Source organism: Lytechinus pictus, chromosome 7 (genome assembly GCF_037042905.1).
Source record: "Lytechinus pictus isolate F3 Inbred chromosome 7, Lp3.0, whole genome shotgun sequence".
NCBI classification, from domain to species: Eukaryota; Metazoa; Echinodermata; class Echinoidea; order Temnopleuroida; family Toxopneustidae; genus Lytechinus; species Lytechinus pictus.
The window spans coordinates 3,982,132-4,221,045 of NC_087251.1; the positions used below are offsets into that span (position 1 = coordinate 3,982,132).

At 36.1% G+C, this 238,914-nt stretch overlaps 8 protein-coding genes and 1 non-coding gene across 13 annotated transcripts; 5 read left to right on the forward strand and 4 right to left on the reverse strand.

Annotated features, from left to right (window-relative positions):
- Positions 1–528: 528 nt before the first annotated feature.
- On the reverse strand, positions 529–22,785 carry LOC129265120 (TATA-box-binding protein). Of its 2 annotated transcripts, none has more exons than XM_064101708.1 (7): positions 22,531–22,785; positions 17,407–17,633; positions 16,890–16,977; positions 16,443–16,598; positions 13,386–13,489; positions 12,712–12,806; positions 529–3,381 (listed from the first exon to the last, which is right to left on the reverse strand). In XM_064101708.1, the coding sequence occupies exons 1-7, from the start codon at positions 22,621–22,623 to the stop codon at positions 3,302–3,304; spliced, it is 843 nt and encodes a 280-aa protein (XP_063957778.1). In that variant the 5' UTR covers positions 22,624–22,785; the 3' UTR covers positions 529–3,301. The 2 variants fall into 2 exon arrangements, with proteins under 2 accessions (XP_063957778.1, XP_054759086.1); XM_054903111.2 differs by lacking the exon at positions 22,531–22,785 and adding an exon at positions 19,834–20,549.
- A 31,511-nt stretch (positions 22,786–54,296) lies between these two features.
- On the forward strand, positions 54,297–67,674 carry LOC129265119 (V-type proton ATPase subunit D-like). The gene is made up of 6 exons (XM_054903110.2): positions 54,297–54,598; positions 59,737–59,854; positions 61,580–61,659; positions 62,067–62,179; positions 63,035–63,205; positions 63,759–67,674. Exons 1-6 carry the CDS (start codon positions 54,561–54,563, stop codon positions 63,980–63,982), a joined length of 744 nt encoding a protein of 247 aa, XP_054759085.2. The 5' UTR covers positions 54,297–54,560; the 3' UTR covers positions 63,983–67,674.
- On the reverse strand, positions 67,471–78,496 carry LOC129265118 (arpin-like). Its single transcript, XM_054903109.2, has 6 exons — positions 78,185–78,496; positions 76,725–76,800; positions 76,287–76,419; positions 75,552–75,758; positions 74,120–74,286; positions 67,471–70,106 (listed from the first exon to the last, which is right to left on the reverse strand). Exons 1-6 carry the CDS (start codon positions 78,274–78,276, stop codon positions 70,098–70,100), a joined length of 684 nt encoding a protein of 227 aa, XP_054759084.2. The 5' UTR covers positions 78,277–78,496; the 3' UTR covers positions 67,471–70,097.
- Positions 78,497–85,110: 6,614 nt separating this feature from the next.
- On the reverse strand, positions 85,111–137,044 carry LOC129265117 (DNA helicase MCM8-like). Of its 2 annotated transcripts, XM_064101710.1 has the most exons (24): positions 136,735–137,044; positions 134,016–134,088; positions 113,811–114,116; positions 113,139–113,258; positions 111,816–111,898; positions 111,069–111,218; positions 110,171–110,295; positions 108,363–108,418; positions 108,061–108,161; positions 107,080–107,121; positions 101,514–101,682; positions 101,097–101,165; positions 99,025–99,220; positions 97,959–98,052; positions 96,900–96,968; positions 96,148–96,298; positions 95,594–95,658; positions 95,126–95,256; positions 93,525–93,644; positions 91,871–92,102; positions 90,957–91,126; positions 88,740–88,824; positions 86,957–87,046; positions 85,111–86,553 (listed from the first exon to the last, which is right to left on the reverse strand). In XM_064101710.1, exons 3-24 carry the CDS (start codon positions 114,076–114,078, stop codon positions 86,440–86,442), a joined length of 2,700 nt encoding a protein of 899 aa, XP_063957780.1. In that variant the 5' UTR covers positions 114,079–114,116; positions 134,016–134,088; positions 136,735–137,044; the 3' UTR covers positions 85,111–86,439. The 2 variants fall into 2 exon arrangements, with proteins under 2 accessions (XP_063957780.1, XP_063957779.1); XM_064101709.1 differs by lacking the exon at positions 134,016–134,088 and having other exon boundaries at positions 136,735–137,037.
- Positions 137,045–141,236: 4,192 nt separating this feature from the next.
- LOC129265595 (disrupted in schizophrenia 1 protein-like) lies at positions 141,237–151,208 on the forward strand. The gene is made up of 12 exons (XM_064101711.1): positions 141,237–141,255; positions 141,664–141,814; positions 142,214–142,844; positions 143,247–143,395; positions 144,861–145,137; positions 145,392–145,518; positions 146,139–146,395; positions 148,579–148,716; positions 148,970–149,127; positions 149,482–149,670; positions 150,282–150,538; positions 151,062–151,208. The coding sequence occupies exons 2-12, from the start codon at positions 141,679–141,681 to the stop codon at positions 151,191–151,193; spliced, it is 2,451 nt and encodes an 816-aa protein (XP_063957781.1). The 5' UTR covers positions 141,237–141,255; positions 141,664–141,678; the 3' UTR covers positions 151,194–151,208.
- A 4,999-nt stretch (positions 151,209–156,207) lies between these two features.
- LOC129265116 (serine/threonine-protein kinase PAK 4-like) lies at positions 156,208–175,892 on the reverse strand. 3 transcript variants are annotated; one of them, XM_064101713.1, is made up of 11 exons: positions 175,560–175,892; positions 167,372–167,590; positions 166,822–166,968; positions 165,735–166,381; positions 165,189–165,414; positions 164,532–164,906; positions 164,085–164,218; positions 163,442–163,571; positions 162,029–162,154; positions 161,204–161,338; positions 156,208–160,868 (listed from the first exon to the last, which is right to left on the reverse strand). In XM_064101713.1, the coding sequence occupies exons 2-11, from the start codon at positions 167,576–167,578 to the stop codon at positions 160,713–160,715; spliced, it is 2,283 nt and encodes a 760-aa protein (XP_063957783.1). In that variant the 5' UTR covers positions 167,579–167,590; positions 175,560–175,892; the 3' UTR covers positions 156,208–160,712. The 3 variants fall into 3 exon arrangements, with proteins under 3 accessions (XP_063957783.1, XP_063957784.1, XP_054759082.1); XM_064101714.1 differs by lacking the exon at positions 175,560–175,892 and adding an exon at positions 172,411–172,613; XM_054903107.2 differs by lacking the exon at positions 175,560–175,892 and having other exon boundaries at positions 167,372–167,604.
- Positions 175,893–188,630: 12,738 nt separating this feature from the next.
- Positions 188,631–195,223, forward strand: LOC135154687 (uncharacterized). The gene is made up of 4 exons (XM_064101715.1): positions 188,631–188,996; positions 189,309–189,485; positions 189,646–189,783; positions 192,856–195,223. The coding sequence occupies exons 1-4, from the start codon at positions 188,900–188,902 to the stop codon at positions 193,011–193,013; spliced, it is 570 nt and encodes a 189-aa protein (XP_063957785.1). The 5' UTR covers positions 188,631–188,899; the 3' UTR covers positions 193,014–195,223.
- A 3,107-nt stretch (positions 195,224–198,330) lies between these two features.
- TRNAD-GUC (transfer RNA aspartic acid (anticodon GUC)) lies at positions 198,331–198,402 on the forward strand. Its single transcript has one exon. It is a non-coding gene; the product is annotated as a tRNA-Asp (tRNA).
- A 2,119-nt stretch (positions 198,403–200,521) lies between these two features.
- Positions 200,522–231,044, forward strand: LOC129265594 (uncharacterized). Its single transcript, XM_064101341.1, has 9 exons — positions 200,522–200,705; positions 201,446–201,622; positions 203,600–203,737; positions 204,133–204,304; positions 205,717–205,789; positions 212,873–212,981; positions 216,551–216,727; positions 225,498–225,635; positions 228,100–231,044. The coding sequence occupies exons 1-9, from the start codon at positions 200,612–200,614 to the stop codon at positions 228,285–228,287; spliced, it is 1,266 nt and encodes a 421-aa protein (XP_063957411.1). The 5' UTR covers positions 200,522–200,611; the 3' UTR covers positions 228,288–231,044.
- Positions 231,045–238,914: the final 7,870 nt, after the last annotated feature.

Below are 238,914 nucleotides of genomic sequence, written 5' to 3' on the forward strand. Positions count from 1 at the left end.
TTCTAAGCAAGGCATAAGCAATGTTATGTCTTGCCCAGTAACCAGAAATATCATGATTTGCGAGGGCACGCAACAGAATTGAATCAAAAGTTCGTTGTAGAATAACTGGGATGGAATAACATTTGTTATAAGAGTCTTGCACATAAACTTTAATTTTGACCTGAAAATGACCTATGAACTTAACCATGTGACCTCTGAACACAATAACATGCAGGTCTCTAAGTACAGCTACAACCCGAGTTTGGTTCAAAAGTTTGGTTGCGGCGTTATGTGCCATAATGTTTGTGACGGACGGATGACATTTGGATCCCTTAGTCTCGCATTCACCTCTGGTGGGCAAGACAAAATGGGATGTGGGGATGCCTGAACTATAGATGAACTAAAGAAGAAACAAAGAAGGTGGAGGAATGGCAATGATAATAATAATTATAATAATAAAAATAATAACAACAATAATACTAATAATACAAAAGTCTTAATACACTGTACATCTAATGAAAATAAAGTAGACATACAAAAACAATACTATTTATTAATACTTTCATGTTTTTATTTACATTTATACAATTTACATCAACACATTACAAAATATCACATAGAGTGGGTTCCATAGCAGTAACTATGCTGAGATTGAGAAAGACCCTTACTTTTCAATAGAAGGCTTATACACTCCTAACCTACATTACATGGCTATTCAAAATTAATGTACAGAAAAAGCTTTGGAAAAACAATGCAATTTCATATTGGTACTGCCATTCCAATATTCCAATGTGATAAAAGTCAAGTCACTAAGTTTCATCCACTCACTCTATGTGAATATTTGAATTTGACCATTTGAAGGATTATGACTTCTGAAGTGTACTGGTAATCTTTTCTTCATATTGAGGGCCCTTTAAACACTTACAAATTTCATTATAGTTTATACTCTCGGGATAGCTTTGAAGCTGCTGAAAGGGATTACTCTTCAAGGATACAGTGTATCAAAAAGCTACATGCAGCAATTGTGTTCCAAAATTCTTTTGTAGAAATCAAATTTGAAAATAACATGGGCTCACATAGAACATACACACTAACACTTGAATAAATTTCAGACTTTGAATACTACAATGCCCCCATCCCTCCAATAAAAAAAAATCAATAACTACAAATATTGTAATGTTTGATATTTAATAAAATTAAAATACAGGTAACTCTCTAAGATGACCTTCTTTATATCTAATAATTGCAAACTTGAATAAAAATATTTTAGAACAGATTATTCAAAACATGTGTTATAATATACCTCTTCTGAGGTATATTTCTCCAAAGTCAAACATATTTCTGTGGTCTCAAAATATTTGACTTAGGCAGAGTTACCTGTACACATTATGTCATGTTTTGTGAAACTGAGCTAATTTTAAATGCTATAGCTGCACCTTCCTATTGGGGTGGACATGGCTTTTAAGGAAAATAAATTGCTTTGCATTACAACAAAAATGAAATCAATAGATGTAAAAAAGATTTCATGAAGAAGAAAAGCAAAATAACGTCATAAATCGCTTACTTTCTACATCTATGCAAATATCTAAATTCCTGTACACTGGGCCTTATTTGTAAGCAAAGGACTGAAAATCATATCTGAAATTAGGTTGCATTATTCACATTTTCTATTTTTAAACTCATCTTACCCGTTTAAATAAAGAACACCATAATTCTATGGTTAGAAAATAGAAAATGATTACAGGCATTTAATTTTAACCACTCGCATATGTTTTTATTGAAATAGCTCAGCTCAAATGGATAAAAATTATTTGATAGTTCTCAAGTCAAGACCCGTCTGAATATACATAGCTCCATACCGAAACAAATAATTCTGGTCTAATATAGTAATATAGTCTAATACATTAGAATAGGACTTGGCTTCAGTTGCTCGTGTAGTGGCCGTAATCGATCCTGCCTGCTGGATTGCAAAAATCTGGGTTGGATTTGTGGATATAGCATACTTATTTTAGATTTTCAGACTACAATCTACACTGTAAGTCAAAATTGAAATTCTCACCTTGAATATTTATTGTTGCCCATACGCCTTAGTGCCACATCAATGGGACAGAAATGTCTGTTCAGAAACCTCAAAACCCACATATTCTCTCATGCCCTCTTCCAAAACAAATATCAGAAGAAAAATAATAATACAAACTTGCTTTAAAATGAACAAAAACATACACAAGTTTCACTGTATTGTGAATGGCAATGTAGCATTGATAGTATACAGCCACAAATTTTACTCTGGAAATGTTCTCTCAAATTTTGCTAAGCTAGTGTACTGCAATAAAAAAAAACAAGTGGAGCGCCTCTGGCAGTCTCGCCTGCATTATGCAATTCAATATAGCAGCAGTGCTGATTTTGAAAATGACTATGAAATAATTATTTAAAAAAAACACCATTCATATAATATGCTACTACGTTCATTGACCCTACATGACATTTGTCCTTGATCAAGTGACCTACCACTTGTGCAAGATGAGCAATGATACTGGATTACCCCTTTGTCCACATTTTATTACATATATCTAAAACTTTCAAAGTTATGATGGCAATTCAACAATTACTTACAAGATGGCCAAAGTTCATCGACCTTAAATGACCTTTGACCTTGTTAATGTGACCTGAAACTTGCAACAGGATGCTCAGTGATACTTGATTACACTTATGTCCAAGTTTTATGAACTAGATCCATAAAATTTCCATGTTACAATATTAAATCAACAAATACCCCCAAGATGGCCAAATTTCATTGACCCTAAATGACCTTGGTCATATGACCTGAAGCTCGGGCAGGATTCCTCATGATAATGCTTCATTACATTTATGTGTAAGTTTCATGAACTAGATCCATATACTTTCTAAGTTATGACATTTTAAAAACTTAACCTTAGGCTAAGATTTGGATATTGATTAACCTTAGGTTAAGATTTGATGTTGACGCCGCAAAAGTGGCGCCTATAGTCTCTCTCTGCTAGGAAGGGGAGACAAAAAAGGAGACGCATATTCCTTTTGAACTCCAGTTATGAGTTATGCACCATCCGTAATGAGCTGGCAGCTGAACTTGATTGTAGAAACTGATATTGAATCAATGATCCAGAAGCAAGCATAGTCCCTCTCTTTACATGTAATGTAATCCTCATTGGTCTCTGGAAATGATAATGCACCTCAAACATATTGTATAACATACTGTTATCGCAAATCAACAGAGGTGGTAAAATATACCAGGATCACCATTTCATTAGAGTCTCTTTCATTCGTTATACGACCAAACCATGTGCTAAGTAGTCTTTTTGAAGGATTTCAGAATAGGGTAGATGTTATTGAAGGCATCATAGATCTCCTGCCTCACTTTGGCACCTAATGGACGAGAAGAATAAAGAAAATAAAATGTTTATTTTTAGACAATCTATAAAAGATTTCACATACTTTTCAAATATAGTGATTAATGATTATATTAATGATTTTACAATAATCCTCTTTTCAAATTCAATTTACATGGATTGCAATAGTAATATTCATGTGAATTTTGATACTTATCCAACATTTTTTTTTGAGAATTTTTTTACACATTACGAAACAGGCATGTTTGAATCTTTCTGAGTTTTTACTTCCAAACTCGGGATTGAAACATTGAGATGGAATCCAACTACACCCGCTTACTCCTCTCTGCAAACCACATAATACCCTGGACCACTAGGTAGCTCTGATAACTGCAGATAATAAGCAGTGACTGAATTGCTCTCCTGAAATCACCCGGCGTGGTGAATAAAAGTCTCCATGCCAAAAATGGTATTAATTGTAAATGGTAAAGTTGCAAACGAACATTTTTATCCCGAAATAAACTTTGAAGCATGAAAAATGGACCAGAAGTTGGGATATTGCAATGAAATAATGAACAATCTAATGATTGACTCGCATCTCGGGGGATTCGGCGAAAATATATTGTTTACACTTGTAGTGACAATTTCTGAGTTTATTTTAGGATATCAAAGAAGCCTGAAATACTTTTATGTGATACTGTGTAAAACAAGAATCAAAAGCACTTTTATGTGATACTGTGTAAAAAAAAGAATCAAATGCAATTTGGATTTTTTTTAGTTGGACGCAAAGAAATTTCCACCTGTTGTTATTAAAGACAGTATTTCCGGAACAGCAGGTGAATTTCATAAGAAAGCATTCCCAATACGTGTTGAATCCTAAGAGACACGGACTTAGTAATAATATGTAAATAATGTTTTTCTTGGTTACGAAAAATGACCAATTAGATCTCGCCCTGTAAGGGCGGTTTCGTGCGTTCTTAATTAACGATACACCACTCTTAAAAAAAGCCCGGTTGCTGATACTTCAGCAGAGTCGTCTGTGTTCAATTTTGGTTACATCTTTTTCTATGGGGATTTGAACCAATATCTCCCCCGAGACCGTCGGCTTAGCTCCCGACAGCGTACTTCACCGATGCTGTCTGGGCTCGCCATTTTGTAAAGGAGAATTAATGGACTCCTGGTTTAGCTGACTTTTTACTTCTTTTTCCTGATGTTTATTGGGTATGTACGTTTAATATTTATAACAACATTTATAGTAAAAAGAGAAAAGAGATATTTGATATAACTAATTTCTTGACAAAGTATTTGTACTGAAGAAATTATGCCGAGTACGTTTGTAGACAACTTTATTTTTGTATAAAGTGTCATCCACATGAAATGTCGAATATTATAAGCAAAAATAGATCTTTGAAATTATTTACGTTGATTTATATGTCATTGCAGACAGCTTAGTATTTAATCGATCTTCAGTTGTCGGTATTATGGAGAGTTTTCCGATGTATGCTATACTTGATAGTGAACATTGTTATTTGACCTTGACATTATGAAAGTCATTCTCGTCGAATTTCTTTAAGGCATATAGCCTGGTTTTACATGATGTACTTTTATATTTTGTTTAGAATTGCTGCTAAATAGACAATTCTCACTGTCATTATTATGAGATGATAAATTATATCTTTACACGTTTTGAGGTCGTTTATCTGTGTTCGACGACGATAAGTGTATTAGGACACTGTTTGTTTTATTTTGATAATTGTCAGGTTCCACTGAGACCCTCACCATAGACGAGTTTTTGTCCTACATGACATCGATCGAGGATCCATCTAGACTGCTTTTCCACTCTCCGTTGTATACGACAGGCCTAGCTACGTATTCCACCATTCCAAGTTCAGGTCGAACTCAATTCGCCAAGTAGATCGAACTGTCAACTTCTCAACGCTTTGGCCTATTTTGGAGTTTTTTATTCCGGGATTTTATTACATAATTAATTGCTCTGTTATAATTCCCTTGAATATACGACAAAACTTTAATTGCTGTTTTCAATTATTTGATATATCATACAGGCATTTCTTTGAGTTGTAAACACTCTGTAAATTTGTCAAAGAAAACATTCGAATCATTTTTATTATAAATCGAAGTCATCGAACTAATTATTTTGTCAAGTGCTTATTTTTCTTGAATGATCACGTTTAGCTAAAAAGTTGGGGTGTTTGAGTCGCCGTGCTTGTTGTTGCTTGTTTAGTTTTCCCCCTGTTTTTTCCTAGTCCCATTGATTGGTGTGTTTGATTTGTCTTTGTTTTTAAAAAGAAACATAATATTTTCTCCACCAAATTCACCAAAATACTCAGATCCGTCCCAACAAAATGGTGATCCCGACGTGATCTGAAAGGGAGCTACAAAATAGTAACCCTTAACCCTTATAGCGGCGAAACAGATTTTATATAATATACATAGTATATTTAAAGACGTGATCTTTCAGGATAGATAACGCACATTGGAGTTGAAGGAATTAGAATAAGACTGTCATATTCTTATTAATATAGGAACAGTGTAATAGGTAAGTGCAGTGGTTGTACGCTCGCGCTCTTTCACAATGTCACAAGAAGATGCCGACGCGAAGTCTACTGCTGACTCTGAGAGCATACTTGGAGCAGTTGCTTTAAAGCTGCCGCCATTCTGGCGAAACGATCCGGAGGTATGGTTCGCGCAAGCGGAAGCCCAATTCGCCACGCGCAATATCGTAGTTGAGAGTACAAAATACTCTTACGTTATCGCGACACTACCACCCGAGGTAGCACAGGACATTCGCGACGTCCTGATAAACCCCCCTGTTAGTGAGCCATATACGACGCTAAAGAAAAAAATCATATCGCGAACGACGGAATCGGAACAGAGAAGAGTACAAATGTTACTCACAGAAGAAGAACTCGGAGACCGAAAACCTTCGCAATTATTACGGCGCATGGAACAACTCGTCGGAGATCAGAAATTAGAAAGCGGTATACTTAGGCAGTTATTCTTACAACGCTTGCCGCCTAATGTTAGACTGATCTTAGCCTCCACGAGTGAGTCGCTAGCGCTATCGGATCTGGCCGCATTGGCAGATAGAATTCTCGAAGCGCACGTGCCTGTCGTGAACACCGTGGCGCCGGTGACTGATGCAGGGTCACATGCTATCACGGTTAAGCCAGCCCAATCCGGAGATATACAGGGTGCGAATTCAAACCTTGTAAGGCAAATTGCGGATTTGACAAAGCTCGTTCGCGAGTTAGCCACAGCCGTAGGGCAATTGAAACACGACCGTAGTCGTAGTCGAAATCGTAGTAGAAGCAAGACTCGTGATAAACGTGATTCCACGCCTGTTAGCGAATCGCCCGAAGATAGAGGATATTGTTGGTATCATTCTCAATATGCTGAGAACGCGCATCGCTGCAAGGCACCCTGCAATTGGAATAGTCAGGGAAACGCATAGACCAGAGGGTTGGGGCGACAAACCCAACTGGTCAACCGGATAGTCGCCTATTTTACATTAATGATATTAATTCGCGAAAGAAATTTCTGGTTGACACAGGCGCGGCTGTGTCGGTAATCCTCCCGACAAAGCAACAGAGGGTTAAACCTTCTACCTTGAAACTACGCGCAGCTAATGGTTCGCGCATCACAACTTACGGACAACAGTCGCTTACGCTAGATTTAGGCGTACGTCGCAGCTGCCGTTGGATATTTATCATAGCTGACGTAACCATGCCTATTTTAGGTGCGGACTTTCTGCACCATTTTCAATTTCTTATTGATATGGCAAAGCCGAGGCTTATTGATCCCCTAACGAACATGCAAGTGTCAGGTAGACATACGGACACTGTGTCACTTAGTCCCGTATTTGACACGCCTGAAGCTATTGATGCGTACACGAAGATGTTGCGTGATGAATACGCTGATATCACGATACCCGTATACCGTTCGCAGGACGTTAAGCATAATGTGGTACACCACATTGTAACGCGAGGACAACCCGTTACGGCTAGGCCGCGTAGACTCACCGGAGACAAGTTAGACATAGCTCGTAATGAATTCCAGCATATGCTTGATTTAGGCATAATTAGGCCGTCTAGTAGCCAATGGGCATCGCCGTTACACATGGTGCCGAAAAAGACTGCCGGTGATTGGAGACCTTGCGGTGATTACAGGGCACTTAACAAGGCTACCGTACCCGACCGCTACCCTGTACCCCATATTCAGGACTTCACCGCAAACTTGAATGGAAAGCGCATATTTTCCAAGATAGATTTAGTTCGTGCGTATCACCAGATACCCGTCGCGCCAGACGATATTTGCAAGACGGCTATATGTACACCTTTTGGCCTTTATGAATTCGAACGAATGCCGTTCGGTCTGCGTAATGCTGCGCAATCTTTTCAGAGGTTCATAGATCAGGTCATTCGTGGATTACCGTTCGTATATGCTTATATAGATGACTTACTTGTAGCTAGCAATAGTGAGGGAGAGCATGAACGCCACCTACGTCTGCTCTTTGAAAGACTTAGGGAGTTTGGTGTTGTCGTCAACCCAAACAAGTGCGTTTTTGGCCGATCGGAGCTAGAATTTCTAGGTCACCGTATCAACCGCGATGGAGTCAGTCCACTCCCGGACAAAGTGGATGCGATTCGGAACTGCACTGTCCCCACGACATTGAAGCAGTTGCGAGGATTTCTCGGCTTAGTGAACTTTTACCGTAGATTTATACCTAACTGCGCGCATATCCTCATGCCTCTCACCGACCTCCTGCGCAATCGTAAGAAGCGATCTAAGAAACCGCTAGATTGGTCGCCTGCTTGTACGGCCGCTTTCGTTGAAGTCAAAGAGAAACTAGCGCAGATTACGTTATTGGCCTATCCAAATTCAGATTATCCTCTGAGTTTGATGGTCGACGCATCAGACCGTGCTATTGGTGGAGTTATTCAGCAACTCCACGACAATGCATGGGAGCCGATTGCATTCTTCTCGCGGAAATTGCTACCTGCTGAAACAAGGTATAGCGCATTTGGGCGAGAGTTGCTGGCCATTTACTTGGCAATTAAACATTTTCGGTACATGCTAGAAGGTCGTCCTTTCTGCGTTTATACCGACCATAAACCTTTAACATACGCATTAAACGCCAAGCCAGATCGTCATAGCCCCCGCGAAATCCGGCATTTGGATTTCATATCGCAATTCACCACAGACATCAGATATGTCAAAGGTCAAGACAATGTGGTGGCTGACACCCTATCTCGACCCGATATCAGCGCCTTGCATACCGAATCTCGGATCGATTTCACGGATATTGCGGAAGCACAAGAAACCGATTCAGAATTGCAAGCGTATCTCAATTCAGAGGTCAATTCTAGTATGGTGCTCAAAAAAGTACCAAGGCTCACCACTGGTGGCTCGATCGTATGCGATACTTCTCACAGACTCGCCCGTCCTTTCGTCCCGAAGATTCATAGGAGGGCAGTTTTCGATGCTATCCATGGACTATCTCATCCAGGAGTCCGAGCAACACAGCGTGCGATTACCGCTCGTTACGTATGGCCCGGGATTAATAAGGACGTACGCAAATGGGCCCGGGAATGTCTACCGTGTCAGAGGTCAAAGACTAATAGACATGTAAAAGCCCCACAAGGGACTTTTAGTACCCCAGATGCGCGTTTCGCACACGTTCATCTGGATCTCGTCGGTCCGTTGCCCCATTCGAATGGTTATACATACCTACTTACGTGTATAGACCGTTTTACCAGATGGCCGGAAGCCATCCCGATAACCGATATTACCGCGGAAACGGTTGCCAAAACCTTCGTAGAAAGGTGGGTTGCCATGTTTGGTGCACCCAGCTCTGTCACCACCGATCGTGGTAGGCAATTTGAATCACGCCTTTTCGCGGAACTAACTAAGTTGTTAGGTACAACCCGCATCCGAACAACCGCCTATCATCCTGCGGCAAACGGGATGGTAGAGAGATTTCACCGTCAACTTAAGGCTGCTTTGAAGGCTTACGAGGATCCTTCTCGATGGAGTGAACAATTACCTTTGACACTCCTGGGTATCCGTTCTACCATTAAAGCAGATTTGTCATGCTCATCCGCAGAGCTAGTTTTCGGGACAACTCTGAGATTACCCGGACAGTTCGTTACGGCTGAGCGAACTGATGTAGATCCGAGTGACTACATATCCCGGTTACGTAGACACATGGCGTCATGTACACTTACCCCTACTAGAGCGAAGCAAGGATCGACGCATATCCCTAGAGATCTTTTCTCGTGCTCGCATGTATTTGTTAGGGTAGATTCTGTTCGCAAACCGCTACAACAGCCATACAAAGGACCGTATAAGGTGCTAAAGCGCAAAGACCGCTTTTTCACGCTTGACATTGATGGCAAACGCGATCAGATTTGCATAGATCGTTTGAAAGTAGCATACATTGAAAATCAAGAAAGTCTGGAAGAAAGCCTATCAAAATCGAAAAGTATCGTTAAAGGCAGAATTCCAAGCTCTGTGGTAAAGAGTGCAGTGCAGAGTTCGCGCACGAGTACACCCACTGCACCTATCCGAAAAACTCGATCTGGACGACATGTTCGATTTCCAGAGCGTTATATTGCAGTTTGTTAATTATCATAATTATGTATGACTCATCATACTTTGTAGTTCTGTTTATTGTAAATGGATTGTCGTAAGTAAGACATATTCATGACTTCCTTACTAGGAGGGGATTTTATGTAGTGACAATTTCTGAGTTTATTTTAGGATATCAAAGAAGCCTGAAATACTTTTATGTGATACTGTGTAAAACAAGAATCAAAAGCACTTTTATGTGATACTGTGTAAAAAAAAGAATCAAATGCAATTTGGATTTTTTTTTAGTTGGACGCAAAGAAATTTCCACCTGTTGTTATTAAAGACAGTATTTCCGGAACAGCAGGTGAATTTCATAAGAAAGCATTCCCAATACGTGTTGAATCCTAAGAGACACGGACTTAGTAATAATATGTAAATAATGTTTTTCTTGGTTACGAAAAATGACCAATTAGATCTCGCCCTGTAAGGGCGGTTTCGTGCGTTCTTAATTAACGATACACCACTCTTAAAAAAAGCCCGGTTGCTGATACTTCAGCAGAGTCGTCTGTGTTCAATTTTGGTTACATCTTTTTCTATGGGGATTTGAACCAATATCTCCCCCGAGACCGTCGGCTTAGCTCCCGACAGCGTACTTCACCGATGCTGTCTGGGCTCGCCATTTTGTAAAGGAGAATTAATGGACTCCTGGTTTAGCTGACTTTTTACTTCTTTTTCCTGATGTTTATTGGGTATGTACGTTTAATATTTATAACAACATTTATAGTAAAAAGAGAAAAGAGATATTTGATATAACTAATTTCTTGACAAAGTATTTGTACTGAAGAAATTATGCCGAGTACGTTTGTAGACAACTTTATTTTTGTATAAAGTGTCATCCACATGAAATGTCGAATATTATAAGCAAAAATAGATCTTTGAAATTATTTACGTTGATTTATATGTCATTGCAGACAGCTTAGTATTTAATCGATCTTCAGTTGTCGGTATTATGGAGAGTTTTCCGATGTATGCTATACTTGATAGTGAACATTGTTATTTGACCTTGACATTATGAAAGTCATTCTCGTCGAATTTCTTTAAGGCATATAGCCTAGTTTTACATGATGTACTTTTATATTTTGTTTAGAATTGCTGCTAAATAGACAATTCTCACTGTCATTATTATGAGATGATAAATTATATCTTTACACGTTTTGAGGTCGTTTATCTGTGTTCGACGACGATAAGTGTATTAGGACACTGTTTGTTTTATTTTGATAATTGTCAGGTTCCACTGAGACCCTCACCATAGACGAGTTTTTGTCCTACATGACATCGATCGAGGATCCATCTAGACTGCTTTTCCACTCTCCGTTGTATACGACAGGCCTAGCTACGTATTCCACCATTCCAAGTTCAGGTCGAACTCAATTCGCCAAGTAGATCGAACTGTCAACTTCTCAACGCTTTGGCCTATTTTGGAGTTTTTTATTCCGGGATTTTATTACATAATTAATTGCTCTGTTATAATTCCCTTGAATATACGACAAAACTTTAATTGCTGTTTTCAATTATTTGATATATCATACAGGCATTTCTTTGAGTTGTAAACACTCTGTAAATTTGTCAAAGAAAACATTCGAATCATTTTTATTATAAATCGAAGTCATCGAACTAATTATTTTGTCAAGTGCTTATTTTTCTTGAATGATCACGTTTAGCTAAAAAGTTGGGGTGTTTGAGTCGCCGTGCTTGTTGTTGCTTGTTTAGTTTTCCCCCTGTTTTTTCCTAGTCCCATTGATTGGTGTGTTTGATTTGTCTTTGTTTTTAAAAAGAAACATAATATTTTCTCCACCAAATTCACCAAAATACTCAGATCCGTCCCAACACACTGTACTTCGCCCATCAACCGAGCAGGGCTGTTGCTTGAAATTTGACCTCAGGCGCAGATTAATTCTGACTTGACTGGCTTGAATTTCTGGACATTTATGATTTATTTTCATGCTATATTATTCATCTTCATCTTCATATTATAAAGATTTCTTAAATTGATAGTTACCCCAGATATTACTTTGAACAGCTGAAAAGGACAGAGAAAAAGCCAAGATGATTTTTAATCAGTCTCCTTTTCTCGACGAGCTCTTTTCTCAAGTCCATATGAATGAACAAATATTGACTCATTGGGTTCCGAGTTTCGCCTCAAATTCGGATCTCAATGTTTGACGGAGTTGCATACTTCTATAGTCATATTTCACTAGTCTAATTCCTAGACCACTATTCAGCATCTTTAATGTTTGGTTTGACTTGATGTTTCTATTTTGACGGAGGAAGAGGGAGGAGAGAGAGGAAGAGATAAAATGTTTGTATGTGTGTGAGAAAGAGGACAAAGACAGAAAGGGAGAGCGAGCAAGAGAGATGAACAATTCACACCTTCAAAATGTCTACAAGACTACCTATCCTACTATTTGTGTTGTGTTGATGCGGTTGCTGTTCGTAGGAAGATAAGTGCCCTGAGGGACTTGTTTACTTTCTCTGATAGGGCTGGAATTGGCTTTGTCCCATCTCAATGTTTCAACGTAAGGATTTCCTCATGTAAATATGCATTATCCAGACACCGGACTTGTTTAATTATTCAACATTTTTATACTGTTACATTTCATCTACATTGATCTCTCCATCTCCCTCCCTCTCTGTCACCCCCCCCCCCCCCCAACACAAGAGAGAAGCAGACAGCAAAATGCAAAAAAGGGAACATTGTTTTACATGAATTGTTTACCTGTTAAAACCACTTTTCCAGAAACAAAGATGAGGAGTACAATGCGCGGTTTCACCATTCTGTAAATCAGACCTGGAAATAGCTCTGGTTCATAGCTAATGAGCACGAATCAAAGACATCAATGGAGAAAAATAGAAAGGAATGAGAGAAAAGCATGATAATAATCAAGTGAATTTCAGAACATCCATCCATAAAAAGGGCTATGGCAAAATATGAAACAAAGACATATTACACAATTTCTATGAATACCCAATAAAGTGGTCCTGTCGATGTAAAATACAAATTCCTTGGTGTATAAATCATTGATGATTTAGTTTGTAAGATAAAAATAAAGTGAAACAAAACCCAAAATTCTAGGTTTTAAATGAATTGGATAAAAATAAAAACTGTTATCAGAGCTGGATACAAACTTGTGACTGGTTAATAAATGAATGTGGACAAAGAAAGGGCTGATAAGCCACACTTCATTCATTTTTCCCCAATGAATTTGAAACCATTTCAATTTGTATAATTTGTATATATTAATCTGTCTACAATCAAAGTTTTATCCATTTACAAAATAAATTGAAACTACTTGACTCCATGAAATCATAAGTCTTATTACTTAAAAAGAACACCTGTCTTTGAAATGATATGTACTACAACAAAGTAAGCTGTATCTTTGTTAAACTTACCTTGAGAACTGTCCATGTGTTAGTACCAATCCTTCCAGACGAATTGGAAACTTAACATCACAACTACCAACCATGTTCTGGATTTTGAAATCCAAGAACTTTGCCTGGAGAAAGGTAAAAAGGTAATGTACTTATTAACCATAAAATTTCATACAAATCAATATTAATACTATTTACAGGAAGCAATATTTAAAGTTGATCGAAAGTGAAATCGAGGAATTAAAGATTGAGTAAGACCCCAAAACACATACCGGTATTCTGAAATCCAGTTTAACCTAAGCTAGTACTACTCTGTTCTCAAGTTACAGAAAGCAAAAAAAGGTAAAAGTCTTGATAACACCATGTTTATTATGTATATTGTTCCCTTTCCTGGTGCTTTGACAGTGAAGAAAGCTATTTTAGTAATCATTCCAAAAAAAGTTACAATTTGAGTGTCATATAAGCCGATAGGTTTAACCTGTGCGGTCATCGATTTGAGAGAGAGGGACTCATAGTTGGTTATCCATAATTAAACAGAGTTTGAGACCAGAGTTGAAATTAAACTGAAGCTAAGACTATGGGCCAAACACATTAAGGAAATGTCTTGAAAACGCCTTGATAGTATACTAGCAGATGAGCAATTATAATAAATGTGCCTCAGCAAATAACTGGACTAGTTCTGTGTGTACATGCATAAAAATCTAGGTGGGTGTTTAAACCAAGAAGATTTTATGACTGCAGTTCCAACAGGTAACAAATTTATTCAAGCAGCTGTTCATTTCTAAAGAAGCACAAAAGAAAGAACGGCAGTCAGGACCTTTTTGATGTCCGCCTTCGAAGCCGCCAGTTTCAGTGAAAAAATCAGAGGAGTGAAACTTTACGAATATCCATTTGATCAATTTTCCATCTTTCATATTAATAAACAAACTGAAATTTTATCGGATTAGAAGACATCAATAACCAAGCACTATTACGCCAAGATATTTGCCCAGATTATATCAATTAACCTTTAATTAGTGAAAAAAGTAAGAATTTGACCTTTACTGAAACCAGATTTTAACACTTTTCCGATCATTTGCGGTGAATGAAATTTCAAATGTGGTGTGTGGAATATTGTTATTCATTATTGTATATGCCAGATGGGTGCCTGCCCGTACATGCCAAGTCGAGTAAATTTCAGTCATATTTCAGGACATATTGCAGAGTTTATTTTTGCATGCCTCCGAATTATGTACTACACATATAACCAGAATTATTATCACAATAGCATATTTCCCTTTATATATGACCTATAGCTGCGGAGTCATGCGGGAATCATTTGTCTACACAGTTGCAAGAGATGTTCAGCAAAGTGCATGCCTGACATACTTTCTGCAGGCGGTTTTTAACCTTGTTCAAACGGATTTTATTTGCTGTTACTCCATCTCATTTGAAACCTTGTTTAAACTAACTTTACAGATTCACATCCATGCATTCCAAGTGTTTTTTCATAAAAAGACATATAACCATGAGTGATGTTCAAGAATTTCTGAACCAAGAACCAATTTCGAATTTGTATTGTTGAAAAACTTGAAATTGTTCTTTCTGAATATGTATTGTTGCTTAATTCAGGAAATTGTAAACTCCAGAAAATTTAAATATGCTCATTTTCATTAGAAGACAAATGACTGTCAAAGAAACATTACATTGAAATAATAACATTTGGAAAGCTCATATTACACATATCCACACCCCCAGATTTTAACATTTTGAGTGCCCCAAAATTAAATGGTTAATTAAACTTCTGTTTCCCTGACAATTGAATTAGATTGACTTACAGTACCTTATTTTAAAGACATACTGAGTAATTTGACAATGTAAATCATATTGATATGAACTCATTTGAGATTACGCTATGAATCATCTACGACTACTTTTTAACCCTTTAGCACCTACAGATTCCTATGCATAATGGCAATTACTCACTGGAGGAAACAATAAAACTGGTAATAAGTAGGCATTGTTCCAAACAAATTGAAATATTTTTTTATAAATTTACTTTTGTTCATTACAAGTTATATTTATTTTGTAGCATAGGACCTGTTGAATAGAATGGTACATGGCAAAGTTCAATCAGATGTACGAATATTGACCTTTGACAATCGTTTGCAGAGCGAGAAGAAGAAAAAAAAAAAAGTTCGGGTTTCAGCCGCCCCAGTCCCACGCCTTCAAAAAAATGTAAAGTATCACTGACAGAATACTAAAGTTTTCGCCAAATCTTGGATCAAATATGTCAAAAATTAATTCCAACTCACATCTAGATGTCACTCTGTGTGATATCCAACGTTTTGATGAACATATAGCAACGCCCGAGCTTCTTCGGCGAAGTAAGTGGTTTTCCGAGACATGGACGCAGCCATCTTTGCTGAGATCGACTGCGCAACAGTCTGGTACTTGCTACACACCGATGCATGTCAATCGGTTTTTCTCTATTATACTCAATAGGAGCATACACTTTTCTATGCAGATCTATGTAGCAGCCAACCTATACGGTATGCACACGCAATATTACCACGGTAAATCATAGACAAGAGATACTATAGCGCAAAGAAAACGTACGGGCGGTTAAGGGCGGTTCAGTGTGTAATAGGAAGGGCGGTCTCGGGCGGTTCAGGTGCTAAAGGGTTAATGAAATCATACTGATTTATCTTCATTTCATGCCTTGGCACTTTATGAAATATATCACCAACATATATAAAGTAAATTATATCAATACGATAATGTTTCCACCCAAGAAGTGTTTAGAGATATTTTTATTATGTTTAATGTCAGGCAAAATCAATGGTCAAAACATAAACAAAAAAATGCAAGAAAAGACAGATTCTTACTTATCTAAAAATGATTATTTATCCTGAACTCAATTCAATTTGAAAGAAATAGATCAAACAAATCTTAATTGAATCCAATAAGAATTTGTTGCAGCACTAATAACCATCTAATAACACAAATACCGAATCTACCTTTACAGAGCCTTTAAAATAACCTAACATTTTCACATCTTCCAAAGATAGATAAAGTAAAACAAGAATCCCCACTTACAGCGAATCCCAACTTCTGTACAACTCTTGCATATTTCCTGGCAGCCAATCTAGAGTCATCTTCACTCTTAGCACCTGTACAAACCATCTTTCCTGAACTAAAGATGAGAGCTGTGGTTCTTGGCTCACGTATTCTCATGATCACTGCAGCAAATCTCTGTTACATATAACAAAATGATTTCAAACCAAGGTTAATTTTCTTCTCCTGAAATGGAATCTGAACTTCATTTGGTGACCAATCCCGTTGACATGTTTACATCTTCTTTAGAAAGATTTATCACTTTATCATATCATATGATAATCTGTGATATATATAATATATTGTACCTGTTCTAACAAGCTATGATATTTGCCACTTTGTTATTTGAAAAAAATTAGTCCAGCTCTCCCCATTGTAATCAATTTCTCAATGTAAATTCCTTTTTTTAAGACTTCATTCTAATATTACCTTTGGGTTGTATTCTGCATTTCTTGCATGTAGTGCAATTTTCTTGAGTTCCAACTTGCAACTCAGATTTACAGTTGACACAATATTCCTAAAGGGTGAAAGGTCAAAATAAAAGACACTGATTGTTAATACTATGATGAAATGGGTAACTTACAGTATAGGAAATACAGAAATGCAACTCATAGTCACAAGAACATGACAACAAACAGCTCCATAAGATTTAAAAAAAATACAAGTAAACACAACTATTACATCGTAGCATAAATCAAAATGATCTCAGGTCACAGTTCAGCCAACTCATTCAGTATCATTTTAAAAACACTATTATATGTTTGAATGAGAAAAAAAACTCCTGTCACCTTACTCACATTGTTCCTTTAAAAAAAAGTGCATATACAGTTAGCAAGAATGTTTATAGCATTGAATGTAGGATTTGCCTTGTCAATAGCTGATGTTTGTGATACTCAGAACAATGCTACTCCTTAGCAGTGAACTTGAAATCACCCACAGAACTTACTGTAGTTGTGGAACAATGCCCGATGATTCACTGCTCGCTGGTGTAGCAGGAGTTAAGGGAGCCATCGGGGAAGGAGGAATAAAGCTGCTACCAGGTGCAAGTGATGTCACACTACCAACTGAACCAAAAGAAGGTGTACCAATGGATGGAACAGAGAGATAGGACTGACTCTGTTGGGAACTTATCTGGGGATAGTGACTCCTCTGCTGCCCTTCATCCTGATTTTCCTGTACAACAAAAAAGAAACAGATAATGATTATCACAAGTGCTAACTAGGTCTGCGCTAATAACAAAAGAAATTTATGAAAATCATGTTTTAAAATCAATTTACATTGATGCATACTGCACTATGAATGTAAATCCCCTTGGTCTTGCCGCATCCAGCGTGTTTCAATACATTTAATGTGTCCGTTAACACTTTTTTTTAAATTGTTCTTTGGGCCTGATGTTGCCATCATATGATGAAAAGTGGTCCATGACTGCCACGTAAAAACCATAATTAAATTAAAAGTACAAGGTTTTACATCAAGCTAATTAAATATGAATTAACACTATTCTTTAAAGGACAAGTCCACCCAAACAAAAAGTTGATTTGAATAAAAAGAGAAAAATCCAATAAGCATAACATTGAAAATTTCATCAAAATCGGATGTAAAATAAGAAAGTTATGACATTTTAAAATTTCGCTTAATTTCACAAAACGGTTATATGCACATTCTGGCTGGTATGCAAATTAGGAGACTATGATGTCATCCACTCACTATTTCTTTTGTATTTTATTATATGAAATATTCTAATTTTTTTTTATTGTCAAGTGATACAACGATTAATTCCTCCCTGAACATGTGAAATTAGCATTGTTTAATACTATATGGTTCAGTCAAGTTGGTCCATATTGTCAAATCTATAAAAAATGAAATATTGTATAATTCAAACAATAAAAAACAAAAGAAATAGTGAGTGATGGACATCATTGACTGAGTCACCTACTTGTGCATATCACTGTTTTGTGAAAAATAAGCAAAACTTTAAAATGTCATAATTTTCTTATTTTACATCCGATTTTGATGAAATTTTCAGCACTATGCGAGTTTGATTTTTCTCTATTTATTCAAGTCAGCATTTTCCTGGGGTGGGCTTGAACTTTAACAATAACAGACAATTCATCAATTCTTGCTACAAAAACACAATAACTTTATATGAAACAAAAGTTAATGTAGATCATGTACTTATCCAGAACCAGCATGAACCATACCTATATGGAAAATAGTACAACCAGTTTTGATAGGAACATTCTGGCTAGTCTTGTATTTTGAATATAAAAATAAAACAAATTTTAAAAAGAAAAAAAAATGTAGGGTCTAGATCGAACTTTAATAAAAAATGCTCCAGATAACAGATTTCAGCGTTTCACTTTTAGTGTTAGGTGTCAAACTAACTCTTACTAGGCCTTATCGCGTATCGTGAAATTAGTCACCTCTCTTCTTGTGTGTGTGCACTCGTTGTGTACAAAGTCAATGGGAGTTGAAAGAAGTCACTAGCGCTGACGAAATACTAATTACTATAAACGTCAGTGAATGGACTGGTGACTTAAACCAGGATAATGCCGATTTAAAATAAACCTAACCTAAGCTAAGTTAGGCCTAACGTTCTTCTTCTGAAAACAGTACAGTCCACCGTCTGGTGTATTGTCGTACGTTAACTTAGTCTTACTAGTCGTCTAGACTACGCTGACAATTAAGACTCTAGTACCGTATGGGCACTAGTATTCAACCCGGCATAATTCAAAGATTTTGACATATTCCCCAAAATATTTAGAAATAGGGAATTTATCTTAATTTCATACCTTTGTTATTTCCAGGGTAATCTGTTGTCGGTATTTTCTTTATCAATCTGTCGACTGTATGCACGGAGGATCGAATTATGCGGCGATGGCCTTTTGCACTGAATGGTACTAGTATTCAACCTAGTGAGGATTGATAGCAAATTTCAAAAGGGTTTAGATTGCTAAATTAGATCTAGATCTATGTAAGTCTCTGGCTTTGATTAATTCCCTGTTTGGTCTCATCTCAAATGGTCTAGTCCTTAGTCGGATGGGACAAGGGCAGATTGAGAGACAGGGCCATCTTTCATCACTAGGTTGAATACTAGTACTGACGGATTGAATACTAGTACCAAAAACCGTCGCCGTAAAATTTGATCGCCTGCGCACGCAGTTGACGGGTTGAAGAAAAAAATAACGGGAAAAGAATAACCAGCATTTGCTCTTGGAAATAAGACAGGTCTCGGTCTGAAATTCAGAAAAATTCCATATTTCTGTATATTTGAAGAAACTCTCCAAACGGGTTGAATACTAGTACCCTTACGGTATAAGAGTTAAAAAAAACGTTAACGTTAGAGCTAGAAAAGGCTAGAATTATTAGTTACCTGCTGGTTTTTGTGAAGGGACACAGGAACAATTTGTCCATGTTGTTGCTGACTAGGATTGTACATGTCTGATCCAACGGTCTTGCCTCTTGTTTTAAATTCTTGAACTCAAATTTCTGACAGATGCAGTGAAGTCATGCAGTCACGGCGCGTCACTCTTCCCTTAGGCTTGAACAGTAACAGCTACACAGGGGGCTCAATCGAGCTACCCCGGCCGGCCCCGAGCTGAGCTGGCCCTGTGGCTGTGTCGGGCTGCACGTTACAGTCCAGTCCCGTATATTCAAAGTCGCGTCTTCTTTTGTAGACAGCAAAAGAAGACAGTAGCCTAAACTTAAAGCTAATAAAGTTCTCACACAACTTATCGCAAAACACTCATAAGAACCGCAATTTTTTATTCTCCTCAACTGACCAACTCTGCAGATTCGAAAGAAACGGCAACTCGACGCGACAACAATTTGATTTAAAAGCTTTATCAAAAAGACAAAAGTGCCTTGCACCAGGCAATGAAATAAATGCAACCAATTAATATGGGCCAATGCAAGCTAGCCGCGGTACGCTAAGCTACGTATACGGTGACTATACTAGCTAGCGCTGCGCTGCGCATGGGGGTACCGGTATAATATGGAAGGCCAAGCCGCTCAATAACGTGAACTACCATACGTATGCTCAAATAAGAGTACAACCCCCATTCCACAGAGAACACACCCGGGGAACACACCGCTGAAAGACCTTTGAAAGACCATGAATTCAGGTTGATCTTTCAGAGGTCTCTCAATGAACCTACAATGGTCTTTGAGGTTTTACACGAGTCCTGACCAATCTTTCAGTGGTCTTCGTGGTCTTCATGGGCTCCAAAACTTTTTGAAACGGTTCATGTCTTACAACGTACGGTCTTACAGGAAAATGGTCTTTCAGGTTTCAGCAGTCTTTCAGCGCGGTCTTTCGATGAACTTTCAAAGGTCTTTGTAGTCTTTCAATGATCTTTCGGCAGTCTCTCAAGATTTTTGCGGAGATCACTGTAAGACTCATAAGAGATCATTGAAAGATCATTCAATATCATTGATCGAAGACCAGGCATAGCTGGAAAGAATTCTGAAAGATCACTTGTTGCATACAAGATTCCTGAAAGACCAGATCTAAGACCAGTAAGACAAGAAATATCCATCAGTCTTTCAGAGTTCTTTGATCGAGGGGTCTTAATTTCTGAGCCATTCCACAGAGATGACAAATTTTAGTGATCTTAATTGAAGACCGCTGTAAGACCTCACCAATTTTAAGTCTTTCAGTGGTCTTTCAATGGTCTCCGTTCTGTGGAATTAATGGGGGCCTTGTGTTCTCCAGAAACAGTACGTGTTTTCCGTTAACAGTACGTGTGCTCTAATGGACCAATCAGCGAGCTCGATTTGGGTTTTATGCACGCGTATGCTTTTACCATACGTCAGCTTGTAGCATACGTATGGTGTACCATACGTATGGTTATTTAGCGAATAGCATACGTATATATGCGCAGACTTTGGGTGAAGTTTGTAACCATCCAATCAGAAACTCCGTTATAGCAGATCCTGTGCCAAACTCACTGTAGTGAATGCACGTGGTCGTCCGTGTCTGCCGCGCTGAACCACTGAACTATACCACTACGTAGTGGTATAGTTCAGTGCGCTAAACGATACCACTAGGTAGTGTGTGTGTGTGTGTGTGTAGGGGGGTATGTGCCAGAGTTGATGTCCCCCCTAAAAAAAAGAGTGTAGGTTGCAGGCTGGAACTTAGTGGAGGAAAGATTTTATGCAAACAATTTATGCCCTATTCATCTCAGTACTCTTGAGGATACCTCGGCTGTTACTCAGAAGCGGATCTAGAGGGGGGGGGGGTTGGGGGGGGTTGCAACCCCCCCCCCCCCCAAAAAAAAAAATCCGGGGACCATTTTTTTAAATCTTATCTTTTTTTTAAAACTTGTAATTTTATTTTATTCTATTTCTATGTATTTATTTTTCAAAATTTTTCCCTACTGTGGGAGGGGGACACCCCCCTCCCACACCCTCCCCCCTCGCTCGCTTGGACTCGGTCGCTACGCTCCCTCGCATACCACCCCAACCCCCCCCCCTTTATAAAAAGCTGGATCCGCCCCTGTTACTGGATGAAAATTCACCAGATTTTTGCTGTTTTACAACACTACTCGAATTGTGATTGAATCTAACTATACCGGAAGTACCTGATAGCCCACCGTTTCTCAATTGGATTAAAGAGGGTGGATAGTTTTGGTAATTCCTCAAAATCGGCATGTCACCATTCTAATTAATTTGTATATTATATGAATGTGTATGTCCTAAAACAGTCATGATGTGGATGATATGAAATGAAAAGGTGTTTTTCATGATAAATTATGCTCTTACATGTGTGGATTTTACTTTGTCGGGATACCCAGCTTTTTGAAACGTAGCTGCATGCAGACATTCAAAGTGCGCACCACCGCCTCTGCCGTGCGTGTGCTAGCGAGAACGATAATGTAGTCCTCGCTACACAATTGCGTTGTCAATCAGTTTTACCATAGAGCTATTACAGCTCTATGGTTTTACAAAGCTCATAGTCGTAGATACATTGCCGTTTCCAGACTTTCCTTGCATGATTGCATCACATTACAACGAACGGCAGAGCAGACTTTAGATCTAAACAGCCTTGATCGATATTAGGAGTACGTACCTCATTCCTACCTTCCTTGAAGTTTGAACTTGCCCTTGGCTGGCATGGGGGCCGCTTGCATATAACAAACCTCGACCGTCCCATCTTCCCCATTAAAAAAATGCAACCACGATATTAGCTGTTGCAAATAAGTATCTGCTCTCTGATTGCTAATATAACACTGGAACAATTTATAAATCAGAATGAATATAACGTACAGCACAGAATTAGAATTGGAAAAACTTCTTTTTTTTGTTCTTCTCCGACTTCCCGCGTATTAGCCTCAGCTCATCTTGTTTCAGATTGACAAAAAGTTTTATTTTACGATTCTAATGATTCAAAAGAAAAGAAAGGAAAATGAAACCAACAGAAAGAACCCTTACATTCAAAGAAAATTCCAAGATTGTGCATCCTGTTTATGTTTTGGAAATGCATTGATTTAATTCTCACTAAAATGATATATAAACAGTCTTTAGGTTAATTGTGTCTGAATTCGTAGACTAGTACAGTGTGCACGTTGGATGTATGTTCTGTGTATGCAGTAGGACTGGCCGGGAATTTCATTCACTTGTGCGTGGGTGTACGGTATGAGTGTGTGTGTTTGTGTTGAATAGTGCGTGTGGAGACGTTACGTAATAAGGTCAACAGATACATTGCATGCAATGATCTTGTATACCGGGCCTCCTAAAGGTCATGAAGAGTTCAGTTCACTGGTCATGTACATGGAGAGATCCTGCGTGTCCCGAGATAATTTGATTCAATCGAAACCATGGGCCTAGTATACAGCTCAGCATGCCGAGTTTCAGAAAACTGGCTATCCTATGGAATAAGTAATTTATTGGATAAAGTTCTGTAAATAATGTTATTCAGTTTGATCGTATATCTTTCCATAATATGGCCATTTCACATGGTAATAACCACTATCTCACTAACTAAATAGGCCTTCCAAAAGAACAATAAAGATAATAATGTGGGTCGGGTGTAACGTCGATATAGGGCCTCGATATCATTTTATATATTTCCCCATAATTTTATTTTTTTCCTGAATATGTGGAATAACCGCTGAGGATTATATCTATGGTTCAGTCAAGTTGGTCCTTATTTTCAAATCTCTAATTGAAATATAATTCAAACAAGCCAGGGGGGCGGTGGGGGCGATCGCCCCCCCCCAAAAAAAAAAAAAACGTCCCCAAAATGAAAAAAAGAGAAAAAAGAGAGGAGAAAAGGAAAAGGGAAGGGAGGAAAGGGAAGAAAGGTATAGCTTTGAGTTTTTTTTTTTCTTTTTATTCTTTTTTTTTCTCAAAAGAGAAACTCCTTCACTCTTGCTCTAGATTTATATATGAATTTTGCTTCCGCGCTGCGCGCGGTTAAATGACAATATTGAAGATCTCCATTGTTCCCCCCACCCTTTCTCTAACCCTGTTTTTCCACCTCAGCTATATATGTGTTTCTTGCCGGGTAAAGTTCAAATGTATACATTAGGGCATGGTTAGGCCGAAGTATATGAAGTTATCTTTTTTTTTTATTGATCGCGCAACTTCTGGTCGGCTCCGGTTGGGTGAAATCTTTATATCAATTTCTGCCGTCACCTCCATAAAGTCAACTTCTCCCGCTTTTCAGCTCATTACTAAACAACCATAATTTTTGGGGCAAACAGGTTCCTAATTTAAAAAGAGGAAGGTATAAAATTCGTATCTTATTAAATAAAAAAGTACAATATTTTTTATCAAATTCTATTAAACTTCATGTCATTTCCCTGCACATTCATCTCCTGTCCTGTTTTGCGCCCTCAGTTTGAAATTTTGAATGACACCAAAGTTTCTTTATAATTCAAAATGAAGCGCTTCAGGATAAGAAAAAGAAATTAGGTATCCTTTTTATATAATTTCAATAAATCACAGAAGTTTCAACTTTTTGCGCACTATTTTCCTTGTAATGAAGTTCAATAATCTTAGAAAATTAATTGAATTAGAGCCGATCGGGTATTGGAGATATCTGCATTTGATGAAACGTCTGCCCTTTGAAATTTCAGAGTTTCGTTGTTCTGCGCGGGGAGGAATATCTTCCTCCCGGCATATACACTTCTTCTCCTCTGTTTTGCGAGTTAAAGATATGCACTGTCGCTAAATTGTTTGTAATCAAATCTGATCTTTCCAAGGGAAGTATCCAATATGTGTTTGAGAATACCGTTTTCTCGGGACCCTTTTCATGGCAAAAAATTGATAAAACGCTTTAGTTTCCGCGCTTCGCACGGGGTTATTATCATTTTAATTTCCTCCATTGTATTCCTTTTTTGTGCGTTCACAATCCTTTTTGAAAACAATGTTCAAAATCACAATATAGTCAACTGAATTGGAGCTGATATATAGGTACTAAAGACAAGAGAGACGGCTCCTTTTCATTTTAATTTATGGAACACCAAAAGCTTCGCAAGGGAGGGGGAAACTCCCCCTCCCTGCACCCACCCCCTAGGGAGTGCGCTTCGCGCGCTCTGTAAGTGTTGGCACGCTTCGCGTGCATTTACCGCCCCCTCCAAAATGAAATCCTGGCTACGCGGTTGGTAGTGATCGAGGGACATCATCAACTCTCATTTGCATAATACTGAGTTGTGCATATAACTATTTTGTGAAAAATATAGGCTATGTGAAATTTGGAAATGCCATACTGATTTACTCATTTTTACATCCAATTTTGATGAATTTTTCAAAATTATGCTTGTTGGATTTTTTTTCTATTGATTCAAATCAACATTTTTTTTTCTGGGGTGGACTTGACCTTTAATTAAACATTGAACTGTGGGAGAGATGCAAAAAAAATGGCAGGGACAATGATTTACAAGCCAAGCACTGATCGATTTTCAAGTCATTATCAGAAAAAGGAGGTGAAAGAACGGGAAGGGGAAAAAATGCAATGAAAGAAAGAAATTATATAGAGAAAGAAAGAACGTAGGGGAGGGGGGTTGGGTGGGGATCGAGCTGCATGGGAACGAGTCGTTGGGAATTTGTCTAGTCTGACAAACTTTATTATTGCAATTCTTTGTTTCTAACTTGACAACCAAACGATACACGTCCCTCATGAATAACCGGATATATATTGTCACTCGGACTGTTATGAGTGAGAGAAAAGCAAAAAAACCCAAAACAAACATGTTGCGATATCGGCCTAAATTAATTGCATCATAATTCATAGTGCATTGAAGTAATATTATTTCTTCACACACACTTTCTTGTGAAAATGCCTATTTGTTCAACTGCATGGCCTATCCCTTCCCCAATAGGCCTACCCCCCCCCCCCCCCAACCTCACCAATCGCATAAGGGTGGACAAAATAATACTGCACGAGCAAGTATTTGGCCTTCGGCTGTATAAAACGTGTAATTTTTGTTTGTCAACGAAACAAAGTACGAATCTCTTGTAATGAAAAGATCTCTGACTTCATAATTTTATAAAGTCAAAACTTATTCCCAAAATATTTTATGAATGTGAGAAAGACCAGCGGTCGAGAATACAGCATATACGCCAGTTTTCCCATAATTTTTCTTTCCACATGTAAATTGGCGGATCAGGGCTGGGGGCGACCAAGGTATATTTTGAAAATTGCTCATAGACATACATTTTTATTTATTTACTTTAATAATTGTATGCATTTATTCATTCATTCATGCATGGTCATTTATCATATATTCTGTTTCATTTCCCCAGTGTAAGAGAGTCTTGCACAATAGAGCTAAATGTACGAAAATTGCCATTATAAAATATGGGCCCGTCTGTTTTGCTGTTTCCACCAATTTTTATTTCAAAATCCAAAATGATACATTTTCTTTTGTTCCACGTTCCAATAAATAAAAAATCTTACTTGACATCTAACACGAAACGAGTGACCATTTTTGAACTTTCTTCACAACGTAAAATTTTATAAGAATCTTTTTACTATAATTGGCGACCTTGCCTGACACAGTCCAATTCGATATTGCCATAAACTATATAAATCGCTCTTGTACCATGATTGGTATACCCTGGCCAAATGGCACTGGATGCATGATCAGTTTCAAGTTTCCAATTTGCACCTTTCTAATGAGTCTGAGCAGAAACACAAGTAAAGAACTGTATATAGCTCCTTTATAGAGGCATATTTACAAATGATATGTTGGGTACAGGGGCGGATCCAGCTTCGCTGATATGGGGGGGGGGATTTTTCAGTCACATTTTCCACAATCGGCCGCTCGAAGTTGATTTATGTATGTTTATTTGAAGGGGTAGTCCATTAGCTGTATTCCTATAAATCAACATAAATATTTAATAATCTCATAAGCCTTATATAAATAGTTCGAGCGCGAAGCGCGAGCTAATTTTGTATTTGAAATTTTAACATTCTGGGCAATGTTTGTGAGCCTGAACGAATCGTGTATATATGCAACTAAATAATTACTGCGAAGCGTGAACAGAAATTTTAAATATACGTTTAGATCTGATCGAAAAGGAACCATGCACCTGCCAAGGACGTCTTGCAGTTAGCCATGAATGCGTTGCATATTTCAACAATCAAATAGAAGTACATTTTTACCTAAAGAAGGGAAATTCTAAGCTTTTTTGTAAACGTAAACAGGATATGTATATCACTGAACTATTGATGCGAGGGCGAAGCGCGAGCGTAAAAAAAAGAGATTTAGACTAAAACGGGACACATCATTCATGTTTTGTAAATAATGAAAAGGATAAGTAATTTGGGATCTTTCTAGATTAATAACATGAATAATGCGAGCGCGGATCCAGGGCGAAGTTCCCGGGTCCCTCTAGGAGTGGGGAAAATAAAAAAAGGGAAAAGAGAGGAGAAAAAAAGGAGGAAAAGAGGAGGAAGACAAATGAAAAAAATAAGGTGAGAAGAAGACTTGGAAAATACAAAAAAAAATAAGAATCTTTCATATCACTATATGAATTTTTCGCTCTCACTTGCATGTTTGATATCGAGATACAAATAATCCTCAATGGGCTGATATGGAGCTTAAAATATCACGTTGCTTGATTTACAAATTGATTTTTTTAATGTGCAGCCGTAGTCCGTTTATGGTCTGATCGAGTATCAATGCAGCTCGCGCTACGCGCTCGCATTATTTGTCAAGTACCCAATCTCTAGTCTTCGTATTTACAATAAATTCTCAAAATATTCTTATTCAGGTCTGATTGTCAAAACATATCAGCTCTGATTGTCAAAACCTATCAGCTAGCGCTGCGCGCTCACATTTCGATTGGTTAGTTATTTATCTCTATAACAAACTATTTAAAATCCCTTTTCATGACAATTTATTTAAAAAAAATCGGTTCGTGATTTGCGCTCGCATTAATTGTTAAAGATATATCAACCAATGCCTTCTATTCATAAATAGAAAAATACTTAGAATATCCAGTTTTCAGAAATTGATATTAACAAATTTCTCGCTCTTATTGGGCTTATTAGAGTAATAAATAAGATAATAACAATAACATTTCATGAATTGCTAATAACTATATTGTCTTTTTTTATAATTGAAAGAATTTTCATCTCGCGCTTGGGGACACTTAATAGGTAGAAAATTTCTATTTTCATATGACAAAATGTCCTTAGAATGTTCCCGTCCTAGGTCAGAATAATTTCCGAAAAATATCCGCTCGAGCTTCGCGCTTGAATCATTCATTGAGTGCGATCCACATCCAGTCAGTTTCATTTTCAGTGTTTGAAATAGTTTTCAGATTAGAATTCTGCTCGCACTTCCCGCTCGCATTACGTAGGAAGATGCCTAATTACCCATCTTCACGCCTTACAAAACATGAACTAGTGTCCCGTTTTTAGCTCTAAATCTTAATTTTCCCCATCGCGCTTATCGCTCGTATTGTCTAGTTATATACCTATTCAGTTCAGGATTAATGCTTAGAATGTCAATTTTCTTGTTGGAATGTCAAAAATTTTCAGCCCGCACTTCGCGCTCGCATTATTCCATTCTTGAAATAGGCCATCATAATTATATAGGCCTATGTATCGTCTTCAATACTACAATCAGAACAGGTCCCTTGTTTATCAGGCCAGAATATATATGAAAAAAAAATCTGCTCGTGCTTCGTATTTGCAGTATAGTTATTAGTTAGATGTTTTATTTTCAGGACAAAATATGACATTTACGAAAATTTTTAACTCGCGCATCACTCGCACTATATTGAATAGTACGTATAGGATTATACATTTCAGGGGTCGCGGAAGTGAGGGGGGGGGCTCCAGCCCCTGCTTTTTTCCATAACCGTGTTCAAAAAAGTAAAAATGACCATTTGATTGTGATTTTTTGCATGGTCACCCCCCCAAAAAAAAAAAAAACATTTGACTCAGCCCCCCCCCCCCCTCACTTTGAAAACCATTCTGCGGCCCCTGCATTTATGTTGTTTTATAAGAATAAAGCTGACTGTTAGGTCTACACCTTCAAAGAAAGAAAGAAACAAAAATCAACTCAGAGCGGTCGATCGTGGAAAATAATGGGTGAAAAATTCCCCCCCCCCCATATTCGTGATATTGGCCGCGAAATTGATCTGCCTCTGCTATCATGTTAGCTCGTTCCATTCTTATTTCCTGTTTCCCTTGCCTCATTTGTTCTTTCTTTTCCTTTACTTGTTATCCTCTTTTTTTTTACCTTTCCCTTTCTTCTTTTCTCCCTTTTCCCACTTCCAAATTAATTTCCCTTCCCCAATGCATGCGCTGAAATATGACGTGAAAGACATGAACACATCGTACACGCAAAACTGTGTATGAACAGAATGCATAGAGTTGGATAAAGCGTGAGAGAATGTCAGGCCGAAGCGCCGAGCTGAGCGAGCGTGACCAATGTCCATCGCATCGCATCGCATGCAGCATGCAGTATAATGTATCTCGCAGTTTCAAGAACCATGAACCAATCTTGTCGCACGTGGAAATTTGTAGCCAAAATTTTGACAGACTCATCTCTAATACGTTTTCATGAACGTCAAAATAAACTACTGTAACATGTGAACTACAGGTTGGAGGGACAGCATAAGGGGTAAGTTAGTCCACATTTTTTAAAATAATTATCTAACCCATCTAACAAAAATTCAACGGTTTCCTGTGCTCCTCGCCGAACTCGCTGGGGGAGAAACTCGACGGAGGCCATGCTAAAACTAAGGAACAATGATCGACGAGCGCGTACACGGAATTAGCAGACTACGCTCTCGCAGGGATATTTCGGTTTGCTAAAAGTGGAACGGCTAGTGATCAACTAACAGGGGGAAAAATCAGTCGTGGACGAAAGTGGGCGCTATATAAGTGCGCATAAATTCAGCGAACTGTCTTTGAAATTCAGCCGAGGAGAATGATTTTATTTCTCGGAGTTTATTTAAAATTTAATATTTCCAAGAAGAAATTCTGTCAATTTCGCATTGAATCATCATCAGCAATCGTTATTCAATAGGAAAGATCCATTCAACTGGAATTTTTGTATCCTTTACCAACACTATCCACGAGCTTTAAGGTCTGGTGAATTACCTGGGCACTCTTGTTTCTACATCAAAATACTGGAAAGTTGTTCTTCCACCAGTCCTAGGTCAGTTTGTAGTATGGGTTGGGGCTCCACCCTGCATATGATGAAGACGGTGGTATATCATGCGCGTATTCTGGAGGGATGGGGGCTTTAGTGGCCCTGGCCCCCGGGGTAGTAGGCGAAAAGGAGGCGACAAAAAGGGGAAGAAAAAAAAAAGAAAAGGGAGAGAAAAAAGAGGGAAAGGGGGAAGATAGAGAGAAGAAAAACAATTAAGGAGAGGGAAGGGCCGGGGTGAAAAAAAGGGGGGGCCGGGGGAAGGGGAAAGAGAGAAAAAAGGGGAAAAAGAAGGAAGAGAGAGAGGGGCGCCAAATTGAGCTGTAATGAGGGGGCGCCAAACTGACCTTAAACTGGGGGGGGGGGCGCCAAAGTGATGTTCGATCTATCGGGGCGCCAAATTGATGTTCCACCTAGTGGGCACCGAAATGATATTCAACTGGGGGCGCCAAATTGATATTCGACTGGGGGCGTCAAACTGACATGTAACGGGGGCACCAAACAGACCTTAAACTTGGGGGCGCCAAATTGATGTTCGACCTAGGGGAACGCCAAATTGACCTTAAACTTAGGGGGCGCGCCAAACTGTCCTAGTAAGGAGGGCGTGCTAAACTGACCTTAAACATGGGGGGCGCCAAATTGACGTGCCACTTAGGGGGTGCCAAATTGACCTTAAGGAAGGGGCACCAAACTGACCTTAAACATGGGGGCGCCAAATTGATGTTCCACCTAGGGGGCGCCAAATTGATGTTCCACCTAGGGGGCGTCAAATTGGCCTGAAATATATATACATATATATAGAAGAGATCCAAAGGACTGGAAGGGCTTGCCTTCCGCCCCCCCCCCCCAAAAAAAAAGGAAAATAAAAGGATGGAAAAGAAAATTTTCCTCTATTCTAACTGAGCCTATACATGTCATTTCCTCTCCTTTTTTGTGTATGTTTTATTTAAATAAATCAATATAATTATATTTACAAGATTGGAATGAGTCGAAATAAGTACATAATGTACAAGGTAATTTCCTCTTTATCTTCCCACATTTCCTCCTTTTCTTTTACTCATCTGTCACCCCCCTCTCTCTTATTTTTTCTTAATGTTTTCCAAATATATACCATTTTTTTTCTTCTATTCTTTGTCTTCTTGTTCTCTTCCGTGTTCCACTTTTTATTTTCCTAGATCTGTTATCCATCTTTATCCTGTTCGTTCCCCTTTTCCTTACCCCTCCTCTTTCCCTCCCTCTCTCTTCCTCATGAGGGGCAGGCGAAGGGAATACCCTTCCAGTTTCACTGGATCCGTTTCTTTATCTTCAAATTCTCTCTCCCATTTACCCTTTTCTTTATGTCTTATATCTTCCTTTTTTGTTTGTCTTTTTTCGGGGGGGAGGGGGTAATGGCTCCTCTGGACCCCGGATCCGTTTGTCTTCTTTCTTTCTCTCTCTTTTTTTTGGGGGGGATTCCCCGGATACGTTTCTCTCTCTTTAACTCTTTTTTTTTTAAACACAGTTTTATTGTCCATTTCATAACTGGGTCAAGAGTAACTCCAAAATATTTGAATCTATCTACGTTTTGCAATTTTAGATTTTTACATGATATATCAATTTTACATTTTTTTTATTTACTGAGCCAAATATCATAACTTTGGTTTTGTCGACGTTAATATACATTTCGTTTTTGTCCATCCATTCAATAATCATATCAAACTGTGATTGTAAATAATGTTTCAAATTCTTTTCAGTTTTTGTTTTACAAAATATTACCGTATCATCAGCATATAAAGAGAATTTTGAAGATGGTATAAAATCCATATTGGCAATATCATTTATGAAAATACTAAAAATCAAATGGCCAAGGGTTGAACCATGATGAATTCCTGTTTTTACTATTAACGAATCATTTAAAGTACCATTTATTGAAACACGTTGTATTCTGCCTGTGATGTATGATTTAAACCAATTATATTCATTTTTTTGGCCAAAGCATGACAATTTCTTTAACAGTTTCTCATGAGGTATAACATCGAATGCTTTACGGAGGTCTAAAAACACACCGCCTGTTATAAACCCACTGTTCATATTTTGTAATATATATTCTGAAATATCAAGATGGCAAGAGTTGGTCGAGTGGAAATAAAGGCCGAAAACCAGATTGGTTGTCAGTCAATAGAGGATGCTCATTTAAATACTCATATAACTGTTGGTGAATTCGTTTTTATAATATTTTACTTGGTATTGACAAAATAGATATGGGTCTATAATTCATCGGTTGTGTCTTATCGCCACTTTTATATATGGGTATTATTTTGGATACTTTAAAATCATTGGGTACACTTCCTGTTTTAAGTGAACAGTTATATATATATATATATATGTTAATGGTTTAAAGTATACATCCGAAGAATCAAAAGTATTTTATAATGACTTTATGTGGTCATCATTGTAAAGGGGAAGTATTACTAATCAGATATATAACTTCACTTTTCAAAATAGTGACCAGAGTTTGCAGAAATCAGCTCTCAAAAATGATTTATTTTCATGCCATATTTCTGCCTTCCACCGGTCCTCTTGCGAGCTCCAGCTGAGTGACGTCACACAATGATCAGTGAGCAGCTGAGCTGACAGCAGCCCATTGGAGACGATCTTTCCAATCAGCGTTTTTTGCTCTTAGAATTGTTTATTGCTCTTAATATTGGTCTTGTTATATAGATAAAAGTTTGAATTTACTGAACAGTGAAAAAAGTGCACATTTAACGTGTTTTGGTAACCGATATTTAGCTTAGAATTTTTTTTCAAGAAATATATGTGAATAACAAAGCATATTTTCACGTAGAAATCACACTTGCGTCACATTAATATTATAATCAATATAAAGCATAGACATTCTTCTTTATGACTGAACAAAAATTATGAAATTTCATTAAGTAGCAAAGTCAGGAACCACAAAAAAAAACACGGCAATATCCATGCTTTCAGTCTTATAACAAAAATGATGAACCATCACACAACAGCACACAACATTCACAGTGCTTCACAATAAATATTTCACTTCTGTTCATACATGCAATAAATATTGTGGAAAACAAATAAAAGGCGTACCCATATTCAAATACCGTTTAAAAGGACAAATATATTATACCTTTCGAGAAAAATCAGCACGTTAAATATCTGATAACAAAACATAATTATGGGGCACTGCAAGAAACTTATGTTCAATTGCAAATCAAGCGTAAGTCTTAAATTCAAATTCAAGCGTAATAAGGTCGAGTTGCAATCGCAATTCAACTACATGTTTAATCAAAGGACTTACCCTTGATTTGGGACGTGTGATTGAGTATAACATTTCTCGCAAAATGCCCTAGTAACATTAAAATTGTTCTTTCGTTTTAAATTGTGTGTTATTATTTTTGACAAGCTGTATTCCTGTCCAAGTCAAATTTCTTAGTTCTCTCCAAAACTATGCTCAAAATTGTTTCCAAGATTGATAAAGAAAATTTTCTTTTGTATCATTATCAGTCCACAACTTGCAAACCGTAGGTCCTGGAAAGAGTGAAGAAAAAAATGGCTATATCCAAATCATAGTAAAAGGACATGATGGAATCTCCCAGATTGAGGTAGCAAGCAGAGACCAGAAGTCACCAGAGTCAGCAATTGTGCAGATCTGTGTGTAGAAGAGAGAAAAAAAGAAATAGTTTAAATAATCAAATCAAAGTATGAATTTAATTATCGTGATGATTGATGACGTGCGGTGGCATGTAATTCCCGGTCAACAACAAATGATAGGTTAAGACACCTGAAAAGTTCCACTCAGATCGAACACTGGTGCTCTACCTCAAGTGATGTTTGTGTAGGCCCCACTCCACTTCACTACCGCTACACTACCGTACATGTACGCCACACCTACCCGGGTAGGTGTGTAGCGTAGTGTAGGCTGTAGCAGTAGTGAAGTGGAGACTACACGAACATCACTTGAGGTACAGTGCTCTCTGAGTCTCTGTGTCATTACAAAGATTGCATTTATCTTCATTGTTGAAGGCATTACGCATGCATATATGCAGCAACACTCTAATCAGAAAGAAACACCAGACTCTAATTTTGGCCCACCCAAGGGTTCATTACATGCCGCCGCGCAAAGAAAATTCAAGCCATAGAAGTCGTGTGTTGTGGACCCAAGAAGTGAGATCCCAGCACGCGCGACCCACTAGTTAGAAATCCACTGCCAAACGCGGTTCGTGGTGCGAGGTTAGTATACTAATACTAACCTTGCAATACGTTTGAGTGATTTTGGCCAGGAATCAGGGTAATCACTGCTGAAAATTTGTCTGGCTTCATGACATCGGCATCATGGTGATATATTTCTGTGTATAATAAAAACTTAAACATTCCTCTGAAACAGCAGATTTTCAGCCATGGTCCATACCAGTGCTCCTAAATAATTTAATCGCCTGCCTGAGTCCTGACCAGTTTTAGAAATCTGAAGAAAAAATCTGCTGGAATTGTGCAAAAACATTATTTCTAAAATAAAGACTTTTTAATTTTAATAGTATACGCCAAAATGCATGATTCTAAACTTATATCAGATCTGTATCTGTCATCTGACCTGAATGCATCGTCAGAACAAGTACAGTTTCCAAACATGCTTACCTTGACTTTTGACTGGATCAAACAGCGTAACCTGCAACATGCATCGGGAGCAAGTGAATGGGACCGTGCAGCTTGGAGTTTTTCAATAGTTAGTAGAGCAACACAACGAAGACTGTCGAGTGGACAAAATCGATCTTTCCAGTTCACAATTCAATAAAAACCGGGCAAAATAACACAGTTCTGGTTCCCTTATAGTCTGAAGTTGTCGAAAACAGAATTCGGATATCACAATACATGAAGAAAACGGTAAATTCGAAGAAAAATAGAGACCAAGAAGGTGAATCAGCTATCAGTGTACTGCTGGCTTGCACAGAGCTAGAGAGCGGCTGAGTGAGTCGATCATCATGTGACGTCATTATTCTCGACTGTATTTGATCGCGTTAGTGTGTGTTTTGGGGCGGCTGGGGGGCTGAGAAGGGTCTCTAATAATTTTATTTCTTGCATTTCCACGACATCAATAAGACTTTTTAGTGACATATTTGTGTATAAAAAGACAAGACCTTTCCATTCATATATAATTTGTCTATAATCATCACTTTCGTGAATTTTCTTTGGATGTATACTTTAAGTAAAAGAAATAAACAAAAAGTCAGTGTCGATAGACCAAATAGTAAATCTAATGTTCCCATAGTTATGTATTGCTTAATATGGTTGTGTATATTTGTAAGTGACATACATCAATGTTTATGTTATACCTGTAGGTCTTCTGCAAGGACTTCCCTTCATGTACTTAGGCTGAAGATGTTGAAAACAAATGCAGAATTAGTGTTCTGACCGGTGAGTGCATGGTCTAGGGAGAGTTGTTTAACTTATATCATATAGATGTATATTATGGTTTTCTGAATACAAAAATATTGTCGATACGATTTTATATCTAATAATGAAAGAGATATACTTCTTGATTTACTTTGTCTTTAATAGTCACTGAAGAAAATGTAGTTTATTGCCTTGATTGATAATGTAAATCTGTATTTGTATGCTTAGAACTGTACTACTTTTCATACCGCTATTATGTAATGTGTGGTAATTATATTAATCATGTGCTTGTTTATATTTTGTTATCATACAGAGGCTGTTTTTCTTTGGTCAATAAAAGAACTCAAGAAACCTCAGCCCTCGTGACTGTGTTGTGTGGTCGTCGGCGCGAACCCTTTCACAAAATTTTCCCTGCCCTGAGATGGGGCCCAGACACTCCACCGCTCGGTCGCTCTGCTCCCTGGCAATGTTCTCTTTCAACGATAATATCTTCTTTTCAGGAGTACATCACACACCACATAATTACAACACAAAATATGCACAGAAAGCATGTTTCTCTGACAACAAAATTTTCCTCTGCTCCGGGAGGGGGACCTCTCCTCCCAGACCCTCACCCGCCCGGTCCCTTCGCTCCCTCACATTTTTCTTCCAACAATTCCCGCTTTTCAGAGTACGTCATAATTCATATCAATATAATCACAGCACAAACATGGTTCAAACAGGTTTATTTTTTGAGACGCCAAAATTATTTTTCCCTGCCCCTGCATAATGGGGACACCGTCTCCCACACACTCCTCCGCTTGGTAGCTTTGCTCCCTCGCAATTTTCTCTTTTAACAATAACTTCTAGAGTAGTACATCACACACCACATAATCACATCACAAATATGCACCAGAAAGCTTGTTTTTGAGATGCACAATGCAACATTTTCTCTCCAAGGTTCACTCAAGTGGAAGTTCGAACCCCCGCCCCCAATAGATAGGTAATTTCATTCATTGTAGACTTAATTTGCCAATGTATTAATTGCCTTTGATTCCTAAATCATAACATATTTCGTGTGTGTGTGGGGGGGGGGGGGTGAGGGCGGGGACTCATATCGAAAACTTGTATACAGTGTACCGGACATGTAAAAACACAGCAGACGACGTTTGCAGACCTCACGATCATCGTATGACTAGTGGTGCGGAATGTTCCATTGCGGCTTTATGGGGGAAATAGCATTACAGAGGGATAAAATGTATACACAGATAATGTTTCAGCGTTGATTCGCAATATTTTGTGTCAATTTTATGAATTATCGTTGTTTGGACATTTAAAACATCATTATAAAGTGAAAGGAATAAGCAAAACTTATTTTTCAGACTTACCTATGCAGTGGTAAGCTAGGATGCACCCCTCGTATACATAATGGACCGGCCGTCACAATATTCAGAGACATATCCAACTTTCAGAGAATGAAATTGATTTTTGTTGGCAAAAATAATGGTTAAAAAATCTGGTATGTTTATATCTATAGTTCGGACTGACAATGTATATATGTTTATATATTCCTAATAAAATGTTCAGCACTACAATGGAAAGAGCTGGAAAACCGCTGTGACTCGAACAACACACCGACGTACACAAAAGCTCTGTCCACCCCTATATGTTGAATGCACGTCGAGTGTAGGTTTGCTCTTCGGACATCACTATCACAAAGAAAATCTCCTCTGATTTGATGATAAAAGTGCTCTATTTCCTTATTAACCAATCCCCATGGTTCTTTCATATGTATTTGCCTTACAATGTGCCCTTTATTATAATCTTAACGGAAATTCTTCATATACCATCACCCACCGATGTGACGAGGGATATAATCCACCCGGGTACTATAAAAATGTCCCCAAACCCATTATCCCAATACATATTCCTGACTTTGGATAGTTTTTAGTGATTTCAATGTAATAAAGTGTCATATTCCCCATCAATTGAATGTAAATAGAATTATGGTCATCTGATAGAAGAAGTTGTTAACATTCATTTTATCTGAATTCTATCTGAATCAATGCTTGTCTTTGATACACATTTTGTTTGTGAAAAAAGGGTATGATGCAAGGGAGTTCTGCGTGTTATAAGGGTGCGCGCGTGCAGCGAGGACCTTCTGTCCGCTAGTTTTCCATATGTATGATGTGTGTGCGCGGTGCGCCCCCCAAAAAAATATATATATACTTTTGGTGCCCCCTACATAATTAGAAGGCCCCCCAGTGCCCCTTGCTGAAAAAATCTTAGCTACGCCACGGGGGGATTGGATGAAAGGTAGCCCTAAAATAAGTTCCCCGGTCAACGTGACACACCAACAACACCCAAACGGTACGTCGCGTATTCCGAATGTAATCATTGTAATGAAGCATTGGTTTTTTTTTATTTTAAGGAGTTATTTACAAAATTATATTGGTTTACTTAGTTGAGTTAATTTCTCACTAACGAACCAAATGTAATTTTCACTGAGATAAACAAATCCCTTTCCATTTTCAGAATAGGCCTAATGACAAATATTTCATTTTGGCATTGGCAAATCTTTCGAAGAATGTCGGAGTAAGAAACATAATCACAGATGGATTAAAGAATCCCAAAGGCAATAGACCTACAATAATAAGCTTCTGCTTGTTTGTGAAGAATGAAGACTATGCATGGGCGTAAATCCCGGGGGATGAGGGAATATATCCTCCACTTTTCGGAGAGGGGGTGGCATGCAGGGCCGTAGCCAGAGTTTGATGTTGGGGGGGGGGCACAGGGGGGGCGGAGCGTAATTTCGTTGGGGGGGGGCAAAACCAAAAAAGGTCACTTATTATGTCTGAATGGGGCATTTGGGCAAACATATATTTTCACCATCAGATTATGTTCTATCTAAAGTAGTTGTGTATTCGGTAATGTAAAATGAGCAAAACCATTTTGAAGGGATTTCTGATTTTTAAAATATAAAATATATAATATTTAGGATATAGCGAGCGAGCGATTTGGAAAAATTTGGGAATTTTGGGTTTTAAAACTCGCTTTGTGGTTTATTCTGACGCTGATTACTAATTAAAAGGACATACTTCCCCTTGAAGTGATTTTGTTTGTTGAATAGAAAGTGACCGTCGGAAAATACCATCACGAAAGACACTTTTTTGTCACTTGAAGAGAACATAATCTATACAGAATATTTTAATATAGAACTGATCGACCTTAACAGGGACATATTTGTTTGCAGTGATTATGATACATATCTCACCAATCAAATAATGCGAGCCAATTTGTGATATTCCGACCTTGAAACTGTACATTCTAAGTACTTTTAATAACCATGAACAAGAAACAAAAACTTTTAATAACCATGAAAAAAGAAATGCGAGCGCGAAGCGCGAGCCGAGAGCTTTTGATTTTCCAACCTGAAAACTGGATAATCTAAGCATGGGTGTCGATCAGTATTCTTGGTTGGGGGGGATGATGACACAAAAGTTATTGTGGATGGGGATCTTTCAACATTACCCCCACTAAAATCATAAGTTAGGACATTTGGGAGTGATTGATATGCATGGTGTTCTTGGAAATTCCTTCATTGTTGTAGTGTACTGTACTTATATAATTTTTTTTTTATTCAATTTGTGTTACAAGTAAGCCTATTCTAAACTCATACGAAAGAAAAAATGACAAAAATTATCTGGAACATGTACATAGTGATCTGTTGATTGAGCATGATGTATGCACAGGGGCATCGATCCATTTTTCAGATTGGGGGGGGGGCAAAATCATGAATCAACGTTCCAAAGACGCTCGATCATATAAAACGAACAAACTCACCCACACACCCCTACACCCCCACACATAGGCCTATATTTTATATATATATATATATATATGAATCATGAGAAAGAGACACATATCTCAACCTCACCAACAATGCGAGCGCGAAGCGCGAGCTGAAAATTTTTAGTATGACATGAAAACAGGAAAAATGTACCTGTTTAGGTTTGCTTGTAGTAACTCATGAGGAGCATAGATACATGTATCTCACTAGAGAGCGAGCTAAAATTTCTTTATATTCTGACGTGAAAGCTTGATATTCTAAGCACTTTTGGTACCAATGATTAAGATGGGTATCTAGAAGAACAATAGATGCGAGCGCAAAGCGTCAGCTGAAAATTTTAATATTTCGATCTGGACAAAAAGACAATTTAATGGACGCTTTTAATAAAGAACAAGATATATATCCAACAAAAGATTATCGGAAATCGAAGCGGGAGTTCTTTTGAGGTACAGAACTGAAAACGGGACATTCTATTCACCTATATAATCATGAAAAGTATGGGGTTTTGGTACAGAAATGATGCGAGCGCGAAGCGCGAGCTGAAAAATTTTATATTCCGATCTGAAAAGCAGACATTTTGAGCACGATTTTAGATCAAAATCGAGTTGGTATCTTAATCTCGCTTGCTGGTTTCAGTGTAGCATTACAATCTTATTTTATTTTTAGTTGCACATGCGGAATTATTGGGAGGGGGGCAAAACGATATGTTCCCCCCAAATATTTGCATTGGTGGGGCTATTACTCTAATAGCTATATGGTCATTCCTTAGACGATTTATCTTGCCACCCTTTGACTCCCGTTTGTTTTTACACCCTTTTGAATTAATTGATTTATTAAAATTAATTCATTCACCACTGGTGGGATGGAACACCCTATCAACAAAAGTTGTTTTTCGTTGGGGTCCTTTTATGTCATGTGTTAAAAAATATCATATACATAAACATTTCATTCTTTTTCATCTTGAACTTCCACCCATCTGTTTAATAGTCCTGAAAAAGAATGTTTTCATTTACTAATAACAATATACACAAATTGCGAGGGAAACAAACTGATTGATCGCATACTATAATCATCACTATAATCATCATATGATCAAACTTTTCATTTTTTCATCATCATTATTATAATTTTTCTACCCTAAATTATTGGGGGGATGATAATACAGGCCATCCCCCCCACTTGAAATATTGGGGGGGGGGATATATCCCCCCCCCCATCCCCCCCGTGATCGACACCCATGAATCTAAGCAATTTTTGTAATCGGGATAATCACTGATATTCAGGCTAAAACAAAATAATGAAAACTCGTATCGCGAGCAAAATGATTTGTGTATATTGATTTTAAAACTGGATATTTTGACCCCATGTTATCCTTTTGAGCAGATTATATTTTACTCAACAGGCAGTTTTATATTTTGCCCCAAGGGCACTGAAAGCCCGGGGGGCACTCGACCAAAAAAGTGGTAGGGGTGTGCCGCGGGCGAGACAAAAAACGGGGGCCTTGGAGCGGGCTTATTATAAAAAGGAGGGTCCTCGGAACGGGCTTCGGAACTACGAATGTTTGTGAAAACGGGGGTCCTTGGAACGGTCGCCTGCGTGCGAGTGCGTATGCATCCCTATGGAACGTGCATGCAGCTGGGCTGCGGCACGACTGCCGGGCGCGCTAGCGCAGAGGCGATGGTCAGACAGCGAGCTGCGGCCGCTTTTCACCAAAATTGCGACAGGAACGGCGTAACGGAAAATATGCGAAGCCCTGATATGGAGCGGATTTTTTTTCTTCTTTTTTCTCGAGAAAAAGAAAATGCTATGCTTTGGAGCGGCTTTCTTTGTTCTTTTTCTCAATAAGTCAAAACTGCTATGCCTCGGAACGGAAATTTGAGTGTAAAAATGGGGGTCCCCTCCGCGGCACATACCCACTATGCATTATATACTGAGTGCCCCCCCCCCGGGACTGAAAGGTGCCCTTTTTAGGGACATAATGTACCTCTTGTTGTACAAAGCTTTCTCTTTATTCTATGACCAGTTAGAGGCAAAATACAAAGAATAAATAATTACGAAAATAAAACAAAACCACCATCGGTGACACATGTGTTTATAGTTGAATTAAGAAGGGGGTGAGTTTCCATAAATATAGGTTCTACATACAATATATAGTATATATAAGTTGTTCAAACACATAGCATGTCACAATAATCCTCTGCCTTCTCGATATTTTGCTTTGAAAGTCTATGAAATTAGCCACCTGTCAGAGCCCGAGAGACGAGTGTACAGAAAAGTCACTCGGAGTGTGACGTCACCGGGGGGAATTTAGTATAAGAGGTGCCTGAATGTCATACAGAAATGCTATGCAGAGAGAGAAAGATATTTTACAATTTTTTTTCAAAGTAACTCAAATCAAATAAATAGGACTGATATGTACAAATCTTTACTTTCCCTGTATAAAAAACAGTATGAATAACCACCATGAACTCTTCAATCATGATGTAAGATAGCAAACAGTGAGTTATTGAATGATATTTTCACTATTTCTCATTTATTTTATCACGATGTTCAATCAAGTGAGTAGCTGGAAAGTAATTCCGGCGGCTAGCTCAGCGCGCGCTGAACGCATAATACTAGTACACACAACACCCGGGCATTGAGTGTATACTGTTATGGTCTGGTATGTCGACTTAGTTCATGGCCGTGCAGCGATCCCCTGGCGTTTTTTCTTCTTTTCTTTTGTCTTTGACTCCACTTTTATATCCTCTGGATCATTTCCACTCATAGCTCATTCCACAGAACAATCTTGAACCAAACGTATAGTATTCTTTCTCGGCCTTCTGAGTTGTTTTCTATATTTAATTACGCTAGGGGTCACCGCCACACATACAAACGCAATTCGGAAGTGAGTTGAAGACAGAAAGATATATAGTAATTAGTATACATCTCTATGGTTGAAGACAACAAGAATGGTACGGTAGCTCGACAGCTAGCTGCGCCGGAGCGGGCGGCCGGTCGGCACAAAGCAATTCCGCAACCAACTGTGTTTTTTTGCAAGAGCCGCGTCACACGCGGATAAATATGTCATAATAACACGTCTGCTACGTTATCGACTGGTGAGAAGATCTCGATCAAATTTCATATTATTCACCTTGAAATTATTCCTTTAGGGTCTATGGTATCATTCTGAGGGAATTCACATATTTGGAATAATAGTACGGCCACAAATATTTTAATCATTTCCTCTTTGCAAGTTCTATGGCTCGCAGATACAACTTCAACTGCAGTTATTCCATATGAAGGAGTACGTGCATAGTACACAAAACGGCACTGCCTTGATTACTACACCGGGACCGAATACCCCCCGGTGACGTCACACTCAAAGAACACCCGTCTCGGTAGGCATTGCAGGAGCGAACTCAGGGAAAATGGGTAGGGATAAATCGTTCAAATTCACTATTTTGAAAAAAGAAAATGGGGGGGTCGAATCACCTATTAGTGTTTGGGGGGTTGTAAGGTTGCTATTAATGTAAATATCTCAATATTTGGAATCGTCTTCTTAATTCAACTTTAAAAAACAGGTTTCAATTCACGCAGTATAGTACGTGCATATATGCATTATCATGTATGCATGGCGCACTAGCAATCGCGCTTCCGAACTTCAATGAAAGGCTCCATATGTGATTGCCATGCTTTCGCCCAGATCGGTAGATACATCCAAATAGCAGTTTTTTTCTATTCAACTCTACATTAATCCAAACACTCCGTTGTCCAATTCTACACTGCTAGCCAGGGAATCTTTTGTATAAATAGCGACTCCTATTTTTGAAATCTGATCATCACTGGACATACACAAATGATATTCTGAAAGTTTTAATTCACTTTGTTGAATCTCTGACTGTTTATTTTTTTGATAAATTTCAATATCTCAACCGCGTAGCCAGGATTTCATTTTGGAGGGGGCGGTAAATGCACGCGAAGCGTGCCAATACTTACAGAGCGCGCGAAGCGCGCTCCCTAGGGGGTGGGTGCAGGGAGGGGGAGTTTCCCCCTCCCGTGCGAAGCGCGAAGCTTTCGGTGTTTCATAAATTGAAATAAAAAGGAGCCGCCTCCCTTGTCTCTAGTTCCTATATCAGCTCCAATTCATTTGACTATATTGTGATTTTGAACCTTGTTTTCAAAAGTGATTCTAAAACGAACAAAAAAGAGATAAAATGGAGGAAATTAAAATAATATTAACCCCGCGCGAAGCGCGGAAGTTAAAGCGTTTTTTAATTTTTTTGCAAAGAAAATGGTCCCGAGAAAAGGTTATTTTCTAAGTTATATTGCTAGTACTTCCCTTGGAAAGATCAGATTTGATTACAAACAATTTAGCGACAGTGCATATCTTAACTCGCAAAACAGAGGAGAAGAAGGATTTATGCCGGGAGGAAGATATTCCTCCCCGCTCAGAGCAATGAAACTCTGAAATTTCAAACGGGCGGACGTTTCATCAAATGCAGATATCTCTAATTTAGTTAATTTTCTAAGATTATTGAACTTCATTACAAGGAAAATAGTGCGCAAAAAGTTGAAACTTCTGTGATTGTTGAAATTATATAAAACACGATGAGGTATAATTTCTTTCACTTATCCTGATACGCTTCACTTTGAATGATAAAGAAACTTAAGTGTCATTCAAAATTTCAAACTGAGGGCGCAAAACAGGACAGGAGATGAATGTGCAGGGAAATAACATGAAGTTGAATAGAATTTGATAAAAAAATATTGCACTTTTTTTTATTTAAAACGACACGAACTTTATACCTTCCTCTTTAATTAGAAACCTGTTTGCCCCCAAATTATGGTTGTTTAGTAATGAGCTGAAAAGCGGGAGAAGTTGCCTATAAATGGAGGTGACGGCATGCAGAAATTGAGATAAAGATTTTACCCGCCAGGAGCCGACCCGACCAGAAGTTGCGCGATCAATTAAAATAAAAAGATAAATTCATATACTTCGGCCTAACCTTACTCTAATTCCATGCCCTAATGTATACGTTTGAACTTTAACGGGCAAGAAACACATATAGTACGGGAGCCAGCAGGGGTCAGCATAGCTGAAAAGGTAGACAATTTTCATGTTAATGACGTGATTCCCCATATCACACAATGCAATGAATGGGGCGTCTGCCGTGTCCTAAGTGGTGGATGTGGCCGTAGGGGCCCTAAAAAGAGGCCCCAAAATTGAGCTAGATCAGCTGGAAAGGTAACCACTTGAAACCAACAGGATAATGTTCGGCATAGTTCACTTGTACATGAATGATACTTAACTGACACTTTAAGTGGTGGGGCACCCCCGGCAGACGCCCCCGGCAGACGCCCCCAAAACCCCGCCCCACCCAAATTTAGCTAGATCAGCTGGAAAAGTAACCACCTGAAACCAATAGGAAAATGTTCGGCATAGTTCACTTGTACATGAATGATACTTAACTGACACTTTAAGTGGTGGGGCACCTCCGGCAGACGCCCCCAATTGGGGGCCCCAAATTGAGCTAGATCAGCTGGAAAGGTAACCACTTGAAACGAACAGGATAATGTTCGGCATAGTTCACTTTTATATGAATGACACTTAACTGACACTTTAAGTGGTGGGGCGCCCCCGGCAGACGCCCCCAAACCCCGCCCCCTCCCAAATTTAGCTAGATCAGCTGGCAAGGTAACCAACTGAAACCAACAGGAAAATGTTCAGAACAGTTCACTTGTACATGAATGACACTTAACTGACATTTTAAGTGGTGGGGCGCCCCCGACAGACGCCCCCTCCCAAATTTAGCTACATCAGCGGGCAAGGTAACCAACTGAAACGAACAGGAAAATATTTGGAATAGTTCACTTGTACATGAATGACACTTAACTGACACTTTAAGTAGTGGGACACCCTCCCCCCGACAGACGCCCCCAATTTGGGGCGTCCAAATTGGGCTCGATCAGCTGGAATGAAATTCTTACTTTTACTATCCTTTTCTTTTTGTTCTTATTTGTAGAACTCTTCCATCTGTGTGCTAGTGATATGCGGGTGGGGTCCGGGGGCGGAACCCTTGTTACCTCTTTATATGAAGCCATTTTAAACCTTATAGAATAAATCCCAGGTATACCATTTACACAACACATTACTTCAACGCAGTTGCATAATAAACCAAATATTTTGAGGTGGCACATATATAAAATGTGGGATATTGTTGCCAGCGAGAAAAGCGAGCCAGAAAAAAATGGCCAATTGAAATGAAATTCTAATTATGTGATAGCTTTTTACATTATATATCATAATTATTTATTACATATAATTATTTCATTCCCCCCCCCATTCATTTCCTGTCCTTGTCATCATTATTTTCTCCCCCCCCCCCACCCCATATACGCCAGTGCTTCAACATAAAACTCAATGCAGGAAGGTCCATACAGGTGCCCCGTTATATAGGGCCCTTTGGAGGTTACAGATGAAGAGCCCCTGCTGCATGAGGTCTGTGGCAAAGTCCCCGGTAGCTTTTGAGATTGTAGACATTAAGAAGCTTTTTACGGTAACTCTTGCCAGCGTAAAGCTTACTTAATAGGTAGGGATATATAACATAAATATATAGGAGGATGTGTCTAGACCTTGGCCTAGGACTCGGGGGGAGGGGCACACTCAGTATATAATGCATACAATGCAATGTGCCGCAGAGGGGACCCCCATTTTTACACTCAAATTTCCGTTCCAGGGCATAGCATTTTTGTCTTATTGAGAAAAAGAACAAAGAAAGCCGCTCCAAAGCATAGCATTTTCTTCTTATCGAGAAAAAAGAAGAAAGAAATCCGCTCCAAAGCTTCGCATATTTTCCGTTACGCTGTTCCGGTCGCAATTTTGGTGAAAAGCGGCCGCAGCTCACTGTCCGACCATCGCCTCTGCGCTAGCGTGCAAGGCAGTCGTGCCGCCGGGCTAGCTGCATGCACGTTCCATAGGGATGCTATATACGCTCCTAGAAGGCGACCCGTTCCAAGGACCCCCGTTTACACAAACATTTGTAGTTCCGAAGCCTATTCCGAGGAACCTCCTTTTTACAATAAGCCCACTCCAAGGCCCCCGTTTTTTGTCTTGCCCGCGGCACATACCTACTACTTTTTTGGTCGAGTGCCCCCCCCCCCCCGGGCCTAGGACTTTGTTTTTCCTGGTTGCGACCATTACTGCATTAAATTGATCAAGTTTAAAATAGACTTCATACACAGTGTTATATGGCATACATTTTTCTTCCCGTTCTTTGTTTTTAATCCTCGGCAGACCGGTCGTGTTTTTAAGTTCTCTTTTTTTTTCTTGCCTGTCCCTTTTCTTCATTTTCAAATTTAGCTTTTGGCTCATTCCATTTTACCGTAATTTTCCGCTTATATTTGCCTCTTTCTTTTCCTTTTATGTTCAATTTTGTCATTTATTTGACTTTTTTTACCAAACATGCTAGTGTAGCCTATTAGTATTTTACGATAATTTGTTTTTTCTCAAGAGTTTTTCTTTCCTTTTCCCGATTTCCTTTCGTTTTCCCTTTTGTATGTTCTTGCTTTCCCTCTCCCCTTCCTCTTTTCCCCCTTTTCTTTCACTTTCACGAGACTGGAGAAATTGCCTTGCTAACTACAAACAAATTAAGATTTGTGTGTGTCTGTGTGAATGTGTCAACAGTAACATGTGTAATGGTGTGTAATGCAATAACACAAGAAGGTTCATTGATTGCTGTTTTTTTTTTATCTTCATGCATTTTCATTCTGAAATTGACTGGACTAATTTTTAACTTTAGATAATCGTTTCATAATTGTATCATTTTTTAATTATATTACTTACGACTTTTATGTAAGTCATAAGTGAAAAAGGTATCTCTTCTGCCTTTCCGTTTTCAGCCACTTATCTTATCTGATATTGATAATAAATGTACAGTAGTACATAAAAAAAGAGCTGAACCTCATCCACAATATACATATACCATATAATTTTGGTTATGATCACCAATACGTTCAGGGCATTTTACGGAGAGAGAGAAAAAAATCACTGGTGCCAATAACAACAATTAATGATAGCGAGTATACACCTGAAAATTTTGTAATCGTGGTAATATGATGATTCAAACTGGTATTCACAAGTTATTGGTAAATAATTTTTGTTAACCCTAATGATACTTCAACATTCTCAGGCAAAGTATTGTTGAAATTGAATTTTTTGTCTACCATATGAGGCTGACTAAAATGATTAGTTTTTTTGTCGAATTGTTGAGTTAGCATTTTAAGGATGTTCCACAGTTAAAGTGAAATCCATGTCATTTTCACCAAACTTTCCACAGAGATAATTTAGCACCTGAATATTCCAAATATGCAAAATATAAAGTGGGTCCATGCACTTGATTTTCTGCTATAGATCTTCAAACTTCACCCAAATGGATGTTTTTTTAAGAATTGCGCATTTAAACGAAATAAGCATTTTTAGACCAAACGCGATCAATACAATCAGTTTAAACCTCTATTACTCAGTCAAAATCCATGAAAATTTCATCAAATTTTGAAATATAGTTAATAATTGTATGCTCAAGATGGAGAATCTATTTATATTGCTATTTGTTTGCTCATTTAAATCTAAACAGCACTGTCAGATCTTAAAATACGGTGAAAGATAACAAAAACCCAGTCTGTGAGACTGAGATTTCAATAACAAACTTGAGAAGTTCAATAAATGCTGCACTTTATTCAAACCCCATGTCATTTTCACCAAACTTTGCAAAGTTGTAGAGGAAGGTATACCTAAGAGGTGCAAACATTGAAAATAGAGGTTCATGTGCTTGTTTTCAAACTGTCAGCACTTTTATCAGAGCAAATGTGCTTTTTAAAACTACAAAAATGCGCCAAATGCTTTGTATCTGTGTGAGTAAAAATTTGAAACCACTCTACCATTTATTCAAACTCGGGGTAATGTTCATTATACTTTACAGCACTACTTTGTAGAAGTATTTTTAGGAATTGGTCTATGGAATAATTCCAGTTTATTAGCTTCATAAAATAAAACATTGGATCTGCAGTTAGAGTGTATAATGAGTAAAATCGGCTCATACCTACAGCTGATTAATCACCTGTCCATCCATAGTGCGCAAATCAAGATGCGCACAAACATAACTGTGGAACGTCCTTAAATTGTATTTACGTAACATGTTTTGATGTGTATATAGGAATGCATTTAAGCGTTCAGAAAATGAGATATGTTCCTACTGTTTTCTAATGCAGGGCAATATGTTTTATCAGAAAAATGAAATGATGTTTGACTTCTTACTTCTTAAGGTCATGTCGAATTTCTGCTTTATTCGCATTCATTTTTGTTTGCATTGAAGCAATGGACGTGTGAAGGCCCGGTGTGAAGGTTATTTATTATTTTTCTGGTTTCCTCTTATGTTCCGTTTCTCTTTTTCCATTCGTAACCTCTTTCTCATTCTTCCCCTTCCGATTCCCTTCCTTTTCCTAGTCCTCTTTTAACTTGTGAAAATAGTTATATGCACACCATCATGAATATTCATTAGGTGGGCTGATGACGTCACGTCCCCACTTTCGTTTTTCTTATGTTATTACAATCATGAAATCATAAATGTTTCATTTTTTATGACACATGTATGTCTCCGTCATAATGAAATGAGTTGCAGAAATAAATATATAATGCCTTAAATCAGTTGTCAATCCAATTTTTTTCAGTTCTTGGTAGAAAAACAACAACCTAATTTCATATAATAACATATAAAAGAACAAGTGGTGATATGACATCAATTTACTCATGTAATATTCATGAACACATGCCTAGAACTATTTCACATGAATAATGCAAATCTCTAAATGCCATTCGTTGTTATTCCTTGTCAGATTTTGATCAAATTTTCAGTGATTTGTTTGTTTGATTTTTCTTTATCTGTTTAATTCATATTATTTTCAGCCTGGAGCATCACTTAAGGTGTCATTCATGTAACAGTGGACTATGTCAAACATTTTCCTGGTAGTTTCATGTGGGTATCTTAGCTTGCCAGCTGATCTAGCTCAACATTGTTGGGAGGGGGGGGGGGGTTCAGGGTTTTGGGAGCATCTGGCGGGGGTGCCCTACCACTGAAAGTGTCAGTTAAGTGTCATTCATGTACAAGTGAACTATGCCAAACATTTTCCTGTTGGTTTCATGTGGTTACCTTGTCAGCTAATCTAGCTCAATATTGGGGGGGGGGGGGGGCGTCTGCCGGGGGCGTCTCACCACTTAAAGTGTCAGTTATGAATTATTCATGTGTATATAGGAATGCATTTAAGCGTTCAGAAAATGAGATATGTTCCTACTGTTTTCTAATGCAGGGCAATATGTTTTATCAGAAAAATGAAATGATGTTTGACTTCTTACTTCTTAAGGTCATGTCGAATTTCTGCTTTATTCGCATTCATTTTTGTTTGCATTGAAGCAATGGAGGTGTGAAGGCCCGGTGTGAAGGTTATTTATTATTTTTCTGGGTTCCTCTTATGTTCCGTTTCTCTTTTTCCATTCGTAACCTCTTTCTCATTCTTCCCCTTCCGATTCCCTTCCTTTTCCTAGTCCTCTTTTAACTTATCATTTTATTTAAAATTCTAATTCATACTCATTCATTGAATTATTAAGTTATGAAAAAAGGAATATGTATCCATTCCTTTTTCATAAAACGTTTGTAGCATAGGTGTCCTCGTATTTGATAGTGGAGATGAGTACATGATGGGAAACATGGAATGGATAAAATGAAATTGAAAAAAGTATAACATCAGATTCAGTCTCAATCTACTGCCCCCAGCTCCTCAACAGCACAACTCATGTAGAATATTTTCTAATTGGTTTCATGTTGTTAATAATCTTTCCGGGGGGGGGTCGGGATTTGGGGGCATCTCCCGGGCTCCCCACCACTCAAAGTGCCAATTCACAGAGCACAATGCTGAAAATTTCAACAAAATCAGATAACAAATAATTAAGTTATTGAATTTTAAAGTTTAGCAATATTTTGTGAAAATAGTTATATGCACACCATCATGAATATTCATTAGGTGGGCTGATGATGTCACGTCCCCACTTTCGTTTTTCTTATGTTATTACAATCATGAAATCATAGATGTTTCATTTTTTTTATGACACATGTATGTCTCCGTCATAATGAAATGAGTTGCAGAAATAAATATATAATGCCTTAAATCAGTTGTCAATCCAATTTTTTTCAGTTCTTGGTAGAAAAAACAACAACCTCATTTCATATAATAACATATAAAAGAACAAGTGGTGATATGACATCAATTTACTCATGTAATATTCATGAACACATGCCTAGAACTATTTCACATGAATAATGCAAATCTCTAAATGCCATTCGTTGTTATTCCTTGTCAGATTTTGATCAAATTTTCAGTGATTTGTTTGTTTGATTTTTCTTTATCTGTTTAATTCATATTATTTTCAGCCTGGAGCATCACTTAAGGTGTCATTCATGTAACAGTGGACTATGTCAAACATTTTCCTGGTAGTTTCATGTGGGTACCTTAGCTTGCCAGCTGATCTAGCTCAACATTGTTGGGGGGGGGGGGTCAGGATTTTGGGAGCATCTGGCGGGGGTGCCCTACCACTGAAAGTGTCAGTTAAGTGTCATTCATGTACAAGTGAACTATGCCAAACATTTTCCTGTTGGTTTCATGTGGTTACCTTGTCAGCTAATCTAGCTCAATATTGGGGGGGGGGGGGGCGTCTGCCGGGGGCGTCTCACCACTTAAAGTGTCAGTTATGAATTATTCATGTACAAGTAAACTATGCCAAACATTTTCCTGTTGGTTTCAAGTGGTTACCTTTCCAGCTGATCTAGCTCAATTTGGGGCCCCCAATTGGGGGCGTCTGCCGGGGGTGCCCCACCACTTTAAGTGTCAGTTAAGTATCATTCATGTACAAGTGAACTATGCCGAACATTTTCCTGTTCGTTTCAAGTGGTTACCTTTCCAGCTGATCTAGCTCAATTTGGGAGGGGGCGGGGTTTTAGGGGCGTCTGCCGGGGGCGCCCCACCACTTAAAGTGTCAGTTAAGTGTCATTCATATACAAGTGAGCTATGCCGAACATTATCCTGTTGGTTTCAAATGGTTACCTTTCCAGCTGATCTAGCTCAATTTGGGGCCCCCAATTGGGGGCGTCTGCCGGGGGTGCCCCACCACTTAAAGTGTCAGTTAAGTATCATTCATGTACAAGTGAACTATGCCGAACATTTTCCTGTTGGTTTCAGGTGGTTACCTTTCCAGCTGATCTAGCTCAATTTTGGGGCCTCTTTTTAGGGCCCCTACGGCCACATCCACCACTTAGGACACGGCAGACGCCCCATTCATTGCATTGTGTGATATGGGGAATCACGTCATTAACATGAAAATTGTCTACCTTTTCAGCTATGCTGACCCCTCCTGGCTCCTGCTCTAATATAGCTGAGGTGGAAAAACAGGGTTAGAGAAAGGGTGAGGGAAACAAAGGAGAACTGCAATATTGTCGCAGCGCTGAAGCAAAATTCATATATATAAATTTAGAGCAAGAGTTACGGAGTTTCTGTTTTGAGAAAAAAAAAAAAGAATAAAAAGAAAAACCCACAAAGCTAGCTTTCTTCCCTTTCCTCTCTTCGCTTTTCCTTTTCTCCTCTCTTTTTCCCCTTCTTTTTTTTTTCTTTTTGGGGACGTTTTGGGGGGGCGACCGCCCCCACCGCCCCCCCTGGCTGCGCGCCTGACCTGCATTATCTGCATGCATGGTTTCATTGATTCTAGTTGCGTAAGCAGCTCATCTTTTGGCTGACGTGAGATATTAGCATACGCGTTCTCAACTCATACGTATGCTACAAGCTGACGTATGGTAAAAGCATACGCGTGCATAAAACCCAAATCGAGCTCGCTGATTGGTCCACTGTTTCTGGAGAACACGTACTCAATTATAAGCCTGTTCACGGTTGTAAACTGCGCACGAGCAGAAAAGGGTCATTGGAGACAACCATGAAGGTGGCTATCGAATTCACTGACATAGGCATTTGTGATTTGATGATTATTCATGTATTCCTTTCAAAACATTTATCACATCCAAGCTGAAGAGTAATAAATAGAGCCTTCATAATCACTGGTATTTGACAGTAGCCTAAACAATAGTCAAATGTGCCAAAGGCAGACAATAAAACAGATTTCCAAACTTTATCCCTGATGTACTATTCTAGTCACCGGGGGGGGGGGGGGGGGCGTTTCATGAAAGGACTTGTCGGACGTTTTATCCGACAAGTCCCATTTTATCCGACACCCAGGACCAAAATCCAGTTGAAACCAATTAGAGCAAAACCAATTGAAACCAGTTGGCCAACTGGTTTCAATAGGGAAATTGGAACAACTGGAACCAATTGAAACCAGTCGCCAACTGGTTCCAGTTTAAAACCAATTGGGCAACTGGAACCAGTTGGCAATTGGTTTCAGTTCCAGTTGAAACTAATTAAGCAACCAGTTGGCAACTGGTTTCAATTGGTTCCAGTTGTTCCAATTTCCCTATTAAAACCAGTTGAATCAAATTGGAGGTAACTGGTTTCAATTGGTTCCAGTTGAAACCAATTGGAGGCAACTGGTTTCAACTGGAACCAGTTGAAACTAATTGGTTTCCAACTGGATCCAATTGGAACTTCTAGTTGGAATGACTTAATTAGTTACAAATTAATTAGATTTTGCACTAACTATGCCAACAAAGAAGCAGTGCTATATGTCTATAATACCAATGTAAAGGGCATTGATAAATAGACTTTCATAATGTATATATACATGAAAGATCTTCAAATATATGTATTTGTATTTGATGTAATTTGGTAACAGTTAGTGGTGTACTAATTATCTTATAATCTGTTTTAATTATAATCTATAACATTTATGAACATGGTTTTCACTGCTAAGTATTCTAAACACTTATCTGAAACAAGTATGGTACTTGAAATAGAAAAGAATTAAATAGATACATTTTAAATGATGATGAATCACATAAAACATTAATCTGTGCACACTGGCATATAATATGCAAATTAACTGGTTTCAATTGGAACCAGTTGGGTAACTGGAAAATTTCCAATTGGAAACCAATTGGAAGTCATTTCCAGTTACCCAACTGGATCCAGTTAGGATTTCCAGTTACCCAACTGGTTCCAGTTAGGATTTCCAGTTACCCAACTGGTTCCAGTTAGGATTTCCAGTTACCCAACTGGTTCCAGTTAGGATTTCCAGTTACCCAACTGGTTCCAGTTAGAAATTATTTCCAGTTGGAAGTCATTTCCAGTTACCCAACTGGTTCCAGTTAGAAATCATTTCCAGTTGGAAGTCATTTCCAGTTACCCAACTGGTTACAGTTAGGATTTCCAGTTACCCAACTGGTTCCAGTTAGAAATCATTTCCAGTTGGAAGTCATTTCCAGTTACCCAACTGGTTCCAGTTAGGATTTCCAGTTACCCAACTGGTTCCAGTTAGGATTTCCAGTTACCCAACTGGTTCCAGTTAGAAATCATTTCCAGTTGGAAGTCATTTCCAGTTACCCAACTGGTTCCAGTTAGGATTTCCAGTTACCCAACTGGTTCCAGTTAGAAATCATTTCCAGTTGGAAGTCATTTCCAGTTACCCAACTGGTTCCAGTTAGGATTTCCAGTTGCCCAACTGGTTTCAATTGGTTTAAACTGGAAATTGTTATATTCCAGTTAAAACCAATTGAAACCAGTTGAAACCAATTGAAACCAATTGAAACCAGTTGAAACCAATTGAAACCAATTGAAACCAGTTGGAAATCCAACTGGTTTCAATTGGATTTTGGTCCTGGGCAGTTACCATAGTAACAGTACCTCTCAGCCAATCAACATCAGAGAAAGATACAATGCCTTTTGTTCTTAGAATTTCAATACTCTACCGGTAAAGCTTACGCAACATCTACATTTGAAAATGATAGTGCTTAATTATCCTAATGAAAAATCACAAAGGTCATTTGAGAAAAGTTGATCATGAGCTAACCGTGAACTGGCTTAATTGAGCATACGTATGGTAGTTGGCGTTATTGAGCGGCTTGGCTTTCCATAGCTTTCGTACGCGTCACGCGATCTCGTACTCGTACCGGTACGTCGAATCTTCGTGTTTGTTTGGGGAGGATGAAGGTTGGTCTGCATGTTGCTTTGAATTTGACGGATCTGGAACATAGATTTCCCAATTGAAACTACGAGAGACAGTGGAGAAGGAACAAGATGTCGAAAGATAGAATAGCTGTGTTTCCATCTCGCATGTGAGTTCATATTTTTGCCAGCTGCCGTGGAGTAGGCCCTGGCCTGGGCCTAAAAATCATTTGCGAGGTGGAGTCCTCTAACCAATGTGGTATAAACTGGCGACATAGCTCGCGTGCAATTCGAATGACAATATCAGATAATCGTGATTTCACTGTTCAATTTGTGTGCATGAGAATCGCATTAGATTGTGATGAATCTGGCCATGAGGTCAACTATCGAGTAGTGTGAAGGGGGGGGGGGGGGGGCATTTCTGCGCACCCATTTTAACTCGAATTTCTTTTAATTTTTTGTTTACAATAATAATTTTGGTTGGTACGGTAATGTTAATGAGTTTGGTAAATTTTTGAAAGTTTTTTTTTCTTGGAAAGCTTGTGACACTTGTGTTGGGTAAGTTGTGAATGGTGCCACAACTTGGCGTCGAGTTAGCATCGGATCTTTCTTGGACCATGCACATAGGACCTTATCGCAAATAGCGTTTGTCGCGTTGCGTGAGGGCGTATGTCACCTAGTCTTGAGGACTCCATGATGATGTCTTTTAAAACAAATTTGACATATACTTCTCCATCATGGAGTCTTGAATCCCTTCCCATACATGCATAAGAGAATCTTGTAAATACAGATGGATTTCCCCAGGAAATCCATCTTTTTTATTAAAAATCACGAAAATTAGCAGGATTTTATTATTCTCTACGCCTAATGCATAAGAAGGTTTTAAAAAATATTGAATAAAAATACGTAAAAATAAAGGTTTCTTACCAGACCGATGTCGTGTAGATCCTTCGCTCCACATGTACACACTATTGTATTTGCGCTGTGTACATGTGGAGCGAAGGATCTACACGACATCGGTCTGGTAAGAAACCTTTATTTTTACATATTTTTATTCAATATTTTTTAAAACCTTCTTATGCATTAGGCGTAGGAAGGTGTAGACAAGGCTCGACATTAGCGGTGGCCCGGGGCCACCAGAAATTCACCTCGGGCAACCATTATTGATAAAATGTTAAGTTTTGGTGGCCCGAATCGGGCAACCAATAATTTTCAAAGTAGCGCAATTTTTCTCCTGATTTTGCACGCATTTATCAACTTTCTACAGTTCAAATTGCAACTCAGTTCGTCATGCGCCCTTTTTGTTGATCTACACACAAATACACACACACAAAGTTTGCATATTAGGCCTACAGCTATAGCATACAGTAGCTATTATCCAGCCAGCCGCGCCGGCCGGCTGGCGTGAGCTTTGCATGAAGCCACTGCATACAGCTGTGCTCTAGATGGAGCTGCGATAAAAAATGTTGCTGCAAAGAAATCTTCCACAGAACTTTGAAAATCTGAGTCAAAGTCAAATTTTACACCAATGAAATGACATTCTACAGTCTATATTACGAAAATTTGGTGTACCCTTATTATTTGCAAGCATTAAGAAGAGGAATTATGACCTCTCTTTTGACTACAAAAGACCGATTTTCAAATGAATTAATACACATAAAAACACATAGGCAAGTACATCACAGTCCCACGTGTGCATTTGTATGTATGTTGATACTTGGTTTCTTTCGTAGCTGTGTCTTTTCTAGCCAAAAATAAACAGACAGTTTCTTTCTTTATTGTTTATAATTGACTTCTAAACCACTCTTGAGAAAGTAAATACTTTGGGAAGGCATTTCATTGATATGAAATGTGAATTTTTCCAACATTTTGGCAAATATAGGGAAGGACTTTTCTCACACTTTTTTTCCAGATATAACTTTTGCCGTTTTCTTCTTATTTTTTTCTTTCATTTTTTTACAGTGGTTAAACCATTTATACCCCTTCCCATTGAATATGCCTGATTGAAAAATATGTTTCTACTGAAAATAAAATAATATAAACTAAAGGATATAAAAATAGAAATGTGCCATATTCCCAGAAGGTAAGTGAAAATTATTTGCTTGGCTTTTAATTATATTCCAGTCAGAATAGACTGTTGCCACATCTGTTAAAAAATATTCGTAATGGCTTCTTAATTTTCCCCATGTTTACATCAATTTTGTTTTATTCATTTTTCTTTCACTTTTTTTTTTTTTTCTCTCTAAATTTTTTCTTTTCTTTTTTTCCATGTTCTTTGTTTTTTCTTTCTTCATTTTCTTTCTTTTGTTTTATTTCACTTATTTCTTTTATTATTTTTGTTTTCTTTTTGTAATATACTTTTTGAAAATTATTTTCATTTGTTTCCCCCTTTTATGCATTGTTCTAATTTTGCAGCATATTTATCTGTGATTTTCTCAGGACTGCTATAATATGCTGCAAAAGAGAAAACAGAAATAAACTGGATTTGGGGCCTGCATAATCTAGGTTTTAGGATTCAAAGAGGAAGAAATGAAAAACCAATGTTTTGTACATCTATCTGAGTTTGCTATGGCTATGCACTATTTATTTACTTTACCAATATGAGTATGTGTCTATACGGAGATAAAAAAAAAGTCCACACAACCTGCAAACAATAAAATTCATTTATTCTCTTTCAATCATTTCATTTTTACAACGATAGAAACAGTTTATATTTTACCACAAGCCAATTAGCAAAGTAAAATAACAGCAAACAAGGTTTACATACAAGATGATAAAGTGAAAGTAACTTAGTGGTAGTGGCTGCAGAATTAATATTTCAGAAGTTTGTTTTATTAATTTTTAATGTGTTTCTTTATATTTTTCGGGCCACCAAACTTTAATATCGGGCCACCAAAAATTTTTTTTTGATGGTTTTGGTGGCCCGAACGGGCCACCACCAAAAAAAGTTAATGTGGAGCCTTGGTGTAGAGAATAATAAAATCCTGCTAATTTTCGTGATTTTTATCTGGGGAAATCCATCTGTATTTACAAGATTCTCTTATGCATGTATGGGAAGGGATTCAAGACTCCATGATGGAGAAGTATATGTCAAATTTGTTTTAAAAGACATCATCATGGAGTCCTCAAGACTATATGTCACCGCAAAGGTCCAGTACAATATCCTGTACTTGGCCATGTAAGGCCCACATACGGTACCCTAACTTTTCCTGAAGTTCTTTGAAAACGCAGATCTCCATGAAAATTGCATATCTCTATGGGGGAGTCTAAATTTGGTGAGAATTAACTCAATAATAACTTAAATATACATGACAATGAAGAAATCGTCAAACTTTATTGGCAGTTTTTAATAATATACCCGAAATGTAAACTCTGTCTGAAACAGAAAATCACCATCATTGAGGCCTTTACTGAACGATTGTCCCCCAGAGCTCTGGCAGAGAGACAGAGCTCAGACTGGCTAGCTAGTACAACCACTAATGCGGGCGTGCGTGAGCCTCCCGCCGGCCTTGTAAAATAGATGGAGCTTTGTTTGATGATTATTGTCTGATATTTACCTCATCCCCTAGAAAAAATAAAACAAATGATTTTTAAAGGAGAATGAAACCCTTGAAACCAGCTGAATCCATATCAAAGAGAAAAATCAAAGAAACATATTGTTGAAAGTTTGAGGAAGATTGAATGAATAATAAGAAAGTTATGAGCATTCGAATATTGAGATCACTAGTGCCATGTAGATCCTCCCAACGGCAATGCGACCAAGATCTGTGATATCACACACGTACAACTCCCTCATTACTTTAGTACTTATTTCACTTATATTCTCACTTTTATAGAGTCTATCACAAGGTGAGGTGTTCTCTTTATGAGATGACAAGTACAGAGGTTTCACAACATTATATCATTGATGAATCGTTTGTCATATGATTAGAATGAGCAAAAAGAGATGTTTTGGGGTATATTTTCAGTGTCCAAATGGGAGAGTTGTACGTGTGTGACATCACAGATCCTGGTCGCATTGCCAATGGGAGGATCTCCATAGCATTAGTGATCTCGACATTCAAATGCTCATAACTCTTTTATTGCTAGTCCTATTTTACTCAAAGTTTTGTTGATCTTATTCTTTGATTTTTCTGCTTTCACAAAAGCTAACTTGCTCCAAGAGTTTCATTCTCCTTTAAGTAATAATCAACAAATAAGGTAAGTTATTTTGGATGTTAATAGGCTGTTTTGAAAAGCAAAGCCGAATGACAACTCACCAATGCGAGGTTACTAGACTGGGATTTATTTCCTGTGTAATTCGAATTATTTTATCACAGAAATGTGATATCTGTAGGGAAAATGTGCATTAGAAATTGCACATGGTGGTAGTCATAATACATGCAACTGTTTCCCGACCGTTGCGTTTATTTTTTTTTCATACCATGTGTATGGAAAAATGTGGTACAGAAAAAAAGACGCAACTTCGGAATTTGAAACTGTGCTCCTCGCTATTTTCAAGGCTTGTTCATGATTTTGAGTTGTTATCGCTTGGCAATAATTTCTGTGGGGGACATTAAGATTTTATGTCGCCCCTGAAAGCATGATTTTGGGTGATTTCGAGGGCGACTTTAGGCATTTCCGGGGCGAATTGCCTGCCGCCCCCGTGTATTTTTGTCGCTGATCTTGAGTTTCATTTCTTCTCAATTTCTTTGATGAAAGGCTAGGCACAGTGTATAAAACACTTGAAAGTGCTAAATTTTTATCCCTACTTATGCCCGTGTTACTTGTACAGTCGTAGTAGACAAGACTCTTTTCTGATCAGTATCTACAATACATGTAAGTAACTGTCATGGAAAATGTAAAAGGTTCACTAACCTTCCTTAATATAATTTAAATATTATTTTTGTAGCACTTCAGGGCTTCGTAACAAAAAGGTTCGCGATGGATTGCATATATGTAAGAACCACACTGATTGGTCCCTGGTCAGTATTTCAAACCAAATGCGTATGTAACATTGATATTGATTGGTCAGTTCATTTAGCGAATGATCGCTAATCTTTGTGTTACGGAGCCCAGATTGTCCAATGGGATGAGATGCCATCTTCTTTACAGTTAAAAACATATAGTTTGTTAATTATTAATCCTCCCCAACACCCTCTCACATCTAAGAGTGAACCACTGTCTCCGAGTTTCAGACAGATTGAATTCTGCAACTTTTACGATTGCAAATTGACCTAGAGAGCAGAGACCATGTAGGATTCATCCCTTGTTTATAGTCTTTACCCTGTTTTGATTTGTCTTCATTATTTTTTCATGTGTACACAAGGGCCTTGACCACCATGAAGATCAGACTGAAAGGTGCACAGAAGGGTCACAGTCTTCTGAAGAAAAAGGCAGACGCGCTCACTCTGAGGTTCAGACAAATCCTTGGAAAAATTATTGAGGTGAGACTTGTAATTAAGCATGGGACATTGTGACATGCCCCCTAATTCCAGAATTTATGCATAGGTTAAAAGTTTGAGCCCTGGATCATGTTTATCGGATGTTGAAGTTAAAGTTCGGTCCTGTTAGATCTTTATTCAAAATATTCTGTAAAAAAACTAATTTATTATACAGCGATGGTATTCTGAGGCAATTTCATCTTTAAATATTTCATTTTATCTCTTAAAATGAAATTGGTATTCTGAGATGAAATATTTATCTCTGAGATAAAAATAACCACTGCAATGCGGTGCACCCTTGTCACTTTAATTAAAGAAAAAGTAAAATAACCTTTAAATAGGGTTATGACTGCTTTATCTCCGGGACGTTCATTTCATGAATATTTCTAGGTGAATTAGCTCCAAATGTTGAAATGAAAATGAAGAAAAGATATACTGTAGTTATTGAGAGTAACACCTTGACATTATTTCCATGTTGTTATGTATTTTTCCCCCTCTATCTCTCTCTTTCCATCTGTTTCCCCTTTCTCCCTTTCCTCTCTTCCCTTTCTTTACTTGCCACTCTACATGTATGTCTCGTTTTTTTCTATCCAGTTGACTTTTTTCTTTTTGCTTTTACATGGTCTCTTCCATCCTTTCTCCTCAGTTATCTCTCATTACTCTTTTTTCATTCTGTCGTATGAGTAATTATTTTGCTAATTCCTTTTCATTGTGTTGCAATATATGTTCATTTTATATTCCTTTAATGTTAAATATTTGTTAATTTATACTTCATTAGTGTTCTTTAACTTTTTTTATTTATGTATTTCATCATGTTATAATGTACTGCCAGTGGAGGACACATTTCTATGTTTTTTAATATGGACCAATAAATAAATCTGAATCTGAAATCATTGTTATGGTAGTGACCCACTGAAGTACACACCTCTCAACCATTCTTATTTTTTGAGCTCTTTTGATGAGATATTCCTATTTTTTGTTGACATTACTGTGCAATCCTATGGAAAATCCTGTTTTTCTGATGATTTTCAGCAAAATCATCCCTATTTTCCATTTATATCTACATGTAGGTTGGCAGTAGTTTCCTTTTGTTTGATTCAGATTGTTTCTCTGTTGAATTTAATACAATATTAATTATAATTCAAATCGATGGTTTGAATTTATGACAAAGAACTGTTTTAATGTAAACTTTTCTAGTGCAATATAAGAATGGCCCATCTGATGTGGTATATATTTATCATACTTGGACTGATACTATGAATGATGCATACTTTAGTAATGCAGGAAGTCTGACTGGAATCAGAACAAGAATACAGAGGAAGTACAGATCCAGTTGAGAGGAAACTCACTGTCATTACAATGTATAAAGCATAGCTCAGATATTGACCAAACAGGAGAGCTTGGATGGCAGATATAGTGAGAGAGATAGGGGAAGAGACAGAGAGAGAAGGGGGAGGGTGTTAGTAGATGTACAACATGTAGTGACATAAATTGGGTGCCATGGGAAATTGATATACCTGTACAGAGGGGTAGCTAACTAGGAACCTAGCTATACTTAGAAAGGGAGATGGCTGCTAGGGTGAAAGATTCTTGCAAGAGGACATATTTTATGTGAACCTCTCAGTATAAAAATGAGTATTAAAAAAAGAAAAGATAATTATTCCATATCACATTATGATATGATTTCTTAATCTCTAATGTATTTCTATAATTTCCCTATCTTTTCAGAACAAAACATTAATGGGAGAAGCAATGAAGCTTGCTTCTCTGTCTCTTGCAGAAGCAAAGTTTGCAATGGGAGACATAAGGTAATATGGAACTTTTGTGAGTAGCTTTGAAACACAAGTTTTTTATATTACTTTCAACTGTATCATCTTAAAATCTTTCTGTGTCAGAATTTAAAATGGTGTTTAAAATCAGGAATACATTATTAATATTTATATTTGGTGAGCATAAATCCATCCATGGCAATACACTCAATTCATTTATCTAAGAACTCCCTTCTATATAAGATAATACATTTTGTGTATTTTTTTTAAGACTCATTTATATGTTTTTCTTTTCACTCATGAGCTTATTTCATATACCATTCTTTTTATTTCTTGATGACCATTAAGGTTGAGGAAATTCTTTCATAATTACTAGGTGAGTACCTGATTATATTATAATTGATGTCGTTTGAAATATCATTATTCTGTTTGTGTGTTATTTTCAGTCACAATGTTCTTCAGAATGTAACTAAAGCACAGACGAAAGTTAGATCAAAGAAAGAGAATGTAGCTGGAGTCAATCTACCTGTCTTTGAACATTACACAGATGGAGCAGACAGTAAGTATTGACCAAATAATGTTGATGTACATGTAAACTTGCAGAGGTTGAACTTCCATGAGACAAATATTTGCCAAAGTTGAAAACGATTGAAGACCAGATTATTCAAAACATATACGTGTTGTAGGCTATACCTCATCTAATTGAAATTTCTCCTAAGTTGAACAAATTTCTATGCCCCCCATCCATTGACTTCAGAAAAAATTATCTGTATTTATCATAGAGAAGTATTAGTGAAATTGTTACTTTGTGACCAATTCTTCAAATTTTGATAACATAAAAGTTTTAGACTACTAAAATGATTTTTTTAATTTTTGATAAAGGTGTATCATGAGGGAAATGTGAACTGAATTCTTGGACACAGTAAATCTCTTGCTATAGTATAAACCCATATGCTTTAGGTTATTCCTTTTTATAAGACAATTGAAAATATATTGGGAAGTTTGGTTTGAAAAATATAATGGACATTTTATATTTATTGAATAAGAGGCCAATGCTTTGAACCATACATTTTTTTCTTAGCAAATATTATGGTATGAGTGTTGTAAATAGAAGCAGAAACTTGTTTATCATTCATTTGGGCATATATGAAAAGGTTGCATCATCTAAATAATACAGCCTGGATATTGATCCATGAAAATTAGATCTGGGCTTCAAAAATTTCCTGTAGAACAAAGCTGCTTGTCACACAGGACTTTAAATGCAAGTGGAATGTTAATATGTTACATGTCCCATCGATAGGCTCATACATTTGTTTCTATTAATTTCAGAAATTTGCATTTCTTCTATTAATATCACTTCTCTGCTGGGACAATGTTTGTTCAACATACATATGATTAATGATTTGCTTTGTAGCTTATGAGCTGACTGGTCTTTCCCGTGGAGGGCAGCAGATTGACAGACTAAAGAAAAACTATGCCAAAGCTATTGAGCTCCTCGTTGAGTTAGCCTCTCTCCAGACCTCCTTCATTACACTTGATGAAGTCATCAAAATCACCAACAGACGTGTAAATGCCATTGAACATGGTAAGTACATTATACATTGTAAAACGAATCTGATATGTTTTATGTGCGATAAAAACAATATAATTTGTTAAATTAGTATTGCTTTGTATTATTGTTGTTGCTGTCATAATTTCCTTAAGATCATTAACTCTTTGTTTTTTTACATTCCAATTATCCTGGTTGGAGGTCCATATTGTAGTCTCTTGCTGCACTTGAACTGTGGTCTAAATTGTTAACTTTGGCAAGTCAATTATGACCAAACCTTAGATCGCTGTTTAAATTATTCAAACTAAAGAATGATGTGATAATCCCAGTAAACATTTTTTTAAGAAAAATATATAAATGGTGTTTTGTCATTTCCAGTTGACCCAGACTTAGACCACATGTTAGCATGTTAATCCTGAGTTAGGAATACAGGCCATAAAGATGACATGATAATTGATGTATATGAATGAAGTGAAGTTGAGCTACACCCCCCAAAAAAGTGATGTTTTCATGCTATTTCAGCACTACTGTATATTAATTGTAAGCCACATTTATCTTACATTGGTATGTCCTTGTATCCCTTATACAGTCATCATTCCACGTATAGAAAACACTATCTCCTACATCACTACTGAACTTGATGAACGAGAGAGGGAAGAGTTTTATCGTTTGAAGAAGATCCAAGAAAAGAAGAAGAAGATAAAGGCCAAGGATGAAGCATTGAGAAAGAGCAGACAAGTGCAGGGAAACTATGGGGATTCCAGGAATTTAATAGATGATGATGTAGATGAAGATTTATTGTTTGACTCATAGTGCAATAATAGGAAAAGATTTAGAGGGAGATATTTAGTAAAGAAATATATCTATTTACATCTGGAGGTATTGTATGTTGGTTATGAGATGTTTTCTTTTTAAAATGACATTAATTTATAGGAATGTTATGGGTTACTGAGATAAAGATGTCTTCTTTTTTAAATTCATTTAATGCAAAAACTTACATATTTTGTGTATAATATATTATATTGTATGTTATCTTATTTGACAGTTCATTTGAATAATTATCAAATCAATTGTAGTCATGTGATGTTCATTTGTTTACAGCCAGAATGTTATCCAAACCTGAAACCCAGTACTTGAATACTTAACCAAGTTAAGATAATTCCTGTTTTGTTCAGAATTCTATCATGAGAGTTCATATTATGTGTGTTAAATAAGTGGTACCTGTTGGCTCATTTAGCCTAAAAGGGTTACTTCAGGCTAAAAATTGTTATTTGAACAGCAATAGTAAAATTAAATGAACAAAATTCTGACATTTTTTATCAAAGTTTAGGAAAAACAATGTTATGACTTAATGACAATCAAAATTTTGCATTATTTTGGCGAAACAATTCTATAACGTCCTCATAAGGCTCATAAATATACAATGAGCGAGCTGATGATATTTTAAATTTCAGTGTTTGGAAATATATATTTGTTTGTCCTTTGAGAATGTAACATTGGATTGACTGCTGATATACTGTGCAAGTTAATTTTCTTTTACACACATGAATTGACATTGATTTCATGTAATGAAGTAAGAAAAGGAAAAGTGGAGGACACGACATCATCATCCCAACTAGTGCATATTCACGACAACATGCATAAAACTGTTTTCACAAATTATTGCCATACTTAAAATTAGCAACTTCTCTATACATGTATATAAGATTTTGCCATTTTTAGTGTTTTGCTCATAATTTTTCTATATATTTGTATTAGGTATCATTATTATTTTCAGACTGAAGTACCCCTTTAAATACTGTACTGAACAACTCTTCTACCACGGTGTATCATCTGAATAGTATGGTTTGTTGTGCTGGATGATTTAATTGATTGATTGATTCATCAGCCTTTCTGGCCACTTATTCATCTATGCTCTTAAGATATAGATACTTCCATGTGTTCCTTTACCCTGAGTAATATATTTTACCAAGATAAACCATCATATACTAGGTGACATATACTTACAGTATGCCATCCCTATTTTGTCAGTATGTAATCTCAATCAAAATGTGTGAAAGGGGGGGGGATCACTTAGTTCACTTTCAGGAAATTGTGAAGTTTTCCTGTTAGTGGTATGTTTACCTTACCTTCTTTTGAATTTGCCACTTCTTTCTTTTTACATTCCAATACCGGGGATAGTGTAGAAGTAATGCCTCTCTAAAAGGGGAAAAAATCCTTTCATGGCAACTATTGTATTATTGGTTTCATTTAACAACAAGCATAATTTTCAAATATATTGCAGGTTGTGTTGATGGAAAAGTGAGACAAGGTTTTGGCAAAAAAAAATCAATGATCATGTACATGTAGTTGTAAACATGTATCGTGCATTTAAATGTTATTATTGTATGCTTGTTTTATTTAGTGTAATTCATGCAATGTTCAGTACTGGATATTCAAATTGCAAGGGTGTCATTAAACTGACTTCTGTTGTGAAAGTATAAAGATTTGAAATGGTATCAAATATAAAGATCTAACAAATATAGTGTTTTTTTCTTTGTTAAAAGGGGAATTAAACCCTTGTAACAAGTTAGCTTGTATGAAAACAAGATAACAAATAAGATCAGTGAATGTACAATGAGAAAATAATATGAAAGTTATGAACACTTGAATTTCAAAATCACTAATGCTATAAAGATCCTCTCATTGGCAATATGCTTTTCCAGCATTCTAATATTAGAAAAAACTCTGTCCATGATATATTTTATGAAACCTCCATTACATGACCCCCCATGAAAAATATGCCTGATCTGTGGATAGAATTAATGAAATGACAAAATATGTAGAAAAGTAATAGGGGAGTTATTCAAGTTGCGACATCACACATTTTGGTCGCATTGCCAATAGAAGGATGTCATCATAGTGATCTCAACATTTAACTGCTTATTACTTCTTTTAAAGGGCCAAGCCACTGACAAATCATGGGGAAATTGAAATTTGCAAAAGGCCAATTGACTTGCATAATATAATCTGTCCGTCATGAGCGCCCGTCGGACTAATGCGATAAAAGTTCGTACAGCACGAATTTGACCGAACTCTTGATGGTTATTTACTTCGGATCATCGCAGTTCCAGTTTCCAACAATCCCAATTCCTAGACTCGTAGCATGTCTGTTGATTGCTAAACCAAAATAAATGACCTCTGTTAAGTTACATGTTTCAAAGGTGAAAACGCGCAGTTTACTTCTGGTTGGTTAGTCTACTAATTGCTCTCCTATAGACCTCCCAGACATGCCGGCGTCTATTACATAATACACCCCCAGGCATGCGGCCGAGTGAAAGACTTGAATCCCTTCTCTGTTCTGAGATTAGCCTTGATTTCCCCATGATTTGTCAATTAAAGGTCGCTTTAATGTTCATCTTTTTTCAAATTTTCATTGATGTGTGTCTTTGATTTTTCTTTTCTCATATAAGCTAACTTGTTCTTTGGGTTTTGTTCTCTATATTAGATGGTCTTGGTTTTTATGGGTAGAGGAGACAAAAGTCAATGGGCAGAGGAGACAAGTCAATTTAATGTAATGGTAAAAGTAAATGGAAAAGGATATCAATCTAGAAACTGGTTCGAATCTTAAATTACTATATAATGAGTTTTTTATGTAGTAACATACATGTACGAATTTTAATTTGGGTGCAATATTACATTTTTTCAATAGGTTTACTAAATTTTGTGAAACAATAAACTCTAAAAGGCTTTTAATACCCCTTTCCAATTTACAGTCATTTCGCTGGCTGAAATAATAATTTGGCAAATCAAAATTCAGATGTAAAGATTTTGCTTGGGCAAAGAGTTGGTTCAGGTCTGACCAAGGCAAAAAAGCTTTTTTTGGTGTCACAATATTTTAAGGTCATGCATGCATGTATGTAGGTAGATACAGGTACATAGATAGGAAGGGGTTTAAGGTTTACTTTTGTCAGCCTTCATGGAGAATTTGACACCATTCTGATGTGTATTGGATAATTTTTGTCTGTTATCCAGGTTGGAATGAGTTTAATGAACAGCAGACATTCTATGATATTATTTCCACCCATTGTCACATGTGGAAGTGCTGTATTTTGCCTGACAAACAGCACCTGAAGCTAATAGTGGGACTGTTTGTTCACATTGCTCCAGAGATGTTACTAGAGTACAGGTATCTCTATTGCTTTTCATAATGGCTGGTGTCAGCAAAATTTTTGTATACTCTCCATGAAATCCAACAATGTATTTTACCTACATATACCAATGAATACAAAAGAATTTAGAATCTGCTTTTGCTATGAATATAAAGTGTTTATTACAATATATATATGAAAATACATAATTCTCATCATTTGTAATGCTTTCCATGAAATGTTGTTCCATTTACAAAAGAAAGTATAGCATAAACCTACAAAAAGAAAAAAAATTGCACTACTTGGGTTACTTCATTTTAATGAAAAGTTAGCAATAAAATGGATACATGTACATATCTATAATGATAAACCATAGTAATTGTGTCTTTGTGTCCTTTCGTAAGCCCCACCTAAGCTTAGAGCAGTCAACAAATATTTCAGTCATATGATACATACCAGTGGACGTCAAATGTACACACTCCTCATTTAACTACTGGAATTCATGAAAAAGTTCTTATGTATTCACAAGTACCCAAATAACATAGCTTTTTACTTGGCAATTACAAAAATTATGGAAAAAGCAAATAGATATTTGACAGGAATGCATATGTGGTATAAAATTTGTAGGGTTACAAATGATTATCATTTAATGGCAAGGAAATTTGACTTAAGTTATCAACTTATTGACATCTCAGAAGGATTCCTCAGATAGGGTACAGGCAAATACTACTATAACCATAATAGAAAAACCCTTCTGGAAAAAAAATGATAAAGAGGGTTTATCTAGAAAACAGACATTTTCTCTATGTGAGAAGGAAGAAAAACACAAATGCAAATTATTAACCATAAACTGCAAACAGTTGTGATTAACACACATCTATTATATCTAATTATGATTTCATTCAGATTTCTCACAAACATATTTACATACAGCATTTTAAATAAGATGTAAAAATATACCTAAGCAAACAGATTCTGCCATGAGATTTCTAATATCCAGAGGATATAGTAGCATATGAGGTAATTCATTCAGAAAGCAGTACTTGACGATTCCTAAAGCAAAGTATAAATCACACATGCATTTCAATATGAATTTCTAATGGTAAGATATTTCACATTAAGTGCACTCCACCACACAGTTTAAATGACCTATAAAGAAAATTATATCAAGTCAGGAAATTACAAATGGTAAAAACTAATGGAATATTACTTTCCAGAAGTAATATTAAGTATTCCCAGAACTAATATTCCATGAACACGGGGTTGTAGTATTGCAAAGTTTTTCCTTCCAAAATACAATTCAGTTATTAAGAGTGGAGGTTCTGATGACACAATTTTTTACTCAACATAATTTGCAGTATCAGACCATTTATCTAGCCTTGCAATGGAAATGTTCCCTGACAGCTAAGTTCTACAGGTTTGCAGTTCTGGAATTGTCATGGACTTTTCTTGCAGTCCTATATAAATGATGTACATTCACCATTCAAAGAACTTATTTAAATGAAAGCAAAAAGTAAATCTATTTACCTTGTATGCAATTGCTAGCAATTCACACTACGTTACAACAAAATGCAAAAAGATAGCCTGCAAAATGTTATGACTTTTCTGAAAGTCTCGCGCAACTGTTGAGACTAATAGCTATTTTTTTTACTTTGTGTACAAAGTCTATGGGAGGTGAAATTCATATAAAGGTTATAATTTTTTTTCTAATTTGTCTGCTTAATTAATTTAGGGTTTAATTGAGTTTTTAAATGGTCTATAATAATTTCCATTGAAAAAAAAAAAATATATATACATAAGAAATTCTAAAAACACAGAAATACATAGGGAAAAAATTTGGCTTTTGCAATATTTCTTTGTGGAAACCTTTAAATTAGATTACAAAGATGACATCTGGGAAAAAAAAAATTTTGAAGTGAAATTGGGTGTTAAATATGCAAATAACGTTTTTCACGAATAGATTTGCATATTTTATTCATAATTATTTTCAGAATTTTTTTTTATACTTGTAGTTTATGTGGTAAAGAATGTGAGCGCAAACGCCGAGATCAGAAGGGGGGGGGGGCTGTCATGGCCCCCCCCCCCCAGTCCTCAATACATGTCAAATAGCCCAGTCCTTTTAGGGTTAAAAAGAGGGATGGTTGAAAATACCCATTAAAGTTTGGAGATGCTAAGTACTATAATTTCTTTTTTCAAAGGTTGGCAGCTCTGCTTCCGACACTTCAACAAGAACATTAACAAGAACGATCAGAAAAATTAGATATGAAATACTGGTGAAGGTGTAATGAAAATCCATCAAAGAATAAGGGAGTTATGAATTTTAAAACTTTTGATTTTGTGACATCTCAGACAAGCAGCTCCTCTATATGTTGTATGATATAAACTCCCCAAAATGCCTTTTCTCAAAACTTTGAAAGTAATTTTATCTGTGTGGCGGATGTATCATCCAAGACATTTCATACCCCCTTCTATAAGAAAAATTTGTTTTCATTATATTCCATTTAAAAATTTGAATCTAGGGACATTACACGATAAAAATTATGGGGAAGCTGCTCGCATATGATGTCACAAATTTGTTAAATTTGGCAGAGTCTCTGACTATTAAATACCTAAAACTATGTCTCTTCTCTGTGCCTTACATTCGTTTCCAATCTTGCCCAATAATGTTGGCTTGATGGAGGTTATCAGTCAGTCTGGTAAGAGAATGAGTTAGATGTGAAGTTTATTGTAGTCTTTCTTTGTATCTTCTTCATACTAGGAGCGATTGACACCCGGCCAGAGACATCTAATATCTTTTTTCAGTCATCCTAGAAGAGATGGAAATCAAATAAAATACTTGATTTATTATGTCAGGAATAGGGTCTGATCATTCAATGATAGACAACATCTGCAAAAAAAAAATTGATATATGCAATAGCATTCTAGCCTCCCTATCTTTCCTGCACATGATATTAAAAACGAATCAAATTGTCTTTGTATAATCCATTCACCAAAATCATTAAATGTCCATACTTTAAGTCAATCAGACCAAATCATTGATTTAATTTATTATTGTACAATGCCTACTTGCTTTACAATTTACCCAACACCCAGTTATCTAAACTCCAAAAGCCTCAAAACGCTGCAGCACGCATGGTCACCCTATCTAAAAAACATGTTCATACCGCACCCATTCTGAAATCTCTACATTGGTTAAAGATCAACGATCACATCGTCTTCAAAATCCTTCTACTTCTATTCCATGCAATTATTACAATGCAATATTAATCTCATTATCAAATACACTCCTGTCAGGTCTCTACTTTCATCCAACTCTGGTTCCCTAGTTATTCCCAAATCTATTAAAACATGGGGGCACAGGTTTTTGCTCACGCTGGCCAGCCCATTGCATGCACTTAGTAATTGCAGACGCGCAGGTTTACTGGCTAAATGTGCATTGTCATTGCAGATCAGATGCACATTTTAGGGACTTTTGCTTTCAAAAATTTGTCTCTTATTTTTATAGATTAAACTAGGAACAAGTGGAGCGCCTCTTGCTGTCTCACCTGCATCGCGCGATTCAATATAGCAGCAGTGCTGACTTTGAAAACTACTATAAAATAATTATTCAAAAAAACACCATTCATATAATGATAAAATACTACATTCATTGACAATAAATGACATTTGACCTTGACCATGCGACCTAAAACTTGTCAGTGATACTTGATTACCCCTATATCCACATTTTATAAACTGTATCTCTAAACTTTGAAAGTTATGACAGCAATCTAATAATTACTTCCAAAATGGCCAAAGTTCAATGACATTAAATGACCTTTGACTTCGGTCATGTGACCTGAAACTCGCATGAGATGTTCAGTGATACTTGATTACTCTTATGTCCAAGTTTTATGAACTAGATCCATACACTTTCAGAATTATGATGGTTATTTAACAAATACCCCCAACATGGCCAAAGTCCATTGACCTTTGACTTTGGTCATGTGACCTGAAACTCGCACAGGATGTTCAGTGATGCTTGATTACTCTTATGTCCAAGTTCTATTAACTAGACCAATACACTTACAGAGTTATGTTGTTAATTCTACAAATTATACCCCCACCATGGCCAAAGTTCATTGATCTTAAATGACCTTTGACCTTGATCATGTGACCTGAAACTCGCACAGGATGTTCAGTGATACTTGATTACTCTTGTGTCCAAATTTTATGAATCAGATCGATAAACTATCAAAGTTACGATGGTAATTCAACAGATCCCCCCTACATGGCCAAAGTTCATAGACCTTTGACCTTAATCATGTGACCTGACATTCACACAGGATATTTAGTGATACTTGATTACTCTTATGTCCAAGTTTTATGAACTAGACCAATAAACTTTCAAAGTTATGATGGTAATTCAACAAATACCCCCAACTTGGCCAAAGTTCATTGACCTTAAATGACCTTTGACCTTGGTCATGTGACTTTAAACTCCGGCAGGATGTTCAGTAATACTTGATTAACATTATGTCCAAGTTTCATGAACTAGGTCCATATACTTTCTAAGTTACGATGGTAATTCAACAGATCCCCCCAACATGGCCAAAGTTCATAGACCTTTGACCTTGGTCATGTGACCTGATATTCACACAGGATGTTTAGTGATACTTGATTACTCTTATATCCAAGTTTTATGAACTAGACCAATAAACTTTCAAAGTTATGACGGTAATTCAACAAATACCCCCAACTTGGCCAAAGTTCATTGACCTTACATGACCTTTGACCTTGGTCATGTGACTTTAAACTCCGGCAGGATGTTCAGGAATACTTGATTAACATTATGTCCAAGTTTCATGAACTAGGTCTATATACTTTCTAAGTTATGATGTCATTTCAAAAACTTAACCTTAGGTTAAGATTTTGATGTTGATTCCCCCAACATGGTCTAAGTTCATTGACCCCAAATGATCTTTGGCCTTGGTCATGTGACCTGAAACTCAGGCAGGATGTTCAGTAATACTTGATTAAGCTTATGTCCAAGTTTCATGAACTTGGTCCATATACTTTTTAAGTTATGTCATTTCAAAAACTTAACCTTCAGTTAAGATTTGGTGTTGACGCCACCGTCGCCTATAGTCTCACTCTGCTATGCAGGTGAGACAAAAGCTTGATTATTGTTTGTATTTTCGCTAACTTCGAAGGCATTGTACAACACAAATAGCGAATATTCTTATTCGTGCAATGGCGGAGGTTTCGCATTCGGTGAAAGAAATTAACAATCTTTCTATCACCTCATGCGAAATCGTATTCATGCCTATTCGCTATTTGTATACTATAAAGCAACATTAAAGGTACCATTCTCATTTGATATTCAAAACTGATTTCACTCAAACTGAATTGTATATTAGGGTGAATAATGGAATCACCAAAGGGTAATCCAGTTAGTAAAATATTGTTATGTAACATTGATAACTCTGAGAAATAATGTCCCTAATTGCTCATGATGTTGATTTTCACAAATTCTCCAATTTCATTCACCTCAACAAAGAATAAAAAATCTTGAATCAGTGCAAATTACAAAATTTATTGACTTTTGCTGAAAATTTCAATAAATTTTACTGAAATTATGCAAAGATCCTTCAATTTAACTAAACACAACATCAAAAGTAAGTTCCCCCTCAAGAACCCCAATCAAATTGTCAGGTGTAACAAATCATTTAAGTTGAAACCAAGCATGGGATATAGCTAGGGTTGTTAGAAAGTGTTTTTTTTTCACAAATTTGCTACATCCATGACTTAACGGCTTTATTAGCACAACATGAACAAAAAAATGACACTTCAAAGACAGCAAATCTGCGTTTTAATGATTTTTTTTGTGAAAATTACTGTAATGCTTGCTTTCACGGCTTAAGAATCACAAATTAAAGACCATATAAGTAATTTTCAAATTTACAAGAGTGATTTAAAACATTTCAGTTCATTTTCAATGTGCCATCTTGTCACATCCCTTTTCATTCAAAGTCATGCTTTGGACACAAAGGGGTGAGCAGCATGAGGAATACTGTGTTCAACCAATCACAGAGTTTGGTGGTGGAAGCCGGAATAGCTACAACGACCAAGACACCGCTCATCATTAATGGACACCTGAATGCCAACAGATACGTGGATGAAATCCTGCATCCACATGTCGTACCAGTCGCCGCTGCCATTGGTGATGACTTTGAACTGATGGATGACAACGCTCGCCCACATCGAGCAAGAGCGGGATGCGTTCTTGGCACATGAGGGTATCAAAGGATGGTGTGGCCCGTCAACTCACCTGACCTTAACCCACTTGAACATCTGTAGGACCAGCTAAAGCGAGCTGTATGTGCACGCATTAATGCCAACACCATCCTTGCTGACCTGGCCCAGATGTTGGAAGAAGAATAGAATGCCATTCCCCAGCAAAGAGCCACAAGACTCGTGTACGCCATGAGGTGAAGGGGCCAAGAAGTCATAGAAAAACGTGGCGGCTACACACATTATTAAACTGTATACTCTCTGATAAAGAATAAGTCAATAAAGCAAAGATTTTGCTGTTTTTGAAAATGCGTCATTTTCTGTTGGTGTTGTGCTCATTCAGTCGTTAGGTCACGGATATCTCTAATTTTCGAGAATATGATTCCTAATAACCCTAGCAATATCCCATGCTTGGTTTCAACTTGAATAATTTGTTACAATGGCAGATTTGATGGGGTTCTTTAGAGGGGAACTTGCTTTTGATGTTGTAATGCAAAAGCTGCCTCACAGTAAGCTTAGTGAATTTGATCTCTTGCAATAAACTCACCCATTCATCATCCCCTGCTCCTTCATTCTCTTCCTGTCCTGGTTTAGGGTTGGGTGGGTCATGTGACTTGACACTCATAATCTTGTCTGTCCAGGATTCTCCTAACTGACCTGATCCAGCCATGTTGGTTATCTCCTTCGTCTTCGTATCCAACTTCCCTACAGAATCTTAGTCATTATGTGAGTAAGAAAAGAAAATAATTATTGGTCTATTATGGAAACTAATATCATTCTACTTCCAATCTGTTTGGGCAATAAGTGTTCAAAGAAAAGTCATCATTAACCATCTCTTACATTATAAATAGGTATTAATTGAAGCATCAGATCTTTTTGTAAGCCCTACTGAATAGTTACACTGCAAAACATACACATTAATGTAAGATCCACTTATGTTTGATTTTATCTTTCAATCCTGCAACAATCATTCCAGTAACGTTGGTAACTTGATTAGAAAGTAATCCCAAATGGATGCACTTGTTTGATTTTTGAGGTTACGAGATGCATATCGAATGTTCATTGTCTGTAAGGTTATAGCAATGAATAGCAAACTAAATATGCCATATTGAATAATTTGTATATTCATACTATATACTATACAGATTCGATGAATACTTAATTTCATAATACATAAAAATACATTAAAAAAAGAAATAAATAATTTTATATAATAAAATACAAAAGAACAAGTGGGGATATGACATCATCAGTTTGCTGATTGAATATTCATGAAGACATGCCTAGAAGTACTGTTTCACCGGAATAATGCAAATCTTTAAAATGCCGTAACTTTGTTATTCCTTGTCTGATTTTGATCAAATTTTCAGTGTTTTGTTTGTCTGATTTTTCTTAATGTGTTCATATCAAATTATTTTTAGCCTGGAGTATCCCTTTAAAGGTGTCAAAACACTGAAATACTGAAAAAAGGATATATATTTCGCCAGGAAAGCTATGTGTTACGGTGAAATTTTTGAGGGTATAAAAAAAAGGACTAAAATGCTTTATAAAGGATGTACTTTTGGCCCAACACTACGTCTTGGGGTTTTGAGCGAGGTGTGGTGGTACTAAAGGTAAAGCCGACATCCGTGACATAACAATTAACATATTGCTGTACAGGGGGTCAATTCAGGGAATAGTTGTCAAGGGTACCATTTTGTTTCCAATACTTGTTAAGGGTAGGGTTTCACTTGGCAATACTTGTTAAGGGGTGCATTTTAAGAATATGGAAAATACTTGTTTAAGGGTGCTTTTAAGAACCCCATGGTTGCCCTGGTATCCACTCGTCAATGGAAGTCCCCCCCCCCTCGGGAATTTGTCTGTCTCTGCATCCAGAATTTGAGAATGACAATATGGATAGCATATCATGAAAATATAGAAATAGAAATGAAATCAATCTGAAATCTATAGGAGATAAAATTACTGAACCAGATTCTTACAAATGAAAGGTCCATCTCCTTTAGTCCTGAGTAAGATGCTATCATCATCTTCAAAATCCATATCCTTTAGTTCAAGCTCCGTCATCCAGAATGCTAAGCATCCATCAGGGGTGTGTCTTTGGGTCAGAGTTGTTAGAGATGGTTTGTTGACCAGTGTAGAGAGCTGGGATTGTGTAAGGCGGTCAGTCTGTCCTTTGGCTTCTACCTCTTTAAAAGCATATGGAGTGAAATTTGGTGTCAACATTTGATTCTAGCTGGTATACAGAAAATAATATTACTAGAATGGCTTAAATAAGATTAAAGTTTACTTCGAATGGATAGTCTAGGGGAATCCCATGGTTTAAAGTTGGTTATTGGTATGTAAGACAGTTCTATACAATGCATCAACAATTACGGCAAGAAAGGGAAAACCATATCCATATCCCCAAAAAATAAATAAATCTTCACAATACCATAGAATAGTATTACTAGCATAGCCGGGCACTTAGGAATGACAACTAGAACAATATTTTTAAATCATTTAAAACATAGGCAGGAGGAAAGAGAAAGAAGAGATAGACAGAGGGATGGGGAGGGGAAAAAAGAGTAAGTGATAAAAATCAGGAAGGTTGTAGAGAAGAATGTGGTAGGTAAAGCCAATGGCAAGATGAGGACGATCAGGATATACAACGGAAGAAAACTGAGTAAAGAGAGAAGGAATAATAAAAAAAAAAGAGAGAGCTACCATTAACTTACTATATGACGACATAAGATATCCAGTATTGACCTTTTGAGTAGCATCCATATTGGGTTCAATCTCCTCTCCATTGCTGTTGAATTGTCTTCTATGTGCAATGCTTACCCTCACATGTAATACAAAGTATCGACTCTGAAAATAAAAACAAATTCATCCTAGTTCAATGAAAAACTCCCTTATTAATTCATATTTCTCATCATCAGTTCCTTCAACACTGGATTTGAGTTGGATTTTTCTGTGCTATTTGCAAAAGAAATTAAACAATACGCTAATTGTTTTGGTACCATAGTATCAGGCATTTTTTTTTTTTTTTATATTAGTTCAATTATCACTACCTTATGTTATTAAGACACTGAGTTATTACTAAAAAAAGTTTATCAACCTACAGTTAGGAGTATGACACTAATTTAAACTTACATCTCAAACTCAGTACTTACTTTGTTATGTTTAGAGTCTGTGATAACATGCCTAGACCTTGCTTTGATTGTTCCTTTCAATACAGCTCCAGATCCACTGCAAGTTAAACAAAGCAAATATTAATTATTTTCTTTATCAACTATAGCTTTTATTTTTACTTTTAAGTTTGTGTGGATCTTGATAATATTAATCTTCAAAGTTTTGATTCTTTATAAACAAGTGGAGCACCCCTGGCAGTCTCGCCTGCATTACGCTATTCTATATAGCAGCAGTGCCGACTATGAAAACAAAAAATAAGTATTCACCAAAAAAATTCATATACTGATATAATACTATTTTCATTGATTGTAAATGACATTTGACCTTGATCATGTGACCCAACACTTGTAAGTGATACTTGATTACCCCTATGTCCATATTTCATAAACTATATCCATAAACTTTCAGTTATTATGGCAATTCAACAATTACCCCAAACATGGCCGAAGTCAATTGACCTTAAATAACCTTTGACATCGGTCATGTGACCTGAAACTCGCACAGGATGTTCAGTGATACTTGATTACTCTTATGTCCAAGTTTTATGAGCTAGATCCATAAACTATATTGGTAATTCAACAAATACCCCGACTTGGCCAAAGATTTAATTTGATGTTGACGCCGAAGTCGCAAAAGCGGCGCCTATAGTCTCACTCTGCTATGAAGGCGTGACCAAAATGGAGTCCGAGTCTATCAGAAAACACAAGCTGTGGCTAAAGATGCAGTTTTTATGGCAAAGGCGCACTCTGTGTGTGGAACGATTCCTATTCAATTTTTTTCAACAGAGGCTGCAGTAAATCTCTAAATGCAGAGAAAACCAACAACTTTGGAATTTTTGAGTTATAATTCGCTTTAATTTCATTTTATCCTATAATAATTTGAATATATTTTAGAAATTGAGGCACAGGAAATACTATTTTTTGCATGATAAATCGAGTGCGTAGCTTTTTAGGACCCCTTACATCGGGCGGCGAAATCAAGAGGTGTTCGGAAAACACGGCGGGATTTTCGAATGAGTGAGTTTTTCTGTATTTTCTTCTTGGTTAACGATCTTTAGAATGTTTGCCACAAATTATTGAAAGATAATTTGTTGAAATATTAAAATTGGGATACTTTTTATTGTTTGAAAACAAAGTGCGTAGCTTTAGGTCCCCCCATCATACAAAATTACAAGTGTGAGTGCTGTCTGCCTAGTATTACACGGACGAGTCCTGGGCTCCGGCCCACAAAGCTGGGTTAGCTGAGTGAGTGAAGTCAACACATACCTGTACTAATGTCTTTTAATCACAGGAATAATTGACCAACATTATTCGATTTATATGGGACTAAATCTGAGAGAGCTAGTCTAAACTCTAATTTGATGTCGATCAGTCGATCGTCTGAACCTTGTTGTACGGTAAATTAAATGTTTATTGCTGTTGTGGAACATTACCATGATTACCTTTGAAACTGTTGTGGTTCCCAGATTCCAGACCAAGTCTGATTCTGTACTGGAACTGACTGAAGTGGTTTGTCATCATAAATGCGAGACATCTTTCCACAGGTCCGATCCGCTTTTCGCCTCGAAGTAGATTTCCTCGCAAATTCCTCCTATCAATCCGGCGGCACTCGGCGCGGCAGCTAAGCATGCAGCGCAGCACTTGCTAGCGGAGGGCTACCGGCGCGCTAGGCTAGGCTACGCTGCGCTGGGAAACTCGCTAGGTAGAGCGGTCGCGGGGCCTGGGGATATCTCTGACATCGACAACAAGTGTCTGTAAAGGTGGGCGTGGTCGATTGCATCGACGAGACTTTTGTATAACGCTGTGTGGAATTACATCTAATTTTTTAATGAAATAAAATTATAAATCATACAAAAATCACAACATTAACAAAGGATTTACATGATGAAAATACAAATAATAGTGATGACAATAATAACAGTTATCGATAAGTAGTGCCAAAATAAGTAGTGCATCTTAATTTGTCTGAAGGAGAGCAGCAATAGACATTCTACTTTGATCAAAGAAGAGGCTTAGTGCTACAACATCGTTGGATTAAACTAAACTAAACTATACAAATGTCTATATGATACTTTTTTTTCGAATAGATCTATGTCAAAATCTTTCCAAAAAATAAATATCTGTATTGATAAGTAACGTGAACTCTCAAATGCACATTTCCAATCTTCAGATTGCAAATATCCTCACTCGCCTCATATATAAACCCCTCGCATAGATATTTCATTGCAACATCACTCTTCTCCTCGACAACGTTAAACAAATTTAGTATTAGAATATATTCCCCAAGGCATTATGTTGTAGTTAATGAACTCTGTCAAACAGAAAACATTGATTACACAAAGAAAATCTCCTTTACAGTGATAACAAGATAAAGGAATGACTCATATATGATGACATAACAACACCATTTTGGAGAAGGGTAATTTGCTTTGCATGTTAATGATGTTGAATAACGTGTCAGAAGTGCACTACAATGTATGAGTTGCAGGGGCCATGGGCGGAAATCTGTCCCCAAAGGTAGGGGGGACCACTCACACCAGGGGCTGGAAACTTTGATAAGTTAAAAAAAAAAAGTTTTCACCCAAAATGTGATTGTGAGGTCATTTAGTCCAAAATACATATTATTTCGATTGTGAATTATGCATTTTTCTCCACCATAAAAGATTGTAGGGGGACATTTGATATTGTGTCCCCCCCTACTATTTTTGGTAGGGCCGCATCCCCCCTGGGATTTCCGCCCATGATAATGGCTATCTGTTACCAAGTCATCACATTTCAGTTGATGATGGACAAAAATAATACATGTAATTGCTTTTGACGCTTATCCAATTTTATCATGCATGTCTCTTTTTTCCTTAGGTGTCTACTCTTTGTATGTTGTGTGCCAGTTGCTACAAACAAAGTGATTTACTGAAGATTGAACCACAGATATTACACACTTTGGAATACAGTCTCCTTTTCCCCACCGCTATTGATTTTCTGCCTCTTTTTTTCACCCTTGCTGATATTGAGGATGAGACGGTAATCTCATGGCATCTTTTAAACATTGAATTTTTTCTTTTGGCTGCACTGGACTCATTGACTGTTCATTGCTCTTTTTTTTCCATTTCATTGTGGTTTTTTTCTTTATCATATATATAAAAAAGTTCAGTATTGAGCAGGTACTAATGAGAAAAAGGGAATACTAAATTAATGAACATTAATGTAGAATTAATCAAGCTTGTAAAATAGTTGGTTTCATCATTTCTTCCATATAAAGGAAATAAAATATGGATTCCTACTTGCCCATTATAGTTGAACATAATTGAAATTAATTGCTTTGTAAGTTCTGGTAATTGTTGATATATATAGTTTGTCTTTTCTTCTTTTCTTGTTGATCTAAAGCTGGTCTTCATGTGTAACTACCAGTGGATCTTACCCTACCATTGCTCCATTCCATGGACTCCCACCCATCGATTTGGGCTGCTGCTGCCATCTTTTTATCCCTCACAATTCGAAGATTCCATCACCTATCTAACAATGAGCAGAATAATCAATTCAGAGTGAATAATTGTGGAGAGACTGTATGGAGTTTCCACCTGCAGACAGTATATTTTCACATTCTCAATAATAAAGTTTAGGTTAGTGTAAATATTTCTAAATATACATTTTTTGTGTGAAATTTAGCTTCTACTAAGTTAAATATCATTCAGTGAACTTCACTCATATTACAACATTTTGAGAATCATGTGAATTCTCTTATGTATTTTTTTTTCTTTGTTGGCGATGTCATCTTTCTAATGTTCACCAATCATTCTTTTTTTTTCATGAGTTAGTGGCACTTTCATCAAAGTAATCACTTATTTGTTTTTGTTTTGTTCACAATTTAAATTCAGTAGAATAGTTTACATAGAGCATTATCCAATTATTCTGTTCATGTTTTGTTTTCAGTAGATTAGTTTATGTTGCCAATAAATATTCTTGTACAAGAAAATTTCATTGTTTGTATTTTTATTCTTCAGAAAGAATACAATTATAAGCACCTATGGCCATACTTTGACTGGTATGTCCATTTTAAGCCCATCTGGCATGAAGGGCTAGATGAGCTCTCCCCATGGCGTGGTATCAACATGATTCTTCATTTCATGTCCGATTTCCATTCTGTTAATTCAACTGTTCAAAACATTGGAGAGGATGAAAAGTAAAGTTTATATATCTTATACACTTAGCCTTTAATCTTTAATCAAAATTATAGATTGAAGACCGACCCAAGATATGCATGTACCATTAATTGAGGATTTGAGGGTAGAAATCCCCAAAATGAAACTATTAAAGGCACCAAAACAGGAAAAAGAGGGAAAAGGGATGAGAAAAGAAAGAGCATCAAAAGAGCTATTGGTTGTGTGAGATTAGTAAATGATCACCTCACCTATCAAACTTCCCTCGTGCCATCACTGACCAAAGCCACTATTTCTAACCCCCCCCCCTCCAAATGATTTGATGAATGGTGCAATATACATGTATCTATCATTTTGAATAAATTAAAAAATGATAAAGGAATGCCTGAATGTTATGTCCCAAAACAAAAATGAAACTGATATAATCATGTATCTTTTATCATAACTCGGATCTACAGCTTTTTATTATTCAAACTTCATGCATGAGGGAATAAGAAATAAGCGCTGAATTTAGAGAGGTCACCAAAAGATAATTTGATGGGCGATATCTAAATTTCAATTTCCTGAACAGTTCAATTTATGCCATTTAATTTGACACATCAATAAAGAGAATGAATGGGCAATAGCAAAGTTTATTTTATTTGAAAACTAGAAATTTGACGCGTCAAAAGGACACAGATGCCCCCGCTTAACGCGATCATAAATTCATTCAATATGATTGAAATTAATATCGTGCAGAAACCAATATGCATAATTATAATGAAACAAGCCTCTGGCAGTCTCGCCTGCATTACGCAATTTAATATAGCAGCAGTGCTAACTTTGAAAACTACTATAAAATAATTATTCACAAAAAGATCATTCATATAATGACATAATACCACGTTCATTGACCATAAATGACATTTGAACGGAGACTTAAGACTGTCAACTACACCCATGTCCACATTTCATTCACTCTATGCATAAACTTTCAAAGTTATGATGGCACTTCAACAATTACCCCAACATGGCCTAAGTTTATTGACCTTAACTGACCTTTGACTTGGTTTTGTGACCTGAAACTCACAGGGGATGTTCAGTGATGCTTGATTACTCTTATATCCCAAGTTTTATGAACTAGATCCATAAACTTCAGAGTTAGGATGGTAATTCAACAAATACCCCCAACACGGCCAAAGTTCATTGACCTTTAATGACCTTTGACCATGGTCATGTGACCTGAAACTCGTACAGGATGTTCAGTGATACTTGATTACTCTTATGTCCAAGTTTTATGAACTAGATCCATAAACTTTCAGAGTTAGGATGGTAATTTAACATATACCCCCAACACGGCCAAAGTTCATTGACCTTAAATGACCATTGACCATGGTCATGTGACCTGAAACTCGCACAGGATATTCAGTGGTACTTGATTAACCTAATTTCCAAGTTTCATGAACTAAATCCATAAATTTTCAAAGTTATGATGGTAATTCAACAAATACCCCCAACTTGGCCAAAGTTCATTGACCCTAAATGACCTTTGACCTTGGTCATGTGACCTGAAACTCAGGCAGGATGTTCACTAATACTTGATTAACCTTATGTCCAAGTTTCATGGACTAGATCCATAAATTTTCAAAGTTATGATAGTAATTCAACAAATACCCCCAACTTGACCAAAGTTCATTGACCCTAAATGACATTTGACCTTGGTCACGTGACCTGAAACTCGAGCAGGATGTTCACTTATACTTGATTAACCTTATGCCCAAGTTTCATAAACTAGGTCCATATACTTTCTAAGTTATGATGTCATTTCAAAAACTTAACCTTCGGTTAAGATTTTGAAAATAATTTCCCCAACATGGTCTAAGTTCATTGACCCTAAATGACCTTTGACCTTGGTCATGCGACCTGAAACTCAGGCAGGATGTTCAGTAATACTTGATTAACCTTATGTCTAAGTTTCATGAACTAGGTCCATATACTTTCTAAGTTATGATGTCATTTCAAAAACTTAACCTTAGGTTAAGATTTGATGTTTACGCCGCCGTCGCCGTCGGAAAAGCGGCGCCTATAGAGACAAAAATTATACCTTTTCGCATATATAATGAGCTGTGGACTCCGAATTGGAACTTAGCCTGTATTTTGGTGTCATCTACCTACACACCAATTTTTAAAATCCATTAAATATTTTTCGAGTTATTGCGCGGAAACCAACTCGCATATTTAATGAGCTGTGACCTTTGACCTGCGGACTCCAAATTTGAACTTAGCCGGTATTTTGGTGTCATCTACCTACACACCAATTTTTAAAATCCATTTAATATTTTTCGAGTTATTGCACAGAAACCAAGTGGGGGGACGGACGGAAGGACAGGAGCAACGCTTAAATGCCTTCCTCTGCAGGGGTATAAAAATGCTTGTATTCCATAATTTTACAAATCCAAGAAGCATTAATTACAGGATAGTCTGTAACAACAGCAAACCGAGATAAAATTTTCATTGTGACATGTCCTTTTGGGGGTAATTACCAAAACTTAAAATAAGCTTCACCACTGTTTTTGTTTATGATAAATCATGTCTTCTATCAGTGGCAACTATATGAAATACATTTGTTTCATGAAATTTATGAATGCAAATTGTATTTCAAATAATCATAATTTTGCAATATTTTTTCTTGAGGTGTCATCCTAAAAGGAAAAAAATGATTAATGTTATTTTCTTTTAAATTCAGATACTGCTGGCCAACTTTTGGTAGCCTCTTTCAAATTGTTTCCTTACTCATTTGAAGTGTTTCATATCATATTGAAGTTGCCTAAAGTGGAAGAGGATATAAGCTTTCCAAGTATGAAATAAGTTTTATTGTAATTAAGTTATGATAAGCAAACAAGTATAAATTGATTTTCTCATTTTTTACCGGAGGGGGGGGGGGGGGACACTATACAGTGCGTATCAAAAAAAAGTTTACACTTTGAAAAAGCCCTGGGAATTAAAAAATATACAACATGTGGGTAATTTTTTCACATATAATCTTGGGTTTGGGTCTCATCTATCAAATGAAAGTAAAAGTTTTGACAGAATGTTACACTTGAGTGAGCACCGTCCATTTTTGTAAAGCTCGCAGAAATCTGTTTGTGCAGAAATGCTCGTTTTCACGCTGTGTCAAGGGGAACGGGCGAAATCAAACTTACCCTGCGAAACATTTTTCATACATTTCCCTTGCACTTTTAGTCAATTTAGATAAAATGGATACATTAAAGCATTTTGTAACAATTTTGCCACCCAAATTGAGATTTCAACACTTGGTAAGCACAACCTTTACCCTTTTTGTGCCAGCTGGATCTGAGGACATAAACTGCATCTGAACAAAAGTATACATCAGACATTTCCAGCATTTTTTCACTAAGTTTTTATCATTTAAAGTGGGTTTACATTCCATTTTTCATATAATACTTGTTTCTCCACACTTTTCCCAAGCTTGACAATGATTAACAAAATGAAAATCAAGCCTAAGCCATTTCATGTAAATCACAGCTCAGTCAAAGCAAATATCGTCTTGATGGCCTCGGATTGTGGGGGAGTGGGGTGGGGCGCAATGCACTCTTTGAAGTGTTTTGGGCAAGGAAACAAGTTAAAAAAGGTAAAAGATATCTTCAAATAAATTTTACTAGCTAAATTCCATGTGTTCTTCATGATTAAGGTCTACTTTTATTCGCATAACTATACCAAAGTTCTGCGCAAATCATTTTTCACTTACTTTTCAAAAGTAAGTGGTGCTCACTCAAGCGGAAATATTTTTCGATAGTTATATCTTCATATGCTTAAATGGATCTGTACCAATGTTAAAATGTGGAAAAATCTTCAGGATATTACAAATGTATAATTTTACAGGATTTTTTCAAAGTGTAAACTTTTTTTTGATATGCACTGTATATATTCATAGAACGCTATTGAACTGCATACCAATAATTGAATTAGTGAAATTATCTTAATCTCTGGATTGAGCATAAAAGTAAAATTGTCGATATCTTAGTGAAAAAGTAATTCTTGCATTATTGCATCCCATAAGTATGTGCATTGTAGATGACAATGTACAGGTGTAAGTCTATTTATGGGCTATTCATTATATATCAAGTTTGACAAAAATTTTAGGAATTTATTAAAATCCATATCAGTTCAACCAAAACATTTCAAAATGACTGACAACAGGAATGGAACCATTATTGAAATTTAGAATTTATTAAAAACTGGTACACATATGGTCAAATATTTTCATAAATAGCTTTTGTCTTATTTACAAATACTGTCTTTTGAGTTGATTTGACTAAAAGACAAAAATGCTGACATCCTGATAACCCTGCACTTTTGAGGTTGAGATTGAATAATACAGGCATTTACAACAAAATGTACAAACGTATGTTGACAACTTTTTGAAGTGTGTGACATACACTGGCTTTTGGAACCCTTATCAAAACCATCAGACATAGTGCCTTCAGAGAATTCAACAAACTATTTGGTTCTAAAGCTTAGGTTTTAAATACAATTAAACCTGTTTCTGACCTCTACGTATGTTCATTCTTCTAAAACCTGCTGTAATAGCTTATACTGCTGTGGTTTACAGAGTGACTAACTTTTAAAGAAAGGGGGGGGGGGGCATTTCATGAAAGTTGTTAGCACAGACTACATTGTCAATGCTGACTATTAACAGTGAAATCCTTACTATTGATTGGCTGAGAAGCACCGGGCCTTTAGCTGTTACTACGGTAACTGTCGGACAAAGACATCTTGTTAGTGCTGACAACTATCATGAAACGGTCTCAAGGTCTCCTTACTACATGTATATTTGATATTAGTTTTCAAGGAACATGGATACTCTTCACTACTACCAGCATTGTATGAATCTGGTCAATTTGAAATTATCCTTCAACAATACACAACTTTGACATCTTAAAATGCACTTTCTTGAAGCAGGCCTATGTAGTCATCCTCCAGAAGACCAATTTTATGAATCCTTAAGCTCAAAGTACATTATTCCATCGGTTAACAGTTATACAGAAATGTTTAAGACTCACAGGTACTCTGTGAGTTTCTGGAGTTGGAAAACTTGATGATATATTCTTAGAAAGAGAAGAGCCAATCAAATATAGACAATGAGATCTACTCACAAGACATCAGGTTCACCTTTGGAAAAGGACAATCATACCCCTCAGAGCTTTTATGCAGAAGAACAGTAACCCCTCTCCCTACAATAGTCACTCAAAGGATTATCATGCCAAGCCAGCTCTACTTACAGCAGGGTGGTGCAGTCTTGTTTGAACATTCTCAGGAAGAGTACATCCAATAAATGAGTTCTTACTCACAAGACTCGTAGTTATATATCTTTGGAAATGAACAGTGTCTCTTGGAGTTTTCATTCTACAGACCAAAATTTGTCCTTTTTCAATGCTCTAGTCATTTAGAAAGCATTTTCTAAAGATACCACAGCTACAATGTTAATGCATGCTGATCTTTTCTGAATTACTTTGTTTGTTAATTTTTTGGGCGGATACTCAGAAAGAGGCTGTTTGGAGTTGGAAGACTCTTGGTCCTTTCTTGAGAAGATAGTTCTGATTGTTGAGGGATGCTATGAAACCATCAAAGTCAGGAACTTGGATGCTGGCTTCCTGTGATGAAAAGAGAGCAATCTTGACTATGGGAGATGATGAAATAGGATGATGCTGATGACAATGATAACCAATCACATCATTTGTATGAAACAATACAATTGATTTAACATTCAATATGTAGGCTTCTCTGATAAGATAATGGTCAACCATGTTTGTATTCTTGGTGTGTTCTCATTTCCTGGAGAAAAAGCCATATGTTTAACATCATATTGCACATTACTCCAAACTAGCCTCATTTTTCCTTCATGACATAACTAAAACAATATCCTTTCAAAAATATAAATCATGAATGATATCTATAACCAAAATTCTTAAACATAAAAAAATTATACAACTGATATAAGGGAACAATAGAATTGAATACCAGATAATACTTTTTTACTGATTAGAAATATTGTACCTTGGCAAGTTCTCTGAGATGTTGCATAGTGAAGATGTTGTTATAAGTCCTTTCTGCAACTCTGTTCAGAACAGCTACAAATCTCTTTGCCTGAATAAAGAAAGCGAAATAAAGATTGCCCAATAATAATATTAATCATATTAGGCATTTATATAGCGCCATCTATCTAGAAATATTCTATTCCGAGGCGCGTTGTTGTTATGATTATTACCCCGGCTTTAGCTCGAGCTGCCTTTCAGCGCTCTTGCATTCAAGGAATTAATCCTGCCGGTTACCCATTCACCTCACCTGGGTCGAGTGCAGCACAGTGTGGATGAATTTCTTGCTGAAGGAAATTACGCTATGGCTGGGATTCGAACCCACGGCCCTGTTTCAAAGTCAGAAGACTAATCCACTGGGCCACAATGCTCCACACAATACTACCGGTTTGTTTCTCCTAGTATTAATGATATAAGTTTAATATTTCATAATCTTAACCACCAAATACAAAATATCTTGGAAGAATATTAATTAGTTGTCCCAAATAATGGAATTTCTTTGGAATATCTTGCCATTCTGATAATTGCCATATATGGTTATGTCAAATCAATGTTTTTTTATTATTCATGAACAATTATGTTTTACATACAAATTTGATCTTAATCTTTCAGTATTTCTGTGTTGATCATAATAATTCAAACATACGCTGTGATTGTAATATCGTCTCGTTTTCAACGCAATATTGTCTGATCTGATCAAATGCTTCCAAACTTGATGGCAAATTTACCAATTGTAAAGAAATAGATGATAATGATACTATAATGACAAAACAAAAATATTTTATCTGAATTATTAGACTCTGTTTGATTATGGCATCTCAACAACCTATAAAACTAGCTTATTGATTAAACAAGTGGAACGCCTCTGGCAGTCTTGCCTGCATTACGTGATTCGATATAGCACCAGTGCTGACTTTGAAAACAGCTAATGAATAATTATTCACAAAAGAAAACACTCATATGATATCAAAATACTATGTCCATTTACCCAACATTACCTTTGACCATGACCATGTGACCTAAGACATGTGCAAAACATTCATTCATACTTGATTACCCTTTTGTCTATGTTCCATGAACTACATGTGCAGATCCATAACCTTTCTAAGTTATAATGCCAATTCAACAAATACCCCCAATATGGCCAAAGTTCAGTGACCCTAAATGACCTTTGATTTTGGTCATGTGACATGAAACATGCACAAGATATTTGGGGATACATAGTTACTCTTAATAAATTATGTTCCAAGTTTCATGAACTAGATCCATAAAATTTCAAAGTTATGACAATTCAACAAATACCCCAAACATGGTCAAAGTTTGTTGACCTTAAGTGACCTTTGACCTTGGTCATGTGACCTGAATTTCAGGCAAGATCTTCAGTGATACATTATCACCCTTATCTTCAAGTTCCATGAACTAGGTCCATATACTTTCAAAGTTATGATGACATTTCAAAAACTTAATCTTGGTAAATATTTCGATATTGATTCCCCCAACATGGTCTAAGTTCATTGACCCTAACTGACCTTTGACCTTGGTCATGTGACCTGAAAGTTGGGCAGGATATTCAGTAATACTTGATTACATTTTTGTCAAAGTTTCATGAACTAGGTCCATACACTTTTTAAGTTATGAAGACATTTCAAAAACTTAATCGTGGTTAAGATTTCAATGTTGACGCTGCCGCCGTCAGAAAGGCGGCGTCTTAAGTCTCGCATGCATGTGAGACAAAAATTACTTACTAGAGATTTACTGCTCATTCCTGATCCATGCTGAGATCTCTGGAAGTCTAGAAAGCCAAATTGATCTGAGTAGGTATCTATCATACTGTTAAGATGAGAAAAAAATATCAATCAAACAACATTATGTACAGAGAAATGTACAGAATCAAGTCAGGCAGTCTAACTTAAGTAATGGAAGTTCACGACTTCGACCTTAAGACATGATGTTGTGTCTTCTCTGTTTGTAAAGTAATGTAGTATCAAAGAGCTGGAATATTTTTTTTTAATTTGTTTAAACAAAATACAATTCTTATCTGCTGCAATGGGTATGTTTTGGTTAAACTAGATGCATTTTCATCCACACAAAGTAAAAAATTTATGCCTCCTGTATTACCAGATCAAGAATATATATTACATACTCAATATCTTAAATTTTAATAAGCCAATTCGTAGTGTCATTCTGCACATGATCAGGAAAAGGTCATTTGCACTAAAGTGACATGGCAATTTAATATTCAATGACATAAGTACCAACTTTGATGTCTTGATTTTTCATACATTATTTTGAATTGTGTTTTTCACTAGATCCACAAAGAACAATGAGACCACTAGTGACTAGTATTTAATAGATGACCAAGTACATTGTTATAACGACATGTTAATGCATTCAAGGCAGAAATGCAACAAATACCTTTAGAGGATGTTCAGTAATACTTCATTACCCTTATGGACAAGTTTCATGAACTAGGTCCATATACTTTCGAAGTTGTGTTGACATTTCAAAATTTAACCTTAGGTTAAGATTTTGATGTTGATTCCCTCAACATGGTCTAAGTTCATTGACCCTAAATGACCTTTGACCTTGGTCATGTGACCTGAAACCCAGGCAGGATTTTAAGAAGTACTTGATTAACCTTATGATTAAGTTTCATGAACTAGGTCCATATGCTTTCAAAGTTATGCTGTCATTTCAAAAACTTAACCTTTGGTTAAGATTTGATGTTGATGCCGCCGCCATCGGAAAAGCGGAGCCTACGGTCTCACTCTGCTATGCAGGTGAGACAAAAATATATCATGAAATCAGGGTATGTACCACAGTGGGCTGCTCTGACCTCCTTTCATATATCCTGCATTAAAGTGTGGAATAGTCATAGATATGAAAAATAGTAAAACTCTTTTCATGTTCAAAAGATTATCAAAAACTTACTTTCTTGACAGATTATGATTATTTTCCTTCATATGTATTTTAGTACTTTCTTGCATTTAAGTTGATGACCTACTCATCTATGTTTAGTATGTGCATGTGTGGGTGGATGAGGTTGTGGATGTGCTTTTAAAGGGGTCCTAAAACCAATTCGTCTGCTATGCTATAATCTAATTGATGTGTGTTTATGTACTAATTTGTATTGTATGTATATCTATTTTGATTATGATGTGATGTTTTTGGTTTTCAATAAATACACTTGAATAACTTGAAAAAACTTGAAAGTAACTGAGAGTAATCCTCAAAGAACATCTTATACACAAGAGACAACCCTCCAGTTCTTTGCAAGGGGAGTTGTCCTAGAAGCAGTCAAAGAATTTCTTCCTACCGGGTACCCATTCACCTGACCTGGGTTGAGTGCAGCACAATGTGGGTAAATTTCTTGCTGAAGGAAAACACTCCATGGCTGGGAATCGAACCCATGTCACCCACGAGAGTCCTAACCACTCCACTAGACCACGATGCCCCCACACAACTACTACTACTGTATACTACTGCCAATATACGAATAATTGAGTCAATCCTATATTTCCTGAACTCCATCAGTTCTACTACATCTTCAGCATCTGATTGTGTAGCCTGTAGTATTGTTTTTTTTTTTCCTAAAACTACTACTACTACTACTACTTCTACTACTACTACTACTACTACTACTACTACTACTACTACTACTACTACTACTACTACTACTACTACTACTACTACTACTACTACTACTACTACTACTACTACTACTACTACTACTACTACTACTACTACTACTACTACTACTACTACCACTACCACTACCACTACCACTACCACTACCACTACTACTACTACTACTACTACTACTACTGCTACTGCTACTGCTACTGCTACTGCTACTGCTACTGCTACTACTACTACTACTACTACTACTATTACTACTATTACTACTTCTCCTACTACAACTACTGCTAATGTACAAATAATTTGATTCAATCCTATCTTACCTGAACTTCATAAGTTCAACTACATCCTCAGCATCAGATTGAGTAGCCTGTTCTCTTAACTCTAACCTAGCCCTTGCTTCAGTCAAACGGATCAATGATTCTAGCTGTCTGGTGGTGATTGGTGTGCTGTCTAAACCCTGATGCTGGCGACGAAGCTCAAGGTAAAAACTCTACTCACAGAAAGAGAGACGGTGGTGGAAAATAGGTTATAATCTCTCTTGTTCCTTACACCACATTGGGTTAGGAATATATTATTCTTACTGTACTTGAGAAATGCTGCCTCATCTCTTGTGTTAATGATTGCAATTAATGTCGGTAATTTGTTTCCTGGGATGAGAAATATCATGAAAAGTCTATCCAGCTGATGTGGGATTCTTCTTTTCTTCTCCAATTTCATCAATAATTTGATTTAATATAATTTTCTCCCAAGATCAATACGAACAAAAGTGTACATTTTCAGAGCTATAAAGCCTTTATGATATTAAAGAAAAGGTAAACAAAACAAAGACAGCATTCTTACCAACAAATAAGTCATTCCTCACAGGACAATAAGAAATGCACCAGTAACAATGCATACTTCTTATCCAAAATCATAACATTCTTGAAAATTGATACAATCTTATGTCATTTTTATTGTTTCATCGCATTTCCCATAATTCTCAGGACATCATCAAATTCGAATTGTTATCTAAATTCAGTGCATATGGCTTTACTTACATTGATTACAATTTATATGCTAGAATAAGTCAATATTCATGATCTACTTCTATTGCAACTGTATTACTCATTATTTTACCATGTATTGAAAAATATTGTTTGGTTATTTACTTACAATAAATGGACTATTGGAGGACAATTTACAAACAATGCAGTCATTATTTATATTTATCTTGTGTCAGTGGTGGATCTCTTACCTGTAAGACAGTAGCAGCTTCTGGAGTGAGTTTGGGGTAGACATACTTCCTAGCATAGGCAATGTACTTCCTGAGTAGTTGGGGTGGGATAGGATCAAAGGCTTCACCTCGTCCTACCTTGAGTCTCTCAGAGAGAGGCCTTTCAGATTCCCATAATCGTTTTGCTTCCTCATCCTCAGCTGTTGTGATAGACCCAGAGGGATGCCTCATCACACGTACACCACTCATTGCTCTGAAATAGAATGGGCAAGATAAAGTTACTTTACAGTATAAGTCGGTTCTTAATCCCTTTGATACCACCATTTATAGGGTCATTCGTCAAAAGTAACTTTCCAGGAGTGAAAGTTATCTATTTCCATGAAGAGAGAGAAAAAGAGTAAGCACCATAGTATTGACATGAAAATTATCAAACTGATCAAAGTTTACACAAAACACTCAAAGTTGAAGTTTATAGAGAATAAATATGGTCGATTCTTTTTTTAAATTCTGGAGCTCAGTAACCAGTTATTTGGACGCCCCCTCTGAGATGCCCAAAAAGACGTACCAAAAAAAATTTCCCCAAATTCGTAAAATCAGGATATGGAAATGCGGCGGTAATGAATTTACTTCTGGGATCGCTGGCTTTTGGCTTTCGTGTGCACGTGCGTGTATTACATACGGCACCGGGAAATGCATGCAAAGCTCTACGATATCATAAAAATTACTGAGTCGAATCCAGAGATGAGTCTAGAATTAGAATTAGATTCGAAATCGAAGACTTTGAAGAAGTTAATGAGGAAGAAAGTCTAAGCTCAATTGCTAGTATCAGCGGAACAGAAACTGACATCGATTACGGTTAATTGGGAGAGTACAATGTAGAAGATGAGGCAAAGTCTGATGCCCCTCAAACAGCTCAGCAGCAGGAAGTGATAACAAAAATATTAGAAAATAAAGTTGTTGACATTTTTATCTGTAAATCTGAACTTGGGATGGCTCATAATCCTCAACATGAAAATGTCCACTACACAAAACGATGCTCTTGTAAAGCTTTGCGTCCTTTGTCTTCTACATGCTCTCTAGATTACTCCAATATATAAACCAATTATTTTAGTGATCTCTAATAAAGTTAAACTTTAATCACTCAAACACTTGGGCAGGATTTATTATCCAATTTACAGTTGGGGATCTATTCATTGTCTTAATTTATAATGTATAAGGAAGAGAATCTTTGATAAGAGCTGATTTTGAAATTAATTCTCTTCTCTAATTGATCATTAAATGTGAGGTCAAAAGTTTTTTTCCAGAAATCACAGAATGACTTAAAGGTGAAATGCAGTCTATTGTTCACTTAACATATCTAGCAGCATTCCTATATTAATAACCAACAAAACAATAATTATGCCAAATCTGGTAACCATGTCATCTTTGGTAACTTACATGATAACACCAATCAAAATTAAAGTTTCCATGAAAATAAGTTATCAACAATGAAACATATATGCAATGTGGTCCTTGAAATTAGACAATTTTTTCTTTTCAAAATGAAATTATATCTTATAATGTAGTGATCCACTCTCAACTATACTAAACAATAAACACAGGAATCAACAAGGAAGTCACAAGAGTGGATTCCTCTACCATTTCTATTCTCACTGAATGTTAATCATTACCCTACCTTTGCTTGCCAGCATGAATCGCCATCACATGTTCAGAGAGTAAAGAATCCATCTCCTCATCAGGTTTGTCAAGTAAGATGAACACTAGATCAAACCGAGACAACAAAGGGCCACTCATTCTAAAAAAAAAAAATTATAAATAATAATATTGAATCTCTTTTTTCTTATCCAGGTAAGAATGACACTTTGCATTCAAAGCCAGTCATCTAAGTATGTAATTGAAATACGGGAAATGACCAATAAGAGAATTAGTGTTACTCTTAAATACACATGTTTACATCAAACTACACCTTACATTCATAAGCACTAGTAGTGGTGACATCCTGTCTTACAAGAAACTGATTGCCTGCCTAATTACCAAATCTTATTGATCAAAATGTTCTATACTAAAATGACAAGTCTACACTGTATGTTTTAACATTTTAAAGGAGAATGAAACCTTTGGAACAAGAAAGCTTGTGTGAAAACAGAAAAATCAAAGAAACAGATCAACGAAAGTTTGAGAAAAATCGGACAAATAATGAGAAAGTTATGAGCATTTGAATATTGCGATCACTAATGCTATGGAGATCCTTATATTGGCAATGAGACAAATATGTGTGATGTCACTTGTGAACAACTCTCCCCATTACTTAAGTATATATTTCACCTAAACTGCCTCTTTTATCACATCTATCAGGAGATCATGTATTCTTTTTATAGAGGGCATGTAATACAGATTTTTAAAGAATACATCATGGATAAAGAGTTTGTATCACCATAAGAAAAAGCAAAAAGAGAAATTTTGGGGATATTTTATAGTCCATCAAAGGGAAAGTTGTTCACATGTGACATCACACATCCTTGTCGCATTGTCAATGGGAGGATCTCCATAGCATTAGTGATTGCAATATTCAAATGCTCATAACTTTCTCATAATTTGTCCCATTTTCTCAAACTTTCTTTGTTCTTATTCTTTGATTTTTCTGTTTCGAGAGAAGCCTACTTGTTCCAAAGGTTTCATTCCCCTTTAAACATATATAATACTGCTAGACTTCGACTGTTGGCGGTGAGACCCTTTTCAAATTTTACTGTTTTGGAGCCAGAGATTCGCCATTGTCATCTTGCAGTCATGGCAACGCGTCTTTAGATGCATCTTGTACAGTGCACTTCATCCATCTTCAGATCATTGCTTTCTTTGAAAGGTGAGTTTCACAATCCGTATGCCCATGAACAGACATGTTTTTCACGACTGTTTCAGAAACGGATTTTGAATTCTCTTTTTTTGTCACATCATGGGCACTGACGAAGAGTGTGAATTTACCTTTCATTTTTGAGAGCTATGCTCCTTTTAAAATCTACGATTTTATTTCCACGGCATTTACTAAACCATTTATGATGATATATATGCCTACATCCTACAAAAGGGCGAAGTCAATGAATGAGTTTATTCTGTCATATATAGATGTAAAGACGAATGTAGAGGGCGTTAAGGCGCATTACGAACAACGAAAGACAAAAAAATTCGCCTTAAACACAGATGTAGAGAAATATATGTAATCATAGTTCATATCAACATTTCTCATTCTAAATTGTATTAGATGTAAATGCCAGGACTTACTTGAGATTTTCAGAGACAGTCTTAGCTTTGTTATAGTGACCTCCCACAGGGTTAGCAGCTGCTAGGATTGAGGTCCTGGCAGGAAGACTACACACCACACCAGCCTTGGCTAAACTGATGCTTTGCTGTTCCTATTTAAACAGAACGTTGAAAAGAAGACTCATGGACACAAATGTTTGTGTGTTTCAATGAGTTTAACTGACTGGACAAAAATAAAACCTTGAAAAGATTGAGTGAATAAAAAATATATATTCTAATCAGGACAAGAACCATAAACATCCATCCACATCTCTATTAATCTATCAATATGTAGCTTACTTCACTTCAAAGTCTAGCTATTTAATATGTCAAAACTGGATGCTATTCACTTTCATGTGGGAGTTATATCATATAAGAAAGTCTCACTGGAATAGCATTAAATCTTGATTTTGAGAAAACGTTTTAAAAAGTGTGTATTGTTACACTTACCATGGCTTCCAGAAGAGCTTGATGCTGAGAACCCATCTTATCGAACTCATCTATACAGCAACAACCTGAAATAATAAGATGTGGTATTGGTGTCCCTTACAATGTTATCTAATAGGTATTCAAAAATAAAAATTGAAGATATTAACTATTTACTAAAAAAAAGTATTTCTCTGCCATACATTAAATACATAGCATTCTTGATAATAGTATTCAGTAGATAATTTCCATAATGAAATTGAAAGTTTCAATCAGGAGGTGGGTAGAAAAAACTCTTAGAACTAATGAGGGATAACATTCCTACTTCTGTTCATTTCACACATTTTGTATTGAACTCAAATAACAATTACAGAGGCTCTTTTGGATATTTTTTTTCAAATTAGGGAAAAATGCCATATGCCCCAGGTATCCCCCTCCTGTTTTTCATAACTATAGTTTATGGTTAAATCTATTCCAAAATAAGTCATACAGGCAGTCCTATCTGATTATTATACAGGTCATCTATATTTCAAACTCTTATGAATACATGCACACTGGGGGGGGGGGTGGTAACCCACCTTGGTCACCCAGGACTAATGCTCCAGCCTCTAATGAGTAATCTCCTGTAGAGCCATCCTTGGTCAGAGTCACAGTCAAACCTGAGGTAGTTGTTGTGTTGCCACAGACGTACACCCCTCTAGGAGCAATGTTAGAAGCAGCCTGCAACATCTGAAAGGAAACATCTCTCAAATTGTTTAATGAGCAAAAGAATACAATGTCCTTTAACTATGCAAGAAAACTTGGACTGTTTTACAGTCTTTTTATACCAAGTTGCCATTCTGAAAAAAAGTTATTTAAGATTGGAATGTAAGGGGAAAAATTTAGGATTTTGTGTTCCTGTGTTGATTGCATCCCCTTGTGTACAATTAACAAGCCAGATATTTTGAAGAATTTTCAACATCAATTAAATTTTTTGTTGAATCAGTTTTTTCTTGTTGCTTTTTCAGCACTCTAAATCGAAATAACAAGAACTATATCAAACCTTGTGTTACTGGTGAGTTGAATAAAAATAAAGCATCATGTCAATAAATTATGGGCCTTGACACATTTTCTCAGATGAGACTATAAGAGTGGTAAGTCGTTATCAGGTTTTAGAAAAATATAGTTTTTTTTTTAGAGGATCATGCAAGAAAAAATATAAGGAATCATAATGTATCACTTTTCTCAACAAACATCAATCATGTAGTTCATATGATGATTATCTTGGTTCTACACATACAAGTATACATGTTTATAAGTATGAAATGATAAAAAATAAAAAAAAACATACCTGACTCTTGCCGAGCCCTGGATCACCCACAACAAGAATATGAGGATCTCCTCGAACTGGGATTCGGTTCTGAGCCAAAATGAAAGTTAAATACATTAATACAAATCACATTTTCATCTACTCCGTAAAATTTTGGACAAATCTAAAGCTCAAAATATTACCATTATTCCAATGGTAATGAAAGCCCAGGCAACTACATGCATCATACAACAATACTTGATACTGATCAAATAAGCTGAGATACTTTATTAAGTTAACATTCAAGAATTTTTTAAAGTATATGTACTTAGACTTCAAGATGATGATGACGATGAAGATAATACTAATAATAATAATCATAATAGGTACTCTTATTTACCCTGGGTAGCCACTTCAACTGTTAGCTGATTTTCAAGTGGGCCCTACATAACAAATTATGTTATCATTACCCTTCTCCATTCTAATATGCCAAGTGCATGACAGGAAGGTAGAAGGTCCCATTTTCAAGTCTTTGGTATGACTCAGCTTGGGATCAAACCGACTACCTACCATTCATTAGGCAGGCTAACTACCACAGAGCCACCAAGGTACGTTACGGGATGAAGGCACACCATCAACCCATAATTCTAGGTCAATCCTTGAAGGTTGCTGAAGATTCTTAACTCATGAATCTTAAATGGAGGCCCCGTGTAGAGGAGAGTCACCACCTTTGCACGTTAAGCACCCACTGCACTATTCATATAAGAGTAGGGGGAAAAGCCGGTGTAGTGGTCCACCTGCACTCCCCCCAATCAGTTATATCAGGAGGAGAGACCTGCGGGTCATAGTGATTCAGTTTGCTTTTCGCTTCCCAGGCAAAGGTGACACCAAACAAATAATAATAATAATAATAATGAGCTTGAGTGAGGAGTCATGGAAGCTCAAAGTGCTTGTTTTGCCAGTATTAATCTATACCTCTTTTGAATCTGTCTGGTATTGACTTGATAATTAAAAATGGATTCCAAGAAAAATTCTACGCTCAAGAATTAAATCAGAGAATCATGTATGGCGAATAGAAATATTTGTCATGGTATCACTCACCTTATCATTGGTGTACTTGTGTGTTCCACCTAACAATCCAAGAATAAGTCCTGCTTTCACTAATTCATGGCCATAGATACAAGGACACATAGATCTGATTGAAAAAAGATTGATTTTCATACAAATGGACACCGTGACAAATGTACTGATGATAGTGAATTTCAGCAGAATGAATTTATGATCACCGTTGAATCAAGAATATTTTGCCATTTGAGGGACTTTTCCTTCTTGAATTCTATAGTTACATATCCACAAGATATACCATACTTTTATGAGAGCACTAGTTACATGTATTAGAATGTATACATACAGCTACCTAGGTCCCATATGACAAAACAATGTGACTGATCCAATGTGAATGCAAGCCTTTTGACCAACCATGCTATCTGCCAATTCAATTCAATTCAATCATGGTTTATTTCGTATAAAAACAATACATGTTACACAGCCAGAAGGCTGAAGTTAGCATGTTTACAATAAAATGTTCACAAGTCATGGATAAAAGCAACAATTACAATTTAAACTTGTAATGTACATAGATAATAAATAATTTTTAAAGAGCAAGTGTACATAAAAATTCATTAAATATAATAAAATAGAATGGAAAAGAAACTATGTAAATACAGTATTAAAGTGATGAATATTAGACAATTAAAAATTCAAATATCAATTGGATTGAAAGCCAACAGTTGTGGTTCATTTGAAGTATGCCACTACCCACATATGACCTAATTGGCTTATGAAAAACTCATGAATCTCCTGATATGTCAAAACAACTATCACTCGTGGAAGTCTATTCTATTCATGGCAGTAGTCACATAACACAAGAATTAAATACAAATAGACTTATTGTAAACAAAATAATGCTGAATAAATGTTAACAATATGATAATGCGGAGCAAGTTCTCTATTCTATTTATGTTCACTATTTCTTTCACTATTGTCCATGTCCAATGTGGGCAGCTGAATATTTTAAGTGTGGATGGTATTTTCTAGCAGTCATACACCCCAAGAATCTTAGTAAGATAGGTCTATTTCAATAAAACATCAGTGAAGCAATGCTTACCCTACGATGAGTTTGAACAAGTTTTCTTGACTCTGTATCTCCTGTATAGCATAGAGTTCTTTGATACTGAAGTCTACTGCAGCACCACCTATCCCACCATTAGCATCTGTATTCTTCTTACCTTTCTTCAGATTGGATAATGAATTGGCATGGATGTACAGGAGGAACATACATTTATCCTTGTTACGTCCTTTCCCTTTCATAACAAATGGTAACAATTTTATGAACAAATGTAAATCACTTCATTCATTCATTTATTTGATTCAGTTCTGATCAACAAAAAAAATTGTACAAGTTCATGATATAGAATATCATTTCAAAACAGAACTTGCCAGGGCTCCAACATAAATGAACATTTTCTTTGAAGGAAGGTCTGATAACAATCCAAATATAACTAGCATGAGATATGAGAAATTGAATAGATAAGTTGTAAATGAAGAATATCTTATTATGTTTAACATTTCCATAGTTATTTTGAATTACTGGAAATGGAAAACACAACTGTAAACAACTCTTGCCCCTAGTAATTCTTTTTTTTTCTAGGAAGTAATAGCAACATGATTTTTAAGCCAATACAAGGCAAACGCCAAGCGTTGTCTCGCCTGCATATTGCAGTCATGAAGAGACTGCATGTCAAAACTACATGTATGCTATATGACTTAGATGGACCTCTGTTAAGAGTTTGGTGATCCCACCTCGAAGCTATAGAAAGTTATTGTGTGTACAACACAGCACAGTGCCAGTCATGGAAAGTTCATTGACCTTTGACCTTAATCAAATTCAACTCACATTCGAACTTGACCTGCACCTTCAAGAGATGGACCTCTTGTATGAATTTGGCAACCCTACCTTGAAGATATAAAAAGTTATTATGTGTACAACACAGCACAGTGCCAGTCATGGAAAGTTCATTGACCTTTGACCTTAATCAAATTCAACTCACATTTGAACTTGACCTGCACCTTCAAAAGATGGACCTCTTGTATGAATTTGGCAATCCTACCTCGAAGATATAGAAAGTTATTGTGTACAGCACAGCACAGTGCCAGTCATGGAAAGTTCATTGACCTTTGACCTTATTCAAATTCGGCTCACATTTGATCTTGACCTGCACCTTCAAGAGATGGACCTCTGTTATGAATTTGGCGATCTCACCTCGAAGCTATAGAAAGTTATTGTGTGTACAACACAGCACAGTGCCAGTCATGGAAAGTTCATTGACCTTTGACCTTATTCAAATTCAACTCACATTTGAACTTGACCTGCACCTTCAAGAGATGGACGTCTGTTATGAATTTGGCGATCTCACCTCGAAGCTATAGAAAGTTATTGTGTGTACAACACAGCACAGTGCCAGTCATGGAAAGTTCATTGACCTTTGACCTTATTCAAATTCGACTCATATTCGAACTTGACCTGTGCCTTCAGGAGATGGACCTCTGGTATGAATTTGGTGATCCCACCTCGAAGATATAGATAGTTATTATGTGTACAACACAGCACAGTGCCAGTCATGGAAATTTCATTGACCTTTGACCTTATTCAAATTCGACTCATATTCGAACTTGACCTGTGCCTTCAGGAGATGGATCTCTGGTATGAGTTTGGTGATCCCACCTCAAAGATATAGAAAGTTATTATGTGTACAACACAGCACAGTGCCAGTCATGGAAAGTTCATTGACCTTTGACCTTATTCAAATTCGACTCATATTCGAACTTGACCTGTGCCTTCAGGAGATGGACCTCTGGTATGAATTTGGTGATCCCACCTCGAAGATATAGATAGTTATTATGTGTACAATACAGCAGTGCCAGTCATGGAAAGTTCATTGACCTTTGACCTTATTCAAATTCAACTCATATTCGAACTTGACCTGTGCCTTCAGGAGATGGAGCTCTGGTATGAATTTGGTGATCCCACCTCGAAGCTATAGAAAGTTATTGGGTGTACAACACAATTGTTGAAGACGACGACGACGACGCCGACACCGGAAATAGTGATACCTATGTCTCGCTCCGCTACGCAGGCGAGACAAAAATGAAATATAAAAACTCAACATATTTCCTTACCTTCATCCACATTTGATACTTTGACTATCCCACTGACTGTAACTGTATCTCCCGGTACACAATTGTCCACTAGAAAAAAAAGTAAAGAAAGTGACATCTGTAATTGCCTAAACTTGCAACTATTTTGCAATAAAAGTCAAGCATTCCAATAAACCAATAATAGGCCTATTTACAAATCAAGTGACTACTATAATTACATATGTGCACTGGATTGCTCCATATTAGTAACATCTGCTTCTCAATGGAAACATGGAAATTAAACTTTGAAAAACTACTTTCAACTGCTGAAGGATGATCAAGTAGAATTCATAATTAGTTTTAGATTACCAACAGATATGATTTAAAGACACGTAGAAAGGCCAAACATGACGCACCATTCCAGATATAGTCTGTCATTTACACTAATATAATACCTACCAAGGTCATGCATGAGTTCACATTCTACTGTTCTTGGTATACGTCCTGCTTCTCTCTGCTCATCCATAACTATCTCTTGTAGCTTTATGGTTTGCCAATCAGCTGTCTCCGTCAGAGGTGATCTCTGCTTGGGTACAAAGGAGCGCCCTCTACATTCCGGGGCAAGGCACTATGCATAAAATGATATATACTGTTGAAAGCTTTAGCCAAAATAAATGTACATTCAAATGAAATGTATCACAACATTTACTACATAATAGTCAGGGGCCTTAGGCCCATAATTTGAAGTTTTGGGGACAGAGTTTACAAAAGCACCAAACTTTCCCTTTGTCACTATTAGGTCAATAGCCTCATTTTTTCCCACAGAACATGGTGTTGAAAATTGCATCTTCATTAAAAAATATGCTAATTTATGTAAATTAGCAGTAATTTACGCATGAAGCCATATGCCAATAGGAATTAATTAATAAAAGTAAATAAAGAGATACCAAACTTTAGGAAAGTCTCTTTCAGGTCAATAGCTTCAATTTTTCCAACAGAACATGGTGTTGAAAATTGCATTTTCATGCAAAAATATGCTAATTTATGTAAATTAGTAATTTATGCATGAAGCCATATGCCAATAGGAATTAATTAATAAAAGTAAATAAAGAGATACCAAACTTTAGGAAAGTCTCTTTCAGGTCAATAGCTTGAAATTTCCTTATCAAACATGATATTGAAAATTGTGTCTTCATGCAAAATATGTTAATTTATATAAATTAGCAGTTAATTTATGCATGAATAGTAAAAATTAGTAAAAAGGAATAAAAAGAAACCAAACTTAAAGAAAATCTCTATCAGATCGATAGCGTTAATTTTCCCTATCAAACGTGCTATTGAAAATCCCGTCTTCATGCAAAATATGCTAATTTATGTAAATTAGCAATTATTTCATATGTATAAATTAGTCCCATTCCAATGGATACTAACAGTGAAAAAAGGGGCCAAACTTTTGAAGTACCTCTATCAGCTCAAAAGCTTCAATTTTACCAGCAATATATTGACAGGAAAATTGAAACCTTGGAGACACCCCACACTAAAGGCTATGTATACATGGTATACGGAGACATATAGCCATGTACTATCAGTTAAAGTCTGATTTTCTCAATAGCTATAAAGTATATATGGATCACAGTTATACCTTGGTCACATTTGTTCTACGGCGGCCGTACGGCGAGTCGAAAACAGCCGTTTTAACATTTTTTTTGGTACCAGTTACATATAGGTGGTTTGAATAAAAATGAATAAAACGGCTGTTTTCGACTCGCCGTACGGCCGCCGTAGAACAAATGTGACCAAGGTATTAAGCAAATTTTCAGTCTTTGGGAAACCACATGGTGTCCAAACATCTCTTTCAAGTTGTGTAATAATCACATCATGGGCAATGTATACATAGGCATATTCTATAAATCTGTAAATTATTATCTCCTTTCGGTTAGAGACCTATCCTATATTGTAATTAATTTGTTGATATAATTCAAGCAGCAAGCAACGAGTCTGATCGAGACTATACTTCAACCAGGGTTAGACGAGAACCGAATTCTCCCTCTTAAAGTTGGACTGATTCTTCCCTAATATGGCCTGATTCGGATGAATTCGGTGGATGCGCAACCTATTCGGCTCTGATTCGGGGTGCTCACTGAATTAGAGACGATAAGGTCTGGAATATGTCCCGTATCAGAGTAGATTCCCAAAGAATTTACCTGAATCAATATTGACTGTCCTGCATAAAGCCGTATGCCAACCCGAACAGTGGCAACAATCGAGCCAAAGGTGGCAAGAATCAAGCCGAATTTAGCCCGAATCCTCCGATTATCACCAAATGACGACCTGAATAACGACCCCAATCGGAACAATTATGCCCGAATTTGCCAAGTGTGCCACCGAATTTCCAGAAAATACCCCATATTCTTTTGAAATGGGCTATAATTGACCGATTCGGCAGCTATTCGGATGCCATTTTTCTATTTTCTGGCCAATTCGTCTCACTCGTCTACATTCTTCTCTGTATTCGAGTAATGATTCGTACGATATTGGGAGGCAAGAGTCGGACCTTTACTCTACGACTGATACGAATACGTCTTAATCTTCCCAGAATACCCTAAAATGCCTCACAAAATCCAACCGAATTCCATCGGAATACATCCCGAATGTGGCCCGAATGAAATTTGTCATAGCCACATTCGGGTGTATTTTGGAGGTATTCGGCTGGTTTTGAACACTTTCATAACGAGCTGAATTCCTCCAAGAATGTTCCCTAATTCCTCCTGAATATTCCTGCATTTGGGAGGGGAGAACAGAGTGCTCCAGAATTCATCCTTATGTGTATTTGCAGCTGATTATAAGTAGGCAATCCGTTTCTGGACGACAAACCAGAAAAGGATGCAACTAAGGTAAACACTCTGCAAAACATTCAGAGGATAACCAAAGTACAGTCGCAAGAATACATCACGTCAGTCCTGGTTTAAGCTAGGATTACACCAAAACCAAATTCTCCCGAATAAATTTGGACTGATTCTGCCCGATTATGGCCTGATTCAGATGGATTAGGGGAGTTCCCCCAAATAGAGAAGAATGGGTCCGGAATATGTCCCGATTCAGCGCAGAATCGCCAAGAAGTGACCAAATCAATTTTGGCCATCCCCAAAAAGCAGACTGCCAACACGAATAGTGGCAAGAATCGACCCAAGCATGTCCAGAATCCAGCCGAATGTGACCCAATATCTCTGATTACAGCCGAAAGATGGCCTGAATGTTCGGGACAGTTATGTCCAGAATGATACAAATAGGTCAGAATCTGCCCAGAAAACTCCAAATGCCTCCCCTAATCTAACCGAATGTCACCCGAATAGATCCCAAATGTGGCCCGAATGAAATTTGTTGTGGTCATATTCGGGAGTATTCTGGGGGGTATTCGGCTGGTTTTGAACATTTAAAAATGAGCTGAATTCCTCAGCGAATGTTCCCGAATTTTCTCGCATTTACGAAGGCAAAACAGAATATTCCTGAAACCACCCGAATACGTATATGGATGTATTCGCAGCTGATTCGGTTCCGTTCTAACCCTAGCTTTAAACAAGGGTTACACCAAAGCCAAATTCTCCCGAACAAATTTGGACCAATTCTGCCCAAAATGGCCTGGATTCGGTACTTATTCATCTCCGATTCGGGGTGCTCCCGGAATCAATCGGAAGGATCCGGGACTATTCTGTTCTCCCTCCCCATATACGAAAACATTCAGGAACATTCGTGGAGGGATTCTGCTTGTCTTGAAATGTTTAAAACCAGCCGAATATCCTCCAAAATACTCCCAAATGTAGCCACGACAAATTTTTTTCGAGCCACATTCGGGATGTATTCGGATGGAATTCGGTTGAGTTTGGGGAGGCATTTGGACAATTATTCTGGGAAGTCAATAGTGCTCTGATTCGGGACCTATTCCAGACCGATTCGACTCTGATACGGTCTGAAATTGATTGGGAGAATTTGGTTTTGGTGTTACCCTAGTTTTAGTTATAGAGATCAATTCATAAGCCAATAAAGAAAAATCACTGAAATTATTAAGGTCACCGTCAACCAAAGGACGACAGAATAAGAAAAAGGATCAGGTCTCTTTGCTCAAATCTGATGTGTCCTTGTTCTAAAAATGTACATAGTTGCCAGAGGGGCAGACATGGACAGCTTTTACTGACATGAGAACCATCCATATACCCTCCTTTTTCTGACAGGGGAAAACTCTACTTGGGAAAGAAATCTAACCTTTTTAATTGCTTTGAAAAAAAAGGATAAAATACTGGTTTATCTTTTCCATATGATTTGGGTTTTTTTTATTGTGAAAGGGGTATACACAGGATTTATAATTTGCATAAATTTGCATTTTAAACATGATACCCTCCTCTGGTTGCATGGAAAGTCAACATAATGAATGAATTGTGTAACAGTGTCTCATATGCATAGTGTTGCGCTCGTCCCTCGGTTTAAAACCTCGTAATATGATAGTTGATGTGTTTTACACATAAGTGCATAAATTTGCATTAATTAACATTGAAAATTGATTCTTATTCTGGAACTGTACAGAAATCAATCTAGATTTGATGCCCCATCAAAATAAATCCCAAATCCCACCCCCCAAAAAATAGGCTTCTAGAAAAGTTTAGGTCTGTACTATACATATACAGTAATTTACGGTGAATAGTGTGATTTTGCATAATTTTGCATAAATTAGCACTATGAAATTGGATTCCAGTCATTGATATCGAGTTATCCTATCAAGAATTAATGCTTTTGGTACCAGTGACACATGTGGAAAAATAATTGTGATTTTGACAATTCTATATGTCGAGATATGATAAAATATGTGTTTTTACATATAATTCGCATAAAATTTGCATAACTTAACTTTAAGAATTGATTCATACTCACCAATTTTATAAAAATCGACCTGCAGTTGAATATTTAGCAAAAGGAGACCCAAATACACAAAAATTGGGCATTTGAAAATTATTTTTAGTGAGATATGGTGAATTATGAGTTTTTTGCATAAAATTTGCATAAATTAGCATTTTAAAATAGGGTGCCCTTCACCGATTTCGAGGCACCCTATCTAGAATTAATGCTTTTGATACCAGGGACCCACATGCAAAAAATGGCGCTTTTGTAAATTCTGTCCCCAAAATTTTGCTAAGGCCCCTGACTATAAATAAGTATATGAATAGTGAGAAGGAAAGGTTGATAATCAATACTACAGAAAGGAAAAAAATATGTTTCTAAACAATCGACATGACATCTGTTTCATTCAGAAGCACTTGGAAAGCCTCATGCTTTTGCAGCACTGTAAACAACCTTGAGCGAGCTGTTTTGCCACTAACACACTTACACCTATGCACTATAATAATAATAATAACGGTTATTTATATGCGCTATACACAAAAAGTATCACAGCGCTTACAATTGTCAGAAATGAAATATAAATATAAATCTTAAGTAACAAAAAAGTATAGAATCGTATACATTAAATTGCAACAACTATTGGTGTTCTCAACTGCGCCAGATGAGGCCTGGTGGCCTCTTGCTTGCTGCTTCGTTCACCAACAATTTAAGGGACAAGCCCGGTCAGCACATCATTCACAGAAGCTCTAGTATAGCACTTGAGGCCACCAGGCCCCAGATGGGTTAGCCAAGTCAAACCAAACAGGGACAGCAAAAATCATCAAAACAAATACATATTAAATAAATGAAAATAGAAAACTAGATATTAGGAAAAAGATATGACTTAAGTTGTATTATGAAGATATTTGTATTATGAAGATATTCATTAACATTCTTACATACATTTTTAGTGAGATATTAGTTCTTTGTCCACATTTAATTAAAATATAATCCAACTTTGTTAAAGCATCAGGAAAAAAAAAATTGCACGAAACAAATACATGTATTTTGATGCATTTTATGTCATTAATTTGAAGTCATTTGTAACTTAATGAAACATTGCCCTGGTTCGTATCAATTAAATCTAAGATCATACCTTGGTTGGTAGGATGTACTTTCCATTAGGTAGATGAACAATCTGTATTGAGAGAAAGAGAAGCAGAGGAAAGGAGAGAGAAAAAAAAGATGAGTGAAGTAATACTTGAAAATATTAGAATATTCATTACACAAATCGTTGACATTAGAAATGAACAAGGCAATATTAATACCAATCTAGGGCTCCAAATAAATAAGTTTAATATTTAAAGCTAAATTACAGTAGTTGTAGTAAAACACTAATTTCGTGAGAAAGTCTGTAAAACCAAGGTTAAGTATGACTATATCATCGTGGATCTAGATCTGGTACAGTTACATAAACTGAACTTTGTGAAATCATAAAATCTAAGCTGAAATACGATCACACTGAAGATCGCCAACACAGATAGGCACACGTGGGACAGTGTATTATTATTGCTGGAATAAAGACCCGACGGAAGTGACCGAATCCGCGCTTATTTTGCTTATTTCTCAGCAATTACATAATTTCTTCCAGAATCCTTTGGCTCATATTTTTTATTCATACAAACAGACACTTGGGTGGTCATTATATTAAATTCTGTAAAACGTCATTTTGAGATCGTTACCAGAACTGGAATTTACCTTTAAGGGAATAGTAATATACTTGGCCAAAGAATTAATTGAACTGTAACATTATACAAAATAGTAAAATGTTGAAATTTCTTACTAAGTATTGAATTGAAAACAAACATTAGATGCTAAAACTTGTGGTGCTTTTTCAGCTTCAAACTTGAAAAGTGATGGATTGATAAATATGTTTTTCTCAAATGAAAATAAGACTTAATCCATGAACTTACTCTATGATAATCAGTTTTTTTTTCTATTTGATTACTCCTTCAATTACATGGTAATCATAAGATCTATAAATATGCCTACAGTTTTTAAAGTAATTTTTTATTCATTGAAGAATGTACATGTATGTAAGCATTCATAGACCAATAGTTGAACTTTGAATATTCACCTGAATATCTCCACATGTATTACACTGGAATGCCATCTTGGTACATAATGGTCTTATATTGCTGACTCTTACTACTGTACCCTTCACAGATACAAATTTACCTGAAATAAAATTGATAGTATATTCTTCATATTAATTTGAGTTTTTTATTCTACTTCCTGACATATAAATATACACTACCGATTTTATAAGCATAAAATTAGATAAGTTTAGGTTTATCAGTAATAGTATACAAGTATATAAATGAAGTGACTGTACCACAGGATGACAATTTTAATTGAAGCACACACATGTATACTCACCATAGCAATTAGCTTTCAAATTTTTGAAGGCTGTTATTAGTTCATAGTTGAGTATTCTGGAGTAAAGAAACAAAATGAATTGACACGGGAATCCTTCCTGGATGATCAATAATAACAAGCATCTTAATTAAATTGATTTCAGCTGAAAAAAGCTTACCAGAAATACAAAAACTAACACAATGCTTTATAAATATGAATATATAATGTCATTTTAGACATTTTGTTTGATTGGATAAAATTGAACAGAATTTAGATAACTGAACTTACTTTTACAATAATCAAAATATAATAATAACATTTGTAGGGCGCTTAATACAGATGTTTCTAAGCGCTCAGTTTTCTGTCTATCAACTAAATTACTGGGGTAAATAAAAAGTAGTATATACACTTCTTCTGAGTCACTATTTTGATGTATAACCAGAGCTGCCAACATTGGGATGATAGAATCCAGTAGATTTCGCGGAGGTATGATTTTGTGAGGGAGCGGCGGAACGTTGTCCCACGGATGGGAGTTTTGGGTAGCAAAACACATTTATAAGAAACAACATTTGATAGTAACCGACAGCTGTCTAAATAAACCATCAAAAAAAATTCCGATAGATGAAATGCACATTAGAGAGAATTCATGAATTGTCATTGACTAAATATACACTTCAGGCAAAACAGTAGATTTTTTTAATAATTCATAAAAGAATGCATTCCACATGAAAATACCTTTAATTGGCCAAAGGGGGAAGGGGCTGCAGTAGTGGTAAACATGGTAAATGAGCTTTATATGTGGACTGTTTAAAGTCTCTGAGGGATTCCTGTGAAAACTGTCACACAGTCCCATTCTGCTTGAAAAGTATCTTTATACTTCGACAAGTATTTTGTCGTCTTGGTCTTGGATGACTCCATCTCCATGATTTCCATGGTCACTGGCGATGCGATTGTAGTGTGGATAAATCGGGACGGGGCGTGCTTCGCACAGCTCAGCCAGCCACTGAGCCAGCGCCAGGCTAGCTCACTCACGAAAGAGAAAATGTTTGAATCCGATCAACCCAAGTGAAAGTAGGCGAAAAAATCTCCACTTTGCTTCTAATTTTTCAGGATTGTCAATAAAATTATTCCTGAAACTGAAAGTCGAGGTGTAAAAGTAATCCACTTGCTAATCCCATCGTTGATCCACAGTTTCAGCTCGAATAAGGCGCAAGCAAGCTTACGAAAAATGCCTCGCAGTGCTCGTGAACTTTCCTTCTCGGAGCTTCCTGGCACAGCGCGGCCGGCTGGAGCCCCGGCCGCCGGGGCGCATCGGGGGCCATGTGCATAGAGTACCGCTGAAGAGTTTTCATCATACATTGCAGAACCCGGAAATAAAATGGCTTGTTAGACTACTTCACCAGTCGTTCAGTAAAATTATCTTCATTTACATGGGAAATCAATGTACGATTATACAAAAACTGGTAGAAGTTACTGGGTAAAATGAAAATGTGATAAGGAGGTTCCACGTGGGTGTTAGGGAATTGAACATGCTAGACTCTTTAAACAGTCGTTTGTATGAATTTGACAATTTAACAGCTAAAAATCCTGATTATCCGGGAGATTTTGGCATGGGGTCGGGAGAACGGGAGATTGGATCGCAATCCAGTATTCTCCCGCAGGATCCGGGAGACTTGGAAGCTCTGTATAACTATAACTTAAAGCAGAGAAGAAGTATTGTTCATTCTCCTGAGAATCTCTAAATCAATTAAAGAAGCAACACAGAATAGCCATGATATTGTCACAAGATATATCAAACAAGATGAAAATTAAAGTAAACTATAGATTACCTGGCATGAATCAATGGCACCTGAACTAACATAGGAGGGATGTCAACAGATTGTTGAGACTGGTTCTCAGAATTTTCTTGTTCTTGTAAAACTGCTGCTTGTTGTTCTAGGTCTTTGGTCCAAACCTGAAAAAATCCATTACAATAGCTGATCATCAATAACCACACAATAAATAACAGAAAAGGAGTACCTATCAGTTGTTTCTTTAATAGATACATTCTGAGTAGGTGCAGATTAAGGTCATCTGAACTTATATTTAAACCCACAGACATTAAATTCTCAGAGGATTGCTTGAAACTGGATTCTTAACATGAAGCCCAATTGATAAGCAGGCTATTGTCTCTAAGTGCGTGCAGCTGATATAAAGAATATTAAATCGGAATGCCCTACTGGGGCAATCATCACTTATGTTACTTTCCTTTGGATTGATGAATTATGATAATTACCTGACTTGGATATCAAGGAAAGTTTCCTTGATATCCAAGTTGGGTATTTATCATCATTCATCAATCTTAAGTTTTAAATCTGGTTTTGTCCCTGTGTACGAGGGTGGCCGGATTCACCCCACACTCACAGCAATCTCCCTTATCCCCTCCTTCTACTTTGCCTGATTCAGTGCATCCTCTATCCCTAACCCAACTCTCCTCCTCTACTTGCTTCTTCTTCTTAGGCAGCCACATCATTGAACCATCCACCTCAAACTCAAAAGCCCTGCCATCCCTCCTCTGTCCTCAGCACCTGCCCATACCAACATGCCCCAATCGCCTTCGCCAACCGGTCCACTGCTCATTTATCAACATGGAATAAAAAGCAATTCATCAAATACCCAATTCAAAAATTTATTGTACTGGTATGTCTATATGTTACATGGTCATTTAAATACAGAGTGCACCAATACCTGATGGAAAGCTACTCCTAGACAATTGATGATTTTCTGAGGCATATCCCTTATCTCATTTTTGAGTGTTGGAAGGACAGTCTTTACTGATTCATCCTCCAGGAGTTCCTTACAGTCAACTAGAATGCTTCCTCGTTGATCAATCTCAGTCTTCAATAAACAAAATTGCCATCAATGGGGGAAAAAACACAATATTAATTCAAAATATTTTCATTTTGATTGAGTTTTGCCAATAAGAAATAAATTCTCTTCTATTATAAATATTTGTAATTATTTTCTTCAGATAAAAAGAAAACACTTCCACTCCTCCCTTACATCCATACTCTCTGTCCAAAAATGTTGGGTCAGACGGTTAACTTGACTTGGAATAATTTAGTAAACATGAACCGTGTCACTCTTACATTCTTAAGAAAATTTTGTGAAGCCTTGAAAAATCTATATCAAATTATTGTGTCCTTTAAAGTTGTAAACTGACATATGATTCATTTCCCTCATAGAACTGTTTCATGATTGGCATTATTCATTCACAGATGCATATTTACATCCTAAAATAATACAATTCATTTCAAAAACATATCCTATATCTATCCACCTAAAAATAGAAATATATGATATAATGCAAATAAGAATTTAACAGCCATTAGTTCAAAGTTCAAACACCCTAATATTTATATCCAGTTACCACTGGAATATAATTGAATGATTTTTGTAAAATTATATCAATTGAAAGAGAACATAAAGCTTTACCTTGTCATATTTTGGTAGTCTTGGTCTGAAGAAGACCTCAAAGGTTTCTATCTTGCTTACTGTGGGGGAATCTGAACTGTATGCTATATTCAGAGCAAAAGAAAAAAAAAAAAAGATAGAAAGAGGAAGAAAAGAAAAGAGAAGGAGAGAAGAATCAATCAATAACACAATCATTACTTCATTCATTTATGTATCATATTATAATCATCAAACAAGTGTCTAAAGTAAACAAGTGGAACGCGTCTGGCAGTCTCGCCTACATTACGCAATTCGATATAGCAGCAGTGCTGCCTTTGAAAACAGCTAATAAATAATTATTCACAGAAGAAAACACTAATATGATAAGAAATTATTATGTCCATTGACCCAAAATTACCTTTGACCATGTGATCTAAGACATGTGCAAAACAATCATTCATACTTGATTACCCTTATGTCGATGTTTCATGAGCTAGATCCATAAACTTTCTAAGTTATGATGCCAATTCAAAACATACTCCCTACACGGCCAGAGTTCATTGACCTTTAAATGACCTTTGATCTTGGCCATGTTCCTGAAACATGCACAGAGTATTTAGGGATACATTGCTGCTCTTATGTCCAAGTTTCATGAACTAGATCCATAAACTTTTAAAGCTATGATGATAGTTCCATAAATACCCCTAACATTACCAAAGTTTGTTGACCCTAAATTACCTTTGACCTTGGTCATGTGACCTGAAACTCGCACAGGAAGTTCAAGGATACTTGATTGCTCTTCTGTCCAAGTTTCATGAACTAGATCCATAAAATTTCAAAGTTAGGATGACAATTCCTCAAATACCCCCAACATGACCAAAGTTCATTGGCCCTAAGTGACCTTTGACCTTAATCATGTGACCCTGAAACTCAGGCAGGATCTTCAGTGATATACTATTACCATTATGTCTATGTTTTATGAACTAGGTCCATATACTTTCTAAGTTATGACAACATTTCAAAAACTTAACCTTGGTTAAGATTTTGATATTGATTCCCTCAACATGGTCTAAGTTCATTAACTCTAAATGACCTTTGACCTTGGTCATGTGACCTGAAACAGAGGCAGCGTGTTCAGTAATCCTTGATTACCCTTATGTCCAAGTTTCATTAACTAGATCCATATACTTTCTAAGTTATGATGACATTTCAAAAACTTAACCTTGGTTAAGATTTCAATGTTGACGACGCCGCGGCCGCCGTCGTCGGAAAAGCGGCGCCTATAGTCTCGCTCTGCTATGCAGGCGAGACAAAAAGCATGATTTTTATAACGTTTCTTAAAATCAAAGAAGAAATATTATTTACCTTCATCTGTGAAGTACAGCCTCCATCCTTTATAGGGGATAAGACTATTCTCTAATTCAGATTGGCGTGTACTTGAAACCGGGACAGTATTGTTTGAAACATTATTTCCGAAGCCACCACCTGCAAATCAAATAAAACAAATTTACCGATCACATCCGATATCATAACTTAATCATTGTTGATAATATTAACATGAATCAGTTAGAGAGAAAATGTCCCTATAAAATGATTTGTACATGAATGTAAAACGATCTTACTGATTTACAGTGTTGATATTTCATTTAGTCATCTCAAGGCATGATACAAATCCAATCATCCTACCATTATGCATCTTATTTAAAGTCTAAAGAAATTCTTGAAAATATTTTTCAGATGAAAACAGAAGGTATCAAGGTAGAAATGGCTTTAGGTGTAACATCTGTTTAAAAATTATTTATTCTGCGTAACTTGGTGTTTAATTCTATATAGATATAGTAGCTTGCAGAATAATGATTGGGTATAATTTATGTTAGGTAGATCTGATGAATCCAAATCCAATCTTCATCAAAAGACTGTAGTGCTCTGTCTTTTTCACGTTTCAGGCGATATCAAATCTATTGGAAACAATACTACACTCAGATGTCATCATACTTAGGTTTTGAAATTGTCACTCGGTATAATTTGTGTACAAACCTCTTCCTCTGTTATTCCATGATCCCCATCCACCTCCTCCTCTCCCTCTCCATCCACCTCTACCTCTATCACCTCCTCCTTGGCCTCTCCATCCTCTGCCTCCTCCCCCTCTTCCATTACTCTGGTATGTGCTGAAATAGTTTCCTCGAGTGTTCCCTCGTCCTCTCCAATAGGTGCCTCCTCGCCCCCCTCTTCCCCTTGCTCCCCCATCATCTCTGGTATCTCCTCCTCCCCTCCAGGTTGATGAGGACCCCTGACTCTGACTCATGCTGACTTTCAAATCATATCTTCAGGAGACATCAGCTTCTACAAATAAACAAATCAAAACACTGTTTAAAAGGGGAAGACCACCTGCTTGATATTAAGTCAGTTTTAAATAAAAGCAGAGAGATGAGAGAAACATGAAGGTTTGAGAAAAATACATTGAAAAATGACTTCTTACTTCTTGCTTCCAATATTCAAATTTAGTGAACTTGTAAATAGCCAATGCACTCACTACGTTATATTTCTTTCTCTCCTCTCTCACATTATCAGTAACTGCTCCCTACCTGCTCCTTTTCACTTTCCAATATGGCAATTCTCATATACCTCCCATATTTCCCTTTATATTCTTTCTCTCTCTCCTCACATTCTCTCTCATCTATCCCCTTTTACTCCTTCTCTCGACCTCTCTGAAGAACAAATTTGATAACAATTAAAGGAGAATGAAACTCTTGGAGCAAGTTAGCTTTTGTGTAAGCAGAAAAATCAAAGAATAAGATCAACAAAAGTTTGAGTAAAATAGGACTAGCAATAGAAGAGTTATGAGCATTTGAATGTCGAGATCACTAATGCTATGGAGATCCTCCCATTGGCAACGCAACCAAGATCTATGATATCACAGATGAACAACTCTCCCCTTTTGGACACTGAAAATATACCCCAAAACATCTATTTTTGCTCATTCTAATCATATGACAAACGATTCATCAATGATATAATGTTGTGAAACCTCTGTACTTGTCCTCTCATAAAGAGAACACCTCACCTTGTGATAGATTCTATAAAAGTGAGAATATAAGTGAAATAAGTACTAAAGCAATGAGGGAGTTGTACGTGTATGACATCACAGATCTTGGTCGCATTGCCAATGGGAGGATCTACATGGCATTAGTGATCTCAATATTCAAACGCTCATAACTTTCTTATTATTCATTCAATCTTCCTCAAACTTTCAACAATATGTTTCTTTGATTTTTCTCTTTGATATGGATTCAGCTGGTTTCAAGAGTTTCATTCTCCTTTAAACGTTTTTATTATTTAGACAGGCCAGGTGAAAATAACTATTTGTCGACTGTCCCCACCTGCTTTCTTTTAGTGGTCATCTCTCATTTTCATTTTTACACTTGATAGTTTCAATTAGCCACAGGAAAAATCAAGTACAAAATAATGAAAACCAGTCTCTTTTAATTTGCTTGAGAGACTTCTTCTTCATTAGAGTACATCCCTCTTGTAGAGTATTGTTGTACTTGTGCAAAAAAGAAGGTGTAGTCGCAGGAACATGTGTTAAGAAAAGTGCAGTGATGTACTACCGGTATACAATATAAAATTTGCTGTTTAGCCAAGGCACAAGTAAAAATCAAGAACATGATGAAACATAAGGGATTTTATCCTTGAGAAGCGCTCGTAATGTAACACGAGTGGGTTTGTCAGGATATCACATCTGTAAGGACTTGGTAATCAAACATGATATTACTATTTCATTTTTCCAAATATATTTAAATTGGAAAATAAAAGAGTGAGCAAATATTTTGATAAAAATAAAACCACAACAAAATTATTCATAACTGTTATAAAAGAAGAAGGCAATAAAAGTCATAATTTGACGGTTTTGCCAAAATCATTACCAACCAACCAGGCTGTGATGTTTCTACTACAAGAAAACAAGGAGGCTCAAATACACATCTGACTTGGTTGAGGTACAGATGAGGAGTGATCTTTATTCACAAGTTACAAAGGTTTCTGACAATAGTTGGTTGAGTCATCATCGTTTCATATAGTTGGGCATAAATATCGTACAGTTGTAGTCACACTAGTCATAGTGCCATAGTCAGGGGCCTTAGGCCCATAATTTGAAGTTTTGGGGACAGAGCACCAAACTTTCCCTATGTCACTATTAGGTCAAAAGCTTCATTTTTTCCCACAGAACATGGTGTTGAAAATCGTATCTTCATGCAAAAATATGCTAATTTATGCAAATTAGCAGTAATTTATGCATGAATCCATATGCCAATAGAAATCAATAAATAAAAGTTAATCAAAAAGATACCAAACTTTAGGAAAGTCTCTATCAGGTCAATAGCTTTCATTTTCCCCACAGATCATAGTGTTAGAAATGGCATCTTCATGCAAAAATATGCTAATTTATGCAAATTAGCAGTAATTTATGCATGAAGCCAAATGCCAATAGGAATTAATTAATAAAAGTAAATAAAGAGATACCAAACTTTAGGAAAGTCTCTTTCAGGTCAATAGCTTTAAATTTCCTTATTAAACATGATATCTAAAATTGTGTCTTCATGCAAAAATATGTTAATTTATGTAAATTAGCAGTTAATTTATGCATGAATAGTAAAAATTAGTAAAAAGGAATTAAAGGAAACCAAACTTAAAGAAAATCTTTATCAGATCGATAGCTTTAATTTTCCATATCAAACGTGCTATTGAAAATCCCGTCTTCATGCAAAATATGCTAATTTATGTAAATTAGCAATTATTTTATACATGAATGTATAAATTAGTCCCATTCCAATGGGTATTAACAGTGGAAAAGGGGCCAAACATTTGAAGTACCTCTATCAGCTCAAAAGCTTCAATTTTTACCAGCAAAACATGCTATTGAAAATCATGTTTCCATGCAAAAGTGTGTTATATTAAATTATGTAAATTAACAATAATTTATGTATATGAAGCTGTATTCCAATGACTAAGCAAATACAGTGAAAAGAGGCCGAAATTTGGAAGAAAACCTGCATCTTTTCCACAATATATGTATGCTATTGATAACAAAGTCATTTAAAACATATGCTATTTTGCTAATTATGATATGCTAATTATTTCTGCTAATGGAAATAATTCTGCATAAAAAATATGCTGCTTATTGAAGCAAATTTGATGCAGATTCATCTTACGGGAAAAAGAACCCTCTTTGAACGGGTGTCCATTTCAAAACTTCAAAACTTTGGAGACGCCCCACACCAAAGGCTTTGTATACGGAGGTATATAGCCATGAACTATCTGTCAGTTAAAGTCTGATTTTCTCAATAGCTATAAAGTATATATGGATCACAGTTAAGCAAATTTTCAGTCGTTGGGAATCAAAATAGTGTCCAAAAATCTCTTTCAAGTTGTGTAATAATCACATCATGGGCAATGTATACGTGGGCATATTCTATAAATCTGCACATTATTACTATCTCCTTTCGATTAGAGACCTATCCTATATTGTAATTAATTTTGTTGGGATGTAAAGTAATGATTTTCAGTAAATATCAAAATCTGCAGCTCCACTGTGAGGAGGGATTGTAGACCAAGGTATAATTCAAGTAAGCAATGAGTCTGATCGAGACTATACTTCAACCAGGGTTACACAAGAACCAAATTCTTCCTCAAAAGTTTGGACTGATTCTTCCCGAATATGGCCTGATTGGGATGAATTCGGTGGATGTGCAACCTATTCGTCTCTGATTCAGCTCTGATCCGAGGTGCTGACTGCATTAGAGACGATAAGGTCTGGAATACGTCCCGTATCAGAGCAGAATCCCTGAGAATTTACTCGAATCAAAATTGACTGTCCCGCATAGAGCCGTATGCAAACCCGAACAGTGGCAACAATCGAGCAAAAGGTGGCCAGAATCGAGCCAAATTTAGCCCGAATCCTCTGATTTTCGCGACCTGAATAACGACCCGAATTGGAACGATTATGCCGAATTCGCCGAGTACGCCACTGATTTTCCCGAAAATACGCCACATTCTTTCAAAATGGGCTATAATTGACCGATTCGGCAGCTATTCGGATGCCATGTTTCTATTTTCTGGCCAATTTGTCTCACTTGTCCATATTCTTCTCTGTATTCGAGTAATGATTCGTAAGATATGGGGAGGCAAGAGTCGGACCTTTACTCTACAACTGATACGAATAGCTCTTAATCTGCCCAGAGTACCCCAAATGCCTCCCAAAATCCAACAGAATTCCATCGGAATACATCCCGAATGTGGCCCGAATGAAATTGGGGAGTATTTTGGAGGTATTCGGCTGATTTTGAACATTTTCATAACGAGCCGAATTCCTCCAAGAATGTTCCCTAATCCCTCCTGAATTTTCCTGCATTCGGGAGGGGAGAACAGAGTGGTCCAGAATCCATCCTTATGTGTATTCGGATGGATTTGCAGCTTATTTGGTTTTGGTGTAACCCATGTTTTAAGTAGGCAATCCATTTCTAGACTACAAACCAGAATAGGATGCAACTGTGGTAAACACCCTGCAAAACATTCAGAGGATAACCAATGTACAGTCGCAAGAATACATCACGTCAGTCCTGGTTTAATAAGCTAGGTTTACACCAAAACCTAATTCTCCCGAATAAATTTGGACTGATTCAGATGGATTAGGGGAGTTCCCCCAAATAGAGAAGAATGGGTCCGGAATATGTCCCGATTCAGCACAGAATCGCCAAGAATTGACCAAATCAATTTTGGCCACCCCCAAAGAGCAGAATGCCCACACGAATAGTGGCAAGAATCGACCCAAGCATGTCCAGAATCCAGCCGACCCGATATCTCTGATTACAGCCGAACGATGGCCTGAATATGGACCCGAATCAGAACGAATGTGCCGAGCTCGGACGGTTCGGGACAGTTATGCCCAGAATGATAAAAATAGGTCCGAATCTGCCCAGAAAACTCCAAATGCCTCCCCTAATCCAACCGAATGTACCGAATACATCCCAAATGTTGCCCAAATGAAATTTGTTGTCACATTCGGGAGTATTCTGGAGGGTATTCGACTGGTTTTGAACATTTTAAAATGAGCTGAATTCCTCAGCGAATGTTCCAAAATTTTCTCGCATTTACGAAGGCAAAACAGAATATTCCTTAAACCACCCGAATACGTGTATATGTGAAAGGGGTATGCACAGGATTTATAATTTGCATAAATTTGCATTTTAAACATGATACCCTCCTCTTGTTGCATGGAAAGTCACCATAATGAATGAATTGTGTAACAGTGTCTCATATGCATAGTGTTGTGCTCGTCCCTCGGTTTAAAACCTCGAAATATGATAGTTAATGTGTTTTACACATATTTGCATAAATTTTGCATAAATTTGCATTAATTAACATTGAAAATTGATTCTCATTCGGGAAATGTACAGAAATCAATCTAGATTTGATGCCCCATCAAAATAAATCCTAAATACCCCCCCCCCCCAAAAAAAAAAGGTGTCTAGAAAAGTTTAGGTCTATACTATACATACACAATAATTTACGGTGAATAGTGTGATTTTGTATAATTTTGCATAAATTAGCACTGTGAAATAGGATTCCAGTCATTGATATCGAGACATTCTATCCAGAATTAATGCTTTTGGTACCAGTGACACATGTGGAAAAATAATTGTGATTTTGACAATTCTATATGTCGAGATATGATAAAATATGTGTTTTTGCATAAAATTTGCATAAATTAACCTTAGGAATTGATTCATACTCACCAATTAAAAAAAAAATCGACCTGTAGTTGAATATTTTGCAAAAGAAGACCAAAATACACAAAAATTTGGCATTTGAAAATTATTTTAGTGAAATATGGTGAATTAAGAGTTTTTTGCCTAAAATTTGCATAAATTAGCATTTTAAAATAGGGTGCCCTTCACCGATTTCGGGGCACCCTATCTAGAATTAATGCTTTTGATACCAGGGACCCACATGCAAAAAATGGCGCTTTTGTAAATTCTGTCCCCAAAATTTTGCTAAGGCCCCTGACTACCAGGTTAGTATTAGTAATAGTATACTATTGGGCTGTTCCATAAAATAATAAACTTTTTGGTCAAAATTTCAAAATACTGCAAACAGAACAAATTAGGTATAACTTGAAAGCTAAGACACCGAAAATGAATCTGAAAGAAATAATTTCAAACAATGTTTCGTTTTATTTTGGCAAGGCATTGAAGTTGCCATAGAAACAAGATACAATTTTACTTATATTAAAGCTCAAGTTTGCAACAAATTTTAAACCTCATATATGCTTTGAAATAATCACATCATGTCCAAGTTGTTATTATGTCAGGTTTTAAAAAAATAAGTTAGGTTTTTTCAACTTCTTTTTTTTTACCAAATATTTTAAAAGCAGGCACTTTAAAATCTACGTCCGACCCCTTTTCACATACACTTTTTTTTTTACAAGCAAAACAAAATCAGATAAATTTCCCCCAAGTCAGATGCAAAGCAAGCTTTTTATACACCAGAAGGTAGTTCACCACTACTCTACGATTTCAAGTTAAATGGGGGTTAGACGTACAGTTTTTTTTTTGTCCGACCCCTTTGCATGTTGTTTTTACAAAGTTTCCTTGTACTGCTTATATGTTTTTTGCAAAATTTAAATATCATAACATCTTCTACTCATATCAATCTTTCAAAATTAAATGATCTTCAAAGGGGGTTGGAGATGTATGGCAGTGTATCCTATTGCCGGACGCCTTTATTTCAGTGCTTTAAAAATGACAACTAGAGGAAATACAATCAAGAAAAATTCGCACTTGCTATTCCAAATGTTATGAAAATTATGAATATATTATATTTACCAACCATTTTCTTTGCATCACACTTGCCGCAAACAATGGATGATTTATTGTCTCTATGTCTCCATCTAAGCATCCTCAGACCAGGGTGCCCTTCATATTGATTTATGTTTGAGTGGATGTACGGTGTGAGCCTGTGTCCGAGCGTATGATTGACATATTTGTAGAGGAGTGTACATGGGGGGGGGGGTTGTGTGTAGAATGTGAGGAAATGTGTGTGGTTCTTTTGAACACTGGGTAGTTGTTGTATGGTGATTGCGGTCACGACAGAAGGGTACTCTGGTGTGGGGGTTGCGGGGTGGAGGTACAGTGCCAGTTGTATGTCTTTGACACCTGTTTGCCTGTTTCGGCCAGAGAGCATTGGATAATGTATCGTTCTCTGGTAGGACGGGTACACGGGTGTTAGAGATGTGTGACTGGTACTGTGCAAGTAGGTTGCACAATTGCATTGTCCTATTTCTCTCTGACTTCTCTTCTTTTCTTATCTTCTACTTTTTCTCTTCTATTCTCTATGATCTCATTCTCCCCCTTTCCTTCTCTCTCTTTTCTTCTCGTACAGTTGTGCAATACATATTTTAACAGTTATGATTGTTTTCAAATGTATTATTTATGCCATTGTTTATTGTATTCATGTTTGTAACTTATGCCCGAAAGCAAATTTTGTGTATTCTTATGCATGACAATAAATTATCTTGAATCTTGAATCTCCTCCACGAAAACAATTATTTTCATGCGTGACAAATTCCATGATTCCTGGTGCGCGCCGGACAGGTCAAGATATTCTTGATTACTAGGATGTAAGAAATTGGTGTGATTTTTTTCTTTATATATCATATCATGAGTAAATTCTAAGTTTTTGTTTGCTTTTTTTATATGGAATCTTAGCAGATGTTGGTAATAAATTTTTGTTTGATAACTAGAGTTTTTATTTATTTATTTTCTTTTTAACTGCAAAGTCTGCGTGCTCTATCCATGGCACTTTCCAATATTATGCTTGTTCGTATCGTGACGCTCAAAGTTCTATTGATAATAATAATAATAATCCTTTTTTATATAGCGCTTAATACATCGGAACGACGTGTCTAAGCGCTTTACAGATATATTATTACCCCGGTGATCGGATTCAATCAGTCATTCCCGCACACAATGTGTGCACATCCTCCACTCCCTGGGGAGTATTCCAGTCTTTTGCGCTGTCGATCGTCGACGGCTAGCTCTAATCAAGGTAAACCTCGTGCACGGGTACCTAGTTGAGAACTAGCCGTCGACGATCACCCACAATACACCACACCTCAACATTCGATCGAAGGAGCGGACGAGACTGAAGTTCGGCAAATCAGGCCCATATTTCCGTCAGAAAATATATTGTTAATGCAAATTATGTTATATGATATTTTAAGCATTTTCTGTTATTTCAGAGATAATTAAGGTGAAAGTTGGATTTTTTTTGCCCTGTTTTTTGCAATCTTGTTCTGTGTATTGCTCTGTGAAATTGAAGTTTGAACTGCGGAAGTCTTACGGTACAAAATTGTTTTTGTACGCAGTAATATGAGTGTCCGGTAATACAAATATACAATAGCCTATGTGACTATACCAGAGAACAAGTACTGTAAGTAACGGTGTATTAACCGCACCTTTTTCTCGGCGGGATATAAGCAAAAGTCGGGGGTGCGGTTTATCCACGGTGACGGGTCTGAGCCCGCCCGCGTAACCCCTCCCGAACATGTAAGAAGTCTGCCAGTTCACAACACATCGAGTGGCCGGGCATAGCCGCCCAGGGCAATGTCGTTTAGAGGGGTATGAGCCGCGGGTAATGGGAAGCGATTATTACGATCTTAATCAAATAGTGTCCATAACAAATGCACCCACCTTCATGACACTAATTTCGACTTTATTCTCGATTCAAAGCAGCGAAGTTCCCTGGCTTAGTTCAAAGAGACGCCAAGCATTCTCGATAATAATTTGTCACAGCTGAGCAAGAGCCGAGAGCTAGCTTGCGTTGTATTGTGGTTTTAGTGCGACTTAACTATTCATTTTAAAGGTATAGTGTATGATTGGTTGATCTCAGACAAGGGCAATGAATCAATTTTGAAATTATTACATTCATTAAATACCTATATTATTGCTCTATTTTATCACGGAAAAGAAACTTGCATAACTTTTATATTCTCATGATATTGAGGGGTGAAACATATATTATAACAATTATCGGTTAATCGATATGCCTTGGAACTTTCTTGTTGACGCCCTCTCGGGTTAAAAAATAAATTGATATTAGAACACCGTTCGAATCATGCATATTCATTACGACTCATGCATATTGATGAAATACGTCATGGCGCATGCGCAGTATCAAGAAATCCCCGTATCGACAAAGTGCAGTACTCTGTGTGTGTAGCTGAGTAGAAAGCAAACATCGAACGGTGCGTGCAAGCTCAATGAGCCGATGCTAGGCGGCTAGCGACATGCTTGCGCTCTGCATTAGTTTCAGATATAATCCACTATTTGCGATAGCACACACAGGATAAGAATACTATATTGAGCTATATCCATAAATGTATCGTACGCGTGAAAAAGGATTCAGACACGTTGATTATCTGACGTGAATGACGAAGCAAAGGATTGCCCAATACGGCTTACTTTCGGACTCTTATGTCATGAATCTGAAAGTACTCCAAGACTAAAAGAGATACGAGAATCCCAGAGATGGGCAAGGGCCGAGTTCCGAGTTTGATCTTTATTCATGTGGATTGTAGCTCTTTTATGCACCTTTCCCTTCATGTATAGCTTGGCGTGATACATATACGGGAACTCTGTATACTGACTCCTTGGCCCTCCCCAAAGGAAAGGGGGAGGGAGGAGAGAGAAGAAAGAAAGAAGTGGATTGGTGAAAGAGAATCAGGAGAGCCATCATAAAGGGATATGGATACAACATACCCTAATTTGATATTTTGGTGTTTTTTTATCTTTCCTGAATGTTTCAGTCAGTTTCAGATTATTTAGATCCACTCGCAAAGTACAGAGGAGAAATTGGAAAAAAAAGTTAAACCAAAAATATTTAAAACTCTAAACAGACGGCCACCACCATTCTGTCTACAGCCAAGCATGAAGGGAAAGGGCGAAGAGAAAAACGATTACTTTCAGAGCAGGTTCTACGATATAAAACAGGGTTTGTTTAATACGGGGTTAAATATAGGCCTATAGTAAAACATTACGAAGATGCAATCATATAGGCCTATAGTAAAACATAACGAATATGCAACCCCAATGCGGGGTTAAATATAGGCCTATAGTAAAACATAACGAAGATGCAACCCCAATGCGGGGTTAAATATAGGCCTATAGTAAAACATAACTGAAGATACAATCCCAATGCAACACTTGACTACTCTTCGTTTGTTTAGATTGAACTCGCGAGGTCAAAAGGTGAGCTGAGAAACCTGTTGATGCGAAGTACGTACGTGTAGTCTACATTGTGTAGACCGTGATAGCATGAATGTGACCAACGTACGCATCAAGTTGCTAATTTCTGTTATTTCTGTTGCCGAGGTTTTTACCTGACTGCTAAGAAAGCACGAATGCCTGTGAGCAAGCAACCAGGGGACCAACGGCTCAAGGTCGAACAAGCAGAGTAAAGGCGTCATGAGTCAAAAAATGAGGGGGGCAGACATGACGTCAGGGACAAGATTTCTGGGAAAACTCTTATTTTTGCATCCACACAAGAAAGCTTGCATCGAGATATGGAAAAATGAGAAGTTGAGTATTGCGCGGTGCACGTGCTTCAGAGTTGTGATTTCCAGGGCCGACCAGCATGTAGAGTCTTACAACAGAACTTTACAAGGCACGCCGTGGGGCAAAGTGCAACAACGTATGTGAAAGAAGACTAAGCAAACCTGGAGAAGCAGCAAGGTGCAACATGTACAAGGGAATTGTGCATGTACATTACGTCTGCTTTGAAATGTGTACATGGGTCGCCAAGTTTTTATGTAGTATGGGGAGGGGGTGGGGGTAGCCTATAATGATATAGTAGGGCGCTTTATACTTTATACAATCATGGACCTATTAGGTCCATGCTATAATCAAACCATCAGCACGACCGGTGGATGGATGACTGAAAGAATGGATGGATAGGCATATATAAATGGATCATCCAATTGATGTATTTTCCCAAGAAATGGATGGTCAAAGAGAAATGGATACAAATGATGCAGCAATAGATAGGGGCACCCCATGGGAGATCAACTTGCTACCCCTTCATAGACAGTAAACAAGTAGAAAGAATTGATAAAAAGATGAAATTTTATAGCAACAAATGAGAGGAAGAAAGGCCTCCGGGAAAGGCCTATACGCATACAGAGTGTGCACGAGCAGTTCAACCGTTGAAAAAATGTGAATGACTGCGACATGAGCAGGACAAAGACATTACTTGCATCCGGGACTTGCATCTTGATTGGCATAACATTTTAGACTTATTTATCAATGGAATTGTAACTTCCATTTCCCTGCTATAACTATAGGAAAAACGAATGATAACTGTTGTTTTATAGACGTGGAAATTTATGCTTCATATTAGGACCAAAGAGATTCTGGCGTACGTGTCAATATTTCAAAACTCATGCGGGAAAATAATATAATCATTTTTTATGATTGAAAAAAAAGTGCCAAGTTCACACTGTCACGATTTTTTTTTTGGTGGCGGTGCTGAGGAAAATTTGACAAAGCAAAAGAAAAACATTAAAAAAGGTTCCAATACAAAATGTTGGTAATTTTCCTACATTTATCCAATTCGACACCTATACCAGAATTCCAGGGGGAGCTGCCTACATGGAAAATAATGCACGCCGCACCCCATTGTAAAATCTTGGGGGTGCTTTGCACCCCCGGTTCCAAGGGCCTTAATTATAATCGCGGAATAATTAATCGTATCAGATCAGTCGAGGCGATCGTATTGATCGTATAAATAGTTGGAATGGTTCAACTATGTGGTGATGTGGCTTTTTTTGCAGGATTTTTTTGCATTTATTGGAATAATATACAAAACAAATTTACAATGCTTGAGACATGATCATAATACAAGTGACAATCGTATATGTAGTGACTGGAGAAATACAATATATAAAAAAATATATATATACTGAGTAAAATGCATAGGCAAACTATATACAGTAAGCAAATATGTACTTGAAGCATATAGCAGCCAAAATAAAAATGAAATTTCGAAACGAGACAAAAATAAAATTGTTATTTTGGGGCAAGCCCCATCTGGCGAGGTTTAATGGGTATACGCTTTTTCTGATCATGGACCCTGATGTACTTAATTTATGATGATGTAATTAATGCACATGTGCTGCCGATGAAAATATAATATTTTGCCTTTATGGGTTTTTTACAACTCCAGGGGGATCAATGAGAATACAGTAATAGTTCTGAATACGCACTGAGAGAAGTGAAGGCCAGGGGGGGGGGGGCACTTCCATTGACGAGTGGATACCATGCGCGACCATGGGGTCTCGAAAAGCACCCAAACACGTATTTTCCATATTCTCAAACTGCACCCCTTAACAAGTATTGGCGTCTCAAACCGACCCTTAACAAGTATTGGAAACAAAACGATACTCTTGGCAAGTATTCCCGAAATGAACCCCTAAACAAGTACAGCGATATTTTATTGTTATGTCGGGTCCGTCGGTCGTTGGTTTTACCTTTACACATCATTATTTTGGTTTAGTACGGCCCCATGCACCTTCCACAACTCGCGCAAGTCGGACTCTAAACACGTAGTGTTGGGGCAAAAAGGACATCCTTTATAAAACATTTTAATTTTGTTTCATCATCCCCGAAAATATTACCCTAAACACGTAGCTTTCCTAGCAACATAGATACCCTTTTTTAAATATTTTTGTGTTTTTGACAAAAAGACATCCTTTTTACATTTTTTTGGGGTCGCGCATGGTATCCACTCGTCAATGTAAGTGCCCCCCCCCCCCCCCGGAGTGAAGGCAAAGCGGTCATGGAGCATGCAAGCAAACGAGTAATTATAATTCCTTGAATAGTCATACCATAATAAAGTTGGAGAGGATAATATTGAAATAAATAGAAAAATAACATTAAAAAATGCGAACATAAGGAATACACACAACCCCCAACCCAAGGCTAGGAATTGTGTAAACATCGAAAAATAGAGAAAGATGTTAGGAACCTTGCTTGAACTATTGGCGTAAATAATAAACGTAAAATATATGAATTAAGGGGCCAGATATATGTGTCGGGCACAAATCATTTTTTATCGGTGATAGATTTTGACATAATATTCAGATATTAGTTCCCCTTCTCGCTTTCTTTTTGTATTGGCCGTGACAAATTTGGGAATCCATATAGCCCCAATCCTTCCCCATTATTTTGAACGCCACTGATTTCAACTGGATATCGTCAAAAAATATTGATTGATTGATTTTATTTCGCAAGTCACCATAATATATATACAGTAGCATTAAAAACAACAGGCTTACACAGGATGACCCACGAAAGCTCTAAAGCTATTTTCCAGTGGGGAAATAGGCTTTACCTTGTAAATAAATATTACCTTGGAAATAAGCTTTACCTTGTAAATAAATATTTACAAGGTAGTCAAACTGACAGCAGATGCAGCGTGTAAACACAGTATGAATTTCATTACATGATAATAATAAAATGATAATTACGTAATGTCATGGGTGGTGAAACAAGGATGGGACGTTTTGTAATTCGCTACGCAGGCATTTTATAGTAAAGCTGATGAAATACAGGGTTGAAAGTAAAATAATGAGAAAGACTGAAATGAAACGATCTATTCAAAATATAAATTCCATGAAAGAGAAGCGATTCAAACAGAGTATGATATTGCGTTTACATTCCCTTTGATTCATATTATTTTGATTCCCTTTAAACAATCTACTTCTTTCTTTATTTCTTCTCTCTCCTCCATGCCCCCCTTCCCTTTCTTGGGGCGGCGGGGATGGGGGGGGGGGTATCGGATATGAGAAAGCCTGCAGTTTAGGTGTTATGGCACACTCGGACAAGTTCAATTTAGTGGCCTAGTAGGTCCATTGGTAAATTGGTAAAGTCGTCGACTGCCAAGTGCCAACTTGCACTCACCACATGGTCTGATTTAATTTAGTCCATATCCATTCCGTCCATCAATATTTCGTCGAACAACTATTTGGTCCAGTATCCAATTCATTTTCATTCATTTTGCACAATAGCACGTTGTCCAATTAGACCAAATGGTATATGGACTGAATGGCTATTGGACCAACTGGTTACTAGACGATAGTGGATGAACATAATTATGGTAGACTTTAATGATAGTAGGCGAGTTGGCAATTTGACGATTTGGCATCAGACGAAATGGAAGTAAACTGATCCATGGACTTATATAGTATCACACCGGTATAGATAAAGAGGTACAACAGTGGAAACGATGCCCGACGGACATGCGCATATCCAGGATTTTGCACCACGAGGGGGTCACTATTTTTGCGCCCCTGTGAACTTTTCGGAAAATTGCACCCCGACCCGACCACTCAGGCAATCAAAGTGCCTAAATGCATTTTGAATTGTCTTATTCCACAACCACGTGAAAAAGGCAATCGAAGACCATTTTTTTTTAATGTGTCCATAGTGTGTCCATGTAAAAAAAGATCAAAGTTGTATCCACTTCTTGAAAAGAATAAATGCGACCAGAAAGCATAGAATTTTTAAGCGTTTTGGGGTTTCAATTTAGTTCAACTTTTCATCAGAGTGGTAGACCATACTAAAATTATGTGCGGGAGCTGTAATTTCTTAACCGGGGCTAGATCCAGCTTTCGCCAATAGGGGAGGGGGATATTTTCATCTGTTTTCCGATCAAACATTCTACGCTTTTTGCAACCGTGAACATGATATGTATATGAATTATTTAAACAATTATTATTGATACGAGCGCGAAACGTGAGCTGAATTTTTTTTATATTCTGACCTAAAATTTGAGGGGAAAAAAATCTATGAGCACTTTTGGCAATCAAGAACAGGATGAGTATCTATCAACATTTTATGCGATCACGAAGTGCGAACTGACAATTTTTGAATTCCCAATCCAACACTGGACATCATAAGCACTTTTTATAACCATGAACAGGATGGGTATATAGCTAAATAATTAATGCGAGCGCTAAGCGCGAGGTTAAATTTTTTGATATTCTGACCTCGTAAATTTGTGCGAGTGCGAAGCGCGAGCTTAAAAAGTGATTGATATTTTGACCTAAAATGTGGACATTCTAAGCACTTTTGGTAATCATGAACAGGATTGTCATCTAACTAAACATTGATGCGTCCGCAAAGAGCGAGATGAAATTTTTTTCATATTCTTACCTAAAATTTGGACATTTGAGTAAGCATTTTCGGTTATCATGAAAAGGATGATCAGTAACAAAACAGTTTATGCGAGCACGAAGCGCGAGCTGAATAAAAATCTATATATTTTGATACAAAGTCAGACATTCTAAGCACTTATCTTACCATGAACAGGATCGCCACCTTACTAAACAATTAATGCGAAGAGTAGGATGAATTTGTTTTTATATTCTGATCTAAAATTAGGACTTTCTAGGCACTTTTGGTAATCATGAACATGATTGGTAATTGATGGGAGCAAACATGAGTTTGGCACCCCCTCCCCTCCCTAGGTAAATTGAACCTGAATTTGATGCACCGAGACAAATATCAAATTGGCGTGTGGTGAATATCCATTCGGCACCCCCTAGGTTGAACATCAATTCGGCGCCCCTATATGTCAAACAGCAACTCGACAACCGTATATAGGAAAAATAATTATTCGGCGCCCCATCCCCAAGGTTAAACATCATTTCGGTGCCCCTATGTCGAGCATCTATACGGCGCCCCGAGGTAAAACATTAATTCGCCCCGCCCCCCCCTAGGATGAAGATCAATTTGGCACATCCTAGGTCGAACATCAATTCGGCGCCCCTAAGCAAAACATAAATTCGGCACCCGCTATATACATACTCTAGGTTGAACATCAATTCGGCGCATCCACCCCCCCCCCCCCATGTCAAACAGCAATTCGTCAACCCCTTTTCTTTCCTTCCCTTTTCTCCCTATTTTGGCGCCCCCGAATACGCGCATGGTAGAGCTACGGATATAGAGAAATAAGGACAAAGATGTAATGAAAATATAAAAACTCTTGAAATACTTTACGTTTTCTAGGCAAACAAGAATCCAAACTCCAAAGCGTATAATAACGTCCGGCTGAATAGACCTCCATTTGCATCCTGTTTGATATGCTTTCCTGTAAGTTCCATTGTGGGCAAAATAAAGGGCAAAAGTAAGTCTGCTTTCTTTGAGAGGGTGTAAATGATGATATATTCAAATACCAGCGAGTGCCATAGGTGACGGAATCATAGGCGACGGAACGTATTTTCATTTTTTTTTTTTTTTTTTTTTTTTGGGGGGGGGACAAAGCGAAAAAAGGCACTTATATGCAAAAAATTGCATTTTTTATGCAAACTTATATTTTCACCATGAGATTATCATCTGTGTTAAGTAGTTGTGCGTTTTGTAGTAATTAAATTGAGCAAAACCTTTTTAAAGTCTTTTCTGATTGATAAAATATCTATTTAGGCTTTATTTTTCCGGGAGCGAGCGTAGCAAGCAAGCAGTTTGAACATTTTCAAATCTGAAGTTGTGAAACTCGCCGCTTTTTGGTCAAATCGCGCAAATTATTGTTAAAAGAGCATTCTTGCGAGGTGTTAAGAGCGCAAATCGCGAGCTATAAATTCTAGACATTGCTTGTACTAACATGACTAATAAGACATGAAAATCAAACATTCCGAGCAATTTTGTTATGAAAAAGATGTGCATCTAATTGAAGAATGGACGCGAGCGCGATATTCCAACCAGAAAACTGGACATTCTAAGCACTTTTTTAACCCAAGAACTTAATTGTGTGTCTTAATAAATAATAATTCATGCGAAGCGGCGAGCCGAAAATTTGTAATATTTCAACCTGAAAACTGGATATTCTAAGCAGTTTGAAACCAAGAACATAATGTGTAACTTTGATGCGAGCGGAAAGCGCGAGCTGAAGATTTGTGACATTTAAACCTGAAAATTGAACATTATAAGCACAAGTTGTAACCAAAACAAAGTGAGTGCCTTCCTAAAAAATAAATGATGTGGGCGCGAAGCGCGAGCCAAAAATTTTGTGATTTCCAACCTAAAATGTATCGTTTGACTTCAAAAAGGGTATTTTATTTTGAAAAGGGACATTCATGTACATCATTTTGAAATAAGTGCACTCTCCATTTAAAAAAGGCATTTTTTATGTAGGGGGTTAAGTGCCCCTGCCGCCCCCCGGTTCCGCCGCCCCTGCTGCTAATATAGCCTCGGGTTATAATTTTTATCTAAGTTCAAACTGGTATTAACAAAAATATGTTGGTATGACTGCATTTTATAACGATGGTTTTCTTTAAAATATATATTTTTTACCATTTCGATCCATCACATTTTTGCATTTTTTTGTCCGTCGATATGCCCAGCGCTGAGAGGTCATGCCAAAACGTGATTTTGCATGAAGTACATTCTCTGAACCATCATCGGAACTTCGGAATCACACAGAGATGGAAGACCCCTTCCCCCAAATAGTTCCGCCTAGCTGTATGTCCTCGAATATATATATATATATTTAATAAGACATCAGAAATGCGAAACACAAATTCACGAGTAATGCAGTTTTTGCAATAAAATTTGCAATTTTATTATATATATATCACCATGATAAGTACGTAATCTTATTATCCGAGCACATGCAGCGGACCGAGGAGGAGTGGGTGGAGGGAGAGGCACCTAGGAGACGTCATACTTGTTCTTGTTCAGTATACTACCATAACAAGTTGAAAAGAAAAATGCAAAGAGAAACTTGGAGGGGGATCGATGTTACATGGTTATAACATACAGACCTATACGCACCGGTATCATAGGCGGATCCAGGAGGCCGACGTTACGCCCCCCCCCCGATATTGGCGGCGCAAAGTAATATGAACGAAAGCAGAGGGGGGGGGCAAAATATAAGAGGAAGAATGAATAAAAAAAGGTGAGGGGAATTCAGACTTGGGGAGGGGTGGGAGCCAATCATGTCACTACACATGTATAAAAACAATTTAGCCCGCGCTTTGTGTTCGCATTGCCTGTTCGATGGAACATCTATTCATCTATACCAATTCATTTATTGATTTATTCATTCAGTCATGGTTAAACAGGTTCACAAGTTCAGAGTTATTAGTATATAAAATTATAGTAACAAGTACAATGACAAGGTATAATTCATATCGAAATAGTATGAGACATAAAGAAATATTAACTGATCAATGTAATACAAAACACGGAAACATTGTTGAAGGGCTTATAGTAAAACGAACAAGGGAACTAAATAGGCCTTTACTTATTCAAATTTTTGAGCACCTTATCCGTCAGTGTGCATCTTGTTTAATGATCATATTGCTCAGATCAATATTCAGGACACAATACACAGTCCGAAAATAATACCTCACGCTCGCATTTTTTATAGGGTTTAGTACTGTTACGACTATAGATTCCAACAAGAACTAGCTTTGAGCTGCCGATCGATCGGGAAAAATGTGGATGAAAATATTGTTCACCCCGGCCCCGTTATTAGTGAAAGCTGGATCCGCCCCAGAATATATTGTTTAAAAAAAAAGGCATAGGCCACGCGGTATTTGTCATTTTTTAGTGATAAATACATTGAGGCAGTATATTGACAAATAATCACTGGAAGAGAAAGAGCATCTTATAGGCCTATATAACGCACAAAGCAAAATAATGAAGAATGGCGGCAAAGCTAGTTCAATACAAAATGATTTCCTTTTCCTTTAAAAAAAATGTTACAACACGTTATAATAATGAACAAATCAAAATACAGAACCTGAAGAAATTGATAACAATTCAGTGAATCGGAATCGAAACAAAAATGCGTATGTAAATATAATTATAAAATAGAAATAAAAAACGGGGAAAAAATAAGAATAGCCCTTTCACAAGCAACCATAATTCTCCCTCCCTTCATACCCTGGACAAGTAAAGAAAAAAAAATACAGCTAGAGAAACGAAGCAAAGATGAAAAGCAAGGAAAGGGAAGGAAGCCGTCTCTCGGTACCTGGTACTCTGCCCAGATATCAAGATGTACGTAGGACCTATTCTCCGCGATTTGAAAAACAACGTGCATAACATCACAATTATTATGATGGTCATTTAAAAAAGTTCCTTGGTTGTTTCCAAGTTATTTAATTTGCCGTCGAGGGACTGCGCGAATGCACACGCTCCTACAGGATATGAATGAAAAAGTCGCAAACAGACTCCGCCGTTCAATCCGATACTGTACTGTATAGCCGGTATACAGATCGGCACGTGAGACAAGCGCAGAGGCGATGGATATGAATATTCATGAGCAGGTATTGATGTCATTTGGTCTCAAGGTGGCGCTCTTCATTTTTTATATCAATTTCAAAATCTGCATCAAAAGAAAGCTCACTTGGCAAAATTTCTCTTCTTTATATATTTTTTTGAGAATAAAAACAGTTCTTTTGGCCAATGCAATACATTTTATGGACTCAGAACTTGTTTATGAGTATTTTGAAAAGCGAAGAGTGAAATCTAAAAGAAAGTTTTGAAATAAACCAATGTCACAATTTACCTTTAACCCCTCAAAGTCCCGTTTCGCGCGCGCCAGCTTATTTTTTCTTTCCTGTTCGCTTTTCATAAGATACCATGTACACCGTGCACTACGTATGAGAGAGACGGCACGAAGCCGTAAAACAACTGGAAAAAATTCTAATTTCTTTGTTTCTTGAACCTTCCTGTAATCCCGTATCCAAAATTCATGCTAAGCCATCGAATGCTAGACAAATTCTGAAAGTGATTGTGAGGTTGTGATGCAAGAAATGTGAAAGACAGACTTTCACAATTTGATAAGATGTACTGGTACTCTGGTAGTGGTACCGTATCGAAGTTTGCAATGTACATGTACAAGAACGGCAGTGCTGTGTGTGTGTACACTGTGACTGTGAGGTGAGTGAGTGTGTAAGTGGCCAATATTGTCGGGACCTTTCTTTCTTGCTAACATTTGTAGATGAATTGATAAAGAACAGCAGATTTCCGCATACCGGTAATCTCTTTGAATACTTTGAAATCTTTAACTTAGCTTTTGTTTCTTCGTACCTCAAATATGCATGTAAATGTGAGAAGGATTTTTTTTTTTTTTTTTTTTTTTTTTTTAGTCCAAAGTTTGGGGTGCGGTTAATACACCGTTACTTACGGTATATCATAACCTTGTTCATTGAATGAGTGCTTGGCTGGGGCCTGGTCCTGTCATCACATGCTACTAAGTACTGGGAAAAAACAAAACATTGTTATTAAATCAAAGAAGATACGGCTCTCAAATGTGTCCGAATGTACGTCTGACCTTTATGGAATGCCCCTACATGCACACTAAGTTGTAGTTAGGCAATGATAGAGGAAGGCGGGGTAAGTTAAATTGTGACACTTTTTGCTTTTTGCATGTTAGAATTGATATGATTAATAATCTTGTAGAAATAAGTACCTTGCCTTAAAATGTAATTCTTCTGAAATATTTTTCACCTATAAATATAACTTTCTACCCCCACACTGAAAGTCGATCATTGTCACCTTTAAAAAAAGATCGAGGTGTCAAATGGCTCAACTTGCCCATCTGTGGGGTAAGTTGAGCCACAAAAACTATACCGTACAAAATGTATGGGGGAAGAACCAGCATTTTATTCAAAGTCTATTCACTTGCTAATTCTCTATAAATACTAACATCCTCTAAAAGGAAAAGAACAGTCATGTAAATTTGCTCCTTTCTGCCTGCAAATCAATGGCTTTTAAAGTTTTTTTTATACATTACCATAACTAAGAATTCCATTGCTCAACTTGCCCCATGTTGGCTGGGTCAACTTACCCCAATCCAAACTAAGTTAATGCGATATTTTCACATCCACACATTTCTTATGCATCCATCATGTAAAATACTTTGACAAGAATGAGGATCCATACCTAGACTAACAACGTTGTTCTTATGCATGTCTTTATATTTAAAGATGTGTGTGCAAAAAACACTTTAAATCTCTTTCACACCCTTTATTTTGACTTTTTGGGCTTAAATTTGTATTTTTCCCTCTAAAAAATACTTTTTGTTGTTAGGGGTTATGCAATGGGTCATCAATACATGACACCACCACAATGTCTGACTCATTCATTATTGGCCTGGCTGGGGGTGGTGGCTCAACTTGCCCCCCCCCCCTATGCTCAACTTACTGTGCCCGCCTTCCCTTGGCATATACGGCTAAGCAGAGCAGGCGTGCGAGCTCCCGGCCGGCTGGGACTAGCGGGCGGAGGCTAGCTGCTAGAGAGCGCAGAGCCAACGTTAGACTCTAACTTGTAGGATAGGGTGTCGGGTGTCTGCCGTCCGGACACATTATATTTTTAAAGCTTTCTTTTTTGTCTTTGGATTACACTACATGTATGAATTCAATAGTTGTAATCATCTTCTATTTTGTTCTTTATAATATTTCCTAACATTTTGTAGGATGGGGGGTCGGGTGTCCGGACACTTTATATTTTTGAAGCCTTCTTTTTTGTCTTAGGATTACACTAAAAATATGAATTCAATGGAAGTAATCATCTTCTATTTTGTTCTCTATAATATTTCCTAATATTTTGTATGATGGGGTGTCCAAACTTCGCGCACTTTTCAAAAATATTCATCAGGCTTAATTTTGTTCGCAAAATATTCATAATTTATACAAAACCAATTCAAGAAATAGTTACCACATTGACGGCAAGATCGTAAACTATAAAATCATGGACGAAAATGTAAAGTAGGTCAAGGGGTTTCGCCGGTATCGCGATCTCAAAATTCTATTCTGATCGGCGAATGCGGGCTGTGCTGGAAAACCGTTTAGAAAAGTGTGACCTAACTTCGCGCACCAAAGCTTTTGTGGAGATTTAAACAAAAACTCAAGTTCAAAAAGTGAAAAATTAAATCAGATTGATGGCAAAATGCTATGGAATCGGTTAGTACCACATTTAACTCACATTTTTGATGATTTCTGCTTGCAAAATGGTGATATCGTGATGCTTGTGATTTCTTCAAAACGGGCGCTAGCGGTGACAAATTTGCCGATCTTTTGCCAATATTTTCATGAATACTGAACTCATCATAAAGAAACTTTCATTATACGGTAATTTTAGGTCGCTTTTCACGTTGATGATGTCAGATTTTAAGGATATTTGCTAGTTTTTTAGATAAGGACCGTCCGCGAAGTATGGACACGCGCGAAGTTTGGACACACTGCCATACTAAAAACTGATGAAACTTCGCTTGTAAATTTTTCCAAATGACTTTCTAAAATTGATCGTCCGTACCACACAACCTGTCATGCCTGTCCGGACACACAACAACTGGGTATACGTTAGAGCTGAGGATCAAGTAACCCAGGGAGCTCCGGCCCGCACAGCGGGCCGGAGCCCAGGGGCTTACCGTGAAAATTGATTCATAACAAAAATGGCCGATCGAGACGGGGGTAGGAGAGATCTTTTCGTTTTTTTTAAGTTCCAGTCTGTGCCTCGAGGTTCGATGTCAGGAAACTGCCACTCGTTAGACCTTGTTCATGTTCATCCATATAATCATGGTAAGTGCATAATTTCTGTTTTCACAATTCATTTGGAGAAATATTTAGACCATAAATCACGCTAGTCCCGGTCAGATACACGGTAAGCCCCTGGGCTCCGGCGCGCTGCGCGGGCCGGAGACCCCTGGGTTAAGGATCAAGGAGCCACTAACCCAGCCAGGCCATGGAGCTCCAGCCCGCTGGGTTAACTTAAGGAGCAGCCAGAAATCCGAGCAAAACTGGATATCAATTTCTAAGAGACCACAGATACCATGAATATCTTCAATCAATTTTCAGGTACCGGTACCGTAAATTAGTAAAATAGGTCAGTTACCATCTACTTACATAATATAGGCCTAATCGACTTCAGAATTCGAAAACTGCGCCAGAAACTCTGCTCTTGCTTGGCTTGTGAAAATTAGTCTACCAAAAGGCACATTTTGTCGAACTTTGAGTCAATGCTGGGGGCCAAGAAATGAGATGGGACGTGAGGCCGTGTAAATAAAAAAGGAAATAAAATCACCATTGCCTCGCATGTTGTGTGAGTGGGTCCCGACCATGGTGCAAAGGTGAGCAGTGGAAAATTGGAAATAAGACTAATTCGCTGATGAAAACCGAAACGTACATTACCCCGCGATCTCCATGTAGGATCTGTATACCTCCAGACCATAGACTCCATGCCATGGCCTTTCTAAATACTAACTGTTAGTGTTACCAGTAGATCTACAATTGTTGCTGATTGAATGACTCCTCAATCTTCTTCTCTCGGAGTTGGAGTTGGATAGTCTAGTGCCCAATGGATCTTCATCAACTCACCAGACGTTGATTTCATTCTTCACAAACCATGTGTATGTTATTGTTAGTTGTTACTAGTACTACATGTATCTTTTTTACTTATTTTAGGGTGTAAAAAACACGAAAATAATGAAAAAGGCCTATTTCGCCAGGAAAACTATGTGTTTACGGTCCAATTTGCGAGGGTATAAAAAGATTAAATACTTGAATAAGGATGTACTTTTTGCCCCAATATGTGTATAAAAAACTTTTTAAAGCCAAAGGGTCCGATTTGAGCAAGGTGTGTTGGGTGGTACAAAACCCAGGGAAAGTAAAGCTAAGGTAAATAAGCCGACGTCCTTAACGGGCCGGGGCTTAACCTAACAGTTAAAGTAGAACTATATTGAAAATCGTAAAAATGGAGAATCATATATCAAATTAAGGGAGAAAATAAGGAGAACACGATGGTGTAAATCATTTATCATAGAGACCGATGGAACTCAGTTAATTGATAGTTTAAAGTTCTCTCTCTGAATGCTTCAAACACGCAGAATTACGTCCGCGAAATTGGGGATTTTTTATGACGTCACTTTCTGTACGAGAGGCGTGATTGGCTCTCCAACGTGAAGCTCCACTTGCATGCAAAACCTGTTGCGAGGGTACGTTTTCTCTACATTGTCACTGAATACTTCGATCCCGAAATGAAAGAAAACCCAGAAGTTTATCTAGATTTGGATTTTCAAATTGATGATTATGAAGATGAAGAGAATGATGATGAAGTTTCTAGCTCTAGAAAAGCAAAGTGACGTGGATAGAGGTATACATTAGGGGAATTACGCCAGTGATTATGAGTCGGATAATTCAACTTGCATGCCGATTCGCTACCAACACATGCAGCTGATAGCTGCTCCGCGGGTCAAATCCATGAAAATGGATTCCATCACGACCACATCCAGACAGAGTCTCTTTCTTTTATCAACAACATAATGAGAATGAAAATAATGATATAACTGTACTTACAAACAAGTGAATATATCCGAACCTAGCTAGGCTGAAGGTAAATCAACTCAAGGAATAACAGCAGACGATATGCACCGACGATGAATTTCACGTGGCTGGGAGATTGTCACTCGTTCTGTTAGATAAAATTTCTATCTCATTATTTTGACTAAATTACGAAACTCGGAGAATAAGTATTCTACATAAAAATTAAGTAACACCTGGTACTATATTTTTTGAATTACGATAAAACCTTTTTGAAGCAAAGAAAATGAGGTGAATTAAAATTAGATATAAAAGATCATCCGCCTAGCTCGCATTCGATTGTAAACAATCAGCAAGGCGAGCACATAGAGTTGGATAAAGCTACGCTTTATCCAACTCTATGGGCGAGCAAGCCACTGAACTGAAAATACGTATTTTCAGTTCAGTGGAGCAAGCTGGCCATGTGCTTTTGATTGTTTGTTTACAATCGCATGCGGCTAAGGGGATGATCCTTTATATCTTATTTTAATTTACCTCAATTTCTTTGCTTCAAAAATATTTTATCGTAATTCAAAAAATAGTACCAGGTGTTACTTAATTTTTATGTAAAATACTAATTCTCCGAGTTTCGTAATTTAGTCAAAATAATGAGATATACATTTTATCTAACAGAACGAGTGACAATCTATTCCAGCCACGTGAAATTCATCGTCGGTGCATATCGTCTGCTGCTATTCCTTGAGTTGATTTACCTTCAGCCTAGGTTCGGATATATATTCACTTATTTGTAAGTACAGTTATTTTATTATTTTCCTTCTCATTATGTTGTTGATAGAGGAAAGAGACTCTGTGTGGATGTGGTCATGCTACATGGAATTCATTTTCATGGATTTGACCCGCGGTGCAGCTAGCAGCTGCATGCGTTGGTAGCGAATCGGCTTGCAAGTTGAATTGTCCTACTCATCATCACCGCCGTAATTCCCTTAATTTACCACCATCCACGTCACTTTGTTTTTCTAGAGTTAGAAACTTTATCATCATTCTCTTCATCTGCATAATCATCAATTTGAAAATCCAAATCTAGATAAACTTCTGGGTTTTCTTTCATTTCATGATCGAAGTATTCAGTGTCAGTGTGGAGAAAACGTACCCTCGCAACAGGTTTTGCATGCAAGTGGAGCTTGACGTGGGAGAGCCAATCACGCCTCTCGTACAGACAGTGACGTCATCAAATTCGAGTCAATTCAGAGACCGATGCGAGGCATATTTCGGAGAGGCATTTTAGCGCTTTTTAATTGGCGATTTCCACCTTATGTATTATTTTCGTTATTTTTGAATGACCTAATGGTAATCCTCACATCATTACCTCTCCACTGATATATAATAAGGCCATATTCATAATCAATATATTTCTCCTTTAAGATATTGTTGTACTAGTTTAGGGGTTCCATTCAGGGAATACTTGTCAAGGGTACCGTTCTGTTAAATTTGTTTCCAATACTTGTTAAGGGTATAGGCCCTAGGGTTTTACACGCCAATCCTTGTTAAGGGGTGAATTTTCAGAACATGGAAAATACTTGTATAGGGTGCTTTTTGAAACCCCAAGGTCATGCATGGAATCCACTCTGACCACTCGTCAATGGAAGTGCCACCCTTTTTTCTCTCTATTTTCAGTATTGTATTTCTTGATTTCTTTCTGTGAATTGGAAAATGAATGGATCACTTGTGATGTATCATTTATAAAGTTATGAAATTTATGAAGCCAGATTATGCTTGTATTCACTGGAAGAAGCGATAAAAGAATACTTTAAAATAAATGATGCAGTGGCCTGACAGCCAACATTAAACTTGAGAGGGGGGTGCTGCCCGGGTTTAAAGACCATGCAAGCAGCAATTGTCACATGTCGACATTATAAGTTAGATTTGGTTATTCCCCCAAACTGCATGTCACTATAAATATATTCCAATTCATTTCTAGATTCGATCTACATGTATATGAATGTGTATAGTGAGTGATTGTATTACCGACCAGCCTTGTATTACAGAACACACGCATCATGTGCATTAGAAAATAATTTCATATGCTCAAGACTGCAACATCCTTCCAAAGGGAACTTGAATAAAAAGATAATGAAAAATAGTCAAAAACACATTTTCAAAGTCTTTATAAAATATGGTAAAAATAGCTCATTTTTTTTTGTTTTCTCAACTTTTCCCATAGAAAACACACACTCGGTAATACAATACCTTTTTCAAGTGACCAAAATATTTTACATGCGAAGAGGGGTCCAATTGGAAGCTGAATCGTGAAAAAGAAATACGATTAAGTACTGCAATTTTTTTTTACATATTTATATTTTGTAGGTATTTGTGTATTTATGGTGAAAGTTTGGTGAATTTTATGAGAATAATGTGGTTGATATGATTGAATTCATGAAAAGTGTTCGCTGATACAATCCACTACCATATGTGACCTACCACCCCAAAACCACCAATAAGTTGCCAGGTAAGGTTCTCTGTAAATAGCCATAATAGTAATTTAATCTCCAACAACAAAAATTAGAAAAAATAGCTTATCTGAAAGAGCAATTCTTCTTTTTCATACTGTGAAAGTTTGAAGTCGTGAAGTTGAATAAAAGAAAAGATACCAGAGTTTCTTGGACACTCCTCTTTCGGACTGCTTGGAAGTTTCACTAAGATTACACAGTTTGCATATATACATGCTGTTTTATTGGATCAATTTTACATCAAAATTTTATTTTGATCAGGTTCCTGGTCAAAATACCCCTTCTTAAGCATGGAATGGGATGAAAAAAGTAATCTTTTGTAGTTTTATTTCTAACAATATCTAATTACAAAATTTGTTAGTTCAAAGACAAATGGCTGCCTTATTTTGTATAATTTACTCTACCGGCTAAAAAACTGGCAAATGGGACTGATGACATCACCCACTAACTATTTATTTGTATTTTATTGTATGAAATATCAATTTTCTCATTGTCATGTGAAACAAAAGTTTTATTACATCCTGAACACATGGAATTACCTTTTTTTTTCTTTTTGGCATTCTTCGGTTCAATCAGGAGGGTCTCTTTGTCAAAAGAAATAGTGAGTGACACATTCAACTCTCTACTTTTTATAAAGCCTTTAACCTTGAAAAATATGAGAAACTGTCATACCTTTCTTATTTTACATCTGGATCCCGTTTCATAAAGACTTGTTATTATAACAAATGTACAATTTCTATTAACAAATTTACAATTAGCCAATCACAATGAAGGATTTCTGTAGCTTTTAACTGTTATTGAAAAAAGAATTAAATTTAATTTGTGGTTCTTAACAGTTGCTGTTCTAAAAACGCTAAAATATCAACATTAATTTTGAAAAAAATGCCACACACAGATATGCACATTTTATTGAAATAGCAGAAGGTAAATCAGATACTGACTTTGGTCAGGACTGTGAAACTTTGTTTTGGTCATTCAACGATAATTGTATTTCTTAATCTACATGTAGGTGTATAGATTGACAATGTCACTGTTTAGTGGAATGAAGATCAGTGGAGGGCAGGGAGAGACGAATAAAGATGATTCAAAACCAAGGAAGGAACAGAAAGAATGCAATGAACAATCAATATCTGCCTTTGGATTTATAAGAGACACACAACGTAAGTACAAGTATTGAAGGGTTTAAAATTATGACAGAATTATGGGAGTAAGTTATTACTGAATGATTATGAGAAAGTAATGATTAATTTCGAAGTTACCTTGAATATGTCAGAAAATGAGAAGTGTATTGCTCCTTTGTATTTGGTACTTATAGTCAGGAATTTTAAGGTGGTGGTTTGTTGTGGGCAGCCACCAACTGCCACTTATATTCTTTTGTTTTATGCCTCTGCAACAAAAGGTGGCATAATTAGGTAATACCTTACTTATTTTATATTTTCAATGAAAATGACATATTTTTGATCTTCTTTCAAAAGATGTAGATAAAGTCGAAAAGATTGATATTGCAGCATTTAGCAAATGCATTTTTGTCAAATAGTTGAGCTTTTGGTTTCTTTCAGAGAGCTCATCAGATTCTGCTTTATCAAGCCCACCTGCAACATCAAAGGACAAAGCAATATCGCAGACTCTGGCAGATGATCCTGATCCATGCCAAAAGACTCGTCCTAGCCATCCATCTCCTGATGTAGTTAATGAGATAGATCTGGACGTGGACTTTGAGCTGGATCCTCTTACACCATGTTTTGACCAGAGTAGAGGACGGGCATCGCAAGGGACAGATCTTGAAGGAATTGATTTCTCCAAAGACGTTGAGGCCCTTCTAGATGAATGTAATATCAATATGAAGTCGGATGACCCTGTATACAAGGAGGATACATTTCAGGATGATCCAAGAAAATTAGATTCAGATTTAGAGATAAAACAGGATCACAGAGACCTTGATATGAAATCATCAAATGACACTCAAGGAATGAATGAGAAGGAATTAGATACTTATGATGACCACATCAAGTGTAGTGCTATTCCAGATGACTCCCATATATCAGCAGAGCATTCCTCAAGTAGCTCAGATGCAGTAGGTGCAAAGAACCCTGATGAAGGATCAAGTTCCCTTTATAACATTGAATTGGATTTACAAGACACATTAGAGGTTCTTCTTGAATCCCATGCAGCAAGTGAACAACAGCTCAGGTGGGAAAAGAGGAAATCAGATCAATAATATTTTTCTAGAACAGATTATCTGAATAATAGATAGGGCTATATTGCTATTCATTCACATTATTCATATTTTATGAGAAAAAAAGACATTAATCTGAATTTTGAAATATTGACCTCTTTGGAAAGAAGACTAGTACCATAAGAGAATGTACACGTGAAAAGGAATTATGATTGCAAAAGAATGCAAGGTTACTTTTATTTTTGTAGTGTGAAGATTTTGTGAATAATTGCTTTTTGAAGTGAAAATGTTGACATTTTTTACTTCTACATTCTGTTTAAATTCAAATTATTAAGTAATTTTGTGTCAAGATTGTGGAAACTTTATATTCAACAAGTACTATAGAAATGGAATCTATTATTTTGTACTATTTGCAGACTCGCAGAGGAAGTATTAAGTGAAGAACTTAATAATCTGGGAAAGGAGAGACTATGGACAATGTACAGCATGATCAAGAAACAGAGTAGACTGGATGAACTACAGGCATTACAGTCTCAGGCAATCAATGATGAAAATTATGAACAGGGTTAGTGGCAGCTAGTGAAAGATGACTCATTGAAACAGATCTATAAAATCACAGTGTCTATTGTAACCTTCCAAGTCCTCAGCTGACATACAGTGTCACAGGGAATTATTTGTACGCAATACATACTAGAAAAGGAAAAGATGAACAATGCTGGAAATAACAAAATTCCCAACCTGGCTATCATAAAATCTAATGAATTAGATGACAGAGAAGGGTATAGCCTTTGTTATTCTTGTAGACCCAAATTGTGATCAGCCATACATGAATGATTATTAATCATAATGTGATCATTCATTTTGGTGAAACACATGATGCTTCATTGATCATGATTTATATGATGTCATTTGATATCCAATTCTTAAAGCACAAGTCCACCCCAACAAAAAGTTGATTTGAACAAACAGAGAAAAAAATCCATCAAGCATAACACTGAAAATTTCATCAAAATCAGATGTAAAATAGGAAAACTATGACAATTTTAAGTTTTGCTCAGTTAAAAAAAACAGATATATGCACATCCTGGCTGTATGCAAATGAGGGGAATGATGATGTCATTCACTATTTCTTTTGTATTTAATTATATCAAATATGAAATATTCTAATTTTCTCCTCATTGGAAGGTGAAACAAGTTTTCTTCCTCCATGAACATGGGAAATTACAATTGTTTTAACATTTTATGGTTCAGTCTAGCTGGTCCTTATTGTCAAATCTGTAAAAATTTAAATATCGATAATTCAAACAATAAAATACAAAACAAATAGTGAGTAAGAGACATCATCAACTCTCTCATTTGCACGTCACTGAGTTGTGCATAAAACTGTTTTGTGAAAAATAAGCGAAACTTTGAAATGTCATTACTTTTTTATTTTACTTCCGATTTTGATGAAATTTTCAGCGCTATTCTTGTTTGATTTTTCTGAGGTGGACTTGTCCTTTCAGTATTTCAGTTGGTATAACTTATTTTGCAAATGATTTAGACATATATTTGACTTTGACTAGGGGTCGTGTGGTCCAGTGGTTAGAGCATTGGACTCATAATCGCAAGGTTGTGAGTTCGAATCCCAACTCTGCCATTGTCTCCACTTTGATAAAAAGGCCCAAGAGTGATATCTGTCGTCTATTACGTCAGCCACTATGACTGATTAACCTAGACGTAAAATGTTTCCAAGATAATTGGTTATATACCAGCTTGGCGTTTACCAGCAAAAAATGCTGTCCTGCCGAGTTCCTACGGGAGTTTCCACAAACAGAAACAGAAACTTGCCCCATTTGCTTTTAAAAGGTGCAATTGCATTCGTTTTTCATATTTTTTTCATTAAATTGAATAAAACAAAACAGTATCAAAGGTTTGTTTATAAATGAAATATTTTTGTTGAATAATAGAATATGTATAAATCCCTCTTAATACTAACATTTCCAAGCCAAATTCAGACACTAATAGTGAACACCCCTTTGATCTTCCAGCTGAAATTATGACCAAAGAATGCAGTTCTTTAGAGAAAGAACTGTGTAGCATCCCTCAAGTGACTTTAGACAATGTTGTGGATGATATCTTCAGTTCCAGACACACAATCTATGAGAAGAAGAATAGACAGAGATCGGAGTGGATTCTAGCTATCAGAGATTTACAGAACCAACAAGAAGATATCATCAGCAAAATGAAGGAGGGGAGAAGAGGAGACCCTGAGGCAAACAAACTCAAACTAGATATGCAGAAGACAGAATTGGAATGTGCTATGGGGTAAGATGGAAGGTGATCATTATGAATTTCAAATGAATAGTTGACTTTCATTCAGAGTGGAAGTGATGTTTGTCTTAAATCTCATAAGATAATATAACAAAGACTACAAACTCCATATTTATGTTTGTTCAATCCATATCTGCTGAAATTAGAAAATGATCATCAAAATCTCATGAATGAAAGTATGTGTACTTTTCTCATGAACTCTGAGCCATATGATGTTCTTATGTTGGGTATCATTCTTTTGTATGTAGCCATGTTTTATTGGATAAGAACCATGTTGAAAGGAGAGAGGCCCAGCTGTGGAGCAGGATTGATGAGAAGACAGCTGATCTCAGGGATACCAAGGACAAACTTTCTCTGCAGAAAACCACAGTGCAGGTCAGTATCTTACTAGCCAGTATGGTCTGTGCCTCAAAGCCTCCTTTCAATCTGGCTTTTTGCATGATTCCTGCTCAGTATTTATTTTTCACTTTTAATTATCTATTGTGGATTAGGAAAGCCCCTGTGAAATTCTGCATGCAGCAGAATTGATGGACACAACTTTTTTGTAGGGTACCTAATGAAAAGGTCAGAATCATAATTTCTAGTGCTATTAACTTGTCAAGGAGGATCAACCTGATTATTATAAACATTTGAAGATAGATTACAAGTAGAATGTTTGTCTTTCATTCTTGAGAAATACATGATTATATTGAAATTGCTATTGTTATGGTTTTTGTACTAATTTTACCTGTATTAATATGATTGTCATCAGTATGGAGCCAATTTATACAAGCTGATGTGCTTCCGTTGACCCCTCCACATGTAAAATATCTTTTAATGTCAATGTTTTGTATATGTAATTTTTTATTTTGGGAAATAAAGTTGAATTTGAATTGATGCAACGTTATGATTTAGTATCATTATATATATATATTTTCAGATGTTTTAAGTTTCTTAATTTCATTATAGTTTTGTTTTCAGTTTCGATAAAGATATTTGCTGAATATTTCTTACAGGATGAAATAGCTGCATTAGAAGAACAACTATGTAAGTTGAGATCAGAAGAAGAGAGAATACGCTGTGAGATTGATAAACAAGATGAAGCCATTGATGAAGTCAAGGGTGAATTCTCTAAAGAAATCATGATTATAGAAGAAGAGAAAATCAATGTGCAGGATCGTGAAGATAGACTGACTAAGGATAGGATGGCTCTAGATGAAAATGTGAAGGTGCTCAGTGCTGAGGTGAATGCATTTGATGAAGCTCTGGCCAGGTATGTATGAAAAAGTTGTCTCCTCCTGTTTCTTGGTCTGCTTTCTTCCTTTGATTCATGGGATCCATTTAGTTTTCATGTCATCAGCAACGAACGTAGAGGGCAGCAACACACGGCAGTGTTGCTATTAGGAAGGTTCACTCGATAAGTGCACGCACAATTTGGTAGGCATGCCAACCAAACCATGAACCAACACAAGACACTCGGGGATTAATAGCAAAATGGAGGTAAACTAACAGATTATGACAAGACTAGATTCAAATAATAGAAACACAAAAATATACAAACAATTGAATAATAATGTATCACATTTTGAAATCAAGAATATTACTAAATGATTGTCTTTTTTTTTTTAAATCTTCAGTAAACAGGATTGAATTCTGCCATTAAATAAACCAATCTGCTGATTTCACCCCGATTTAACCCAGCTCATTTTGTGACTGCTATTAAGCTCCGCCCCTCAGCACACTTTTTTAGTAGATTGTAGAGTTGATTTTTTTTTATTTCCTCATCTTCACTCGGAAGTTTTTTACATCAAATATCATGCTAAAAATATGCAATATTTATTCCTATATTTTTCCTAAAATATTATGTGGTGGTGATAACGATTTTATGACTTTTGCATATCAATATGATATTGAAACTGGCTTTGAAACAGAGGGTCGTGGGTTCAAATCCAGCCATGGCGTAATTTCCTTCAGCAAGAAATTTATCCACATTGTGCTGCACTCAACCCAGGTGAGGTGAATGGGTACCCGGCAGGAATAATTCCTTGAATTCACTGAGGGCTGAAAGGCATCTCGAGCTAACGCTAAAGGGTAATGATAATAACAATGCGCCTCGGTATAGATTATTTCTAGATAGATGGCGCCATATAAATGCCTATTATTATTATTAATATGATAACAAACATACGTGAGGTTGAACATTTTTCATCTAAATTTCGCTGCACCACATTAATGCCCCTACCTAATCCAGCGGCAGTGCCATCGCTGAGTGTAGTGCCATGGCTGACCGCGCTGGCGCCCCGGCCGGCCGGTCGGTGCGGAGGTAGGATACGTTTGGCTGGTATTTGCATGCATGCTAACACAAATTTGAATGAAATTATAGAATGAAAATAGTAGCTGTGACATAATACTTTCGCCTCTTGATAGATCACAAGTCAAGGCCCGTCAAAACATACATGGCTCGATACTGGACCAGCTAATTTTGGTCTGTTACTTAGGTCTAACTTTAGACTAGGAGTAGGACTTATCTGGGCTTGAGCTTGGCTGGTGGCCGTATTCGATATCTGAGTGCCTGATGGGTTGCAGAAAAGTTGGGTCCGATATGTGGATATCACATAATAATTTTATATTTTCAGACTCCGATCTACACTGTAAGGGAAAATTAGGATTCTAACCTTGAACATATATTGTTGCTTAACTGCTCTAGTGCCACAGCAATGACAGATCAAGTCCATGTCTGGCTAAGTCGCGTCGAAATATCCTGCCAGTCATGCTAGTGTGGCCAGCATTCCCTTTGCGCAGTACGCGCACCCGTGTGTCTCAGGAAGTTTCAGAGCAGCCATGCCAGAAGATCAAGGTATTGGCTTTGGTGTTGGCTGGTGTATTTTTGGTAGGGGCAGCGAAATTTAGCAGAAAAACGGTAATACAATGTCATCAGACTATGCATTTTTATTGATGTGCAAACTACAAAAATCATGGTTATTTTTGGTCTTACTTTTTTTTTTAAATATGTACAACTCCTAAAATAATATTTAACATACTTTCTAGGAGTTTTCATTAACCATAAAAAATAGTAAAATTGAACAAATGAAAATAAATCAACTCTACAATCTACAAAAAAAGTGCGCTGAGTGAGGGGCGGAGCTTAAGTGGTCACAAAATCTGTGCGGAGTGGACCTTCCTAAAAGCAAGACTGCTGTGTGTTGCTGCCCTCTACATTAATTGGTCATCAGTATAATAACTCCTGCTCTATCAGTTGTACCCATATGCAAAATCCTTTCAAATATGAGGAGATGGTAACAGTTTTACTCAATATTGTTCTCTGTCTTTCTAACTATAGTGCAAATGGTTACAACACATTTCAAAATTTGTATAAACTAACAATTCTTGTATATCAATACCTTTTATCCAGGCTGTTTAATGGGGTACCATATTAACATTTGTGGTTTTTTTCAGAGAGGAAGATCTGATGTCAAGAATTGTATTATCTCAAAACACCATCAGTTCATTGAACCAGGATAAAGAGGAAGAAGACAATGGTTGCAGTATACCCAACTGTTCTTTAGATCTTGAACCTACTTCTAACATTACAAGGTAAGCAAGGCAGCATATGCATTTACTTTAAATTCATATTATTGGGTATACGTTGGAAGTATACTCCAGAAATTCCTAACGAGATACTTCTTATTCATGTAAGCACTGACTTGTATGTGACAGAATCTTTAAATGAAACTATGATTTTACGGTGTCATTGTTGAATATGAGATTTTTCATTAAAATAACACTGTCAAACAATAAGATATTTCATCTCAAAGAGAACCATACATTATCTGTTAATGATCCACAGTTTACGAGAGAAAGTAATGAGTAATACAGAGGAGATGCAGGCAACAAGTGCCAAGATCTTGACTGATAAAGCCAAGCTAGCAACCTTGAAGAAGAAGGTCACTGATACTGAAGATCACATTGTAACACTGCAGGAAGCAAAGCAATTTGCTGTATCAAGTAAGTATGTTACAAGCATGGACTTTCAGTCTGAAATATATTCAGATTTAAAAAGCTCATTTTGGTACTTAAATGGGTAAACAGATACGAGTTGTGGATTGAAAATATTAGTCTGAAAGTTTCATGTTGTGATTATCATTCATAATAAAACTACTCCTATTTTGGTTTAGTAAAAAAAATATATAAACATGTTGATACACATGTGTTTCTTTTATACTGAGAAGTGTTTCTATTTCTTGTTATGCTTACGAGAATAAAGAGAGTTAGCAATACCTATAATCTTAATCTTGGATATGAATGAATTATATTGTGCATGTAAAGAGAGAATGATTCTATTCAATGTTGTATTTTCAGTGAGAAAATTTGGGGAGGCTAAACATTTGACAGAAGAGATTAAGATCAAGATGGATGAGGGTCATTCACACCAGACTCAGGTTGAATCTGTCTCAGAAGAACTTAAGAATCAACAAACTACACTCAATAATCAGCAGGATCAAGTGGTTAAACTCAAAATAGAACTTGCCAAGGAAGAAAAGAAATGGGGTGAGTCGAAATGGCATAGTATTATTTTCCTAGTCAGCAGAAGAAGAAAGATTGAATTGATTTTGTGATCTTAAACTCCTAAATGATAATTGTTTGTCCAGAGATGCCAACTGTTCCCTTTTTACAACATTTAATCCTTTTTAGAATAAAAGTGCCTCAGGTTTAAGAAAAATACTTTAAAAAAATCATATTATGCACATGTCTTTTGGAGAAAGTTGAAAGTACTATTTCTTTTCACTGAATATACCTTTTAATGGGTTGGCATCCATGTTTGTCTTATGTTTTCAGAAAGCTGCTCTTTGATATTATTTTTAATGTCTAGTTTGGAAATGTGTTAAATATATAGAACAATCTTGTTTGTCCTGTATCCATACAGTGTATATATATATTTCCTTTACTGAACATCTCAGTAGTGTGTTGTTTAACAGCCTGTAGCCTCTGTTTCATTGTAAAATCATAGATTGTCACTTGTCTTTATTGATTCCATTAATTGAATTTGAGGTTATTCTTATTTAAGATGATAATTTGCTTCTGGGCTTCTGATGATGTTAAGCATTGGGGATGTTCAAAACTCCTGGTAAGAAACATGGTATCTCCCATTTATTTTACAGAGCTTCAGCTTTGTGAGAGGGCCAAGACGATGATGGCTACGATCAGCACAGTTCTTCAGGACACAGAAACCATGAAGTCTACCTTGTCTTGCCGTAAGCTTGAAATAGAGAAGCAATCCTGTACCTTGCTGATTGGATGGCTGAGCAGACGACATGATCTTCAGATTATACCTGAGGTTTTGGCTGTGTTAGAGGAGTTCAAGGATAAAGAAGGAATGGACATAGGAGATGAAGTGAAAGACAGTCACCAACCAAAGGTATGAGATTCTATTACTCATAAATAAATGCGTTTATATTTTCAGATGTAAAATGTTGATGTGATGTTAAGATTCCCTGACATTCGCTCTGCCTATGATTTCTTTACTCATTTGGAGAATCTGCTAAAACATAAAATCCATCTTATCCAAGCCCTCAGATTATTCTGAAACCAAAACCATATTAATCCTGACATCTTTAAAGACAGGAATGCTTCTCTCAGGAACAAGGGCTAGTTACTCTTGTTTGAGTTGAGATTTTGTTTTTATTAAGGGAATGAAGATCTAAGAAGAGTTAATGACGATGACAATTGAATCATACCCAGTTAGGGATATTTCAGATGTATGATTTCATTATTTTGTGTGTGGAGTTACAACACATCTAACAATATTTGAATGACTTACGGTTGTTTAAAGAATTGTTAGATTTCTTCTTCTTCATGAAGTTTTAATTGTTTAATTTGTGAATAAATTAAATTCAGATTAATTGCTGCAACATTCAATGATCTTGTATTTTATTTTACAGACATTGGCAAGTGCAACTGAAAGCAAATTCAGTGAAGAACTACAAGAATTGGAAGAAAATCTACAGAAAGCAATAGAGGCAGAAGATTATGATATGGCTGATATCCTTTCTATGTATGATGATAATCATTAGTACTGCAGAAAATTTATGAGGAATCATATCAATATTTCTTAATAAGTAGTTCAGATTCTTCACAAAAGAGCATTTGCAGCCCTCCTAAATTAATTAAAATCACATTTAAAATTCACTAAATCACCAGAAGTAATTTTGATATGTGAGAGAGGTTCATTGTCAGTAAAATATGTTCCAATTTTGAGCTTCAAATATTACTCATAGAAAGATATATTTTGATAATTACAATCTCTTACACATACTTGATTAGTTCTGTAGACTATGACTCAATGTGCCTTTATGCACTTGTACATTATACATACTGTATATACTTTATTTAATAAAGTTAAGCAAGATTTGTGTTCAGTATATACACATTTTCCATAGACACCTAACCTGTGATGTGAGGCACATGTCTCAATGGTTGAAAATATTTCCTACGTTTATCCTTGACTAGTATTATCACAGCATATACAGGAGAGGATTGAGAGTCTTCAAAGTCAGCAAACAGATGCAAGGTGACAGCAGGATATTGTTTGATGGAGGTCTCTGGAATGAAATATCAACTTTAGACTCTTTCTATGTCCTTTAAAGATAGTAAATAACAATATTTGTCCTTGAAGCTTATTGTGATAAACTGACCATTTAATGGACTATTGATTTTGCCATTGGCTTTGCAACATTCTTGTCAGAAAGGAAAATAGTCCCCATTTCATTAGACAGAGAATTTAATTTGAATACTAATATCAACAAGAGCTATAGCACCATAATATGTGTCTGAACCAGGGAGGGTGTGTGTCGTAAGCTCAATGCATACTATGGGTCTGGGACCCAATTGCACCAAGATTCCATTGCAACAAAATTACAGAGTGTGCACCAACCTACAACTCGCTGCAATGGCGGACCACTTTGTTGCAGTAAAATGGCACACTAAATCTCAGACATTTGAAATTTCAAATCTTTCTGCAGTTTTCTGTGATTTCTGTGCTCATTTCAGCCAATCAGATTTTTCCCAGACGATGGTGTCATGGCCAATTTGCTGCGCTGTTGTAGCGCAGACGATATATGCGCAAAAGAAGAGGGGCCATAAGATGGAGCGCGCTGCAGAGCTGTTGCAATGTTTGTGTTGGTCTGCAATGCAATTGCACTGATATGAGATTGCCATTGGTAACTTTGGTTTAGTTTGTTCCAGTTGGATCCTAGTGCAATGGCCTGGTATTGTGTATGCTGGGCTTTATACATGCACAAAGTATGGTTTACTGCTGTAGATACTTCACATTGGATTGTACTTAATTGGAGTCAAGCCAGCCATGCAGACCTGCCATTTTTTTAACTTGAAACATTGTTCATAAACACAATCATCTTTAAAGCATAGTCATTATCGACGAAACTCTTCTATACTGCTGGATTGTTATTAAATTACATGGAAGAAGGAAATAAGCAATGTTCCATTTAAGGTTTATGTGCAATGACGTGGTGCAATTTTCGTGTAAGAGCACAGTAAGTTTTGTATAGAACATTTCCATGGTCCTGAGTGTAAACATTTATGATGCAGTATGTGTTTAAAAACTTTCAAATATTTCATATGCCCGGTTGACACTTGCTCGCATTGTGGTGCCTGCATTGCCCCGCATTGATGCGTGCCAGTGCGGGACACTTAATGGTACGACTTTGCTATATCAGTTCACACATTGTCCCGACACGTTCACAACATGTTTGCGCATAGTTCATGCAGTGTTCACGCACTGTCCCGACGTGCTTTCAGCAAATATTCTCGACACCCTATTCTGCGACGTATCTAGCGCAAATTTGAATATTCCAGCGTTCTGGTGATCACGTGGTCTACACTCACAACTTTGCGCATATCATTTGTGAACTATGTGTAAAGTATGCTTAGCCTATGCGCAAAGTATGCGCGACCCTGTTGTGAACTGCGTGCCACTAACCCGGGGGGGGGGGGGTCTGCCTACTACTTTTTGCACCAGGAAATTTCTATTTCGATGCCACGCAGTGGTACGCAGTGGCATGACTAAGTTGCACATAGGTTGCGCATAATTCATGAACAATTCACAAATTTGTAATGCGTGCCAAAATTTTCAACATGTTGAAAATTTTGGCACGCATTTCATGCACTGCCATGCACCTATCCGCAAGCTTGCATGCATATTTCACACATTGGTACGCATCAGTGCGTGCCCATGCGGGAACCACAATGCGTGCAAGTATTAAACGAGCTATACCATTTTATTTTAATTCATTGTATCATGAAGTTTTTTTACCAAAAACTCGATATAATGAAGTTTTTGGAACTTAGATTTCTTTTTCATTGCAATAGAAAATATTTGACCTTAAATTATTGTCATATATATCTCATTGACCCTTTTCATTCTGTTATATGTATCTTTTGTTTAAAAAAAAGTATATGAAATACTTGTTATATTATTCCAGGTTACTATCAGATATCCATTATGAGATCAGTCTATCTGAGTATTAATACTAGAAAACCTCTGAGCTATATCTATCTAATTGCCCATAAATAGAAGTTCATGAAGTTGATTCTATATGTCTAAACTAGATTTGATTAATGGAAGTTTCCATATATTAACTATTAGAAATTAAAAGTGCATTGGTTTTAGGTTTAAAGGCCTATTGATCCATATGAAGAGCCTGGACACAAAGAGTCTATGGTATGTCAATGTACAGCCCTCTCTATTTGTGGCACATAGAATAACTGGATTTATTGATCACGGTCAGGTGAGATCATCAGTCACCCAGGGATGTACAGTTTTAATGGGCAATTTTTGTGAATTTGGGTCATACAAACCTTTACAATGGGAAAGCCATTGATTTTGTATTTTTATTGTAACATTTATATAGTCGATATTCCAATGAACCATAATAATCTAGAATTCAGCAGCACATGGATCCAGTCAGAATTAAATTATGGTAGCCTTCCTTTCCCCCAATCTTCAACCCCTTTGATAAAGAGGGTTTTTATGTGGGGGGGGGGGGGTATATCATTTGTACGAAGAAATGTCAGTTTAGTTGTAGGTTAGAATTTAGTAAGATAAAACTTTATTAACATTTAGTAAAAACAAAATGGCCTTGGTTTTTTTTCCTCACCAAAGCCTCACTCTTTTTTTTTATTATATGTACCTCAAAGTTATTTATGTCATGCACTGTTTATTCTTCTTATATGGTAAAGTCATCTCACTCTCAAGGAGAAGAGTGTCTTGCTGGGACAACAATTTGCTTGCTCTTCTATAAAGTGTAACTTTATTTTCCTCTTCTGTTTACAATTCTATGGTCGGAAATTTGTAATCCTTTTCTCATTACAGTTTAATGTTATATATCTGGGAAACATCTATGCAATAATAAAGATCTGAAATGTAAGGGTAATTGTTTGTTTCAAAATAAGATTAATTTTCTTTGATTTCTTACATCTTTAAGCTCGTTATCAACTGCCATGTTTTTTTAAGCCAATAATATTGCCATTAATAATGTTTAATGATAGTTTACATGTAATTAAATAAGATCTAGAATAAATAAATGTTAGAATTGAACCTTGGGTAAGTATATTGTGATGTTTGAGATGTGCATGTCAACTCCAGCAATTCCAAAGCCAATGCATGTGTGCGTATGTATATGATTATTTATGTCTTGGGCTGACCTTTAACTTCACCATCTGAAAGATGTGACCAGAGCTAGAACCTCTGCATCATCTAATAACTTTCCCATGCATCTTGGATTACAAGTGCACGCCACAACAACCAGCCAGATTCACCTACAGTAACTAATCAATGTAATAAACAACAGTGAAATTTGAATTCATTAAATTAAAATTTTAAGCCTTTGGAAATGCTATTTTCATTGACAATGTGACATGCACAAATGCAGTGAGTGATTAAAATACAGTCGAATCTATCACCTGTGTAGAAAGACTACCCAATTATAAATACTACAAACTGTGTTTCCATTCAGTAGTATTCTCAATGAATTACATGAACCTATTTAAAAAGACCATCTGCTCATAAAAAACACTTTTGTTCTATCGAAAGCTTAGTATTTATTAAAAGAAAAGTTCCACTGTATTACACATTTCAAAGAGAAAAAATTACAATAACAAGCACTCGATGTGATATATATTGCAATTATCATGAACATGTAATACATATCAACATGTATGAAACAAGGCAACCACTCCCCACCCCCCCCCCCCAACAAAAAATTTCTAACTTATTCTTTTGTCTGATTTCAAAGCTTATCACTGTTTTATTTGGCTTTCCATATTAATTCCTTGACAGGTTTCAGAAGAAATGTTGGGTTTGATTGTCACAAACTGTTATTAAAGGACAAGTCCACCCCAACAAAAAGTCGATTTGAAAAAAGGGAGAAAAATCCAATAAGCAAAACACTGAAAATTTCATCAAAATCGGATGTAAAATAAGAAAGTTATGACATTTTAAAGTTTCGCTTAATTTCACAAAACAGTTATATGCACATCCTGGTCGGTGTGCAAATTGGCAGACTGATGACGTCACCCACTCACTATTTCTTTTGTATTTTATTACATGAATATGAAATATTCTAATTTTATCCTCCTTGTCAAGTGAAACAAAGTTTTATTTCTCCCTGAACATGTGCAATTACCATTATTTTAACAGTTTATGGTTAAGATAAGTTGGTCCTCATTGTCAAATCTGTAAAAATTGAAATATTGTATTCAAACAATAAAAAACAAAAGAAATAGTGAGTGATGGACATCATTGACTCTCTCATTTGCATATCGCTGAGTTGCGCATTGAACTGTTTTCTAAAAAATAAGCGAATCTTTAAAATGTCATAACTTTCTTATTTTACATTCGATTTCAATGAAATTTGCAGCATTATGTTTGTTTGATTTTTCTCTTTCGATTCAAATCAACAATTTTCTGAGGTGGACTTGACCTTTAAGAAACTTGCAATCAAAGACATCTATTAAAAAAGTTTAGCACAAGTTTCACAACTGTAAAACAATAACACACCACACAAAAAGTTACTTTCAAAAATGTTTTAATAGCTCTAAATTGTAATCAATTTACTAATAAAAAAAAACAGGACTGAATACATAAGAATACATCTTCAAGATATGAGCTTAGCTGGCAGGATATCTGAATGGCATACTACATGAATCCACTTCAGATTCTCTTCATATCATTCTATTGAATAATGCGAAATAGATAAAAGATATATTATATGTACAGGTAATATGCCAATGGTTCCCTCTGATTAGTAGGAATTTGCTGAAAAATACCAGTTACATCTATCCATTTAAAGGAATTCAATAGTACAGAAAGTCCATGTACAAGTAAGAATACAGTTTGGTATGTGTGCAGTAACCATATAATTGATATCTGAATTCCCAGTACCAGTTTAAAGAGAAAAGATACTTCATATTTACTTAAAGTTGGCATTGCAAATAACACATGCTTTGTATGGATTGAGGTATTACAATGATATTCTCTGCACAATTTCATCTAAAAAGACACTGAAATAATGTTATTTACTCCCTTACCAATGAATTATTTTTTGGGATTCATTTCCTTTTAAAAAGTTAAATGTTAATAAGTTAATCAATATAAGTAATATTGTAAGTCCATGATAAACTACATTATTTTTTTGTTGCATAGAATTAACATATTTTAAAAAGACTATGCTATCACACAAGAATATAAAATACACTGGTTGAAAATGATTTTGATTATTCTGTTAAAATTTGATGAATTGGGCAGAAAACTTTATCTTTACTGTTTAATTCTTAGTCAAGGATTACAGTGAATAACTGAGCCAAACTACAAAATTGTAATCATTAGGATTCCTTTGCATGATGTTTGAGGAAATATCAATTTTCAAAATCGTGTAGATACAATATGGATTTTAAAGTTCATTGAAGATGGATGGATAAAACCAGAAGTTCAAGAAACACAATCATACATAGAACTGGCCTATCAACGATTTAAGAACTTATACTTTCATAATAGTTATTACAAAAAAATAAGATACGCTAAACTTGAATGTTTCTCATAATTCAGTCATGAATATTTGCATAAATTGTGAGACAATCAATTGAATACTGGGAATATTTCATTCATATGTAAATTCAAACTTTGATAACCTTTGAAGAGGGATTGCTGTCGACCTGAAAAAATAATTTGAATTAGTTTTGACAAGAGTACTATGATGCAAATAGAATACACAAAATACTACAGAATACATGTACTTTCAAACTTATTATATGAATTTCTTGAAGGAATAAAATTAAGTACCACATTGAAATGCCAAGAAGCAGAATACAGTATAACTATGCAAGCACACAGAATACAATCAGCAGCACAGTTCATTTATATACAAAATGAAATCAAAATATACCAATGACTCTTGTATGATTAAACACTTTGATTAAATATCAACAAAAAATATTAAACTATGATAAGTGATTAAGAAATATTCAAAGTAAATGATTTTTAAGAAGCAAGAAAAAGAAACATGATAGAAACAGGTAACAGAAAGTGCAGTGCATAGATTTAGTTCTTATAAATAGGTGTTGGTGAAAATCACATACAGTGTATAAGTAACAACTGTACCTCTCATTGTAATAAACATTCAATGGACAAAGATATTGAGTAGATTGATGGCTTACAATAACTATTTAAAAAAGGACAATTTATACAACATTGACAAATAAATCTTGTAAGAATGTGAAGGCAACATAAATGTACTGATAGAAGAAATGTTTGGTAGTACAAAGCAGTAATCAATATAAAATAATAGTACATAGTATTATGATAAAATGCCACAAATTCAAACAATGCCAAATACTGATATTGAATATAATTTACAGCATTAAACAGTACATTACACACAAACAAAATTTGTGTGGGTTAAAAATGGTTTACTTAACTTATAATAACCACTTTACAGATAAGTATAAAATAAATAATGTTAAATAGCCAATCTAAGTCTATGTACCAAAACAATTATATCACAAAAACAGTTTCAAATATTTACATTTCCTTTTTTATTTCTTCTGAGAAGCTGTAGAGGGCATGTTAAGATGAAGTCAACTACTTGTGCAATGCAATTTCCTTCTTTTTTTCTTTCTCAAATTTTCAGGAAGACACTTTTTGGAAGGCACAGCTTACTCTGAGAAACAAGGTATATCCAGATTTTGAAAAAAATCAAAAATTATTATGCAGTGACTATGTGATTTTAAAGCTACCAGGATTTCATTGCAGATGTTCCACTCAGTGAACACATGATACAATAACAAAGGCCAAATCAACAACAGTTTACAAGTCTATGCACATCTCTATTGGCATGTTATACAAATAGCAGTGCATTCAGCCAAAAAGGACTGTTCAGTTAAACTAGTCAAAACAGAGGCAAAACTACATGTAAGCTTCATCCAGCCAGCGTTAAAACATTTCCATTTCAGGTTTAAGGTCATGGGTAAATGTTGATGCAAAATTTTGTTCGAAAGGCTTTGTAAGTCAGATACATTCTAATCACAACTACTGCCCCCTAAAAAAAGATGTCAAAGACATTACAAACAGCCAATTAAATAGATTTGTCTTTTAAGCAAAAATACACAAACTTGATTTGACTGTCTAAGTCCATCTGATATTATCTTGATGCCCTTTCCTCTTTTGATATATATCCATAAAAACATGAAGTTTGTATTGGTAAAGCTTTGCCTATAAATAAACATGCTTCACATAGCCATAATTCTGCAGAGACAAAGTTGACACATGCAATAACAAAACACCAAATACTCCAGAATGTATGATCATGAATAGGAAAATAAAGAGCTCTAAATGGAATCTTTCTGTAGTTGGTAAATAGAGGAATATAAATCAAGAACGGCAAACCACAAAAAATAGTTCATGCAACACAACACAGGAATAGATCACACACAGTGTCGTCATAATAATATCAAGATCATAACACAAGCATGAGTTGAAGTGAAAACCGCTTTCTTCAGAAATATACAGTATATGTACACAAAAGTATAATCACACATATCTGGCAAATAATAATCACCAACCCACTGTTCATAAGTATTAATCTCACATGGCAGGTTTTCTAAAATACAGTTCACATTACTCCAGCCTTACCTCTAAATATCATATCAGGCCAAACTGATAACAACTATGAAGAGACACAATACAACACACAATAATAGTGTGAAGACTCTCTTTATACCACTTTAACTCTGACAATTTATGTTCTATTCACTGATAAGACAACCTTTGAAGCATCAACTTAACCTGCCACAAGCAGAGTTCATATTATCAACCATTTACATAATCAAATCAACAGAGCAATAAGTGTGTATAATTTCATCAAGTTATTACTACTTTCTTTCTACTTGCCCATCTTACAACCCTAAATGTATATCTATGCTATCATTTTTCTTTCAAACAAAATAAACTTTACTTTTCAAAATCTATTAGAAAACATGTGGGAGATTCTAGAATCAACAAACAAAAATGTTACATGTTGATAAATTGATGTAATCACATGCAACTTACAAATTAACATCATGGCAAGCACAGATAGACAATGCAAAATAGTTTATCCAGAGACCAAATCATACACTTTTTTCAGTTGGGATGTATAAACGTGTATAAATAATACACATCATTCTTTTATTTTGCTCCTCCACATGCAAATCCTAAATATAAATATGAATCATAAATCACGCAATTTAATCAATTGATACAAGTATGGGATAAAACAGTTTGATATGAATGAGTCAATGTTGCTTGTAAACTTCCTTGATCTAAACCAGCATGTAGCAAAAAAAATGGCCATGCACCTACACGTTCTGTTAAACATGGCATTCATTGAAGCTAGACATATCCACAAATATGTGGGTGAGATCATTTTCTGCAATCTCTTGCACAACCACAGCACTGCATACCATGTACATGCCCACATCATTCACTTTGCACAAAAGCAGTTTACTGTTGTTTAAATTTCTGTCATAACTTTGGTAATGTCAAATGAACAGGGCAAATAGATATTCATCAAATCAAGTATTTGTACACATATTTAGCAAACATGTGCTTTGTCAGTTTATCATTCTCGTATTGAAAATGAATACTCTCAAATAGTAACATTAATGAAACATTCAAAACACACATTGACTCACTGCTCCATCAACTCACCAGTTATTTGAATAGAATGTCCTATGAACAATCCATCGTGAAGCATTTTGATATCTATGCCAATGACTGTTACAGGAAGACCCTAAGATCAGCCATGATCTGATGTGAATCCCTCATATATAGCCAATACTAAGCTTTAGGTATATTTTCAGATTAAGAGATGGATGTCCATTACTCTTCCCTAAGCTTCAACTCAAATAGTTGCTAGTGTGAAGTTTGGAATTGAGACTCAAAAACTTGTGTCTAATCTGGCTCTTGGTTTACAGGACTGACGAGTTCGGGCCAGATGTCCCAGGATTCGACCAAAGGCAAAGTTTTCAGAGGTTGATCGTTACTTGTGTCTGAGCTGACTCATGGTAGGCAGGAGAGAGGAGTTTGGACCACATTGTCTCAGGAATGGATGCTCTAACAGCTCAAAGGCAGATGCTCTCTGGGACGGATCTCTCACCAACAAACGCTCGATGAATCCTAAAAGACGTGGTGATGCCTACAAGAAGACAATAAACATAGCCATATAATATTACAAAATAACTTTAAAATCACTTGAAAATTGCAAAATATGAAGTGAAAAGGGTAAGCTTAAGAATTAACAATTCACAAAAAAAAACAATCATGCAAATATCTGAGCAGAGAGCAAAACTCATACAACTGAATATTCTAGAACATATTTTCTTTTTTTAACAAACAGAAGCGAAGTACTCCACAAAGTTAAGAAAATTGAATTGATGTCTAATGAATGCAATGTATTTCACATCCTAGCAGGCTACACCCTGAAATACCATTTTGTTCTCTCTCTCTCTCTTTCCACTTGGGATATCTCACCTTGTGAGGGTTCTTGAGTTTAGGAGGAGGCATGTCTCTGATGCGTCTCATTGCTTGGAGTGGAGGTTCATTGAAGAAAGGGGGTTCTCCATCAACCATCTCCATAACCATGATACCAAGTGACCAAATATCAACCTAAAGGTGAAAAATTCATATGAAGTTTATATCAGAGGGCTTAAATATATTCATTCAGCAAATGCATGGATGAAAGAGATGCTCATTAATTGCAGTTACAGCACAATCAACATTCATGATGTTACTACAACAAATTAACATCCAGGAACTACCATACTGAATTCCCTGGAATTGTACTAATGTTAGTACTGGTCATGATGACAATTTAACAACTAAAACACCTATCTGTTTGATTGATTTTTCTTTTATTCAAATTGTCATCTTGAGGATGGCTTAACCTTTAATGATAATCTATATTCTGACAAAAAAAAACTTTACTATATAATGAAACAATACGCAACAATGTTTAAATAGAATGTAGTGGTTTCATGGTACACCATATGAAACCACTAAACTCTTCTTCTTTGCCATAGAAACCATCAGAAGTTACGATGTTGAAATAGAAAATGGAACAAAAATTATTTAATTTTCCTTCTTAAAAATTAGGGTAATAAAACACGTGGTAATACCAGTAATTAAAAACCAAGCAAATCAACAGGGGTCTATGAATGGTCTGATAAAGCATTGCAACTACCTATGATACCAGAGGATAATTTAGAGATGTTATTTGGCATCATATTGTATGAACTATCAACCATGGAAATCATTCAGGTACCCCATACTTAAGTGTTAAAACTTTGTGATTCTTACCTCTGTACCATAGGGTAACCTAGAGATGACCTCTGGTGCCATCCAATATGGTGTACCAACCAATGACTTTCTCTTGGGAGTATCAGATGATATCTGGGCACAGAATCCAAAGTCTGACAACTTCACCTGGAAATTACAAAAAAACATGTTTGAGACTTTAGCATCATTATTTAACAATGTTATGCATTGAACTTTATCAAGTAGATCAATGGCCATTCTTATATGGAACAACTTACAAATATGCCTATACTCTATGCCCATAATCAGTCTGAACAGGCCTGAGTGATTTAACCCTATCTAGGGCAGGGGGAGGGCCTCGGATGCCCCCCATCAACAATTCGCATAATATTTTCGCCGCGCGAAATTTTCTGACTGTCCCTCGCTGACTTTTTACTTTCAAGTCTTGCGCCGCCCGGGGATGTGGTTATGAAATTACGCAACATTTTGTAAGTGCATGTCAGACAAAAAATTGCTCAAAAACGTGATTTCGTGTACAAAGTCAATGTAAATTGTGTTTTCAACCCAAAAATCATAAATGTATGATTATTTTTAGTTTCGCTAAATAGATTTATTTTATGCTGTTTATGATCTCAAAAGAGTCCCCAACAAAGTTCATCAAAAAATAATGAAAAACAAAAGGTCTAACAAATAAGGAAAGACATAAAAAATTGCTAAAACCATATAATACATAAGAAATTTATCTGATATTGGCATTTTTTTCAAATACATTTGCTAAGAACACCACAAGGAGTTTCTACACCAAAAATAGGAATGTTTGGAGCCTTATTTAGGGAGTAAGAGGGAAAAATATGATTTTGCATACTAATTACGTTTAAATTAGCATAATCAATTAATAGCAATTTGCATAAAACAAACTGATATAGAATTTCGTAGATTATGTCCAAAACAATCTGTATGCCAATTTTCGGCGCGATCGCGCGATCAACGGCCAAGATCTCAAGGGCGGGCCTGCGAGCCCCCTGGCCATATGATCTCCCAAAATACCCCCACCTAGATAGGGTTGGATCACCTGAGGAACCTTGCATAACAGAAGACAGATTTTCCACACATCAATACAATGACACACGTGCAGTGTGCACCATGCAATGTGTGAAAATGTGATAAGAGTTTTATTCCAATGACTTCTGATGACTGCCACTTTAATAGTAACATAGCCTGAAAAGCATGAGAATTATGAACTACATATATCATAACAAATATGAAAAATAGGGATGATTTTGTTTAAAATAGGAAAGAAACTACACTTCTCTCATGAGTGTTTGATAAAGTAGGAAGATCCCCCCCCCCCACAAAAAAAAAAAGAATTTGGAATGGTGGAAAATTCAGACTCTTTCTGAATTCTCAAGGGTCGGGAGGTTAAAAACTGGTGTAATGATGAGCATGAGTGATCACCTGTCCATCATGTGTGAGTAGGATACTGTCACTCTTGATATCTCTATGAATGACACCTTGAGAATGAAGGAATGCTAAGGCCTTCAAGATTGCTTGACACACATAGGCCACCTGTTCCTCTGCCATTCGACTGAAAGACATAATACAAAAATCATAGAAAAGACATGCATCATCATTCATAATGTTAAATAAAGAGCCTTACATCAAATCATTCTAAAGGCAATACTTTTAGAAGAGAATCAGAGACTGAAAGCAGTTGAAGAGATTGAGAAAGAAAGAGAGAGAGAGAGAAACAATTACCAATTTTTGTAAAATGACTTTATTTTTTGCTGGCTCTACAATTGTGTACTCCCATTTTCGAGAATATGAGATTTGCGTACCATGAAAAAAAAACTCTCTAATAATTTTTCTTTTGATGCAAATTACAAAATGTTCATAAAAGTATTATAAGTAATTGATTGGAGTATGCCTCACACAAAAGAAAAATGACATTTCTGGATAAAATAATAAATCCAACTCATAAGGCAGTACCTATCTTTAATATCTAATTTTGATCAAAGATGTAATGATTACTTATATAATCTAGCATTAATTAGGAATCGTATAACAAATTTCAATAAAATGTATTTTGTTATTGACTTACCCTGTATGTGTCACAATGTCAGTGAGGGCCCCACCTTCTAGGAATTCCATGACAACCCATAGTTCATCACCAACTAGGAAGCTATCATACATCTCAACTATGTTAGGATGCTTGTAATCACGCATGATCACCACCTAGTGTGACAGGAAAGAACACATTAATCTCTCTCTCCATCAATACCATGATGAATGCTAGTATGGAGATGAAGCACAGAAATAAGCTTTTTAATATCTATTCTATTAACAATTTAAGATGTCTTCCAGGTGTCATACCAGTCTCGGTAACATTGTAGATATTATGATCAATGATAAGGTGAATATGAGGACAATATCTCATAAAAGGAAATAATGAAAGGACAATTAAAATGAAATGCATTGGAAGTATCTTCATGAGTGTAGCATTTTACAAAACATGATTCTGTAAGATTACAGGAATGTCTGTTCATACCTCATTAAAGAGCAATTCTCTCCTCTGTTGTTTCCTAAGATCCATCTTCTTAACAGCCACCTGTCTTCCTGTCCTAGGTTCCGTTGCAATGCAGACAATACCTGTTGACCCTTCTCCAATCTTAACAAAGTTCTCCAACTTGATGCGGGGGTCACCAGGAGTGACCACCATCTGCAGTGCATTGCGGAACTGTTCATGAGACACATGCTGTTCACCAGGATTAGGTGTGGGGTTACTTGGAGAGGGGTTGGAGTTGGAATGTAGCATTTTCTGAGGGGGGCGTTGTTGCTGTTGACCCGGTGGAGGGCCATTGTAACCCTGGGGTGGATGCTGTCTGTTTGGAGGTGGATATCTTCCTTGTGCATCAGGGGGATGCTGTAGAATAAAAACAAAAAGTATTTCATGCCATCACAATGTCAACGTCTGAAATCAGTTTGGATGAAAATGTAAAATATGAGAAATCCATTGAAAAGAGATATTTTACAAATATTATGTTTTAACACTAACAGGAAATCAGACAAAATAGATGTCAATACTCCATTCATGAGCACTATCATTTGAACAAAATGCTTATTATCACAAGTTAAAATCAATTAATTGCCCACGCTCAGCATAATCATGAATAAGAACTGAGAGGAATTTATGTAAACCACTTACTCTTGGTTGGAATCCCCCTGGTGGCTGAGGCTGGCTTGGTGAACTAGTTGATCTAGGTCCAGATCCTCCACTGCTAGTACTGTCTCTTTGGTATCCACGTGGATCTCCTCTTGGTCCACCTGGACCTCCTGGATAGCCTGGTGGTCCCTGGCCTGGTGGGTGAGCACGGGGGTCACCTGATGCACCTCGTGGTAAACTATGGCCATCAGGTCTTCTGTCTTGATACCTGAATAATGCAACAAGTATCATTAATTTGTTAACTAGTGTCATTTTAGATGCAATATGCTATCAGCAGGCTTTACTATCAAAGACTTTTATATTTGTGAATACAAATTGATGTAACAAATGGGATTCAAATCATGTGCAAAACCATCTCATCTAAAAGCTCTTGTTGTTTAATTGAGTATTTATATGGGTACAACACTTGCTTGAATATGCAACAAATGAAAAGCTTTGAATAAATAACAGACTACCATGTCTACTAGACATGAACACCTGCTTTTGAATGCACATGCACGATAATAGTTAATATAAAGGAAATTTTACCTTGGATCTTGGTTCCTGGGATCCTGATGCCTTGGATCACGGTACCTTGGATCCTGGTGCCTTGGATCCATATGTCTAGGATCATTTCTTGGATCATATCTAGGGTCCTGCCTAGGATTATGTCTGGGGTCATTCCTTGGGTCATTTCTGGGGTCATTCCTGGGGTCATTTCTGGGATCGAACCTTGGATCTCCTCTGTGTTGAGGGTCACCCTGGGGTGGCTGATCTCTCCTCATAGGATCCACCCCTCGGCCAAGACTGGCCCCCCTGTTTTGTCTGTCATCCCTTGCTCTAGGATCTCCACTACTGTAGTTGTCCATTCTCTCATAGTTATCTTTATTATAATTATCCATAGGCTCATAATTGCCTCTACTGTCCGTTGGCTTCTGTGGGCCATCTGGTCCATTATGTGGTCGTCCATTTGGAGGACCCTGGTTGTCATTTGGTCTGTAGCTGCCCTCTCTCGGTGCATTCTGGTTACCTCTTTGGTCTTGCTGATTAGGTGGGGGACCACTACCACCGCTTCCTTTAGAGTTTAATCTGTCCCTCATCTCTCTGTTCATCATCAGCTGGGCACCGCTGTGTGGGTTTTGGTCATAAGGATGTGCTGGAATCTTTGTACCATCTGGAGGCTTCTTTTCCATGCCCTGAAAAAGCATCAATAATCCAATTGGTCAAACATTGTGGCATGTCAACATTGTTTCAGGATAAATCAAGTAGTATTCTCATTATCTTCACATCAAGATTACAATTCATTTGCCTCCCAAAATGAGTGAGAGATAATAATCTAAAAGTTGTGATACTATACAGCATTAATATTTACCAAAGCTATAATCATAATCATCATGATTTTGAGAAGAATTGTCTAGAAGAGGGGACTGAACAGACTTTCAATACAGCAATACAAGTATGCATGAGCAAAAGAAACATGAAACATGAAAAATAAAAAACATCTAGGCACTCACTGAACAAGAATCTTTTCATTGAAAGAAAGCCAATGCTTTCAAAAGTTATTAAACTAGCAGAAGATATTCACATGGACATTTCCAGACTTTTGTATTATTGATATGCTTAGAAATGCTCTTACCCCTGGATTATCTTCCTCCTGGTTTCTCCTCCTATTCCTTGGTGGGCTGCCCCTACTACGCAGTGAGTTGGAGCGTGCCACAGATATACGTGGTTTCATTCCATTCTGTTGCTCAGGAGACTGTGCACTGGAGCCCCTAACAATACCCTAAAAAAATCCAAGGAGGAATAACATATAAAAATTGAGCATTGAGAAAGATTTGACAACATGCATCTATAGATGAACAATGGTGTAACTAAATTAACCATAAAATCAATAAAATCAGCTTGCCAATCATCTTGTACGATAGAGTAGAAAATGATACCGCTTACTCTTTTAGATTGGGTTACAAAATACAAGTTTTAATTTAAAGAGATTGGCATGATGATTTTTCCTTCTCTCTCTCTTTCCTTCCTTCCCCTTCTTCCTCCTCCAGAATTCTTCCCTTTTCTTTATTTCTCCCTTTCAATTTAATTGTACACACTATATGATAAAATATTTTTTTTCCAAACCCAGAAACAACGATTTTCAGGGAATGCAGCAAATACAAAGAATCAGAATTGTTTCTTACCTTTAATTCAAATGCTTCAGTCTGGGTGATACAAGATGGATCTACGATTGGTTTTGGTCTCGTCTCCTCTGCTCCAATGATGCTAGCCCATTGGGGTGGGAGCCCGACATACCTGCCCTGCCTGTGATCATAGCCAGTATGAACTCGATGCTCAAAGTTGGATGGGCTGGATATCTTCACCTTACCGTTTCTCTTTTTAGATGTCATTTTCAAAGCGTTCTTGGAAAAGATGAAGAAATATTCAATATAAGGTAAAGCATTAGCATTGTCAGCAGAAAGAAATACTCATGATACAAAATCATATTAAAAAATTAGAGGAACAAATTCATTAGATTGATGTGTAACATGATTCTGATACTTCTACATGAAGGTGATTGTATCCAACACCTCAATTCATTTTTCCGAAAATTAATGTATTTTGTAAAGAGTATGGCTAATGGTTAGCATCCTGAAATGGAAATAATATGAAGCAAATGAACATAGAAACATTTTCTTAAACCAACAATAAATCAATATCTAGAAAAAGTAATAAAAATTGAAATAAATGAATAACTACATTTTCTTTGTTTTCAAAGCAATATGCATAGACATGCTTTCAAGTGTGTAATGACTTGATGCAGATAGGTAAAATTACAATAACCATACACACCTAATGTGAAAATTATGGTGAATTGATAGAATACATGTAATAGGAATAATTACCAGAGACAATGTACCTGCCTGTAAACATGTATCCTGAATTCCTGACAAAGATCTTACTCTAGTGGCAATCAGAATGTGGCATGAAAACTACATTGATCTACCCATGGAAACTACTCCACCCAAAGTACACTAGCATGTATATTATGATTGATGAAGACTTACTCATTATGAGGCATGGTTTACCACCTTCAAGCATATTATGCATGACAGAGCAAGATTTAACTACAGATACATCTCATGTTACAACTGTGCAATATGCCAGTAAATTAGTCATGAATACATTATATATTGTGTGCCTGAAACTAGTATTTATTTGTTCAGCAGATAAGGATGTACTTTTGAAAATACTTGTATGACTGACCATGCATGAAATTAATAAGTCAGAGTGCACTGCACAAATGAACTCATGCACTGTTCATACTTTGTTAGATCAGGGAAATGATCATACTTCCCTGGTTATGCTACAGTCTGTAATACACGTTTCAGAATACAAAAATTTCCCTTTACCCTGGGAAATAGATGGGGCTATTAAAGGTGTGTGTGTGTGGGGGGGGGGGGGTAACCCAATCAATTTCCCTGGGTTTAGCTTAGTCCACTTCAGTTTCAGTGTGGGGTTAAAAAAGACAGTCTGAACCCCCCCCAAAAAAAAAAAAAGCCTTCTTTTTTAAAGATAGTATGTAGTATGGGCTTAAAGATAGTGTGCGGTTAAGGGACGTTCATATACAGGGTTAAATAAAAATTGTAGTCTGAAAGCAAAACCGACTCCAGTCCATACCAACCAATGACAACATACAACACTAGAATTGATCCGCCTGAAGTCGGTTTAGCATGTGTGACTGTGGCATTACATTGATACAAGATTTGTTATAAGCCAGCATGTTAAGAGGAAATTCTTAAACAAGTTAACTCATGATTAATCAGAATCAAAAATAAAAAAACACCGTGTTTACATGTGATCGTCTTTTGGTTCAGAACCAAAAGCCGATGCAGAATCAGCTGAACCAAAAGCTGATTCTGCATCGGCTTTTGGGTTTATCTTGCACCGCGTTTACATGCTGCATCCGCTCGCGGTTCAGAATCGGCTCACGTGTCAAAAACCTGAAATGATCCGCACACCAACAATATACGTCATAATAAAGACAACGCTGGATCCGTGCGCTTTGAAGTACGTCATAATGGTAAAGTAAATGAAATTGCCGATGCAGAATCGGCTTTCTGTTTACACGTAGTAAAAAAGCCGATTCTGCATCGGCTCACGGTTCTGAACCTACTACTTTGGTGGTGCAAAATTGCCGATTCTGAACCGAAAGCGGATGCAAGTTAATCGCGTTTACACGCAACAAAAAAGCTGATTCTGCATCGGCTTGTGGTTCAGAACCGCGAGCCGATCACATGTAAACACGGTAACTGTGTGCTGACATGTACATGCACAATGGACTAATGTAGATTGTAAAGTACAAGAATAAATGACCACTTGGAAGTTAATGGAATACCATACAGATAAATGTACATGACTTTCAACTGTTCAAGCACATGCACTTTCGGTTCATCATTTAAAACACAGTTCCAAAACAGAATGTTATTTTTTAATGACAATTTTCCTGACAATGTTTGTTTCTTTTATCTGAGAAGTATAGTCTTATCAAAACAGCAAAGGTGTAAAGGGCAAAGCATTACAAAGCAGAAAGATGTGATATACGTGTACTTCACTATTTTGGGGCCTGCTAGTGGGAAGGGCATTAGACTTTATAAACCAATGCAAAACAGAGAATGTCACACACAAAAATCACAGTAAAAGAAATGTAAGATTTAATTAGGAAAAAATGGTTACTAGATACATGTGATACCATATTTCTAAATACAAGCCTTCAGAGTTCAGACTGTATTTCTATTTTTATTTCATAGTTCAATGTAAAAACACTTTTCCCAGGTGGGTATTTAAAGGTCAAGTCCACCTCATAAAAATGTTGATTTGAATCAATAGTGAAAAATCAGACAAGCATACATGTAACACTGAAAATTTCATCAAAATTGGATCTAAAATAAGAAAGTTATGACATTTAGTTTCGCTTATTTTATGCACAATATAGTCACATGCAAACGAGAGAATCGATGATGTCCCTCACTCACTCTTTCTTTTGTTTTTCATTGTTCAAATTATACATTATTTCAATTTTGCAGATTTGACAATAAAGACCAACTTGACTGAACCATAAAATGTTAAGCAATGGTAATTCAACAAGTTCAGGGAGAAATAAAACTTTGTTTCATAGGACAATGAAAAGAAAATTAGAATATTTCTATAATAAAATACAAAAGAAATAGTGAGTGATATCATCAGTTCCCTCATTTGCATACCGACCGGGATGTGCATATAACTGTTTTGGGATATTAAGCGAAACTTTAAAATGTCCTAACTTTCTTATTTTACATCCGATTTGGATGAAATTTTCAGTGTTATGCTTGTTGGATTTCTCTTTTTATTGAAATCAAATTTTTGTTGGGGTGGACTTGTTCTTTAATAAAGCTGTTCAAAAGTTAAGTGCGACTTTAAGAACAACTGGTGAACCTTTCTCATGCGCTAAATAATCACCAACAAACATTTAATGGTGAATATCACTTTTAATGTACCACAAGAAAGGATCACCGGTCGTTCTTAAAGTCACTCTTAACTTATGAACAGCTTCATGAAACGGCCCCCTGGTCTCTTTTAGGAAGTCAAGTAAAAATAAAAAAATACCCCAGTTACCCACAAATAATAATGATAATAATAATAAAAATAATAATATGAGTAATAGCAGATAGAAATCAACAGGTTAAAACCTGTTTAAAGATTTGGTAGGTTCTATAGTTGCATTATCATAAAACATTCCAATCTTACAAGAGTGTAACACAAATGTATTCCTAAAGGATAATGACAGACACTGGCGAAAGATTCACCAAACCTGAGAGGCTTTTACATCATACATGTACACATATGTATCAATTTTTCATAATCACATGTCATGCACAGATATCCAAGGACTGTTGGTAAATATTCACAATTTCACACCAACAGCTTTGAGAACTGATACACTGACCTGAATAATAATACCCTGAGAGGCCCAACTTGACCTTGACATAAAGGTGTTTACTTGCCAGGTAAGGAAGGGTTCATATGACACTGATTGTTTGGGGGTTAGAAAAATATATTGGAAGATTTATGTTTCAGTAACATGGAGGTGTTGCAAAACTCCTCAGAGGGCTTACAAGTCTATTTCATGTACCTTGCAAACACCCAAGTCATCCTACACTGTCTCTATACCTGTACTGTATAGTGAGTACATCAAGAAAAAAAAATAGCTAGATTTTGGACTACCAACAAGGTCCAACATGTGCATAAATTCGTGAAATCATACTAATACAAAAAATTAAATCACTACTACATGTATGTAAATCTTGATTAACTTGTTGGTAGATTACGACAGTAGGGACTAAGGCGAACTTTATTTTCTTTAAATAAAAATCATTTTGATTGGATTTTCTAAGTGCTGGAGTTCATTTATTGTTTACATGACGAGCAGGCAGGGCCCAGCACCTTGATATTTTCTAATGATATGTGTAGAAAAAGTCCAATAGATATTCAATAATATCAATATTATTTGCTTAATGATACATATGTTGTTTACCCAAATACAAACTTTGTCTTAATTTTTGTTTTGCTTTACTTTCTATGTACATAGGCCTATTATACAGATAATGGTAAGTCCATTGGTCAGTTTAAGACCCTGCTAAAAACATACTTTTTTAACAGATGATTTTCCAGAATAACACAGTTATGGTCTCTCTATTGGAGGCACACACCAGCTTTGATATTCAGTATTGTTTCATAATTCTTCTTTTTAAAATGATTTTTGTATTATTAATATCACGCCCATTTCATTTTGTTGCCAAGTTTAATATTAGATAACAGCATGCTTAGAAATGTTTGTGGTTAAAAAATCATCTTTATTCTTTCTTTTTAATGAATTTACTGAATTGGAGGAGCGAGGAGGGGTTGATTTGTATTGATTTCACAGGGCCTTTTATCGTGTAGGCCCTACATGTATAGTACACATGAACCTAGCAATGGATCAATTAATTTCTACATGAACTATAATCTGAAAAATAAATGCAAAAGGATACATTTTTTTAAACATATGCCTACATTCAACTGTATAAAAACATTCATCAATTCTAGTTCTTTCTGATTGTAAATTGTTATATCAGAGTATCATGTGTTCTTACAACTGCACACAGACAAGAATTATCAAAATAGGTCACAGCAACATACTGAAATTCATATTAAAATTACGTACCTACTATTAAAGTTTGATCTTCTATTTAATATCAATTCTGTAACATTCATATATGACAACCAAAATACAAGTCTGAGCAATGTGAGCATCCAAAGTTCTTCTACAAGTACATGTAGGTCTAAATGTAGTGTGCAATCATTTACTTGAACTCATATTCAACGCTTTGTGGACTCTGCTTCCATGCAGAGCATAAATCCAATTATGAGAGCAAGCAGGACCACATACCTTCAAAATATTTCTCCTCCATCATAAAGATTCCATGCAACATAACAATCAACAGGCAATCAACTGCATAAACTTTGCATGTACAAATTAAGGACACATCAATGAACCCATATAAAATGTAAACAAGAAGAGCTCTTTATGAAGGAAAACTGTGAAAATCAGAGTTTTTCATTATCGGCTCTCCAAAGAGCAAAAATCAAAGGAGACAATGGGTTATTTTCAGATCTGTTCCCAAGGCATCTCAAGAGTGTATCTTGATCATAGCCCTGGATTATGGAGATTCAATACACTTTATTGTGCAATGTGCTTTCATGAGCGTAAAACATGATTTCCCATAGACTCATGTGATGAAATGGCACTAAAAATCCTTTCAATTAGAAATGATGATTTCAAAATTTTCAATTAATAGAGAGTCGAATGTTACTACCAGTGGATAGGATATATATCTGACATTCCATATATTTCCAGTAAAGTTAGATGACATTTCTTACCAATTTCGGCAGAGGAAGTTCAGTTGTTACCCACCCTAAAATTAGAAACTTAGATGACCAATCATATTCATACACTTTTGTCAATCAGCTACATGTATATACAATTAAAAATTTGGGGAATTGGTTGGATGGAATGAATACATACATCTTTTGCCTTCCTGCTGTAAACAGGCTTGTGCGACTATGTGCACAGTTTAATTGTCATACATGCACATTAGTTATACCACTTTACCAGGGATATCGTAAGCCTGCTCCTGGCTGCTTACATACCTCTTTGGAAAGCTCAGAGATAAACTTTGTGTACCCAATGTATTTTGTTTTATCAACAAAACATACAGGTAAGTGAGCAATTGCATTTTTAAAAAAAATCGACTTGACCTTGTGTTATCAAGGTTAGATATGTAGGGTACATATGTGACATTCTGCATTCCCAATTTCTTCTTAAAGGTCAAGTCCACCTCAGAAAAATGTTGATTTGAATCAATAGAGAAAAATCAGACAAGCACAATGCTGAAAATTTCATCAAAATCGGATGTAAAATAAGAAAGTTATGACATTTCAAAGTTTCGCTTATTTTTAACAAAATAGTTATATGAACGAGCCAGTTACATCCAAATGAGAGAGTCGATGACGTCACTCACTCACTATTTCTTTTGTTTTTTATTGTTTGAATTATACAATATTTCAATTTTTACGAATTTGATGATTAGGACCTCCTTGCCTAAAGAACAAAATGTTAAAATAATGGAATTCCACGTGTTCAGGGAGGAATGAAACTTCATTTCACATGACAATGACAAGAAAATCAAAATATTTCATATTTCATATAATAAAATACAAAAGAAATAGTGAGTGAGTGATGTCATCGACTCTCTCATTTGGATGTAACTGGCTCGTTCATAAAACTATTTTGTTAAAAATAAGCGAATCTTTGAAATGTCATAACTTTCTTATTTTACATCCGATTTTGATGAAATTTTCAGTGTTATGCTTGTTGAATTTTTCTCTTTTTATTCAAATCAAGTTTTTGTTGGGGTGGACTTGTCCTTTAAGGAGTCTTATTGTGCAGGTGCTAAAAGCACTTTCAAGTACATGCACAAAGAACACTAGCTGACTAGACCCTACCAATTCATTGTGAATGAGGTCACAAAGGCTCATGTGCTGTCAATCTAAATTTTGACACCATGACCCTTGATATCATACACACTATAATGATTCCATAATAAAACTGTATAGTATAATATGCATTGAAATTATCTAGTAAAATGCAAGTACTGTCCTTGTTTTTAAATCTAGACTAATTTGATTTACTGGACTCTGAAAGATCTTTATTGTTGTTGGTACCTGTCACTTACATGTATAATGTTATTTGTTGACATATATTTTATATACCGTAGTGTAGATGATGTTAAAGGGATGGTTCAGGCTGGAGATATCTATATCTCAATAAATAGAGTAAAATTCAGAGCAAAATGATGAAAATTTGATCAAAATCGGATAACAAATAGGAAGTTATTGAATTTTAAAGATTTGCATTATTCTGGTGTAACATTCGAGGCATGTCTTCATGAATATTCATTAGGTGGGCTGATGATGTCAAATCCCCACTTGTTTTGTATTTCATTATATGAAATTTGGTTTATTCAAAAATTTTCTACTAAGAACAAAAACAATAGGATTGACAACTGATTATTAAAGTGCATTAGTTATTTGTTGCCGCAACTTATTTCATCATAATGGAGACACATCATTTACACATGTATGAAAAAATGAAACATTTATGATTTCATGTAATAACATAAGAAAAAGGAAAGTGGGGATATGACATCATCAGCCCACCTAATGAATATTCATGATGATGTGCAATTAACTGTTTTCACAAAATATTGATAAACTTTAAAATTCCATAACTTTGTTCTTTGTTATCCAATTTTGATGAAATTGTCAACATTTTGCTCTGTGAATTTTACTCTATTTATTTAGATATTATACATTCAGCCTGGACCATCCCTTTAAGTTAAACCGTAGAGTGCTTTTCTAGAACAAAATATAACATAGAACATGCCAATCCTGCAGTACTTACAAAATAAATATTTTAACATTAATGAAAAATAATAAAATAAATTACTCATAATTATACAAACATACATTGTAAAAAATACAATGTACAAAATTGTACATGTATGGAGATATAACACCAATACAGCGTGGTTGAGGTTTTGCGGAAGAAGGACCTCCTAATTTGATAAAACTGTTTCCTTCGTGGTACTTTACGTGTACATGTATGTACTACTCTGGAAAAAATAATTATTCACTCATTTCACTGAGTTGCTTTATTGTCCTACATGTAGTTGGTCCTTGCATGAACTGATCAATAGTTAGCCTGCCTTATTTTACATTGATTTCTATTTCATATTTTATTCACATATTTACCTGCAATTAATGGCACTAGAAATTCAGTCAGATCCTTGAGAATATGAATTCCCCACATACAGATACATGAAATTGACAAACTTCCAATTTACTATGATGCCCCAAAACACTTAGCCCATCCAAACCACTTTGCATTATATCGCTCAAATACAATGGTTTACAATGTGAAAGAAGAGAGATAGTCATAGACGATTTTGTTCACCACCAATAGAAACCATCCTGTATGAAATATAAATCAAAATGGAAAAGGTAAATGAATTGAGTATGATGTGTTTACAAACACCAACATAGAATAACATGTAAAGAAATGACCCAGATCACTTTGCACAAGTCAGACATGTGGGCTGATGATAAAACCTTGTTAGTCATTGTATGGGTGGGATCCACTCCATTGTGAACTAACGGAGAGGAGATATATGAAATACCTTTAACTGTGAGTAATGCAAGGAATTCAGTGGGCGGGGTCCCCATTGACTGGACCCTATGCATTGTGGATAACTACACGCAGCAGGCAATACTCTGAGGAAGAAATGCAGCACAAGATTTGTTATTTTGCACTGGAGAACAATGGCAAACAAAACACAGGTATCAAAGGTCTTCTTGATTTTATGACAATAGGAAACTATTTCTCCCAGCCAAGAAGGATCAGGACAACCATCTTGATGTATTTTTAAAACAAATTACACCAAATTGCATCAAGTAAATGATTTTTCTTTGGAAAGAAATTGGATATTACTTCTAAACTGAATTTTATACATTCATGCAAATGTTTCTGCAGGTTAACTGTAAATTCAAAATCAATTGAAAAGGTCAAAATATAGTGCAATATACATAAAACTCAATCACAGTATCGCAATTAAAGTGCAAATGGTGCTAAATGCAACAGTATATATGAATACTCATTTAGTGAATTTGATGAAAATGTAAGTTTATGCATCCCATGTAGTCATTATTATATATTAAAGCTATGTTGTACATTTATTATTACTGAAAGGAATTATCTGATACTTGGTGACTACATGTATCAAAACTATAACAGCATAATGTTACACATGCACATGTGGCCAAACCATTAACATTTATTGTACCTTGACTGAACTTTGACTAAGGTCTACTCTAGATGGATCAGTACTGCATAATTGGCATGGACAAGTTGTGAAATTTACATTCACCAGTGTCACTTACAATGTCAGGCAATGATTTTCCTGCTATCGCATCACAATTTATTACACAATTTTTTTTAAGTTATACAAACAAAAAAATTTATGTAGCAGTTTTTTACAAAGGACTGTACCGGTATTAAAGAGAATTTGGTTGTGAACTTTTCTCTTATGACCAAAAATGATAATCATTTGTAAATAGAATAAATGCAGAAGAAATCATTTTCAAATGATCATACTGCATACTGCCTGAAATATGGATGAGAAAACTATGTTACTTTGTGCTGACAAGGGTCCACACTGACAGCTTAGGTGTAATTAACTATGCGATTTATAACACCTACCATGGTAATATAAGAAGCCTGTAAATAATGAAGGTTTTTACAAAAATCCATCAAAAAGAGTTACAAACTTAAAATAAAATTTAATTTTTGTGGTGTCACAAATTTTTTAATGGTTGATGACTCAAAATAATCTTTTCAAAGAAGTAATGTAACATGTGTAGGCCTACCTAATATGATTTTTCAATTATCAGAGAAAATAGCATTTACAAAAAATGTTTGGTTTATTAAATTGAACTTGGAAAGGAAAAAAAAACAACATAACTTTGTGCTTAAAAATATTGTGCTGATGACCTAGGTCTTTCATGACCTTCATACCTGTACATGTAGGCCTCATGGCCCTGGGAAGTGGGGATGGGAAGTACCAACCAAGATTTTTCTAGGGGTGCTGCATAATGTTATAAACCATACACAGCACCCTCTGGAAATTAGGTTGGTATGCTAAAATGTAGAGATTTGACCCTAACCTCGATTATTTGGAGTGAAAACCTCCCTCTTTGCTCGTTAACCAGTACACCTCTTCTTCAATGGCCCCTGGTATGCCTACATGTCTTCTGAATCTGAAAATCTCTATGATCAATCTTGCATCATGTGTGATATATTTTGGTAATTACCCAAATGTGCATTTAAATATTCTAGTTTAATGTGTTATTTTATATTATGATGGTGTAGATAATCTGAAATAAAACACATTTCAATGGTTCTATTTGGTTGGTGATTTCAAATGAAAATTGATTATGACCAAACACCTTATCAAAATCAAAATAACTTTTACAATTGTTCTCATTTTGGTATTTTTACAAGTGCCATCAAATACACTGAAAATCAATTTTGTACACTAAGTAGCTTTCTGATATATCCAATCATTAAATTTGTTTTTCTTTAAATGGGGGAGAGTTAAATCAGATGAAAAAAAATATTATTGAGAGAGGGTGCTACATGTGAATATTTTGAACTGTAAAATTAAAATTTTCACAAATAATCCTTTAAGAAATGGTCATTTAAACTTTTGAAAGATTGGAATGTTACTAAAAGATAATTAAACCTTAGTTAACATTATATGGGCTTTGAAAGACAGATGGACAGGCAGACCAATGGACGAATGAACGAATGACTAATGCTACACAGTGATCCCTTTTTAATAGTCTTCCTCCACCTGCGGTTGTACTCAACAAAAATATTTCCGCTACCAGAGGCCTCAAGATGTAAAGCTTAGATGTGCAAGTTTTTTTTTCTTTTATACTATGTTCTTTTTATTATTAAGGCCGAAGCTGAAGCCTAAATAAATATGAAGTTAAGACAACAGTTTTTCTAACTTTCCCAGTGTTATATATGTATGAAAAAGATATATAAGCCATAATAAGCCTACATGCTCAGTTAAACTACAACACTACTTACAGGTATACAAATTGAATATTATAGGCTCAGGCTAGATAAAATTAAGTTTTTCATGAAATTGCATGATTTCAACTTACCCCCATTTCATTCCTATGGTAGAAAGAAATAGCAAATAGAAGAGTGACAATACACGCACACACAAATAATAAAATACATTGTAGATAGTATAGTGTCAGGCCTTAAATTTTGATATTTTTAGGGACAGGTCCCTTTTCTACACAGGGCATATTTCTCCAGGAAAAACGTTTCTGGCAAAAATTTGGAAAATTAAAAAGGGGAGAAAAATATCCAAGTTACATGTAAATGAAGGGCATCCAATACGGCCTGTAGACTAGTAGGGGGTGGGGGTAATTTTGTTATGGTAAGAGCCCCCCCCCCCTCCCCCCAGAGTTTGGTATGGGTGTGGTTTCTAATTCTAGTCTAGACACATAATTCAAAGAGAAATTTATACTAATAAAAAATCAAACATTAAATTATTTAAATTTAGGTACACCATGTTATCAAATAGTGTAAAATGAAGCCCCGAGATCTACATTTAAAAAAATCATGCAAAGATGCAATATAAATACAAAAAAATATATATTAAAGGGGTAGCTCACAGTTCAAGTGAATTGCATTATTCAGTCACTTTCAAAACCTTCCTATTTGTGATTCACTGCCAACATGTAATACCTACCCACCTTTTAACATACTCATATGCCACAGACATAATAAGCAATGAAATAACTATTCAAGCATCCAAAAAATTACCTAATCTCTAAATGAAACCCTACAGGACTTGAACAAAACCAGCAGTACAAGCTTCATTCACAAACAAACAGTGAATTAATCAGAGTAGATACTGTCTGAATATTAAATATCTGCACCCTCTAATGGGGGAAATATCTATCTCCTTTATTGCTACAGCCCACAACCACTAGGGCAGAAAAAAATGATTCTTCACCAGAAATTTTGAATATACATTTGGAAACAAATTCATCAAAACATTTGGTAAGTTTCATTGTATTCTTCATTAAGCATAAACAAGGTTTTACTATAAAATTATAGCTCTTCAGCCATAACATTGCAGTCATATTTTACGTATGACCCCTTGAGTGGATACAGCTTTCAAAATCATTGCTCTCCCGATCCTCCATAGCTCAGTCTCAGACTCCTCATTCATTGATTTGTTTCATCTTTTATGTTAGTTTTAAGTACCGGTAAGAACTAACATTAGGTTTCAGAACTAAGTTCTTTTAGTAAAATTACTACCTTATGAGCAACGTCTTGACAGACTCAACCTTCACTCACTGTTTTATAGAAGACAATGAGATTTGATTACTGAAGATAAACTGCTAAATGGAAAGTTGGGGATATCTAGTGACACATTCTTCACACCAGCAATCCATTCAGCAACTAGTGGTCACAATTTCAAGCTTTACACCGGATGACCATGGTTGGAACTTAGGAGTAAAGTTTTTAGTCAAAAAGTAATTTCTGATTGGAACAGACTGCCTACATGTACAGAAGTAGTGGAAGCTATATCAGGAGAAAGGTTTTAAGATCTGTTGAACAAGTTTTGGTGGGGGGGAAGATTTAGAACCTCCATTTCTCAAAGCGGGTAAAGTTTCACAAGTTCAAACTATCTAAATAATCATGAATTACCAGAAAGACCGGAAAATCTACAGGAGAAGTCCTTCATTTTCGTACTTGATGTGATGTAACACTGTCAGCACTAAAATTGTTAGTTCTGTAATCTTAATTTAAGTCACAGTAGTTGGGTGATATACATGTAGCTCATGTGATATAGATCCTGGGTGTATAGCGAGTGATTGTTTTACTGACCGGCCTTGTATCAAACGAGCATATTTTTCAATACGCTTAAAATTTTGCATCATCTTTCCAAAGAAAGGTAGTTTGAATAGAAATTTGATGAAAATGGCCAAAACATGAATTTGATGAAACACATTTTCAAAATCAAAGTCTTTATTTTCTCAATTCTAAACAAAATATGGTTTTAAAAAAATAGTTGATCAGTGACTGACATAGACCAATAAATAGGTCTAATTTTTGTCATGGATATGGGCTATTCCACTGTTACACACGTTACATTTGGAGACACCTTGACTCATACTTGGAGCTGTAACTCCATTATTATTGATAGGAACTAAACATCTCTTTATCACAACAAAGTAGGCAGTCTGACTATCCTTTGTATAAAGACAAAACTTGGGAAATTTTATTATGCTCCTGGCAAATCTTTGAACTGTGTCGGTTACTCATGTTACATGATTTGGACATGCATAAAATGAAAAGTCGACATAAGTGAAAAGTGTCCTCATACAAGGCTTTTATGAAAGTTGATTATATCCATTTCAAAGAAGTATATTCGGGAGACAAACTTTGTATATAATTTAAAAAATAAAGAACACATGGTTTTTACTAGGGGTGCAGATAAAGTGGTTACTCACGTTACAATTTGTCCATGTATGGTCAACAACATAAATGTCACTAAAAATTCAATAATGTGTGTAAGATTCATGTTTCTGTTTCTGTAATAATATGAGTAGGATTTCAGACACCAGTTTATGTTTAAAGGTAACATTCTGAATAAGTTTCCTCCTCTCTTTTACTTATTGGTCATTATATTTGTAATGTATCCCCTAAACTGTACGAGATCTGGCTTGGGCTGTGTAAATCAAAAAATGTAAAACAAATGCATTCCATTTCTTGCCTCAAGCCCTCAACATCAATTAAAGAACCAGCAATAAGTATAAGTAAGGCAAACACAATTAAAATGTACAGTTCAGATGGGCTATATATTGAATTTTTAAGCTCATGTCCACCAACCTATGGAATTGCCCATATGCTTCGCTGAGACTTCGTCTGGCTCCGCAGTATCCCCTCCGTCAATAGACCGAGGACGGCCATTGGGCCTGTAATGGTGGAGGATTGAACGACGCTTAACTACAGCGTCTATGGAAAAGGGTGCGCTAGCGCAAGCTCCTCGATTACTGCGTAAAATCTCCTTTTGGTGGAAATGGGCGAATATGGGCGCAATAATAAAAACTATAGGGTCAATGATGTGGAGCTCATCCGGCATCTCGCAACGAAATTTTAACACAATTTTCATTTCAGCCCAGTTGACACTGTAGTGAATTACATTGGTGACATAAATTGAGGATACGTATTGATGAAGAAATGACATAGAAGCATTTTTTGTGATCTATGAATAAATTAAGCATAAATAATTATCTAGTCAAAATTTCTAAACTCTGTGTAGAACCTTGGTGAAGCTCATGTAGCTCTCAGATGGAGCAAAAAATAATCAAAATCAATCAACAAATAAATAAGTATTTTTTGTGAGTTTTGAAAATATAGGAATAAATTAGTATATTTTATGAGTTTCAAAATTCTGAGTTGACATTTTGTATCTTCACCTCGAGCTATCATATAAAGCAAACAAAATTGAAATTGATCAATAAATGTTTTTTGTGATTTATGAATAAACTTTGCATAAATTAGCATAAATAATTTTCTAGACAAAATTTCAAAATTTTGTGTACAAGTTTGGTGAACCTCGTGCAGCTCTACCAGATGGAAGAAAAAAAAATCAAAATCGGTCAACAAATAGAGAAGAGGCATTTTCTGTGATTTATGAAAACATTTTGCATAAATTAGCATATATAATTTTCTACTAAAAATTTCAAAATTCTGTGTAGAAGTTTGGTGAACCTCATGAAGTTCTACCAGATGGAAGAAAAAAATCAAAATCGGTCAACAATTAAAGAAGAAGCATTTTATGTGAATTTTTGAAAATATGCATAAATCAGCATATTTAATGACATTCAAAATGTTGTGTAGATGTTTTGAATCTCCCACCTAATGCTATCATATAAATCAAACAAAATTGAAATCAGACTTGAAATGAGTGACAAAGAAGAAGCATTTTGAAATTCAGTCAACAAATAAAGAGGCATTTTCTGTGATTTATGAATTTCGCATAAATTAGCATAAATAATTTTCTATCCAAATTTAAAAATTCTGTATAGAAGTTTGGTGAACCTCATAAAGCTCTACCAGATGGAAGAAAAAAAATCAAAATCGGTCAACAAATAAAGAAGAAGCATTTTATGTGAATTTTTAAAAATATGCATAAATTAGCATAACAAGTGGAATGCCTCTGGCCGTCTCACCTGCATCACGCGATTCAATATAGCAGCAGTGCTGATTTTGAAAACTACTATAACTCGCACAAGATGTTCAGTGATACTTGGTTACTCTTATTTCCATGTTTTATGAACTAGACCAATACACTTATAGAGATATGATGGCAATTCAACAAATACCCCCAACGTGGCCAAAGTTCTTTGACCTTACATGACCTTTGACCTTGATCATGTGACCTGAAACTCGCACAGGATGTTCAGTGATACTTGATTACTATTATGTCCAAGTTTTATGAACTAGACCAACACACTTTCAAATTTATGGCTGTAATTCAACAAATACCCCAATTTGGCCAAAGTTCATTGACCCTAAATGACCTTTGACCTTGATCATGTGACCTGAAACTTGCACAGGATGTACAGTAATACTTGATTACTATTATGTCCAACTTTCATGAATCAGATCCATAAACTTTCAAAGTTATGATGGTAATTCAACAGATACCCCCAATTCGGCCAAAGTTCATTGACCCTAAATGACCTTTGACCTTGGTCATGTGATGTGAAACTCATGCAGGAAGTTCAGTGATACTTGATTAACCTTATGTATAAGTTTCATGAACTAGGTCCATATATTTTCTAAGTTATGATGACATTTCAAAAACTTAACCTTAGGTTAAGATTTTGATGTTGATTCCCCCAACATGGTCTAAGTTCATTGACCCTAAATGACCTTTGACCTTGGTCATGTGACATGAAACTCAGGCAGGATGTTCAGTAATACTTGATTAACCTTATGGCCAAGTTTCATGAACTAGGTCCATATACTTTCTAAGTTATGCTGTCATTTCAAAAACTTAACCTCAGGTTAAGATTTGGTGTTGACGCCGCCGTCGCCGCCGCCGCCGCCGTCGGAAAAGCGGCGCCTATAGTCTCACTCTGCTATGCAGGTGAGACAAAAATTGTTCTAGTCAAAATTTCAAAATTCTGTGTAGAAGTTTGGTGAACCTCATAAAGCTCTACCAGAAGCAAAAAATTCAAAATCGGTCAATAAATAAAGAAGAAGCATTTTTTGTGAATTTTGAAAAATGCGCATAAATTAGCATATTTAATGAGTTTCAAAATTCTGTGTATTAGTTTTAAATCCCCCACCTAGTGCTATCATATAAAGCAAACAGAATTGAAATCGGACTTGAAATGTTGACATCATACTCATACATGTAGTTATAGAACTGATTTGGAGGGGTCAAAATATTTCGCCACCACGACAAGAATCGGCCGTAAATTTAGTGTATCGTGGGTGGTCGGTTTCAAAAGAAGGGTGCAAGTGAGCAAATGTAAAATCGACACATTCGTTGTTCGCCAGTAGATACGTGAATAGAATCGGAGTCGTCAATCGAAACATGGGAATCTGATCCGCTCAATTTTCTGCACAAATGAGACGAAAAACTTGGTAAAACTGATAAATATTTTCGCACATACGATGCTTAGAATATTAGGTGGTCGATAAGGGGTAGTTCCAACCCACTCATGGGATCAATGCATCTCGCGTGCGAAGGATTCATATGCACATGGTGCACGCGAATTTTTCACACCCTTTTTACTAAAATAACTATGCCATTCCTTTTAAAATAATGTTTCTAATTGTGCTATGACACTTACCGAACCCTATGGATCGTTTCTTGACTTCTCTTTGGTGTGTTTTTAAGAAAAAAAAAGCATTTTCTCGTGATCTTCACGTAGATACCGCAGGGTCATCGTGGTTGTAAACTTTTGCTTAAAGAGGGCGCGCGATATTATTCACAAGATGTTTGTTTACGGTTCTGCAGCTTGTACTGCTAGCTGCATTTTAGACGCTCAGCATTATTTTCCTCTTTCTGTTTTTTTTTTTTGCTGTCAAGCGGTATTTTCTATTGTAGCGCCATCAGCGATGATGAAATGTAAAGAGTCGCCTTGAAATGAAGAAAAATTATGTCACATTAATTCGTTAGTTTGTTTCCTATTTTTTTGCACTTTTTTCTTCTTCCTCATCTATATATGATCAAAGGTGAATACCTTTTTTTGATATCTGTTCTAAAAGCTGGACATTTTAAATATTTTGTTCAAGTAAATAAATCAACAGGATAGTAATCAAAATGGGATAGAGCTGCCCGAGCTGAAAATTCTGATACAAGGACTTGAAAATAAAACATTCTGAGCACTTTTTATAACCATGATGAGGAGACCTATATATATATGTATATGAAATAAGCTAACACGAAAAAAAGACGTTTTGGGGACTGTTAAATAAGAATTCATAAGTGGTATAGGTAACTATCTATTCTTGTTCGTTTTCTATTATTATTTGTGTGTTGTGTTTATTTTTCTTGAAGCACCAAAAGGTGGACATGTCCGCTAAGATATATTAACGAAGTCACCATTATTATCACAAGCTAACGGATCAAAATGCGAGCGTGAAACGTGAGCTTCTTTTTTTCTTAATTCAGTCTTAACGATACTTTTTCATCATATTTTAAAGGTGAATCTCATGATTCAAAATGATAAATGCTTGTCGCACGGGCAGAAATAGCGGGACCAATAGTTATTTTCAATATTCCGAACTGCATTCTGGACGTTGTATAAGCGCCTTTGTATAACAATTAAAAGGGTAGGCCTATTTACCTTACAAATTATGCGAGCGCTGAACTTTTGGACATTTAAACCTCAACAAATGGACATTTTTAAAATATGAACAACATCATAAATGTCACTTACAAAAATGATGCCAGCGCGAAGCTCGCGCTTAGAGTTTTTGATATTGATGACAGGACTGTATCTAAATGAAAAATAATGCGAGGGCATTTGCGCTTAAGATTTAAATTTGGGATTTGAAAAGTCCGACAGATTACCTATACTTTTAAAAGAGGAATGACCTCCAGAATTCAAGCGCGAGGCGCCAGTAGATTTATGTTGAAGTTTAGACCTAGAACAGGGACGTTGAACCGTTATAATCATGAAAAAGATGGTATTTTTATAAATAAAACATGGGAGTCTAATTTTGTTTTAGTGTTAATATTCAGATCTTCAAACTTGACATTTTCCTATCCCCTTCATCATCCCCTCTCCTTCTCCCTTTCCCCATTTTCGTTCTCCATTCTTTTCTTCTCTCCCTTTCCCTTCCCTTTTTCGTCTTTCCTTTCCCTTCTTTTCTTTCCTTTCTCCCTCCCCTACTCTTTTCTCGCTCTTTCCATTTTTCTTTCCCTCTCCCTTCCCCTCTTCCTTTCTTTTGTTTTCTTTCTATTTTATGGTCTCCTTTTCCCTCTTTCTCCTTTACCTTTCCCCCTCCCCTGATCTGTCTTTTCTTGTCTCTCCTTCCCTTTCCCGCCCCCTCCATTCCCTTTCTCGCTTTTACCTTTCTCTTCTTTTCTTTCCTTTCTCCCTCCCCTACTCTTTTCTCGCTCTTTCCATTTTTCTTTCCCTCTCCCTTCCCCTCTTCCTTTCCTTTGTTTTCTTTCTATTTTATGGTCTCCTTTTCCCTCTCTCTCCTCTACCTTTCCCCCTCCCCTTTTCCTTTCCCTTTCCCTCTCCTTTTTTGTGCAAACATTAACACGAACATCTTGCTTCCTACACACACACACAAACGCCCGCAATCTAACACACGTAATGCGAAACAATCGGGACATTATCATTTTGTTCATATATACATATGTATATTTTCTCAATGAACATTTTCATCTATTTAAAGCTTTGAAAATTATTAAACAATGATTCCATAGGCGAAATCTCAATGATCATTAGGAAGGTACTTTACCCATTTTCATTTTATGTCATTGTGATTATTCCATACTAAGGCAACATATTTTGGATATAAAAATACGTGAAGGATATGTTCCTCTTCTGTTTTATACTTTAACAGAAAACATTTTGTTCAACCAAATTATGATTTGTATTTCCAAGTTCCATGTAATATTTTCATTGGAAAATCTCTTAAAGGTCAAGTGCACCCCAGAAAAGATTGCAACCTGTTGATTTTTGGTACAATTTCCTATTATGCGCCGACGACTTGAATCGAGAATGTTCGATAGGAAAATTTCGCATTTCGATTGTTGTTTGCGTAATTTCCACCGCAGTATGAGGATGACTAAGGACGGATCGAACGAAGTATCCTGGTTGAGATTTGGAGGTAAGCGATAAAAACACTTTAATAAATAATTTATAGGGCCCAATTCCTTTTTCAAATAAACTTAAATCATACGATCAAGATTAACATAGTGGACAAATATTGAAAGGTTTGGCGTAGTTTAGTCCCTCACATTCGTGTGATGAATGAAAACGTCAAAATGCACTATGAAATCACATGTGTTGTGCTAACCCAGAGAGCTCCCGCCCGCGCAGCGGGCGGGAGCCCAGAAGCTTACCGTGTATTTTACCATTGTCACCGGACTAGGGTGATTTATGGTCTAAATATTTCTCCAAATGAATTGTGAAAACGGAAAGTATACAATTACCACGGTTATATGGATGAAGGTCTAACGAGTGGCAGATTCCTGACATCTGGGCACAGTCTGGAACCTCAAAAAAACGAAAAGTTCTCTCCTTCTACCCAGTCTCGATCGGCCATTTTGTTACGATTTTTAACAAAAATGGCCGATCGAGACGGGGTAGAAGGAGAGAACTTTTCGTTTTTTTTAGGTTCCAAATTTGGGGATGGAAATCCCCAAATGGCAACACTATCAAAGAAACGTGATATTGCAAATTCAACTTGCGTACACGCGAAATCGCACGCGCCGTCATGCAAACATCTCTTTTCGATTTCGTATGTTCAGTTCACTCACTAAGTCTAAGTTAAAGTTTAAACTCAGACTCTCAGTCATAAACTCAAAACTTAACATACCGTACTGCCGTGCACTGTAACATGTATGAACGCTTGACGATATAAAATCTACCGCTACCAATGCTACTGAGAACCAAACAACAAATAAATTCCTTACCAGATAACATGAAGTAAATTCTCATCAAAAGACTAACGTTACAGTCCCTTGCACTCAGATCCATGTCCAAGACGCCATGTCGTAAACAAATTTGTGTACACCCAACATCCGGGTCACGTTATGGCTTCTCGACTTCCTTGTCGATATCCGGATCATTACCCGGATCCGAGTCCGAATTACTACACCTGCCACCGTAATTGATTTCTCCCAAAATTATTATTCAATGTGCATGACACCAGGGCCCTGATCCAATCAATCGTAACTCTATGGAAATCCATCAGTGCCAATTTTATGTACATGAAATTTGCTAAATGTCCTTTATAAACCCCGAGGCGAACACACAAAATTATCAAGAAACCGATGATTTTATGTCATATAGGACATCATATCTAACGTTAGAAAATATTTTGAACAAACATGCATTTTGGACGTGGGCGTTGCTGGCTTTCCATAGTTCAGGTTGATCAGATCAATAGCAACTCTTTGTAAGACGGGGCCCAGTTCTTCTTTGTATGGTGGATTTAATATTTATTTTTCGAATCCTAGTACTGATCTGCTTTCATTATGATAAATTCAATTTTCTTGCAAGCACGTTGTGTGAAAGCGAGCATAATAATTTTTAGTACAAGTCGACTAGCTATCAAAATTAATGTGCCCTCAAATTAGATTCTTATTTCATGAAAAGTAATTATGTATATCGAGCTCGAAATATTGAAATATTCGACCATCCCGATCCTCTTATCCATTCAGCTATTTTCTCTCAATAGAGTAGGTGAATTATAATTTTGTTCGCAATATTCAATTCCTATTTTTAGCAGGCAGCTATAGGCCTTGCCGATTATACTTTTTGGCTTATTTGCTGCTTGTACAGCTATCTCTGCAAAATCTCCTCGTGAGTTTTTTTTCTTCTTTAAGTTTAGCATTGTAAAAATTAGTTTTTTGGGGGGGGGGTAGAAAAAGTGTCGGTCCACTTTCCTTGTTCTGAGTCTCGGGTCCGGGAAATAGGCCCGGAAATCGACCGGTCTTGGTATCAAGACTCGTTCCCACTACTATCATACCTAAACGAGTATGAGTCGTGGGAACAATTAAGTTATTATATATCCGCAACATCATAACTTACACGTGTCAGACCTCCGTCTGAATCATGCAGATAGGCTTCAAAGTTGTGTGTGCAATAATCGTACATCCTCTTTGGTTTATAAGGTGTAAAAGCTAGGCCGTTATCATTCGCTACATAGTCATTTGTAAAAGACTATATAATTTTGATAAGAAGGTAGTCTGTTTCGCGTTTTTAATCAATATTGATTACAATTCCGATAAACGATGGGTTGTATTCTATCTCGGATGGGTTGTCTTTTCACTGAGTGCATGACTGTCGAGAGTCCGTCAAAGCTGTTAATGATTGGTCTGGATGCAGCAGGTATACTGAAGCTCGAATCTTATTTCTTTATATTAATTCAACAATTTACTTCAAAAGTAAGATGCCTATTTATCCAAGTCCCTCTTTCAGATTTGATATCTGCACTTGAGAGTATTAGGGGGAAATGGTGGGGGTGGTGGTCGGCCGAATATCCACAGAGTGAGAGCAATTAATTTATTCCAAATAGCCTATATGTTACCTCTCAGCCCTCGCAATCGGTCTATGGGAATTCTATGAATAAGGCTCACATTGATGTAAATTAATCGTTGAATAATAACATTATACCACATGATTATTCTATCAAATTGACAGGAAAGACCACAATTCTATACAGGCTGAAGCTAAGTAAAACCGTGACAGTTATCCCGACCATCGGATTCAACATCGAGACCATCACACCGGGACCAGGTCTAACATTCGACGTCTGGGATATTGGATATTCCGAAAAACTCAGACCACTATCGAAACATTATTACCCTGGAACACAAGGTAAGGACAACATGGCTTTAATTTATTGTTGAAAATTGATGTTACTGTATGTAGTTGTCACTTTAGGCTGCATGAGTGACTTAAGTGGAATAACGTACCCTACTTTGTTTTATACAATCGTCTGTTAATTATTTTTTCAATATTGTTTTCCGTTTTAAAGGATTTATCTTTGTGGTAGACAGTCAAGACCAAGAGCGTTTCTCTGAAGCCAGAGAATTACTACACGATATGGTGTATGCTAATGAAATGGATGCAAATATACCAATCTTAATCCTTGCCAACAAACAAGATCTGGCAGGTATGTTTGATTTTTTTTTCATTTCTTCTTTTTATTTTCAACATACCACTGAGAAATATAAAAATTCAAAACAATGAGCAGAAATATTTACTGACACTTAAAATGTGAAGAATCCATAAAAAAGGAACACATAAATAAAAGGACAAGTCCACCCTAACATAAAGTCGATTGAAAAAACGAGAAAAATCCAACAAGCATTTCATCAAAATCGGATGTAAGATAAGAAAATTATGACATTTTAATTTGTCGCTTAATTTCACAAAACAATTATATGCACGTCCTGGTCGGTATGCTAATGAGGCAGGCGCGTAGCCAGGGGGGAAGGGCGGTCGCCCCCCCCCCCCCCCCCAAAAAAAAAAAAAAACGTCCCCAAAAAGAAAAAAAAGGGAAAAAAGAGAGGAGAAAAGGAAAAGGGAAGGGAGGAAAGGGAAGAAAGGTAGCTTTTTTTTTTTTTTTAATTCTTTATTTTTTTCTCAAAAGAGAAACTCTTGCTCTAAATTTATATATGAATTTTGCTTCCGCGCTGCGCGCGGTTAAATGACAATATTAAAGTTCTCCATTGTTTCCCCCACCCTTTCTCTAACCCTGTTTTTCCACCTCAGCTATATGTGTTTCTTGCCAAGTTAAATGTACACATTAGGGCATGGAATTTTGAGTAAGATTAGGCCGAACTATATGAAGTTATCTTTTTTTTTTTATCGCGCAACTTCTGGTCGGGTCGGCTCCAGGCGGGTAAAATCAATATCTGCCGTCACCTCCATAAAGTCAACTTTTCCCGCTTTTCAGCTTAATACTAAACAACCATAATTTTGGGGCAAACAGGTTCCTAATTTAAAAAGAGGAAGGTATAAAATTCGTGTCGTATTAAATAAAAAGTACAATATTTGTATCGAATTCTATTAAACTTCATGTCATTTCCCTGCACATTCATCTCCTGTCCTGTTTTGCGCCCTCAGTTTGAAATTTTGAATGACACTTGAGATAGTTCAAAATGAAGCGCTTCAGGATAAGTCAAAGAAATTAGGCATCCTTTTTTATATAATTTCAATAAATCACAAAAGTTTCAACTTTTTGCGCACTATTTTCCTTGTAATGAAGTTCAATAATCTTATCAAATCAATTGAATTAGAGCCGATGGGCATGATGGGGTATTTCGGATATCTGCATTTTTGATGAAACGTCCGCCCTTTGAAATTTCAGAGTTTCATTGCTCTGCGCGGGGAGGAATATCTTCCTCCCGGCATATACATTTCTTCTCCTCTGTTTTGCGAGTTAAAGATATGCACTGTCGCTAAATTGTAATCAAATCTGATCTTTCCAAGGGAAGTATTCAATGTATCTTTGAGAATACCCTTTTCTCGGGACCCTTTTCATGGCAAAAAAATTGATAACACGCTTTAGCTTCCGCGCTTCGCGCGGGTTTATTATTATTTTAATTTCCTCCATTGTATTCCTTTTTTGTGCGTTCACAATCATTTTTGAAAACAAGGTTCAAAATCACAATATAGGCAACTGAATTGGAGCTGATATAGGTACTAGAGACAAGAGAGACGGCTCCTTTTCATTTTAATTTATGAAACACCAAAAGCTTCGCGCTTCGCGCGGGAGGGGGAAACTAGGGAGCGCGCTTCGCGCGCTCTGTAATCGTTGGCACGCTTCGCGTGCATTTACCGCCCCCTCCAAAATGAAATCCTGGCTACGCGGTTGTAATGAGGATACTGATGACATCACTCACTATTTCTTTTGTATTTCATTATATGAAATATTTAAATTTTCTACTCATTGCCATGTGAAACAAAGTGTTATTCCTCCCTGAACATGTGGAACTACCATTGTTTTACAAAATTTTGGTTCAGTCAAGATGGTCATTATTGTCAAATCTGTAAAAAATGAAATATTTTATAATTCAAACAATAAAAACACAATAAATGGTGAGGGATGGACATCATCGACTGTCTCATTTGCATGTCACTGAGTTATGCATATAACTGTTTTGTGAAAAATAAGCGAAATTTTAAAATGTAATAACTATCTTATTTTACATCCGATTGTAATGAAATTTTCAGTGTTATGCTTGTTTGATTTTTCTCTATTGAATCAAACCAATATTTTTTTAGGGTGGACTTGACCTTTAATGTTTTTTTTTAGATAAACATGAATTTCGTATTGGTATTTCACCATATGGGAGCGGGTTGTCTTGCCCCCTAGAGGAACCAAAACGTCGCGCATGATCAGAAGAATATTTTCTGACAGAGGCGTCGATCCTGAGGGGGGGGGGGCGATCGCCCCACCAATGAAAATATTGGGGTGGCAAGCATATCAATTTGCCCCCCTAATAATTCCGTAAGAGCAAAATAAAATAAAATTGTAATATCATAACAGAAATCAGCAAATTAACCAAACACAATATAATATTTAGTTTTTACATCTATAGTACAGTACAAAATCATGATTTCTACGCGCGCTTCGCGCGGGAAACGATTCCATCTATCATTGCAACTTTTGTTAGGTAGGCCCTACATTTACAAAGAATCTCATCATACAGGCATGCAATTCTTTTCTGCCAATGAATAAACAAGAAAATGGCAAACCCCTTTTTCCATAGGCGTATCCAGGTGAGTTATATGAGTATCTATTTTTAATTCCAATAAACTATCTAAAAAATATTTCCAAAATTTGGGCTCGAGATTTGCACTCGCAAATTTGATGGTTGAATAATGTTTTCTCTTCATGGGTAACTGCAAACAGTCCTTAACAATTTCCCTTTTCAGGCCCAGAACAATATTTAAAAATCGTGCTCGCGTTGGCGGTAATTGTTTAGTTACATACGCATCTTGTTCAGGATTACAAACATTGCTCAGAAGGCTCAATGTATATATATATATATATATATATATATATTTATAGGATATTATATATATATATAGGATATTATATATAAATATTATATATACTTCATTTTCTTAAGCAAGGGATTGCGGCTCATTTAAATCGGACCTATATGAGCAAAAACTGAAAGCAAGACAAAATCTGTATTATTAATTACATTTTTCCTTCCATCTTATTTCCAAGGTGCACATGACGTTACTAAGTTGATCGACGAGCTCCAACTCCGCGACCTTACCCAGAATCCTTGGCATATCCAAGGCGCATGCGCCACAACTGGAGATGGTTTGTACGAAGGACTTATCGAATTATCAAACATGATCAGAGAATACAAGAAATCTTAACATCACTCACCAAGGATAAAATGGAATAGAAGATTCAAATCGATGCCCAACAATGTCCGACGATGCCCCAAACCACTAAGCTTTGAAACTGTTTCATCTATGTTTTAAAAGAAAGAATCACCATGAGTGTGCCGTTTGATTTATTATGTATGATATAGTAATCGGATACCTTATGAGTGGTTGAACCATAACAAGTGGCGGCATCAGGATTTTTAAACGAGTTGGGCAAATGGGGGGGGGGGGGGATTATCATTTGGGGGGGGGCAAAGGTGGACATTAGTATTATTATTATTTTGCCTAAGTTTACAAAATCGCGAGCGACGCGCGAGCTAAAATTTTTAATGTAGGCCCAACTGAAGAGAAAAGGGACATGTTAAAGAGTGTTTGCAGTGACTATAGTGAAGTTGACATGTCATCTCACCTAATAAAATGATGGGAGCGTGAAGCGCGAGCTGAAAATTTTCAATATCCTGATATTATAACTGGACGTTATCAGCACTTTTGGTAACCATAAAAAGTATGGGTATCTAACAATTGACAATATTCGAACATCTAACCGTTATACAATAGATTGATTTACTTGTCAACTTCTTTTATGATTAAATGCCTATTTGTTTGCATGATATGCCACAACATATACTACCATGCCCAAGGAAAAGGAAACTAGATACACTATTATTTACTCATGAATTTGCCCGATGCCATGCCTTAAAATATACTTGATTTCATAGCTTTGACCGCTTCTTGGAAACGACTCCTATATGCTTGGAACCAAAATGTCAAGAGCTCTTATGTAACATGCCACCAATCGAAAAGGCATTTTAAACATCTTGTAATTTAAACATTGCAATTTCTTCATTCTAGCCATCAATCGTTTAAAAATAACCCCAAAAAATGCATATCAGTGATTCTGCCACCCCCCCCCCCTTTACACTAATTCCACTTCTCTCTATTTCCATTCAAACCCTCTCCCTCTCTTCTGAATTTGCTTTCACCATTTCTCCTTTTTTCTCTTTTATCCAGCTTTAGTTTTCCTTCTTGTTTTTCTCCTTTTTTCTATTGTTTTCTTCCTCTCTTTTTTTCTTCTTTTTTCTCTCTCTCTTTCTTTCTTTCTTTCTTTCTATCTTTCTTCTTGCTTTCTTTCTTTCTTCATTTCTTTCCTTCTTCTAAACCTGCATTTGCGAATTATTTCTTCATTCTTATTTTGTTATTTATTGAACTGTATTTTAACGTTAGTGTTCTTTTTTAGCACCAGCCAATGAGGAGAGTCTTTTAACAGAAACTTGATTTCTTTTGATAATCCCCAGGCATTAGCTGGTGTTCTTTCCTTTTTTTGTGTGTTTTTTTTTTTTTTTTTTTTTTGTATATTGGATATTGTATGATGATTATTTTCAATGTAATGAATTTGACCATTGTTACGAGTATAATGTGTACCTGTAAATAAAATAAAATAAATAAAATAAAATAACTCAACAATATTATTGATGCGCGCAAGCGCGTGGCGCGAGCTGAAATTTTTTCAATATTCAACACTTTTTTAAATCATGAACATGCATGCATATGTCGCTAAATAATGAAACTCAAATCTGCAGAAGAATAATTTGTACATATTGATTTTAACACTGGATGTTTAAGCTCCGTGTTATCTTATTGAACAGATCATTTATTTATCTCAATCAACAGCCACTGCGAGCGCGAGGCGCGAGCAATATTTTGAATTTTGTATAATGACCTGAAAGATTTATGTTAGTGACTAATATTGTTGGAAGCTAACAGTGACTGGATGCAAAATGCTCCTTTGGAGCACTTTACATCTTTAGTAAAAAAAAAAGAGTAAGAGAGAGGGAGGGAGAGAGAAAGAAGGGAAAGGAAAAAATAGAAAGCAGAAGCTTAGGGAGAAATTAGGGAAGAGAAAAAAGGAAAGGGGAGTGAAAAGGAAGGGAAAAGAGAGAGAGGGAGAGGGGAAAGAAAAGGAAGGGGGAGAGAAAAGGAAGGAAAGGGAGTGAGAAAGAGAGAAACAATGAAGGAGGGGGAAGGGAAGAGAAAAGAAGAAGAAAAAGAAAGGAGAGGGGAAAGAAGGGAAAAGAATGAAAGAAAAAATTGAAATTGACTAGAGAGAAAATGAAAACAAAAGAGAAAGGAGAGAGGGAAAATGAGAGAGAAAACGAAAGAAAGAGGGCAGAGGAAAGAAAGGGAAAAGAAAGGAGAGGAAAGAGAAAAGGAGGGGAAAAGAAAAGGAAAAAAAGGTAAACGGAGGAGAAAGAAAATTGAAAAATAGAGGGAAAAACGAAAAGATGGAAAAGGGTGAAAAGAAACATACGACATCGAAAAAAAACTGATCTTGCTACCACATACAAAACTGCATTTTTTTTCAAATATTTTGATTTTGCTGGGGACAACATTCATAATCTTCGGGATCACATTAGACCAAGTGTGTTAGACCAAACGATCATTAGACCATATGACAATTAGACGAAATGAAAATTAGACAAATTGACGATTAGCCAAGCTTGTCAATAGACCACTAGTAGACCAAGTGGTCATTAGACCAATTAGTTATTAGACCAAGAGGAAACTAGATTAAATGGAATTTAGAACAAGTGTAAATTAGACCAAACGGTCATTAGACCATATGACAATTAGACGAAATGAAAATTAGACCTAGTGGAAATTAGCCGAAGTGGAAATTTGACCAAGTGGTGTTAGACGAACTGGAAATTAGACTAAATGATTTTAGCCCAACTGCTCATTAGACGAAATGGATATTAGACCAAGTGGGAATTAGACGAATTGGATATTAGACCAAGAACTGGATATTAGACTAACTGGTTGTAGACGAAATGGGTTTAGACTATGTGAAGTTGGACAAACTGACCAAGTGGTATTAGACCATCCGATAATTCACTAATTAATAGTTGGTTGCTGCATTGATTCAATGATTGCTTTTCAATCACTGACCATCGCTGTAATTATACAGATGAAAAGAAAGATGAAATGTGAATGTTCAACAAAACCATTTTTGGGTGGTGGGAGGGGGGCCATCAATGTTCCTTTCAAGTCCTATCTTCCTAGTGATATGAAAAACATCACTAAGAAAAAAAAAGGGCGTTTTGTTTTGTAAAATTATACCGGAGGAATGCGTTTAATTAATGTCTGTATGCCAATTTCTTGTAAGTATTGTAATTCTTAATGATTTATAACAAAAACATAAATATATTTATTGAAAGAAGTATGTATACAATATGCTCACGATATCAAACATGCATTTCATTTTTGCATATCGATTGTCGATATAAATTTGTAAGTAGTGTAATTTATGCAGACTGAACAAGCGTTGCTTTTTTATATCAGGTTCCCTCTTATTTTACATTAATAAAATTGTCTTTGATTATAAATCACTGTATTATTTTGATACAAATGAATGACGTCATGTCTGATTTATATGTCATGTTGAATCTTGTGATGTTATATTGTTTTTGTATTATTATTATGTTCACATGTGAAATATGCAAAATAAATTCAAATTCAAAATCAAATATATTCGTTAGTTATTTGGCTCGGTCACACGTAAATGTGTACAAGAAGACCAATGTATAAATGATTAAGTTTATGATAATGTCATCATTTACTTCGGCTAACTTCGATTAGCATATTGTTATAATTTCAGCTCTCGATTACCAAATGTGTGTTTATAATGATAACGAGTCATATGAATGTATGTGAAATTTGGTAATAATTATTATTATCATGCACATAAATGAATATAAAACTTGTGCCAAGTCACACTCTTACAATCTAATTGCATGGGAAAGACAAGAAGATTGCAACTGAACATGATTGATTTTTTTTTCCAAAAAAAATGTTTTATAGTTTACAGGTTTTGAAAAAAAACGTAGTAGGTGGTTTCAGACCGCCTCGAAGTTCGCCAGTTCCAGGTATTCTCTGATCGGGAAATTTACCCCGATCAGAAAATACCAGGTATTTTGGCGGTCTGAAAGCAAACTACGCGTAATATCCCCGAAAGAAAATACCCGATAAATAGTACGTACTTGGCGAAATTACGAGAACTTTCGCGGGGATTTTTCCAAGGTCGTGGGTATTTTGGCGGTCTGAAAGCAAATTACGGGAACTTTTAGCCCAGCGTGTCGTTGGGTGCGGCGCCGTGCATGGGTTGCTGCTGGGCTAGTGATTTTGAATTTCGCGCCTTGCTGCTTATCAGACCATACTGCGCATGCTCGTAACTTCAGGAACTTATCCCGAAGGGTATGTTTCAGGGCGGTGTGAATGCAGGAATAATTAATGGGTATTTTTCAGCCTAAAAAAGTTCTCGTAATTTAACGGGGATTCTTGTGATCGAGGCGGTTTGAAACCAGAGAGGATGAGAGAGAGAGAGAGAAATAAAAAAAAAAAGAGAGAGGAAGGGAGGGGGGTAGAACTAAGGGACATGGAGAGAGCTACTGTGCTTTAACCAGGGTTAGGCCCAAACTTGTATGCTCATAACGTTCCTGTGACATTAGTTTTGCTTGTTTGTTTTCAAAATTTATTCCATTTTCTGCGATTTAAAGGCCCTTCAAGGTCTCTTGTATATAGGGTGCGTTAATTAGTATTGGAACTAAGTTAGAGACTTGCCTTTTTTTACAAGCTCTGCTTTTCTTGGCAAGTTAAATTGACTTCAATTAACTTCAGTTATTTTAACGTCAATATTTTGCATGAAATGTCTTTGAACTTTATGTATTATTTTGTACATGTATTTGTACTGTTACTCCGAATATATTATTGTGTTGAACGGAAATAAATGAATCTAAATCTAAATCTAAATCTTCAATAAAAGATAATGATTATTTTGTCGATAAGTCATTGTTTGAGAGGATACTCATTTTGGTTTGAGGTTTATTATTTATTTCATTGGGATAAAGATGGGCGGGGACTTGGAGGGCTCTGCCCCCTCGCCCCCCCCCCCCCCCCGAAATCGAAAGGGAAGGGAAAGGTTGAAAATTGTATCATTTGTTGATATCATACATGTAAAAAAAATATTGCAAAATTAGATTTTCATTTTAAAAAGGCCAAAATTTTGCCAGCCTTTTTTAAACAGAAATTTTCCAACATACGCAATGCTGAGCCCCCTCCAAGCTTATGGTTCATTTTGCTCACCCGGGACAATGGTTCATTGTCATGCCCTACAATAAAGCAGCTTGAATAAAAAGATTCGTGGATTTTCTAGTTCGGTGCCTCACTTACAGTGACAAATGCTTAAACCCTCGAGCTATCTATTCATAGTTCCATCCTTAAATAAGATATATCTTAGAGGGTTCATCAATCCTTGGTAGTATAGTGGTAAGTATCTCCGCCTGTCACGCGGAAGACCGGGGTTCGATTCCCCGCCAAGGAGATCGTTTTTTTTAATCGTGATATGTTTCATATTTTACATTCAAACTCAATAGACCAGTTCGTAGTTACTTCATGGACGATTTTGGTCAAATGACCTTTCATTTCTTTCACTATGATAGGCAGATTTAAAAGCAAGATTATTACGTAAGCATGCCTTCCATAGCAGGATAAAGATATTGAATAGACCAGGTGACCAGAATAGCACACCAATGAACACTCTATGAAGGTATATTTGTTGCATTTCTACTTTGAATGCATAATTATAGCATGTTGTCCAATGTACTTGGCAAACTGAAATACCAGTTGTTCGTGGACGCATTGTTATTTTTTGTGGAGGTAAATCAAAAGAATATATGAATAATCAAGACGAGTGAGTAAACTATTGACCTTTTTCAAATTAAAATCTAATTTTGTGCTAGATTTTGAAATCTCACCCATTTTCCTTTCCTTTTCTTGCCTTTTTATCTTCAGTGTGGACTTCTTTTCAATATCTTTTTCTTTTCTTGGACCCGCACCCCTATACGACAGTGGTTAAAAAACTAACACAAATCTCTCATCTCTCAGTGAATCATGGCTTGAATCGGTCAAAATGAAATAAGGTGTGTGAAAAAAAAGTAAAGATAAAAGCGATATATATATAGAAAACGACAGAGAACAGGGAATGATAGAATTGAGAGGGTATTTTTGATCAACCTCAAATGTTATGTTATCTTACAAAAAAAAAAGTAGGCCTATAGTATCCCAATATTTCTCTCTGTTCTATAAATAGAACTTTCATTTATTCCCTCAAAGGAAAAGGGAAAGACGAGTCTATTGAACCAATATTTCTTCCACTTCTGAAAAGCCACGTATCAATAGTTGACATAACAATAGGAATCACCGGTCTATGACGTGGAGTGTGTGACAGACGCAGACAACACGTAAATTTATACGATGTCAACATGTCGATGTAATCAATTTGTTTGCTTTTTAACAATAGTCTAGGTAAAAGGATTTTATCATGATCATATCGCCAGCACACAAAAGCACATGCAGGCAGGCTTTACTGTAGTCGTATACACGTCACTTAAACACGTAACCTTGGCAACTAATTTTGTGCATACTCATATTATTAGGCTGCATGGTGCATTGCCCCCTACTTTGTGGTTATAGATGCACTAGTTTTCTGTCCAATCAACAGTTTTATTTGCTTTGATTTTTTTTTCTTCTGTATTGTCAAACAGGCCGATTAGAAAAATATCAATTGATATTTTACGGGAAATAAATAGGCATACTCTTTATTTTGTAGTCCTTATTATCCTTATTCTTAATTTCGTTCTTCTTCTTTCTTATCTTCTTCTCATTATTTATCTACTAATTTATTATCATTATTATTATCATTTTTTTTTTATTGTTATTATTATCATTATTATTATTACTACTATCATCATCATTACTATTATTATTAGCAATTAAGATTTATATTTATATTTTACTTCTGACAATATTATTGTAAGCGCTGTGATATATTTTTGTGTATAGCGCATATAAATAACCGTTATTATTATTATTATTATTATCAACATCATCATCGTCGTCGTTGCCATCGTCGTCATCATAATTAGGATGACGATTGATGTGATCGTGATGATGATGATGATGATGATGATGAAATTGATGACGGGTAATAATATACTGCTACTAGTACTATACCAGTTGTATGTCCGAAAGGGTTGTTTTTCATTATGACAGCTTTTATGTCAAAATCTTCCACCAAAGGCAGACAAAACATGATTCAGTGACTCATGACTTGTATTTGGTTCCTACCTTATTTGTTGGTTAAGATTCATGTTGACAGGGTTTACGGTCTCACATCCGGGAATTTGGCATGAAAAGTCCCTCTTCAGCTATTGGTCGAAGCGAGGCGGTGTGTGACAACTTTACTTACACGTGTCAAATTTCGCATCATCGAATTATCAATAGCCTGCTTGGTTTTCTATATAAGGTGGTAGAGGGATGTTTGACAAATCATAATTCTACTTTTCTCAGATCAAAATTCAGACTTGGATACTGAAGAATTTTACAAGAGATTTATATAATTCCATAGCCTTTACACGCAGCAGAGTGGATTTGATATCATTATCAGTAACATAGGAGGATTATATTATTATCATTATATTATTATATTTGTACTTTTGGAAGTTGAAATTGTTGATCTGAAGGCTGTAGAGATGGGTTTATTAATGTCTCGGGTAATGACTCTCTTCAAGGATTGGTCTCAGGGAAGTCCTTCAAGAGTTCTTATGCTTGGTCTGGATGCAGCAGGTAGGTCTATCTTTTTTTGCATCTTTACGTCATTGTTTAAAATTATCATGATAATTTTTTTTTCACTGTATGCATTATTACAACAAGTATGATCTGCTTCAAGTTATATATAGGAATATTTATAACATTGACCTCTTGAATAAAAGTACTGGAGCTAGTTAAGTAGGCATGATTTTTTTGTTTTTAAATGGAAGTAATGTTGGAGGTTATCAGGCTGACAAATATCAGAGATTGAATGTCGGAGGTAAAAATTTAAGAGGTATATTGTCGAAGATTTAAAAAAAATATAGAAAAATAATGTCAGAAGCGCGGTGACACGGTGTTATTTCGTAAGAGCGCTATATAAATGAACATATTTATTATTATTATTATTATTATCATTACTATTATTATTATTGTTATTATTAATAATTATTATTATTTATCATTATTATCATTATCATTTATTATTATTATTATTATTATTATTATTATGAATTATATTTACAGAAATAAAATGTTCAAAATAACTCATGTCGGAGGAAAAATTGAGCCGGATGTAAAATGTGTAGTGTCAGACGAAATCGGCCAGGTAATAATATCACAGAGAGAGGAGGGGTTACTGATGGAAATAAAAATGAGCTTCTGATTAACTGAAGAGAATACATGTATTGCAGGGATGAGGAAGAAATGGAGGGGGGTCATGTATCTATTGCCTTGTAAATGTTAATGGATTTTTTAATTGTTCTTTTTGTTTCTAGGAAAGACTACATGTTTGTACAAGCTGAAGCTGAATGAAACAGTGACAACGATCCCTACCATAGGATTCAATGTCGAAACCGTGACACCAGTACCAGGTCTATCATTCACCGTTTGGGATGTAGGCGGTCAAGAGAAAATCAGGGCACTTTGGAGACATTACTACTATGGCACACATGGTAAGGATTATTATTTGATCTGAATTATTATCTGAATCTATTTTAGAATTAGGGAATGCATAATTGTGTGTTTGTGCTTACTTAATGCGTCTATGAATTGGCCTACTGGAACCTTATTGACTTATCAATAAACCAAAATGGAAATTTGAGTTAAAAAAAAAACAGACAATAACATACATAGACCCGAATTATACTTTTTGTATGGAAATTGTTCATTTTTTTAAATAATAAACTACTGAGCATGACGATCGAGTTTAATATAAATTCTTCAAAAAAAATTCAGTATAGCGAACAGCACTCTATAGGGGAAGGCGGGGTAAGTTGTGACACTTTTTGCTTTTAGCATGTTAGAATTGATATGATTAATAATCTTGTAGAAATAAGTACCTTGCCTTAATTAATTTTTCTGAAATATTTTTCACCTATATATAACTTTCTACCCCCACACTGAAAGTCATTGTCACCTTTAAAAAAAGAGGTGTCAAATGGCTTAAATTGCCCCATCTGTGGGGTACGTTGAGCCACAAAAACTATGTACAAAATGTATGGGGGAAGAACCGGCATGTCAATTTTTTATTTAAAGTCTTTTCACTAGCCAATTCTCTATAAATACTAACATCCTCTAAAAGGAAAAGATCAGTTATGTAAATTTGCTCCATTCTGTCTGCATATCGATGGCTTTTTAAGGTTTGTTTGTTTTTATATACATTACCATAAGAAATACCATGGCTCAACTTGCCCCATGTTGTCTGGCTCAACTTACCCCATTCCGAACTTAATGTGATAATTTCGCATCCACACATTTCTTATGCATCCATCATGTAAAAGACAAGAATGAAGATCCATACCTGGACTAACAATGTTGTTCTTATGTCTTTATTATATTTAAAGACGTGTGTGTGTAAAAAGCACTTATCTATTTCTCACCCTTTTTACTTTTTTTTGCTGAAATCTGTATTTTTCCCTCTAAAAAAGTACTTTTTGTTTCAAAGTTGAAAACAATGTGGTGGGGTTAGGGGTTATGCAACGGGTCATCAATACATGACACCACCACAATGTCTGACTCATTCATTATCGAACTGGGGGTGGTGGCTCAACTTACCCCTATGCTCAACTTACCCTGCCTTCCCCTAAGGTGCAGAATCTTAATTTAATTATTTTAATTCGCATGGCAGGTTGGAAATGGAGGAGGCTGCTAAAAAGCGGAGCTTGTAGAGTGCAGCCTCCTAATAAATATTTTTGTAATTACATAGCATATAAAAATCAAAATAACAACTTGAGCATAAACCAGCTAAATAAAAAAATAAATAGGGGGAAATTAAAATAGAAAAGTAAATAAGAAAAAGAGAGATTAAAGGTCTCCAGAAGGACCTCGTTGATCAACAGGAAAACGAAAGAGATGGAACAGTGTGCGTCACATTATTTATATTCGTGTTTGATTTAAAAAAAAAGAGTTTGAGTGATGAAGAGTTATTTCAATGGTTATCTTGGAGAAACTTTTTGGAATTTAGGCTTGGTGATTCTTTGATGTTATTATCAATAGTTCCCCAGAGTTGCGTACCTAGGATTTTCCACAGGGGGGGGGGGCAAAATCGGCCGCCAAAAAAATTGACAAGCAAAAAAAAAAAAAAAAAAAAAAAAAAAAGGTCTTCAAGCTCGTCTGGGGGGGGCATAAAAGGTCTTTCAAGTTCGTCAGGGGGGGCAGTGATATGTATTTTGTATGGGTTGTGGCTCGTCAGGGGGGGGGGCAGAGTGCCCCCTCTGCCCCCCCCCGTAGGTACGCTAGTGGTCTAGGGCCTTCAAAAATAAAAACTGATTTTGCAAGAATGGTCCGGGTTAGTGGTAAATGGAATTCATCTGATTGACATGTGGGATATTTGTGAAGATGCGATATTGTATGTCAAATGTATAAAACAAACTGTGATTGTTGAAAATGGAAATAAACGAAATGAAAACGAAATGATTTTTTTTTTTCAGGTGTTATCTTTGTAGTAGACAGTCAAGATCGAGAACGATTCGCAGAAGCTCGAGGTGAACTGCTTGCTATACTACAAGCTCAAGAAATGACTGGGAACGTCCCTGTGCTAATACTTGCTAACAAACAAGATCTACCAGGTAGGCGATATACCTCACTCATTAAATTTTGCTATGAGAAAAACCCAGAATAATGCCACGAACGCGTGCATTATAATTGCATATTGAATATCCTTTTAAAGAAAGGTTGATACTTCACAATTTTTTCTTTGTATTCGTATTGCAACTATTTTGTTTATATTTTGGATTATTCATGTTTATTGTATTTGCAAACATATTCTTATTTTACCATTTGTACTGAGAAATAAAAGCAACCAAAAAAAATCTAGATAACTACATATTTATTTTCGATTAGAATAGGCAAACATTGGAAATGGATTTCTCCGATATTTTGGGTTTAATATTTCAAATAATTTCAGATCTACCGTTTAATATCAATTCTAACCGTCATTTTATCTTCCCACATTTTTCATCAGGTGCACACGGTGTGACCAAATTGATTGACGAACTCCAACTCCGAAATCTTACCCAGAATCCTTGGCATATCCAAGGCGCATGCGCCACGACAGGGGATGGTTTATACGAAGGACTCCAACAACTGTCCAAGATGATCCGAGAATTCAAGAAATCTGGAGGAAAGGTGTCCATGTAAGAAGATACCTGACACCATTAATTGACCGGTCATCTGCAAATTGGTGTAATCGCGTTGTGACGATGTAGTCGAATGTCGATCCATGCAATATTTGGGATGAGTGGGGACGGGAGGGGGAAGGGGTTGCATGAGCGGCAACTTGGCAACAATGTTGCATGTTATGGCCAGTATCCGGGGCGTGCCCCCTCTTTTGTTGGGGAGGCGTATCCCAGCGAGTCAAAAATCCATGGATTTAAACGCTATTCATCTAAAAAATAACATTTTAATTTAACAATAGGCCGAAGTGACCTGAAAGAATATTAGTATCAAACTTGACGGAATTGTTTAATCTTTAAACAAAATAGATAGTGATTGATTTAATACCTCGGGTGTAGGAATTTAAAGTTGACAAATTATTTGCCTCTCGTTGACTTCTCATAAAGAATTCCGGAACACCTTTTAATGGTACTTTACGGCATTAGAACATGGACAAGCAAAGCTTTCATTTTGGTAATTTCTCTTTTCTCGAGTTCCAAAATTTCAACAAATTGGATTTGAAGCTGTCTAAAAGCGCCTTTAAACGAAATGGGATGTGGCGCCCTAGGCCATAATTCATATTACAGAAGATATTATAAAAACACGTATGATTAAATGCACTTTCGTAATCCGATAAGTAAATACCATCCCTTTTCGTAGCAAGTTTCTTTGTACTATAAAACAGCGACGAAGTTTAGATTTTGAAATGAAAATAATATGCTCGAGTATGACTTGTGTTAACAAGATCGAAATGTATTATGTTTACATGTATTATGAAATAGTCGAAACTAATCTTAATCACACCGATCTTCATTTTTTATACTTATTTTTGTTTTGTGTGTTTGGCTAAACATGTTTGATATGGAATTAACGGTCCGAAAATATTTGTACATATTCAGCTGCAATCTATGCTCGTGAAAAGTTGTAAGAATCAACATCGTGTATCATTATAGTTTACATAGAAAATGTGTATATTATTGTAAATAAAAGCAAAGATCACTTTATGAGAAAAATATATTTTATAATAAAGTTTCGCAAATCTATTTTGGGTGCCTGATTTCAAATATAGATAACTATACTATAAAGCATATTTATAGCAAGTGAACTCAATGAACATAATTATGTCTGGCAGTTGCGTAAAGGCTATATGAGAGTTCACATTGAGCCACATAAGAGATAGAGAGGAAAAGACAGAGAGGTAGAAATGGATTGACGAGAGAGAGGGGGAGATGGGGGGTGAACCTATATGGCTCCATTCTACATTATAAGCAAAATTCGAAGCTACTTTGTTCACTAAATCCTGTCTAAAATTATCAAATTGGACTATTATTACAGCATTCAATGTAGTTTCGTTTATTAATTCTCTGAATTTTCTTGCAATTTCATTGAACAGATTTAGTGGGTTTATATACAGGTATTCTGCTTTATATGGAGATCAACCTATCGCGTTGGTTAACATGAGCCTTGTTGGTTAAGATTTGTTTTTGCATATAATTTCCTTTTGATCAACAGTTGATATGTTCATTATGTTAGCCAACCGAATTTTTTTTTCTACGAGTACATATTCTGACATTTGGTCTGATTTGATTTGCTTTATTGTTTTCTTCTGCATTTATTCGTATGAAACATTTTGTCATTACATATCAAACAATTGATTACTGTTTTTGGAATGAATCATAAAGAAAAGAAATGGATTAAAATATTTATACCAAAGTATTAAAACAATTTTATTGGGATCTGCTTTTTTTTTCTTCTTTTTTTTTACTTTAGACATCTTCCCAATAGTTTTTTCCTACAACATGCATAATAACTTAAATACTTTTATGAGAAAATGAATCAATGAATTTGAAAGTTAATCATTATTTCACCAACCTTTTTTTAATTGTCTTATTTCCACTTCGATCATGATGATTACTTATTAATATCATTTCTGGCAATGCGATAAATGACATTCCGAAGTAGATATTTGACCGATGAGTGGACTGGACAAAGTCCCATCACGGCCTTATTCAGAGAACTTTATCAGTTTATGGTATCAGACTATCTGTCCATCTTAAATAAACATAATATTCATGCGTCTTTGCAATGCACATAAAGCAAAACATTATCATTAATCATTGGTATAGGTATGTCCTTCCGACAGGTCACGTAACAGAGGTTACTCCATATCAAGGAGGTCTTTTTATTTATCTTTTATCCATCGCAAAAGGAACAACTTTGCAACATAAATTAGAATTTCGTCAATTTAAATGAAACTTGATAAAGATTGTCGCACCACTCCTCCATTCATGATGATGATGATGATGATAATGATGATGATGATGATGATGATAATGATGATGATGATGATGATGATGATGATGATGATGATAATGATGATGATGATGATGATGATAATGATGATGATGATGATGATGATAATGATGATGATGATGATGATAGCGCAACAAACAAGAATGATATTGATTATGATGGTGATTTTAACATTTTTAATAATGATAACGATTTAAATCATTACTTGTTCATGTATATTTTCTTGAAGCGCCATGGGCACCGAAAATGATCAATGGTGGGGGGCCACTTACATTGACGAGTGGATACCATGCGCGACCAAAAAAACACGTAAAAAGGATGTCTTTTTCAAGATAGGCCACGTTACGTACGTAACGTGATAAGGGTGTCAAAAACACAAAAATAATGAAAAAAGGGTATTTATTTCGCTAGGAAAATTACGTGTTTAGGGTCAAATTTGCGGGGATGATAAAACAAAATTAAAATGTTTTATAAAGGATGTCCTTTTTTCCCCAACACTACGTGTTTAGAGTCCGATTTGCACGAGGTGTGAAAGGTGGGGTCGTACTAAACCAAATGATGTGTATAAGGTAAAACCAACGACCGAAGGACCCGTGACAAAATATTCATGTACTTGTTTAGGGGTTCATTTCAGGGAATACTTGCCAAGAGTATCGTTTTGTTTCCAATACTTGTTAAGGGTAGGGTTTCACACGCCAATACGTGTTAAGGGGTGCATTTTCAGAATATGGAAAATACGTGTTTAGGGTGCTTTTCGAGACCCCATGGTCGCGCATGGTATCCACTCGTCAATGGAAGTGGCCCCCCCCCCCCCCCCGGGGTGGTGACCCGGGGAGGGGGGCACTTCCATTGACGAGAGGATACCATGCGCGACCACGGGGTCTCGAAAAGCACCATTAACAAGTATTTTCCATATTCTGAAAATGCACCCCTTAACAAGTAGGCCTATTAATTGGCGTGTGAAATCCTACCCTTAACAAGTAATGGGAACAAAACGATACCCTTGGCCCCTAGCAAGTATACAGCGATATTTTAGTTATGTCACGGACGTCGGTTTTACCTTTACCTTCACTGACCATTGGGTATAGTACGGCCCAACCTCCCACACCTCGCGCAAATCGGACTCTAAACACGTGTTGACGGGGCAAAAGTACATCCTTTATATAACATTTTAGTATTTATATCACGGACGGCTTTACCTTTACTTTCATTGGGTTTAGTACTACCCTCACCTCGCTCAATGGCTTAAATTGGACCGTAAACACGTAGTTTTCCAAGCAAAATAATATACATTTTTTCAATATATTAGTGTCTTTGACACCCTTATTATTGTACGTAACGTGCCCTATCTTGAAAAAGAGATTCCTTTTACGTGTTTTTTGGTCACGCATGGTATTCAAGGGAAGTGCTTAGGAAGTGCCCCCCATGCTTGTAAGCAAGCATCCAGATGACCGTCGCGACGGCGCGCTAGAAGTAGCCACTATTATTCATAATATTTTTTTGAAATGAAATGATATTCCGGATTATGCACCTCCTTAGTTTATTGTCCTGATCATGGTCAAACGCACAGAACTATTTAGATTGCACCATTGATGGGGCCCCTGGGGCTTAGGTTCGATCGAGAAATTAAAGTATCCTTATTTTTATAGACTACAGATAGCGCTGTTGCTTTTATTATAATCATGTCCATGTTATAATATAAGCTCTTTAGTATTCCACGAATGAATTCCACCAGCAAACGCATGCCGAAGTACTAACATCGTGATTTGAGAGACAACAAAAATGAAAATATGTATCTAAAAAAAAGTGAAGTAAGAATTAAAAGTTTAGTGCTGAGTACAAACTGGATTTAGAATATAACAATAAAAACGAAAATAGATAACACAAGATGTATTTCCATTTGATTGCATATTTTCAAAGAACCTTCCATGCAATGGGGCTGTGTTAGACTTGGTTTGTCTATGAGGACAAGCACATATAGGTAAAAATACTTATATCGAACATAACTGAATATATCACATGAGATCTTGATTTAGTTTTAATTTCGGTTGTGATTATGATGTCAGCTGAGACCATCCGAAATCCGTGATTAATTGTCAGGATTGTCACCACTGAGTTGGCGGTCGTGGTTAAAAACAAGATCAATGTGGTCGACACAAGTTTACACAAAGATTTGCAAGATGTGTCTTTTTAAGCTCTATTCAATAATAATATCTGGTATATGCATATAAAGTCATCACGATCATACAAATATCAATACGACTCGTGTATTAATTGGCCTATGATAATAGTTGCAATGTTGTAACAGAAATAGAGTTCAAGATTCAGTTATAACATTGCACCTATTATCCTACACTCTTAAAAATGTTGGGCAACATACGGTCCACACAACAATTGGTTAAAACTTTATCCAATTCTGGGTAGTTTTACACCAATAATATGTGCTTTGGGTGAAAACTACACAGTATTGGTTGAAAACTACCCAGAGTTGGATAACTTTTTTAACCAATTGTTGTGTGGACCGTATGTTGCCCAACATTTTTAAGAGTGTAGAATAGACCAACATTGCAACAAGTTTGGTTCAATTATTATCGAAAGCATAATCGTCCACTCTTTCTTCAGTGTGATACTTTCCGTCCAGTGTCATTTGAAATAAAATCATTTATTGTCGGTCCGTGATACAAGGAACCTTTTCTACAGTGCGTATCAAAAAAAAAGTTTGCACTTTGAAAAAATCCTGTAAAATTATACATTTGTAATATCCCGAAGATTTTTCCACATTTTAACATTGGTACAAATCCATTTAAGCAAATGACGATATAACTGTCGAAAAATATTTCCGCTTGAGTGAGCACCACTTACTTTTGAAAAGTTAGTGAAAAAGAATTTGCGCAGGACTTTGAAATAGTTATGCGAATGAAAGTGGACCTTAATCATGAAGAACACATTGAATTTAGCTAGTAAAATTGATTTGAAGACATCTTTTATCTTCTTTAACTTGTTTCCTTGCCCAAAACACTTCGAAGAGTGAATTGTGCCCCACCCCACTCCCCACACACCGAGGCCATCGTGACGATATTTGCTTTACACTGAGCTGTGATTTACATGAAATGGCTTAGGCTTGATTTTCATTTTGTTAATCATTGTCAAGCTTGGAAAAAGTGTGGAGAAACAAGTATTAAATGAAAAATGAAATGTAAACCCTCTTTAAATGATGAAAACTTAGTGAAAAAATGCTGGAGATGTCTGATATAAACTTTTGTTCAGATTCAGTTATGTCCTCACATCCAGCTGGCACAAAAAGGGTAAAGGTTGTGCTTACTAAGTGTTGAAATTTCAATTTGGGTGGCAAAATTGTTACAAAATGCTTGAATGTATTTGTTTTATTTCAATTGACTAAAAGTGGAAGGGAAATGTATGAGAAATGTTTCGCAGGGTAAGTTTGATTTCGCCCTTTCCCCTTGACACAACATGAAAACAAGCATTTCTGCGCAAACAGATTTCTGCGAGCTTTACAAAAATTGACAGGGCTCACTCAAGTGTAACATTCTGTCAAAACTTTTAATTTCATTGGATAGATGAGCCCACACCCAAGATTATATGTATAAAAATTACCTACATGTTGTATATTTTTCAATTCCCAGGGCTTTTTCAAAGTGTAAACTTTTTTTTGATACGCACTGTATATAGATTCGCGAGATTGTTTAATTTCCAACAACAACGACAAAAATCAAGTAAAGTTATTTGAAACAAATTACACTTTTATTGTTTGTTCTACACTGTTAGAAAATTTATCCTTAAAATAAAAGAAGTTCCTGCAGCAGAGTCTCAAGAACACCTGTAATCTTACCAGATTGCTAAAATTACAGGAAATTGATATTTATTGTATGGAACCTTACAAATTTCCTTAAATAAAACACCCTTTTTCCCTTTTTTTACAGACCTGTTCTGTTAAATTGCAGAAAAAAATCATTTTTTATGAATTTACAGAATGATTCTGTTATTGCTTTCTGCAATGTCTTCTTTTTTTCCCCTGTAAAATCAGTTTTTTTTAACAGTGCATGCATCTGTTTAATTGATTTGAATATGTTATACGAGAAGTTCAATCAAAGGCCGGTCTGGGGCAAGGGGGATTTTGTTCAGAAAAAAATCTAACTAGCCAAAAAGAAGAAAAACAAAATAAAAAGGATCTTCCCTCCCGAATGAAGGTATGAAGTCATAACAAAAAATTCACAAGCAAAAAAATAAATGAATAAAAAAAAAAAAAAAAAAAAAAAAAACACCATGCAGGTCTACACTTGCCTATATAATATTATATTCGACATTATCCACTTCGTAGGCCTACATGACTCCCCCTGGATCCATCACCGAGTTCAATCTAGAACGAGGCTAATCATTTAAATAATTGTCCACTAAAAGAGCAATGTTTGCAGTATGGGAGAGATTTGGGAAAGAGAGGGGAGAGGCTATCTTTTCTTGTAACGATGATGCTGACACATTCCCCAGAATATTTGCTTGAAATGAACTGAATGCTTAAACTTGACCACCCCCCAAAAAAGTAGATTATATCTCATGAGAATTCGATCAGAAAATTGTTCATGGAAAAAATATCTGCCTCCTCGTAAATGGGACCATGCCGGATCCCAATATTTAAAACATCTCGCTTACAGGTCTGAACAAGAGATGTACATCTTTATGGTCTGAATATCAATAATATTCAGCTCGCACTTCGCGCGTGCATCATTACATTGGAGAGGATTTCATACAGTCATGAAAATCAATATTAAATTTTTCAGATTAGTGTAGTAAAATTTCAGCTCGCGCTTCGCGCTCGCATATCTATCAACTATATGTTATTGAACAGAATACAACACATTCAAAACTTTAATTTGGGTGAAGAATAAAATTATTGCAGCCAAAGTGTATTGTTTATTCGTGAATTATAATAATCTTTCTTGATGAAAACAGTTAATTTTAAGGAGAGAATTGTAATAGCAACTTCCCCAAACGTATCAAAATCATAAATACACTAGTAATGTTCTTAATGCTGATGAATATACAAGAAAGGAAACAGACATCAATTAAACATTTGATAGCATGAGAGAGCATAACTAGAGAGATGGAAGGCAAAACAAATAATAGAATGGGGTATAGCTGGAAAGGCAACACCCATAATAGAAATGGTAAATTGCCAATTTCGTCTACTGCCAACTCGTCCACTCACCACATAGTCTCACTTCATTTAATTTAATGCTATTCCGTTCATCAACATCTCGTCTAATATCCATCTGGTCGAATAACCATTTTGGTCCAATCATCACTTCGTCTAATAACCAGTTCGTCTTTGACGATTTCGTCTCATAACCAGTTGGTCTAATCTCAATCTTGTTTTCATTCATTTCGCCCAATGAACACTAATTTTTACTCTACTTAGACCAAATGGTATATGGACGAAATGGCTATTGGACAAACTGATTATTAAACGGTATGGGGAGTTGACGACATGGCAATTAGGCCATGTGTAAATAAAACGAACTGATTGTAGACCAAATGATAGTAGACGAGTTGGTAATTGGACGAATTGGCATTAGAACAATTAAAAATAAACCTAAGGAATTACCATAGGATATTATCTTTAGTTAAGCTTCAGTTAAGGCAAGGAGCTTCCTTGGTTAAGGCAACACTCTTAGTTCATACCCAAGCTTAACTTCACGTGACATACAACACTCATCATGCTTCTAAACCAATCAGGTACTTTGATGAGCAAATAACGCGGAAACGACCTGGATGCAACACGCATGGAAAAATATGATAGCGCTCAGTTGAATAGTTGTGATAATCTGATTCTGTTCAGTGCGGATATCGGGGAAAAGGGAGAATAATAGCGGAAAAGCTTAGAGGATTTTACCAAACTGAACGCAAATTCCTGTTTTCGTATTACCGGTATTGATTTCTTGTTGTATTGGGTTTGGACTCGTTTGAAGCAATAGAACAACGGCAGAGGGTGAACTGTGGTGGATGATCACAATGATATCATCTTGTAGAACTTGATGAGGTTGACTGTATTCACTGCAATCACTGCAACTATTAGTGATCAATATATTTGCGGAATTTCGTGCAGTGTCGGGGTGCTCATGCAGTGGCAAACTTTCCACCAATAGGGGCTATACGAGTTGGTGCTGAGTGGGAACCAAGTTACCTTTAGACCAGTGGAGGAGCTATTGGAGAGTTTTTAGACCAAAACAGGACCAACAATGGGTAATGTGGTTAACAAGTTCACGAGTGCCTTTGGTGATTGGTCCAAAAACCCTACGCGTGTTCTCATGCTAGGCCTCGATGCTGCTGGTGAGTTCTTTATTGGTATTCTTGTGATCCTGCCATGTACCCGTTTTCATTTGATCGTATTGATTTACTTTTAATGGGCCTATACATTGAACGTACATAGATCTAGATAATACCTGTAAATAAGTACTTGTAGAAGTTTCTAGTGTGCTCTGACCACCAAGTGCTAATAGTATGGTAGAAAAGGAATGGGGTAAACTTCCTGAACATGGGAGGAAACTGTAAAGAAATACAAATTTGATATTTAAAACCCTGAAACAATCTAGGCTTGACTGCTTGTATGATGTTGTAATGAGATGTAACATTCACATATCACGTGAATGATGTCTAAGTGGTAGAAATGGGAAGAAACTTTGCATATAAAATATGGTGTGGCTCAAATACAGGACAATTTTAAAATAATAAAATGATATTGTGATTACAAAATAATACAGCAGTTTGGTGTTGACTATTATATACGTGATCATTATAAATGTTGTGTTGCATAGGGAAATGTGAACCAGCTTTATATCATGTCTATACAGCTCCGCTCACAATGATAGGGGGTATGAAGATGACATCTATAGGGGTTCCCCCTGAACTATTTATACATTTGTTAGCTCTCGTGTGCATTGATGTGCAATGATTATATGAAGGAAAAGAAACACACTAAAACTGAATTCTTTCTGAATGTGTTACAAAACCAACTATTCGGGTATGTGTGTGGAAATAATGATATTTCTTCCGCATTTCGCGTTTCAGTGGTTTACATGTAGTATATTGTCAGCGCTTTGGATTGTATACACCTATCATAGTTTCTTAGGAGTAAACAAAAAAGGAGGAAAAGAAAGAAAGAAAAAAGAAGTGAATAACATTACAGCACCTATACACTTACATTACATCATTAATTAGATATGTAATTCCAGTCAGAATTTGACTCATGAAAAAATAACTATCAATCGATGGCCCATGGGTGCAAGTTCAATTCAATTCAAATAAACATTTATTTTCTTCTATTTCATTACATTTTTCGTAAACATTAATTCATACAAAAATCAATTATTATGAAGAATATAAATATATGTTGGGTTTAAAGAAGGAGGCGTATACCCTAAAGTTATGTCTTCTCACCCGCCCCTTCTTTACCAATCCGTCACTGTCAGTTCAAAGTCTGGCTTGTATACAGTGCGTCCCACAAAAAGGACATCCGTTTTCAGAGATAGATTTCACATTTATCAAATATGTTTTTACTATAAATTTGATACTCATGGCAAGAATGGGATCTCATCTCTAATTTGAAACCAACAGCTTAGCAAATCGTTCACGCATGGCAGCTTACAAACAATAAATATTGAGGCATATCAGAAACGATTTGCGCAGAAAATCACGTGTGAATCTGAATCCACTCTAATTTTAGGGATCAGCGAGAGACTCTTAAAGGGGTGGTCCGGGCTGAAAATATTTTTATCTTAATACATAGAGTAGAATTCACTGAGCAAAATGCTGAAAATTTCATCAAAATCGGCTAACAAATAATAAAGTTATTGAAGTTTAAAGTTTAGCAATATTTTGTGAAAACAGTCGTCATGAATATTCATTAGGTGGGCTGATGACGTCACATCTCCACTTTCCGTTTTCTTATGTTATTACATAAAATCATAATTTTTTCATTATTTCATACTTGTGTGAATAATATGTCTCCCTTATAATGAAATAAGTTGCAGCAATAAATATCTAATGCACTAAATCAGTTGTCAATCCAATTTTTCTAGTTCTTGGAGGAAAAAATTTGAATAAACCTAATTTCATATAATAAAATACAAAAGAACAAGTGGAGATGTGACATCATCAGTCCACCTACTGAATATTCATGACGACTGTTTTCACAAAATATTGTTAAACTTTAAAATTCAATAACTTTGTTATTTGTTATCCGATTTCGATGAAATTTTCAGCATTTTGCTCAGTGAATTCTACTCTATTTATTAAGCTATCAATACTTTCAGCCCGGACCATCCCTTTAACAAAGAATACAAAGAAATGCTAATGAGCGAGCAAATCTTGTCCAATGTTTCTGCGCAACCTGCTTTTTGCATTAACATTTCAAACACGTCTTGTCCATTAATGTGTTAAATGTTCATCTCATATTAGGTATCAAAATAAAGAGGAATAGTTGAATTATATGATTATGTGAATGAAATATCATAATTCAATTCAATTTTCAATTCAATTTTATTCACATCTCTTTAAAAACATCAAAAGATCAAGTTTATTCAATACAAAATACAACATATATTATAAATAACATTATAAAAGAAATGGTAAAGTTGAAGGGAGGAGGATGTGGGGGATAAACAAAAGGCCATTGGCCTGTCAAGGTAAATCCTCGAATTTACCCCACTTCAAAAAATAATACAAAATAACACATTACGAACACACAAACACACACTGTAATTGTAGAAAACATAAATTGGAATCCCGGTTTCCCCTTTTTTCTGGGACATACTGTATCAATTCATTATACTGGGATAAGTTACTTTGATATAAAAGGAAGTTTCTATCATAATTTGTCAAATCAATTAAACATGTTATGGGGGAGCAAATAAAAAATACATAGTAATTCCAGAAGAGACCTTTATTGGGTTGAATGTATATAACCACTTAGACTTACAAAAGATTTGCATAATTATGTTTTCAAGTATATAAACAAATATATAGAGCGACATTATTGAACCCGAAACCGAAAATAGTTATGCAGCTTATAGTATGTTCTGTTGGATCATTAACACATTGTTCGTACCATTTAGTATATCTTAAACAAAATATAATTGTTTTTATTGGGATTTTTTTAATGATTAAACCAACTAAATGTGAGATATGGTTGCTAATAATGAATAACACGAGATCAGTCCGATAACCAATCTCTCAAAATAATATCATTGAAAGTTCTTTAAACTCATCTATTATTTAAAAGTAATAAATAGACTCATATTAAATAGCCATTATCATGGAACAAATTGATTGCAATATAGTTTTCGATACCTGCAAAACAGGAAAAATATAAATCATTGGGAAAATTCCATTTAAAGAAGAATTGAAAACGCAAAATCCTGATCGTTATATACAGGGTCAAACGCATGTTAATAATTTTTTTTTCTCCAAAAATCAATGAATGTTAGGACTATTAACTCATTTCCATACGCCATTGTTAATTAACCAATAACTTCCTGATCCCTTGTTGGTAACGAGTTAATAGTGTCACTGAACTAGTTGAACATGATGTTTATGATGGTGTTTATGATAATGATGGTGGTATAAGTAGTAGTTGTGGTATCGTAAGCGGTATATTTTGATGACGGATACTAATTTTGGACAACTGGCCATGACGACGACGATGGAGATGATGACGACGATGGCTTTTTTGCGGTGATGGTACATGGTACTGGTAGTGATAGCGGCAGTGTTTATGGTGGATGGTTGTGTTAGGAGATGAAGATGGTGGTGGTGGAGCCAAAAGTGTGATAATGTTCATGATGATGATGGCAGTTTAAGACTGTAATAATTAATCAAATCCTGTTCTATCTTCTAACCAGGTAAGACTACAATCCTATACAAGCTGAAGTGTAATGAGACTGTTCAAACCATTCCTACCATTGGGTTTAATGTAGAGACAATTACACCCGTTCCTGGTCTAACTCTCACGGTATGGGATGTAGGTGGTCAAGAAAGACTCAGGGCGCTATGGAGGCATTACTATGTAGGCACTGAAGGTAAATATACTTACTCTTTCATGGCGTATCACAATAATTATTTACCCAGGGTAGCCACTCTCAGCTGTAAGCTGTTCTTCCAGCGGGTCCTGCATAACCCTTCTGAATTCTCATACGTCGAGCGCCTGACAACAAGGCAGAAGTTCCAATTTTTAGAAGTCTTGGTATGACTCGTATAAGAAAAAATAAAAATAAAAGATATATAGTCCCTTGTATTTTTAGGGGGTGGTGTATTAGTTGCGCCATTTATAAACACATGGAAATATAACGTAGATTCAAAATAATCATATTATGTTGAGGAAAACATAAACAGCCTTGGACTTGTTTTTATACCAATACAAACAGGGTCAACAATATATTTTAAGCTTCCCATTTGAATCAAAGTTGAAAAAAAATATAGCTATGTATAAAATAAGATTAAACGTTTTTTTACCAAGGCAAAGTCAAGCGCAGGAATATCTTTTATGTTGTGATCCATAATGATTGCCTTTAAAATAATATTGTGTGCAAGTTGATTTTAAACAGGCCATGAAGACGTAGATCATGTTAAGGGCAAGGCGGTATATATATATACAGTATATAAACAAAAGAAGATCTAATAGAAACGCCGCGAGGAGACATAATCTTCCAAATTTTCGGTCATAGACCTTTTTCAGGGATGATTTTATTAAATCCAAAACAGGTTGCATCATTTGGTGATGATACCAACGCGCAATAAATACATTGCGCAACAACATAACGCGGCAGGTGCATTGTTAGAAGACATTGTGACGTAATGAGTAAAGTCCAGGCAACTATTATGACGTAGAGTATATATATATATATATATATATATATATATATATATATATATATATATATATATATATATATATATATATATCATCAGAAATCAGAAATGCGAAACAAATTCACGAGTAATGCAGTTTTTGAAGTGCCAACAATTAAGTTCTTTTATTCACTCTCCAAATTTTCGGTAGACATCTACCTTCTTCACAATTCACAATTCACGAATCTTCCCTGAAGAAGGTAGATGTCTACCGAAAATTTGGAGAGTGAATAAAAGAACTTAATTGTTGGCACTTCAAAAACTGCATTACTCGTGAATTTGTTTCGCATTTCTGATGTCTTATTATTATTATTGCCAATACGTGGAAAACCAAGATGCTTATATATATATATATATGTATATATATATGCGTCATCTGTTGAGTTGGCCTCGCCTCAACTCAACAGCGATTGGTAGAAGTAAACTTATCATCACACTATATACTGATATATATATATATATATATTATATGCCCCTTTTGGACCAAAATTTAACATATGAATTAGTTCCCTGTGGTTACTAATGTTTCTCCATTCGCCATATGGAAATGAAGATGGAAATATGTCCCTTCTTGAATTGATGGTATTTTTGTCATTTTTTATTGCAATTATGTCCTTTCAGGCATCGACAATATACCATTTTTTTTTGCTTCTAAAAGGGGTGGATCCGTTTTCTGCGCCACGTTTCCCCAATACTAGATCTGTCCCCAGCAACATCTTAGCATCATATCATTATACCCACGTAGAAACCAAGTACAGATCATGAGCTTCTCCTCAGATCATAATACATACTTCCTTCCCTATATAAACACTCGACAAGCTATGAAAGACATAATACTTCCATAGAATGTATAGCTATGGTAGTAGGTGATGAAAAAAAGCTAAAAAATCGTTTATGATTGTTCATTGCTATACGACCGCTACAATTTACACTGAGAAAAAATGAATAAAACTCTGTAAAAGTGTGTTTATACCATGTATAAATATATAACATTATTCTCAGATGATTTATCAAGTCATGTTTATGTATGACGAAGTATTCATTGCTCATTTATCATATACATGTACGTAATTTCCTGAATATTATTCTTAGAGTAATGGTCATTTTATATACATTAAAGGGAATTATGAGATTAAAAATATGCTACAGTGGTTGAATCTAAACACAGGGGCAACACTAGAAGAGCAGGGGCGATAGCCCCTATGATTTAACAAGTTAAAGCATATAAAGAAGAGAAGGGAAAAGAGAGAAGGGGGAAGAAGTAAAGTATCTAAAATAAAACTGTGTCTTGTAATTCTGTATTACCTTGTTATTCAAACTTACGTCACTTTTAGGTTGTTTTGCCACGCCCTCTCCGTTTCAAACTACCCTGGCGCCGCTCTATTCAATTCAATTCAATAAAAAATTCAAATAAAAATAAAAATATTTAGATAAAATGTAAAATAATATAATATATGCATAAATGTAGCAACACATACAACAAATAAATATAATTTATACATTCATGTAAACCTCATAATTATATACGTTTGGTAATTATTGGAGCATATGGGGTTATTGCCTATCTCCCAAATACCCCCTTCACCCTGCCCAGTACACTATAGTGGTGACGTCACTAGTTCCCTGTGAGTTGCAGTCAAACTAGTTTATGTTGCACTTATCGAAATGATACTCCATTTTACCCTTTCTTACTAAGAAACTTAATATACATAAGAAAAGGAACACATGGACATTTTGTAAATCTCACACTTATCACAGTGAAAAGTGTCGGTAATTGACGTAAATATGATATGGAAAATGTAAAATGTCTCTAGCTTGTAAAGATTGTGTAATTCATTTCGGAAGAGATGTGAAAATATTTAGCAATGAATTATGAATGATCTTCCTAAGTGCTCTAAAAAAAAATGAAGGCAATGTATATAGGTCACTGACGTCTACGCTTAATTCTGTTTGTGTTTATTTTATTATCTGCCTTTTTTTAATGCAATTCATTAAAGTCAATTGATAGCCATGTATAGTGCAAGATTTATTTGTGCAGATTGTTATTCCGAGGGGCAATAACGCGATTTCAAATGTTGAGCTCTGTGTCCAATGTGTCGTGTGATTGCCTCCTTTATTTTGACTGATCAAAAATTTCACTTTTTGTATAGACGAATATTATGAACACGGAACTCTAATTACACGCTCTGGCCCACATAATAATGGAGGGGTGGTGGTGGGTGGGGGCTTTGGGACCATCTCGTAGGAAAAAAGGAGAACAGTAAAGAAGATGTGTAGGATATGTTGATTTTTATGAATATTATATCAAAATCTAATACAAATTAGATTGCTATTTCGAAAAAGTCATTTTTACTCGCTCGGGACTTTTAAGAAATATTGCCACGCACGCCATGCTAAAAAGTTTGGGTACATTTGCATTGGCGGATCAAAGGAGGGGGGGGGGGGGTGGGCTGAAAGAAAAGTGTGATAAAAAAAAGACTATAAAGTGTGTATATATTTTTGTATCCCCACCCCTGGCGTCGTGGTTAGAGTAGATTCCTTTTTTCCACGGGAAACTCACAAATGTTGTGACCTTTTTCCTCTGTGTTTGACATCATTTGTAATGGGTTAGTGGTGACGTTTTTTCTCTGTGTTTGACATCATTTGTAAAACGTTATTAGGCCCAATTTTTGCCCCATTTCCTCAGATCCGCCACTTTTATTTTACGATGTCGCACATTACACCAAGCAAACTGACTTTGATTCATGATTATTTGACTCAGGACCTTGCTCAACTCATTGGGAATCTGCAGTGTCGTACAGATGGGAGGGCTTGTAGGGCGCTTTGCCCCCCCCCCCCCCAAAAAAAAAAAAAAAAAAAAACAGAAAAAAAAATCACTATAAAAAATAGAAAAGGAAAGACAATCAAAGAGAGAAGGGTGAAATGTGATATTATTTTCTGAATATAATGTCAACATTTATCACAAAATTTGTTTTTTTTTTTTATTTTAAATATGTCGATTTTTGGCTCGCTTCACGACAAATTCGGCCCCCTCACAAATTTTGGGTCATTACGCCACTGAGAATTTGAGACTGAAGTTTTATTATCCCATCGACGTGCTTCGACATAAATTTAATTCGCTATAATTAAAACATTACTTCAGACTTCAAAAATAAATGACGTGGGTACGTTTTGCCTATTTGGAAATACGATTTGTTTCGGTTATATTTGGTAACTTGAAATAGGAAAATAAAGCACTTAACATTTTAAATTGCTTCCTTCATTTGAATAAAACCACTCAATGCGGTATCGCTCGAAATTGAAACATCATTTTAATAATTAATGGAAAGTAACAATTGGCAAAACATCCATCTTTGAAGGACGTAATCTTCGTTGGAGATTTCCCTTGATTTTTTTCTTGTGAACAATACCTTAGACATGTTGAAAGCGACTCGAGTGCAGAAGCAGAAGGGGGGGGTGAGAGTAAGTGTGTTGATTAATTGTACGATACAATACGATCTTACGGGGTGTTACCAAATACTTCCTAAATTATCTTCTCATTTGTTTATCACTTGACTCGAGTATAAACAGGACTGATATTTGTCGTTTGCCGCGCTAAAATCAAGACGGTATAAGTTTGTAATTTTATCGTTCATACTGATACTGCAATTGTTATTGTACATTTGTAAAATAATCTAATGAAATCAATTTTACCAATTCTATCAAATTACTCCTTGAAAAGGGATCACAGGTTTGGTATGAAAGCTTGGTAAAAGTTATAATCATCCCAAAAATAATTTGTGTAGCCCTCGATATGGTAGATAATCAGACAAATAAGTAAAACCTTCATATTAATCTGCCATATTCATGATCTGCGTTAGAAGGCAAACTCTGTAAGCCCATATTATGATTTGACTTGATATGAGATTGGCAAGCATTTTACATCCCAAGCCTATATTGTCTGTCGAACAGTAAAGGTAGTTTCTTATAACCTATTAACAGTGAAACTGGGATCATTCGGAAAAAGGAAGTTCCTGGACCTATTGGGGAGGAAGTGATGAATTCCTGCCAACCCACCATGCCCACAATAAGACTACCTGAAACAATATTAATTGGTCATCGTTGTCAATATATACCAGTACAGTGTAAGGTATCTTTCAATTTCAATTCAACTTTGCTAAAAATACTTCGAATGATTGAATGATACCTCAAGCGAGAAATTGGGAGTGCGTTATTCATGTTTTAGGGCATTTTGTATAGCATGAAATAAATTTCATTATTAGAAATGTGAAACAAGTGAAATGGAATTTATTAAATGAAAATATAGGACTGGACAAAACTTTAATGAAAGTGCATTAAAGCTATTAACATTTTTCTCAGAACTAATTTGATAAATAATTGCCCACAAAAAGTCCATGTGACTCCAATTTTCAGTCTTTGCAAAGGCTTGCATCAGGAGTACCAGTTTCTAAATAACTCCCTGGGAACAGTATGCTGTCAAAGTATGCCATATGATTAGTTTCGTTTTTGGAATATAAGTCATAAAAACATAACTATAAAACAATATATTCACAGTGCTTAAACCATTGCTCAAACCACTTGACTTTGACTTCAAGAATTCACTTCAAATGGACAAATACCCTTTCTCCTAGATAAAAAGACGTATATTCAGTAATTAATCACTGAATAAATTGAGGTTCAATCGTGCATTATTATATTTAAAAATGAAATGCAATGATCTAACAAACCTATCGATGAATTGATGTGAGGGGCTAATACCCCTATACAACGGCACAGCAAATTATCGATGCGAGTAGATCGCGGTTACTTCATTCAAAACAGAGTATCAATATATGAATAGCAATGGGCATTTTTTTTTTATATTCAATACCGTTTATATTGTCATGGTAGTATTACAACGTAATTAACAATCTGTGATTAGATAAAATGGTGGCTATTATAGCTTATTGTGTAAGAAAATTCAGATATTATTTGGGTTTTAATAAACGTATTTAATTTTGATGAAAATATTTTGATATGATTTAAGAATGGTGATTACAGCTTTAGATATTTATTATTTGTTCCAGGGGCCTATATCACGAAATTCATCTTCATATATTTGGATAGAAAGGCATTTCCAGCCTTGACTTGGAATTTCTAACTTACTAACAGAGTAGCAATGCCAAGAATAAAACTAGTTCAACACGTTTTAGGGATTATACACAGTAAAACGCTTAATATTAATGAAGGCCTGGTCCCACTGGCCGACGGACACAAAACGATACCGGGTACAGCGGACAAGCAAAATTTCGGAGGTGGCTCTATCCGTTTTCATCCGCTCCAGGCAATGGACAAAATGGGCGAACAATGAAATCACAGTGTCGGGACGGATGCTAGAGCGTTTGAAACGTCGTATGCAAAGAGTACAAATCGGATGCATATAACGTTTTCCAATGGATGGCAAGATTCTTTTCCGTTTTACATCCTGTCTGCATCCGTAAGTGCAGTGGGACCGAGTCTTAACAATTTGACATTTTTGATGTATGAACTGAGAAGTAGGGGAAGGCTGGGTAAGTTGAGCATAGTATAGGGGTAAGTTGAGCCACCACCCCAGGCCAATAATAAATGAGTCAGACATTGTGGTGGTGTCATGTATTGATGACCCATTACGTAACCTTTATCCCCACCACATTGTTTTCAACTTTGAAACAAAAAGTACATTTTTAGAGGGAAAAATACAAATTCAATTTTTACTTAATTTCACAAAACATTTATATTCACATCCTGGTTGGTATGCAAATGAGGGGACTGATGTCATCACTCACTCACTATTTCTTTTGTATTTCATTATATGAAGTATGAAATATTCCAATTTTCTCCCCGTTGTACTGTGAAAAAAGTTGTATTCCTCCCTGAACATGTCGAATTATCATTGTTTCAAGTTAACATTTTTATGGTTCGGTCAAGTTGGTCCTTATTGTCAAATCTGTAAAAATTGAAATATTGTATAATTCAAACAATACAAAAAAAGAAATAGTGAGTGAGGGACGTCAACGACTCTCATTTGCATGTCACTGAGTTGTGCAAATAACTGTTTTGTGAAAAATAAGCGAAATTTTAAATTTTCGTAACTTTCTTATTTCATATCCGATTTTGATCAAAATTTCAGCGTTATGCTTGTTTGATTTTTCTCTTTTGATTAAAATCAACATTTTTCTGGGGTGGACTTGACCTTTAAATATAATAAAGAAATACGAACAATATTGTTAGCCCAGGTATGGATTATCATTCTTGTCATATATAGTTTTTTACATGATGGATGCATAAGAAATGTATGGATGTGAAAATATGCATTAAGTTCGGACTGGGGTAATTTGAGCCAGCCAACATGGGGCAAGTTGAGCCAAGGTAATTCTTATGCTAATGTATACTAATAAAAAAAACTTAAAAGGCCATTGATATGCAGGCAGAAAGGAGCAAATTCATATGACATTTCTTTTACTTTTAGAGGATGTTAGTATTTATAAAGAATTAGTAAGTGAAAAGACTTTAAATAAAAATTTGACATGCTGGTTCTTCCCGCATACATTTTGTACATAGTTTTTGTGGCTCAACTTAACCCAGAAGGTGGCACAACTTACCCCACAGATGGGGCAAGTTGAGCCATTTGACATCGGTTTTTTTTTCAAAGGTGACAATGACCATGATGATTTTCAGTATGGGGGTAGAAAGTTATTTGTAGGTGAAAAATATTTCTTTAGAATTAAATTTAAAGGCAAGGTACTTATTTCTACAAGATTATTTGTCATATCAATTCTAACATGCAAAATGTGTCACAACTTACCCCGCCTTCCCCTACTGTTTGTGCAGGTTTTAAACGAAAGTTTTGACATGTAGGGCCTAAACAGCAATGTCCAGTTCTGAAATTAATTGTTTAAAAATGAACTTCGTATTATTTTTTGAAAATTATTCAAACGTATTCAAACTGTAAGAATTGCCCATAACTTCATAAAGTAAATCAGGTCAAAGGCCTACAGATGGGGGACCTTGGGGTGTTTGCCACAAACAAATTTTTACGACCAAGTAACAAAGGAAGGAAAAGAAAAGGGTGAAATGTCATATTATTTTCTGAATATTATGTTAAAATCTATCACAAAATTTTATTTTTGTACTAAAAATGTCGAAATATTTGCTCGCTCGCAACTTTTTGTGTGTAAATTTTGCCCGATATGCCAGACCTGGCGCCCTCAGAATTTTGGGCTCATTATTCCACTGAATCAGGTTGTTTGAATTTATATACTGTAGATTGTAAAGATTGTACAGTGTAATTTGTCTTTTAACTCCATAATAGTAATAGTTATACTCCATCTATAAAAAAAAAAACCCGAGGCATTCAAAATTTTTCATCTTAAAAAAAAAATTAAATGGTTAGTTGTGGGCTACCCATACAATCGCGTCTTTTGCACAAAATTATTTTGTTTAACGATTATTATGATCTTTCATTATTTTAACCCAACAATACAGTTCAACAATGAATAACTTTATCAAAAAATAAATTTTGGCTGTAGGAATCAACATCCTGATTGCAGAATAGTATACTGGTATAGCGTATAATATGCACACAACCCAAGTATATATGTCTAGCTGTAAAACATTATATGCCTACAATATTCATAAGTGAAACTAGCATTGTGAAAGGTTAATGAGATTATATTTTGTCATTAATAACAGTATGGCCTATAGGGCATAACGAGTGGATGTTGATGGTGGTGGTGGTGGTGGTGAGGGGAATGGAGGGGATATGTTACAAACACAGAAAGGGCAAACTGGATTTTTGAAATAATTTTTTACTTCTATTCATATAATTCCTTATTATTTTGTGTACGTGTGAAAGTATCCCAGCTGTTGTTCGGGATCTTATCTGCATGAGTCTAACCGTTATTTTAACCTGCCTTTCAACAGGAATCATCTTTGTAATAGACAGTGCAGATCAAATGAGATTCTTGGATGCAAGAGAAGAATTATTCAACATGTTGAATTCAGATGATATCTTGGATGGTACACCGCTTCTTATACTCTGCAACAAGCAAGACATGAGCGGTAAGATTAGTCTTTTATTTCTTTGGCCTAATTGATAGGATTTGGGGCAGACGAGTTCTTTTTTTCACAAGAGATTTATTTTGTGACACCATAATATTTTTCATTATTCCAAACCTTTGACAGATTCATTACTTTTTAAAAGGCAGTAATAATGCCCTGGATCGAAAACTCAGTCACCTCAGCATCCAATTGCACTACTGGTTTAATTATACAATAATTTCTCATAAAGGACAGGAGGCATGATGATATACCTATATCTCTTTATCCTTAGACAAAATATTGAATTAAAAAAATATTGGGTGTGACGGTTTCCAGAAAATCAATTGTGCTCCCTCAAATATTTTTCAAGCACCTGAGAGTCGCAACCAGTTGAAAATATTTGCGGTAATCGGTAATGGGCAAAAGTCGTAAGGATATGGAACGTTTTATCATTCTGGAAATCATTGAAACTGATAATGCCTGAATTAAAAGGTGGTGCTGGTAGTTTTATCTAGCAAAGATTTTTCACCTAATTACTTTTTCTTTTGTCTTCATAAATAAATTACCTTTCTTGTCAATGGCAATACACTTTCCGTTCATTTCCGATATATCAACGTTGTTGTTTTTTGTTTTACTTTCCTTTGTTTCTAAATGTTTTCCGGGATTGTTTCAATTTCTAACCATCCCAGCCTATGACCTCCGTTCAAAACGAATGCTTAAAATAATTCGATTGAGTTATATTTCTTTTAAGTTGAATCTGATTTGAAGTAAATGAACTGTTAAAAGTTAATGGAAGTTAAGATGAAAATAGGAGATTGAATTATTTCATTCTTCTTAATGTCAAGAAAAAGTTTTCCAAAGACATTATCAGTACATGTTGGGTACACGCATTTAAATTCAGTCTTGTTTAAACAGTGCAAAGTTTACTCCATTCATTCCAGACAACTTGAAATGGGGCCGGAGGAATCCTCCTTTAACTCCCTTGCAAGTTTCATAAGATGATACTCTATGAGTTACAACTCTCAAAGTGTCTACATGTAAATTAAGTAGATTATTATTTAGTTTAGAAACATCACTTTCAAGAGCTGCATGCCGAAATTCTCGAATCAACAGCCTGAGTTGGAGTGTATATAGCCATATAGTTTTTACTTGATCTCATGAAATCATAATGAGCTCTGTTAGTTGTGGATTGATTCAGCAAACATGATAATTGTCAGTAAAACACGATGCACAGCTCTAAACTGCTAGATTTCCCTTCTGAAAATAGAGCAAGATAATCAATGCACAAAGAAATGAAGCTATCCTAGAAAATTTCAAGTTAATATTTGGTCAACTCCATCCACCACGTCCATTTCGACAACCATTTGCCAGTGCTGACAACCTACATAAAATGCTGCACAGGTAGGCGTTTCCGGGGCGTTTCATGAAATTTGTCAGAACTGACAATGTCAGTGAATCCTTGGTTTTGATTTGATTTGATTTGATTTATAGTTTTCTTCTGCATCCATGGAACATTCGTATAATACATTTTCCATAACATAATAAACATGATATGTTAGCATTTTTGGCATGAATCATAAATAAAGTGTATTAAAAAAGAATAATAATAATTCCAGACAAAAATGATTAACTACCAAATTATTATATGATATTCACAATTTGCAGGAGGATTGTCATCATAAGCAGATTGCTTGAAGAAAAATGACAAATTGGCTTATAAGCACTGGCCTCTGACTGTTACTATGGTAACTGCCTGAAAATGACAGCTAGGTTGTTTGGATAAAAATATTTTGTAGGATAAAACATCGAAAAAGTCCTTCCATGAAATGATAACTTGATCTATTTGCTCTCATAAAGGGATGCACCGGGCTAAAAATATTCATATCTTAATATATAGAATAATATTCATAGATCAAAATGCTGAAAATTTCATCAAAATCGGATAACAAATAACGAAGTTATTGAATTCTAAAGATTAGCAATATTTTGTAAAAACAGTTATGCACTTCGTCATGAATATTATTAGGTGGGCTGATGATGTCTCATCCCCACTTTTCTTTTTCTTATGTTATTACATGAAATCATAATTGTCTAATTTTTTCATAAATGTGTAAATGATGTGTCTCCATTATGGTGAAATAAATTGCAGCAATGAATAACTAATGCGCTTAATCAGTTGTCAATCTAATTGTTTTAGTTCTCGGAAGAATATTTGTAAATATATCCAATTTCATATAATAAAATACAAAAGGACAAGTGGGGATATGACATCATCAGCCCACCTAATGAATATTCATGAAGACATGCCAACTAACTGTTACACCAAAATAATGCAAATCTTTAAAATTCAATAACTTTGTTATTTGTTATCTAATTTTGATCAAATTTTCCGCACTTTGCTTTGTGAATTTTACTCTATTTATTAAGATATAAATATCTTCAGCCTGGAGTATCCCTTTAAATATATTTTCTCTCATTCTTTCAGAAGCCGAGTCAGTCTCGAGGATCAGTGAGACCTTAGATCTGAAGAGGATCACTAAGAACCCTTGGCATATCCAGGCCATCTCAGCATTAAGTGGAGAAGGACTTCTTGAAGGAATGACCAAAATTGCCAAAATGGTCAAGAATTTCAAAAAAGAGAACATGAAGAAAGATCATGCATCGTCTTCGTGATTGTGACAAGAAAAAAAAACACTGTGAATTTACTGCTTTCATGTTATCAGGAATACAGTACTTACTGAAGAGGTATAACAGATGACGGACGCTTGGAATAATTCCAGAAAATTAAGGATACACCACTTGACAATCAAAACTGAAAACATCAACTGTCATCACTTTCAGAGACGTGGAAAACATCATCTTTAAGATTTTTTGACTGGATATTGACTGAATTAAGAATTGAGGAATGCTTTTTGAAGGTAGAACAGGCGATATTTACCTTTCAGATATTTGTACAACATTGAATACTAGTAACATGATGAACTTGGTTCACTGTCAATCTTCGATGAGCTGTCATCACATACAAACCCAAAATAACATGGAAATTCCACATGGTGGTATATTTGATGATTTGCCAATGCATTGCTGTACAAAGAAGGCACTGGGCATAAGCTTTGCTCGACCCTGGATTCACTTCTTCTTTTCATGTTTTCCTGCTTGTAACTTTTGACGGCGACAATGACAACGACTAAAAAAAATGGAACAGTTTTTAGGCCCCCTAACAGGCCTTGCATTAATGAATTCCTGGATCCGCCTCAGATGCCACGCACGTAGACCTCTCAGATCTTTGTCATCATTGGCGAGTGTAATTAAGAGAAGGATAAGATACAGCTTCCTTTATCCTTGATTGATCTGCGAACAAGGAAGAAATTAAAGCAAGCGATTATTGATTATAATGGTCAAAATTATACTATGGACCCAGGATTGATCGAGTGGAAGGGGGGAAGGGGGGGGGGGCAAGGTCAAAGAGATATCAGAACACCCCGCTTAACCAAAACTAATGATAATACAAAAAATATATCGTCAAGAGGAGTAGTAGGGTAGTCTGAAGAGGAAGGTGTATATAGACTCAATTATATGTCCTTTTTGTGCTTACTTCAAGAGAAGCTATATTCAGTCCGGTTTGAAATACAGACCAGTCTTGGGTTCACACCTGCTAAGCAGGGGTGTAAGCACAAAAGAGATCAATTTTGGAGCTATATCGCAGCTAGTAACTCCATTAGGACAAGAAGAAGTCCAGGGACGATTGGCACCACCCCAGATCCACTACTTCTACATTTGCTATGAAGAACCTGATATGATAATTCACAAGTATATACAGTGATTTTGTAGGGGTATAGGTGTGTCCAGAATTGTCAGTTACAGAAGAAGCACTTTAATTTGTATCAAATTGTTGATAAATGTCCATAAAAAGAAAGTTTGGCACACTATGTATATTGCTGTTTATATTCAATATCGGGAGAGCGAATAGAAACTATAAGCACTTGACAAAAATATCAGGATACTTCCGCCATGCTGATCACATGATTAGCTAGCTCCTAAATGTAAATAGTTATGTAGTAAACATAGAACTAAACTATACTTGAATCCTTCTTTATCACAACTCGGCTGGCCGTGTCGGTAGTAGAGAAGGAAATCAAACAATATATTATAAGGGTGTTCAATTTGTATTATTTATATCATTATTATTTAGGCCTACTTTAAACATATAGGTCTAATTATCTCACCAGAGATAATTAATCACCTACGACCTTGGCTGATTTTGATACCAATACTACTCTTTGGAACTGTTATCTTCATTTATTTACAAGTTGGAATGTTCATATAAATTTGTTTATTCCCCCCCCCCCCCCATTGTAAACGGACGGTGTAGTGTGTGCCGGGCTTACCAAATCTCACCTAAATGCAGTCCGATTATGGTATTTAATTCGCAGTATCAAAATGTCACGATTGGATTATGGTGCCATTGAATTTTCTAGTCTTTAAATGTAAATAGGTTGTTTGGTATACCCAACCTTTTTTATTCGTAATTTGTATTTAGAACATACACACTAAGAAATAGGGGTTCAAATTTGAACACTTCATGTATACAATAGCAGCACCACAAAAGAAGCAAATGCGTATAATTATGCTCATCTGTCCCCCTTTATTAAGGGTGCAGTTAGCTAAGCACCCTATGGAGTGCAGAAATGAACCATATCATATAGGTTCAAATTTGAACCTTTTTAATGTCAAGTATTATGCACCTTTAAAGGTGAAAAGTTGCATTTCTTAATTTGCATTTTGCACCTTTTTTTCCTCTTAGGGTCCTAGATTTGAAATTGGATTCTATTTCTTCAAAGTCGTTAAAGGCACAAAAATATATTTCTTGATCTTGGGGCCCAACTTAAAAAAGAGGTTATTATTAAACGTATTTTGGACTTTCTCTAAATGCAACTCTTTCTAAACAGACACTGTTGTTTGTGAGAACGAGCTGTCTTTTATTATACTTATCATAAAGAAACTCATCTATATGAAGGTGAAATTAATGAAAATGATTGTTATCCTTTTTGTTTATTACACTAAGGGAAATGGATGAATATTAAACATATTTAAAGTTGATAAAAACTATTTTTATGTACATTCCTAGAATCGATTGGCTTCGCATATAACGTATAAAGATATTAATCTACTTTATGCTTTTCATGTTCACAACTGGTGTGTCGTAAAATGTGTTGAAACCAGTGTGGATAGCTACGAAATATTAATGTTGGCTATAGTATTTGATGCCCTCAATATAACAAACTGTTCTCAACTTTTAGCCCACATTTCGGTTCTTTTACGGCAGTGGGAAGCAACTAATCATCTGTGTTGTCGTATATAGATTGACACAGATTGCATATTTTGTTATATGTTATATTTAACTATTGATTAAATGACATTGTAATACTCAATCGCCTTGATTCCATATAGTTTTATTTACCTGCACAGTACAATAGTTTTATTTACCTGCACAGTACAATAGTTTTATTTCGATAGAAGAATGTACATACATGCATGGTTAAACAATAAGAGGTTTTCATAAGAAAGGTACTATTATAACATTAATTTGTTGCAGACCGTTTCGCATTCCAAGATATTTGGGATTCACTTGACGTAAAATTCACCTTTAAAAAAAATTGCAATAAAAAGGTAGGTTTAAAAATAGGGGAGGTTGCCGTGTGTGTTGGGGCGGGTGCGCATCTTTGAGAGCAAGCGGCGTACAAATGGAAAAAAAAGTTTAACGATTAAGGGGAAAAAAATATATACATAACGATATTACATTTCGCGTGTTGGACACATATGAGATAAAAGAGGCAAAGAGGTAATGCATTGTACTAGTTCCAAAAGATTTTATTTCAAAGTCCAAATTTTCGACGTAAATCCCACGTCTTCTTTATTGTATCCCTGAAGAAGACGTGGGATTAACGTCGAAAATTTGGACTTGGAAATAAACTCTGTTGGAACTAGTACAATGCATTACCTCTTTGCCTCTTATATATATATATATATATATATTGTAAAGAAACTGATAAAGAGAACCATGGGTGTCGATCGGTATTCTTGGTTGGGGGGGATGATTGACACAAATGTTCTTGTGGATGGGGATCTTTCAACATTACCCCCACTAAAATCACAAGTTAGGACATTTGGGAGTGGTTGATATGCATGGTGTTCTTGCAGTGGCGTACCGTGAGTCACGGCATGGGGGGGGGGGTACCAGCAACATTTTTGAGTCACTTAGGAGCGCGCGAAGCGCGCTCAGTTGCCAGGTGTACTGACCTAATATAGGGACATTTTAAGGACAGTGCCATTAAACGGATATGTATCTCACTGCTCAAATAATGCGAGCGCGAAGCGCGATCTGAAAATTTTTGATATGCAGACCAAAAAAGGACATTATAAGCAAATTTTTGTAATCATGATACATACCTGTTTCGCTAAACAAACAATGCGAGCGCGAAGCGCGAGCTGAAATTTTTGTAAATATTTACCCCAAACAAGGACATGTTAAGGACTATATTTTAGGAATCCATTAAGAGTATACATATCTCACCATAGTCATCTAATGCGAGTGCAAAGCGCTTGCTAATTTTGCTACATCTAAACACATGAAGCACTTTTTGTAGTCAATGTAATCATGATAATACGCATCTCACTCATCAAATATTGCGAGCGCGAAGCGCGAGCTGAAAATTTAGGATATTCAGACCCGAAGAGAGGCATTCTAAGGCATGTTTGTAAGAATTCACTAAGACCATACGATACGTATTTCACTAAACAAATGATGCGATCGAAAAATGTTGATATTCAGATCAGAAAAAGGGACATTTTAAGGACTGATTTTTAGGAATTCATGAAGAGCAGTCATATCTCACCAATCTACTAGTGCGAACGTAAGCACGGACAGGAAATGTTTTATATTAACACATTAAAATGGGGCAATCACTTTAAGTAGTAATGAAAAAGAACCATATGTCACTACATAAAACAATAATAAGTCGAAGTGCGAGGAAATATATTTGGTGTATATTGACTTAAAAACGTTAAACAGACAATGCGAGTACCGGGAACAATGAAGAAATCTAGGCCTGAGCAAAATAAAGTTATGAAAAAACTTATTGTAATATTCTTATGAGAAACTAAATTGTCATGATGTACTACCCTATCATGTGAACATAAAATTGGGTATAAAAGTAATCTACCTGTCTTCAATTTATTTCTATATATTAACAATTGTGGACCTTACCCCTTTTGCAAGTAAACTGAAATGAATCTAATCTCTTCTGATTAAAAAAGTGACTTTTCTTTGCCACTTTCATTCACGTTTTCATTTGAATTTCAAATTGTCTTTGGTATCATCAGAGTGACTAAAAGTTTAGAGGCTTAGAGACAGAAAACAATAAAATGTATGAAAAATGGACCTAACCCCTTTTGAAAAAAAGGGATTTTCTTTGCCATTTTAGTTCACTTTTTAATTCAACTTTGGTATCATCTTATAGAGCTACTAAAAATCTATACATTAAGACATAAAAATCAAATTGGTGAAAAATGGACCTAACCCCTTTTGCAAGTGAGCTCTTCATATATATTTATATAAGTGTGATCAATCTTGGCGATGTACGTGTACGGGTCTCCTTCATAATTTTATTTATCATTGTTATTAGAAGGCCTATATTTTGTATTTCATTGGTTTAGATCCTGATGAAGGGCATTTATGCCCGAAAGCTTGATGAAGACTGGTATTGACCTTTGTCCGCAAAAATCTCGCCCCTCACATTACCTTGAATAAATTATGCCTCTGTTTGAGAGAAAGGAGGGGGGGGGTATGATGTAAAACGGATGAAAATGATAAATTTTAAATGAGTTTATAGATGAAAGGAGAAGGAGAAATTAAGAATAAGTGTAAAGATAAAACGGGATGGAGAAAGAGGGAAGAGGGTGAATGGGGGGGGGGGGGGGATAGTGTATTTGGGAGAAAGAGGGAGAGACAGACAGAGGGGGCAGGGTATAGAAATTGAAATTCAGAGAGTTGTTGTCAATCAATGTTTGATGAGTCCCCCCTTCAATACATCAACAGACACCATTATCTGACGATAGCAGACTCAGGAACACCCGATGAAGATGGAAGTGCTAAAGTTATTTAGCGCCAGCTGTAGTTGAACTGAGGCAAAACGATCACTGATCTATATATGAAAACATGAGGCGTTTGTTTGTTTGGGGAGGGGTGGAGGGGCAAAAAGAAGAAGAAGAAGAAAAAAGAAAAAGAAGAATTTTTTACTTTTCAAAATGAAACTTAATTTACAATCAAACTATAACATATATACAAATAAAGAAGAAGAAATGTCGAGTACCACTTGTGATGCAAAATGGTTTTGATGTCTGTTAGATTGTAAGTCTTTTTGGAATTGTCAAATATTCACGACCCAAAGTGGAATTCAGATAAGTTGCTAAAATGCAACCAATATTCATCTGAAAATAATCTTTCGAGAATTACTATGCATTACAACCTGAACCCACCACTCAGGAAAGGTTTCATCCACGTTTGGTGTAGAAGAGATGCGACATTAATGCCCGGCATTAATGTTAACGTATTTACAGCTAAATACAGTATAAACGTCCTTGTGATTGGTCACACAATAATGCATGCACGCCGGTTGCGCACGCTCTAAAACTTAAATTTCAACAATCTTCGCTTTACGACGTTGATTGTATTGCGATCGGTTCACTTAAATTGCACTTCCCGATCTGGGAAGTAATGATACTTATAGTCTAGCTATATATATCGTTTTCAATAGTCATGTTAGAAGGTTTTGTGAAGCTGGTTGAACCTAATAAATACCCGATGATAATGATCGTCTGTTGAGGAAAACAAGAGCGCGATTACTCATAGCCTGTTAACCTCAAAGTGTAACCCAACCGACCGTGATACAGGTTATACATTGCTCGCTAGTACTCCTACTCAAAACCTTTCAAAGTGTTAAAAGTAACAGACAAATGGCCACCACTGGCTGCATCGCATAACGTGTTTTGAATTCAACCAACTATCTCTGAGATTTTTTTGTATCCAGTACACCTTTTGGATTGTCGGCTTTAATGTACGCCCGAAATACTCTTTACTGCCACATCATTATCTTAACTATTCGTTTTCGATGAGTGGTATTATCATTCTTTTACTCAGTAGAAGCTTTGAATAATCCGTTATTTCGAATCGTCTGTGAGCAGTATACTGTTCTAAGGAATACGTCAGTCGAAAATACAACCCTGACAATAATGAACCTGTTCCGTTAGGCCCTTAACTCAAAGTTGCCAACTTTTGAATCCCAGGAAAGAGAGGGGAAAGCTGCACCATTACGTTGATGTGTGGAAGGAAATAGAAGGAGAAGGGATATCACTGGCCCTTGAAAGATCAAGGAGTTTCCAGCTACACCGTTAGGGGTATCTAGAGGTAAACCCTCTATCGATATCCTAGAGGGTGTCTCGTCGCAGTCCACTCCATTCAGCAGTCCTTCTCTTCCAAATCGACAGATAAGCATTCTATCTTCATCATGGGGCATGTCATGGGAAAATTATCGGATATTTTGAGTGTAGATTGTAGATTCCCGATCAACGGTGACAGAGAATCAAGGATATTAATGCTGGGTCTAGATGCAGCCGGTAAGCACTGTGACTTTAGATCATTATATTAATATGGAGATAGAACAAATATTATATATGAATACGGTTTGATAATTTGTGCTTTTTGCCCTGAAAATGTGCTAAAGACGTTAGAATTCATATTTTTCGTTTGGTTTCATGTATCACTGTAACTGTGTTACATTGTTTCCATGTTTTCACTATTAATCAAGACACATGCAGTCTAAATACCTCTGCGAAGTTGCCTAAAGTGTATGAACAAGATGAAGGTAGCCTATTCCCAAGTTTGCAAGTTTCCTATTGGATACTCCTCCAAAATTAACACAGAAGAGACACAGAAGTGCTTACTTGTTTTAACAAAGTTTTCAGTCAAAACAATAGTTACTTTGCTGACAGACATGTCTAATTTGCAGTCTTACTTTAACCTCAGTCCATCGATTGACACAACAACATTATTTTGCTATAGTTATTTCATGGTTTATACTATTGAAAAATATGCAAAACTGATAGATACAACCGCTATAGGGTTAACAATGTTAAAGCCACAAGGCCAATAGTCACACTTGTGTCAGCTGGGAAAAACATGTTGCTTCATTGTAAAATATTATGTAAAATTATGTCCTTACACTGCAAAAACTCCGGTGTTGATTTAACACCAGCCCGGAATCTATATCTGTCAACACCAGAGAAGTGTTAAACAACACCAGTTTGGTTTTGGTCTAACACCAGATACAACACCAATTAGTATTAAAACAGCATCGGTTTGATTCCAAACTGGTGTTATTTCAATACTTCTCTGGTGTGGACAGATATAGATTCCGGGCTGGTGTTAAATCAACACCGGAGTTTTTGCAGTGTAATGTATAAAACCAACGATTCGATATCCTTTATTCCTTTCCGTCGCTCAACATAATATTCCGGTGAAGTTAACCATTTACTTATCCTTTAGAAAGTCTGTGAATCTGAAAAGAGGATTTTTTTTTTTATTAAGCCTTTTGTGAGAGGAAGTCCTTCAAGTGCTTGTCAAAAAGTGGAGGTACCTTTGTTCACTGAGTGGAAGAATGATGTTTGCTCTGTTGGTATTCATCAACATTTCTCAGGCATGTCTAAGAACAAGTTTGTACTTATATACAATACACGTGTATATCCAAATATCCAAGGATGTGCAATGATAAATGATGCTGACTCGTTCATTCGTTTGATATATGTGCATATACAATATCATTTCAACCTTGAATTTTTCTATATATTTTTCAATCTTCGTTCTGATTTTTTTCTAATCTCGCCACTGATAGGGCTTGGTATAATGTTAGGCCTATTATGTAAATACTTAATCATAATCTTGCCTGTATAGATTTCATTCCGGCATGCAATGTGTGTAATCCTGTAATGAGATGTGTAACGGATTTTCTCAGACCTATCTCAATAACAATCCCATAGACGAACTGTGGAAAAAGAAACATCGGGTATATATCGGGCCTATAATGTAAGAGAAAGTAGGCCTATATATTTCATTAACCAGAAACTGACCTATGTATGAAAAGAAAAGAATCAGGCACATTAGCATAGCGAAGAAATCCGTGGGTTTTGAAAATATGTCTGTGTGAATTTATGCCGGGAAATATTATCAAACTTTGAAAAAAAGTTAATGAGACTACATAGTCGGGGATGGGGTTGGGGGCTGGAAGAGATTTTATCTGTTATTGATATGACCGGTAATCTACTGAGCTGGGAAAGTTGTCAATTTTTGTTATAATCAACCGATTTTCTTAAGTTTCTTTTTATTTTCAACCTCACTTTCATTCATCATTCAATTTGCTTTTTAGAATAGGGCCTATATACTTCGTTGATGAGGACCCGCTTGATGGACTTACTACATTGGCGGGACTTGAGGAAATAAAAGCTTATCAAAAATTCATGTCATGAATCTATGTTGATAGATGTCCTTATAGTGATGACTTTAATGACTCATTAATATGAGCTCGTGTTCAAACCTCTGGCTGTGATTATGTAATCGATTTCATTTAAAGGGAAATATTTGGGTATATTGTTTCGTCACTAGCGACTTCATACATAAAAAATAACGATCTAGGCTATAGCTATTTTATGTAGACTAAAATATTGAATTTGATATTCGGATCCATGATTATAAACACGCCCAACCCTTGTTCTTAACTGAATTTACAATGGTCCAGCAAATAATCAAGTCAAAGAAGACAAAAGGGACTGAATGTTTCATGAATAATGAATGGGAGAAATTTTGAAACAGCATAACACAAATTCACTCAAATGGTCTGCTATATGAATAATAAAATAATGATCGAGTATCTATTTCAATATCATACCTATTGATAAAATGCAAAGACAAAAATCTACTTATTACATCATTGTTTTCTACATGGAATATCAATCACATCGCCAATGTTCATGAAAGAAAACCGGAAAACAAATTAAAAAGCATAACTTCTGCCAATTTTGTTCCTGTTTTGATTTTCAAATTTCCAAGATATACGTGAAATGTGATTTTTTACATTTCCTCACTTTTCATTGACCTGTGTCATCCAACTTGAGGATAACAGAAACAATTGAAATAATATTTTGCCCATTTCATATTTCCACGAACTAAGTACGATTACAGGATGAATAGACGCTACACTCTAAAAACACTGAGTAAAATTTTACCCACAATTAGGTAGAAAGGGAACATGCATGTTTGCTGCGTATTTTTTACCCCATATTGGGTTATTTCAACGCAACATTGCGTTAAATTGACACCATACTGGGTATCTTTTTACCAAACCAACATGCATGTTCCCATTTTACCCAATATTGGGTAAACCTTTTTTAGAGTGTACCATGTCTGAAAATATGACATTGAGAAGAGTGAGTCAAAATCAGAACCATATACTTGGTATTATGCACCCAAATCACCTTGTTTTTAATTTGAGATAATTCATGTTCTTCAATTTTAAAGATGTACTTTACAAAGATTATGATAAATATTTTGATAAGAAGGCATATTATCCATTTATTGATTCCTTTTCATGTTCTTATATTTTAAATAATGCTACAAAAAGTACTAAGTTGATAATGTTGTTTTTCCAGAATTTTAAAGCACTGGCTAACTTCGCCATGCAGAGCACCATCATCGTCTGTAAGCCCCAAAGTGAATCTTCGTATCCGCGAGGTCTCTGAAAAGTTCATTTGGGTTCATATAGGTCGTTAGATATGAACGGAAGTCCGATTAATCAAGATAACATCCTTAGAATAATGAGCATGAAATCATATGTAGATCCATCCCTACACGATTCAGAAATAAGCTGGATTGCTGGTGTTGTGTATAATAGATTAACTCAACATACTTTGTGTTTATTTATGTCACCTGAATAGAATTTGAAATACACTTTCTTTCCCTAAATTTTCGATTTACATATTTCAATGGATTAGCCGATAGACAGCCTATTGAACTTAAACTTTGGGTAAAATTAAAAAAGTAATTAAACAAGAAACAACACTGTAAAAAATAGAGTGCTAATTTAGCACTTACATGCAGTGCTTGCATAGTGACTGCACTACGAGTGCTGATTTTTTAGTTCAAATTTAAACTAGAAAATCAGCACTCGTAGTGCAGTCACTATACAAGCAC

Excerpts from the sequence above, each read along its gene's own strand:
- LOC135154687 (XM_064101715.1), top strand. The coding sequence starts at position 188,900 with ATGGGTTGTATTCTATCTCGGATGGGTTGTCTTTTCACTGAGTGCATG. Across the intron at positions 189,486-189,645 it reads TTATTACCCTGGAACACAAG|GATTTATCTTTGTGGTAGAC; the intron begins GTAAGGACAACA and ends TCCGTTTTAAAG. Across the intron at positions 189,784-192,855 it reads CAACAAACAAGATCTGGCAG|GTGCACATGACGTTACTAAG; the intron begins GTATGTTTGATT and ends CTTATTTCCAAG.
- LOC129265118 (XM_054903109.2), bottom strand. The coding sequence starts at position 78,276 with ATGTCTCGCATTTATGATGACAAACCACTTCAGTCAGTTCCAGTACAG. Across the intron at positions 76,420-76,724 it reads CAGACTCTAAACATAACAAA|AGTCGATACTTTGTATTACA; the intron begins GTAAGTACTGAG and ends TTTTATTTTCAG. Across the intron at positions 74,287-75,551 it reads AGGAGATGGACCTTTCATTT|ATTCTGTAGGGAAGTTGGAT; the intron begins GTAAGAATCTGG and ends ATAATGACTAAG.
- LOC129265594 (XM_064101341.1), top strand. The coding sequence starts at position 200,612 with ATGGGTTTATTAATGTCTCGGGTAATGACTCTCTTCAAGGATTGGTCT. Across the intron at positions 204,305-205,716 it reads TCTGGAGGAAAGGTGTCCAT|ATTTAGTGGGTTTATATACA; the intron begins GTAAGAAGATAC and ends TTCATTGAACAG. Across the intron at positions 205,790-212,872 it reads CGTTGGTTAACATGAGCCTT|ACCAAAACAGGACCAACAAT; the intron begins GTTGGTTAAGAT and ends GAGAGTTTTTAG.
- LOC129265116 (XM_064101713.1), bottom strand. The coding sequence starts at position 167,578 with ATGACATCTAAAAAGAGAAACGGTAAGGTGAAGATATCCAGCCCATCC. Across the intron at positions 166,969-167,371 it reads CTGAAGCATTTGAATTAAAG|GGTATTGTTAGGGGCTCCAG; the intron begins GTAAGAAACAAT and ends GGATTTTTTTAG. Across the intron at positions 164,219-164,531 it reads GAGAATTGCTCTTTAATGAG|GTGGTGATCATGCGTGATTA; the intron begins GTATGAACAGAC and ends CTGTCACACTAG.
- LOC129265120 (XM_064101708.1), bottom strand. The coding sequence starts at position 22,623 with ATGGGGAAGATGGGACGGTCGAGGTTTGTTATATGCAAGCGGCCCCCA. Across the intron at positions 16,978-17,406 it reads GGCATTGTTCCACAACTACA|GAATATTGTGTCAACTGTAA; the intron begins GTAAGTTCTGTG and ends TTCACCCTTTAG. Across the intron at positions 12,807-13,385 it reads ACACATGGACAGTTCTCAAG|CTATGAACCAGAGCTATTTC; the intron begins GTAAGTTTAACA and ends CGTGCTCATTAG.
- LOC129265117 (XM_064101710.1), bottom strand. The coding sequence starts at position 114,078 with ATGAGTCAGAGTCAGGGGTCCTCATCAACCTGGAGGGGAGGAGGAGAT. Across the intron at positions 98,053-99,024 it reads TTGTTCAAACTCATCGTAGG|ATCTATGTGTCCTTGTATCT; the intron begins GTAAGCATTGCT and ends TTTTTCAATCAG. Across the intron at positions 86,554-86,956 it reads ATCTCAGAGAACTTGCCAAG|GAAGCCAGCATCCAAGTTCC; the intron begins GTACAATATTTC and ends TTTTCATCACAG.
- LOC129265595 (XM_064101711.1), top strand. The coding sequence starts at position 141,679 with ATGTCACTGTTTAGTGGAATGAAGATCAGTGGAGGGCAGGGAGAGACG. Across the intron at positions 146,396-148,578 it reads TTTGATGAAGCTCTGGCCAG|AGAGGAAGATCTGATGTCAA; the intron begins GTATGTATGAAA and ends GGTTTTTTTCAG. Across the intron at positions 149,671-150,281 it reads CAAGGAAGAAAAGAAATGGG|AGCTTCAGCTTTGTGAGAGG; the intron begins GTGAGTCGAAAT and ends TTTATTTTACAG.
- LOC129265119 (XM_054903110.2), top strand. The coding sequence starts at position 54,561 with ATGTCGAAAGATAGAATAGCTGTGTTTCCATCTCGCAT. Across the intron at positions 59,855-61,579 it reads TCCTTGGAAAAATTATTGAG|AACAAAACATTAATGGGAGA; the intron begins GTGAGACTTGTA and ends CTATCTTTTCAG. Across the intron at positions 62,180-63,034 it reads TTACACAGATGGAGCAGACA|CTTATGAGCTGACTGGTCTT; the intron begins GTAAGTATTGAC and ends TTTGCTTTGTAG.